Source organism: Eschrichtius robustus, chromosome 18, assembly GCF_028021215.1.
Source record: "Eschrichtius robustus isolate mEscRob2 chromosome 18, mEscRob2.pri, whole genome shotgun sequence".
NCBI lineage: Eukaryota > Metazoa > Chordata > Mammalia > Artiodactyla > Eschrichtiidae > Eschrichtius > Eschrichtius robustus.
Genome location: NC_090841.1, coordinates 68,775,586 through 69,022,933, shown reverse-complemented (window position 1 = coordinate 69,022,933; position 247,348 = coordinate 68,775,586). Strand labels below are relative to the sequence as shown.

Sequence of the window (247,348 nt, the reverse complement as noted above, 5' to 3'; positions counted from 1 at the left end):
GCCCGAGCCGCAGCGCTGCTGGGGGCGGGGCCCGGCGGCCCGGGGCGGAGCCCGGCGGCGCAGCCCCGCCCCTGCTCCCCCCGTCGCCTAGGCGACCGGCCGCGCGCGCGCTGCCAGGAAGCTCGGCGCGGCGCGGAAGCCTCGGCCCTCCTTTAGATAAACAGCCACCTGGGTTACCCAACAACACTCCACCCCGTCTGCCCCGTTGAACCCCGGGGCCTGCGTACTGAGCATGCGCAGTTCTTCCTCCTGCGACGGGAGCCGCTTCTACCTGAGAACGCCACGTTCAGAATTTGGCGGAGACAAGCTGTTGGAGGGGCCAGAGCAATCTCCGGGCTTTAACCTGAGGCGGGGAGAAGACACTGGCAAGGTCCAAAAGGAGGCCTTGGCATGAGGGCCTTGCTGGGCACCACCCAGTCTGTCAGCATTCCTGAGAGTTTTGGTTTTATCTTGCATAAACATGAGAAGAAGCTTTGTTTAAGGGAGGAGCATAAATACAACGAAATGCAGCTTTGTTTTAAGCGTCAGGACACTGAGAGAGAAGTGACAGACCCCCATCCAGCCCACTGCCCGAGGCGGCGAAGGCCAGAGACCGCGGAAGCCGGGCCCACGTTCTGTGACGTCGCCGGGGGTCCCGCCCACCTTCCCCAGCCCCGCCCTTCTTCAGTGCCTCATAAAAGTCGAGCTCTTCCCACGCCCTGTCAGCTACGGGCGCTTGGAAAACCGGGAGAGCGGATCCGCCAGCAGCAGCCAGAAGGCCCGGGGACACCTCATAGCAACAGCCAGCCGAGGCACCTAGTAGGAAGCTGGGATTCATTCCAGCCAACCAGCCCGCGTTTTTGGACCCCGTGGTATCATTCTCGACCAATAGAGAGCCGCTTCATGCCACGTGACACTGACCCATCAGCCAATGGGGGAAAAACTCTAGTCGCAGGCTCAGCCATCCCATCTGCCACTGTGGGCCAGGCTGGGCGTTTGCCCTGCGCATGCTCTGCCAACCAATCATAGGTGAGCTGGAGAAAGACGCAGACTTGCGCTGAGCCAACCAGAATTCGCGGTTTCCTTGCCACCAAGGGCCGGTAGTACGGAGGCAGGGGCAGAGCTGGTGAGGTCTGGGAGGGGTCAGTGATTGAGGGGTGGGTCGCGGCACCCTATTCGGGCAAAGGAACAAGATGTGTTGCGGGCGAGAGTGATGGATTTCACTTTTAACGTTGTCTCCGTGGCATTTTGCCTAAATGATAGACACGGAAATAGTGCTGAGGGATGTGGGCTGAAAAGTGGGGTGAACTGACAAAGCAGGGACTCTTTAGGATGAGAAAATTTCGGGTCCTTAGACATACAGCAGCAGTTGCATGGGTCCTCCATGCGTGCCTCCTAAAACGTTTTTAACAACTCAGTTTTGAAACTTACTCTTCTCTCTGTGGCATTAGATCTTAATTACACACTCTCTCCCACCCATAACATCAAATTTAGGAGAAGTTATGTCCCTAAATATTGCTGGATTATATTTTGCAGTAACTGGTAATTGGATTTACCTTCCTTAAACTATGTCCTTCTCCAACTAGTCTACACCCATCTATTACTATCTCACATTTCTTGGGAATAACAGGTTTCTATAGTTCTAAGGTTTGATCATGGCATACCTCTTCAGCCTTCCTCTTCCACACAAGGTCATCATGTAGAGAGGATTTTGGTCTGAGTTCATCAATGAAACAGATGTTCTTTTATCATCTTTTTCTTGGTCAATTATCAAACTACTACAAAGATGTACTCAGATTTAGCAGTGTCCTACAGCCCTATCGCTCCATTATCTTAAAATGAATAACTTACCCTTGCATTACCTTGCTATAGTATAACACACCAAGTTTTTGCTTAAAATAATTTTTGCGGGCAAGTGTCCTGTCAAAATATGTGGTAAAATATAACTCAATCATTATTTCTTGATTACTTATCAAAATATGAGGGTTATATTTGAGCCACCAGAATCAACAGTGAAGGCAGATTGCAAAAGAACTAAGAATCAAGAGGAAGGTTTTAAGAGAATTGAAACCAAAGAGCATCTGATACCTCATTTTAAACTAGTAATGTGAATAAGGGAATTAAGAGCTCACATGGATTTGAAGTGAAGCTTCACATCTGAGCTTCTTTGGCAGGCATGTTTCAAGAGGATTTTGTTGGTGAATACAGTGTTGAACTAGCTTTTCAGAAGTCTCATATACTGTGTAAAACTTACATGCTTTTTGTGGTTTCTTTAGTAACAGCTACACTTTCACGGAAAAGACATACTGTCTCTTTTAAGATCCAACTTTTGTATTGTAGTCATAAGAAATCCCTAGGTTTGTTAGGGGTTGAATAGAGCCAAGAAGCATCAAACTTTCTCTCTTTGTATGGATCATTACAACCTGTGTAGTACCTTGTATTACAGTGGAACTGAAAAACCATTCACTTTGCAAGGAGTAAAGGTCCAGTGACTTTTTTTTTGTTTGTTTTTAAGAAATTTGCATTGGGATTGTGGGTCCAGAATGTATCTCTAAGCAACTGCTTTCATTTCTTAGGTCCCCAAAAGTTGAGAAGCTCTGGATTGGAGTGCGTCTGATAGAAGTTGTCACAAACAAATAGTGAGTCGGTGCCCAGTTACTCCACTTAGCATGATAGAGAGAGGAGAGGTTTTTTAAGACATTTCTCAGTTTATTTTCCCTGACCTTTCATCAGTGCCAACTTTCTTGATAAGGAGAAGTGTAGAGACTGCAGCTCTTGGAGTAGTGTAGCTCATTTATATTTCTCATAATGACAGGCCTCAATTTTCATTCTGAGTGCTGCCATAAAGGTAGATTTTTAATCAATAAGACTCAAAAAAAAAAACATGTTAAGTAGGAGCATATTTTCCTACCTATTCTGTCTTGGTACTGACCTGATTTGAGGCTCTATGTGAAAGAGAAGAATTAGCTGCTAAAAGAAAGGATGTTGGGATGTGCAGAGAATTTTGAAGATTTGGGTGGGAATTGGGTGTGTATCTCCTGATCTCTTAATTGTGCTCATTGCTATGCTAGCATGAACTATCTATTCTGAGAGTGATTTTAGAAATAAAATGTCTCCATTCATTTGTTTGTGGGAAAGACAAAATAAAAATGAGATAAAATAAAATTGAATTTTCCCCAAGAGCTGTAAATCTGTATGATAGTGAAAGCTTAACAGTGTACACTGACACTTCAGGGTCTCTTTAGCTTCAGAAGTACATTGCTGGGAGGAAAAAAGAAAAAAGAAAAGAGAAAAACTTCATTTTTCCTCTCCCCTCTGAATCTGAGAATTATCTCACCTATGCCCATATATCCTCAACTGTCACACTTGTGTTACCATGGAAACCCAGCTCCTTTCTTTGCTTCAGTGAAAGATGTTGGAAAAGGTGGGATGAAGTGGGAAATACACTGTATTCTGGGTCTTTCTGACAATAGCAAGAAGCAAGTGTGCCAGGAATTTAATGTAAACAAGTTAGTAGAGGGCATTCATAATATGACCAGTGCTTTTCTTGGCTATAAGACCCTGATTCCTTTTGCTTCCTATAAAAGCCTGCATATCTCTAATTAACCATAAAGGGGAAGGACAAGTCAAATACATTAAGCACCTATGAAATGCTACTGGTAATTATAAAAAGAGCAGAAAACATTTTCCTGGCCTCTCAGGCTCCTAATACAGTTGAGAAACAGAAGTATATATGAAGAGTGGAAAGGAAGGGGCAAAATAAATGTCTCTTTTGAAAATGTGATATGTCTCAGCACTTTGGAAAAGAAAAAGAATGAGAATGCAGAAATTGAGTATGTAAACAAATCAATGAAAAAAACCTTTTGATAGAGAAAAGAAATTTTTCTTTTTTAAAAAAATTTATTTATTTTTGGCTGCGTTGGGTCTTCGTTGCTGCATGCGGGCTTTCTCTAGTTGGGGCGAGCGGGGGCTACACTTCATTCTGGTGCGCGGGCTTCTCATGGTGGTGGCTTCTCTTGTTGCTGAGCATGGGCTCTAGGAGCATGGACTTAAGTAGTTGCAGCACGTGGGCTCAGTAGTTGTGGCTCACGGGCTCTAGAGTGCAGGCTCAGTAGTTGTGGCGCACGGGCTTAATTGCTCTGCGGCGTGTGGGCTCTCCCCAGACCAGGGCTTGAACCCGTGTCCCCTGCATTGGCAGGTGGATTCTTAACCACTGTGCCACTAGGGAGGTCCCAAGAACAGAAATTTTTCAATAGGCAATTTTCATCAGAAAAAAAAAAATCCATGAAGGAAAGGCTTAATGATTAAAATATGGAGGCGGAGGGAAAGAAAAACCCTGAAGAATCTTAAGAGCTTGAAGGTCCTGAGGAAACTAGCTCTAGTGTAATTTATTGAATATAGAAGACCAGGTACAATGTTGCTTGCATACCCTGCAGTTTCCCTTTACTTTTGGAAAAAAAAAAAAAAAAAAAAAAGGGATGAATCAGGATTGATTCATTGATGGTAGCGCTTTCCGTTCTGTACATAGTTCAGAAGTAGGCACATGACTCAGTTCTTGCCATTGGTCTGGGAAGAAGGCTGCTAGGCAGGGGAATTTCTGGGATTCTGACAAGAATGAGTTAATATCCCCATTTTTGACATCATTTGCTTCCTGCTTTGCACATTGAAGTATGACTATGTGGCCACCATCTTTGGGCTGTGATACCTTATGGCTGAGTTGAAAACCAACAAGCTTTGGATGGTTAAGAAGGAAGGGAAGAACCTAGTCCTGGATGACAACATTGGAATGTCAAACCTATACTGGAAATGCCCACCTTTGGACCATGGTTAAGTAAACAGTTAGTGTCCTTTGTTTTATGTTTGTTAGTTTAAATCTGCTAGGTTTTCTGCATCTTGCAGGCAAATACATCTCAACTGTTACACAAAGTGTTAGGGATTTGAGACAAAATGGTGTTTAAAAAGATCAGGAAGCATTTATGAGCACTATCATTCTACTAATGAACTGCATGGTATTTCCAAGACATTATAATATTTATTGAGCCCTTACTATGTATATTATTCTAGGCCCTGAGGATACAACAATAGACAATTAGCCAAAAGAGCTTGAGTTCTAGGAGGAGGTACAGACGTTATAAACAGAAGAGGCAGGCATTAAGCAACTGATTACACATTTCCATTATGTAATAACAGCTATAACTAATGCTAATAAGGAGGAAAAAATCAGGGATTACAAGGGTGTGTAATAAAATAAAATATAAAAAATAGAATATTACAAAATATATAACTAAATAACTGAATAAAATTACAGAAACAAACACTTTTCCAAGTACACGGTAATATTATGTATCATTTATGCATGAATTCCTAGAGGTCAAGAGAAACATAATAACCTGGAGTGGGTTTGGTCAGGGAAAGCTGTCTGAGAAAATTAATATGGAGCCATGTTTTGAAGGAAGTGGCCGAAGAATAGACTAGGTGGGGCAGAAGATGAAAGAGCAAAAGAAGAAAGCAGGAATGAGGTAGAGTGAAATAAGGGGAATACAGAATCACTTGATTCCTTAATTCCCTATAGCAACGCCATTCTAGGGACAACTATCAGGGAAAAAAATCAGAAGCCAGAAGTCTCAAAGCAAGATTATAAGAAGTATGAAAATAATATAGGAAAAAACAATACAGAAGAAAAAGTAGAAGAGTACAAAGGTACATTTGAAATTAAGGCATTATTCAAAATAATGAATAATTTATAATGTGGGTGTCATGAAAAAATTGTCATAAGGGGTAATTATGGACTTGAGGACATCATGAAGGAGGGATTCACACTTTCACAAATAGAAGCAGGAAGAAAAATGAGTAGCAAAAAATGAAGATAAACAGGAAAACAATTTTTGCTTATAGTTATTTTTTTCATGGTAGCTGTTATTGACATGCATTATGTAGAAATGAATAGAATTTGATTGAAAAGAAAAATTTCAACAGACCAGTAATATATAAAGATAGTCTTTTGGTAAATAATGTAACTTAAAATGTTGTTTGTAGAATGCCTTTTTGTACCTTGCCATAGAAAAATCTTTTCAATAAAGAAGCTGCAAGGAATAATAAATTATAGCGTAGTGATGCATTTTGGAAATAAAAAAACACATAGATGTACCAAATGTAATAGTATAGCAACAATAAATAACCTGTAATAAAACTCAGAAGTTTGTCAGACATTACGTAGTTTTTGGTTAAATATAATTGTAGTAATTTTTCTAATGCTATTTTCTGTACAAATATAAGAATATTTTAAAATTAAGCTACAGTAGGCATATGAATATCTTGATATTCATAATAATATAACGAATTTTTTACATTAGTTACATTATTATGAATAATAAAAATGTTTTGCCATTTCCAAATCACTTTCCCACATATCCAAGAAGCTTTTTGTGTTTAATAAAAAATTTAAAAATAATTAGGAGCAACTATACTAATATGTGATACGAAGATGCTGAACTAGCCTTACTGCTCCTTCCTCCTAGATTGCTGGAGTAATATGGAGGGTGAAACACCCTGCAATGAAGAAGACTATGGGAAAACCCAGGAATGAGGGTTTTTTGTCGTTTTTAAATTGTCTGGGCCTAGAGGAGGGTAGTGGGGTTGTGGGCCTGGGGCAATAAGCAGCCAGCCATGCTGTGGGAGAATAAAGTAGGGAAAGAACTCTTGTAAATCTGCTCGTGCTTCTCCTTCACCACTGCCTTGGGAAAATCAGTGCCTGCCCCTGCATGCATTGTGACTCTGAGCTCTGGGCCATGTAGACTCAATAAGAAAATCAGGGCTGCACAGAAGCCCTGTGCTTGTGAGGAGCCAAGAAACTCCTTGGCTCCTAACCAACTTAGGGCAGTTGCCCACCAACACCTCCTTCTCTAACTTCCCTGGCAGCTGATGAATTACAACCTGAGGACTGCTCCTCCTGAGGTTGCTTCTCTCTGGGGAAACAGAAGGTGAATTCTTGATCTAAGAAGTGATTGGCTGTGATTTTCTTGGGTTTAGGGTTCTTCACTGCAGAGCTCATTTACTCTCACCCCTGAGCAACTTGGCCTGTCTCAGACTGGGGTCTAGTAAAATGATGAACCACCCTTGTTTACCTAGGACTGCCCTGGTTTTAGTCTAGCATCCCAGAAAACCCCTAAGTGCCAGTGGGTCATCCTCGGCCTATCCTCAACACATTTCCAGAGGAAAATGAATGCATGTGCAAATTAGATTATTTTGAGAAGTACAGTTATTTCAAAAGACAACAACAACAAAAAATAGTAGATTATGGTTTCCATCAGAAGCATAAACATTAGAATGGACCAAAATTTGTAAATTAGCCTGATAAACATACTAAAAAAAGATAAGGGATAATGTGAGCTGTATGAAAACAAAGAAACAAACAAAAAGGAACCAAATGGCCATATTACAAATGAAATATATAGTAGTTGAAATAAAGAACAAGAGAGATAGGATAAGATCGCAGAAGAGACACTTACAGTAAGGAGCACGTGAGTACATTGGAAGACCAGAGTTCATCTCCCAAAAGGAAGAAGGGAAGTGCAGAGAAGTAGAAAAGGGATAATGGAGCGCAGACGTAGAAGTGGCAGTATACAGATAATCCCGAAAAGAAAGAGAAGGAAAAATAAATGGATGACTTTTTAGAGAAAGGAAAGTGTTAAATTTCCAATAAATGAATGAATGGATGAATGAACAAATAAAAGACTTCAGATGGAAGGGCCCATGCAGTATCAAAGGAGAATGATATGGAAAACCCACAACAACAGGTTATAGGGAAATTTGGGATATCCAGGACAGAAAATTCTAAAAGTTTACAGTATGAAAAATTAATATCAAATTAACATTGAACGTTTCAATAATAGCATAAGAAGCAAGAAGAACAATAACATAAGATTTTCAAAATATTGACGGGAAAGGACTTAGAAACTGAAGTTTTATATTCAGCCAAAGGGCCATTCAGGTATGAGAATAGGAGACAGATAATCTCAGGTGTAGAAAACCTCACAACTGTTGCAGCACAGAGATCCACACTGAAAACAGTGCATGAGTTCTTGAGGAAAAAGTGGTAAAAATCTAGATGATATTGCACGAGAAAAGATGATCAAATATTTTAGTAAAATCAGTTGTCTTTAAAAATATCTAAGATGAAAGAAATGTCTAAGAGAAAATACATCCATAAATTTTCAGAATTAAAAGTCTAGATAATATCAGCCTGATGGGGGTACACCAAGAAGTTTGAGAATATGCCAAAGCTGTTCCTGTCTTATTAAGGGGGATGTTTTATATATACATATATATATATAAATGTAATTATACATATATAATGTGTAATATGTATATGTGTGTGTGTATTCACAAGAAGAAAAAAGGAAGAATAATATGAAAAAGTATTAAAAATAATAGAATTTTCAAATATTGAAAAAATAAGACATTCAAAATAGATCCTGAGATATCAATAATTATTAAAGAGCCAAACTCACCAGTTAAAAGAAAAAAAAAAGGTCCATTTACATGTGGTTTACAGAAGGTACACCTAAAGGATAAGGACATACAAAAATTGAAGGAAAAGTATGTTAGAAGTCCTATCAGGCAAATTATTAAAACAGGCAAAGGAAAGCCAGTATAGTGATATTAGTATCAGATTTAAACTCATTTTAAGTCAAAAGTATTCTTAGGCATGGGAAGAATTACTACATGATGATAATAGATTCAATACACCAAGAATTTTTACCATTATTTTACTAATAAAATAACATCAAATTATATAAAGCAAAAACTAGTATAACCATAGGGAAAAATGGAAAAATCCACTGTCATATCCCCTATAACCTAGCAATTCTAACTCGAGTTATATATCCAAATTAACTCTTGCATGTGTTTAACCATAGCCATGTACAAGAATTTTCAGCAGCTTTGTTCATAATAACAAAAACAAAAAACAAAATAAAATCCTGGAAACAACTTAGATGCCAATCAATTGGAGAGTAAATTGATGTATCATGGTATGTTCACAGTAGAGAATTTTATATGATGGTCAAAACATGAATGATAGTAATATGCAACAATATAGATGACATTGTACTATTTACTAAAAATAAAGTAAGCCCCAAAGGTTGCCCATAGCATGATGCCCTTTTAACAATGTTAAACAACTAAGATTTTTAAAAATATACTTTTTAGAAATGCAGTTAGACTATGTAAAAACAAGAAAAAGGGAAATGATGAACACATGCAAAATGGTGAATGTATTGAGTAGAGAGAGGCAAGGGGTTGAGATAATGGGGAAAATCTGGTAGTTTTTAGAACACTTAGGGCTTTTATTTTGGGGGGTAAGTTCACAGGTACTTAATTCATTATTTAAAATGACTAAAGAGATAATAAAAGTAGATCATGCATGAGTCAATAATAAGAATGTGTCATGGATCAAAGATTATTAATCCATATTATATGCCAGAGTTAAAAACAAACTGTATATAATGACTCAAATTCTAGAGATTCTAATACTTTAATGTTGGAGCATTGGGAGCAGAACAATAAAAGACGTAGAACAATATCCTTGCCTTTAAAGAACTTACATGCAAGTTGTGGAAATCAAACATGTAGTCCCAAAGAAGACTTATAGCATATAATATAAAGGAGGGTCACGCCCTGCACAGTGGTTAAGGAGCAAGAGAGGTTTGTGAGGTACACTTTTTTCTCTCTCACTGTGATTATTAAACCTGCCGCTCCCCAAACTTGGCATTCTCAACGCGTCTGTTCCAGTGTGAATGAAACTGGAGGGAGTGGGCAAAGGAAGAGGGGCCGGGAGGAGATGATATATAATTTATCCAAATATCTCTAGTAAGTTTTTTTTTTTTTAAAAAATATGAATTCTTAACCGGTATTATTGTTACTGCCTTTTTATTAATTAATTTATTTTTATTTTTGGCTATGTTGGGTCTTGGTTTCTGTGCGAGGGCTTTCTCTAGTTGCGGCAAGCGGGGGCCACTCTTCATCGTGGTGCGCGGGCCTCTCACTATCGCGGCCTCTCTTGTTGCGGAGCACAGGCTCCAGACGCGCAGGCTCAGTAGTTGTGGCTCACGGGCCTAGTTGCTCCGCGGCATGTGGGATCTTCCCGGACCAGGGCTCGAACCCGTGTCCCCTGCATTGGCAGGCAGATTCTCAACCACTGCGCCACCAGGGAAGCCCTCTAGTAAGTTTTCTAGAATCAAAGTATTATATGTACTGCTCTCTCCAGTGAATTCCTTTCTTATCTTCTCGGAGCTTCTGACTCTGACTCTTGACCTATCTCATGCCATCTTACCTTCTAGCACATACACATTCATTTCATTTCATACCCTTATACTTTGGAATGCAACTTAGAGGAATGCAAAAAAAACCCTGGCCTTTGACTTCATACAGACCCGCTTTCACATGCTGAGCTCCTCCACTTTACAGGGTGAGTTACTCAACCTCTGTGAGACTCAGCTTATCTGTAAACTATAAGAATTGTATTTATTAGCTTGTGTGGCATGTGATGCAGTAATCCCTAGGCATAAAAAAAGTGAAGTTTTTGTCAAATCTATACATGCCTAAATGAGGAACCATATGATTTCCATTCCAAAGTGTCATAATTAGTGATTTCTAGGCAATAGTGTCAGGAGACTTTCCATAATATCACATGTAAAGAGGAACATTAAACAGGGCCCTAAAAATGAGCTTTAGAACTGACATCTTCAGCACCACACTCAAGTGCCAAGGTGAAGAAGTTCCATAAGGCAGTATTCATTCAACCGATCTCTATCAAGTGCAAACTATAAAATAGGCACTGTTCTAAATGCTGGAGATACAGCAGTGAATCAAGTTGACTCAATGTCTTTCTCCCATGGAGTGCAACAGTCCAATGGGGGAAGACAATGAAGAAGTAGATAAGTCAAAATAACCAGGTAAATTTAATGTTTACAAGGTATTTTACTTAGCCCAATCTATTTAAAATATTATAATTTAAGTATATAATTAAGATAAAAATGATTAATAAGGTGTTTTACTTTTTTTTCATACAAAGCCTTTGAAATCCAGTGTGTATTTTACACTTAGAGCGTTCAGACTAGACACATTTCAAATGATCAATAGCCATATGTGGCTAGCGGCTACCATATTGGACAGAACAGTTCCAGGTGATAGACGATGGTGGACTGTTCAGGGGAGCAATGGAGAGATTTGAGACATTGTTTTGTGGGTGATGCAGACAAGCCTAGATGACGGTTTGGATGATGGGGTGACAGAGAGAAGAAGAAATCCAGGAGAACTTTCAGATTCTTGGCCTGAACATACTGGTCTGTGTGGTTGGGTCAGATTTTCAGAATGACTTTGCTTGGGATCCTGCAGATTTTTACTTGGCTGATTCCTTCTCATTTCCCAGGTTTCTTCTCATATGTCACTTTTTAGAAAGACCTTTCTTAACCACACAACCTAGAGTTACCTCCAACCCTAGAACATGCTTTTAGATTCCTGTTTTCATTTTTGTACGCTCATCATTACTACCTGAAACTGCCATTTTGATTATTTGTTTATTGTCTGTTTCCTCCACCAGACTCTAAGCTCTTCTCTCTTGTTCATTGTAATCCTCGGTACCTAGATCAGTGCCTAGTACAAAGCTTAATATATATCTCTTGAATAACTGAAAGGAATTTAGATAAACAAATTTTACTTTTTTACCACAAACTTATAAAGATCAAAATAGAATTTAAAAAATTCCAAAAGTCAAAAGAGAGTTAAGAAGATATCTGTGTTATAGAAAAAGCAAATTCTTACGACTTGACTTGCATTATGCTGTCTGGTTTCTAAGATTAGCATTCAAGACCACCTACTGTGTGCAAGGTGCTGTGCTGGGAATTAAAGGTGACTTCTTCCTTGTCATATGTATATATAAACTAGCCATAATGTTAAAGATTAGGCTTTGCTTTGAAAAGGGACTTATAAAAGTGTAGGTACAGGATTATTTAGGATACATTTCCATGTATGGTCTATTCTCTGACATCTTTTTTTTTTTTTTTCTGATTTATGTTTAGTTTGTGAGTTTCACAATTCTTGTCACACTTGTGACAGATGTGTAGTTAACCTGATGGCTCTGAGTTGGGACATAATTTTCCAAAATAACTTTCTCCATTTGAAGTAAGGGCAACTGCTAGTTTCTTGCTGGGGGTTACGATATTCTATCTTTTTACACAGTAGGTGAAATATTCTTTTGTCAGAGATTAGTCAGTTCATATAGACATGGATACTGGAGATAGAATTTCCCACTCACCGCTTGTGACCCTGAGTGTAACCCTGAGCAGACTTCTGTCTTAACATCAATAGCACATTATTGCAGTGTCTCCTGTGCTGACTGAGTCAGGGACAGTGTTTTGTTCATTTGAATGTTAGTAGCATTCAGCACATTGCATAAAACATCTCGGGAACTCATACAACGTTTGCAGATACCTGTAACTGCACGATTGAACTCTAACTTTGCTTCTGAAAATCCTGTATTTAACATACAGAAAAGGTGAAAACAGGGGGAAAAAATGGAGATTTTCTCAATATCAAGGAGAGGGAGATATAAATATTTCTCTAAAGCTCACCTTATCCCCCAAAGAAACTTCCAGCTCAAAAAGGGAAAGTCCACAACAGGCAAGGTAGGCATCGATCTGTGGGTTTGAAAGTAGAAGTGCCAGGAAGATAGGGTTTTGGTCTTTTGATGTAAAAGCTTTTTTTTTTTTTTCCAATTATAATGTAAGTGGCAGATACGCAGTTCAATCGCACCATTATCCTATAAACTTTAGGACATTCAGCTATGCTTGCCTGGCAGGAAGAGAAAACAGGGAGAATAAAATAGAAGAAAATAAGTTAAGTCATTGCGTAAGTCATGGCGTGAATGTGTGCCCAGAGTGAGCATAAGCAGGCCATGGGAATCCATTGTATTGATATTTTGCATCATATGCTATTTTTTTTTAATGAGAAGATTAATCTCTTCACATGGTATGACATGAACAGTGCCAGCCTTAACAATTACTAGATTCTTAAATTTCATTCAAATGCTCTCTTCTTTTCAAGTGGATGTGAGAATTTTCCAGACTTTGGAGCTGCATCTTTCATCTGAGTCCATCGATTTCTCTTCTGCTTCTCACTCTATTGTGTTCAACAATGGTTTGGGGCACCTTGGGGAAGACAGATCAGAGTCACAGTGGAAGGTCCATCCAATCGTTCCTCTCAGCAGCCAGCCAGTTATCTTGTCAAGGAGAGTTATTCATCCTGCTTTCCAGGGTTATCGCCTCAAAACTCAGCTTCCTGCTTTTGCAGAACAGTATATCCTCTTTTTATTATTACCCTAATTAATGCTTCTCACACAGCTTCACAAAATATTAGCACTCAGTGAAAATTAACCACATCAATTGGCTGCACTAGTTGAAAAAGAAATCTTGCTACCTCTGTGCAATGGCACTGATGGCAAAATTGATTCCAGTCTACATTTGAGTGAGAGAATCTCAGGAAGACATTTCAGGGGTATTAAACCTTTTCATTTTCCTTGGCATACTGGGTAGTTGAACAAAGTTAAGCCATCCTGTAATGCAGGTTGCTTTGATTCCATTCTGTTGGGGGCCAGTCTCTGGCATTTATAGGGTTTTTTGTTTTCTTTTTTTAAATAAAGATTTTGACTATTTCTCATACAAACTAATGTTTCCAGTGAAAATATTTATATATGTAAGTTATCTAAGAAACATTAATCTGTTGACATACTTAGATTATATGAACAACAATTAGCTCTAGGAATGAAATTAAGTCAGTTCTGCACTACACACTGACAAACTGAGAGGAGCTACAATGGGCAATTTATGGTGTTGTCAGGTTATGATTATGGTGCTCAAAAGAAAGAAATCCACGTGAAATAATTGCGAAAGGAGACCAATCAATAGCATGTGTTACTAAGATTTTTATGCTAAAGGCGCAAAGTTTCAAAGGGCTCAATGCTGTCTGGATATCAGGACTGTAGACTGTTTTAAGCCTGGGGATTTTCTATCTGGATCTGTGACTGATGGGCTAGGGGTGGGGCTGAAGCTCAGTAAGACATTTAACCCTGGCTTGGTGAGTCACGTGTGTATGGGAGCTGGTCTTTATATAGTAATATGCCTCAAACCCTGGCTCTCCAAAAGTAGAAATAGAGAACACTAAGTCATTCAGGTCATCTACCTATTTCGTTTTTCCACTTCACTTGGTTTCGGAAAGCACTGAAGTACATTTCATAAATTCATATAAGATAACCTTAAACAAAAATTAACTGTAGTGATACATCTTCTAATTCCAAGAGTCAAATGAGATCTTTCCGAGAAACCTTAACCTTATTTGTCCAAAAAAGTATTTATAGAAACTGTATTTCACATTGGAATACATCTATGTAATAACTTTCATCATGGCAGTCATACTTTGTCTTCCTTCCTGTGTGAGTGTCTGTGGGGGAGGTGTGCCCGGGTCCCACCCAGGTCTCCCCAGCTGAGAATCTGGGGGACAGAGGGGCGGGCGGGCATGTGCTTACTGGGAATACTATATACGTTGAACAAAATTCTCTAGATGATTCTGTCATGCCCTCACGGTGAAAATCAATGTAACAATATTAGTTCTACATTTTCTAAAGTAAAAATCACACTTTAAGAGGTGATCCTGCAAATTGCTACTGAGGATATTGAATAAGTCGGTTACCTACCCCAAATCCAGAGCCTAGTTTAAATTCCACATCCCCATGTGTCCCTCAAACTAGAATTAATCTCTTTCTATATTCCCCAAACACTCCATACTTTTCTTTTGATACATACTGTAATTTTTCTTGTATTATATTTATTTTATCTCCATCTGTCCTCTCAGCTAGTATGTGGACTCATGCATGTTTGCGGCAGGGGAGATAAAGGTGGAGAAGCTATAATTATTTTCCTTATCTTTCTAATCTTTATATTGCTTTGGCTGGTCAATAGTATATATTCAATAAATGTTGATTGGATTGGATTAAATATGAAATATTAAGTGGTATTAAAATTATGATCAAGTTCAAAATTATTGAATTATTATATTATCCTCTCTATTAAAAGACGTCATAGCACTTAAAATCAATGGTGTTTTAAAATTTTGAACTTAAACTCTGAACCAGCTAAAATCATAACAGGAAGGATTCTTAAACAATATAATTCTTCAAAAAGCAGTAACATAGGCTTAATTCACAAGACTCATAACTGAGTCACATCCTTTAGGTAATCACTTGCTGATTTTCTAACCAAATCCTAGTACTGAAGCACAAACAAACTCTGGATCTGACAGAGTGGTGGAAAATACAGAAAAGCTCCCATTTTCTATCTCATTGCATGTAAAGTCATTCTTAAAAGGAATCACATCAAATTCTTTTTTAATAAAAAATAACCAATAAGAAAATTCTAATTAGGTAAAAAAATAAACAAGCAATTATAAAACAAATCAGCAAGGCAAATGAGTTTTAAAGATGTGAGTCATCAAAGTTAAAATAATATTAGGACAATTTATAAAAACTTGAACAGCCTTTGATATAGTTTTGTCTGTGTCCCTTAAAATTTCAGGATCTTTTATTGTTGCTTAGAGATCAAGGACGTCTGAATAGTAGGACTTGGACAAGCTGCCTAAGGAAATATTTATTATGATTTTAATCCCTTTATTAAAGACCCCCTCTTTCTTTCCAGCCTGAGGTCTGGCGTAGACAGGATACGAAAGCTTAGAGGTGGTGGTGGGCACAGAAACGCCACAGGGGCTCAGACTAGAATAGCCAGATGGGGAGTTCCCTGGCAGTCCAGTGGTTAGGACTCTGTGCTTTCACCGCCGAGGGCGAGGGTTCAGTCCCTGGTCGGGGAACTAAGATCCCCCAAAAATAGAGTAGCCAGATGACAGCAGACAGGGTAGAGAAAAATGAATGCCAGTTTCCTCATTGTGAGTGCACAGTGGGTGCCTTGGTTGGGGCCCTTGGCCCCATAACTCTCATGAATTACACAATCTAATCTTCTGCACAGAAGTTTTCAGAGGCACAGTTGAGTGTGCTAAAATGGCATCCCAGGATGTTTCTGTGTGCCCACAAGCCCAGCTTATTTCCAAATGTATTTGGGAAAAATCAAAAACAGGCTTCCTTGGTACTAGAGAGATATAGTAAAAATGCAAATGACCATTTTGTATCCACTTATATATTTCTTTGGGAATATTCACTCAAGTCAGGCTCCTGAGGACCCATGTTTACAGCATATGAGTTCTCTACTCGTAGCTTGTTGGCACACCATGTCTAGCTCAGAGGCAGTCAGATTTGTTTCCTCCGGGGACTTTAGAATTGGAATCTGCAGCTGGGCACTTGAACTAAGAAGTGATGGAAAGCTACACTGAGGAGGCCTTTTCTTGGGCTCTATATACAAATAAATCAGCGGAGAATGCCAATCTACAGAGAAAAGCCAAAGAATGAAGCAGATTCATAAAAAGAGGTAGAGAAAAAGCAGTGATGACCTGCTTAGTTCCAGAGGTGACAGCTCACTCAGCTTCTGAGAGGTTTCCTGCTTATGAGGAAATCCAGTCGCATTTCCTGCCATTGCCATGTGAAATGCCTCTCCCACTCCAACGTTATACTAAATTTTCCTTTTCCTTAAGTTAATATCAGTGGGTTTCTATTGCTTATAAACCGAAGACTCCTGACAAAGACAAAATTATTCCATTTGGATATGTTCCCTTAAGCCTCAATTAGGTTTACATTGGAAATGAACAGCATTCTGCTGTCAATTTGTCAGCATTAATTGTATGTTATGGCCCAAGCGCTGTTCAGAGCCTAACTGCATATAGCTTGTGACAGCGACTCTTGGAGCTGCTGCCTGTTGGTTAGTTAGAAGTTGCAGCTATTTTCCCTGGAGAATATAGCATGTCCTTTCTGTAATGGAAATATTGTCTCTCATGCATGCTATTTTTTGCATTAATAACAAAATGCAACACAAAAGCTCCAGGCAATAGTAGCCAGGTCACGCAACTTGAGGCCTGGGATGCAGCTTATCTCACAGGCCCAGGCATAGAGGCGGGGTGCCAGCTCTCCAAACGTGGATAGGCCAGGCAGATTTGAGTATTTCCTGCAGCTATTCATATAGAGGAGGTGTTTTGCTTCAACTTACCATTTGTTCATGTAGGTAATGTACTTGTCTTCTGGAGAAACTAAAAAGTAATATGAAATTATCTAGTTCCGCTGTAAGACAGCATCTGGCTTACCCAGAGAACAGTTGTAGTTTCTCTTGTGAATACAGGGAATTCCTTATTGTCCAGCCTGAGGTGAAGGGCATGTAGGGCATGTAGGGTTATAGCCTAAGTCATATTTGTAAACTTACCATCATCTCTAAAATAGCTTCATATTTAACTTTTAAATCAATTTGGAGGTGAAACTCTCAGACTATACCATTCATCATCTAAATTTGAATACTTTTGAGAGTAAAATGGGGTGCTGTTAATAATAAAGCTAGGACACCAAGCATAAATTGGGGCTGCCACAGGCAAGCTGTATGATACAGTCACCCTACACTTGGCCTTTGTATTCAAGTTTCTGAGTGACTTAATTTTAACATAGTCATGTTGGTAGCAATGATAAAAGTCATCTAGCTAACATTATTACATTAGACATAGTGCTGTTTGTTTTATTTATTTTTATTTTCACAACTGGTATGTTTGTTTTTGTTTTGTTTTGTTTTTTGGCATGGTTTTTGAACACATCAAATTTTAGCTGCCATTTTGGAGACTTGCCCATACTCCCACCACTGGTCACTATCTGTATAAATGGAGGCATCTCTGGGGCATCAGTCGCTTCACCTTTAAGATTAAGTGGATTATAGTCCATAAACCTAAAGTTCCTTTCAGCTCTTAACAGTCTATAATACACTTTTTTTTTTTTTTTAAATTTTGGGCCACAGCATGCGGCTTGTGGAATCTTAGTTCCCCGACCAGGGATCGAACCTGAGCCCTTGGCAGTGAAATCGCGGAGCCCTAACCACTGGACTGCCAGGGAATGCACACTTAACAGTCTATAATCAGTGATATATACATCTAAGAATTCTACTTATTTTGGAGACATTTTGATTATTTTGATTCAGGTCAATCCTTAATACAAAATAGAAACTATGTATGTCCATGGATAATATTGTAAATATGTTTTATACACATATAGTTAGTATGAAAGTAATTTTTTTTTTTTGGCTGCATCGGGTCCTAGTTGTGGGATCTTTGTTGAGGCATGTGGGATCTTTCGTTGCAGTGTGTGGGCTCTTCGTTGCGGCGTGCGGGCTCCAGGGTGTGTGGGCTCTGTAGCTGGGGCCCGCGGGCTTAGTTGCCCTGAGGCATGTGGGATCTTAGTTCCCCGACCAGGGATCAAACCCGCGTCCCCTGCATTGGAAGGCGGATTCTTTACCACTGGACCACCGGGGAAGCCCCTGAAAGTAATCTTTTTTTTTTTTTTTTTAAGATTTATTTATTGATTGATTGATTGCTATGTTGGGTCTTCATTTCTGTGCTAGGGCCCTCTCCAGTTGCGGCAAGCGGGGGCCACTCCTCATCGCGGTGCGCGGGCCTCTCACCGTCGCGGCCTCTCCCATTGCGGAGCACAGGCTCCAGACGCGCAGGCTCAGCAGCCCTGGCTCACGGGCCCAGCCGCTCCGCGGCACGCGGGATCCTCCCAGACCAGGGCTCGAACCCGTGTCCCCTGCACCAGCAGGCAGACCCCCAACCACTGCGCCACCAGGGAAGCCCCTTAAAGTAATCTTAATGATGCATTTATGAAGTTGCACTGACAGCATGTGTAGCATCAAGCCCCTGGACTAGAATCTAACCACTTACTTCCTCTGTGAATTTGTGAAAGGTACTTAGCCATCTGGATCCTGAATACCTTCAACTGTAAAATGGGAAGAAGAAGAGCTACTTTTTAGTGATACTATGAGGATCAAATGATGTGTAGTACATTAAAGTATCCTCCATATACCAGATAAATAGATGTATACAATCCGTAAAGGCAGTCCTTGTTCCTATTAGAATGTTAGTGTTATTATTGAATATCTGTATCATTAATGTGGACTGCTAATGGACCTTTCTATTCTCAATATTGGCTTTTACTGTTAGAGGCATATTTACATTAGATAAAAGCACATCCATAATTATATACATTATTAGAGTCAAACATTCCTGGGCCAAAATACCTTCTCTCACCTTCTCAATATATGACCTTGGAAAGGTTACTTAGGCTCACAGAGTCTCTATATTCTATCTGCAAATGATGAATGAGTAATGTATACAAATCACATGGCACAAGCCCTAGTTTATAGTAAATAATGTGAACTATCATTACTATTATTATAGTTAAGATAATATCGGAGAATAGAAGGCAAGATGTCCATTTAAGGTGGGGAACAGAGATGTTTCCATAAGAGGAACTTTATATAGTGCGTGTAGACTACGGAAGTGTTTAAAAGTGAAGAATGGCAGTTGAGACAACAAACCCACAGACACTTCGTCAGCACTGTTGTTCCCACTAGGCAGATCTCATTCATGGTCATCGTTGAGCCATCTATCATGGACTGGCCACAATGCTATGACTCCTAAGAATTCAGATTTACAGTAGGGTTGCAGATATGTTTTCCTATACAGGGCTTCTGCCAGTGAAATCAAAGGCTTGGATTGATGAACTCTGCAAACAGTGTTAAGTTGCTCTTAATCATTTTATTGATGAGGCAGAACAGTCTGATGAGTAATAAACCAATTTTGCCTGAGCCCTACCTGCTCCTCTTGTAAACACTATTTTGGAGGAACCCACTCCTATAATTTGTTGATAAGAAATCAAGTATGGAGTGTTGATGATCGCATTTAGAGAATTATATCTGTGATATTAATGAGGACGGGCAACGTGGATGATGATGATGATTTACCTAACGTGCATCAGAAACAGACTTGACAACTTGATTTTACCCGCATTGTCTCAATTAATTCTAATTAAATAAATGCATGACTTAGACAAGGGTCAAAAGTTATCATTGCTTAGTAAAGATTCTGAATTTTCTGGTGCCAAGAAACATTTTCCTCAGGTCATCTTCAACTGAGTCTAAAGCTTGCTGTACAATTCTTTTTGAGGAGAAGGATCTAGATTTAGTAGATTTTTGGCCAACTTCTGGTTCTCGGTTTATGGATTTGGCAGTTCCTTAAGGTCCTTGGGTTTATCCCAGCTCTCCTCCTGCCTGAGGTGGAAACTATGGGAACCACGTGGATGTTAAAACCCCAACCTGCCTTCATTCCCCAGGACCTGGACCTCTGTCAGGATCTGATTGCCCTGTGGACAGCCCAAACCTCAATTCCTACTTTCCACTCTGGGTTTCAATTTCTTCTCTGTTTCTGTATCCAGTGATTTCCAATTCCATCTTCCAATTTTAGCTTTGGTGTAATTATATTTGATATATTTTATCCAACATTTATAAGTGTTTGGAATAAGACCAAGGACCCATCTGCTTAGTTTCCAGATTTTGGTATAAAGAGGATTTGACTTCTCCTGATTTTCAGATCTCCCAGAATGCCATGTCTAATGTTTGTCATGAACAGAATTGGCATGAGGAAACTAGAGCCAGGATCTAAAATCTCAGAGTCCATCACAGTGTGGCAGGTTATTTGAGAAAACAAAAGAAAATAAAGAGTCTCCTATCCTAAAATATCTAATATCTGGAATAAAAGGCACAAACCTTAAACTCTGATGACAGTGAGACTGCAAATTTTAAACTTTGAGGAGTAACTGGGATTATTTGTTTGACCAGGAATAAGCACAATAGGTCAGGTAGTATTTGAGGAAAGTTCAAGGTGAAACTTGTGGAGTGTTGACTTTTGAGTAGGACTGTGGTCACCCCAAGAAGTCATACCGAAGCAGCGCAACCTTCCTGGACCCTGGAGCACAGTCAGGATGGAGATGTATGTTCCCCCTTGCCATGTCAGGTTTCCTTTCAGTAAGTCACACTCTTCTTAACTTCTTAGCTTCTGCAGACTTTAAGCAAGCTTTTTATTTGATTACCTTAATTATAGTGCTTGGTACCTTAATTGTGTCTTCCAACAAAACCTAAATTGGTGTAAAAGCATTTTGTTTCCTTAAACACAAACATTCACATTCGTACAGGGTTTTTCCATTCCCGTTTTCCTGCAGGTTCCGGTTGGCTGGTTCTCTGAGGCTTGGTGACAGTGCTGGGGCAGTCTGAGTAGGGCTGTGCTCTGACAGGGACTGATGGGGCCCTGGAGCAGCAAGATGCGCACGGAGTAGCAATATTCTTGTCTTTTCTTTTTGGCGTTCAAAAAGCGTCAGATTGCGTTGTGAATAAACACATATTGGAAGGTTATTAAAGGAGGTGAGCACCGCTTTGCCCCAGCCACGTAAGTTCACAGGCTCCCTACAGGAAAGCTGGCTGAAGATGGTTTCCGGATGCTGGGACTTGCGGCTTAAGAGTCAGGCCTTTCTCTGTCCTGCTGCCTCTAACAGCACTGAGAGCAGGGACTAGGGTAGACCAAGGTGAGATTTTCATACACTTCCACTGTCCCCTACCCCCTAGTTCTCAGCACTACCTTGTCAAAAAGGCAAGTTAGGAGACAACCCAAGTGTTCATTGACGGATGAATGGTTAATCAGAATACGGTAAATCCATGCAACAGAATATTACTCAGCCATGATAAAGAATAAATTGTGACACATGCTAAAAAATGGATGAACCTTAAAACATTATGTTACGTGAAATAAGCCAGACACAAAAGGACAAATATTGTACAGTTCCACTAACATGAAATACCTGGAGTAGGCAAATACATAGACATGGAAAGTAGACTAGAGGTTACCAGGGTTTAGGGGAAGGAGAGAAAAGGAGTTGTTGTTCAGTGGGTACAGAGATTCTGTTTGGAGTATGAAAATTTTTTGGAGATGGCTAGTGGTGATGGTTGCACAATATCGTGCAAGTAATTAGTGTCCCTGATCTGTACACATAAAAATGGTTAACACAACAAATGTTATATATATTTTAACACATATACAGACAGAGGTAAGTAAAGGGGACCATCACTTCGGGAAAGATGTAGAAGGCATATTTTTCTCTATTTCTCTAAGTACAGCTGTATGTAGTCATATAAGCTATAAGGACAAGCTATATAAACCATAAGCCTCTGAATGGTAGAGAGAAAAAGGTAACCTGCTAGGGGTCTTGAGATACAAGGAATGACACAGTTGTGAGTTCCGTGGGTTTTCTTTTTGCCTCATGTATCCCAGACTGGGTGCGGGAGAACTCAGCAGCTTGGGAACACCAACAGTTGCTGGCAAAAAAAAAAAAAAAAAAAAAAAAATATCCCAAAGAAAAGTCAGCTTGTCATTGAAGATGCTAGTGCCAAATTTAACGTAGGGGTAGGATGGGGTTGGAGCTGACAAAAGGGTGACTCTGTGCCTGGGCCTAAAGAATACTGTACGCTAACACATATAGATGGAATCTTAAAAAAAGGTCATGAAGAACCTAGGGGCAAGATGGGAATAAAGATGCAGACCTACTAGAGAATGGACTTGGGGACACGGGGAGAGGGAAGGGTAAGCTGGGACAAAGTGAGAGAGTGGCATGGACATATATACACTACCAAATGTAAAATAGATAGCTAGTGGGAGGCAGCCGCATAGCACAGGGAGATCAGCTCAGTGCTTTGTGACCACCTAGAGGGGTGGGATAAGGAGGGTGGGAGAGAGATGCAAGAGGGAGGAGATATGGGGATGTATGTATATGTATAGCTGATTCACTTTGCTATAAAGCAGAAACTAACATACCATTGTAAAGCAATTATACTCCAATAAAGATGTTAAAAATAATAATAATAATAAAAAAAGAATAGTGCCTGGGATTGCTATGGCTACAAAACCTGCTGGAAGTTTGTCAAAGACAACATCAACTCCCCTAAACTCCTCCCTCACTGAGACAGTACAAAGCCTCTGCTTTAATCTGAATGTATTCAAAATGTTACCTCTTCACTCACTTCTAATTTTCCCAAAAAATTTTCAAAGACTGGTTTGTTACCATATGCAGTGAGGGACTCCTTGGTTATCGTAGCTCAATACAATGCCTGTAGAGACCTAGCAACCTATGTAATTATATCCAAAGTAAAAATGGTTACTGCGGAGAATTTATACCCAGAACTATCAGTAGGCCAGTACTTTTAAACAAAGCCTCAGGAATTCCTAAAATTCAAACTATCATCCTTGATGAAGTTTTGCCAGCTTTGGATCCTGTGAGAACAAAGTTCAACACAAAAGGGGACTCCAGATCCCACCTCTTTGCTTCTCCGTGAACAGTAGGGTACAGAGTGAGCTCAAGTTGAACCTCATTTGTCTCCCTCATTATCTTTGTTGCACTGGACAGATCACTGAACTCTGTGCTTTTGTTTTCTCATCTGTAAAATGGGAATGATAATAATAATAAAGATTCTTCTAAAGAGTAAAAGTCAAGTTAGTTGCTTATAGCTCCCATTATAAAAAAAAAAAACCTTGTAAACTCTTAGAAAGCAGGAACTGTCTTCATCTTTAGAATATTCCAGAAAAACCTGTTCTGCTGCCTTGTAGGCACTCAAGGAAGACTTCACTGACCAAAGCAGTGTTCAGTATGGACACTTAGCACCAGCACTAAGTACTCTCTGAGCTATTGAGTACCTGGAAGTCCTCATCTTCTCATCCCTGGGGGCTGGAGATCCACACTGCCTAGTCACAGATACTATTTTTGACAGCAGTCTAGCCATTCTCTCATCCCAGACTGGAATATCCCAGTGGCAGGGCCAGTGGGCACCGTTCTTCATTAAAGGCTCTGAAAAACAATCACATCATTCCTTATTTTTATATCTCCCTGGGAGGATATGAGGATTATCTTGGCTTCCTCAAATCGAATTAAACCATGAAACCACCTTATAGAATGGACTGTTTATCCTTATCTTGCAAATTATGAAACCTTAGGGGTTAAGTGATTATGTTAAGCTTACTAATTTAAGCATGGGGAAGTATAAACAGAATTCAACACTTATGCCACATTTTATCCACTGGGTTCTACTCTTCTGGTGCTGAAGAGGAAGAATCTAGCACTCATATCCTTTATGCTTGTTTTTTTCTTCCCGTAGTTATCTGAGGGACTTTAATTCCCTAAATCACAAGGTGGTAGGTAGAATTTAGAGTAGTGTAAGAAACCTGTAAGCTAGGAGATCACTTTTTGAGGGGGGTCTAGATATTTAATTAAGAAAGTCTCTAGATAAGGACAGATAACAGAATTTCCTTAATCTATACACCAGTTTCAATTAGGCAGTGGTTAGTTAAAATGCATTTACAGGACAACCTAGGTCAAGAGTTAATGAAATTTGTCATTTATTTTGCCTGCTATAAAAGGAGGACCATACAACTTCATTCTTGGGTATCTTCTCTTGGTTATTTACATGAATTATTTATCTTATGTCTGGAAATTTAATACATGTCATAGTGCTGCAAATTACATAATCCATCTCAGGTTCTGTAGTTTGCTGTCTAAATGGGTAATCAATCTCAGCTATTAGTTTTGTTTATTAAACCCGGCTCAGGAAGTAGAAGTTTGACCCCATTTTACACTGTGCTGAAAACATAGATATGGTTAGTCCAAGATGTTGGATGTGGTGAAGGTAAAAAGAAAACCAGTTGAAGTGAAATGTGAATTGATAAATGCTGTGCTGATTCTGCATGGCAGGACTGTGGGAAGAGATTAATCTACTACCTCTGCTAAGGCAGAGACCAGAACACACTGGCTAGTAGGTAAAGCACTGAATTAAAATACGGCTTCAATCGTCATTCTGAATCAGTGAAACAAACGTTGGCAATTTTAAGAAACGAACTCTCAGAGGTACAAAACCGATCCGTGTCCTCTTATTTGATAATTAAAAAAAATAATGTTGGTTTCTATCCCAGGATCCTTAAACAAAGTGTATTGGAATGTTATACTAGCTTAGTTACTAAGTCCAGTGATAGACTGCCACAAAAACCAGATATTGAAATCCTTTCTGAGTTGGTTTTTGTATGACTGCCTTTCATTTGAAGGGAAAAATGCAGAATAAAGGAAGGGAAGGTTTAGACCCCGTGACTATGCGTCGGAGCTCAGGGAGGAAGAGGAAGGAGAATGGGTCACACACACAAAAAAACAATTCAAAAACTTCAGGACACACTCAGGTATTCACATCTCCCCGCAGCCCCTCACCCCTCCTGCTGCCTCATTTGAGGACATGCTTTTCACTCAACTTTTTAAAACGGTCTGCAATTTTAAGCTTTCCAAACTGCTAAATAATTAACTTTTATTAAACAGAACATTATGTAGAATCCCATGAACTTGACCACTAGGTAGTATTGCAAACAGAGAGAGGATGGACCACGTTAGCTTTAAGGCTGTTTTTGTCTCAGTGTTCATAAATGTCTTTTGTCAGGCAACAAGGCCTTTGTGTGCACTGCTTCACTCTGCCTAGAACATTCTCTTTCCTCATCCTCCCTGCTCTCTTCCTATTTAACTCATACTCCACCTTCAAATTTCAGTGTACAATCCTTTTCTAGGGAAACTCTGTAATTCTCCAGACTATCTCAGATTCCTTTGTCTCATACACTTTTCACAAGACCTTCTTTCACAGCAGTAAAATTTATATTTATCATGAAATTATTTTATTGATATCTGTCTCCTCTAAGGGAAAGTAAGTTCTATGAGGTCAGGGGTCATGCTTGCTATTTCTCATCATTTTGCCTCTAGTTTTTAGCACAGTGCTTAGAGCATAGCAAGAACTTGATTAATGCTTTGAATAAATGACCGAAAAGCAAGAGCAATTTTGCTTTTGGATTAGGTAAGAAAAGGAACTCAAAACACAACTTCTCTGCCTTTCAAAACCATTATGGGTTTTGAAGTTCTTGTGACCAGTATGAAGGCGCAAGTTCTCCATAGAACGCTGGCTCAAGGATGACTGTGAACTTCACAATAAAAGTAGCTAATTTGGAAATAACTATGAAAGATGTTTGGATGGTTGATTCATTGTTGTGTGACAAATAAATAATTGGCTTTAAAATTAACAATGATTTTTTTATCATTTGGTTGGAAGAAGGATAGAAGAGAAAATTGAGATGGACCTACTGGGCATCTTGGCTAATTATAGTCACATCATTCCTGCTTTTTTCCACCACTGTAACATCTGCTGACCTTCCGTGACATATTTTATTGCTCTAGTGCAACAGGAGAAATCAGCAAGTCTACCTTCTTAGGGAGATTAGAAAACAGGACTTCCTTTTGTTCCATGACCCCAACCCCGCCTTGTGGCCTTTAGTTCCTCTTTCCTTTGTCAGGGAAGGTATTACCTTTGGGTTTCCTCTTCAAAACTGTGAAGGAAATTCAAGATTTAGTTCGTTTTCAGCTTGCTGCTTGGCTTAGTGACAAAACTCAGCTATTGTTTTATTTATTTTTTTATTATTTTTTTTCAGCTATTGTTTTAAAGATCAATATAAAGTTGAGAGTAAAAATTGAGATCTGAGTGAGAAGCTCTTTGTGTTTCCTTTTCATCTCATCTTCAGTTAATTCAATACATGTTTGCTGCAAAGCTGTGATACAGAAGGCACTATGATTTGTGTTAGCTGATTAAAAAAAAAGATTCACTGTCCAATGGGAGAAGCAGAGTTGTAGGTAGCAATATAAGACAGATAGTGATAAGTATTAGAATAAGAGTACAAAGAAAGTTCTATGGGAATATAAGGGAGGACAGATTAATTTCAATTTAGGGATTTTTGGAAGACTTTGTGAAGAATTTGGACCTTGAAGATGGATCTTTAATGATGGGGAAGATTTCAGTGAGCTTAAAGAGAAAAAAGAGGGTCTTTTAGGCAGAAGGACACAAGGGGAACCTAGACAAGAAGGTAGGAGAGCATAGGGAATGCTTTAGAAATATATGATAATACTGTGGAGCTAGAGTTCCCAATGTTTGGCGATATAATGAGTAGTAAGATTATAAATGCAGATTGAATCTATAGAGTAGGCTTTGAATGTTATGCAAGACAGTTGCAACTTTACTCTATAGACAGTGTCTGTTCCGGAAAGGTTACCTTTATCAGAGTTTTAGTAAGTTTTAGTTTAGAATGGTTTAAGATAGCTGGAGGGCTTCCCTGGTGGCGCAGTGGTTGAGAATCTGCCTGCCAATGCAGGGGACACGGGTTCGAGCCCTGGTCTGGGAAGATCCCACATGCCGCGGAGCAACTAGGCCCGTGAGCCACAATTACTGAGCCTGCGCGTCTGGAGCCTGTGCTCCGCAACAGGAGAGGCCGCGATAATGAGAGGCCCGCGCACCGCGATGAAGAGTGACCCCCACTTGCCGCAACTAGAGAAAGCCCTCGCACAGAAACGAAGACGCAACACAGCCATAAATAAAAAATAAATAAATAAAAATTAAAAAAAAAAAAAAAAAAAGATAGCTGGAATTCTATTCTGATGAGGTAGTGAGAAATAAGCAGGCAGGTCAGCCCAATTTCTTATGTCTTTTGTTAGTCTCTAGGGGTTTTTGGCTCTAATTTATCTGAGATGAGTACGTGGGCTTTGTTGGTGGGAAGCGGGCATGGGTAAATGATACTCAGGTTGCATCAAAATGTATTATCTGCAAAAGAGGCTGGCTGCCCTGTGTCCTGGTTGGTAATGACTCTGGATCCTACAGCCTCAAGGAGGGCGATGGAGGAGGAACAATGCCTCTTTCCACTGTCTTGCTGGCCTGCATGGCTTCTTTTTCAAGACTCAAAGCATGACTCAGCGTCGTCCATTGATTTTGAAGTTCATTTCAGCTTTGTAGATTTTGTTATTGGCATTTCCTCCCATAGTCTGGCAATAGGATGTGGGACAGTCTTTGTTTTCATTTCTTTTTTTTCCCCCCAGTGTCCTATATATATTAGTGTAAAGTTGAGAAAGGCTAAGTCTTAGGCTGCTATCCAGAAGTCATGTCAGACCGGAAATGAGCGCATGATATTTTGAAGTTCCTTTTGGTGATTTCATGGTTCAACAATAAGAGAAATAATAAGAAAATCTTGATATATTTCTTGTCTGTGATTATTTTCAAAAATCTGACAAGACCAAAGTGGAGTTGGAAGATCATCTGGGCCACTATTGTAGTATCCAGAGGGGAGGGATCAGGGAGCGAACTCAGGTCATCATAGTAGAAATGGAGAAGAGAGGATGGACATGAGATTTGTCAAAGGGGTAGAATATGTAGAGGTTATTGTTGATTGGATGTAAGAACTGAGAAAAAGGGCAAATTTGCAATATTACCCAGGTTTCTGGCTTCAGTGACTGAGCAGATAGGTGAAAGTGCCACTCAAAAGAATGGGGAATGTGAGAGAAAATAAAGACTTTTATGAGACCAGTCATGAGCTCGTTGTGGATATGCTGAGGTTGACATGCTTGTGAAGTTTTTCAGTGCGTATACAAGCAGTGGGAGGAAAACACATGGGATTGGAGCTCAGAAGATATATCTAGCCTAGATTTGATGGTCATTAGTCTATTACAGTATACCAAGGAACTGAATGAATTTCCCAAGGGTTATGAAAATAAGAAAGCCAAGGGCAGAAGCTTTAAGACCATAGAAGGAAAGACCAGGACAGCTCCCATTTAGGAAAATTTAAAATGTTCAAAAGGCTAAAAGAAGGAACAGGGTTCCTACCTCAAGAACTGGACATTTCTGGGGAGAAGGAGCATCCAGATTTGAAAAAAGAAACATGCAGACATTTTAGGTAATGAAAGACATTGTCACTAAAATAAAAATCAACAGGTAGATTAAAGAATAGACTAGATGCAGATGAAGAGAAAATTCGTGAATTGTCAAATATGCCTGATGAAACCACACAGAATGCAGAACTGAGAAATAAAGAGATGGGAAATATAGAAAAAGAAATGAAGAGACATAGAAAATGAAATGAGAAGCTTCAAGAAAATGAAATGAGAAGCTTCAATTAAGAGCTAATAGAAGTTCCAGAAGGAGGAGTTTAAGAGCATTGTGGAGAAGCAATATTAAGAAGAATTATTAAAGATGTTTTAAAGTTAAACAAAAAAGAAGCCTGAGTTTGAAAAGGCACACAAGCTCAGTTAAGATAAATGCAACAAATCTGCATCTAGAAACATTAGATTAAAATTACAGGACATCAAAGGTAAAGAGGAAAAAATATAAAGCTACAAGAGGCAAAACAGATTATGTGTAAAGGAACAAATCAAATTGACAGTTGTAGGATCACTGTGATCATAGATAACAGAAGACAATGAGATATTTTCAAAATGCTTGGGGCAATTACATTGTATAACCACTTAAATGTCATTCAAGAAAAGGCACATATTTTTATTCATTTCTAAGGAAGATTACCACCTACCAGCTCTTCTAGCAGGAACTTCTAAGGGATGATACACTTTAACTGAAAAGAGCTGAACCCAGAAGGAAGGAGTAGGAAACTCACATGTAGAAAATTGACCTATGTCTGAGTTGGCATTGCAAACCAATGGGTAAAAGATACTTGACTCAATAAATGGGGCTGAGGCATTCCATTCTCCTCAAGGGAAAAACAAAATAAAATTGGGTCCCTGCTTCACTCTGTATACAAAAATCAATTCTCAGTGGAGTAACTTGAAAGGCAAAATTATTATAGAAGAAAATATAGGAAAATATCTTTATGGCCTCAGGGTAAGGAAAAATTATTAAACCACAGAGAAAAGGCCTTAATAAATTTGACTATGTTAAAAATTAAAAACAAATCTGCTCCCACCCCAGTAAGATTGGTATGTAGAACAATTTTCAGAAAATTCAAATGGCTAGAAACTTATAAGAAAGAGCCTGAACTGTACTAGTAATTGGAGAAATGCAGATTAAATCCCGGTGGGATTAGCAGACTGTCAAAAAAGTGTAAATTGACAATATTAAAAGTTGTAGAAGATTTGGCATATAGAAATGTAGACAGCTAATGTCCATTTGCAGTAATAAATGAATACTGACAGTATTCACTAAATCAGGACATAAATTGTGGTGTATTTATACAGTGGAACATCATATAGGAGTGAAAATGAGTGAACATAAACTGTGTATGTGCACAGATAATTCTCACACATAATGCTGAATGAATAAAGCAAGTTGCAGAAGAATACATACTCTATGACACCGTTTACACAAAGTTAAAAAACAAAACAATATTGCATGTGGTTAAGGATAACCTTAACCATAACATACATGATAAAATTATGGAGATGCATGGGAATGGTATAGTTCAAATTCAGGAGGGAGAGTTATGTGATCTAGAAGGGTTCACAGGGGTTTCACCTGTGTTGTAAATACGTTATTTATCAGGTTGTGAGGTAGGTACCTGGTCATTTGTTGTTTTGTTCTTTTTGGCTTTTTATGCCTTAAATTTTGCATAATCCTTTTCTAAAATGAAAAGAGTAAATCAGAGGTGAGGAATTGGAGATGGCAAGTGAAGACCATTCTTTCTACTTTTTTTTTTTTTACTGGGAAGGAAAGAAGAAAAGAGATTGTGTTCTATTTCTTGACACCAAGTGGTTGGGAGGAATTCAAAAGTTTATGCTATTTTGTAGATAAACTGACATGTGAAACTGCAGAATTCTGAGCTCAAACTCAATATATTCAACTTTGTGGGGTAATTATTATTATTTGGACCACACCATGGTCTAATCATGCACAACTTGGAATTATGTTGAATTAAATCATTAGAAAGCAAAAAGCTCAAAATGATTTTTTCTTTGTATTATTTCTTATTCTCTAACTAATATAACTTTTTGAGAAGAACCAATAGTATACATATAGAAAAATGATCAAAATTGAAAATACTGAATCATTGAAAATATGTACAAAGATCATTCTTTCAAAGGAGCTGAAATTTGATGATATGAAGGTCTCTTAAAACCTGTTCTCTAAGTGTAGATAGTTTGTGGTCAAATTTCTTTGTTTATGTTTTCAATTCCAGACACTAAACTAGGTATCTTTACATAGTTTGTTTCATTTATTCATTGTAAACCTTTCAAAAATGAAAGAACTCACCAACAACATCCATATCTCTTTAATGAGATGGGATAGGTATTTTTAAATGTGTGTTAAAAATTATGTGCTTTAGTTGTCTCTTCTTTAGAACTAAATCAGACATTTTCTGAGTAGGGTACAGCATGTTCAGTACTAAAGGAAAACCCCTGCTTGGAACAAAGGTGTTACTGAATAGCTCTGCCAGAGACCTTTATTTCAAAGGCAGAATTTTATTTCACAGGAAATGTGAATATGAAAGTATTTTACTAGTAATTAGCTTTTAAAATAGCAGGAACTTCATTTTCTTCATTTATGCTTGGAAGCTAGACATGGAATTTGTGGGGTTTTTTTGTGGCTTGTGTGAAATTGTTAGAAACATGCCATATTGTAGCTAAGAAACATACCAAACTTGGTCTTCACCTGAGACAGCCCCTGCAGAACAGTCTTGAGGAGGCAGTAAACCTGGAAGATGAGCAACCACTCTTCTCAGCAGGTACTGTCCCAGTCTGGGCCCCCAGCCCCGCCCCCTTACACGTTCATTCTCATCTCCAGTGGAAAATTTAAAAGAATTAGTAATCGTAATAGCATTCGCTAACTGTTCAATCTTGCTGTCCCCATTTAGAGATGGTAAAACTGAGGCACAGAGAGGTTAAGGGTCTTAACAAAGGCTACAATGAATAAGTGGCCAGAGTCAAGCTTTAAACTGAGGCAATCTGATTTCAAAGCTACTCACTTAACTGCCACGCTACATGTCTTACCGTATTTGAAGACATTAAACTTGGCCATTAATGTGAGTTACTATCTCACACTAGGAAGATTCTATCATAGTTTCTGTTACCGCCCCTGGTAGCTGTTATCACTGGTAAGTTGGGGCTTAGATCTTTACCCTCAAGCGCCGTACTGATGCACATATTCTGCTAGGTAATACCAAATAGTTTTCTAAAATGATGATACCAATTTAAGTTCGCAACACTGTATGAGAGTACTTCTTGTTCTACATTTAAATTTTTTGCTGACCTGTTAGGTGTGAAATGGTATCTTGTGTTTTTAAATTGCATTTCCCCAAATTATTGATACAGTGGAGAATTTTTCACATGTCTTTGGGCCATTTGTATTTCCTCTTCTATGAAATGTCTGTTCATGTCTTTTGCTCATTTTCATTTTGTCTTTTTTTTCTCATATTGATTTATAGGAGTCCTTCACCTATTCCAGATACTAATCTTTTATCTCTTGTATGTGTAACAAATGTCTTAGTTTGTGTCTTCTCACTGATCCCCTTGATAAATAGAAGTTCTTAATTTTAAAGGAGTTAAATTGATCAATCTTTTTCCTTTATCATTTTTTTTTTATCATTTTTGAGCTTTTAAAGAACATTTAATGTATCTTGCCCTACCCCCAAGATGGTAAAGGTATTCTTATGCATTTTCTTCTTAAAAACTTATAGATTTGACCTTTACATTTAAGTCTTCAATTGGAATTGATAACTTTCATGATGGTGGGAGGTAGGGATCCAATTAAAAAATTTTTTTTATCCATTGGATAACCAAATGTCCAAGTACCATTTATTGGACAGTTTCCCTACTCACATTGATTTTCCAAGTCCCTCTGTCTCTCTGTCTTGAGTCAAGCTTTCTCATAAGTGTGGACTGTTTCTGGCCTTTCTGTTTTGTTCCATGGGTCTACCTTGTATGATACTTTATCAGTTCCACCTTGTCTTAGTTGCTACAGTTTTATAACTAGTTCTGATGTGGATTGGGAAAGTCCTTTACCTTATTGTCCTTTGGGAGTGGTTTGGTATTTTTAGTCCTTTGCTTATCCATATACATTTTAGAATCAGTTTGTCAGTTCCCATAAACAATGTTAGTATTTTGATTGGATTGCATTGAAGCTATAGATTAATATGGGAAGAAGTGACATCTTAATAAAATTGTTTCCCATTTGTGTACATGGGCTATCCCTGTTTATTAAAGTCTTTCAAAAAAGTTGAAAATTTTTCTCAGAAAGTCTTTGTACATCTTTTGTTAGATTAATTCCTAGGTACTTTATGCTTTTGTTGCTACTGACACTGGTATCTTGCTTAAAAACTTATTTTTAAACTGCTGTTAGGTACAGCTATACAATTTTTGTTTATTGTGTGGCAGAGACAACCTTGCTTATCATTAAAGGTTTTTCCCCTTCTTTCTGGACACACATCTTTCTTCTTGGCCTTCCTTCCAATTAGGTGCGGCCATGTGACTGACTTCTGACAAATGGAACAGGGGGCAGCTATATGATATACCCCACATTGATGTCTGGCCCATAAAAACTTCCTCTCTGGCCCCCCATCCCTTCCCTCTAAGCTGCTGGATGTTGGTGCCAGAAAGACTTGGGAAGCCACATGTTGAAGAGGGTGGCATCTCTATCCGTTGGGTCCCCAAGTGACTGGGTAGCATAGAGGCTCATCTCTCATCTGCTCCAATTAAATTAGCTTTACATGATGAGAAACAATTTTTATTTCGTTAAGCCACTGAGATGTATCCATTGCAACAAATATGATTATCTTAATTAATGCATATTAATTCTAATCCCAGCAAGTCAATAGGCACATTTATTAATCTAAATATTTACCTGTTGATTCCTTAGTATTTTCCACATAAATATTACATCATTTGTAAACAACGAACTTTGCTTGTTTTCTTTCCTATTTTTTACAGATTTTATTCTCTTTCTTGTATTACAGTACTAGCTAAGACCTCCTGTACAATGATGAATCAAAGCAACAATGGTTTGCAAGTTGCCTTGCTCCTTATATTCAAGGGAGTTCTTTTAACATTTTGCCATTAATTGTATGCCTGGTAAAATTTTGTGTGTATCCTTTATCAGGATATGGAAATTCCTTCTTATTACTAACATATCAAGAGATTTTTTTGGTCATAAATGGATGTTACTTCACTGAATGATATATTTGCATCTTTGGGAAGATCATATGTTTTTCTTCATTAAACTGATAATGTGCTGTTATATCTCTTTTCATGAGTGACATTCACCATAATTTTAGCTAAGGCTCAAAATTAATAAATCAACATCCATTTTAAGAAGAAGATTCTCTACATTATCTATTGGTTTCCATTTTAGGAAAAATTTCTGTTACATTTATTATTCTCTTCTTTATACTTTTTTGGGACTTAGGCTGCTTTTTTTAAAAAAATTAAATTAAATTTATTGTTTTATACAGCAGGTTCTTATTAGTCATCAATTTTATACAGATCAGTGTATACATGTCAATCCCAGTCACCCAGTTCATCCCACCCACCCCCACCACCCCGCTGCTTTCCCCCTTGGTGTCCATACGTTTTTTTCTCTACTTCTGTGCCTCAATTTCTGCTCTGCAAGCCGGTTCATCTGTACCATTTTCTAGGTTCCACATATATGCATTAATATACGATATTTGTTTTTCTCTTTCTGACTTACTTCACTCTGTATGACAGTCTCTAGATGCATCCACGTCTCTACAAATGACCCAATTTCGTTCCTTTTTATGGCTGAGTAATATTCCATTGTATATATGTACCACATCTTCTTTATCCATTCGTCTGCTGATGGGCATTTAGGTTGCTTCCATGACTTCGCTATTGTAAATAGTGCTGCAATGAACATTGTGGTACATGACTCTTTTTGAATTACGGTTTTCTCTGGGTATATGCCCAGTAGTGGGATTGCTGGGTCATATGGTAATTCTATTTTTTAGTTTTTTAAGGAACCTCCATACTGTTCTCCATAGTGGCTGTATCAATTGACATTCCCACCAACAGTGCAAAAGGGTTCCCTTTTCTCCACACCCTCTCCAGCATTTGTTGTTTGTAGATTTTCTGATGATACCCATTCTAAGTGGTGTGAGGTGATACCTCATTGTAGTTTTGATTTGCATTTCTCTAACAATTAGTGATGTTGAGCAGCTTTTCATGTGCCTCTCGGCCATCTGTATGTCTTCTTTGGAGAAATGTCTATTAAGGTCCTCTGCCCATTTTTGGATTGGGTTGTTTGTTTTTTTAATATTGAGCTGCATGAGCTGTTTATATATTTTGGAGATTAATCCTTTGTCCGTTGATTTGTTTGCAAATATTTTCTCCCGTTCTGAGGGTTGTCTTTTCGTCTTGCTTATGGTTTCCTTTGCTGTGCAAAAGCTTTTAAGTTTCATTAGGTACCGTTTGTTTTTATTTCCATTACTCTAGGAGATGGATCCAAAAATATCTTGCTGTGATTTATGTCAAAGAGTGTTCTTCCTATGTTTTCCTCTAAGAGTTTTATAGTGTGTGGTCTTACATTTAGGTCTCTAATCCATTTTGAGTTTATTTTTGTGTATGGTGTTAGGGAGTGTTCTAGTTTCATTCTTTTCCATGTAGCTGTCCAGTTTTCCCAGCACCACTTATTGAAGAGGCTGTCTTTTCTCCATTGTATATCCTTGCCTCACTTGTCATAGATTAGTTGACCATAGGTGCGTGGGTTTATCTCTGGGCTTTCTATCCTGTTCCATTGATCTATATTTCTGTTTTTGTGCCAGTACCATATTGTCTTGATTACTGTAGCTTTGTAGTATAGTCTGAAGTCAGGGAGTCTGATTCCTCCAGCTCCGTTGTTTTCCCTCAAGACTGCTTTGGCTATTTGGGGTCTTTTGTGTCTCCATACAAATTTTAAGATTTTTTTGTTCCAGTTCTATAAAAAATGCCATTGGTAATTTGATAGGGATTGCATTGAATCTGTAGATTGCTTTGGGTAGTATAGTCATTTTCACAATATTGATTCCTCCAATCCAAGAACATGGTATATCTCTCCTTCTGTTGGTATCATCTTTAATTTCTTTCATCAGTGTCTTGTAGTTTTCTGCATACAGGTCTTTTGTCTCCCTAGGTAGGTTTATTCCTAGGTATTTTATTCTTTTATTGCAATGGTAAATGGGAGTGTTTCCTTAATTTCTCTTTCAGATTTTTCATCATTAGTGTATAGGAATGCAAGAGATTTCTGTGCATTAATTTTGTATCCTGCTACTTTACCAAATTCATTGATTAGCTCTAGTAGTTTTCTGGTGGTATCTTTAGGATTCTCTATGTGTAGTATCATGTCATCTGCAAACAGTGACAGTTTTACTTCTTCTTTTCCAATTTGTATTCCTTTTATTTCTTTTTCTTCTCTGATTGCCATGGCTAGGACTTCCAAAACTCTGCTGAATAATAGTGGTGACAGTGGACATCCTTGTCTTGTTCCTGATCTTAGAGGAAATGCTTTCAGTTTTTGACCATTGAGAATGATGTTTGCTGTGGGTTTGTCGTATATGGCCTTTATTAGGTTGAGGTAGGTTCCCTCTATGCCCACTTTCTGGAGAGTTTTTATTATAAATGGGTGTTGAATTTTGTCAAAAGCTTTTTTTTTTAAACTAACTTCTTAATGTGGATGTTGACTTATTAATTTTGAGGCTTTCTTTACTAATATAAACATTTAAGGCTATACATTTTCCTTTATCATTTTATTTACATCTTTAAAGTTTATATATATTTCATTATTGTTCAGTTCAATATTTTCTGATTTCCATTATTCTGTCATTCAGAGGACTGTTTTAAAATTACTTAACAAGTGGAGTTTCTAGTTACTTTATCATTAATTTCTAACAATTGCATTTTTTATCAGAAAAGTGTGATTGGATATGCATTATTTGCAATTTATTATTGAGGCTTGCATTAATGGCCTGGCACAGAGTGAATTTTTTAAAATGTTTCTTATGTGCAAGAAAATAATGAATATTACTTAATTTTTTGAGTTCTCTGTTTATTATGATATGATCTTTAAATATTTCAAATATTTCCTTATGTCAGTCAATTACTAAGCAGATGTATAAATTTTCTTTGACCAGGATTTCTCATAGTTCTATCAATTTTGCTTATATTCAATTTTTGCTTATGTATTTTGCATTTATGTTATTATGTGCATACCAGTACAGAATTGATTTTCTGATGAACTGATCATTTGACAAGGCCTTTTAAAATCTCTAGTATTGCTCTTGGCTTTAAAATTTATTTTGTCTGGTATTAATGTGGTGATACCAGCTTTCTTTTGGTTAGTTTTTCCTAGTTTCTCCTCTTTCATGCTCTGACTTTCCAACTTTCTGTGTATTTATGTTTTAGAAATGCTTATAGTAAACATCACATACCTAGGCTTTTAAAAAAAATCCAGGCTGGCAATAATATAACAGAGAGTTCAGTCTATTTATATTTATTGTCATTAATGATATTTGCATTTATTTCTACTCTCCCATTTTGTGATTTTTATGTATTCAATATTTTGGGTTTTTTTCAGTTTCTTTCTTTGTATTTCCCTTTTTCCACCTTCTTCTGGATGGGTTGAGTTTTTTTGTTTGTTTGTTAATTTTTTTTTCCATTTGGTAGTTGTACTCGCCATGGTTACCTTTAGTAGTTAACCTAAAACAGTGTCTTTGAAACTGTGAGTTGTGAAAATAATTCTGTGGTTATTGACCAGGACTTTTAAAAAGTACATAGAAGAGAATGGTAAATGGAATAGTAAATGTCTAATTAGGGAAAATGTTGTTTTCATGACAATGTTGTTTCATATATATGTGTACTTCGTATGTATGTATATTGCATATATATGTATATTGCCCTTAGAACAGGGCTTGTTATTACTGCCTCTGTTAGCCGCACTGGTCCACTGGTTTTATTTTCAATCATTCTCACATAGCCAGACAGCAGCGCCCTGTAGAACCATATTGGAGTCTGAAGCAAAAGAAGAAAATGTGTGCACTTTTCAGGATTTGTTCTCATATACAAAATATATATACTTTTCAAAATATCCTCTCGTATTGTGGACCAAGTGACAAAACTTAATGAAAGGTCAATAGTTTAAAAACAAGACTATATAGAAAGCCCCACGTGGCCCAATCTGATGTCAGGCCACTGTCTCCCTTCTAAACCCACCCGGCAAGGACGTGCGGGCCGATTGGAAAGGCCAGTTCCTGCTGCAGAGTGACGTGGGGTGACATGTCAAACAAACAGCGACAGACAGTCTTGTTCACAATTTTGATATTTTGTTCATTATGGACTTTTCCCCATTAGTTTTGATTTTTAAAATATTACACTAACAATATTCTTTATCTGGATTACTGGGTCTTTTACTGGCCGCCTGAGGTGGGCGAGTAAACACGAATCCAGCCGTGCTGGCGGTGTAGGCCCTGGGGCTCCAGCTGCAGGCCCACTCTGCCTGGGAAAGGTCCAATCTAGCTTTTGGTCTCCTGTGCCATGTGGAGACTCCAGTTTTCTGGAGTTGGGCACATGCCACCAGGCAAAGGGTAGATTTGGTGCTAGCTCACATTAAAATATTCCCATTTAAAAAAAAAAATCTCTGAGCATTTCTTACTTTCTTGATAGCTCCACAGTGCATTTAAAAGGATTTTCCTTAATATTTTATCCAGTTGTCTTGTTATTTTCCTCCAGAGGCTCATTCATTGTATTTATTCTATTGTACCCCCTCCCCCCCAGAAATGGAAGTCTAGAAGGTTCATTACCACAAGATATAAAAAGATGAGCTATCTGCTGAGTTCAACCAGTGTCTGCTGACTAGCCACTGGTTTACCTAATTCCACTGTGAGGCAACCAGACTATCCCAGTTAACCTTGCCAGGAGCATGGCTGACAGGCTGTCCTCCTAGAAAAATGATACATATAGAGGAATTCCTTTGAAATGGCCAACTTTTCAAAGTCTGATTTTTTTTTTCTTTTTTTTTTTTCTTCATAATTTCTTCTTTTTTTTTTTTTCACACACACACACTGTATTTTATTTTTACAAGAGATAAATAGACTCACACCAAGCATTGTACATGGATGACCACAACAAAAGCAACAATGATTGCAATTACCAAACATGAAACACACTCATACTGTGTCATAATATTGACATTCAGTCCAGTAATCCTCCACTGTAACAGCTCCTTTACTTTGCAGTGAAAATTGATTTGTATATTCTTTGCCTCTGAGTCCTTGTGGGATTTTTTTTTTTTTTTAAATTCAGACAGAAAGTCACAAAAATTATACTCATCCTCATCAGTTCACTCAGTCCCATGTAATTAATTTTTTTTCATCTTGATCTTTTGTTAGCACTTTTATGAGTTCATCAGTTTTTCATTAGAGTTCTGAAAATGCTTATTCATTCAGTTCAGCAGTACAGTCAGTTACCAGAAACCTGTACTTGTCAGAGTCTTTTCCATGAATTTCTTGAAGATGAAACCCTTTTATAGGAACATATTTGCAAAATCATCAGAGTACACCCAGAACTGTCTGTAAATGACAAAAGACTTAAAAATGACCACGGTTAAAGATTTGATGAAAGTTCATAATAATGCAGTTGACAAGAAAATTAGTTATTTCTGAGATATACATTTTAAAGTAATAACTAGGATTATTACTTATAACATTATACCAGAACATATAAGATTTTTAGAAATTTCATGTAATGTCTGAAACATTTATAGTAACATATTTCCATACATATTTCCATACAAATACAAATATAAGATTTTTAGAAATTTCATGTAATGTCTGAAACATTTATATTAACATATTTCCATACATATTTCCATACAAATACAAATATAAGATTTTTAGAAATTTCATGTAATGTCTGAAACATTTATATTAACATATTTCCATACAAATAACCCAATGAAAGTTTAGTATTAGTTGTTTTGTTTGTTTGTTTTTTTATACTGCAGGTTCTTATTAGGCATCAATTTTATACACATCAGTGTATACATGTCAATCCCAATCGCCCAATTCAGCACACCACCATCCCCACCTCACCGCAGTTTTCCCCTCTTGGTGTCCATATGTCCATTCTCTACATCTGTGTCTCAACTTCTGCCCTGCAAACTGGCTCATCTGTACCATTTTTCTGGGTTCCACATACATGCATTAATATACGATATTTGTTTTTCTCTTTCTGACTTACTTCACTCTGTATGACAGTCTCTAGATCCATCCACTTCTCCACAAATGACTCAATTTCGTTCCTTTTTATGGCTGAGTAATATTCCATTGTATATATGTACCACAACTTCTTTATCCATTCGTCTGCTGATGGGCATTTAGGTTGCTTCCATGACCTGGCTATTGTAAATAGTGCTGCAATGAACATTCGGGTGCATGTGTCTTTTTGAATTACGGTTTTCTCTGGGTATATGCCCAGTAGTGGGATTGCTGGGTCATATGGTAATTCTATTTTTAGTTTTTTAAGGAACCTCCATATTGTTCTCCATAGTGGCTGTATCAATTTACATTCCCACCAACAGTGCAAGAGGGTTCCCTTTTCTCCACACCCTCTCCAGCATTTGTTGTTTGTAGATTTTCTGATGATGCCCATTCTAACCGGAGTGAGGTGATACCTCATTGTAGTTTTGATTTGCATTTCTCTAATAATTAGTGATGTTGAGCATCTTTTCATGTGCTTCGTGGCCGTCTGTATGTCTTCTTTGGAGAAATGTCTATTTAGGTCTTCTGCCCATTTTTGGATTGGGGTGTTTGTTTCTTTGATATTGAGCTGAATGAGCTGTTTATATATTTTGGAGATTAATCCTTTGTGCGTTGATTCATTTGCAAATATTTTCTCCCATTCTGAGGGTTGTCTTTTCGTCTTGTTTATGGTTTCCTTTGCTGTGCAAAAGCTTTGAAGTTTCATTAGGTCCCACTTGTTTATTTTTGTTTTTATTTCCATTACTCTAGGAGGTGGATCAAAAAAGATCTTGCTGTGATTTATGTCAAAGAGTGTTCTTCCTATGTTTTCCTCTAAGAGTTTTATAGTGTCCAGTCTTATATTTAGGTCTGTAATCCATTTTGAGTTTATTTTTGTGTATGGTGTTAGGGAGTATTCTAATTTCATTCTTTTACATGTAGCTGTCCAGTTTTCCCAGCACCACTTATTGAAGAGACTGTCTTTTCTCCATTGTATATCTTTGCCTCCTTTGTCATAGATTAGTTGACCATAGGTGCGTGGGTTAATCTCTGGGCTTTCTATCTTGTTCCATTGATCTATGTTTCTGTTTTTGTGCCAGTACCATATTGTCTTGATTACTGTAGCTTTGTAGTATAGTCTGAAGTCAGGGAGTCTGATTCCTCCAGCTCCATTTTTTTGCCTCAAGACTGCTTTGGCTATTCGGGGTCTTTTGTGTCTCCATACAAATTTTAAGATGATTTGTTCTAGCTCCGTAAAAAATGCCATTGGTAATTTGATAGGGATTGCATTGAATCTGTAGATTGCTTTGGGTAGTATAGTCATTTTCACAATGTTGATTCTTCCAATCCAAGAACATGGTATATCTCTCCATCTGTTGGTATCATCTTTAATTTCTTTCATCAGTGTCTTGTAGTTTTCTGCATACAGGTCTTTTGTCTCCCTAGGTAGGTTTATTCCTAGGTATTTTATTCTTTTTGTTGCAATGGTAAATGGGAGTGTTTCCATAATTTCTCTTTCAGATTTTTCATCATTAGTGTATAGGAATGCAAGAGATTTCTGTGCATTAATTTTGTATCCTGCAACTTTACCATATTCATTAATTAGCTCTAGCAGTTTTCTGGTGGCAGTTTTAGGATTCTCTATGTATAGTATCATGTCATCCGCAAACAGTGACAGTTTTACTTCTTCTTTTCCAATTTGTGTTCCTTTTATTTCTTTTTCTTCTCTGATTGCCGTGGCTAGGACTTCCAGAACTATGTTGAATAATAGTGGTGAGAGTGGACATCCTTGTCTCGTTCCTGATCTTAGAGGAAATGCTTTCAGTTTTTCACCATTGAGAATGATGTTTGCTGTGGGTTTGTCATATATGGCCTTTATTATGTTGAGGTAGTTTCCCTCTATGCCCACTTTCTGGAGAGTTTTTATCAGAAATGGGTGTTGAATTTTGTCAAAAGCTTTTTCTGCATCTATTGAGATGATCATATGGTTTTTCTTCTTCAGTTTGTTAATATGGTGTATCACATTGATTGATTTGCGTATATTGAAGAATCCTTGCATCCCTGGGATAAATCCCACTTGATCGTGGTGTATGATCCTTTTAATGTGTTGTTGGATTCTGTTTGCTAGTATTTTGTTGAGGATTTTTGCATCTATATTCATCAGTGATATTGGTCTGTAATTTTCTTTTTTTGTAGTGTCTTTGTCTGGTTTTGGTATCAGGGTGATGGTGGCCTCATAGAATGAGTTTGGGAGTGTTCCTTTCTCTGCAATTTTTTGGAAGAGTTTGAGAAGGATGGGTGTTAGCTCTTCTCTAAATGTTTGATAGAATTCACCTGTGAAGCCATCTGGTCCTGGACTTTTGTTTGTTGGAAGATTTTTAATCACAGTTTCAATTTCATTACTTGTGATTGGTCTGTTCATATTTTCTGTTTCTTCCTGGTTCAGTCTTGGAAGGTTATACCTTTCTAAGAATTTGTCCATTTCTTCCAGGTTGTCCATTTTATTGGCATAAAGTTGCTTGTCTCTTAGGATGCTTTGTATTTCTGCGGTGTCTGTTGTAACTTCTCCTTTTTCATTTCTGATTTTATTGATTTGTGTCCTCTCCCTCTTTTTCTTGATGAGTCTGGCTAATGGCTTATCAATTTTGTTTATCTTCTCAAAGAACCAACTTTTAGTTTTATTGATCTTTGCTATTGTTTTCTTTGTTTCTATTTCATTTATTTCTGCTCTGATCTTTATGATTTCTTTCCTTCTGCTGACTTTGGGTTTTGTTTGTTCTTCTTTCTCTAGTTTCTTTAGGTGTAAGGTTAGATTGTTTACTTGAGAATTTTCTTGTTTCTTTAGGTAGGCTTGTATAGCTATAAACTTCCCTCTTAGAACCGCTTTTGCTGCATCCCATAGGTTTTGGGTCGTCGTGTTTTCATTGTCATTTGTCTCTAGGTATTTTTTTATTTCCTCTTTGATTTCTTCAGTGATCTCTTGGTTATTTAGTAACGTGTTGTTTAGCCTCCATGTGTTTGTCTTTTTTACGTTTTTTTCCCCTGTAATTCATTTCTAATCTCATAGCGTTGTGGTCAGAAAAGATGCTTGATATGATTTCAATTTTCTTAAATTTACTGAGGCTTGATTTGTGACCCAAGATGTGATCTATCCTGGAGAACGTTCCGTGCGCACTTGAGAAGAACGTGTAATCTGCTGGTTTTGGATGGAATGTCCTATATATATCAATTAAATCTATCTGGTCTATTGTGTCATTTAAAGCTTCTGTTTCCTTATTTATTTTCATTTTGGGTGATCTGTCCATTGGTGGGAGTGAGGTGTTAAAGTCCCCCACTATTATTGTGCTACTGTCGGTTTTCTCTTTTATAGCTGTTAGCAGTTGCCTTATGTATTGAGGTGCTCCTATGTTGGGTGCATATATTTATAATTGTTATATCTTCTTCTTGGGTTGATCCCTGGATCATTATGTAGTGTCCTTCCTTGTCTCTTGTAACATTCTTTATTTTAAAGTCTATTTTATCTGATATGAGTATAGCTACTCCAGCTTTCTTTTGATTTCCATTTGCATGGAATATCTTTTTCCATCCCCTCACTTTCAGTCTGTATGTGTCCCTAGGTCTAAAGTGGGTCTCTTGTAGACAGCATATATATGGGTCTTGTTTTTGTATCCATTCAGCCAGTCTATGTCTTTTGGTTGGGGCATTTAATCCATTCACGTTTAAGGTAATTATCGATATGTATGTTCCTATGACCATTTTCTTAATTGTTTTGGGTTTGTTTTTGTAGGTCCTTTTCTTCTCTTGTGTTTCCCACTTAGAGAAGTTCCTTTAGCATTTGTTGTAGAGCTGGTTTGGTGGTGCTGAATTCTCGTAGCTTTTGCTTGTCTGTAAAGCTTTTGATTTCTCCATCAAATCTAAATGAGATCCTTGCCGGGTAGAGTAATCTTGGTTGTAGGTTCTTCCCTTTCATCACTTTAAGTATATCATGCCACTCCCTTCTGGCTTGCAGAGTTTCTGCTGAGAAATCAGCTGTTAACCTTATGGGAGTTCCCTTGTATGTTATTTGTCGTTTTTCCCTTGCTGCTTTCAATAATTTTTCTTTGCCTTTAATTTTTGCCACTTTGATTACTATGTGTCTCGGCGTGTTTCTCCTTGGGTTTATTCTGTATGGGACTCTCTGCGCTTCCTGGACTTGGGTGGCTATTTCCTTTCCCATGTCAGGGAAGTTTTCGACTATAATCTCTTCAAATATTTTCTCTGGTCCTTTCTCTCTCTCTTCTCCTTCTGGGACCCCTATAATGCGAATGTTGTTGCGTTTAATGTTGTCCCAGAGGTCTCTTAGGCTGTCTTCATTTCTTTTCATTCTTTTTTCTTTAGTCTGTTCCGCAGCAGTGAATTCCACCATTCTGTCTTCCAGGTCACTTATCCGTTCTTCTGCCTCAGGTATTCTGCTATTGATTCCTTCTAGTGTAGTTTTCATTTCAGTTATTGTATTGGTCATCTCTGTTTGTTTGTTCTTTAATTCTTCTAGGTCTTTGTTAATCATTTCTTGCATCTTCTCAATCTTTGCCTCCATTCTTATTCCGAGGTCCTGGATCATCTTCACTATCATTATTCTGAATTCTTTTTCTGGAAGGTTGCCTATCTCCACTTCATTTAGTTGTTTTTCTGGGGTTTTTTCTTGTTCCTTCATCTGGTACATAGCCCTCTGCCTTTTCATCTTCTCTATCTTTCTGTAACTGTGGTTTTTGGTCCACAGGCTGCAGGATTGTAGTTTTTCTTGCTTCTGTTGTCTGCCCTCTGGTGGTTGAGGCTGTCTAAGAGGCTTGATGGGAGCCTCTGGTGGTGGGTAGAGCTGACTGTTGCTGTGGCGGTCAGAGCTCAATCTGATTTTTTTTTTCAAAGATGGTTAATGCTTTTATGTTCCAGGCACAGTTCTAAGAGTTCGGTGTATGTTAACTCACTTAATTCTCACAACTACCTTACGTGGTAGATACTATTACTGATCAGCTCCTTTTTACAGAGAAGGAAAACAGGACCAGAGGTTCACTCACTTGCCTGTGGTCACACAGAAAGTGGAAAGTCAGGATTTGAACACAGCCAGCTTGGCTACCAGTGCCATGTTCTTAACCTCTATGCTGTAGGGCCTTCACTTGCCACAGGACGTGGTGCGGTTAGCCCAGACCAAGGATCAGCAAAGGGCTCCCCGACTGCCCCAAGTTCCTGTCTCCTACAGTGGCTCATGTGGGTAGAATATATGAAAGTGATAGTCCCTGTGTCCTCAGGTAGTCATCAACTCATGCACTAAATATGCTAATTGATTTCTGTAAAGATTTTTGCCAGAGCAGAATCACCAAACATGTGGCTTTTATTCAGAACATATTGATGACTCTTGGAGGAGTTGAGATAATCTCAGTATTGATTATGTGTATGTGTTTCTTAATTACTCTTTGCTGTCTTAATGGGTGCTTTGGTCAATAGTGCCTGTGAACTGCACTAGTTTCCAAGTGCGACCCACTTCAACTTGTAAACGCCGTGACTGATAGAGAGGAATCACTTCAATTATTTTGAAATGGCTCTGACGGGTGGAGCGGAGTTTTATACTCCTGTGCTTTATTTATAGCCAAAACTGGCTCCAGGATCGTATTTACCAAATGCACACTGAATACTCTTTGTTTTAACCTTATATGAAGATACTTGGCTTCCGTAAGAACCAATTTGATCATTTTTCTGGTTTCTTTTCAAAGAAATGCTGACAAAGAGCTCAGTAATATAAAAGACTAAGAGTGAAACTTTGGACCAAGTGAAACATGACTTTTCATGCCTTTTAAAGGCATGCTTTAAAATAAAAAATAAAAGCTATGTTTCCTCTGAAAGTATGTGAAAATTTGCCATTTTTGGAATCCACAATAAAAAAAATACTTCAGTTTTGATTTCTTTCTTCCTCTTCTTTTTCTTCTATGATTAACTGAGTACTCTCTCAGGCGAGACACTTTTACAGGCAATTAATTTTCTTTATCAAAAAGAATCAAATTGCGATGTTGAATATATTTCTTGCATCAGTTTGAAAGGAACTCAAAGCTTGGGCAGTGGAATTAATAAATGGTAGAGTTGCCTTTCTGTCTCAGTTTGGATTTTCTGGGAGGCAGACTCTGAGGTGGAGATTCCAATCCATGGAGAAGGGGAGGAAGCACGATTGGGCCAAGGGAGAGGTTGGGCCGTGATGTAGTCTCAACAAAAGCCTCAGCCCACGCCGTGGGGAGCTGGGGAGCCCGGTGCAGTATTTGCCCTGAGTTGGGCAAAGCTGGGGGCCTTTATACTCCTGTGTCAATCAACTGGACAAGGGCTGTGCTGGGGGAGGGAGCGAGACTTTGGACAAGGCAGTTCTCTTTAGTCAGTGCAGTTCCAGAAGGAGGCTGACAGCTGCACCTGACTGCTGTCACTCCTGGACACTGGGGAGTGAATGCCGCATCCCACACGGGGAGCTGACTGCAGGCTGCAGCAGCCACTTATCGTTCTTTGAGTTGTGGCTGGCTCGTAGGAGCCAATGCCCTCTTCCGTTTTGTGTGCCTCTCATTCCTCCAAGTGTAGAATCCCTTTAAGTGTAGAATCTGCCTTCATTCTAATCACAGGCCACTGTGTTTCCATTCCTGTTGCTTCTCATGCTTCTTGCTTTGCCAAATACTATATTTACAACTCCTCAGCTTCCATCTCAAGAAACTCCTCCTTCAGGGAGCCTTCTGTGACATCTCCAGCTCTCAGTAATCTCCCATGGCAGTCACTGGCTAGTTAATAATTTGGAATTTATCATGCAATACCTCAATACATGTATTTTGTTTTCAGCCATATGTATCTCTAGCTAGATGGTAACTAGATTATGATGATTTCAGATTATTTATAATCTAATAAGAATATAGATATCTTTTTTTTTTAATGTTTTCTAGCATTTTGTAATACAAAAATATTTGTTAAATGAGTGGATCTGCAGTTTGTTTAGTTCCTTAGCCAAGAATGTGGATCGGGTATAGGCAAAGTTTATGAGAAACTATTTGAATTTCATAATTTTATACTTTCACTTATGTCTGTCTCTTCTGACACCATGGTTTTACTAGTCATTCATTCCAACAAATACATACTGAGTTATGTTCTTAGACACTGTTCTAAGCAGAGGGGATATGGTGGTGAATAAGACAAGGGCCAGACATCACAGAGCTTAAATTCCAATGAGATAACCGATAATACAACTGAAACAGATGAGCAAAATAATTATACAGTGTGACGGGTGTTATGACGGCAGTAAACATAGCGGTGAGATGGAATCAGCCACTTTAGATCAGGGCTGAGGTGATATTGTCTTCAGAAGGAAATGATTCTGCCATGGCCAGAGAGAGAAGACAAGCTCCTAAGGCATAAGGAATAGGAATTCAGGAGGCAGAAAGGACTCCACGTATTTAAGAAACAAAAAAGAGGTCTGAGGGATTGGACGGTAGTTGGCATAGCAGAATACACTGGATGAGGCTGGAGATGTTGGCTAGGGTAAAAGGTTTCAGATTTTGTCATAAGAGCAGTGGAAAACTAGTGAATACTGGTGTTTGTCTTGTTTTGTGTGTGTGTGTTTAACTAGGAGATGGAGGTGTTTGTAGGGCACACATCTGTAAGAGTATATAATAAGCAGTATGTGTATGTATATGTGTGTGTGTGTGAATTGCATGTCAATTATCAATACAAAAACAGATGCTAAAAAAAATTTTGCTAACCATGCTAGAGGTGAGATTGAATTACCTTTCTGTTCTCTATATAGGAAATGACATCACAAAAGTGTTATCATAAGACGATGGGGATACAGTCAAAAAAGTAAACAAAACATATCATAAGGCATGTCAAATGGTTAATTCATAAAATGGCATGTTTTTCATATTCTTTTTCTATGTATTTATTCTCATATTTAATTCTATATTCATTTTTTGGATTCTTTTTCTTTAAGACCCCTCTTCCCCAAGTTTTATAACCTTCGGACCCCACAAAACCTGGAGTGGGTCCACCTTTGATTGGGACGATGCTGTGATCTGATTTTTATTTTATGAACGTACTGGCTGCCGTATGGAGAATGGATCAAGAAAGGACAGGAATAAAATCAGAGAGACTCCAGTTTGTATCCAAACAACCACAATTCTTTGGAGTTTGGATATTGAAGACGGCCATCAAAATGGTCAAGTGTTGCCAGTGGTTTTCCTTCATTGTTTTCTAGAGTCAACAGAGCCTTTAAGGGGGTGGCACTGGTTAGCACCGTGTCACTTCTCACACTCTAATGTGTGTATGAATCACCTGAGCGTCTGGTTAGAATGCAGGGTCTCCTTCAGTTGGTCTGGGGTGGGGCCTGGGATTCTGCATTTCCAACAAATCCCCAGGTGCTCCTGTGGAAGTTCAAGGACCGCATCTGGCGTAGTGAGGCAGTAAAGCACTGTGGATCCAGAGTCAGGCGGCCTGGGTTTCAACGCCCATTTTTCTACAAACTTTGTGACTTTGGTTAAGTTAGCTAATCTTTCCAGTCCTCAGTGTTCTTATCTATTAATGGGTGTGCTAATAATAGAATCAACCAGAGAGGGTTATTGTAAAGATTAAATGACATGATCCAGACTAAGAGGCTATCACAGTATAAGGGCACAGAAATATTTGATATGATTATTCTTGATGTAGTTAGAACACTTGGTCTTCTTAGCCAAGCTTGGCTAAGACTTCCTATGAATGATTACCGAATTTTCTCGTGCATATAGAAAGAAAGGAAAAGCCTTTCTCTGCAGTATGGATTAAGTAAAATTAATCCCATCAATAAAAACTTATAAACAATGAAATATATTTGCAAATCAAAATTACCAAGTAATGGACTTCCCTGGTGGCGCAGTGGTTAAGAATCCGCCTGCCAACGCAGGGGACATGGGTTCAAGCCCAGGTCCGGGAAGATCCCATGTGCCGTGGAGCAACTAAGCCCGCGCGCCACAACTACTGAGCCTGCGCTCTAGAGCCCGCGAGCCACAACTACTGAGCCTGCGTGCCACAACTACTGAAGCCTGTGTGCCTAGAGCCCGTGCTCCACAACAAGAGAAGCCACCGCAATGAGAAGCCCACACACCGCAACAAAGAGTAGCCCCCGCTCGCCGCAACTAGAGAAAGCCCGCACGCAGCAACGAAGACCCAACGCAGCCAAAAAAAAAAAAAAAAAAAAAAAATTACCAAGTTAAATAAATATTGAGACCAGTGAAGAGCGGGCTAAGCTGCTGATTAAATCACAGAATGTTGCATCTAGAATAGAAGTTAAAGATCTTATAGTCCAACTGGTTCATTCTACAGACAAAACCAAAACAAAGCAAATGGAAGAGGCCTAAGGGGTCATGACTCTCGTCATCATATATCATGTAGGTGGGATCTTCTTATTGAAAAGACAACAGAAACCCTTTCATTGATATTTTGATAGCTATAGAAACCTGTCTTTATTTAGGTTGTCATTGTTGTGACAGGTCAAACTGTGTCCCTCAAAAGGACATGTTGACATCCCAACCCCTGGTCCCTGTGAACGTGACCTTATTTGGAAATAGGGTCTTTGCAGATGTCATCAAGTTAAGATGAGGTCATTAGGGTGGGTCCTAATCCAAGATGACTGGTGGCCTTATAAGAAGATAATGTGAAGACAGACACATGGGGCGAGGCCCTGTGACGATGGAGACAGAGAGTGGAGGGACGCAGCTGTGAGCTAAGGAACGCCAAGGATGGACGGCCCGCACCGGAAGCTAGGAAGAGGCAGGGGAGGATTCTCTCCATAGCCGCAAAGGGATCTCGGCCCTGCCAACTCCATGATTTCAGATGTTAGTCTACAGAACTGGAGAGAATTCATTTCTGTTGCTGTAAGCTACCCTCTGTGCGGGGCTTGGTTCCAGCAGCCTTGGGAAACTATAGTACTCTTTATCCTTTCTCCATTTTTTCACAGGTTTATTTTTCCTCTTCTGCCCCACAGAAAGCTTCTTGAGGGTAGGAACTGGACTTTGCCCATGTTCGTGTTCCTTGAACAGCTTAGCAGTGCTTAGTCGGGGCTCAGTGAGCATTTGTTGAATTGAAGTAATTGTCGGCTTCCCCAGAGATAATGCAGCTCATTATTTGTTATTATAAACCCCCTATAATTTGCCTGTCAGCTTTTGACACTGTCATCGAGGACATAGAAGAGGTGCCTCTTAGTTGCCAAGAGATTTCTGGATAGAATGAGGAAATAAATACTGATAGGGAAACCCAGGAGCGTACTTTAATATTATTTTAAGAAGAGTTACTGGGCTTCCCTGGTGGCGCAGTGGTTGAGAGTCTGCCTGCCAATGCAGGGGACACGGGTTCGAGCCCTGGTCTGGGAGGATCCCACATGCCGTGGAGCAACTAGGCCCGTGAGCCACAACTACTGAGCCTGCGCGTCTGGAGCCTGTGCTCTGCAACAAGAGAGGCCGCGACAGAGGCCTGTGCACCGCGATGAAGAGTAGCCCCCGCTTGCCGCAACTGGAGAAGGCCCTCGTACAGAAACGAAGACCCAACACAGCCATAAATAAATAAATAAAAATTTTTAAAAAACCAAACAAACAAACAAAAAAAAAACTTCTCACTACCCTCTGGAAGGGTGGGGGGTAGAGTTTAAAAAAAAAAAAAAAAGAAGAGTTACTAATATTCACTGAGAGTTTGCTATGTGTCAGACTCTGTTCTCCGTGGTCAGTGCACATTCTTTCATTGAATCATCATAATGTCTAGGTGAGAGAGATCCTGTTAGACCCAGCTGACCGATGAAAAACACTGAAGCTCAGAAGCTGTAAAAAGCAGAGTTGAGAGTCAAACTTGGGCCATAAGACTGTAAAATTTGCTCTTAACCACTAGACTATTGGGAAATGCAGACGCTGATCATTCCTTTCTGCAGAACTGAGAGATCCTCAGCTTTGTGTTTATGGACGATAATGTGTTTAGATTGCTCTCCATATAAACGTGTGTGGGACAGTGTTGCATATATATTTATTCTGTGGTGTGTTTGTTACCTCCATATATACAGGACATCAGGTTCCTCAGACGTATTTAGAACTTATGAGCCAGGTTTCCTAAGCTGCCACGCTACCTTTTTTTTTTAAGATTTTTTTGATGTGGACCATTTTTAAAGTCTTTATTGAATTTGTTACAATATTGCTTCTGTTTTATGTTTTGGTTTTTTGGCCTTGAGGCCTGTGGGATCTTAGCTCACCGACCAGGGATCAAACCTACACCCCCTGCATTGGAAGGCGAAGTCTTAACCACTGGACCGCCAGGGAAGTCCCTGCCATGCTACTTTGAGTATACTCTTCTCCCTCTGTAAAGCCACAGGTTTTATACTTAAGTGAGTGGGTTTCCACCTTTGTGTGCATTGCAGCACTTAGTAGAGGAATGGAGAGCCCCAGCAAGGAGAGCACTTTGCTCTTGTTTTGCTTTTGTACTTTTGTGGGGTGACCCTTTCGTTTGAAAGAAAGTTTCTCTAGCGAAAGAAAAGTTAGATTCCCCTAATTTAGATCATTTTCGTTTACACAGGAGGATTGATAAATAAACTTCTCACTTTGTTTATATAAGCCCAAGTCCTGAAAAGACCCAAGAGCAAAGTTATCAGAGAAAGGAAGAACTGTGGTTAATAATAAACAGAGTATATTTCTGAGTCTGAAACATTATTTTTAGTTTGGGCTGCCCCAAATTAAAATAACACCTTCCTATTGGCAGATAATTATGGAATAATTGATATTTTATATTTAGATATTTTCTGTGCTGAAGAGATAAATTAGTTTTATCCTCTAAGGTTTAAATTTCTCTTTTGATTTTGATGTAGTAAGTACCATAAAAAGTCAGTCTACTGATGAAAATTACACTTCATAAACCAAGTGTGAAAATTTTTGAGTACAGTTTGTCTTAGATTTTTCACTTAAAATAACAGCTTGTTCTCGAAACTTGACACCTTGAACTCACTTAACAGAGAATGTTTTCTTGTCAGGAGTGACTGATGGAATAGCAACTTTTCTTCTGCTTTTACAATAAAAGAAATTGCTCGCCCAAAAATATAGCCAATTTTTCAAACATCCACAAAGGTGTGAAAGTATTTTTACCCTTGGAATTCCTGATGGCAGTGTTTAAAAATACAAGTGCCTTTATTTGTATATGCCTGGTCTGTTGAATGTTTGTGTTGTCTACCCTTATAAGGGGTCTCATAACCACTCAGAAGGCCTGAAGCTTTAAACCTGCCATGGAGAAAATCTTCTCCTCTCCCTGTTCCTGCCTTGGCCCATAGAGGAGGTGACTTCCGCCAACCTCTGCATGACAAGGACTGTTCCCACCTTCCCCGAGAAATATCATGGACCCCAAAGGACAGAGGAAGGAGAAGACTGAGAAGGTGCCCCGCACCTCTCAGGAGGCCTCACTTTGTTGAGCACCTGCCCTCAGGTGTGATGCTCAGCTCTCGTGCTCTCCTCGGTCCACCCAGCCAGGATGTCCACGTAGAACAGGTTTCATCATTCTGCCTCTATCTGCAGCCTAAGGTCTAAGACACGTTGCTCAATCAGGCTCTTACCTGAAAGCCTGTCTTATGGATTAATGGGCATTATCTTGTCTGTTAATTAACGGACGTTTTGTTCCCCATTTGGTTACTGATCTCTTCACATCTCTTCATATTCAGGCAGAATTCTGAAGATGAGGGCTGAGTGGTGGGATTTATTTTTATTTCTAATTTCAAAGAATAATAGAAGTAGTTCCAAAATGATCCTTGTAAATTGTTTTTCTTACTGTTGAAAAGCCCAAAAATCCAAAGCCTGCTCTTCTTTGAAGCTACGAAATGTTATCTGTATGAATGTAAAAACCATTTGGTTTGGCTAATTACCAATCTGTCTCAACAACAAAAAAAGGAGGATGACCAGAAATCCTTTTAAATGCTTCTTTTATTTCATTGGTTGTACATGGGGTGAGTGAACTGAATATTACAACCAAAACATAGAATTGATACAAATTAGACTCCTGTTTACACTGTAAGGTAATGAATGAGGGAATTCTTTAAGTGTTACAGAAAGATTTAGTAGAAATGTTACCAGTGGTATGGCTCAAAGAATATTTAGGTGAAGTGCTGTTATATCCGGAAAACCAAGAGTGAAATGTAGTTCCCATACAAGTGGCGAGTTCATCTCTTAACTACAGTATTTGTTGAATTGCTATCATCATGTCTTGGATATTGGTGATTTTGTTCTGTAATTAAACAAAGCATTTAAGATTTATTCATCATAGTCAGACTTCTGAATATAAACAAACTTTTGGCAAATAATATTTATACAGAAAAATAGTTTTAGATCCTCTCAAATCCCAGAATTATTCTATAAAATTACATTATAAATAAATAAAAAGCAAAATCTGTTGTACATATATTTGTACATCTATGCATTTGCCTTGCCTCCTCCTTATTGTAAATGGCATATTTATGACTCCTTGCATATTACAATCACAATTCTGGAAAATGGATATCATAGTAAAAATACAGTCTTCTATATTCGCTTGGGGGGTACAGGTGATGTTTCTGACGCTCCATTATTAAAGGGCTGAAAATAGTTGTGTGCTAAAAACTGTAAAAATCAAAATCATGAAACAAAAGAAAAGAAAAGACAATGTTACAATAATTAGTCTACAAAAATATTTCAGTGATTCCCATAATTTACCTTTTAGTAATGTATACTATGTGTTCAATGAGTTTAAGTGAATTAACAAAGACAAAAAGAAAAAAGAAAATAAGTTTGAATGTTTTAGGCAAGTTGTAGCATAACTACATTGTTATAGCTGAGAAAATTACAAATATCGATAATACATGAAGATGAAACTACCAAAGAAATACAAGTTAGATACAATACTTTCCCACAAATTAAAACAAATGCAACAATACAAGCACTATGTAAGATTACACTTAGAATGTGATTTTTTTTTTGATACGGTTATCAAATCTATGATATAAGATAAATAGTCGTTAGACTTTGACCAACATTAATTAAAATGGCAGATTTCTTTTTTCTCAAACAAAAATGATATGGTTGGTGCGTCTAGTTTTCAGAACAGGCGGTGATGCCAAAATTTAAAATATTTTACATTCAATCTCAAAAGTCAAAAATACTTCAATCACTAATACGTTCACAAAGAAAATGGATGTTTTAAACAATTACACATAATAGTAATTCATAACAGCTGTTTCGTTTTTTAAACAATAATTTAAAAACTATGTAGGTACTGTATAGGCTATGTGCAACATATAAAATGTGAAATATGAAATATTTGGTACGATAGTGCTTAAAATAAACTTTAAAACAAACTTTCTGAACAAAATTTAATTGTATCGCTATTACCTTGAAGATCAACCAAGTATTTAAAAAAGTAAACAACATTAAAATATGTTTCATCCATATATAGTATATATATATGTATGTGTATATATAATATGTATGTACTTGTATTAAAGTTTTTTATACTTTTGAGACATAAAATATGCTTTAAGGTGAAAGAATTAAAAGAACTATTTTTTTCCATGCTGTAGTCAGTTACAACCTTTTAATCCAACTTTTGAAATGCAAAACAGTAATGGATTTTTTAAAAAGTGAAACTATCTACTTTTTGTTTACATAGTAATTTAGATTAAAGTCACAGTCAAATTTTCAGTGACTAAACTCAAACTTACTTAAATTAGAATATTATACAGATCTCCTCACCTACAGCTTCCTTGTTTGTCTAGGTTTTTAGTTCAGAAGAGTTATTCTGTAACAGGCAACCGGATGGTGAGTTTGAAAGACTAATCCTTTTGATTAGACTGTTGGCATGGGCCTCTCATTCTTGTCAAGCTGGATGAAGTCTGGCAAAATCTAGGCACTTCTACAAAGTCTCTCTTATAAAACAATTTTAAAAATATACTTGTAAAATAATACCTTCAAGACTTTGTTTGGTGGGGTATGAAGCTCATACCGTGCAAAGTTTCTTTTTCAATCTAGTTAATGTTATTCTAGAATCACATGATTCAATGCGGCATCTCCAGGCAAACCAAATACCACACTTTGATGTGTCCCCAGTACTTGTGCTTGAATTTCCATTCAAATTTTAGACCTGCAGGACAGGTAACGGTTTTACTTCACTTCTCATCTTTGCTGCAGCATTCGTGTTGTCAAGAAGTGAAACATAGCTTTGATCCAGTAGGTAAATGAAATGACAGTAATTGAAGTTAGAATCGAACCTGCCCTTGGAATAGGTTTTTTTTTTTTTTTTTAAACTAATGCTAATTGTTTATTGCTAACTTTGAAATATTCTGAGTCAAAATGAGTAAATTGGTTGGACTTTCTGCATCAGCTATAGTTATGGAGATAAGACAATATTCCTAGGACAGAAACTATGTTTAGAAACCCTTTAAAAGTAAACTTTATCCTTTATGTCTTTAAACATCACAGCTGGTCTCAGGTAGTTAACTATCTTAGGTTGGAATATACTAAGCATACCATATTTAATACTCATATATGATATAGCAGCACTAGCTTCTTAGAGTTGTGGTCTGTCCAGAAGAACTAAATCTTTATTTAGCATGCAGTTTGTGGCAATTCTATTGAGGAGGAAACAGGATAGTATGTACAGTAACAATGTTTAGTTATTCTCAATGCAGATTCTTGGCATTCCATTCCATTTCTGCTGATTATTTCAGAATTATCTGTTAAAGAAAAAGACAAGTGTGATTTAGACATCCTTCTTGAGGGAAGATAGCTAGTTTAAGTTTTACTCTTTGAAGACAGACATTTAAAAATAGGAATTTTCTGCAATTTCTCCTAGTTTTGATGCAATTATAATTTTGCACAATCCCCACCCTTCATGCTGAAAATGTTTACACTTAAGCACTTCTGCTATGTGGCCACTGTAAAGAATGATGATTCAAATGCGCAGTATTTTCTGTAAAACTGTGACTGCATATATATGGGCATGCAGTGTGTTCAGACCTTAATCTCTTTTTTTAGTTTTGGCTTCATATCTCTTTATTATATGTTCAATTCTCATTCAATTAATATTTGCTAATGTGATAAGGAAGTCTAATCAAAGAATTAGTTTGCACGTGAAAGGTTCTTTGTAAAGATTAAATATAGATATTTAAAAATGTGTAACAAATTAAGTAATACTTATCTATTAACTTGCATTTATAATTCAAAGATATGTTCCCATCAAAAGTAATTTTGTTCCCAAGATACAATAACAATTAGTTTCAAATTCAGGAACCATTTAAATGTCCCATATTAAAGAAAAAAGAAATAACGTTCTAATAAAGCTGTTAAAACAGCCTTAATAATTCCAAAAGCACAGATAAAACTAAACTATCAAATACAAGTTTGATATAAGTTCATTTCCAACTCCATAACTTTGCAAAGGACAGGGAGTTTGCCCTGTGTGACCCAGTCAACTAAATGTCCAGCTTACAAGCCAAGCTTTTGACACATTCTAACAAAAATATTTATTCTTTGTGCAATGCTTTGACCAAACTTTGTGCAGTTAATAAACAAAATGTTTATTTATTAAATAGCCAAGAGTCTTTGTTTACAAAATAACCAGTAAATATTCTTTATGGTCAAGGTCAGCCAATATTCCTACACACTGGGATCCAATTCCCAATAAAAGCCTCATTTCTGCAAGTATGACTTCCTATCCCATTATGTTAGAATTTATACATGTGGATATTTTTTACATTAAGTGGGTATTTCTGCAGTTAATATAAAACAGTTTTAGTACATATACTTAATTTCTCCCGTGAAATAAATATGAGTATCCTTTATTTTATTGGAATATACAGATATGTACGGAATTGATAAAAATAGAGGAAGAATTCATGTATGTTAAATATTTGTACTAAATGGAAACTCAAAACTTTGGATAAGATCAGATCACTTTTTTGTTTTTCAAAAAGTTCTAGGAATTTAAAATTAATTGGGAAAAAATATCTCATGTACTGATATACAAATAAAAATAATGAGATATAATGGTTTATATGTAAATATTATCATACTATCTTTGAACAGTCATTGCAAATAGCTAACATTAAATTCTTCAGATGGCTATATTATAGCTTCATTTTTAGATATTTGATTATTAAATAGGAATTATTCTATTTCATCCCTTAGCTTCAATCTTGTCTGTAAGTTTTCCAAATAAGAATGTGCCCTAGGACATCAGATCATGTATTTCTTTTTTCTTTCTTTTCACTTCAGCAGAAGTCTCTCTAAAATATTTATGGAAAACAAACTTGCAATTTCTTAAATTGATATATAATAATATATGTTTTAGAACATATTCACATTCTTGCTTATTAACTGAAATGAAAATGCCATATAGGATGAAAATTCCCAGCCACCTGGAAAGAAAAAGTATCCTACAGAGAGCCCAGCAATGGGCAAATCTGTGTTATAGAAATTAGTTACAATGCTTTGGACTTGAATTTGACAAACAGACGTGTCCGACCACCCAGATGTAATTGAACTGTAAATCAGCCTTGAAGTTAACTAAAAGCATTAACTGGGCTCACCCAGACTGCTTTTCCCCTCTGTCTCAGCCTACACCCCATCCCTTGTATGGATAAAGACGTAAATAAAAGTGACCTCTGGTACTACTGAACTCTCAGCCACACTGCTTCCTGGCATCTAGGCCAGAAAACTCTGGCCATACCCTGGTCTGTGTGTTGGGCTATCTTGAGGACTGTATGTGTGATATTAAAAAATGAATTACACCCCCGCCAGCTGTGAGCTTCAAGAGGTTTAAGAGATTTGATCTTAGACGGTAGGAAAGCTATGGGTGTTTTCTGGTGGTAGCATTTTTCTCAGAAATACAGTTTGATTATTAAATTTTTTCCTGAGAAATATAGCTTGTTGGTACAGTCTGAATTAAGTGTACTCTGGGGTGAAATACATTTTGGAAATATAGACAGATCAGGAATCCAGATGAGGACCAGTTACCAACTGAGAGCCTCTTATTGAATTCCTGCCCCTTTGATCGCTGCTTCTGATGTTAGAAGGCACATGATATTACAGGTCTTAGGGCCCACAGGGAGGGGAGGACAGTTTCCAGCAGGAAGGAACCTCTGGAGGGAAGAGGAGGGCCAAGTGGGCGTGTGTCAAGCAGGAAGGGTGTGGAGAAGCTGTTTTGAGGGAAAGAGGGCTCTTCTGTCTAGCTTTTAATATGGCTTTTCTTTAGTCAGATTATAGTTTTAATTCACATCAAAAAACCATAATTTAAAATAAGATGAATAGGTAATTTTATGTTTGCCTGTTGCCTCTCTTTGGAGAGTCTCTTCCACACCAATTCAATATGAACATATAAAATATGTTCTATATACGAAAACTTCTTCAGCCTCCATTGTAATTTCAATGGCCAGGAGGATCAAAAGCTTCTGGAGGTACCTGAATATTTCAATATAGATACAAAACATATATTCCTAAAAGAACAGGCTTATATGTGGTCCCAGAACATGGGCTCCAAGTCTGATATTGACAAGTCCTAATCCTGAGCTGGTCTATTTTTAAAAAATGGTTAATTAAACCACAGTTCACCAAAGTGACCTCTATAGACTGGCTGTCAGTGGCATCCTTCCTGCCCTGCACTCATCAAAACTGAGGCTGATATCCAAAATTCCTTCCTCAACCTCCAGGCACCGCAGCCCATGCTTTTTGAGAAAGGTCAATCGAAAACTCCCCTGGGGACTGCCAGCATGTGTAGAGGTCAGAGAAATAGCTACGACACTAGGTCCCCTAAAAGTCCCCTCCCTGAAGCATCGTTATTGTCTCTGTTCTAATTTTAATAGATACTCCCCTGATTTTCCAGGAGGTACTGAGAAATTTTTATCAGAGCCTTAAGAGCCATGTCAGTACTGCCGGTCATATTTCACAGACATGGAAAAGGCAGCATGAACAGTGTCAGCTGGCTTGCACAATATACCAAGTACTTGTGCAAACCAGCATGAGCTTAGAGATGTTAGCTCAGTCTGCTCCCTGGCGTGGGAATCCCCTCCAGGGTGTAGTGACCGTCTGCAATGGGACCAGGAGACAGTGATTCCAAACAGCAGGTCTGTGCCTCTCGTGGTGCCAGTGGAGGCCAGTGCTCAGAACCCCCCTGGGAGCTTGGGAATCAGGGAAAGGCGAGGCCATGGGGTAGGGCCCAGAGCAAACAGAGCCTGGAGCCCTGGATGAGAGGCAGCAATGACTGTGTGCAAGAACCAGACGCATAGCAATTGCTGATGGACCTGCGGGCTGCTAGGCTCCCCGCTAGGTCATCCCTGCCTGGGTGGTCAACCACATCCTACCCTAGGCCTCCTCCAGGCGGATGCGGCAAGCATGTCTGCTTATGACAGCAGAAGCCCCTACCCAGTCAGAGTTCCACCGCTTCAGCTTCTAAGGAGCCCTGGCAAGCTGTATCATAGGAAAGAAATCGAATATATTGAACACGTTGTATTTCTGTTCATCTCTCTGATAGACTGGTCCCTCAAATAAGTATCATTTTCTATAACAGAATCATGGTGAAGATGGGGACTAACTTATTAAAATAAGATTCTAGCTAACCTTTTATGGTAAATCAAAATCTTGAACTGAAAGCATTATTTTCAATTTCTTTTTCCACTAAAAGGAGAACACACAAAAATGAGAATAGCTGATGCCCACCAAATCGGCGATTCTGTTTTTAAGACAAAGACACACTTGATCTGAAAAAATGACTGCGTTCATAAGTCTTCAGTGGACCCTCTAGTTTTAACAAGGGTGTCTGCAGGCAAAAATATCAGTTGGCTGCAACAGAGTCTACCAAGCAATGAGCATCTCCTTCAGGTGGTTGGATTTAAGAGTGTAAAGATTCTGCTCAATCCACATCCGTAAATTATTCCCAGATGAGCCCAGGACACAATGAGTCTCATTTTTATTTACTGAAGACAAAATGTGAATGGCCCCAAGGAACATCAAATGGGTTGTTTCCCCACCAAATGTGTTATGAGCAGCCGTTTAATAACCCCTGCCTCCCCAGTGACATGCCTACCGTTGACTCGCAGTGCAATGGCAGTCAAGCTCATCGCAAAGAGGACTGGGTTAGGCACTGCCTGAATACTAAGCCTACTGGGGCCAGGCAGGAAATGTGCGTAAGTGTGTGGATCAGCCTGCAAGTGTGGCAGATGGAAGGGCCCGTGCCTAGAAGGAATGGAGCTCTAGCCACCTGTCACCTGCAGAAGCCTGGGCTCTGTAGTGCCTGACCCTTCCATCTGCCAAAAGAAGCTGTAAATGCAGCTGCTGATTAACATTATGGAAAACAACTCTGTGTGGGTCAGATGTATCTTTGGGCTGAATTCAGCTATGAGCTGCCAATTTCTGTTCTCCTTGAGCCTTACTTTCTTGAAGGAGAGATCCACTAAGCCTGGACTGCTAGCTTCCTGAGCCGGGCAGTAGCCAAGGCTGAAGGCATCATCCAGGGAGGCAGTGCTGGTGACGGTGGGCGGGATCAAGAGAGCAGGTCTAATGGGGAGCTCATCCTGCAACTTTCAGACATTTGGCTTTCACCCAAAGGAACAGGGTACTTGACCCACCGGTACCTTCTACCTAAGAAGAAATTACTGACCCTCCCTTGACTGATTCACCAGATATGAAATATACATGTTGCCTTGTCTTTTCCAAGATGATGATGGATTCAGAATGAGCCATCCATGTGCCCTTACGTTTGGTGTGCACTTGAAAACGAGCTGACCAGAGTGAGAAGTGCACTCGGTTGAAAGCAAAATAGTCTGTGCAGAGGCTGAAACACTGAACTTGAAAGCATGAATACCACGAACTCAACAGCGGAACTAACTAGCACTCACGCAAGAGGGTTCAAAGAAGACAAATCAACATATAGTTTCCTCAGTGCTTCACAGGTATCAAGTATTAATACTTTCTGAGTTTTCTACCTTGTGGCTGATCTCCAGGAAATGTACATATAAATAATTTTGGAAATTGTGAGCTTCTAGATGACTTCTCGACACGTTCGCACTTCTTATGTAAATGTGTTCATTGCAGACATTCAGAGATGTCAGATGAGTTATCCTTTAAAATGTTAGTTCAGTAGTAAATTCAGTAAGAACTCTTATTGCTTGGCTTAAATGATAGAAAAAAACATTTCAGTGAAAAGACCAACTGTTTCTAGGGATCCAAACCATGAGAAACAGTTAGAAAAGAGGGCTAATGAATGTTTTAAACATTCAATACTAACTGTTTTTGTAATGTTGAGTTTGGAGAGGTAGATAGAATATACCTTATCAAATATCTGTGTGGCCTTGCTGAAATCTGAAGGAATCTCAGTGGATCTGCATACCACTAGCGTAAGAGCTCAAGCAGACATTTCCAAGCAGGGCTGTTGCATTAACTGGGTCCACAGCACAACCGAATTTCGTAAGGAGAGGGGCACTGCCTCATTCCTCCTTAGATCCCTAGTAAAAAGGATGGGGCTGGCTATATAGGAGGCACTTCTTAATTACCGGTTGCGTGGATGGCTGAATAAGTAAGAACTTACCGAGGCATAATGCCGCAATGTTGGCATCTACAGAAGACCAACAGACCTCTCACAAGCAAGAGGGTGCAATGGAGGCAGGCAAAGAACCCCTTGGAGAGTTTACATCTGTTACCCTTTCAGAGCAGCTAAGGCTTCAGGAATATCCAAGAAAAAGAAACATTCATCCCCATCCCCTCACCCCATGTTCTATATAGATAAAAGGAAAAATATTCCAGGCTGGGGGCAGAATCACTCGGAGGATGGTAACATGGCAGATAAACAAAAATGCCACCTGAAGAAAACTTCTAGACTTAGAATATTTCTTAGAAATCTCTTCCCATGGTTAGAGGGCCCTGTTTCCTCAGAAGGTAATTAAAGAAAGGGATGTTTCACTGTCTCCTTAAACAAAACTTATTATTAATCTAAGAATAGACAACTGGATGGAATTTCCTAAAAATATGGCCAAGCTAAGGAGGCCTGCCTGTTGCTCACCATCCCAGTATCTTTGTCTTTATTCACGGCATTCTTCTTGTTCTGTCACTCATGTTGCTCTTTGCTACTTTCCACTGGCGTTCCTCCGTCCTCCAGGCCCTGCGTTATTTAATATTCTCTGCATCTTCTCCCTAGCACTCCACACGTCTTCTCCATGGAAGCCTCTACTGTCTGAAACTCCCTGGTTTTGTCTGAGAGGTGAAACTTGTATTTTGGTTGAAGCAAACTCTACAAAAGCAGACAGCCATTTGTACATCTTTGGCTGCCAGAGAATTCTGTACTTAATTCTAGGGTGGATTACTATAGATTAGCATACTATGAATTGTTAACATCGAAAGCAAATGCCTTTGGTTTCTTGGTGGACATAGGTTATCAGAGTAATTCTCATGATATGTGTTGATCAATGAACACTTTCAAGAACTTTGACTTATTTCATGACTATTTGTAAATTTTGTTTTTGAAAAATTTTTTTTGATGTGGACCTTTTTAAAAGTCTTTATTGAATTTGTTACAGTATTGCTTCTGTTTTATGTTTTTGGTTTTTTGGCCATGAGGCCTGTGGGATCTTAGCTCCCCGACCAGGGATTGAACCCGCACCCCCTGCATTGCAAGGCGAAGTCTTAGCCAAGGGGGACCGCCAAGGAAGTCCCAGTATTTGTAAATTTTAATTGTATAAAAAGTTCAAAGATAATTAGAGGTGCATGAAGAGACACTTTGAAAACCAGTCACATTCATTATTTGAGTGATATGTTGTTCCAGGGCAGGGCAGGGTCTTCTGCCGTATTTGACTTGTTTTCCAAGTGGAGTTTTATTTATACAGAAAAGGCATATAGTGGGTTGTGGGAGAAAATTCTCAAGTGTGACAACCAGTTTCACTCTTGGGAAGAGTAACCTGAGGTTGCTGGGAAGGCCCTCGATATTTAGCAGAACTTAAAGAGTACTTCAGTCCAGATTATTGTCTTGCCTTCTGTCATTAATATTAAAGTTTACACTTAAAACTCTAATTCTTCTATTTTCAATGACATATCACTTTGCTGATGACTCATGACTGTCTAATATTTTCCACTCTACGATATTTGAACAAAACGATTTTTCAGATATACTTTCTAAGAATTATCACTTAAAATACTACTAACTGACTTTTTGTATAAAAGGCAATAACACTGGCCTCATTGAAAATCACTGACGAGGGTCCACACTGGCAATTTATATTATCTGGATAAAATACATATACGGAACTTCTTGATTTGAGTAAGATTCCACTCCTTGCATGAGTCCAAGTCACCTGGAAAAATCCAGGCTCTTGTGAGTATTGCAGTGATGCTTTGATCATGATTCCCAGCTCCACCCCAGACCCAGCTGCAATCAATCCCCATTCCCCCGAGGGAATTCTGAGGCTTACTTCTGTTGCTTTCATGGTGAGATGGGAATCTACACCTCAGACCATCTAAAAATCCATACATCATTCATGGGTGACTTTTTCTCCAAAATGATATTTATGAGGAAGAAAGGAAAGGCATTTGAGAGGAGGTTTTTTATTCCTCATGCTTCCCCCTGTTGCTATAGCAGTGTTGAAAAGAAAATCGCCTTCGGGAGTGTTGTGTGCTCATTCAGGAAGAGAGGGGCTTTGAGACCATGTTTGCTCTGCAGGCGCCAGAGCAGGTCGAAGTAAAACAAAATGCTAGATTGGAAGGGCCACACGACAGCCAGGAAAAAAGAAATTGGCAAATCAATTATAGCATCCAAGGCAAATGAGAAAGAGGGTGGTGTGAATGCATCTGGTGGCCACCCAGGACCAGGTTCCAGCTTTTATCTTCCTATTCATCCTCTGGCATTCTTGGCTCCGCGCCGTACATCCCATTCCTACTCCACACACCTTCCCCAACAAACATTCCAATCATGCAATGAACCACAGACTGTGGTTCCTCTACCCTCAGCTGGTGGAGAAGGTGAAGGACTTTCCTATCACACGCTGTCTGGGGCTTTGGGTTAAGCATATGCTTTTGGCATCTTTCTTGAATCCTAAAGATGTAGAAACATCCATGAACATGGTATTTAGCCTCTTTCATGCTGTGAGCACAATATTATCCTTGAGCAATGTCACCAGTTAAATAAACTATTATAGGCCGGCCTGGAGACCTAACCATTAAATCCACCACTGTCTCCATAGGAAAATTACTTGAGTTCCAAACCAAGTGGCAAAGGGAATTTTGAACAAACATTTTTAAAATTAGAGACTGTATGTATATTAAGGAAGGCTAAATTCCTATACTATATCAAGAAATAATATATAATAATTGGGCCACACTATTTAAAAATACTGTAAAATATTATAGAAAAGGTAATAAGATATTTTTCTAAAAATACTATGTTTAGAATATGTGCACTGAGATACGGAGCAAGCAAGGCTGTCTGGGATTAGACAGGCTGCCCACATCTGAGGCTACTTCAGGGAAGGTGACCTCTGGACATGAAGGGAGAATCTAAGAAAACATTTTTTATATCTTAAAAAACCAGTTTAGGCAGCGACTGAAAAGAAATTTCAAAAGCATTCCTTTAAACCTGTTCTTTTCAATATGGGGTTTTGCTCCCAGTAATAAATTGAAGAATCAGGCCAAGAAAAATCACAGAAGCAAGATCCTGCTGGATTTAACATTAAGTCCCCAGTCCTGCCCAGTGCCCTGCTTTTGTATCCACCACCATTATGTTAGACTTAGAATCCTGGGCACATTTTGGCCGTAGTATTCATTTTAACAGTGGAGCAGAATGTATAATTCAGTCCGCTAAGAACTGGCTTTTAAGACACCAAAGGCAGAAAAGTAACCAAATGCTGGGATTCAGTAAAAAGAAGGGTAAGTTAATGTCATGCGCAGGACATGAAGTGTGTCTTTGTGTATTGTAGTCATCTTACACATTTCTCAAATTGATAGGATGACACTGCCATTTAAAAAATTTCCAGCAAAAGTAGTTTTGTTTTCTTCCTTTCTAGTTCTTTGCCTGGGTGTTTGTGTATGTGTGTCAGAGAGCGAGAGAAAGATGAACAAAACCACTCAATGTGTGTAAAATAATGGTGCAAAGGAAAAATCAAAGAGAGTCCTGGAGTGGAATTTCGGGAGGCTTGTTTGTGCCACCAACCAGCTTTGTGACCCTTCTGGGCCTTGGTTTCTCCCTCTGCTCGTACCACATTGGCACTTCTGCAGTGTGGTGGGTAGTTAACCAGGTTGCCATCTGTCCTCCCTGATAACTCCTCAGAAAATGCCCTAAATATCCTGGTATAATAGATGGCAAAATAGAAACCAAAGGAAGAAAGCAAGCTCCTACATTCTCTCTTATTTCTCTATTACTAACTGTCCTCCCTCAAAGCTCAGTGGTTAGGCCCATTCTTTCAGCTTCTCTACTTTTTGAGATGATCCTTATTATATAATAATTACTTTGACTGTAATTACTTACATGTTGGTTTATTGCCTGTCCCCTTGACAGTGTAAGAGCCACAAGAACAGGGACTGTTTTGTTCATTGCTGTATTCCCAGAATTTGGAATTTCACATGACACATAGTGGGCTCTTTGTAAACATTTGTTGAGAAAAAGTATGAAGATGCATTGCACTGGGTTAACAGTGGGCTTTTGTTATGGCCTCAGAATAGACCCAGCTTCTAGCCTGCATGGTTCACTGAGGAAGAATTTGCATTTGCACTCAGTTACCTGTTTCATGAAAACAGAACTCTTAAAGGAAAACACAGCAACAATAAAGAATTTTTAATGTGAAAAGAATAATTTTATACTATGGATTAAAAAAAAACAAAAACCTACGTATAATTAGGCCTCTTTCTTTCCAATCCTAATACTTTCTTCTTTGGAGAAATATCTATTCAGATCCTTCACCCAATTAAAATATTGTGGTAAAATAGGCAGAGCATAAAATTGGCCATTTTAACCATTTTTAAGTGTATCGTTCAGTGGCATTAAGTACGCTCACACTATTATGCAACTGTCACCACCATCCATCTCCAGAACTTTTCATCATTCCAAACTGAAATTCTGTGCCCATGAAACAATAACTCCCTGTTCTCCTTTCTTGCCAATACTTAACCCCTCCTTCCTTCTTTCCCTCCCGTCCTTCTTTTTATCCTCCCCATTTTGGGCTTCAAAATGGAATTTTTCTGTTTGCGTACCTGAATCATCGTCGATTCCTTGGGATACTTTGGAATTGAGCTCTATGGTTTTACCTACAACTGAATTAACCTCTAGTCACTCCTTTCACAGTTGCCTCCTCCAGGCTGCCCAAAACATTCCTTCTCAAGTAGAACGAATCAAGTAGTGATGTTCGTTTAACCTGAGATTTATGTGAAGGTAAGGTTCTGTGAAAACAGTGGAGAAAAACAGTATCTCTCTTTTAAAATTATTGTTTAGAAAAAAAAAAAAAAAAAAAAAGTCCTGGATGAAAGGACTCCTCCTGGTAGACTCTTTTTTTACAGAAGTTTCTTGCCAGTTTACCACCCTTGGAAGGGTGAAATGGTGCCCTCATTCATCTACTTTCTAGCTCTTGTTTACTGGACTGAAATTTGAATTTCCTTGTTGGTCTCATCAACTAACCATATTTTCAGATATTTCTGATATCGAACTTGGATTTTAAAAAGGTTTGCTTCTACTGGAACTTTCTTCTTAAATGGTTAAAACTTTGTAAACCAATAGTTAAACTCAGTAGTTAGCAGTTTTTAAGGGAACCATATAAAGAACTTCACCCCAGTCCTACATTGACCATAAGCTCCAGTCTAATTCAAATATGGTGGAGACACAAGAGAACAGGATTTGGAGATCAGTGAACCTGAGTTCTAAAACTGTCCAGCCACTTCCAACCTGCTTGAATCTGAAGCACATTATTCTTTAAAATTTGCTCTCCTCTGGAAAATGGATGAGACACTTCACAGAGTTCTACTGAATATTAAATTAAATAATGTATATAAAATGTCTGATATGTAGCAGTGTTTTTTGATAAATGTTGGTTCCCTTCCCTTGGTCTATTTATTTTAAAATTCATAATCCTAAATAAAATTTGGTTCAGCTTCTACTTAAATAGGCATTCAAATAATAATTTTGTGCATTTAAATATTATGTGATCTGTATGACACTCCATATGTGTTGATAATAAATTTGATTTTGATGAGATTAGGATTTTCTAAAATGTCAAATGCACTTCCCTTTCTGTGTATGTATATCTTGACCTGTCACTGAAAACTAAATAAATATAGGCTGAACTTCTTTATTGTTCATGAAAGTCTTGACTGTCATTCATATCAATCATTTTTCAAACTAAAATCTTTTATTATAAAAGCATCAACATCCAGTACCATACAGTGATCAAAGTCCACTGCAATAGAAAGTTACATCCCTGGTGGTCCAGTGGTTAAGATTCCATACTTCCACTGCAGGGGGCATGAGTTCAATCCCTGGTCTGGGAAGTTCCACATGCCACGGGGTGTGGCCAAATAGATAAATTAATTAATTAAATAAAATAATAAATAAAAAATCAAGTTAAAAAAAAAGTTACATCCCATGGGAGGCAGCATCTCCCACTCTTTAAATTTAGATCCAGTTCGAACCCAGCTCCTAGACCTAATAACTGTGTTACCATGGGTAAGTGATTCAACATCTTCTATTCTTAGTATTCCTTTTCTCTGTAATGGGAATCAAACGTTGTCCCTAATGCATAAGTTGTTGTGAGCCTTAGATAATGTAATTAACAAGTGCTTGGTGGTAGTAAGCAGATGCTACTGTAATCCTATGGTAATAGTTCACCTATTTTAATTTCCTAGGCTATGCCACAAAACATGAATATGAATATTTTGACAAGGTATAGCACTTACTAATAATTCTTAGATCACTGGGCTTAGAGCAAACCACTATTTATGGATGCTTCTGCACACCCAGTCTTGTCTAATAAACATCCATACTTCAATTTTCAAACCTTCATCTCTTCTCAGATAGGTTCACATAACCAGCAGGAAAAATGAGGGGACTTAGGTTATGAGTTTATGTTAAAAAAAAAAAAAAAAAAGAAAGCAATTCTTAAACACAGTTTTCCAAGGCAAAGGAATACAGTGGGGTTTTCTGCTCATTCTTCACACACACCTTAGATTTCCCTCTTTTAACTTCTTTCCTTGTTCAAGGCCATCCTTAATGTTACAGGGGTCAGAGAAGACCAAAGAAAAGAAGATGAACAATAGGAATTGATTCAAGCAATTCCTTTTCTCCTGGATCTTCATAACTAAAGTGGTTCTCTGGCCCTTTCAAATATCTCGGGATAACAATGACAAGAATTGAAAGAATGACTAATGGAAGAGTTATGAACAATATTTTGAGAAAAAGAAGGAATTGAGTTTAACATCCCTGGGTATCTTTTTGATTCCTCCAAAACCTTTCTAAATTTTAAGGAGGAAGAAAATCTATTGACTGTTCTAAACAATGTATAGCTAGCGTATTCATGCTGGATTGTGGTTTGAGGGAGGGAAAGAGGACTAAGCATGGTGTTAGGAGATCAGTTTCTAATCCCTTATGTAACCTTGAATGAGTCACTTAACCATTGTAGGTCCTTTTCCTCATTATAAAATGGAAGGTTAGGAGGTTGGGGGAGGTTGTATATCTGGTTTTGCCACTTAATAGATGACCTTGCACAAGTTTTTCAGCTTCTCAAGACTGCAGTTTCCTTATCTGTATATTAGGGAGAAGAATATTTCCTTACAGGGCCATTTTGGGTTTTAATGAGATAATTCATATAAAAGCTTAGCATGATGTCTGGCTCTTGGTAAGAGCTTACTAACGGAGAGATGCTTGCGTTATCTTTGTGCTTTCTGTATATGCTCTATAGTACTTTGGGGTCCCTTTAATGATCATTTAAAGCACTTTCTCAGGAAGGCAGTGTGGTGAAAGGGAAAAAACACTACCCTAGGCAGGACACAGACAATTGGGTTCTATTCCTGGTTCTCTTATTATTTATGTGACTTGGGTAAGCCACCTTACTGATCTGGGGTCTTGTTCCAATTTATAATGTAACTTGCATCATCATTTCCCTTTTCTGTTATTGTAGAAGTATGGCATGGTTGTGGTCAGTTTGCTCTTATGACTTACTGCCTTTCATAACTTTGATGTAGTTAATGCAGGTCTTGGGTCAGACCTGCGGTGCCTGAGGCAACAGTGACTATGGGAAAATGGGTGACATTTTACAACATTCAGCTTAATGATGCTGCTTCCAGAAATGCATTGTGGTAAATACTGAAAAAAGTGTCTGTATTTGATTATAGGAAGCTCATCGACATAAACTCTGAGATCTTTGGAAACTCCAGAGCAAGGAGAGTGATGATAATACTATAATTTGATCACCGAGAGTTAAAACAGACAGACCAAAAGTTTCAGCATATTATACGTGATGCCGAGGCATGACGGAGTCTAAGTGCTAGACTAGCTGTAGTTTTTCATAAACCAGTGTCAGAAAGTACCAGTCAACAAATTTCTCCTTTACAGTACAAATAAAAGTGAAGAAGTGTCCACAGGAGCCACTCTTTTTATATAAGTCATCGGGAGAAATGTCTTGTAGACGGTTGATGTGTCAAGGAGCAGAGAGCTGGTGAATCCACAGATACTACAGAAACTGGCAAGAGCCACTGGGAGAGTAAAGGATCAAAATGCCTCCCTGAATTTTCTTGATTTTCTTAGTTACAGTCTGTCCCCCTTCATATCTTCAGGTTCTGAATTCATGGATTCAACCAACCATGGATAGAAAATATTTGGAAAAAAAAATTCCAGAAAGTTCCAAAAAATACAACTTGAATTTGTCATGCGCTGGCAACTATTTACATAGCACTTACATTGTCTTAGGTAATGTAGAGATGATTTAAAGTATAAGAGACTTGAACATCCATGGATTTTGGTATCACTCGGGGTCCTGGAACCAATGCCCCACAGATACTGAGGGACGAATGTATTCATCCTCCCCTCCCCACATTTTCCCTTTTCTCTCTATCCCAATTTTATCACTTCATCAACAAAGTAGCTTCCTCACCAATTAACCTGCGCTCAGCCTATCCCAGCTCACACCTACCCACTCACTTCCGGTAGGTGGGTGTTTGCAAGTCTCTCGTTTCGCATTTTGCTGCCCTGCCCTCAGCCTGCCTTTTGACCTCCTCAGTAACCTGACCTCTCCTCACCTGCTCAAGGAGATTTTCTAGTCCTGCCCACGTGTGTCTTCCCTTCACTCCCTCCCTCACTGCGGTGTGGCCTTTAGTGCGTGTGAGCTACACTGTCCCCCCCTTTAGATCTGACATAGTAATAGCTGCTCCGTCTGCATCTATTGTGGGATAAAGTCTGAAGCTGATTCTGAAACTCCTATCTGAGCCGCGAAGGCTACTGGGGAAGAAGGTGGGATAAGGGGGAAGCATTGACCTCAGGGTCAGAGTCTTGAGGTCAAATGCAGGCCCTTCTACTGATGAGAGCCACGGCCACATCTGAGCCGTGATGTCTTCACATGTTAAAGAGCGAGAATAGGGCCCATCTGATAGGGTTAAATGTGAGAACACATGTAAAGCATGATGCTGGTACATTTATAATGCCAGTCTCCTTGCCCCTTACCCCACCCACCAGCTCCACCTGTTACATTTCACTCTGGTCAGGAACAACCTCACCTGTTCCTTATCTAATTCCTACACATCCTTCAAGACCTGCCTCCGCACTTTTACACACAGTAGTGTGTATATGTTAATCCCAAACTCCTAATTTACTCCCCCCTCCCACTTAGGGGTAAGGCTCTGCCGTGGAGCTTACTTCCCATGCAATAATGTTTGAATCCTTGACTATTTCACTTTGTGATACTGTCTGATTGCTTCGCATCTCTTTGACTAGGCAGTAAACTCCTGGGTACCCTTAGCACCTCCCCACACTGGTGGCCTCTAGAATGTTCAGCAGACTCAGACAGGTCTGACCTTGGAAGCCATTGACTCCTGCAATGTGGCCCAGAGAGAATGCTGGAAGAGGCTGAGAGGCCAGACCTCATGCCAGTTTGTCTTTGACTCATCATGGCGTCATATCCAGTAAGTGAAGTGACAGTCAGGCCAGCTTTGTGTCAGGAGGCGGCAAGGATCTCTCCTCTCCATCCACCCACACAGCAAGGCTGGCAACTTCCCCAAACATGCAGGTAGAAGTGTGGGAAGGCAGGCAGCAGTGGCAAAACTTGGGGAGATAGATGCCTATAAATCAAAAATTTTCTCTATTCATAGCAACTTTTATTAAAAACGACACCCCATTCATCTCTCAACCCTTGGCAATGGATCCAAATTCCTGCACTGTGCCTAGTCTCTCTTTCCTTACAAATCTAGAGCTGGAAATAAACACACATATAGGATGAACTGTATATTTATTCCTCTCAGAAGAGAAAACCTACAAATAGAAAAATGAGCATGATTTTATTACGGTCAACAAAAGCCAAAGTACTACTGGGAATATAACTTTGCAATCTAAAAAGATTCCCCCAAATTCCATCAAAATTCAAAAGAGGGTGGGATTTGAAGGAAAATAAGTAGGACGATCCACCAGGCAGTCAAGTTCCACAGAAGGACCCTTGACATTTTCTCTTTAGCTGCATAAAATTGGAACTGATATTATGTGTTTAGGTGCTGTATACAAAAGAATTCTACCCAAGTTTCTCACCACAAGGTGTAAATTATTCACGAAAAATGAAAATGTACTAGATTACAACACTTACATAACTTAGCCTTTCCTTGGAGAATCTGCAAATACATATATTAATTAAACCTCATGGTAGTTCTGCAAAGCAGCTGCTTCTGAGGCAGGAAAATAAGAGGTCTTTTTTCTTCTTATTTTCTGCTTTCTTGAAGAGAGAAAATCATCTGCCTCTATATGGTTCTCGCAGATCCAGCTCCACCTAAGACATAAGGAGCAGCCCTCCCACCTCTCCTCTCCACCTTAAACATCTTTTTTTTTTTTTCAATCAGACTAGCAAGACTGGATTCCAGTGCCCCGGCCACGTGGCACCATGGAATTTAGACTCAAATTGCCAAGCAGCTTTAACCAATGGTGTTAACTGAACGCAAATGCCGCCATTTTTATTGTTTTGATTTTTTTATTTGAAGAGATATACAGCAGGCTCCAGTGAATCTCCCTCTCTCTCCTCCTCTGTCCCTCCACCCCTCTTTCTGTACACACACACACACACACACACACGCATACACACGCACACACACTCCCTCTCCCCACAAAATATTTGATATGGCGATTCTGCCTCATTTGAGGCAACCAGATCCATTACTGAAACGGAACCTTCCTCTATAGTTAGAATATCAGCCCGAAGTTAGAGAACTTTGGCCGAGCAACTTTAGCAGCATTACAACGCTGAGATGGATGTCTCAGCCCGAGCGCTATTTACAGGCCCTGGATTTGGACAGTTGCTCTCCAGGCCCTTTCAGAGCACGACATACTTGGGGCCCAGCTGCTTTCTGTCGACTGTTCTCAGGACCCAGCAAACTGCGAGAAAGGAGCGGTTCACAGTTTGATCATCCATACAGGGAGGCCAGTCGCTCTACTGTGTATTTCAGGGGAGGGAGCTAACGGGGGTCTCCTCCTCCCACGCTGGGGCTTTGCAGAACCCAGATTTTTCTTGTGAAAAAACACAGGCTCCAAATGGGTCAAGTGGTGAATAGTGGGGAATGTTTAATGCCTCCTACATTTGTCTGAATATAGTCCTAACAGATGGCTTTGGATAATAGATGTTTTAGAAGACTCTTTGAGATGAGAGATTAAGTAGAACATGACCTTACCTTTCTAGACTTCTTGGTTAGGATGGGGTGATTTACTGTAACTTTGTATATAGAAGTCCAAGAATCTATATACAAATAGCTTTGAAGTTGTGTTCATGTTTATATGTGAGAAATGAGTAAAATCTGATGCTCTTAAACTTTTCTCATCTCCCTTTAGTAATTTGTAGCAGGCCTGATAAAGCATAATATAGGTATCTGGTTGCATGTAATTATTTTGTCTGGTAAGATACTGTTGAAATTGTTATTATATATATACTAATCAGGCATGTCTGGAAAAGGGGGATTTTCTGACTTAGCAAATATCCCAATAAATGGAGGGCTAGGAATGTATAATATGTTATTAACTAATTTTCAATAAACTCTTCCTAAGGCCAGCTTTCTGTTGAATGGATTTAATCTTTGCAAGAGGATTCAGAAGATGTGATAAAACCTTGAGGTCATAATTAAACACCAATCAGCACTTTTTGGAGATGTAATTAGTGTTGTTAACATATTGCCAGAAATATAATTGATTTCACCAGCTTTAAAGGCACTGCGTGGGATGCGCCATTAAAATATTCCTAATATCCAGTATGTAAGAATTTGCCTTCCTAGCATGGACTCATGACCCAGAATGAATGAGATGAATAACTGCCCTCCATGTCCACATAGCTCCGGCTGTGGACACGTGGACAACACGTATTCACTCCAAATCTGAAGGGACTCTTTCTTCCAGGCAGAGGCCTGGGAGGTGTTTGAGCTTTTGTGGCTCTGACGTCTCATTCGGGTAGGGAGTGGGGAGCTGCATATTAGGTGCAGGCACCCTGGAGGCATTTGCCCAGGGAGTCCGCCCGAAGGCCATCCTTGAATTCAGGTCCTACAGAGGCAACTTCCTGTGGTTAACCTTTCATGTCAGCCCAAATCTCTTCTTCTGCTACATGACATTTATTTGGACAGGTTTTGCCATAGCATGAGACCATTTTTATGTTTCTCTTTGGCTAAACGTGACTGTCCCTATGTAACAGGCAAAGGCAGGGCAAAGTCGGCCACTCGCCGGCCGCCACTGTCCCACTTGAGGCTCTTGTGAAAGCCTCTCCACGGTCTCCGCAGACTCTCCTGCCTTGAATCCATCTGCTTGCTATTCTCAGAGCTGTGTTCCATCACTTTCCTGCTTGGAAACCTTCAGTGGCCAAATAAAGGCCAGCGAACCCTTTACCCTGGCATTTTAGGTCCTACACACTCGGAATCAAACCTATGTTGCAGCCGCTCGCGAAAACTGGTGCTCTGGCCAACGGGATTGTTAGTTTTTCTCTGCTAAGCTTTACACTTCCCCATCTTTGTTGTATATCAGCACTGTCATTCCATCTATCTAATGATGATGCTTTAAGGAACATGCAGAAGAGTCCTTGTGGAATTCAGAGGATAGAAAAAAGAAATTCTAGCTGCAGGGGTTCAGGGAAAGACTCAGAATATAAATTGTATTTCAATTGGGCCTTCAAGGATGTTATCAGGTAAGTTGAATAATCTCTGTATATAAATGAAGAAACTAAGATTTAAAATATATTTACTAGGAAATTATTTTCTCCCCTTTTGAAATAGAATGTATTTTTGAAGTAAAAAAAATAATAAAGCAATGACAGGATAGAGTACCATAATAATTCAAGTTAGAGGGATTTCAATCTGCACTCTCATTTTATTAAATAAAATTTCTTATAATGGGAAAAAAACTAGATAATCCATATGCTAAGCTGCTGACTGTACACTCTAAGATTAAATCGGCTTCAATATAGGCATCTATAGATGTATACATCCTGACCTTCTGTTAGCGGACTGAAATTGACTGACTTATATAGTACCTGGGTTTTCATTTCTGATTTCCCTCGTTACGATGCTACTTGTGAGATGAGTGGCAGAGGCTGGGAGTAAAGTCCAGGGCCATGATTCACACAAAAGAAGCCCATGAATCTGCTTCACCAGGACTAAAGACTAATTCCTTTTCATTTCTCGTCTTAGTTCTCATCTTACTTGTACAGAAATTATTCATAATTTTCAGTCTACTCACTGGGTATAATATAACATAGACTCTTAATAAATAGTTCTATATCATAATTAATATATATCAACTATGTATATGGTTTCTAAATGTGACCTGGCTATTACATAACTAGCTTGAAGCTCTGCTCAGATTCAGTTCGTCTCCCCAGCTTAGAATTCACCTCAGTCTGAGCTGCATTAGCAGAACTCCTTCATTTTTCCCTAAAGCAACAGAGCTTGCTGCTATTGAGTTTCACTTTAAAGACAGTTTTACCTGTGGAAGAAGTGACTTCCGTTCATTTATAATTATAGAGAGAGGCAGTGTAGCATGGTGGTTAAGAGCAAGGCCTCTGGGATCAAACTGCCTGGGTTTAAATTCCAGCAAGACCATTTATTAGATGTTTAACTTTGGCTAAGATAGTTAACCTTGGTTTCAGTTTTACCGTCTATAAAATGGGGATGACAGTAATATTTATAACACTGTAGAAAGGATTGAGTGTATCCTATACATATGTATTCTTTCTCATATGATATATATGATATGATATATAAAAATATGTAATGTATTATATAAGAGAGAAACCATTTAGAGTAGTATCTTGTATCTATAAGTAATTTGTTAATAATAATATCATTATTATTAGGTATAACTTGTATATTGAGGCCCAAAGACCTTAATTGAAACAGGAGATAGCTGTTGGTAAATTTGTTCATTGTATTTTTGTTTATATATCTACTCCCAGAGTTAAATAACCAAAAACTAATTTTCTGTTTCCCAAAAGTGTTTGGATCTTGTCGTCATTTAATTTCAAACTGCAAGTCTAAGTTCAGTTAAAACTTTCATTGCTGGCACCTTGATTAAGCCCTGAGGGTAGAATTTATAGACTTATTGCTGGTTCAACTTGCCTCACCCTGGGGTAACATGTGAAGGAAACCTGGGCCGGAGGAGCTGTCATGGGATGTTTCGATCTATGTTCTTTCTTCTCTGAATGACTTGTATCTTATTACAAATACTTATGAGATTTGAACTATTTGAACTGACAGGCTAAATTGATCAAATGAACTAAAAAACTGTCAAAACCCTACCGCATTTTGTGTTAAAGACAGATGGCTCAATATATATATTTGATGTGTGTTTAAACATACATCCATGTTAGTAAAGTAATAAATATATATGTATATATTTATCTATAAAAAAAAAAAAGACAGACGGCTCAATGAAGGGAAAGAAGAGAGGATGCGTACCATGCACTGAACTGTGAAATCATTAGCACCACTTCCTACTCTGTTTGTGTTTACCTTTATAATCTCATGCTTTGGGCTTAGCACAGCAGCTAAGGAACCATAGATTTGTTGAATCTTAGAGCTGGAAGGGACCTCGGAGGCCATCTAGTTCTAATCTTCCTTTTACAAGTGAGGAAACAGATTCAGTTTGTTTAAACGACATGTAGTTCACATGGACATGATTCAGTGTGAGTTTAAAGGGCGAAATCTTAATAAGATGAAAACTTGTCATTTCACAGTCATCAGAAATCTCTCTGAATTCTGAACTCTTGGGCACTAAAAGAATTTCCAAGTTCTTTTGTAGCTGCTTTGCTCTTTGAAACTTGTTGAAAATACATTAAGAATATCATATCTGAAAATTTATGTTTACTACTGTTTCTTTTTCTGTTGTGTTCATGTGCAAGCAGACCTTCATCAAGAGTCATCACCGAAGTGCAGTCCAGCAACGGTTACACCTGATAAACTGCAAAATGCAGAACCTAGGATTCTTGAAGCTACTGTCAGGTACTCCTGTAATTATACTTCTTTGGATTTAATTGAAGTTAACTTGTTAGTTCCTTTACCAATCACACTCCGCTGGAAAGTGATATACTTTAGCTTCTGAATAGTTACGCTTCCCCTACACACATACATAAACCTACGCATACGTATGCAATCTCAGTTTTTTCTACTAAATGGAGCCAAAGAATCATTAGGCTGGAAAAATATTTATGATACATGATCAAGAATTTATCATAATAAAGGGACTTATCCTAAAACTCCAAAATAGTTCTTTATCTTGACTTCCTTTCCATTCCCAGGAAAGAGCTGTCTGTATTAGAAGTGCTTAACTTGCCGTAAAGTATGTTACATTCCATTGTAACGAACACTCTATTACACTTGAAACTTATTTTCTGATGAAGGGACTTTATATAAAACTTCTGCCAAAGATCGCAAAAACATGGTTCAGGAAGACAGGACTTAGACATAAAAGAAACCTTTCCAGTTTCCCTACTAAGAATGACCATGTGAAAAGAGGTGCTTTGAACCTAATGATGGAAGGACGCACACTGTCTCTCCCTTCTGCCATCCCATCATTTAAAAAAATCTTCTCAGCTAAGAAAGTGATTTGCTGTTCTTTGTTCTATCTGTTTGGAAGCTGAGTTGGCTCTCCTTAGAGGGAAGCTGGCATGTTGAGGTGGCGAGTGAAGCTAAAGCATTGTCAGTAGTTGGTATTGCCTCTGAGGGTCCGCTTGGCCTCTCCTCCCTCCCTCCTCGCTCTTTTCTGCTTTATCACAATTCAGAGGCCACAGGAGGAGCTCACAGGATTTTACTTTTATTCCTTCATACAAGTGCACTCACACCTATCTTTTCAGCAATGAAACCTATAGCTCTGGAATCACTTATTCACTAGAACTGGGAAAGAAGTGTGACTCAGTCCTTCCCGCCTGCAGAATGTAGTTTGGAATCTGCTGTTTATGCCCAGACATGATTTTTTTCCAATTTATCCCTTTAGCTGGGACCTTCCCTCCACCTCCTCCTATATGTCTTGTCATCTTTTATCAGTACAGTTGATATAATTAAAACAAAAATCAAAACAAAACAAAACGAAAAAAACCCCACTACACTCACAGCAAAACCAGAATGGCTCTTCTGTGAAGGGAGAGCATGCGCAATCAAGTGTTTTTCCGGGCACGTGAGAGTTTGTGCTTTTACTCCTCTCCTGGGACCAGAAGCACATGTTTGCAAGTTGGTTGGCTGGAGTTAGGGTTACAGTCAGCCTGTGACCCCAGGAAACAGCCAACTGGCCCTCCCTGAGAAAGAGTCCATCCGAGGTCTCATTGGCACATGCGTTAAACCAAAAGAATTACACGCCCCTAATCAGTTATATCCAGCCTTTGTGAACTCAGTGGCCTGGTACTCTTCTTCCAGGACCGTTTGTCTCTCACTTGGGAACCAAGCGAGTTTGGGAGCACATAGGACCCAGATGAAATGTTAACAAGAATCATTCAGACCTCAAATTTGACACTAAGGGAAAAGGGGAGACTTTTCTAAGAGGAGAGTTTTCTTTTCCTCCACAACAGATAATAGGGTCTCTGAATGAACTGAATCCAAATACAGCCAGTTCTGAAGCACTCCCAGGTGAGCTTTTCTGATTTTTCTGTGGCAACTCACAAAGCCCTGGATGCGTAATGCTGCCCTGAAAGGAATGTAAGCCTGTCAGGTTAATCACACGATATTAGGTACGGAAACGAACAGCGCAACACGAAACACAGCTACATCATTATTTGCAGTAAATGTTAACTCTAAATAAGTGCAACCTGTCCACAAATGCTGGCCATAAACTAATCAAAAAATAAAATAAAATAAAATCTGATGGATAAACATGAAAAAAAAAAAATTCTCCCTGAGAATTTTTTTTTTTTTTTTTTTTTAAACTATCAGCACTCATTTAGAGTTTGGGATTTGTGAAAGAAAAGCTTTAAAAGGAGCAAACCTGATTGGCTGTGGCTGCTGCTGCGAAGGGGGCACTTGTTGCAGGAGCTGTTGCCGCAGAGACAGTGGCTGACGTAGCGCTGTGCATCATGGGTACTTTCAGGAGGGGGACCATGGGAGCAATGAACAGGAGGGTGTAGCGTTACGGTAACAGAAGTGGCATTTTGGCATATGGTGAATATCAGAGCAGCAAGCCATCATGGGTTAAACCAGCAGATGGCATGCAATCACAATGCAAAGCAAGGAAGCATATGGGAGAGAAATAAAAAAAAAGGGAAAATAGCTTATTACAAGTACAATTAAAGGAAGTTTTAAAACATCATCAGTGATTCCCAGAAAGGCCAAAGCAGATTACTTTGGTTGATGTATTTATAAACCCTTTTACCTCCAGCACTAGATCGTTCCCAAGTCAGAGTCTACAGTGCCTGTAATAAACGGTGCTCCCAAAAACGTGAAACTGTAATGTCCAAATGAAGTAAGACTACGCAATATTCACTTTTAATCATCATTCTAAAACATCAAAGCCTCGATAATGTAGGCCTAATTTGGGTTAGAATTTTCTTGGAATTAACTGCAGTTAAATTGAATTTTTTGGGTCGATTTGGGCCTGCCTATTTGAACTGGAATTACTGGGGATTGTGGTTTATTTGGGTCAATAAACAGTAGAGCAGAAATCATGGCCTTGATGTAAATTCTAACACAGTCACTGTGAAACAGCCAGACAAATTTTGCCAATGTTTATTTTTCTTTACTCTAAGTGGAACTAATCCATATGTCCTTAAGACAGACTTTTGTACCAAGGCATTGGAATGTGTGGGGATAGCTTATGTATGTACTATTAAAACTTAACATCTAAGGGAATGGTAAGGTACAAATACTCATCACAAATAAATCAACACAAAATTAAAAAGGATAATAAAGCAAGGCAGTTGAGACATTTGTTTTCAAAATACATCCATTTATAATTTTTTAAAATAAATACTTCTGGGAAACTCTGATAACTCTAACACACAGCAAAGAGGAGATAAAGGCACACCACATGAAACTTTAAAACATTGATGAAATTAGCCTGCCTCTCTGATAAAGTAAGCTTTTTTTTTTTCTTATGCTAAACCATATAAACTATAAAGAGAAACAAAATACAGATCATTAAAAAGCAGACTCGTACTTGTGGTTTTATGTCTTGCAGTGGTTGTTCTAGTCACATTAAGATGGTCATTGTCTTCAGTATACAAGTACATTTTGAAACCTATACATTAACTCTAAAGCCAAATAAGCCTTCAGATCTACCAGTTCCTACAGCATTTCTACGATCTTTGAGATAAATCTCAATCAAGTGAAGGTATTGTACATAATATAAAAGACAAATAAAAAAAGGTTGGAACCTACCAATACTGGTAGCGGGTGTCATGCACAAAACTGACCCTGCATGTCATGCAATGGTAGGTGGGAAAAAGTGAATAAAGGGAAAGAAACAGGTTAGCGGTTTAGAGTTAACATTCAAAGTGAGATTGAAGCACAACCAGAAATAAGTAGGGTTAGTTAACACAGTCTTTTAGAGTCATTCACATGTTCAGTGTGGACACAAATATATCTGACTTATTTTAAGCCAATATTATTCATTACTTTTCACACTTTTGATTCATCTCCATTGACGTGATTCTAGTAAGAATGACATGTGATGATGCAGCAGTCACCTTCCTCTAAGACCTCACAGTATCTTACAGACATTCTCAAGTTCATCCTCCAAGGTAGGAAGTGGGTATTTTACAGATGAAAAATCTGAGGCATAGTAACTACTCCAAGGTCATGCATCGTGGGAGTCAAGGCTAAGGCTAGAAATAGAATTCTGTTCCTAAATCCAGGTCAGGTTTTGTATTCACTAAATCACACTGACCTTATTGAATTAAAAGTTTGCTTGTTTGATTGTAAAATGTTTTGTGTCAATAGCAATATGAAAATAAAAACAATAATTAAGATTCCGTATCCTCTAAATCAAAGGGTTGCAGGTCAGGTGAATTTTAGATTACTGCTTGAAAGCCCTCAACGTAGGAAGACTGAGGTTCCCGTGACGGGATGACCGGATGTGTGTGTGACCTATTTTCTGTTATGAGATTCATTATGACAAAGGAGCGGTGGCTAGCAATAAAATCTAAACACTGCAGAGGCAAAACAGCACAGAACTGGGGCTGGGATAGGACCAGGGCTAGGGGTTTTTGGTGTCTAGGTGGGTAAGTGAGAGGGTGGGAAGGAGAGGGGGAGGGAGGGGGGATTTCAGCCCTTCCTTGGGAATAGCTGCCTTACCTGTGGGTGGTCTTATTAATGTACTTGAATCAGAAAACTGACCATGAATATAACATATGTTGTGGAATCCTGAAATAAGAATGGTATTGAAAGGAGTTATCTACTTCTGGTTCAGCTCCTTAGAGTGAAAATCAAGGTAATGTAAGGATTTAGATAACTGAAGATTGGGTGTCATATGGGTGCCAGAGAAGTAGTCTTTAATGAAGGTAGGTGTACCCACTTAGGGTTTTAGAACTGCCTTCTGAGATACTGGGTGAAGAATCTGAGATGTGTAGGTCCTTATTCTCTCTGCTGAACTGTTCACACCTGAGGGAGACTTTTTGCTTGATCTGCGTTTTGATCAGGCCAACATTAACTAGTCAGGAAAAGAGGCTATTTAACTGGGCCACTCCTGGATTCTTCCGCAAACATGTGCTAATATATCCAACTGAAAACACACACACAAACACCTCATGACATCCCATCTTTCTCCAGCCCTATGCTTCTAAACTTCTTCACAATCAAACTTCTGGAAAGTTACCTACACATAAATTTGCACTTCCTTGACCCCATTTATTCTTCAGTCCTCTCCAATTCGGCTTTCATTTTCACCTCTCCACTCAAACTGCATGTCATCAAAGAACTCTGTATTTCTGCAATCAGTAAGAATCCTTCCATCCTGAGTCATGGTAACATTTAGCACTTGTCTACTCTCTCTGTAATAAACCACTCTTTTCTCTTGGATTTTCTGATAACACAGACACAGACACATATGCAAACACAGACACACACATACACACACACACACACACACACACACACACACACACACACACACTCTACCTCTATAGACTAGAGTTTCTCAGGGCTCAGTCTGGTTCCTTTTCATCTACTCTATACTTTTCTTCTGGTATATCATTCACTCCATGGTATCATTCAGTTTAGGATTTAAATACTATCTACAAGCTCAAGGCTTCCAAATTTATGTATCCTGCCCAGATAGCTCCTCTGAGCTCCAGGTTTTTCCATCTAACTGCTTATCTGGCCTTCCTACTTGGATTTCTCACAAGCATCTCAAATTGAACATGTCCAAGCGTTGACCTTTTCCATGGCATCTGTTTCTCCACCTCAGGAAATGCTAGACGGACATCACCATTGATGTCGTAGCTCTAGCCTAAACTGAAAGTTCTCCCTGACACCACTTTCCCTTGTGAAATTCCCTGGTCCAACTCACCAATAAGACAAAGCAGTTCTGCTTCTAAAATGCATCTTGTGTTTGTCTGTTGGTCCATCTTCACTGCCACTTCTCATGGCCTGATCACCATTTTATGATCTGGGATCGGCTATGCAGTAACATCCTAACTGGTCTTCCTGCCTCCATTCTCGTCCCCCGCTTTAGTCCATTCTCCATTCTGCTGGCAGAGTAAACCTTCCCCAATACAGGTCTGTTCACTTCTCTGCTGGAAATGATTCATTGCCTTCTCATTGCTTTTAGGATAAAGGTTCCCATGGTCTAGTCTCTTGCCTATCTCCCCAGCTCATCCTATACCCCTCCCCCGGCCCCCATGCACCAAGCTCCAGACAGATTAGCCTTTCATTTCTTTGAAATGAACTCATCACACTTTTGTCCTACTTTTGGGCTTCCTCACAAGCTCTCCCCGCTGCCTAAAATCATCATTACCCCACTCTTCATTTTCCAGGTCCCGAGGTATATGTTGCTTCTTTAAAAAACTGTTCAATTGTTCTTTCACCTACCTTCACATTGCCAGTTAAATCAGTTTCCTATTTTAAACCGTACTGAACTCTTTACTTTTTCATTCATTATACTCATAAAAATTTTTAATTATATATTTCTATGGCTATTTATTGAAATCCACCTCTCCTCTTCCACTGTAAGCTCTGGAGGGCAGCGTTCATGTCTGTCTACGTCTATGGGGCACGTGGTAAACAGTCAATTGGGTGAATGTTCTCAGCCACCAGTGAGAGTGTGTTGGGAGCAATTTCTTCCTAAAAGTTATTAAAGTCCTTGTGAATGATTTCAAAGTCAACCATGGCTGGATTCAAAATTATCCCTATAAAAATTCCATGTTATTCTCTCGCATTCCAATGTGGATGGGCTTTCTTGGAGCACTTTCCTTTCCTGGACACACCTGAATGTCACTGGGTTGCAAATCATCAACAGCAGCTGCTACAGCTACACTGGGCTAGGACTGGAACCGTCCTTTGGCTTCAGTTCAGGATGTGCCTGAAATGCTCAACCAGAGTAATTTGATGAGCATCTCTCTCTATGTGGCCTAAAAGTGATATGAATATCAGAAACACGTAATTTTTGCAATGTGTGGCTGTCTTACTCAGTGGCAGATTCTGGTCCTGATCTTCTTTCTAAGCCCCATCTCTGCCTTTTCACCCCACTCTCTCCCACCACCCACCCCCACCCCTGCCCCAAACACAGCCCCTTCAGTACTTTACACTGAGCTACAACGGACAACTTGTTATTCCTCAAGTACACTCTTCCCAATCTGTGCTGTTCCCCCTGCCTGGGATGCTCTTCCCGCACTGGTAAAATTTTCCTTTCAAAGTCCTAAGCAAATTTCTCCTCCTTTGGAAAGTCTTTCTTTCTCCATATCCTTCGTCGCCACCACCTACTGCACATCCGATGGCCAAATAACATTGTCTCTTGCTTCCTCATTCTCAAATCGCTTTGCCCATTCCCTAAGGTAGCCCTTCACGCTTTGCATTATATTTGGTTTTTGCCTTGTTCTGAACTCCGTTGTATGCCCCTCCTGGCTTTGGAACCCAGAACAGACTATGTGTTCAACAGTGGCTTGCTGAATTCAACAGGATAAATACATTTTGCTATGGTTATACAGATAGGGTTTCCACTAAACACTGACAAATCTTTCACCAAGGTGTGTGATAAACTTATGTAATAGTCTGGTTTCTGATCGTTAGGCAGTATTTGTGCTAGCACCTCCCTGTTCTACTTACTCTGTATTTCCAATATAATGAAATAAATCAAGGAGAGAGTCAGTAGGTCGTCTTTGCTCTGACCGGCAGAAGCATTTCACTAAGGCACTAATTCTATTAACAAAGACTTCTCAATTGTTTTCTGCTTTTGTTGCACAAACATTTCAACTCTAGAATCTGTGAGTAGAATTATCTGGACAATTCCATGAATCATATATTCCACTTTACAGCAAAGGCATAGCCTCAGTTTTCCCATCTGCAAAATGCAAATAATTACGCCTGCCACTTGGCGGAACTATCTTGAAGGATAATGAGATAAGAACACTTAGAGGAACTCAGAATAAACCTGTCAGAGAAATGCCAAGAATTATTATGCTGCTATTTCTGTGTGTGTGGTTTTTGTCACTTTCCTAACATAGCAAAGAAAAAGTATAACCACTAGGTTAAAATAATGCCTATCAAAAAAGGAAAAATCCCACCCACTGCAAATGTGCTAGGGCATCAACCAGGGTGATAATTACATTAGCATGGGTTTGGAGAAGAATCCCATATTTTGCGTAATATTTTAAATTAATATCTCCACAGCCTGGAGGCAGAATCCCTGAAATTCAAAGGCACATTGTATCAATGGGAGAATTTTAGCAGCATATCAGAAACTTCACTGTGAATGACCTTTCAATAAAGGGTAACTTCCAGGAGAACATAAAATGGTTTTTTGTTTCACATTTATGATAATTGTTAATGTAAAGCATTTATAGAAAAATCAAAATCTGTCAGTTTAAAAGCAATGAGCCCCTCATTTACTAAGTTAAAAAAAATTATTTTTGAACACCATCACTTAATTTTCAGAGTTTAAAACAATGATTAACAAAGAATGATTATTATCATTATCATTTTAAATTAGGTTGAAAATGTGGCTTATGAGAAAGAGTGCCTGAAATAAAAACTAGAGCCAAAATAAACACTGAATTTTCTGTTATGGATTTAATGGGGGGAAGGACTATGCTAATTTCCTTTCAATAAGATTATCCTTTCATCATTTAAGAGAAACGTGAAAACTTCATAGAAGTTGAAATACCATTTCAGAGCATGAGATCCACATGTTTGCTCACTGTGATATTTATGTCATGTTACAGATGGAAATACTTCTAATCCACAGAATTAAGTGGGCTAGGACCCACTTTTCTTCTCCCAAAGCCCGCTCTATTGAGAGTTGCTGGACACACTTGAACAGTTCTTAAAGAGTCCAGCAGGGGGAGGAAGTGCACAACCACAGCACCCAGAAGAGCCTTTGGGTCCTCAATACAAGCATTTCATCAACAATAATCAGGCCCTTGCAAAAGGGACGCTATTCGTTCTTGCTTTGGAAGTCTTTAAATGGTTTCCAGGTGAAATATTTTTAAATGAGAATTCTTCCAGTGATTTAACAAGTCAGTCATTAGTGAAGTGTTAAATATGAGTTAGAGGCCTTCAGCCTTTTGCATGGCTTAGCTCCAGGGTTTCAGAGGCATTCCCAGGAAATGGTAGTGGCATTACTACCCAGTCTTCAGAAACAGACTTGTCCTTTTCTGTTTTTCCCCTCAGTATATCCTTCCACAATTTTTTTCTCTTAAAATATCTAGTGACAAGGTCTATCAAATAAGACACTTGTAGAAATCACACAGGACCTTCAGATAAGTTTACCTTCTAGTAATTATTTTATAAACATGCTATATCAAGTGGATTACAAGTACAATCACTGCTGTGCTATAACTGTACTGAAATGTCACTAATTAAGGTTGTCATAGGACAAGACTGAAGCCCCAATAATTACTGATTTGGAGACTCATTCTACAGGTCTATGAGTCTATTTATTTTAAGAGAAGAGCAGAACTAAAATAAGAAAACTATATACTAAGAACCACTTTACTAATGTAATTTATATTTTTACTACAATATAAATATTGTTAGGTTAATAATTCATTTCAAAGTGTAGATTTTATATAAAGAATAGGATAGAAATATTTATTCAGCTCCCTCCTATGTTAATTCCTGATATGCTACAGGATTTAAGAACATGGATAATAAACGTGAAAGGTCCATCCACGTGGATTGGGATCAATATGGTATTTTTTTTTGATAAGATTGTTATTCACCTAGATTGACCTTCAAGCCACTGTCATGGGCTGAAAATTTTGACTTCAAACTAAGAACTCAATGGACAGCCTTCTCACTAAAGCCTAAGTCACTCCCTGGTTCTTTTTTTATTTTTATTTTTGACACTCCAGCAAACTTTATTTTGCAAATGTTATCCCTTCTTTTAGCTCAGACTAAAAGGTCGAAACCCCAGTCATTTATGGTGACTCTTTGTGTCTGTATATGGTGGATGTAGGTCTGTGGTCAGGGAGGTGGGTAAAACAACAGAGGAGGGTTGGCGTGCATTGTACTTTTGTTTCTTCACTTTTATCCGATGTTTTATGCCAAGGTCTAAAGGAGGACTCTGGCCTCCGCCTATGGAGGCTGGCTGGTGTCATGTCATGTACATCGAACTGGTCACAGGGAAACTGGGTTCTAGGTCTTTTTCTCTTTAGTAGTGCCACCTTGGGAAGTCACTGCACATTTAGGGGGCCTCAGCTTTCTCATCTGTAAAACAATCAATTGGATGAGGAGATCACTAAGAATCCTTTAAACTTCAAGATTCTGTGATTAACAGAATTCATTTCTTAGTAGGATGACAGAGTTAAAGCACCTTAGCACCTAATATTATCAGGCATTGGCTTAGAAACTGAGGATAAGAGTTCTCTATATTTGTGAACTTGGTGGAAGTTGAGAAGGATGGCAAAAGAGATAGAACGGATGTAAAAATATGAGTAGAGGATTGCTTTAATTTGAATAGCCTCTTTTTTTGTTTTTTTGTTTTGTTTTGTTTTGTTTTGTTTAGTGCTCTGAATAGGAATAGGAAAAAAAAAAGGTTAGTATTTACTGGAATTGCTATTTTTAGGTCATTCAGGGTTAATGACAAATTTCAATTGTCGCACATAAGAGGTCTTACTTACATAAACAATTTTTACACAGCTTGTGTAAATACAAGAAACCAAAAGCCCTAACAGCTGTTTGCTTCTCATGGGTTCAAACTGTCACTTAACTCTATAAAATATTTGGCTTTAGAATCCTAACAGTCTTTAGCTATTGTCCCAAGCAAGGTAAATTATCTAGATAGCTAGGACAATGATGAGTTTCAGGCTGTATTTATCGTCCCTTTAAAAGCAAACTAGATGCCACCAAACAGCTTAAAGGAATGAGAAGAAAGCACATGACCGGAGGGCACACGGACACAGGACTTGGAACTGTCAGGGCACGTACCTGTCGGAATGAATGCCGTGTGCTGCTGCAGCTGTGCACTGGTGAGAGCTTGCTGGTAGTGCAAGACGCTGGGATTAAAGACGGTGCTGGCACCGTTGCTTTTTTCAAGTGCTTGTCTCTTTGGTAAAGGATGAAGAGCACCAGGAGGAAAGGCCTATAAGTGAAGAATTGGATAAGATGTGTATAACTCACAGTGAACACACCTTCAGCGTCCACAGAGATCATCAATTGCAACATACTTTAAAAAAATGACAGCTAAGGAGATGCGTCTGCCATGCACCTTAATTTAAACAGCGGCAAAGTCGAATGAGTGAGAGTTTGTTACCGAGAGCAAAGCATGATTTCTGTAATCCAAAACGGTAGCATCTTAACTAAGGAAAAGAAAAGCTATCAAGCAACAACAACGAAAAATGACTTCAGCTTTTAAAATGAGTTAAACTAGTCTAAGGGGGGAAAGAAGCATTTGTGTTATTATTAATACCTATTCTTTTCCTTAACGAAATGGCAATTTCTTGAATTTAAAGGTTAATTAGAATTACAATGAGCATTTTTCCAAGCCAAGTAATTTAAATTTGCTTCACTCTTTTGGAAAAGGTATTAAAATTTGTTAGGATTAATTTATTCCACATATTACATATGAAAATGAGATGGCTAAACACCTTATTGAATTTTTTTCATTAATTAATAATAATGATTGTTTGCAACCAATATTTTACAAGTAATACAAATCTCAGATGGTTCTCTGAAAAGCTACATGCAAAGCGAAAGGTGAAAGGTCAAAGTACCAGGTCTACAGATGCTTCGAGAGGTCGCTTCATTGCTTTGGCAGTCGACTGAGTCTTTTAATAACAGGCAGCGAGCACATGATGGCAGTGGGCCAATGGGATTCAAGCGAATTAACATACAGGTAAACAGCAAGCAGAGGTGCATCATGGGAACGGCATTGCATTGTGGATAGGTGAGAAGGAAAAAAATATTCTGAATGCAATATACAACGTACAAAACACTAGGCATGCACAACAACAAAAATGTTCTCTAAAGAAATGAATATTACACCTTAAATTAGTATTGAAGCAAAAATGCATCTACTATACCTTAGTTAAAAGCATATAAGAGAGTAAAATATAGATGTTTGAAATTCAGGAAAGTTAATTAAAACAGCAGCTTGCATACATACCATAAGCATTTTTTACATTGCTTCAGAAAAAAATGCAAAACTTTTAAGGGCCACAGGATTGAAGAACTTCTGATAAGTTAGTTTTCAGATATAAAATAATGAATGCACTACGTATAACATCCAAGTTATAAGATCCAAGTTGAAAAAAAAGATAATATCTTTAACTTTTATAAAAGTAATTTTTAATGAAGATCTAGCCTAACAAAATGAAGCGGCAAACTGAGACAAACAATTCAGGCAAAAAAATATTCAAACACAAGATTATTTAGGCAAAACTGTTTGGGTTTGGATCTTAGTTTTTTGTCTGAATTATGTGGATAATTGTCTCAATTTTTCTCTTCACTTTGCTAGTGTGGATCTGGTAACGTGGAATAAGGTTCCAAACTTAACAAGTTTTGAATTCGCATAGTAGGTTTCTCAAATTTCCTGCTTTTATTCCATCATATGGTTTCTAATGACTAACTTATCATCCATTCTGTTTTCCACCACATTTGAAATTTTAATTCAATTTATCGCAAACAACTTACCAGATTACACTAAGAAAATACCCTTTAAAGGGTATTTAGTGTCCTCAGGTATCAAAATAATTTATATTTAATAATTCTAGTCGTACTTTTAAGTATAATCAGTGACCAACCCAGTTAATGAGATGTGGGAAACTCTTGGCTAGAACAAGTACAACAGCTAAAAATAGCAAACAGCTAAAAGATAGCAAAGAACTGCTTGGACTATTAGAAGTAAAATAATATCTTTAACTTATAACCATACTTGTGGGCAGATAGTTTCATTTAAACAGCTGAAATAATAATAAATAGTGATTGATTTAGACCATGATGAAAAAATTTTCCTGTTCCTTGATGACTGTTGTAAAAAAAATCTAAAAATTTTATGATGGAATTCTATGAAAATAAAGAAATTCAAAGGAATAGCTCCAATGCAAACAAAAGAAATGAAATACCCATTTTCTATGTTTAGCACAATAGGTAAATCCCTAAGGTTTGCACAATAAATACAAAATGTTTTATTCTAAAGTTCCGAGTTACAGCTACGGCATTTGAAAGAAAATGGGATAGTATTTAACCCTCAAACTGGGAAACAATGAATGATATCTTCCTTGGCCAATAAAGAGCTGTTCATCATCATTTGAAGACTCAGGATTAAAAGTACGGAAGTGATAGGAGGTAAAGGAAAGAGCTAAGGGTGAAGCGGGGTGGAGGCTAGCAATAAAGCGTAAAGGACTACAGGTAGAGGAGAGGCTTAGAATGGCCAGTGGAGAAGCTGCTTTGGAAGGCAGTCTGGATAGAGGCCATCACATAACATACAATCATTGTCCTTCAGGCAGAATTGTGAACATTTTCAAAACCCAACAAGCTTCACAGTGAGAAAGCTTCTTTGAATATTCTTTCCTCAAATGTCAGTTTGCCATGATGTAACTTTCATGACACCAGTTTTGTTTAAAATCTTTCATTCCTGTATAGTTTTACACTGCTAGATAATGCAATTTTTAAAAATTAAAAAAATTTTTTTGCTTATATTAGTCTGTACTGACTACATAAAACTGCATAGCCTGTTCTCACAGAGTACACTAACAACGTTAACCGGATGGTTAAACTCAAAATCATTTTGGCCTCAACTTTCTGGTTTCAATTCTTCCCTTCACTTTTCCAGTCTTTGAGAGGTATAGAACAAATCTGCTCTTGGGTTGATCTTTTCTGATATGCTAACTAGAAGAGTGATTATGTCTCCACAGGCTGGTATTTATGAACACAATTTTGATTTAACAGAGTATCATTTAATGAAGTCTCCAAGTAGAAAAAAGAAATATTAAATATTTCTCCTTAGGATGGACACCTGAAAGGTTAACGTTCTCTTTTTTCCCAGCCTTAGTCTGATGAAATGCAATTTCGACAGAAATTATAATAAACTAGGAATTTAAAGAAGCTGAGAGCCCTAAACTGAGCTGGACAGTGACAGCATTTCCCTTTCCGCCACTCCGTATTTGGGGTTTTCTTTACTAAATGCAAACATCTTGTCTTTTCAAGGAAACACTAAGGTCTTGGAGGGTCGAGTGTACCTATTAATATCTTGCACACCTCACACTTTGAGGCACATGTGTAGAATGTTTTTGAAAAACTGTATGGATGAATAATCATGTTCTAATGTGGCTTTGTAGTAGACAGATGTTCCGTTTTAGAGGGTATTATGTGGCTGCAGGCATATGTTTACCTATATTGAAAGATCTTCAGGCTTAAAATAGGCCTGAGAGATCCCCAAGCCCGGTGCACCCTGGGAGCTTCCTTAGGCACCTATGCAGAGAGCGAGGTTCTCCTTAATTGAGCCCCTACCGTGCGCCAGGCACTGGGCACCCATTCTTGCTGGCTTCACCAACATTTCTGATCCTTTGCCCCCTCTGGGCTTTCTCCAGCCTTATATACATACAGCCAGGCTTTTCATTTTCTGGAGCAAGGAGCAAGCCAACTTCAAGTCAAGGCAAGCCAACTAAGGGCCCGGCGTTAGAGGCAAAGACCAAACCTGAGGAGTCAGGAAATGCTGACGACAGTCATCAGAGCTGCCACGCGAATGTGGAAGAAAAGGATGTGGATGAGTAGGATGCGACTCAAAGTTCCTGTGCGTGTTTTCTTGAACAACTGACACTTATCTAGCTGATGGCAGCTGGTCCTGTTTCCTTTTACAAAATAAGTATCTCCTGGGGTAGCCCCATTTTGGTGTGTGCGTGAAGAAAGACTGCTGACTTGAAGATCAGATACACTCTGTGTTAAAATTACCAAAGAGAAGCTCTGGCTGGCTTATTTTTACATTTGAAAAATTCTGACGAGGGTGATGCTCATGTTTTAAGAGGCAGTGCAAAAGATTAAGGCTCTAAAGGAAAGAGATGTCTCTTTTTCTGGAATCAAAGCTTTCAGTTCCTTTTCAGGGTCCAGTTAATCCAAAGAAGGGGAAATCCCGGACAGTAATAAAAATCGCACTACAGAAATTCTTGGTGTTCAGATATGGAACCCAGGTGAATGGAATACTAATATATTCTGACTGCCATCATCACTCCCATTTGTTCTTTAAAATAAGGAAATAATAGTTTTTCTTCAGTGTACTGAGTAATCTCGCTATGAGAATAAGAATACTTTGACTTCATCCAGCTGCAACTAGACTGGTTTCAAATGAGCCTCTCACTTCAACTAAAAAGACATGACAGATTTCAGTAATTTTCGTGTCATTGTCAGAAAGAAGCTGACGCTTTTGTTCTGAAACTACATTCCTTTGGGTTGTCTTTGACGGTGCTGCAAGATCACCTGAAGTATCAGAACTCCAAATCTGGGCACAGGGTAACAATCTAGGAAACTATGGTAACTAAATACACTGACATCCACTGCAACAACATCTGTGCATCTTGATGAAGATGATGTGAAAATGCACAGAAAGGCACATAGAGGAGTCGAATCTTGATTTAAAGATACCGGGCTGTTTGTGTAAATGGCCAGTTCTTCTCTTATCTCCATCAACCCAGGTCATCTACCATTGACATATTCTAGGTGCATTGTTCCTTCAGTGACTGAAGAACATATTGACTGCAGATGTTAGAACTGGTACTTCTAGGTAACAGCCGGATAAATCAAGGCTCTGATAAATTCAGGGCTCAGCTGTAAAGGTCACTATTAGCACCAGTGTTTTTTTGTATTTAACAGGTATTTGAGGTATAGGGACTAAGTTTTTCATAGTCCCAGAACCTCGTCTCATATCCCAGTGGCCAGAGATGGCCATCGTGATCCAGGCTGAGCCAATCATGGCATGCTATTACTCTCACCACAGGACAACCACCAAAATGACCCTGGTGGCTCTTTTTTTTTTTTTTTTTTTTTTTCCTAATTAGAGATGGTATCGAAGATACTATTTTTGTCTCTTGTCAGGAGATGTAAGAATGTGTCCCTACAGGTGTCCAAAGCCATGGTCAGTGTTGTCTGGAGAAGCTGATCTTAGAGAGTGGAGCTGATATACCAAGAGAAGCAGAAAAAAAGAAAAGAGAGCGACCTACTGGTTTTCAAGTTTCTGGATCCATCTACCCCTGAGCCCTATTTTACCTCTGCTCTCTTGGAGGGCACTAAATGATCTAGTAAAGTTTTTGTCTCTTGCAACCAGAGTTCTGATTAGCCTTGGGGGTATCCTTGATACCTAGTTATGATTTATAACATTCGCTTAAGGTAAAATCGTGTTCTTTGTGCCCAACGATCAACACACCAGTTAGAATAAATTTGGGCTGGCCTGAAAGAATGATTACAATGAAGAACATTTTACTTCTCGGTAGGATGAGATCTTCACTAAGTGGATGGGAAGATGGATTCCACACTGCAGAAGTGTACAGAAGACCTCATTTGCTCTCTTAAAAGAATTCCTTTTTCATCAGCATTCAGTGACCAATTTATTCTCATCTCCCCTACAGGTCCCTCACTCCCTGCTCCTAATTATAATCAGTTTTGAAAACCACTCTTTTATGAGAACAAAAAGGGGAGAATTCATCTATATTGTCCTGACTTTCTTATGTGGATGCATACATTCCCACACATATAGAAACTCACACACAGAGAAATCACTGTTATGTCCAGTGATGAAAAAACACTAAAGGGACGAGGACTCTGAGAAGAAACAGTGAGAGAGATAAAGGACTCAGTGCTCAAGATACTTGGAAATAAGCTGAGATTGGAAAGGTCTGAATAAGCACACAGGCCACACTAAGCGGTGATGATGTAAGGGCAGGCTCTGTGCCTTCCTCTCTGCATCCCTGTTGCTTATCACTGGGCCAGGCCTTATAAACATGTGTGGAGGGAATTCCCTGGCGGTCCGGTGTTTGGGACTCTGCTTTCATGCCGAGGGCCCAGGTTCAATCCCTGGTCAGGGAGCTAAGGTCCTGCAAGCTGCGTGGTGTGGCCAAAAATAAAATAAAAAATAAAACGAATCATTCTCTAAAAAAAAAAAATAAAATGGAATCCTTCTCTAAAAACAAAAATTTGTGGAAAGAATGTTGAGTAATATGAACTTGGTGTATAATAGCTACCCTTGCATTCTGATCAGGCATCAGTGTATGAAGTGGTGGTCGCTAGTTAGAACAATGTGTTTTAAACTATACCTTTCATCCCTGAAGCCATATCTGTCTTTCGCAAGGGATGACTGGCCACTGAGTCTTTCCTGCCCCCCCCCCCCCCCCCCCCCCCCGCTCCACCCCGGACCCCATTATGCATTTCCATTGTGTCATGAAGGAGCATTATTGCCATCACTAAACTCCAAGCTCCCCGAGGGCAAGGAAAGCTGCCTGATTTATTTTTTCCAGCCGGCAAGTGCCTGATGCACGGCAGGTCTCATTATATAATATGTTTTGAATGAATGGACGCCCAGTGCCTATCATATATTAAAACAGACTTCTGTCAAGCCAGAGATCTCACATGAAAACAAATTAATTCTACAGGCCAGTGCGGTGGTTCTCAAACTTTGCTGCACGCTGGGATCAACTGGGAGCTTCTAAAGAAAGAAAGAAAGAAAGAAGAAAGAAAGAAAGCCCCTGCCCAGGCCACATCCAAACTAATTAAATAAGGAACTTGGGGGAAGGGACTGATGTTAGAACCTTTCAAGATCCCTCAGGTAATCCCAGAATACAGCTAAATTTAAGTGTTCTAGGTAGGGGCTTCTCAAATGTTACTGTGTATACAAAACACCTGGGGATATTTTAGAATTCGAATTCAGAGCCCCAAGGTCTGGGGTGGGGCCTGAGCCAGGACAGCGGCTCAGGGACCTGAGGCTGGGTTCCAGGCCTTTTTTTTTTTTTTTCCAAGCACCAGCCCTACAGCTCCATCTTCAGCTGTTTCATGACTTGATGTTCTGCATAAAATTTCATTTAGGGAGAGAGCGTTGGCAGCATGGCCTTTGTGATAAGTGACAGAAGAGGGGCAAAAGATGGGGGTAGGGAAGAGCCGGGCAGCGGGGGCCGCCGGCCGCGGGCTCCTGGCTCCGGGCTGCTCTCTCGGGAGCGCTGCGGGTGATGCGCAGCCGCCGCCGCAGGCCTCCCGCCCTGTTTCCCTCTCTCTCTGTCTGTCTCTCTCGGGCTCTGGGCCGCCTCCCTGGTCCTCCCCGGTCTGCGAGGAGCCCGGGCCGGTCCCGCCCGTGTCAGGTCTCCGAGCAGAGCTGGGCGTGGGGAGGGGCGCTCGCACCCGCTCCGCGTTCCCTGCGCCCGCCTGAGGGATTTACTTATTGTGCTGCAGAAGGGAAGGAGGGAGGGACAGAACAGAACAGAACAAAACAAAACGGGGGCAACCGAGACAGGACGTAGGCAGCGGAGCAGCGGGAACAGCAGCCGTCCCCGCTCCCAGCGGTCTGGGGAGCTTGCGCGTCCCCGCGCGGAAGGCGCGGCTCCGGGCTCGCGGGCCGGGGAAGGTGCGCGGCGCGCGCGCCCCACTTACCATGACTGTGGCCGCGGCCGCGGCTGCCTGGGCGGCCACCGCGGCCTGGTTGGCTTGGTGCTGCGCAGCTTTGATTTTGGCCTGCAAGTGTGCAGGAGGGTGAAAATATTTGCATTTCTCCCTCATGCAACGCCCCTTTATGTAATCCATACAAACGGTTACAGTGTTGTCGTTTGTGTCGATCATGGTGCTGTCGGCGGGGTGTGCAAAGCGGCAGTCAGTCTCTCCCCGGGCACAGTTTCCTCGCTGGAACTCCCTGCAGACCTAGGACACGGGGAGAAGAGCACACGATGCAGAAGGAAGCCCCAGGGCCGCCGGGAACTACCTCTGCGAGCGCAGCCACGATGTAAAAAAAAAGAAAAGAAAAGGAATAAATGCCTTTCCTTTCTTTTAATGGTGGCTTTTGTGCCATTTACAATAAACATTCGATTATCCAGGACTCAAGTAACTGGAATCCCGGGCAAAATAATTTGAGTTTTACTTCGCCCTCTTTTCTGGGGTGAGGATCTATATTAAGAGAGTCAAAATCTGCAGTTAAATCAACAAGGCCCCCATTGTTCTTGCGATTTATTTATTTATTTAGAGAAGGAAAGGAGGGAGGGAAGGAAGGAAGAAAGGAAAGAAAGAATAGTTTATTATATATATATATATATAGTAATTTGGAGAGTTTATATATATGTGTGTGTATATATATATATACACACACATGTATATAAAATTTGGACGTCTATATATAGCCACATCTTCTTCTACCATGACAACTCTGAGATTTTACAGGTTTTTTACATGGAGGGATTATTTCACCAAAGATCAAGCCACAAGGTCATTGCTGCACAACTGCTAAAAGAATAAGGCGACGTGACAAACTTGTTTCTCCTCTCTGAGGATGGGAACTGGGGCTGGAGTGAATGTGAATACTCCCGTTTTCCCATAGGGTCTCTCCTGCTCCACAAAGATAACGTATGCTTATACTCATAAATTAGAAGAACTACGATATCTAAGACACCAAAACTTTCATTTAAGTCACAATATTATTATTTCTGACAGCACAGAAAGAAGGTAAAAATACAAAATAAAACAGAGAGAAATATGGGAAGAGATAAAGGGAAAGAAGTAAAAGGAGGGAAGTAGGATAGAGTTTGAAGTGTTGATGTATTGTTTCTTTTTTTTAATTCCTTAACCTTTAATTATCCTGAAATCTCAAGTAACTGCAATGCTCCATCCTCTGAGAATTCTTGTGGGTCAGGAGTTTACTGTTTAAAGAAAATTTTCTTTGGAATTTAAAGAGTATTCTTAACCTTGCCCTAAATACCGATAGCGTCAAGTAACACAAATAACATATATACATAATACTTATATTTATAAATATCATTATCATGGAAGAATTACTAGTAAAATTGTAAGTTATTTTCTTCTCAGGCTCCACATCCAAAGTTGATGTGCTCAAGTGGTGGTTCACATCTTTATCATTAGTGATATTACAGGAAGGGTCACTGACATGACATTCAAGCCTTGTGAGAGTCAAAAGTACTTGGGAAATACAGTTTCACTGACCAGTGACCAAGCGAGTTTAAAGGGTAAACAGATAAATCACAAAATTATTAATTGTTTCCTTCTACTTTGGATATTATCCAACATTCCATCTTTAGCTCATAAAATGTACAAAATAAAAATTACTAAACTGTTCCCACAGATTCTGAGTATGCCTCCCTCTGTAAGTGGAATGACTCCAGGCTAAGACTGCATTGGGGTGTAGAGTAGCCATCAGGCATTTACCAAGGGGCTCTGTGTGCAGCTGACTTCATTCCTGGTTTGAAATGAATTGCAAGCTGCTTTGCTAAAGTCCTCGTGAATCAGTTTTACATATGTCTTTGTCTACCAATCCTGTAGGGAAGGACAACTTGTTCCCAACTCAGCTGATTTAATTTGTTTTCTAAACCACACGGTCACGTACTGAACACGAAACTTTCATGGGTCCACCAGGTGGAGCCCCAAACGCTTTTCCAGTCCCATGAAAGGTCTGTTCAATATTCACAGGGTTAGTCTTGATCAAAACAGTAGCGATGGGAGTTTATTGTCTTTTCATTTGGGGATCTATATACTCCAGATGGAAGCTGATATTAGGCAACATTTTATCATTTTCAATATTTATTGGGTAAATATTTAAACAAATGCACATTGAAAGAACATTCTCAGATGATCCAAGATAAAGCACAGTGTACATTCTAACCATACATATATATCACCTAACAACTAACTGGTGGTTGAATTAAAGGAACTCTTTGAAAAATCTATCAGACCCTTTACACACCCATATACAATGCTCTATTAAATGTCATAGGATACAGTAGTTAAGATAAATGGATGAATGCCCTAACTGATTAAAGAGAAAAGTTACCTAGTAAAGTACAGCTGAGTTGGTTTGACTCATGACTTAAGAATTATGTTTTATAAATATATGAATTTTTAAACTTTTTATTTTATATTGGAGTATAGTTGATTAACAATGTTGTGATAGTTTCAGGTGTACAGCAAAGTGATTCAGTTATACATATACATGTATCTATTCTTTTTCAAATTCTTTCCCCATTTAGGTTGTTATATAATATTGAGCAGAGTTCCCTGTGCTATACAGTAGGTCCTTGTTGGTTATCCATTCTAAATATAGCAGTGCGTACCTGTCAATCCCAAACTCCCTAACTATCCCTTCCCCCCTACCCTTCCCCCCCCTGGTAACCACAAGTTTGTTCTCTAGGTCTGTGTTTTCTTGACTTTTGTAGATCACTTGAATTTAGGTTAAAGAGAATATCTCAAATCAATAATTAGATTTTCCCAGGCTCCAGTTCCCCCTGTTTACCTCTACGTAACTGGGGCTGATATCCTGGAACACGCTAGAGCAGCCGTACTAGTTCTTCAAATACTGAAATATGATCATACCACTTGGTCAGTAGTCATAGTGCTACGTCCTCCCACCCGTGCCCCTGACTGTCCCCCTTGTCCTGGCTGCTGGCCTCCTAACCTGCCCGTTACCAGACCTTTCCAGGATCCAGCAAAGGTTCATGCCTGGCGCAGCTGGAGCCCTTGGGAGCCATCTTCGTGGCCTGCATAGTGATTGATTCAATGTTCCATTGGTTGTTACATATTTTGGCCCTGAACACACATTCCACACAACAGATTTTTGTTTCTATTAAACTTATTCTTTTCCCACAGACTAATTTCCTTTCTACTCGACCTTAAATTCAAACAATAGAATTATGAATGCATGGCTTTTAGGTGAATGTGTGCGCATGGCTGTTTTGCAAGACTGAGTTAATATCTTACAAGCATTCACTTACATAGAGGCACGGTTCTACCACAGATGCATCTCAAACCACAAATATAATTGAAGTACCTCCAGTTTGTCAGTCCTGAGAAGTTTCTGAGTTGCAGTTGAGCCCGGGACGGTGACAGGTGGACTTCCGGGAACAATAACAGGTGTGGTGGGTAGAATTTCCGTTGGGACTAAGCCAACTCCAGGGGTTACCGGCGCTAAGTAAGGAGCAAAGCTAATCGCCGTATTTGTCCCTATTGCGGGACCTACAGGAAAAGTGGGCTGTTAAAGGAAGATAACACAAGACAAAGATTCCTTTAGAAGAAAACTTTTCAAAATCACCAGCAAGTGTCATTTGAGCAAAATTCATTCATTGCATACAAGACTCTTTGTGTTAGTTGCATAGGTCAATGCTGAACTGTGAAAATTCATTAAGCTTCTCTGTTTTTTGCTTAATAAAAATGAAGTCCATACAGATCCTCTCTTCCCCAAACCGTACAGACACATGGGAGAACATCATAGAAACCTAACTACAGGGACCAGGTTAAACTTTTATTCCCATGAAAGTGTTCTCAAGAAAAGAAAAGAATAACTTCACTCTAATTGCTCATCATTCCAAACTATTGACTGTTACAACAAGAAGGCAGTCAAACTTAGGGAATGCTGACTCATAATCTTTGATTTCTCCTACGTGTCTCTCAAAGGGAGAGGAAGAAAGAAAAACCCTTGACTATAGACTGATTTTCAGACTGACCAAGTTTATACACTCTCAAAAAGTGGGGATTATTTGGTATTTTATTTTGCTAAGATTTACCAGTATGTTTCCATATTCTATCACTAGCATATATAACCCCAAAATTCATAGGCAGCCTTCATCTAGACCTGCTGTTTCTTGCTCTAGCTCAGCTATGTCTAGATCCAATCTTCCTTTCCTGAAAGGTGGGACGGAAGGGCTTGAACTTTTCCATTGGCCATTAAAAGTTGCTTTGGTTTCCCAGGTCACAAAATCAACGCAGCAGTGATGAAGGCATAGAGTTCCTTACTAAACTTCTCTATCACTATACTCTTTGTCCAGGGATAAGAAGAAATATATTAGAGGGTTGACGGGATGATTGTTTTCAAAAGCTTCACCTGAAAATATGCCTTTCAGAAAGGAAATAATGCACATTTAAGAGAACAACAAACTTGGCTTCACTTTTAAAGAGCCAATGTTAAAAATGTACATTTAAGAGAACAACAAACTTTTGCTTCACTTTCAAAGAGCTGATGTTAAAAATTTAAGATGCTAAAGATTTTTCTCAGAATAAACTTTGCAGTGAATTGGACCTGAATAGTTTTTGTTGGTTTTGTTTGTTTTTAGTTATTGGATGACTTTTACCCTATTTATTTTTAGGATATTTTAGGTATTTGCAATCACATGTTAATGCAATTTTCTCATATTGAACTATGTGGTTGGCCATGTCATGCTACTTCTCTATTTGTACATTGTGGGTAACATTCTTGTTGTCTATTTATAGCTCTGAGTTGTTGAACATATGGGAAAAATAATAATCTGTGTGTATTAAGTTTTTTGTTGACAGCAATAATGGAAAAATATCTTTTACAAACGATGATGTTAGAAAGCAGTGAATTATTAATAGTTTGTGCGGGGAGTTCTTGGAGAGGCTGAAAGGCTTCACTGAAGTGGCTGGTCGGGGGAGGGATGGAAGAGGTGATTCTCATGGTCTTAGAGGGCTGCTGCTGCACTCTCACGAGGGGCTCTTAGATCTTTATGGCTCTGACATAAACTTCACTTTGGGGGAAAGTTGCTTCATGAGGTCTTAACATGGGAAATTGATGGCAGTTAGGATTTTTTTTCTTCCTTGACTTTCTACAGAGTTTTATACATGAATGTTTTCCATTTTCAACCCATTTGAGTCATAATTATAGAACGCTGTGGTTTTCAGTAACTGTAGCTTTTATAATTTAGTACCGTTGAAAAGAAGCCAAGTGATTTAAATGGTATAAGGGCTCTATAATGTTAGGATTTAAGAAAATCAATTCTGAAAGGTCATAAATCACAGCAGATCAGTGATTCAAAGAACCAGCTATATCAGAAATGCCTGAGGGGAATTTCATAAATAGAGATATCACAAATTCTGACTCAATATGTCTGGGCAGGGTCCTTGAGATTTGCATTAAAAAAAATTTACTACATGATCTGATGTGCAGCCCAGTTTGGGGACAACTGTCATAGATGAGGAGTGAAAATAAATATTAGGAAAAACCAGTACTAGTAGTGTAATTTAATCTAGAGACTAATGATCGAAGTAAACATTTAGAAACTAGAGCCCTCCCCACATCTCCATTTTTGACTTTCTGTTGAAGCAAATTCCCAACCTCCCTCCCTTTTAGATAATTTGAAGCCTGGGTCAGTGTAGGGACACACATTCAGGTTGTACCTTGACTGTCAATGGGCTGTCAGAACCTCAAAACCCATTTCCCAAAACCTTTTTGGATATCAACAAATCTCTCGCCATTAGCCAAATTTTGTTCCTTGTTCATCTAATTTAATGGTCGAAAATGAATGTTGCAGTTTGTTTTATTGATGATAGCTGTAATATAGGTCACAGAGAGTATTATTTAAAAGTAAAAACACAAATATTAGACAAAGGGAGACAGGAATTCAAAATTCTGAGCTCGGCCAGTTATTAATCTTTACCCTGGGCAGGAAATCAACCTCTCTGAACTTTAGTTTTCTCATCTGCAGAAGGGAAGTAAAGCTACTTAGCTTAAAGACTTGGGCTGAGCAAGGTGTTAGTTCTCTCTTATAATACTTCGCACGGTTGGAATGCAAGAAATAGCAGCTATCATTAGTAGTGTAAAAATCAGTATTAATAAAGGTTTTTTCCCCCCAATTGTCCATTGATTCTATAACAGGAATGTAGTCAGGATAGCAATATAATAATAGAGGTATAAAATCTTACTAAATGATAGCAAATACCTTCTTTATTTTGAAATATAGGTTGGGAAAGTCTGTATTTTCTTTCATGTGAAAGTTAAAAGTTCATAGGCTTTATGAAGATAGATTCAATTAGATATTTTCCCTTTTTTTTTTTATCTAGAGTGTTTTTTGTTGAAGTTGAATAGTAAAAAAAAAAATACAGTTATGGTAATTTTCAGAGATGGGCACTATATTATTATTATTATTATTATCATCATTGGCAGTAATACCTTACATCTATGAAAGGTTCGGCTGTTTTCAAAGCATTCTCACACACGGTGTCTTCTTTAATCTTCTCAATACCCGCGAGAAGCAAGCGTGGCAGCGAGAACTGCACAGTCTTCCAGGTGAAAGCAATTTAGAGTAGAGACTACATGGATTGCCCAAGGTCAGCGCTGCCGAGGCAGAGAGTCAAGGCAAAGCACCCAGGACCCCTGGCTCCCAGCCTGGGACTGTTTTCACTCCTCTGCACTTACTAGATTTCGTTGGTAATTTCTTAAAACAGAAGAGGGAACAAAAACACGAGTTGCCCTTACAGACGTGAGCGTACAGAGTGAGCGTTGGCGGGGAGCCGTGTCCCACAGTCAGCCAGGGCCTCCCGCAGGCAGGAGGTGAGGGCTGCTCTGAACAGCTGCCTGGAAAAGTGGGTCTCAGATCCTGGATTCAAGTTAAAGTCTCCAGGTGGAGTTGAGGCTGGTGTCTGAACTTGAGTCTGAGTTGGTAGCTAAGAGAAGGGCAGCACCTCCAGGTGACTCTGCCGCTGGAAGGCCACGAGCTAGGGCTTGGGAGAACCGGCCCCGCGGTTCCTGCAGGAGGGCTGTTGCCAGGTGGTCTGAGGCGAGATCCGTTTGGTCCTCCTCATCTCTCAGCACTAACTGCAGTGAGAGAGGCCAGAGGACAAGAGCTGCAGAGAGTCTTCGGGAAGAAAATCGTGTCCGAGATGCCGGTCTTGCCATCTTCGCTCTGGACTTCACCCCACGTGCCTGTGTTTCTCACTCTCCACTCTTCCTTCTCAGTACCTTACAGCAGTAGGTCCGGGTTCAAAGATCCCACACTCACATGTGCACACACGCTCTTTGATATTTTGTAGTGGCGAGGAAGGATCAGGGCCGGGGGGGGAATGACTAAGTGGCCTGAGGTATCTTATGGCTCTAAAACGTAGTCAATTGACTTTTTAAAACAAGAGCGTGAGAGCTCATACATTTAGAAAGCTCTGACTTCAAACGGTAGGTATTTGGCACTCAGACTGAAAGGCCTAAAACATGGCATCTCTTAAGCCTTCTCCCTTTACTCCCAGAAGCATCTCTGGAGCACAGAATACTCAACACTAGACCTTGCCCCCAAGGACTGGATTGCATAGGCTCTTGAATCCCTGTCCTACTAAAGGCTACCCACCTGCTGCTTTATCTTGAGTGTACGTGGGAAGGTTGTGTGGGAGGTGAGGGGTTGGGGGCAGTATGCTGGGAAGGGAAGGGAAGGAAAGGAAGAATTGCTGTTACACTCTGTTAGGAATTGGAGAAAGAAAAACTGCTAGGGGGAATAAGGTGAATGAGACTTTTCAAATGTAATGAATTTGAGACAGAAGAGGAAAGAATCGTTTGCATTTTCATTCATTCAATAAATATTCATTGGTGGTACAGACATGGTGCCAGAACACTGTGTCTACATTTATTGAACTTAAACCCTTATGGGGAAGAACAAAGAAATAAAATGACAATTCATTTTTATGGATAAGCAGAAATGAGGAGGCCTCACTGGTAATGACAGAGATTGGTGGTGGGTCGCAGGGGATAGAGTTGGAGTCCTTATGAATAAGATGAAGTTACAACGTGAAGAGTAGTAGGAAACTTCCAGCAAAAGCAAAGGCCTTGAGGCAAACAAGAGCTCTGTGTGTTCACAGAACTGAAAGTTTGGTTTGGTCTCAGTGGATAAAGGAAGAGTGGCCCAGAATGAGTTGGTGAGCTGGGAAGGGACCTGATCACAGATGACACTATAGATAAAGTCAAGGTTACATGTTTAGGCTTTGTCTCCAGTGAAATGGGAAAGCATTGAAGGGTTGTAAGAAAGGCCTTTACAAGGCCTTTGTATGATGCCTTTATGTGTTTAAAAGAGTCCTCCAGTTGCTGTGTGCAAGATACATTGGAATAAAGCAAGAGTGGAACTTGAGAGATTAGGAGGGAACAGCTTATAAAGTATTTTGAAATACTTGATGGCGGCTCAGACGAGGGTGCTGGGAGAAGAAGTAGATGGGCTTCAAGGCACATATGACAGGATTTGCTGATGAACTGGATGTGAGAGAATCGGCTTGGTTTTGGTTTGAAACTGCTGGTTGCACGTACTGAGATGGAAGTGTAGTAGAATAAAAAAATGGGTCTTGAACATGTCAAGTTCCTGTGAGAAATTTGAAGGTGAGTCCAGTAAGGAGCTGGATACCTGAACCTGGGACTCAGAGGAGAGGTTTGGACTGGGAACGTGCATTTGGGAGTTCTCAGCCTGTAGATGATTCAGAGCCATGGAAATGGATGAGACCATGAAGGAGAGGGTACATGAGAGAGGGGTCCAGCACTGGGAACATCCATGTATAGCAGCCTCAACATATAATAGAGGAAAAGAATGGGCAATGGAGACAGAGGAGGAAGAGCGAGGGGTGCTCCGCAAAGGAGAGATTGATTGCATGTTACTGAGAGGTCGAAAGAATACAATAAAAGCAGAAATGCCCATTGGTTTAGCAACATGGAGGTCACTGGTGAGAGATTTCAGTGTATGGGTTCAGGGGAGATGGGAGACAAAGGGAGTGGAAAAAATATGCATAGCTCTTTAGAGAAGTTTACCTAAGAAGGAAGCCAAAAAATGGAGGGGTGCTGGCTACTTTATGTTTATCAATTTCTTTGTCTTAAGCAATTTCTGCATGTATTAGTTCCCCGTGGCTGGTTTAACAAATTCCCACAAAGCTGGTGGCTTAAACAACATGCATTTATTCTTTCATAGTTCTGGAGGCCGAAAGTCTGAAATCAGTTTCATTGGGCCAAAGTCAAGATCATACTCCGTCTGGAAGCTCTAGGGATGAATCCATTCTTTGTCTCTTCCATTTTCTGGTGGCTGCTGGCATCCCTTGGTTAGCGGCCACATCACTTCCGTCTCTGCCTCTACGGGCACATTGCCTTTCTCCTCTTCTGTATGTGTGTCAGCTCCCTCTGCCTCTCTTATAAGGATGCTTGTGATTGCATTTATTCCAGGAGAATTTCCCCATCTCAAGATGCCTAGCTTAATCACATCTGCAAAGACCCTATTTCCTTGTAAGGTGACCTTTACATTTCCAGGTACCTTTGAGGGCCATTATTTGGCCTACTACCTTGTATTAGGTCACTAATTCATTGCTGAGACTCTGAAGTTATTTGTTGGTAGAGTTAATGATTTTTAAGTTTATTACATTTTTTGTTCTAATTTTTCTTGAGATTTAAAAACCTCTATTAAAATACTTAAATGTAATATCCCTTCTTCACAGAGTAATCGTGATTATTGTCTTTAATTAATATATGAGACAATACATAAACATAACTTTCAAAGAAAATTCAACTAATAGTTTATAACAGGAATGGAATTTTCTTATTAACATTGCCATTATTGGGTACCAGGGTCAATCCTTACAAATTCTAAGTAAATAAGAAGTGAATGATTAAAACGATGTAATACACTGTTGCTATGTTGACCTAGGTGGTTCTAAATTTATTCCCGTAGACGTCATTTAATATGTATAATTAAATTATTTTAGCATTTAGGTAACGTAATAGAATAATTTATATGTGTATATCAATAAAGAGAACCATAAATTATACATGTGAATGGTTTTAAGTAGATCCACTTAAATGCCTGTATTTGGTGTTAAATGTGTTCAGCACTCTACCTGTGTTGTCCTTACATCTGGGATAACTCCTACTCATCCTTTAGGATGTACTTATTTGGGACTTCCTCCAAGCAGCCTTTCCTGCCTCATCCAAAATCATAATTCCCTGGGCCTGAATCTTACGTTGCCTTTTCCTTGAGTCAGTCTACACCCACAAGACTGTAGCTGATTTATCTTGGAGTCCCCTGCACCTGCACTTTTTTATTTTTACTCTGGGCAGAGCTGGTTCCTGGCTACTTTGTGCCACTATTCTTGGGCAGAAACCTGGAGACAAGCAGAATTGCCAAAAATCTGCCCAGATTCTCTCCTCTTCCTGGACCAACCCCACCTTCCCCATCGCATCTCATGGACGCACAACAAGAAAATGTAACTCCCTGGTATCTATCCCTTTTCATTTAGCAGCTTTCAATAACATAGAATTTTCATACAATAAGGACTGATTTTTAAACAGTCATCTCTTGTGTATGCACCTTTTTTTAAAAAAGAGCAAATTTCACTCACTTCACTGGCTTTGTTTTTTAAAAAATTAGCTTGTTTTTGACAAAAAATTTACAAGTGTAAACGAAATTCACTAAAGCCAAAAAATGCACTCCTTTCCCTCAGGGCCTCATTCCTAGAGCAATTTCCAGACCTTTAAGGAAGTACTTTCAAACACTGTGAAATCAGGGAGAAAATATGACACAGTACGTATTTGTAGACTGAATTCCCTGGGCGTTTAATCCTGCGGGCCTTGCCTCAGCTCTTGCACCCTTTGCAGGCCTCTGAGACGGGAGGCGTGGGTGGCTTAGGCAGCCCTCCTTCAGGCCTCTGCCAGGCTCCAGGGGGAGCAGACTGCAGAAAGCGCCCTGGTCAAGATGTCTGAGGTCCAGGCTCAGCTCCACAACTGATTAGCTGCAGGACATTGGGTAAATCCATTAACTTCTGTGGTTTCATTTTCCCCTTCCTTAAAATGATACCATTGAACTAAATAATCTATCTGTTGCATTGCTAATAATGTTTTAGGCATCAGAATCTCTTCTTTGCATAGATCATCAATTCATACTCTAAATGAGAACGTAGAACTATTGCCCTTCTAAGATGGTTCAAATATGGAGGTTACTGGTGAGAAAGAGTTGGAGTGACACAGATTTCCCAGATATTGTTTAGAAATTGTCTTTGCCTACGGTTTCTACATGCGTTTTTCCATTTAAATAATCTAAAAACGCCTATTTTCAGCATCTAGTTAGCTTCAAAGCTATTTGCTTTAATGGTAGCCAGAGAGACAAAGTAGGGGGACACCATTTTAGGTCAACATGGCCTTGCCTGTACCAACACTTTAATCATCAAGCCCATCATGAGGTGCAGTGTACTCACCACTGGATGAAGTGGGGTTCCTGGAAACATAAATTGCATCTGCTGGGCAAGCATTGCTGCTGCAGTTTTTTGCTGGATCAAATTGTTCCTCCCGTTAATTTCGAGTTGAGTTTTTAAATGTGTTGGAGGGTGAAGATACTTGCAGTTCTCTCTTGAACAACGGCCCTGGAAGAAAGAGTTTTTGTTTTAGGACTGTCATAAGTAGCTTTCAACTCTGTTGTCAACCATTTAAACAATCATTCCTTATATACGAAGGTGTGTATCTGTGTGTGTGCACACGCGTGCACACGTATGTTGGAACATACAAGGGGTGAAGGCATTACAAGGCATTAGATGATTATCAGCCTTGCTCAGACCTGTTGAACAGAGAAGCTTCCTGAAATGTTGTTGTTTTTAGTGGATTCTAACTCTGACAAAAGACCCTAAGGAAACGTGAGTGCTGAGAGTAAAGTCGGACCCTTCTAGGCAGTGTGGAAGGCCAGCAGAGGAGCATATTTATTGTGACTTATCAAAAGGAAGCTTTGAACTTGCTAAACGTTGGTTTGTGCTGGAGCGATGACAAAATGTGAATAATTATGCGCCACATTTGTGCAGCAGGGAAAGTAATCAGAAGGTCTTGAAATGTGTGCTCCAGGGTGGCTGAAGACACCCCTAAATCAAATGATTGAAGAAGAGGCGGTGGTAGAATAGGAGCGGACATTTCTTAGTAACTGATGCACAGGTGAAATTTCCAGGCATGAACTCAGATAATCACCTGCAACGGAGCAGTTTGCTATAATACATGAAAGCTGCAGCCCATGTCCCTGCCCCACTCCCGTGACAGTTGTATAAAATTAAATGTCACCATATGAGGTAGTGAAGAGTGTTTACAGCTAAAGTAACATCGGGATGTTAAAGCTGGCAAAGTGAAAAACAAAATTAACTAGGTGACAGGTGTGCCTAAAACTAGTCTTGAAGAGTAATCACAAATAGTAGTGTTCATACTGAATTCCCAAGTTTTCAAAACTACCAACTGAGAGAATCATGTTGATGTGTGAATTATGCAATTTCTGGAGAAAGAATAACGAACTGTGTTAACCAGTATGGGGGTTGTCATTCCCTAAAGAATTAGTCTTATTTGCAACCAAGAAAAGAGAATATGGGTTTGTTTACCAAATATAAAAGTAATTTTAAAAAGCAAGCTGGGTGGATCTGGGCAAACAAATTTGTTTATAGTCATCCTAATTCTAAACATCTGGAGTTCGCACGCTGCCCCCTGCTCATTTCAGCTGCACTTGTGGTGGCGCAGGCTCCCTCCCGAATGTCAGCCTCCTACACTGCCGCGGAGAAGGGCAGACAGGGGTCCTGGGCTCAGCTTGGTGCTCTGCACTCATCAACCCGCGTTAGCAGCATGAGAGGCTGTGCCGCCCTCTGTAGGGAGGACGCAGAGGCGGGCACCAGGGACCCCAGAAGGAATGGGTCACGTTTCTGCTAAAGTTATTCTGTAACAATGGGCAAGGTCAGCATGTCTCCTTAGGCTCAAGTTCATATTGTCGATGTTTCATTCAGCATCCTAAGGGAGGAAACAGACATCTTGGGTCAAGTACTAGAAGGTCCACTGTTAAAATACTGGCAAACTGGGCCCACAATTTAAAATAATCCACTTTGTTGTACACCTGAAACTAACACAACATTGTTAATCAACTGTACTCCAATACGAAATAAAAAGTTAAAAAAAAAAATAATCCAAGTCAAAGCAGTCTAGGAATCTCTTTCTCTCTCCATCTACTTCTGTCTGCAGATTTTTAAGGTAAAGTTTTAATCCTAGCTTTACTTTGCTCATTGTTTTGTGATGTCCTAGGTTCCCTCCAGCCCTACCAACCTGCTTCAGGCATGTCTTATTTTACTTCTCTTTGTGTCCTCCCTTGACAGTTGCCCAAGTCTCTGGATTTTCTAAAATAAAATCTCCGAGAAAGCATTCGGATTGGGCTAGATCCTAGAGCACAGGAATGTGACCAGTCTCTGGGTTGGCTGCCTTATGTCAGGTGTCCAAATACATTCTTATCGTCTATTGTGGGAGGTGGTCACGGCACGTAGTTACTGCCCATCATCAGGGGTGGAGGAGAATTGAACAGAGTGACATTTCTTGTATAGAGGATAAGTCTCCCCAGGCTTCTCTCTGACAAGCTCAGTTCAAACTCTCTTCAAACACAGTTAGTTCACTTGGAAGATGACACCCAGAGAGGCTCACGTATACAGGGTACACGTATGGGCCTATGTGCACAAATGTACAAAGGGCCTCATGTGGGGATTTGGGAAAGTAGAGTTCCATAGAATGGAGTTGGAGTTTGTGAAACATCCACACTTCTACCAGTTTGGCTATTATATTTTGCTCGTTCATATAATTGTCAATTTGATCATTAGTCTTCTAATGTAATGCTTTGTAGCTTCAGGTAAAAATTTCGATTAACCTGGAAACATATGGTTTTTTTGTTAATGCTGTCATCTCTTTTTTTTTTTTTAAAGCAAGTTTCTTTTTTTTAAAAAATTATTTATTTATTTATTTATTTATTTATTTATTTATTTATTTATGGCTGTGTTGGGTCTTCGTTTCTGTGCGAGGGCTTTCTCTAGTTGCGGCGAGCGGGGGCCACTCTTCATCGCGGTGCGCGGGCCCCTCACTGTCGCGGCCTCTCTTGTTGTGGAGCACAGGCTCCAGATGCGCAGGCTCAGTAGCTGTGGCTCACGGGCCTAGTCGCTCCGCAGCATGTGGGATCTTCCCAGACCAGGGCTCGAACCCGTGTCCCCTGCATTGGCAGGCAGACTCTCAACCACTGCGCCACCAGGGAAGCCTAATGCTGTCATCTCTTGATACAACTGGGACTCTTCGGGAACTACATAAACTATTTTCAGCCAATGGAACATGATTTACAACATCGAATTAGTAATTTATTGATGGAACCTTCTTTTCCATGAGAATTAATACAATTTCCGACTGTTCTTACTTACACACTTGGAGTGAGGTATATTATTGATTACCCATGTACCAGACAATTTAATCATGGTTATCTCATCTTCTCCTTATAACAGCTGTAATGATCCCTATTTTACAAAACAGCAAATGTACTCAGAAAGCTCAAGAAACTTTCCAAAGGTTATATAATTGGTAAGTGGTAGGGCTGGATTTTAAATCTAGGTTTATCTGACTCAATTACATCACTGTACTAACCTATTTATTAGCAACAGTTAAAATCCAGGGAGGATAAAAATCTAGCATTCTCCTTCATAGAATAATAGGCTACTTAACACAATTTAAAACATAATAGAATATATATGAGGATTTGGGAGTGGAAAAAGATCATTTGCCTGGGTCTGTCTATCGGAAGGGGGTCAGAGGAGTGGTTAGGCTTACGGGCTCTGGAGGCAGATGCCTGGGCACATAAGTTGGCTCTGCTTTTTCCTACCTTTGTAACTTCGAGCAAATTCCTTGAATTTCTTGTATATTGGCGTTTTCATCTATACAATGAAAATAATTATCGTGTTTTCCTCTAAAGGCTGTTGTAGCATTAGATGAGCTAATACAGGCACAAGGTGTAGAGAATGCCTGGCACGTAGTAAGCACTGGGGAAGTGTTGTCAGCATTACTAAAGAAAGAAAAGATATTTGTATGTCATTTTCTTTACAGTAAGTGCAGGATTACAGATTTAGTTATATTTTGATTGGCTTTTTGTTTCTTCTCTAGAGTAGCTTTTCATTTCAAAACATGATAAAAGCGATCAGCACTTAATTATACTTATTCAAATATCTTATATTTAAAATTATTTTCAAGTCTACAGGATATTTCTGCAAGTATCCATATTTGAGGAGAGAGCCCTGGAACATAGTTCGGTCTAGCATCAATATTTTGAGGGGTGTTGCAGCACAGATGTATGAGGCATACAAATTCAAAGCCTGGGAAACTCTAGGCAGCAGAATTTTAGTAAGGGATACTATAGGACTCTAAAATCCTAAAGGAAACGTTGCTGTCAAAATATAACTATTTGACACGGTAAACAATTGGTAAGGAAGTTTTTGTTAAGGCGTAAGATTTGTCAGGATACGTATCATCGTACAAATACTGTTGATTATCAAAGCAAGTTGTCATAACCCGATGGGAGAGGGCAGTGAGCAGAAATGTAAAGCATCTTTGTATATCATTGTGAAACAAAACAGAAGTGTCAAAAATAGTGTCTCCCAATTTTAGTCCAAGAAATGAAGATGAAAACGTCTTGGGAAAGTCTTCCTGTGGCTGCTAGGATTGTTTTTTTTTGTTTTATTTTAACTCTTCCTCCCTTGGTTAAACACTGTTTCCGAGAGATAAGAGAGGTAGGGTCCAGCCCCTGGAGAAGGGGACTGGCACAGCTTCTGTGGGATGGAGTGGGAGGGCACCATTCCAGAGTCTTTGTGAAGAATCTTCTAGAACTGGAAAATGGGAGCCCTGGAGGAGTCTAGGCAGATGGTCCCACACCAGGGTCTAATGTGGCGATTGCAGCCCTCAGGGGCTCCGCCCACCCTGGGTGGGATGCAGCAGGTTTAGAAACGACAGGTGGTCTGAATCACACTCACCATTGTTCTTGGTCTATTTCCAGGCTGGGGTCTCATTCCTTCCTTCATTCAACAAATATTTATTGAGACCTTGCCGTGTGCCAGGCCTTGTGCTAAGTGCTAGTTAACTAAAGGTGAGTAAACACAAGATCTGCTGCCTCCCTGCCTGAAGCCTGCAGTCAGGTGGCGAAGACGGATATTAGCCAAACAGTGACACAGATAAATGTATAATTATAAACTGTGGTCCCTATTCTGGAGGAGAAGGCGGAGAGAGAATGGTGGGAGAGGGTCAGAACTGAGACTGGTGGCAAAGGAGGGCTCTGAAGGAGTGCCATATTTAAACTGAGACCTGAAGGATGAGAAGGAACTTGGCAAGGGAGTGAGTGAGGGCTAAAGTGTGTGTGTGTGTGTGTGTGTGTATTTGTGTGTTGAGGGGGAGAATACAAAATGAGGACAAAAGGAAGAGGACGTGCTAGGAGAATGTACCATCTGGGGGCCTTCTTGAAGTTTCTCAAGGCTGGAATACAGAAGGGGGTGTGGGTTGCAGTGGGGGGATGATAAGAGATTAAACGGGAAGAAGTAGACTAGAACCAGATAACAAAGAACTTTGGGAGTCAAGTTAAGGGCTATGAACTTCATTGCCACTGAAAGTTTTGAAGCAGGAGAAGAGCAAGATCAGATTTATGTTTTACGCTGCATATAAAATCTTACCCTGATTATTAGATTTTGTATCTCTAATGTTGTTATGGTTTGCATTGTTTGGAATCCGCTTACTTAAAAACAGTAACAGAATTCTGACGTAGTTTCCATAGGATTTGTGCACTTCATTCTGCTTCCCAAAATAATCTCTACTCCAGGAAAATTTAGTTTAGGGAGGATGGTTAGAAGCAAGTAAGAATTTCAAGCTGAATTAAGTGTATTAATATAAGCGACCATGAAAGATTCTAATGCAGAATACCCATGTTGATTCTTAACGGGATGAGGAAAGATGCTGAATAACTGTAATATGTACTTGTCAGAACAACAGATCGGAGCTATGGGAATTACATGGTCATTACATTGCACGACGTGGGAGAGAATAAATGCAGCTTTGGCTAAGAAAAGATTTCAGAATCAGGTTGGTGTGAGAAAGGAAAAGCATAATTGGAAAATGAGGTTTTCCAATTGCTTATTTTAAAACCAGGAATTTTTAGAATCTTTTCCTAGTATGCTCCTAATTGAAAAAGTCAATTAAAATATGGAAGCAAAAAAGAAAACAGATTAATTAGGAGATTATTAAAGGGATTAACAATAGGAATTTGGCCCATAGGAATAGCTAACAGACAACTATATCCCATTAATTTTCCATGGGAAAAGCAATGGACTTTATATGATCTGCAATTCAAACTGACAATAGACCCCCGCTGTACGACTTGGGGATAATTTAAATTGTTTCTTAGTGTGGGCCACGCCATTGATCAGCAGACTCTACAAAGGCCCTTTTGGGAGATAATTCCAGTTGAGGCCCAGGGTCACAGCCTGATCCACTGAATTCCTCCTCTTCCCGTTGGGTCTTGGCTGCTCACTGCTTTCAGCATGTGATGGTGTTTTCAGGGGAGCAGGCCTGGCTGTGGAACGGAGAATCTGACTCTAAGATTGGGGGCAAATGGTATGCGTTCCCAAAGCGGTCTGCTGCGATGCTCTGAGTCCAGGAGCCTGCTTGGGAGGTCCATGGAAGCCACTGAAGAACCTCTCAGATTCCCTCGCGTTCCACATGCGTGAAACCAACTTAGCGAAATCCTGATGTCCTGGAGTCATTCCTGAAGCCCGTTCTGTCTTGGAACCTTCCCTGGAGAAGCAGTTGAAACCAGTGGTAAAGGGAACAGTCTCTGGAACTGGACTACTTGGGCTCAAAATCCAGCTCTGCTGTTCTTGCCGTGGGACCTTGTGGCCTCCAGTTGCCACATCTGTAAAATGGGGATAACAATAGTTCCCCCCTCATAGACTTTGGTAAGGATTAAGACTTAATGCATATACAGTGTTTGAACAGTTCCTGGCACATAGTAAGCCCTCTATAAGTTTTTATTATTATCCCCCTCCTCCTCCTCCTCCTCATTATTACTATTACCAACACCCTCTCCACAGAGTAGATAAAAATACATGGTATTAAAAACAACCTTCCTGGGACTTCCCTGGTGGCGCAGTGGTTAAGAATCCACCTGGCAATGCAGGGGACACGGGTTCGATCCCTGTTCCGGGAAGATCCCATGTGCCGCAGAGGAGCTAAGCCCATGCGCCACAACTACTGAGCCTGCACTCTAGAGCCTGTGCGCTGCAACTACTGAGCCCACGTGCTGCAACTACTGAAGCCCGTGCGCCTAGAGCCCACGCTCCACAAGATAAGCCACCGCAACGAGAAGCCCGCGCACTGCAACAAAGAGTAGCCCCCGCTCACCACAGCTAGAGGAAGCCCGCGCACAGCAACGAAAACCCAATGCAGCCAGAAACCAAGCAAATAAATAAATAAATAAAATAAAAATAAAAACAACCTTCCTGATAACTAGTTCAGTTTCTGTATCACAGTGCTTCTCTCTGGCCTGTCTACCAAGCTCTTTAACACTATTCTTGTTCTCACAATCAGCACCAGCCTTGGCCATTTCTCTCTTCAGAAGAACCTCACATCAGTTTTTCTTTGATATCTGTTCTGCTGAAACTTGCCAGGCCTGATTAACATGGCATGACTAATCTAGAGTTTAAAGAAGCTATGCATTATAGTGGGAAAATCCTGGAATTCTGGCTGTGGCTTCATCCCTAAATGGTTAGATTAACTTCTGCAGATAATGTATAATATTCTGTGCCTCAATTTTCTTATCTGTCAAATGGGGGTGATCATGTTGCCATCTCTCAACTCCTTCCGATGTTTGTGAGAGCTCGAGAGACAGCCACAGTTGCTCTGAAAAAAATCATAATTTGCTATACATTGTCAATTCTACATCTATTTATTTCCCCCTTGAATGTTCCTAATCTAGTAAAAGGAGAAAGCCACATAAACCAACAGTTACAGTGAAGGGTGACACCTGGGAGGTATGTTGGCAACAGTCCCAATATGTTATGAGAATTGTGGGCAGTCTATGTGACAGACGGGGCATGAAGTGCATCAGCAGACGTGGCAAATTAAGTCAAAATCGATTAAGTCTAGGAGGATTTATTAAGTACCTACAGTGGAAAATTCAGTCAAATAGACCACTGCTTTGGTCCCTGTGACATGTAAAGTGTTTAGCAGACGTTTTCTAAGTGACTAAACTGGCTGGGGGGATCAGATGCTCGCAGCCTCAGTTTCCCTAGTTTCAAAATCTCTCAAGGTTTTTGAAAGTGGGGAAAAAAACCCAGAGGCCTTGGTTTGAGCAGGTGAGGTCCAGCCCTCTTCCCCAAGGCTGGCACTTTTCCCTTCCTTACAGGGAGCTGCGAATGCTTCTGAGTCTGCCCTCTCTAGGTTTGCATTTAGGGCAGCCTGTTATCCCCGGAGAGGCCGAAAGACCTTGGGGCCATCACCAGTGCTCTAGGAGCAGATTTGTGACCATTATAGTCATGCCAATGTAACTGCCCTATTCCTTCAAGCACCATTGTGCGGTTAAGACCTAATTTGTGACCGTTTAAACAGATGAAACATAAAAATTAATAAATGGGGAGGAGAGGCAAAGAGGGTGAATTGCTTGTAGTTTGCCATTTCAAAGCATGTTTCAATTTTTTTAAATGGATTTGGCTGCCTGAGAAGTTTAATTAATCAATCAATTAATTTATTAACATGAAGACTCAAGTTTATATTTTTATATATGCTTCAAAATGTACTGAGCATGTCTCCTTCCCTTGATTCTCCAATTATGTGAAGAAGAATTCTTCACTGTTTTCCTCTTCAACTTCTTTTCTCTGTCCTTGAGCCTGGGCAGTTTTAAGTGTCTCAGACTACTGTGTCTTATGATTGGAAAGAGCTGTTTGTCAGTTTGATTGAGGAGCCAAGCCCTATCTTTACTGGTAAGGATTATCCATCTTGTTAACTTTATATGTTAACTGAAAATGTGCCAGTTAAGAGAAATCAGTGAGACCAAAAATAGTCCCTCCATTTTCCAGAGGTTTAAGGAAACTGAGTTCCAAGCATCAGATGCTTCATTTGAAAATTATTTTATTTAGCTAAAAGATTAATATCTTCTGAGTCACAGAGGAACACTGGGTAGTGTGGGTGGTGGTAATGTACCGACATAACACAAAACCGGTCTAGCTGCTGCCTGACTTCATAGTGTCTAGTTTCCTGACATCACATTCATCCGTGTATGCATGGCTGTGGCCATGGGTGAAACAGAAGCTCTGTGCAGTATTAATCTCACAGCATTAGGATGTTTCCTGTGTGGGGAGGGCAGGCCTTTCTGGTCTATGTCTTATACTTCTCAGTACAGGGACCCTCACACGGTGGGCACTCAGTGCACGTTATCAAATGACTGTCCTCCTTTCTCTCCTCCAGCAAATCACGTGCCGAGCCCTGTGATATTAAATGGGCAGTCAAAACACAGAGCGAGCAATGCCACAATACGGGGGAAATCAAGGCGCTTTGTGAACACATTGTAGGGAACTCTGACTAGCTTAGGGGCCAGGGATGACTCTAGTGGAAGGCACATATCACGTTCGGACTAAGGTCTTTATCGGATTATCTAGATGGGTGTATGCGGAGGGAGGTGGGTAGGGAGTAAGGGTTGGCGATTTGGAAAATTAAAACGAGCCAGACTAATTCACGACCACTCTGGGGGGGCGGTCAAGTTCCCGAAGCCTTATAAAGGCCTTCACACGGCACCTGAAACAAAGCAAATGCTTAGGAAATATTGGCTACTGTTTTTTTTATCATCAGCTGATCAGTATGATTAGAAACTGGTCATTTTCCAAATAAGTGAAATCTAGCCAAAGACACAAACTTTATTTTACACTTTCTGTTATTGTACGGTCTCTTTCAGTCTGATTTGAAAACCACGTGGTCAATCACCTACCCCCCCCCCCCCACACAGGGAACTTCCTGGAATTCGGACACTGGCAGACAGTCAGCCTTAAAGGCTGACATTTAGTGGGTATAAATACCTCGGTTCCACTTAGAAAATAGCCACAGTCCCAAGCCTGTGGAATGTCAGGTGTTTTCCCCACTTCTCTGGTCACTCTAGCCCCTTCCCCCAGATCCTACCACCTCTCCCTCCTGGATCCCAGGGATCAAAGAGTTAAATCTGACACAGCAAGAGGGGGCCTCCCTGACCCAGCTCTGGGGCATTCTGATTGGTCACTGCCCTGGGAGGTATTTATATTAAAATATTTTGCATATCGTACCTCATTATAAATATACTTGTGACAAGGCCACAGTGCCCTGGTTGTTGGTGTCAAGCTGGGTAAGGCTTCCAGGAGGAGGTGGGAGGAGGGGTGGGTGAGGTATGGATGGGGCATTGGGAAGGGATGGGCAGGAAGGGGAGGAAGATGGGGAAAAAGACCAGGAAAACAGGGCCAATCAGGTGAAGAAGCGCTGGAAGGAGATGGAAGGGTAGAGTGTCCTTTTCAGGGTGCATTCAGTTTTAGTAACACTGGAAAGCACATTCCTCTTGGGCTGGTGTGTATTACTCGCTGCCTTGAGACTGACCTGCAAACTGAGCAGCTGCCGGAGGAAGCTGCACTTGATTCAGGAAACACAGCCTGGGGAGGCACGGGCGGGCGTGGCCCCTGCGTCACTGCAGGGCCAGTTCTGCACCGCTTACGGGAGGGTCAGCTGAGCCGCATTACGGAGCAGAGGTGAGGGCTTTAGTGTCTGTCTCCTGAGGGCAGGAGCTGTGGGCCTCCATTCCTTTATTCACTGAGCAAACATTGTGGAACATCTGCTCGAGGCCAGAAACTGGGGTGGAATTGCACACAGGGTACTGAGATGTGATCTTACCCTCAATAAAAATAGCAAAGACTTATATAATAGTGCACATATCATGTACCAGGAGTTTCTAAGTGCTTTTGGTACATCACACTCTAATCTTCAATGCAAGTGCTTAACAGAGGAACTGTTAATATTCTCATTTTATGGGATAAAAGGGAGGCACAGAGAGGGGAAGTGACTTCCCAGAGTCACACAAGTAGTCAGGGGCAGAGCTGGGCATCCGACCCAGGCCGGATGGCAGCCTGTGCTGTTGGCCCTCTGAAGAGCCATTTTTAAGAAACTGGAAATCCAATGCAACGTTCCTATTGCACCTTAAAAAGCATTCTTCACACATAATATCTTATTACAGCTTCACAACATTCTTGTAATATATTACTCCAATTTAAAGGTAAGGAAAATGAAGCTCCGAGAGATCTGAAGATACTTTCCAAGGCCAAGTTGCCAAAGTCAACCAGGCTGAATTCTGGGCCTCCATTACTAAAAAAATGTGCCCTCCCTTGCCCCTTGCTGTCAGTGGGGGGAAGCTGCAGGGTAACATACAAAAGATCTGTTCAGAGCAGAGTGGACCCCTTGCATACTAATGAATATTAGGGAGGTGACATGGGATGATCGTGTTGTGGGTTGAATTGTGTCTTCCTGGAGAGACGTGTTGATGTCTTAAGCCCCAGTTCCTTGGAATGTGACCTTATTTGGAGATAGGGTCTTTTACAGAGGTAATTAGGTTAAGATAAGGTCATCTAGGTGGGCTTTAATCCAACATGACTGGTGTCCTTATAAAAAGGGAAAATTTAGACACAGGGACGGACAATGTGAAGAGACACAGGAAAAAGATGGCTATCTCTAAGCCAAGGAACGTCTGCGGCTGCCAGAAGCTGGGAGAGAGGCCTGGAACAGTTCCTTCCCTAGACCTTTAGAGGAAGTATGGCCCTGCTGACACCTTGGTTTCAGACTTTGAGCTTCCAAAACTGTGAGAGAATAAACTTCTGTTGTTCTAAGCCACCTGGTTTGTGGTACTCGTTACAGCAGCCTTGGAAACAAGTACAATCACTTATAAGAAATGCTAGATGATGTATTTTTTTTCATGAGATTGGAGGCTACAACCAGCAAAACGCTACGCTATCTTCTGACACAAAGATTTGGTTCTGCAAATGGGTATTCTAATTTTTTTCGCGAACTCAAGTAACAAGATCCCCTTGTCTTATCAAAAACAAACTACAACAACTCCCAAATCCTTAACAAGTACAACGATTTTCTGCAAATGAAATTTTGTCAGCTTAAACACTATTAGATTTTTCACATGGTAGATTTAATAGGAGAGATTTATTTTGGTAAAAGACAAAATGTTTCACTAAAGAACTTATTAGTAATGCATAAAGGCCTACTGAGTCTCTGAAGATCCCATTTTCAAAGAGAAATGTTGGGATAATTTTTATGTCCTGATTACAGAGAAAGACTCGATGAAGATTGTCCTTGATAGTAAATTTGTATGGAGGAGGCAGATGGGGGAAGGGGGAGGAATCACTCAGTCAAGCAGGAGGGAAGTCAAAGAAAGTATGTAAATTTGGCCAGCATTTTGAAGTTGCTTTTAAAAAAGGTTGATACGCGTTTCTGGGAAGTGAGGCCACCTTCACAGGTACTTGGACACACCAAGCGACGATGTTAGAGGACGGGGTGCAAGGACGAAGCCTGCCGAGTCCAGCCCAGGTCTGCCCTACTCCCACCCTTCTGACCGCCTCACCCATTCATTCTCTCCCAGGCTCCCAGGACAAATCCTAAACTGAGGCTGGCTGTTTGCCCCTGGCTGATACCAAGTCAGGCCCCCTGTTTTGATGGCTAGACGACTGCTCTGTGCTACGCCCCAACTTTCTGCTTTCCTCTTCACCTTGTCTGCCTAGTGGGTGTCCCAGTGGGTACCACAGGGTTTCTCTCTTCACTTCCAAGTTCAAGGGCTGAGAAACTGCCTCACTCCAGGCTCCCTCCTCGGGTCAGAGCTCTGCTTGGCCTCTGCATCCAGAAAACCCTGCCCACAGGCTGGGCCCTGTGACCCACTGGGGGACAGCTGCTACCCACCTGCAGACCCACCAAGGACCATCTACCTGGATTTGTCCTCACTGTCACCCACCCTCAGCTGACACTCTGCTTATTTTTCTCAGACTTCCTGCTGCTGAATATTTCTCCGGGATGCACCTAGGAGGGTGGACACACAGTCAGCGGCTCAGTCAGCATCTCTTTGGTCCAGGGGGCAGAACTAGCTCCAGACTCTGGAGCCCCTCTGGTCAGATTCAGCCAAACACTGAGATATGACATTATTCCCTTTCGCTCTTAGGACTGTGTGTGGAAGAAGTGTTGTCCCTCAGCAAACCCCCACGTTCCCCGTTAGTGGCTGCATGTTGGATACTTAAGCTCCTCGTAGTCTAGCAACTGCTGGTCACATTTATTTGTAAACGGAATCAATCCCTTATTAGAGAGTCCAGTGGTTTTTTTTGTTGTTGTTGTTTTTTAAGAGAATTACATATATGGTAATAATACTTGGTAACATTGATTGAGTACAAATAAATACTGATATTGTTATTATTATTGACTACTTATTATTAAATACATACTAGGCACTGTGCTAAGTGTTTCACCTGCATTGTCTCAGGCAAACCTATCAGAAGGGGAGGTGCTATTAATATCTCCATCTGATACATGAGAGAACCGAGACCTGGCTAGAGTACCCACCTTGTCCCAGGTCATACAAGGAGCAAAAGGCAGAACCAGAATTTCCACAGGGTTACTCCTGAGCCGCTGCTCTTGGTCCCCGTGCTTCTTTCAGATGTTCATATACTTATACAAGTGACATTTACTGAATGCTTATGATGTGCCAAGTATGGTGCTAAGAGCTTTACAGGAATGACCTTGTTAGTGTTCATTATAAGCCTCTAGGGTAACTCTTATTTTAATCCCTATTTTGCAGAAGTGGAAACCAAGGCTCAGAGAGGTTAAGTAACCTTCCCAAGGCCACACAGCAAGTAAGGGGAAGATCCAAGATTTGAACTGATCCAACCTGGCTCAGCCAAAACTGCCATGCTCTGAGAATATAAATTATTAATTCCAACGATATGCCTGGTACTGTGCTAGGCCCAAGTGGATACAAAGATGAAAGATAAATTGTCCCTAACTTTAAGAAACTCTAGATACATAGATCTACAATGCATATACACATGAATGGAAGACAGGGAAGAAACCATAGTAACGAGTAATATTTGAGTTTAATATTAGCTGAAAGGATCCATGTAGTGTTTCATAAATCAGGCATTCTTACAAATCCAATTAAAGTGAGTGAGTACATTTAATAAATATGGTTGAATTTTAACACATCGAACTAATAATTGAGGGGAACGACCAAAGTAGACCCCTGCCAGCACATCTGCAGGTCTTAGGGCAGAAGGAGACGCCACTAACAGCCCTAGCGACTACCCTGTTTGGGGAGAGCACAAGCTTTCAGAATCTGCAAGTGAGGCACCTGAATGTCAGGGAGATAAATGGATCATGCGTATATCAAACCACAGTTCAAGACTAATGCGTGTACGTTTTAGGCATACGTCTGTGCTTTGCTTGTTGAAAAGGCCTAAAGCCCCGGATGAGGGCAGTTCCCCAGGAATAGTCGGTGGACGTTGGGGCACTCTGCACCTCCCTGGATGACCCCAGCGTGGAACGTCTGCCTGGCCTGGCATGGCAGAGTTGAGCAGGGCAGGGCTGACACTTTGTGGGATCCACGGGGAGTGCATGCAGTTTTGAGTTGTTTTTCTAGGACTGGTATTTTGTTCATTTCTATCTACTCAGTTTCACCTGGTCACTTCTGTGATCCTAAGGACAGGGGAGCAGGGCGAAGCACGCAGCCCAGGGACTCTCACAGGGCCAGCCGGCACTGAACCTGTGGCTGGTGCCTCATCTCTTCACAAAGCCCCGCGTCTCCCATGTGGAGTCACCTGGGCCTGGATACACATCCACTCCATCTCCTGCATTGTCCCTCCCTTTCCATCCCCCTGCCTCCGTCAGGCCAGTGAAGGGTCGGATGTGTGTCCCGACGCTGACGCGAGACCACTCACCCACCTCCCTTCCTGCAGCGCCCTGCCCTTCGCTCACTTGGCAAACGCTGGCCTACTGTGTGCCAGGAGATGCTCTAGGAACAGAGGCTGTATCAGTAACACAACTCACAGATACCCTGTCCTCATGGAGCTCAGCTTCTACTTCGGGCAGACAAGCAATGAGCAGTACCTAGCATAAAAATGAGGAAGTCGCAGGGTTGAATGTGTCAAGTTCTATGGGGGAAGAAAGGGCGAGATAAGTAGGATGAGGAGGACTGGGGGGCTGGATTGCCCTGTTAAATCCAGTAGGCAGGGTCAGCCTTCCTGAGAAGGTGGTTTTGGAGCAAAGACTCGGAGGAGGTGGACAGTTGAGCCTGGCCTGACCGAAGCAGCTCATTTCAGGTGCAGAGAACAACCAGTGCAAACGCCCCAAGAAGGAAGTGTGCCTGGAGCGTCTGCAGCTAATGCTCCCGGAGGGGTACCAGGAGGCCAGAGGCCCTGGGCACCCAGAGGCAGGGCAGAGTTGAAGAGGAGGTCAGAGATGCAACAGGGTCATGCTGGGCCCTGTAGGCCACTTTAAGACCTTTGTTTACTTTGAAGGAAATGGTGGTTTTGAGCAGAGGAGTGACATGATCTGACTGCTATTTTAGAAGGGTTGCCCCGGCTGCCGTGTTGAGGATAGACAGTGGGGGCCAGAGGCACGGTGAGGCCAGTTACGCTGCACAGTCGTCCGGGGGAAGAACTGTGATGGTTTAGACCAGGCTGGTGGCAAAGGAGGTGGGGAGAAGTGGTGGCTTCTGGTGATGTTTTGAAAGTAGATCCAACAGGATTTCCTGCCATGCTGGATATAGAGTGTGAAAGAGATCAGGGTAGGGTTTTGGGATGACCTACCGGAAAGGTGGAATTGATGTCATCTGAGATGCAGAAAGGCATGGATCAAGTCAGTATTGGGGAAATCGCAGGAGCTGTGTTTTTGGACGTACTGAGTTTGAGATGCTTATAGCATATCGAAGTAGGCATGTCAAGGAGGCAACTGGATATAGGAATCTCAAGTTCAAGAGAGAGGTGTGGGGTGGAGATGTACATTTGGAAGTCCTGGGCATCTGAAAGGTATTGGCAGCCATGAACACACCTCCTCAGTTATGGCCCCAGGTGCATCAGTCTCCCTCTGAGAACCTCAGGGAACACCATTCCTTCCTGACTCACGTCCAGATGTCCTTATCTGTGAGCAAGGCCTCCCATGTTGTCGGAGAACGAGCTTCCTTTCCAGTCTCCCCCCTGCTGCTCTGCTTTCTTGCAGCCTAGAGCCACATCCAGTTGGAGCTGGGGCACCCGAATCCCCATGCCTCCCTTGGCTCCTCTGTGACTTTGCTGAAGCCGTGTCCACTCCTCTCTTTTCTTTCCTTTTTCAAATTGTTCAAATTCCACTTCCCCTCCAAGGCCCAGTTTAACTGACCTTCCTCCATGTGAATCATTCTCCAGCCTGTTTACTTTTGTGCGGTTTTGCCTGCCCTGGGCTGTTTTAGCAGCCTGCACCGCTCGGCGGTACATCACACCTGATGCCTGTCCCTATCATCAGGATTCTCGGGACCCAATCTCAGGTCTTACTGTAAGTTTCTCCTGAGCAGAAGTGCTCTCATTTGCCTCAGAATAGCCAAAATGTAGAGCACAGTGCCCGGCAGAGGCAGAGCTTGTACACCATCAACATTTGCTTAACAAATGAACCTTGGGGAGACATGGATTTTGCAAGACAAGACCCTTGTATACCTTGCGGGATGAGATCTAGGGGACAAGCAAGTATAACTTGAAGATGATTTTCACTGATTCAGAGGCTACTTTGTCCCACTTAAGGATTCTTAAATAGTACAAATACATACTGGAATCTAATAAAAGCGTATAGAGTAGACTTTTTTTTTTTTCCACAAAGACAAAAATACTATTGCAAGTTAGTTTTAAAATGACTGAATGTGTTTCCTAAAATGAAAATACCAACAAGTATGTGAATTCTTACTTTTACCAATAACATAAACAACTACAAATTAATAGAAATGATTTACATATATAAAAATTTCACAAAGGTTTGCTATATGTCAGACATTTTACATACATTGACCCTGATTCTCACCACAACCCTGGAATTTTGTATCCTTATCTTCCTGTTACATATTGAGTGAATTGAGAGAAGTAACTCACCTACGTTACATAGCTTGTCGGTGGTCACAGAGCTAGTAGGTGGTAGAGTCAGGATTCTAACTTAACTGTCTTGAAAGCCAAGGGCAAAATTCCTTGCGTCCTGTCATCTGACCTCCTCCCCTCCACCTAGAAGCCCTCAGACCTACAGTTTCTGACCTCAGTGTCCAAGCTGCTGATTGTCTTAGTAGAGGAAAAATATCATGGCATGATGCTTCCAATAATCACGTTCTTAGACAGAATTCACTACCACTTCCAGACATTCATTCACTCAATGCATATTTCATGAGCACCTCCCTCCTCTGTGTCAGCCACTGTTCTCAGCAAGGGAGAGAGAATAATGAGAAAAACAGGCAGAAGTTCCTACCCTCAATGGAGCTTACATTTAATGAGGGAAGACAGACACTAAACAAGATCAATAAGTAAAATCTATAGTGAGTGTGATGGGGGTAAGGGCTACGCAGAAAAAGGAACCTAAGTGAGATAGGAAGTGTGTGGCTGGGGGACTTGGCGGTTTCTGTTAGCGTGACTGCGGGAGGTCTCAGTGAGAAGCTGCCAGTTGAGACCTGGCAGAGGCAGGGGAACAAGCCTGGTAAATTCTGGTAAGAGGAGACAGGAAGTTCAATGGTCCGGAGGCAGGAGTGTGCCTAGAGTATTCTAGAATAGCAAGCAGAGCAATGTGGCTGGAGCAGAGTTTGTAAGAGCAGTAACTGAGATGGGAGAGGTGAGGAGGGTGAAGTGACCGGAGCCTGGTGACCAGGCTCCTCAGAAGGACTTTGGCTTTTACTCTGATTGAGGTGCAAAATCAATGGTGGGTTAATGCACTGGGCGATATTACCAGAGGTTTCCACGTTCTTCACATATTTTTAGAATGTATTAGCAGCTTTAATAAATTATGAGAAAGTGCATTATGTCAGCCTTCCCATCACTAAATATTGCTGATCTCATGCAGAGCTCCATATAGCACTGCCCTTGTGACCGGGAGCAAGGCACGGAAAGCACAGAAGGCTTCAATACAAGAGGCCCAGATATGGGGCGGGTGGAGAGGGGGGACCTATCTCCAGCCCCCAGACCTTTCCCACTCTCTTCCTTGAAAGGAAATGGGTGGCGATCCCCACAGCCTCCATCTCAGTCTTAACAGCCAAACTGCTGGGAACGGATCAGGCCGTCTTCACTCCCAGCTCTTGGAGCTGAGCTGCGGGGATAAAGCCATCCATCAGCAGCCTGCAGATGCACCTCTAAGAAGAACAGTAAGGGGAGGAAGGTCTTTATGACGGAGCCGGGAACACTCCTGGGCAAACTGCTGCCAGCCCATTTTACACCTGACAATATAAAGTAATCCTCAAATCTTATTTCCCCAGTTTCACCCTACAGTTCAATACGACTTTTTATTTTTACTTTGAGGAGTATCTCACAAAGAGAATATTGGCTGATGAGAACATGCGTTTCTCCTGCTCTGCCCTCTGTGAAGGCGCTGGGCCTAACAACGCATGGTGAGAGGGCAGGAGGGCGGCTAGATGAGTGAAAAAGAAGGAAAGCAGAGAAAACCACTGAATATTTGCCTCAGAATAATCAAATTGACAGCTCAGTTTCTAGTTTCAGGATTTAAAGTGAACACATTGGACCTTCCTTTAGCCTGGAAAATGTTAGGATGCTAAGAGCCATTGGACCTTTAAAACTTAGAACGCACCGCTGGGAGCCTCCATTTTCAAGTACATGGTCCTGAGGTATTGGGGAATTTATTTCTTTTTGGCATATATACATGCAATTCCTTCTAAGAATTTTCTGGAACTACCTTTACTCTGAAATTATCAGCGCTTCCCTGTATAGAGCATTGCTGCGCCAGTGGAGGGGAGTTTTTGCCAGGGGAACACGGATGCGTGTGCCATCAAACACTGCTTGTAGACCGTGTAAATGTACGTATTACAGTCTCCAAGGTTATAAAATGCTGTTGTCACCAATAAAATACAGATTGAAACACACAACAGTTAATTGAATTCACAGTAACTTTAAAAATTTTTTTAATTAATTAATTTATTTTTAAACTTTTTTTGTTTTTTGTTTTTTTTTACTTTTGGACCACACCCTGCGGAATGTGGGATCTTAGTTCCCAGACCAGGGATCGAACCACTTCCCCATGCATTGGAAGCATGGCATCTTAACCACTGGACTGCTAGGCAGGTCCCCTAAACTTTTTATTTTATACTGGAGTATAGTTGATTAACAGTGTTGTATTCGTTTCAGCTTTACAGCAAAGTGATTCAATTATACATATATATGTATCTATTCTTTTTCAAATTCTTTTCTGATTTAGGTTGTTACATAATATTGAGCAGAGTTCCCTGTGCTATCCCTGTGTTATCCATTTTAAATATACTGAAGTCCGCGCACCTAGAGCCCGTGCTCCGCAACAAGAGAAGCCACCACAATGAGAAGCCCGCGCAACGCAACGGAGAGTAGCCCCTGCTCGCTGCAACTAAAGAAAGCCCGTGCACAGCAATGAAGACCCAAAGCAGCCAAAAAAAAAAAAAAAGCAAACCCATGAAATTAGGAAAAGAACCTAGAAAAGAGAGCTAAAGTGGGAGAAGTGCTGCAAGTACCAGAGAAACTTACCTCTTTTTTCCCACATGAGGGTGTTGGACTTCATCAGATGCTTTTTTTTGTGTCAGTTGAAGTGATGCATTTTTTTCCCCCTTCATTCTATTAATGTGGTTTCGTACATTGATTGTTTTTTCTGTATGGAAGGGCTTTGCCAAAGGCTGGACCATTCTGTGACACGGGCACCTATGCTTCTCTTCTATGAATCAATTTTTCAAGTTATTGCCTAGGATGGCCCATTTCTAGATTGTCCTCACGTGCCATAGGGATTTGAAAGTTAAAAACTTTTCAATGTTTCAACTCAACACTAAGAGCTAGTTCTTGGTCATAATTAGTTGGTTCCATTCGAATTAGTACTGGGTAGAAGCTCTTATCCTCTCTTCAGAGAAGTAACAAGATCAAGATCGGCACAGAGAAGAATGATCTGTAACGACCGATGGGGCAGGTTATGCAGAAGGAGGACTGTCGGTGCCTGGCAGCTCACGGGAACGGGCTTCACCAACATGTGCGGGCCTAGGAAGGCACGAGGGGCGGAGGACGGATGGATCCCAGCCCGTCACTACCCGCCTAATAGCATCTCAGCACCGGCTTAATTCCGCCAGCTTTGCAGGAACCTCAGAAGCAAACAAGGAGAGCTTCTGAGTGACCACCAACATGCACACGGTTAAAAAAGAGTCATTTCTAAGACACAAAAGCCATCTCAAGAAATTGATCAACAGCTTTTTCCAAGTAATGCAATCTCAGTTTGCTATTTTTGCATTTCTGAAAACTTTTCCTTTCCTTTGAACTAAAAAATAAAATCCCCTAAAGAATAGCTAGAAAGCAAAGCTTCAGTATGTGAGCTGGCTTGTTCTCTTAAATTTAATTGTAAAACGTTATTAAAAATTTGGGGGCTTCCCTGGTGGCGCAGTGGTTGAGAATCTGCCTGGCAATGCAGGGGACACGGGTTCGAGCCCTGGTCTGGGAGGATCCCACATGCCGCGGAGCAATTAGGCCCGTGAGCCACAACTACTGAGCCTGCGCTTCTGGAGCCTGTGCTCCGCAACTAGAGAGGCCGCGATAGTGAGAGGCCCGCGCACCGCGATGAAGAGTGGCCCCCACTCGCCACAACTAGAGAAAGCCCTCGCACAGAGACGAAGACCCAACACAGCCAAAAATAAATAAATAAATAAATAAATTTTAAAAAAAAAATTTGGGAAGTATGGGGGAGGGGAATCACTCTTAAGAGCCCCATGCTCTCATAATTATTACTGTTTGAGGACTCCCTTTTGATGTTTTCCCTATTTTTATATAGTTAAAATCTTGCTGACCAGATCATTTCATCTCTCGATTATGTTCACTGAGCCTATCATTAGCGTGTTTGTTCCTCTCTGCTGATGGGGAGTTTCATTTACGATGCCTGCTTTATATTACCCTGAAAGGAGGTAGCACGATTAACTTAACTATTTCTCTCCTTTCGATCACAGTTTTGCGCTTCCATAAATACTTTTGTGACCAGCATTTTCACACGCACAGTCATCCTTCCTGCCCTGTTTTTCTTTCTTCAGATTAAGTGGAATTACTGGATTAAACAGGATGGATTTTTGCATGGCTTAATATATCTTGAATCAGCGTATTTTTAGGTGAAATCTTATCTGAGCGCTCAGCATATCTAGATGTTTTTCTCAAGAACTCATCATATTACACTGATTTTTATCAGACAATGAGCATATGTTTTTCTTTTTGCCTCAACTGCCAGGAAACTCAGAGCTAAAGTTCAAATCCAATAATGAGTTCATCTCAGGTGACCTGTAATGGTTTCTTTTGGATTGATATTCTACTTTGTTGTCCCTTTTAAAAACAGTGATGCTGAATTCTTAAAGTTCCCTCAGGTTCCTTTTAGAAACAGGGTGGTTATAAAGCTCACTCACGTACGCACGCAAACACACACACAAACGTGTCTTTATTGTACCTTAACACAAAACTTCTTTATGTAATTAGCATCATAAAATCCAAATTCTTGGAACTGGAATCTGTGAGATGACCTAGTGCAATCCCCTCCTTTTACAGTAGAGACACCGGGCTAGAGAGAGAACATGATTGGTCTGGGATCACAGAACTCCCTGGAGCTAGAGCCAGGGTTAATGAGAACCCAGGCCTTTTCATGCCCAGTCTGAGCCCTGAGCAAAGCGCGAGGAACTGCCTATTGATTGGCTGTACCTTACACCTTGACACTCTTGCCAGGGGCTCAGTCATAAGCGCCTCTCTCCATGACACTTTCCATCTCTCTCTCTTCCTTCTGCCACCATTTCTCATTGCCACCATCCTCTGTGAGGCACGTGCTATTTCATTCCTAGAGCCCCGATTCTGCCCACTCTGGCCCATCTCACACACTGTCACCATATTAGTTTGCTAGGGCTGCCTTAACAAAGTGCAGATAGGGAGGCTCACACCACAGAGATTCATTGTCTCACAGTTCCGGAGGCTAGAAGTCCAAAGCCAAGGTGTTGGCAGGGCCACACTCCCTCTGGGGGCTCCAGGGGAGGATCTGTTCCAGGCCTCTCTCCTTGGTTCATAGATGCCTGTCTTCTCCCTGTGTCTCTGTGCACTGTCTTTCCTGTATGCATATCTCTGTGTCCAAATTTCCCCTTTTAATAAGAACACTAGTCACATTGAATTAGGGCCCACCCTAATGACCTTGCTTTCTCTTGATCACCACTGTAAGGGCCTTCTCTCCAAACAAGGCCACGTTCTGAGACACGGAGGGCTTGGACTTCAACATAGGACTTGGGCAGGGGTAGGGGTGGGGTGGAGTGAGCGAGTGGAGGCAGGATGCAATCCAACCTGGAACAGTCGCAAAGGTCTTTTTTTCCCAAGTTTTCATCTCCCTGCTCAAAATCCTTCATGGTCCTGACTTGCCAAATTAATTCTAAATTCTTCACTTTGGCGTTCCAGTTCTCCCTTGACCCAGTTTTGACATATCATTGTTATTTCATCTCCCGATACGCCCCATATTCCTCTACACTGCGGTCCAACTGCATTACTCTCAGATTGCAAACACCCCGCACTCTCCTGCCCCCAAGCTCACTCTCACGCAGCTCTTTCTGCCTCAAATGCCCTCTTCCCCCACCTCCCAGGCCCATCTCAGGCGCCCTCCTGTCCGCTGAGCCTTCCTAGTCCCCCTCAGACATGTCTCTTCCTCCTACAGGGCTTTGCTTCATCTATCTTGTTGGCAGTTAAGGATTATGACTATTGTATTACAGTCACTTGTGTGTTCCCTCCTGCTAACCTGTATCCCTCTTAAGCATAGGAACTTAGCCATCCTTGCATTCTTCCCAGTGTCTTTTCTTTTCCAACTTCCCCCAAAGTGGTTGCTGGTACCTCTGATGAACACATAGATGGCAAAAGATATATGTACTCTTCTACAGAGAGCGATAGTAACATGTCAGGTCCTCTAAGACAGTTCCTCTGTAACAGTGTGCAGACTCAGCATGATGTATATGATAGACAGTGGAATAAATAAAATCAGGGTTGGATGTAAAATCTAAGATTGCTGGTATGTGGGCATGGCTGGTGTAGAATGGGAGATTATTTTTACTAGGAAATTCCCTTTGTCCTCATCATTTTCCCCTCCCAACAGAAAATTCCATGAAGTTCATTTCTGAAGAAAAGTAAATATCCAGATGGCCAGAGCAATGACCTTTCTCTAACGGAGGGGATGGATTTGTTATCCGGCCAAATGTTTGAAATTCTTCCACCAGCATGCCTAATTGAGAGAGATGTGTTAATTACCCTTAAGTGACAGCTGGTGGGACTTCCTAGACAACTCTGAGAGGAGTATTGATCTGGAGTCATTGTCAGTGACTGTGCTGTGGGGGTATAAAGGTAAGGCCCTAACAACAGCTTCTGAATGGGCAGGTCAATGTGCAGGTTCTCTATGAAGTGGAGCCTGCAGGCATTAGGGCAGCTGGCCAGTGCTTGTCAGGAAACAAAAGCACCAGTGTAGCTCTTCAAATGACATCTGAATGAGTGGCACAGGCAAACTCCCAAAGATGTAATCCCTATTATTATAATAGCTCTATGGCTCAAAATGGGCTGTTATCAAAGAGAAAGACAAATCCAGAAAGTGAAGATGAGATTTTCTTTTTACCCCCTGCAGCTGTGAATCAGCAGTATCCACATCATTGACTGGTATTTAAGGGAACTGAGTGCACAGCTCTTGACTCAGCACTGTGAACATTTTGAAGAGGAAGCAGAAAATATGATCCTTGCCCTAGAGGAGTCACTGTCTTGGCATTGTGTGGAAAATAATTTAATTCTCCAAAGTCTTTTACAGATCCAAGGTTTTGTGAGTCTATGATCAAGAAAGAGAACTATTTTATCTTTAAAAAGCAAAAATGTCATGAATATTCTTTTGTCTAAAAGGCAATTCATAGTCCCTGATATAATTTGCTGTATTGCTTCTACATCAGATTGTTCAGTTTTTGTACCACAGATCTGCACAAGAGAGCTTTTGGATTTATTTTCCCCTTTCCTATTGCCAACTAAGTATTTTTTTCTTTTACCTGGAGTCATGTGAAATATGGGATTACTTGACTTCTCTGAAATCAGATATAATGGCATGTCTGCTTCCAGAGTAACCACTTTGTTGTTCATTCATACATTCCTGGAAAAACTATCTGATTTTGGTTTAGTCTAGGGAAAATACATTCAAGTTTTTTTTTTTTCCTTAAAATGTGTAGAACAAAAATATGCATCTCTTTTGAGCAACTGGAATCAGTTTAAGGTTTTGGCACACACCATGGAAAAATCAATGGAAGTTAAAAGTTGACAGGCAAAGTTCGCCTCTGCAAGTGTCAATAAACTTGTGTCCACTAAGAAAAATAAAAAAAAGGACCTTTGACAACCAACTAGGATGGTAGGTCGAGTAATCAACCAATATAGTTTTATAGAAGATAATTACACACTGGATGCTGGGAGGTGGGACCCATAAAATTTAGGCTTCCTTTCTATCCCTCAAAAGAGTTTTCAATTTAACTAGGGAGATAACAAGAACATGCAGAGAACAATAAATAAATAAGATGTTATGTTGATAACAAGAATCAAACATCTAAAGGACTAGGAATGCTGGAGGAACTCATGAACATTGAGGATCTAACCGAGGTTGAGTCTCCCTACAAAGTCCTGACATCCTGTTGAGAACCCATCCAAATCTGCTTCCCACCTACACAAGAACACATAGTCCTTGAGCCTTGTTCTTGTTGCTTGACAACTGACATCAGGCTCTACTGAGCCCCAGGAGACCAATGTCCAAGACTCTCTACTTCCCATGCATGTTTTTTTTTTCACATGGAAGGTGAGCTAATAAGTAGGACACCTATTTTTCCCCTTTCCTTTCTGGTGCCGGGAATTCCAGGTTTTTCTAGAAGCGTTTGCTGCTTTGTTCCTTGCTCAGAGGGAGCAAGTTAAATGAGGATCACCAAAGGCTGAGCTTCCCATTTATGTCCCAGGCATTCACACTGGTGGCTCAGGGCCAGCCTCTCAATAGTATCAACAAATCATGGCAATGTAATGTAATATGTGTCATGTAAGTTACAGTGGTGGCAAGAGGCCATCATCAGTTTGGTCTCAGATGGTAATTGAAGGCTCCATAAACATGGGTCTTGGGGAAAGGAAAGAAAGGAGTGGTATTGGGGGAGAGAGTGAGAGTGCCCGGCAGTGTCAAGTACTGCGGAGAGGTCAGGTAAAATCCAGAGTTGCAAAAGTGATCTTTGAATATGGCAATTACATAGTTATTGGTGATCTCATCAAGGGCAGTTTTGGTGGGGCTTTGAGAACAAAAATCAGATTGCAATGCAGTGAACAAGGCCTGGAAAATGGTGAGAAGTAAGGTTGGACAATTCTTTCACTGAAATATCCTAGTAGATTAGGTCTGGTCAGAGATGTTGGAGGAAGAGGAGACACGATGACGTTTAATGTTATGGAAAATGTCTCTATTTTTCCACCCTCCTCTGTGTGAGTAGACAGAAGGGACCACGTGCAGACTAGCAGTGGAAGGTGCCCAGCCAGGGCACTAACAATGCCCTCCATGCTTGGGGCAGAGAAAGCCCCACTGGAATCCTGTTTTGGTTTTGGTTTGTGTTGTTTTCCCTTAATCTGTGTGTGTGTGTGTGTGTGTGTGTGTGTGTGTGTGTGTGTGTGAATGCATTTGTTCTATTCCTTTTCTGTCCCTTCTTCTCCCCCCACTCTTGCTCAGTTCCTCTCAGAAACGTTAACTACTTTTGGGTAACTTTCTATCAAATGTCTTGAACTTTTCATGAGAAATCCACCATAAGAATCTGACAAAAATATATAGAAAGCCTGCAAATACATGATTTGGGATTTCTGAGGTAATGATTTAGGCTTTTAAGCAGTTAACCTAAAATTATATCCACTTAATATTACCTGAGCGCTGGAGACCGGTCAGTTTTCTGATTTGCTCACTTTGCCTGGTACATGGGTAGGTCTCAGAGTTCACTCTTATTTCCAAGTAGTAGATTGTAATTAGCTAAGAAGGAGTTTTCCTATTATAGTAATTTCCTAATTATGCATAGGGACAGTAGAAAGAAAAGTTGGGAATAATAGTAATTCATCTAAAAACCTATTTTAACCATTAGCTTTAAACTCAACTAAGAATTTAACCAAAACTCCTGATAAGAAGTAAGGGAAGGAAACCAACGGGAATTTTACCTTTTAAAAATGTCTGTGAAGGTGATAATGATCAGTTACTTGCTTAAGGGTGGGCTTGCAATTTAAGAAGCAAGAGTATGGGCGGAAAGCCCAAAAGACCACAGAACAGTGATTTTCAACCCCCCTTTTTTAAGCAGCAGATTTCCAGTGAAGCCTTATGTAGAAAACCAATATATAAATCAGATATGAGGCAGAAAAATCAAATAGAGTTTCTCTAAATTAGCAGAGCTGGACTCTCTCCCACTTTTCCTCTTCTTGGGGACTGTCCTGGAGGTGACTACATAGGGCTCTTTATTTTAATTCTATATGGTAATGCATCGCATTTGTAAGCATTTAATAGTTTGCAAAGCACTGCCATTTTCATCACATCACTTCATTTTTATGAAAAGTCCATGAGCTAGGCAGACTAGACACTGGCATTATTATTGCCGTTTTGCAAATAACTTGCTTAAGGTCATCTAGCTTCTCAATGGTAGATCTTCGATCCGAAACCAGGTCTTCAGAGCTCTTCTACTTTGGTACACTGTGAAATCCTTCACTTGCCATCTCATGACACTCCTGTTCCAGGTCAGGGTATATGTGAGAATTTGGATAACATACTAAAGGACAATAGCAAATATTATTAAATTAAAAATTAATAAGTAAATACATCTGTTTTCATACGTTGGACCTACGTAAAACGGTACATACATTTTTTAATATAAATTTTAAAATCATAGTTGGTATAGGCAATGAGCAAATAAACTCCTCCCTACTTAGCCCCACTAGGTCAATCCCTACAGAGGTTAAGTGAATAAAATATGTGACAAAGCTTTTCTCCCTGGGTAACAGAACAGCATTTTCTAAATACGACTTTCCAACAGAGCTAATCAGAGAACTTTTGGATTTTTATTTATTTATTTATTTTTAATTTTTTTTTTTTTTTGGCCGTGCAGCATGGCATGTGGGATCTTAGTTCCCCGACCAGGGCTCGAACCCGTGCCCCCTCTGGTGGAAGTGCGGAGTCTCAACCACTGGACCGCCAGGGGAGTCCCAGAGAACTTTTTTAAAATGCAAATTCCTGCCCCCTTGATTGAAAATATAAGTCAGTAGGTCCGGATTAGAGCCATTCTTCAGATGTGGGGTTAGGTTTGTAAACCAGAGATAAGATCATACAGTGGATTCAGCTTCCCCAGTTACTCCCAGAGAGTGGGCTAGAAGTTTTGGGAGAGGGCTTTTCAGGTCACAACAGTATCATTTATTCAATTATAGCATTAAATTCTATTCCAGTGACCTGAAAGAATCAGTGCATATCCAATTATGTCTAATTTATACCCTGGGACGTGCTGGCTCTGGCTCAATGTAAAATCCTGGCAGAATCGCAATTTAACAAGCTTGACAGGACATCAAAATTGCTATGTCGTTTCCAAACCCCATTAAGTGGGAGCCTACATGTTCCTATAATGTTCTGAGGCAGTACACACTATCATTATTTTTCTCTGTGTTTATGCAAGGCAAATGCTCAGCAAATACTTTACCGGAAAACAAGAACCGGTTAGAGGGAGCTACCGTGCAAACAGGGCGCTTTGCCACCCAAAGCAGTGGCGCTGAGACAGTAGATACCGCGTCGTCCTTTGTGGTTCCAGCATTTAATGGAATTGAATATATTCTTAACAAATTTGACATGATTGAAAATATCACAGCAGCGGCCTGGGCAGGTTAGAGTGGACCAATGGCAGGCTGGCTGCGGTGCGCTTGGGCTGGAACTTTCTCTGCATGTCTCCACACTGAGTCTCCGATCATGGCACCCTCTGGGGCCAGCTGTCCCTTTTCCACCTCTTTTGGTGGCACCTAGGGCCTCTCCTGGCCCCTGTTGGTGGGGACGCCCCTCTTCTCACAGCAGAGCAGAGCTGCCGGCCTGGCATCCCGCAGGGTCCAGTTTGAATCCCCACTCTGCCACTCAGGGGCCGTCCTTTCAAACCCCGGCACCCGTCTCTTCAACCACAAAATGGACAAAATCAGATCTCCTTCATAAAGTGATCGTGGAGCTGGCTGAAACAACCACGCGCATTTGCGGGGCACGCTGGGTGTTCCCTCGGCATCCTCTCCCTCTGGCCTTTGTTCCCCTTTTTACTCTCAGCCTGCCGGCCTTTCCTGCGGACGCCCTCTCCCTTCCTTTCCAGTCTATTCCTGAAGCCAACAGAGTCCCGACCCTGAGAAATTCAGGACTCACGCCAGCTTCCTGGGAATGCCCCTGTCTTCACTCTGGTGACATTTTTGCACCTGTTGTATTTGGACTGAAGTTCTCAGCCTCAGACTCGGCTCTGCCACAGACCAGCCGTGGGACAAACGAAGCTCTCGAAGCTTCAGTTGCCACATCCACAAAATGGGCACAAGCTCATAGGGTTGGTTGTGAGGACTAAGTGAAATAATGCTTTTAAAGAGCTCAGCATGGTGCCGGGCATATAGCAATTCTCTGTCCTCACAGTGAGCCACAGTCTCTTTTTCACTTGAAATTAGTCTTATGCGCTATTACCAGATCACACGTCATAAACTTCAACTTTATCCTATCCAATTGTCTCCTGCTCAAGGAACTCCAAGTCTTTCCTCACCTGATCCCAGCCCACAACCAAAATATCTTTAGGAAAAAGTATGAACCAGTCCGTTTGACATTCAGACCCTCCATAGTACAGGACACCCCGCCATATCCAAGCGATTGAGATTCTTTTCCTCTCATTTGCCTGATCAGAATAATGAGGTGCTGCTGGAGGAAAGCTCTTCATACAGCATTTGGGAATTGTCTATGGCTTGGGTCAGAGAATGAAAGAAGGGGGAATGGCCTAAAAGGAGGACTTTTGCTTAGACTTTCCAGTTGAGAAGGGCTTCCTGAGGAAGAAGCCAGTGGAGATGGCTGCGGTGCCAGGGAGAGACAAGCTGAGGATGGGCTGGGGAACTGCTGCAGGAATCTGGTGGCGTCTCTAAGGCACCACCTCGGAGAATACACTGCATTACAGTCACCTCATGAAGAGCTGGGAAAGGTCCAACAGAAGAAATCTGAGAGGAGCAGGTGCAGCTTAGCGGTCTCCAGCCTCTGAAGAGATAGGAAGACCCTGCCTGCCCTCGTTTCTAGGGGACCACAAGTAACCTGGAGCAGCACAGGGCTCATCACCATTTGCTGTTGATGAACTAGTACAGGCTGGGGGTGTTTTCTGCGAACTAAGCCCCTTTTCTAAACTGGTTACGTTGTTAAATTGGCCAGTGGAGCTGGGCTGACTCGTAGAGCTTCCTTCCCCCAGGCCTGGGGGAGAACTCAGTGCCAAGTGAAGCATGATACAGCGCTTCCTATAAGTAACCCAATCCTCTCGCACCGGACACAGTGCTCAGACACCAGGGTGACCTCAACGCCAAGGCATCTGAACTGACATCCTGCCACTCAGGCAGCACCCCTCTCATACCTCAAGAGACCACACTCAGCCCCATTCCATTCCATCGCTTCTGCTTTTCCTCCTGAAATGCCTGAAATGCTCACACAGTGAGGTAATTGGAAACCAGAGAGACCTAAATCTATCCAGAAAATAGAGGGATCTAGACCCAAATCCCACCTCTTCCACTTACTAGTTCCGGGATCCTGAATCGTTTATAGAAGCTCTCTTTGCCTCACTTACCTTATCTGTAAAATTAGGGTGTCTATCTTAACGATACGTTATAAGGATAAGTGCAATAATGAATGCAAAATGCCTGCACCATACACAGCATGTTGCAGGTGTCAAGAAAGTTTCACTCTCTCCACCCAACATACATGTGAATGTTTTTATGTCTAGACAAATATCACATGTGCCCGTGGGCCCGATTCCAGCCTCATCTCATTGAGGAATCGTCACTTAAACTTCCTTTCCCAGTCATCATCCTGAAGTCCTTCTTACTTTACTGGCGTCACCACTAACTTGGGCATATCAGCTGCCTCTGTTACTCATCTGCTCAGACACTGATGTCTTGTTTGGCCAGTTAGACAGACTTTCCTGAAGGGGAAGGCTAGTGTCAATGAAAAATTCTGTCTCATCACTCCAACTTTCTACTGTGTCTAGCATTGTTATAAATGCTCAGTATATTTGTGTGAGTTACAGAGTGAAGGAGAAAATCCCAGGGCAAGGATAAAGGCCAGTGGCGACCTGTCTTTTTAATAAATTACAATCCAGTAGGTGCTGGGCATCCACGTTTTGGAAGCATTTCAATGGTGGTTAGTGTGGAGGGATAGTGGGGTAAAGATATCGGAGGTGAAGAATAAGACGGAGAGAAAGGCAATTTTGCCAGAGTTATAAGAGGTCAGTTGGGAGGTCAAGTGAGCTGCATGGAGCCCTCCCCCACTCAGGATTAGACAGCAGATTAGCCAACTGACCTCGTTACTGGCTCCCAGGCAGTCATAATCTCTCCTACTCACATTAAACGATTCAAAGAATGCTGACGCAAAGATTTCCTTTGAGATGCTGCCCTGTCCTCACTTTAGATCAAAACTTCACATTCCCCTTTGTTTTCTATTTGTGTTCATGTTCTCTGTGTGATGGAGGAGACAACTATCTGTCCACCAAAATCTATTCCCTTCTTCTTCCACTGTAATAATCTGTGGTTGGGTGTGTGGTCATCTAGCCAGGGCTGTACATCCAACCTCCTTTGCTGTAAGGGGTGGATGTTTGGCCAAGTTTTCACCAATAGATCGTGCGTAGAAGCGACGCGTGCTATCTCCAAGTTGGGACCCTTGAGATAGTAAGTGGGCTTCTTCCATATTTTCTCTTTTCCCTTAAGGCTGGTTGGAACTTGGATGTAGCAGTGACCCAGCCTTGCTCATGCAGATGCTAAGACTCTAAGGCCTAAAAATTGCAGAGCCACGATATGGAAGGAACCACAGCCCTGAATGACTGTGGAACACCCATCACATCCTGTATGAGAGGGAAATGTTTCTTGTTCACTGGTCTATGCCATGTGTTTAAAAGCTATATAATTGTTGGGTCTCTTATTACAGCTTAGCTGCAGCAACCCAATTGCAGCATATGTATATTATACATTATAATATATATTGTATATAATCTGTAGATACTATATAACATGACATATTAATATAACATGTGATGTAATATATAATATTATGTATAATAGGTACATTATATATGTACTTATAGAAATATAGCTCTTGGAATGTATTTTAAATACAAATAGATAATAGTGTATAAAATATTGCAACTAGCCCTTTTTCCTACTAAATAATCTGTTTTGGAGATTTTTCCAATTCAGACGTGTATGTGTTTGATATAGATGATAGACAGACACACTTCTGAAGTGTCAGATGTATTTCATAGTATCAGTGGTCCATAGTTTATTTAACCAATTTCTTTCCTGGATTACCCTATGGGCTAGTTTTGTGATTGCTTTTACTTTTCACTATTATTACTACTGACATGAACACCCTTGAACATGCTTCTCTGTTCACATACATAAATATTTCTCTAGTGTAAATATCTAGAAATGGGATTATTGAGTTGAATACGATGAACATTTAAGAATATAATTTATTATTGTCCTCTTAAAAGTCTAAGCTAATTTATACTTCCATAGCATGTGAGAGTGCATAATTCTCTATAACACTGTCAATGTTAGCAATCTTTAATTTTGCTCAGCTAATGGGGAAAAATAGGGAAAAAAGATTATTACAGAAAGAATAAAAAGATATCTAGAACCAGAAAGATGAAAGTAGCTGGAATCTAGTATGATAAGCTACCAAAAAACCCTATCAGTGATCACACTCTGTGAAATTCTGAGCCACTTGTACTGTTCCAACGATCACAGCAATTGTCAGTCCTAATCCTGTAACTCCTAACATTCCACTGCTTTCCTGCTGCCTTTCTCCCAAACCAGCCAGGTTCACGACAAGTTACACACTTCACTCTGCTCTTATACTACACGCTAGGTTATCATGACTGTAGGTAATTATGAGGCTGAGCTGCAATGCATCAGTGTGTTTGTCTTTACATTTTAATAATATAAATAAATGCTGATGAGGACACTAAACTGCATCATTGCAATAGCTGAAGCCCCACTGCAGCTGTCGGGAACAGGCAAGCCGTTCTGTCTGTGTATTCCTCTAGTGCTTTTTCAGCCCAAGCAGGAGGAATAAAACTTTCCCATTTCTCTTCCCCAATCCCCAACTTTTTTTAGAAAAGTTGATTATTGCCACTATAATAGGTATTTGCTAAATATTTACCAATATATGCTATTGTGCTAAGTCCTTTAAACAAGACCTTATTGGTGAATTATAGACAGAAAACTATCCCTGGAATATAAGCAGGCCTGAGATAATTAGAGAATAATTGTGCAGAAGGAAAGGCCAGATTGGTGTGACGTGGAGGGAAGAAAAGCATGGGTTGACCTGCGAGCAAGTCCCAAATCGTCCCAGTTTATGTGATGATTTTATCTTATGTGATTTTGCGTAAGATACTGAATCGTGCTAAATCTCAGTTTCCTCGTGTTTTATTTTCTGTTTTTAAAAATTTATTTATTTATTTTTGGCTGTGTTGGGTCTTCATTGCTGCTCACGGGTTTTCTTTAGTTGCGGCAAGTGGGGGCTGCTCTTCGTTGCGGTGCGCGGGCTGCTCGTGGCGGTGGCTTCTCTTGTTACGGAGCACGGGCTCTAGGCACGCGGGCTTCAGTAGTTGTGGCACGTGGGCTCGGTAGTTGTGGCTCACGGGTTCTAGAGCGCAGGCTCAGTAGTTGTGGTGCACGGGCTTAGTTGCTCCACGGCATGTGGGATCTTCCCAGACCAGGGCTCGAACCCACGTCCCCTGCATTGGCAGGCAGATCCTTAACCACTGTGCCACCAGGGAAGTGCCTCCTCGTGTTTTAGAAGAGGCACATTTATTGAGTGCCTACCATGTGCCAGCCTCCATTCTAGGTGCTTGGGATAAAGAAGAAGGCAAAACGAGGTTCCTGCCCTCAAAGAATTTACATTCTGGGGATGGGGGAGGGGAGAGAGATAGACGTCAAGCAAAGAGAAATACTGATCTGTTCATTTATTTAAGAAATAGTTACTAAGCTCATACTTTGGCAAAAGACTGTTCCAGGACTTGCTTTAAGAATCTGCCTTCCAGGGACTTCCCTGGTGGCGCAGTGGTTAAGAATCCGCCTACCAATGCAGGGGACCCGGATTCGATCCCCGGTCCGGGAAGATCCCACATGCCACAGAGCAGCTAAGCCCGTGAGCCACAACTACTGAGCCTGCGAGCCACAACTACTGAGCCCACGTGCCACAACTACTGAAGCCTGCATGCCTAGAGCCTGTGCTCTGCAGCAAGACAAGCCACCGCAATGAGAAGCCCGCCCACTGCAACGAAGAGTAGTAGCCCCTGCTCGCCGCAATTAGAGAAAGCCTGCGGGCAGCAATGAAGACCCAACACAGCCAAAAATAAATAAAATAAAATAAATTTTTAAAAAAAGAATCTGCCTTCCAGATTTACATATAGTAAATTTAAGAATTACATATAATAGATTGAAAATGGCTGGTACAGTCGACGATGTATATTGTATACGCTCAGTAAATGACAGCTATGATTGTTACTATTTTCTTTCATTTGTCTGCTTTTTTCCTTTCAAGAAACATTTGGTTTATTTTTTCTATACATTCATTTATTTCCGAGTGCATGTATGTATTTATTGCTGCTCTCTCTACAGTTTAGTATTTTGTCTTTGCATCTTGTTTTTGGCAGTTATCTCTTCTTTGGAATGGCAAGCAGAGCCAGTTTTAACTTCACCTGCACCAGATCTTTTGGAATTGGGAGGCAGGGCACTGTAGGAGAATTCTCAACTTGCAGCCTTCTCCAACCTGCAGCAGGGCCTTTAGGCAGTGTCTTATTCTTTATTGTTGCATAATGGTTTGATGGATGGTTCTCATAGGGTCTACTCTTTAGGCAGAGAATGATCCAATAGGGAGACATGGAAGACGGAAACATATGAAATGAGGCAAAAGGACAGGGAGTGGGGGTGAGTGAGAAAACAGGTGGCTTCATGGAGTTAGACAAGGAAGATTCAGAGATGGTGTGTTCTGCCCTCTCATCCACCACCACCACCTCCATTCTCCTGGTCAAGTCTGATGAGAAGTTTCCCTGACCTTCCCCAGTCTGAGTTGGCTACCCTAAAGTGCGCTTCCAGAGCACATGCCCTAGAGCTTACCATGCTCTAGAGCACACAGATACCCTTCCTGGTACTGTGCATCCTGTATGGAAGTTGCCTGATACTCATCTCTGACTCCTCCCCACCCCCACTAAACTCTCAGCAACTTGAAGGCAGGATAGCATCTTCACTGCTGGATCCTCTATGCCAAAGACAGAGCCTGGGACATACCAGGCTTTAATAAATACATTTGATGAATGAATGAAGGCAGAGACAGAAAGAGAAGGTAAAAAAGTTAACAGGGCAAAGGTCTAGAGGTAAGGCACAGGTACAAAATGAATCTCTAGAAGGCGTGAAAAGCAACTTTGACCTTCAAACAGTAACACTCATTCAACAGTTCTAGATAGAAAGGCCAAACAGAAGCTCAAAGAAAGCAGGTCTACAGAGAAGATCCCCAGAGTGAGATGCCCTTTCCTACCAGAGAAAATGAAATTGAACTCTTGGCCTCTGAGATCCAGTTGTCTCTTCATCTAGTTTATGTTTAACTGTTTCAATGGACCTACTGTCTAAATGGCAGTGAGTCAGGTTCACACCATGCCTTATCCAAAAGCCTATTTTGGCTCCATGAAGTCAGACTTGATGTTTGGGGCAAAAGACCTGGAAATCTTCTGTAGGTCTAGCCTTCCTCATTTTCTAGTATATATACTGAAATGTTCAAATAGGCCATCTCAACTAATAATAGTCTTTTTTCCTCTTTTCAGCACCTTTTGCAACTACCTCCAAATTTAAATGACAGAGAAAAACTGATGGCATCATCTCTACTATCTTATTAAACCAGGCTTCTATTAATGATGATTCACTGAAGTGTCAAGAATAGATACACTGAAAACTTCTCTAGCATATTAATGTGTTAAGCGTCATACCACACTTAGCTGCTGATATAATTTTGATTTTCCTCTGGAGGAAAAAACAGTTCTTTTGGATTCTTTTCATAAACAGCACCTTGAGAAAAGCTTTCAGATACTCAGAGACATGAATCTTCCTCCATTCCCTTGTGTATATCTGATTTAAAGGTTAATAAGTAATTAGGGAGCACAATCATCCAAAAATTACCAATTAATATGCCATAATTTTCATTAAAAATGCTATTAATTATATTTTTGTACAAATGTCCTGGACTGGTGAATAAAAAGTTACCTAAAGCGATTCTGAACCTTTCAGGGAGAAAGAGAAATTAATCCATATCAATCACTTTTTAAAGTTATGTTTTGGGCTTGAGAGATCAAACAAAGGAGTGTCTTAGTTATTTAGTGTGGATAGAATCTGACAGGGTTCCATTGTTTATTTTGTACCGAGTCATTATTGCTCAGAAAACCTAATAAGATATCTTGGCAGATGTTTAATGTGGAAGTTTGACAAATAACAGTTCTTGGGTTCTTATAACTTAAAGCAACCCTTTATAAAATGAGATCAAACTTTTAAACTATCCAGATATATTTTGTCGGTTTCCTAGGAGACTGTGAATGGAAAGTTATGATTAAATGATTAAAGCATGTTATATATTTAAAATTTGTTCTATACCTTAAATGATGGTATCAGTCACTTATGAAAAATCCACGGAATTCCAAAGTTGAAGAGTTCATGATTAAACGTCTACCATCACTCTAAGGACACTACTAGATTTAACTTTAACAGTTTTACAGATCCCCAAATTCTTCTGTTCTCACCATCTTACCGTGTCACCTCCTGTCTGAAAGCAACATCTATTTCCATCGTGTGCATTATGGCTGGCTAGTGTTTGATAAACATTAGGACCGGGCAGGTTGCAGCTCTACACCATTTTGGTACATAACAAATTGTAACGGGAAAACTTATCATCAGTGAAATGAACCAAGTGTGGTGTTAGGAACTATACAATCAACTCAGACACAAACTATTGATTTTCCATTGCATCATAGACATTTACTGGTTGTTAGGCAACCAAATATTCCAACACTGACACCGGGGAAAACTTCTCTTGCTGGGCTTGGCCATTTTAGTAATTAGTTCAGCATGGGATTGTCTCATAGTATCTCTGGCATATAAAAGAACTTTTTAAAGGACATTTAATACAAATCCCAGGCTTGCATTATTTGAGCAGTTCTGAGATGGGAACTTTTATCCTACCAGGCATGTTTATTAATTTTTTCCTCATACTAAAAATATACCTGTCTCTCTACAGACCTTGTACATTGGCTCCACTCTTTACCTAGAGCAAGTTTACTTCCTCTTCAATATGCCAGCTCTAATATTTGGAGAAGGCTATCATGTCTTCTCTGAATCTCTCTTTCTGCAGAGTAAATATATGCGATTCATTCCCTTATTCAGAATTCCCCATTATCTCACATGCTGGCTGTTCTCCCCTCTCAATGGCACCATAATATTTTAAACTGGGACTAACTAGGATTGGTTGTTGTTTTATAGTTTACAGCTATGACTAATGATTTATAGGCTGTTGTATGGTTGAACATCGCAGTTAAAATTGGCACAGGAATAAGACGTCAAGGGTATAGAACAGGTGCCTGTTTTTATTTTTTAATTTTTTAATTTTTTTTTAAAATCCTGACTTGGAAAATGCTACCAGTGAGAAATCACAGCATTTGTGCCTTATTGGAACCTTGGAAGACAAATGGAAACTTTAAGTAAGACCTTCAGGGATGCCTAATAGATTTATGCAGCATAAGAACAGTTTCAGAGTGTGGGATGAGATCATTTAAAGTAATATTTTCTAAATTTGGCCGTGCATATGAATCATTGGAGAGCTTCTAAAAATACGGATTCTTGGGATCTGTACCCAGACCTACCGAACAGGTGCCTCCGAAAGTTCCCAAGGGAAAAGCATTTGGAAGCCATGGATGTAGGGTACGCAACATGAAGATCAGTCCTTCCTTTGAGCTAATTCTACCCTACCCTATAAAGCTGTCTTCTGTGACACGTTTTCGCTGCCTATTACAGCCAATTACTCTCTCTCTTTTCTAAAAGAAACTCTTCTTCTAATAGTTGGTACCAAATAGTTCGGTGTTTAATTGTTAATTTTACATGGCTTTTTGTCTCAGTTATTTTATAAAATCCCGCAGGGCAAGAACTCCCAAGGAACATGGCACAATATTGAACAGAGTCATTGATTGATTGGTGAGGGGTTTTGGAGGTAGCAGAAGAAGTTAGAGACAAAAGGGAGACAGATACTGCAGGAGTCTAGCTGGAAAAGTTTAAGATTAGGGAGATTAAAGTCTTTCTCTTTTGAAAGAAGTATCTTCTGCACTGTGCTGTGGCCTGCTCCCAGGTGTAAGTGATAGAGTACACAGACGTTGCTTGATGTCTCCACCTCCATCAGACCTGACCTTTGGAGATGTCAGACAGTAACCCACGAGACTACATTATATAAATACGGCCAGAAGGCCTATAATTTCCAGCGCTTCTACTCCATCTGGAACACCAGACATAAATGAGTTCTATCTCTTTGGGTGCAATTCTATCATCTGACAACGTCAATAGTGAGGGTACTGTAGGTCCTGATAAAAGTTTCAAAATAAAGATGAAGGGGTTCCTTAGATAGTTACATAGGCTTTTTTTTTCTTTTTTAAATATCAAAGACATGTAAGACTTCAAAATTCATTCAAATTAAAAATCAAATTCAAAGAAATGATGCTTACATGAGATAAATAACATAATACAATTAAAAATAAAAGAATGACAAGCTATATTTGGAAAGCATGAAGAAAAAAGGCAGGGGTGGTACATTTGTATTAGAGAGTAAATTTGACAGAAGGTCAACTGCATATTGATACAAGTAAAACCATAAAAAAAGCCACGAGTCATAAAACACTAGGCACAGAATAACATAGTGTCAGGCCATGAAAAGCAAAAGTTGCTAGAAATATAAGGAATCACATGAGTTGTATTAAAGTTTCAAAATTACATGACTCTCTGGTAGGTCAAGGAGACAAAAATAAGCAACTAAGGACATAAAGCACATGAATTATTTAATGTTTGTATAAATATCTATACACTGATATAACTTTGCACCTAAGAACAGAAAATGAATCTTACAAACCCTGATCATGATCTGGACCATAAGATATTTCAGTGCATTTTTAAAGTAAAAATTGCACAACTCCATTATCTTAATAATAAAATATTACTAGAAATTAATATCAGAACTTTAAAGGAAAAAAAAAACTCAAATTACTTGGACATTTTAGAAATAGTCACATAAATAATAAACGAGTTAATAAGCAAACTAGAAAATAACAAATGTGAGAACATTATTGAACAAAAACCTATGAGAAGATGCAAGAGGGAAGAGAAATGGGAACATATTGTATAACTGATTCACTTTGTTATAAAGCAGAAGTTAACACACCATTGTAAGGCAATTATACTTCAATAAAGATGTTTAAAAAAAAAAAAAAACCTATGAGATGGAGGCAAAGCTATTTTATGTAGTGATTCACAGCTCTAAATGCTTTTTGAAGAAAAGAATTACGAGAAGACACCTAAACAGTCTACGTGGGAATTTAGAAAAAAAAGAAAAGATAAAAGAAATTAAGGAAAGCTAGTGAGAAAGAAAATAATAAAGTAGAAATAAAAAAAATAAATGAAACATAATAATGAGAAAAAAATAAGCCTATCTTTTGTAGGATTGATAGCTAAAACCAAGAACATGTTCTTCAAATAAAACAGACACATCTCTGGCAAATTGGGCAAATTTAATCAAAGAAAAAACTAGAAAGAAAAAATATAATAACATTTATAAATAAATTTATTTAAACTATTTATTAATAGAAGATTAAGGCTTATAACAGAGTAAAATAAATTAGTGATTAAATTGAAAACTTGAGTAAAATAAATAATAGAGAAAAATGTAAATTAAGATGAACTTAAGGAGAAGAAAATCTATAAACAAAGAAGAAATTGAACCACTTATCAAAAAGTTACTTTTACTTCAATTAGAGATTTTAGAAATTTGGGGGACATAGGGCTCTCTGAGAAAGGAACACTTTCTGCAATGTAGTTAAAGAACTGGGTTTAAACGCCATGTAAAAATAACCTAAGTTTTTAAATTTAGGATTGAAATCGGTAATAAAAAATAATTCTGAAAAACAAATGATCCAATAGAACTTTCTGTGTAAAACGTCTAAGAAAAAGCTCATGAGATTCAAGCCAATCTCAAGACTTGACCAAAAGAAAACCAAAAGTAATAGGAACTTCAATCATACAAGGCACATTTAGAAAGGTTTTCTAGATAAGCAGCCTGATTTTGCATAGCAGCACCACTACTCAGATAATAAAACCAGCTTCTCCCGGGAGCTCTGGTTCCCACCCAGCTCCTGAGTGACCACATAGAGCACATCCTTAGAGAACATTAAGAATAAAATAGCCAGCAGGGCAAACAGGACCGGGAGAAATGAACTCTCCAGAGGGAATGGTAACTTCCCTCTCCAAACCATCAGTTCCACGTGCCATAAAGGAAGGAACAAACGAGGCTACGACGCACATTCATTGGCCCTTTTAATACGCCGTCAGGGTGCATCTTTCCTAATAATATCTACCTCCAAAATTTATTTTAAGTTTACTCTTCTCTATCACCCACCCGGGTGGCATTGGCAGTGATCGGGACAACGCAAAGCTTCGCGCACTGAGCTCCCGGCCCAGCCTCCTCCTGCAATTCCTTGTCCAGGCAGAGGACCTTCTCACAAGGCAAAACATCCTCTCGCTCAAATCTTAGTACGGAGCATAAAATCCAAACGCCTACACAGTCTCTCTCTTATTCCTTGTCTCAGGTGCGTCTCCCCCTGACCCACTGGTCATGATCTAGTCACCCTCACCTCTTGTTTCCAGAAGTTGGCTAAGTGCTTTTCTCTCCAGGCTTTAGGGCTCTCTTTTCCCTGTGCCAGAGGAAGCTCTTCTCTCCTCACATGGCTGCTTCCTTCTCACCCTTCAGGTCTCTGCTCAGAAAGCGCCTCCTTGGGGAAAGCATCCCAGGCCATCCTTTCTGTTTAAATTCTTCCTCAGTCGCATTGTTTTCTATCCACATACCTTGTATTTCCTTTTTAGCACTTCTCACAACTTAAAAATAATTACTTTTTGCTGGGGCAGTGTTTCTACCCATTTGTTTTCTGTCACTCCCATTAGACTGAAAACCCCATGGGGTCAAGGACGCTGTGGGCTTTTACATGGTGCTGTATTGCAAGTGCCTGGCCGAATGCCTGCACTCTGTGGGCACTCAGCATTTCGTGAAGGAATAACAGTCTTGATAAATTGTGATGATTTGATTAGTTTGTTTACTTTTCTCTTGTTGTTTCCTGCACTTGACTGTGAGTTCCACGGGAACAAGGTTCCTGTGTCTTTTTTAGGCACCAAACGTCGTGCTTGGCACTTAGGGGTAGCTCAGTGGCTATTTGTAGAATAAGTAAATGAATAAAGATACTGAAGTTCTCTAGGATATGAAATTTCTTTCGCCTCAGCTTTATACAACGCTCAGAACGTCTGGATCTACTAGAATCCTTCATTAAGAATTCTGCTATCCCAATATTTTCCAGTATCACTGTTTCTGTTAACAACTCAGGCACCCAACGGGAATGGAAGAGAAGCAATGTGAATTGAATCACTCAAATGAGGCTGCTGCTGGTTAATTTTAGATCCTGAGCATCTGGGTCAGTGCTTAGTTTCATAGCAGGTGCGGAAATGATATCTTCAGTGTCATTATTAATGATTTTACTAAGGGCCGGGAGCACTTGAAATATTCTTCCGAATGAGATTTGAGAAGTGAGCCAGATGGGCATTTTTAAGAAGGCTATATTAACTGTATTCTACTTTTCAGCAAACAAGTTTTCATATTAAGATTGATTACAAATGTACCTTAGTGTACATATCATATTCAATCAAAAATCATAAGCAATGATTTTTAAAAGAATGTGAAATACTCCAGTAAGATGATAGTAATCTAAATGAAATATGTAAACATGCCTGAAGTTGACTCTAGTCATTTTGTTTTGCCTTAACCAGGTTAAAGCCTCTGAGTCACTTTCTTTTCCTCTTTCTCCTGGCAGTATCTCATCTTCTACAGGGCTTAATATTCACTATGGGTATATGACCTCAGTCATAAGAAAACGGTCTTATCAGTCATATCCCCAAAATGCTGGTTGGTCAGGCAGGATGGCTAGGTAAGGTTGATCACAAGTAAACATGTCAGCGTCCACTTACTCCCTGAATCCCAAGGGTGGGTGCTCAGGGGAGTATTTGTCCTCTATCAGTTTTATCCTTCTTGGTCAAAGCAGAACTGAGAAAGAGTAATACATACTAGACTATAATCTTTGAGCCAGAGGAAATTGAACCAAACCAAGTGGAAAGAATATTCTATTTAGCATTAGCAGGTCAGTTCATGGGGAAATTGTAAAACCAGTGAAGTTCATTATTGGTGAAGCTCCCCTAGAACAACCCTGGTCTCCCCAGCCCCAGGGGTGAGACCCCACTATGGTTTAGACCTTGACACTGAATGCCAGCTGTCTTTGGCTTCCTAGAGACTTGCTCTTGTGCAATGAAACAAGTATGTTCTAGGTCTCCTAGTCTCTGGTCAGGCTCTTTTCCCCACCAAAAATGAAAATTAGCTTATTTGATAGATCAAGCTGTCTGTCCTCATTTGCTAACAGAAGAAAGTTCGAGAGTCCTCTCAGGTAATGTGGACTCAACAGTGACTTTCTAGTGATGAAGACTTTCCTGTGTGACTCAAAGAAGTGAGTGAGTCTGGTGGTGGGAATTTCAGACCAAATGATATAGTTTTTATGAATTTTACGGAGCAGTAATATTTCATAGGAAGAGAGGGGAACTGACATAGAGTTGCCCACTTTTTATTTTGCTGAGTAGGGACATTAAGGAAAAAAGGACAACACGACACATCCATTGACAATCATTTTAGAAAAGAAAGGAATATTATGATAATCAGAAAAAAACAAGAAGCAAACAGTCTCAGAATAAAGAAGCAACCTTGAAAGAATTTACCTTCATGAAAAAATGTGCTTCACACAGTTTCAGTTATGCTAGGTGCTGTACAACGTCATGCCTGTCGACAGCAATACTGGATTGTGCACTTAAAAATGTGTTGAGAGGGTAGATCTCCTGTTGTGTTCTCATCACAATAAAAACAAAACCGAACCAAAAGAAGATACACAAATGTATTTCAATGTCCTAATTTTATAGAAGACTAGTGAACATGGTGTCCAATACCAGCATCAGTCTATGGCCAGGCTTTGGGGAGGCTGAGTTGGGTGCCCACAGTGGCCCAGCAAGCCAGTCCAGGAATTTACATAGCTGACACTTGTGGGCAAGTCTCCATATGACCTGCCTATCAGTGCAGTCAAAACCATGAACATGATCCAGAAACACCTTCTGGGTTGTAAATCAAAGAACTTGTTTGTACAAAGCCTTTAACTTTGAGGGGTTTTCTGTCTGTAGATTAACAGAAAAGAATGAATAATAGGTAGCCAAAAAAGTGATCTGAATTTTGTTGGAACAGTGATACTTTAAAGTGTAGGATTTAAGGATATACTTATTCACTGGTAAATATGATTGCACACCCAGCAGCTGCCAGGTACAAGGAAAGAGCAATGAGACCCCTGCCTTACAGCCTTACCTTCTAGCAGTGGACACGGGCAAGCAGGAGATACGTAGGCAGATAACATCCCTTAAGGACAAGTTCTGAGGTTGCTTTTGCGGATGGATGTGTGATATTTAAGCGAAGTCCAGGCTAAAGTGAAGAACTGAGGCTTATAGTAACCTGGGGAAAGAGCATTCCAGGTAGAGGGAACATCCAATGCAAAGGCCCTGAGGAGCAGAGAGGCCAATTTGATGGGAGCACAGTGGGACCAGGAATGCAGCAGGGGGCAGACCACATGGGGCCTTAGGGACTTTAGGTTTCATAAATGAAATGGACAGCTATTGGAAGGTTTTGAGCAAGAGAGTGACATGACTTATGGGTCAGTAGAGTAGGGAGTGGCAAAAGTGAAAGCTACAGTAGACTATTATAACAATCCATTTGAAACACGATGGTAGTTTGGGCCAAGGCAGTCATCATAGAAGTGCTGAAAAATGCTCAGATTTAGGATATCTTTTGAAGGCAGAGAGAATAGGACTTACTGATAGAATAGACCGAGAGATTGGATATGGTGATAATGGTAAGAGAAGATTCAGGCTGGGTTTCAAGATGTTTTATTTGATCAACTGAATAAATGGTACCATCTACTGAGAATAGGTACCATGGGAACAGCAAGTTGAAGGGGGAATCAAGAACTTATTAGTGGATATATTAAATTTGAGATGTCACTTGAATATCCAGGTAGAGATGTCAGGTTGGCAATTGGATACATGAGTCTAGAGTTCAGGGGAGAAATCAAGCCTAGAGCTAGAAATTTTTAAAAAATTCAGTATATAGAAAATGTTTACAGCCTTTGGGTTGGATAAGGTCATCTAGGGAAGTCCAGTTTTCTGGGCAGAAAGTACAAAGCTCCTGAGGCAAGAACATGCTTCGTGAGTTGCCAGAAGAGTCAGGTGTCCACTGTGGATGTGAGCAAATGCAGAGAAGATGCTCAAGGATCAAGCCTGGAGAAATGCCAGCATTTAGAGGTCAGGAGGAGGAAGAAGATTCAGGAAGGGAGACAGAGACGGAGTGGCCAATGAGGTAAGGGGAAAACCAGAGAGTGAATCACCAAAGCAGTGTGAATCAAGTCTTTCAAGAATGATTAAGAGCAGTTTATAAATTCACCCTGCCCTCAATTAGCTCTATTGATGGAAGAAGCTGTATATGCTCTTCTAGTCCCAGTGTTTAGTGGCACCTGTCACAGGATCAATATTTGTTTGTTTATTTCAGATGTTAAATGTGGCGGTCTTCAGGCTGAATGCATCCTGTAGGTGTGTTTTATATGAACTTTGGGGTTTAAAGATATTTTAATTGGTTGCCAAGATTTAGAAATTGGGAAACTTCACATCAAAACTTGTATCTTTGGTTCTTTTTAAAAAAATCTCCAGGATTCTCACAAGGCAGGCAACAGCCATTTGTGGCTAGGTGGCAGCTGCCATCTTTAGAGGGGTTATGTGCCCTTCAGCTAAATTCCTGCCGTCTCCAGCGAGCCCTGGGTCTCCCCAACCGTGAGTGCTGAGTCACTCATTCATATTACTTGCTGGTTCCTGCAGATTTTGAGTTTGTACCTCTTGTTTAGTTAAAGAGGGAATGAATGAATAAACAAACGAATGAATGAATGTTTACTGACAAGTCACCTGGAGCTGGGAGAGGTGAAATGATGTAAGCTTACATGCAGAAATGCCAGGGCTCAGCTATAGATTCTCAGGCCAGGGCTTTTACCTAAAATCTTTGCTTCCAATGTCATTGTATTAAAAACATCCTAAAATAAAAACAAGAGTTTGACTGAAAGAAGTGTACTGACAAAATGCTATTTCCATGTTTGGAAAAAACAGAATATTAAACAAATCGTTTTATTATGATAAATGTAAAGAAATGGTTTCCTAAGAACTGCTACGCAGACTAGCAGAAGTTAACATCACTGCCCAAGGCAAAGTGAATAACAAACAAATGTAATTATTAAACAATATAATTAAGGTTAAAATTAGTATTTTACTCCATTAGTTTTTTTTTTTTTTGGAGAAGTAAGTTATGCCATTTTTCTCTGTGAATTATTTTTATCTATTCTTACGTGTTTTAAACACAGACTATTATAATCATAGAATGACAGTTTATCATCATCCCTTCTTTTACTCACTATCAAAAACTGGAGTTTTTTTGTTTTTTTTTTAAAGGAAGGGGTGGGCTTTAGAGAGTCTAGCCCTGCACTGACTCTTTTTTTTTTTTTTTTTTTAATTAATTTATTTATTTATTTATGGCTGTGTTGGGTCTTCGTTACTGTGCGAGGGCTTTCTCTAGTTGCGGCAAGCGGGGGCCACTCTTCATCGCGGTGCGCGGGCCCCTCACCGTCGCGGCCCCTCTTGTTGCGGAGCACAGGCTCCAGACGCGCAGGCTCAGTAGTTGTGGCTCACGGGCCCAGTCGCTCCGCGGCATGCGGGATCTTCCCAGACCAGGGCTCGAACCCGTGTCCCCTGCATTGGCAGGCAGATTCTCAACCACTGTGCCACCAGGGAAGCCCAAAACTGGAGTTTTTTAAGCCTCCTCTCTTTTGCCAGCTCCGGTGATGGCTAGTGGCTATTCAGGGCAGTGTGTGGAGATGGACTCTGAAACCCAATTTGGGCTCATTGAATGAGACCACAGTGCTTGATTTCTGATGTTCGGACATTATTGTTATGCACTGAATTGTGTTGTCCCCCTCCACGCCTCCACCCCTGCCAAAAGATATATTGAAATCTTAAATAGAATTATCCCTGTCCCTCAGAATGTGACTTGATTTGAAAATAGGGTCATTGCAGATATAATTAGCTAAGATGAGGTCATATTGGAGAAGCGGGGGGCCCTAACCTAATATAACTGGTGTCCTTGTAAGAAGGGGAAATTTGGACACAGACCCAGAGGGAAGATGAGGCAAAAAGAGACACACAGAAAGACAGACACCTACAGCTGGAGGCAGAGATCAGAGTAATGCTGCCATAAGCCAAGGAACGCATGCGCGACAAGAAACCGGAAGAGGCAAGGAAGGATCCTCCTGTAGGAGCTGCAGAGGGAGCGAGATCCTGAGGCCACGTTGATCAAACTTGCAGCCCCATCACTGGGAGATAATAAATTGCTGTTGTTTTAAGCCACCCAGTCTGTGGTGATTTGTTACGACGGCCCTAGGAAACTAACATAGAGATTATCTTATCTGACTCTTCATTTTATTTATTTTTTAATGTTTTAAAATATTTTTTTTTAATTTATTTATTTTATCTATTTATGTTTGGCTGCATTGGGTCTTCGTTGCTGCACGCAGGCTTTCTCTAGTTGCGGCGAGCGGGGGCTACTCTTCACTGCGGTGCACGGGCTTCTCATTGCAGCGGCTTCTCTTGTTGAGGAGCACGGGGTCTAGGCGCGCAGGCTTCAGTAGTTGTGGCACGTGGGCTCAGTAGTTGTGGCTCGCGGGCTCTAGATCGAAGGCTCAGTAGTTGTGGTGCACTGGCTTAGTTTTCCCGTAGCATGTGGGATCTTCCTGGCCCAGGACTTGAACCCGTGTCCCCTGCATTGGCAGGCGGATTCTTAACCACTGCACCACCAGGGAAGTCCCTGACTCTTCATTTTAAACTGTGTTAGAACGTAGGTATCTCACTGGCGGAAGCTGTGTCCCTAGGAAAGTGGCATCAGCCATAAATGCCACAGATGTGCTATCCCTAAGTAAGACATTTAGGCAGATTCTGCATTGCTTGAGAATCCTCATTCCTTTGCTTACTGAAGGCACTGAAGCTGATTCCACCTGCCCTTAGACAGGGAGTAATGGCCCTCCTTTTGTCCTGGAAGCTAAAGGTATATCATTCCTTAGCAGAGAATATCTTGAGCATTAGGAGGAATTTGGCACTAATCTTGGCTCTAGGAAAACTTGGAAAATAATCAAAAAGTATCTTTAATGACCCTCCGGTCTTCTTGTGCCCACCTTAATGTGTCAGACTTCTCCGTGAATGAGAGTTCCTTCACTCACAGTCCAGAGAGAGCTCTTAGAGGCCAGCATGAAACCTTTGAGATCTTGAGATTGTTTGCAGTAGTCTGAGGGTATGACCACTTTTCTGGGTAAAGATTCCATAGTTTTTATTAATTCTTAAAGATGTATACTTCCCTACAACCAGAACATCAAGAAAAAAAAAACAAAACTAAGGGTGCTTGGCATGATGGTCAGGATCAACCTAAGATTTTGTGCCTGGGGAACAAGGCATTGGGATGGAGTGGGGTGATGGCTCAGGGTGGAGACAAGATGAAGAATGTGGATTTAGATATGTTGAACTGCAGGGGACAATGGACCATTTACATGGGGTGTTCAGTAGGCATTCGGAGCCACAAAGTTGGCAAGGAAAGGGCACACACGCAGAATTGAGATTGAGCAGCACAGAGGTGGGAACTGAATATCTGAGTGCAGGTCTGCTTTCAGAACTGATCACTGAACCTGACTTAGGAAGGACCAACACTGAGTCTCGGAGAGCATCTACATTAGGGAGCAAGGGGAGGAGAAGGTGGCGTTAGAGGTAAAATAGGCAGGCAGTTTAGAGTGGTAAAAGAACGAGGAGCATACCATGGGGGAAAAGAGCAGGAGAGACTTCAAAGGAGAGGCTGGCCAGGCTTGTGAAATGAAATATTTAAAGAAAATGGGGAACACTCATGCAGAGAAGTTCTGGGTCTGAAGTTCACCAATGATCACCAATAATCCCTTTTGAAAAACTGTGGGGATTCTTTCTTAGTTTATGCATACTTTGAATGGTTATGATTGCACCTCTGCTATGTGCCAGGTACCATGTTAGGTGCTGGGGCGCAAAGATGAATAAGACACAATCCTGCCTTTGGGAAGCTTACCTGCTTGTACAAGGGCACATACTTAGAGGAATAAACTGTATATGGAGGTCTGAATAGTGTCAAGGGAGGCCACAAAGGGGAAGCAGTTGATTTACAAGGGAGAGTAGAAGTCATGATAGGGAAATGGATCTCTCATGCAGGAAGTATAATTGGTGGGTCCAAGAATTCTTAAAGTGTGAGGCTGTCCTGCACATTATCACATCATAATATCTGAAATCGTGCATTTCAGAATCACGTGGGCACACACTCCAACACCTTGAACCAAAACCATTTTTTTAAAAATTAATTTTATTATTTATTTATTTTTGGCTGTGTTGGTCTTTGTTGCTGTGCGCGGGCTTTCTCTAGTTGCGGTGAGCGGGGGCTACTCTTCGTTGCGGTGCACGGGCTTCTCATTGCGGTGGCTTCTCCTGTTGCAGAGCACCGGCTCTAGGCGCACGGGCTTCAGTAGTTGTGGCTCGCGGGCTTCAGTAGTTGTGGCGCACGGGCTTAGTTGCTCCGTGGCATGTGGGATCTTCCTGGACCAGGGCTCGAACCTGTGTCCCCTGCATTGGCAGGTGGATTCTTAACCACTGTGCCACCAGGGAAGGCCCCCAAACCTTTTTTGTTACTGAGACCTCGTAAGGGATGATAAAATATTTGTAGGCAGATACAAACATAAATACAACGTGTGCCTTGCATTCCCTTGCAGTTTCTCTCTTTTAAAAATTATTTAATATTCAAGCACCTAAATAGGTTCATTCCTGGGCCTTCTATTTTGGAACGTTTTTTTACACTTCAATATGCTAAACCTGTTAAACAAATATGACTAAGCTACTAGGAGTTTTAGGATTAATTACATCGATGATTATTCTGGAAGGGGAGTTAGGAGGAGGGAAAGGATGATGCCAACTTTGGAGTCACACTTACCTGGGATCAGGTCCCTTCTATGCCATTTATGAGTTACATGAGAGTTACTTGTATTTTTGAATCTGTATCCACATCTATAATGGTTGATTGAATAATATTTACCTTACAGAGTTGTTGGAAGGAATAGATAATTGCATGAAAAATGCCTGGCAGGTAGTAGGCTCTATATAACCACAGTGATTTCTATTGATAATGAAATAATTGCCTGAGATTATATTTCCAAATCAGGCCAAAATTAGGCATATAACTTAGAAGACTCTCAAGAGGTTTCTACAAAAATTAGCCTCTATTTAAGAGCCCAGTGGCAATTCAAAAATGTGAAGGTAAGGTCAAGGCCAGTGACATATTCTGATATCTTTTTTGGTATGTGTTTTAAAACTGTCCAAAATGGTCACATATCTACCACTTCTAATTTTTTTTTTTTAATAATTTATTTATTTATTTATTTATTTATTTATTTATTTATTTATTTATGGCTGTGTTGGGTCTTTGTTTCTGTGCGAGGGCTTTCTCTAGTTGCGGCGAGTGGGGGCCACTCTTCATCGCGGTGCGCGGGCCTCTCACTGTCATGGCCTCTCTTGTTGCGGAGCACAGGCTCCAGACGCGCAGGCTCAGTAATTGTGGCTCACGGGCCCAGTCGCTCCGCGGCATGTGGGATCTTCCCAGGCCAGGGCCCGAACCCCTGTCCCCTGCATCGGCAGGCAGATTCTCAACCACTGCGCCACCAGGGAAGCCCCACTTCTAATTTTTAATTCATAAATCCGGAGACTAAAATTCTGTCATCAGCCAACTTACAGCCAACATCCCATAGGTAAATGAGCAGATCTACTTTTTTACTTTTTTACATTTTTGAAATTTAGAAAGAATGGGAGAGTAATAATAAAAATTAGTTTCTGCATCATATGCAGCTTCAGAGAAAGTGAAATAATTTACTTGTCAATTTTCCAGTGTTGTATTGTACTTCCAGAGTCAACCTGTGTCTCCAGTTCTTGAACAGAGCGCCCTGATTTTGAAATCTAATGGGATATTGAGAACAGGACCATAGCACATGGTTGCACAGGTTGTGCACTGCACAGCTCCAGGGGGTGCCCATCATATAGACTAGACGAGAAATGTACCCGTGTTGTGTGGTGCACCCCTGTGCAAACATATACAGCAGCCCTATCTGAGAGGCTTGAGTACTTTGCTGATGAACACGCTCTACCATTCAGCGAATTCTTAGTGAGTATTTACTGTGTGTGAAACACTGTTCTAGGCTCTGGGGATATAGCAGTGATCAAAAAAGACATGATCTCCAACTACATGGAGCTTACATTCTAGTAGAGTGGAGGAGGGAAACAAGTAACGAACAAAACCAAGTGAATATAAAGTTTATCAGATGGTGATAAGCACTAGAAAGAACAGTAAGGCAAGGTGATGGGGAAATGGGATCCAAGCAATGAGGGAACTACTTGAAATGAGATTGGCAAAAAGGCTTAACTGTTGGCATTTTTTATCATAAGCCTGAAGGGAATGAAGGAACAAGCTATTCATATAACTGAGGCAAGACTATTCCAGGCAGAGCAAAAAGCGAGTGCAAACACCCTGCGGTGGAAGGCTGATGGGCACATTCAGGGGACAACAAACAGGCAGGGTGGTTAGACTGGAACCTGAAAAGAAAAATCTCAAACATCTCAACTGTGAGGGAAACTGTTTCACGGATTATAAAGGTGTAGAGGTGGGGTTAACTTGGTCAAGGCCTTTTCTACAGGGAAGTTAGTTGCTCATGAAGCAATCTGCACTTTGTCAAGTTAACCTAACTTGTGCCGAGAAAACCATAATTTGAAAAGACACATGCACCCCAATGTTCATTGCAGTACTATTTACAACAGCCAAGACATGGAAGCAACCTAAATGTCCATCGACAGAGGAATGGATAAAGAAGAAGTGGTACATATATACAATGGAACATCATTCAGCCATAAAAAAGAATGAAATAATGCCATTTGCAGCAACATGGATGGACCAAGAGATGATCATACTAAGTGAAGAAATTCAGATAAAGACAAATATCATGTGATATTTGTCTTGTATGTGGAATCTAAAAAAAAAAAAAAATGATACAGATAAACTTACTTACAAAACAGAAACAGACTCACAGACTTTGAAAACAAACTTATGGTTACCAAAGGGGAAACATGGTGGGGAGGGATAAATTAGGAGTTTGGAATTAACATATACACACTACTGTACATAAAATATCAATAGATAATCAACAAGGACCTACTGTATAGAACAGGGAACTACTCAGTACTCTGTGATAACCTATATGGGAAAAGAATCTGAAAAAGAATGGATATATGTATATGTATAACTGAATCGCTATGCTGTACACCTGAAACTAACACAACATTGTATATCAACTATACTCCAATATAAAATAAAAATTAAATTTAAAAAATAACAAAATAACAAAACCTAACTTGTGGAACACAGTGTTCTTGAATGTTCTGGCCTTCTGGAAAAGATTTAAGCAATTCCATTGTTCATAATAATGCTGTAACTTAAAAAAAAATCATAAATGCTTGAATGTCCAGTGGTTTCACATAAAATGCAGTGAGGTAACAGTTGTGAATAAAGTACAAATGTCATTGTGAGAACTCTGCTATATCTTCTAAAATATCTGTTATAAAAACATTTATATATGTACAACTCTTTACAAAGACCTCAGCAAATCTCTTTTCCAAACACCCACGAATTTGATTAGTATGTATTTATGGAAGTTTGGTCACATATACAAATAACTCATAACAAAAACAAAACAGGAGTATCTCAGGCTCACAAACTAACTTGTCCCTCTATCGGCCAACACAGATTCCTTTTACCTATTTTTATGAATAAAAGTACCCTACACTGTTTGCAGTAAATATCTTGTAATAAATAACCACAAAAATGATGTCTGCCCCAAACTTGATTTCTTTTAATGTCATGACTAATTTGCATCACTGAGGCATTATTACAGTAGATTTTTAAGAGTTTGGACACATTAAAAATTGGACTCTTTAAGAGTTGGCCACATCTTGCTTGTAAAGCTAGTCATCAAAATCAATGTCCATACTATATGATACTTTATTATGAAGGGAAAAAATCTAACATCACCAGTCCCTAACACATCCGGCCTGTGCTGGGCATCTGGCATATCTTAGGCCAGTTAGTCTTTGCAGTAACCTTATGAAACAGGAATTATTGTATCAATTTTAAATAGGATGAAACTGAAGTCAAGCAGGTAAAACACTTGTCTCAAATGATATAGCTAGCCTGTGTCCCCGCCAGGGTTTCTTCAAGCCCCAGCCTGTCCTACTTCAAAGCCCTTGCCCTTCTTTCCATCCCAGGCTGGTTCCACTGAGCGGCAGTATCTTTTTTAATGCATGAAATAAAATTAAATTAGCTTCATTATTATCACCCTCATAATTTGTCATTTTAGCTGCTATTTTTGAGTGTCTCTTTTGTTTACCAGTTCTTGTGGTAAGGATTCGTACTCTTTACCACCACCTTGCAAGGCGAACAGGCCAGCGTGCTGCTGGACGCCGCGCATTCTTTAGCCAGTGTCCCTGGTGAATATCCTCATTTTACTGATAAGACAACAAAGCTAAGAAGTGATAAATGACCCACCCAAGGCTGGGAAGTGGTTGAGCAGGTATTTGGGCTCAGATCTGTCTTACTCCCGTGCCTATGGGCTCTTTCCACATTCTTCACAGTTTGACAACGTCACAAGTATATAACATCGCACTCAGATTAAATAACCAGAAAATTTACAATTCTAAAAGGGAACTAATAACCTGAGGCAATATACAACTCTGCTTCCACACTTGAAAATGGTTTTACTAGACACTTCTGAAAATGATCTTTAAAGTTCCTTTTTGCATAGTGTTCAACATTCTCACGACTTGGTTTATGCTTTTATACTAAACATTAACTGTTCTAGATTCTTCCTCCGTGAGTTGGAATCCTCAAAAAATCATGGTCTTGGTGAATCCACAGTGAGGTAATGAATTATAAGAATCTGGGAGTTGTTGTGCTGTTGATATTCAACAAATACTGAGCCTTAATGGGTCAGGCATATTTCCCTAACTAGTTAAAAGAATTAAAAGTTGTTTTTTAAAAAATTTTTCCTCATAACTGATAAGCTGTCAGGGAGATACATCACAGCCATGCAGATATCCTATTCCATAGATTAATTTTTTAAATTAATTAATTTATTTATTTATGGCTGCATTGGGTCTTTGTTGCTGCACGCGGGCTTTTCTCTAGTTGTGGCGAGCGGGGGCTTCTCTTCGTTGCGGTGCGTGGGCTTCTCATTGCGGTGGGCTTCTCTTGTTGCTGAGCATGGGCTCTAGGCATGCGGGCTTCAGTAGTTGTGGCACAAGGCTTCAGTAATTGGGGCGCACGGGCTCAGTAGCTGCGGCTCGCGGGCTCTAGAGCGAAGGCTCAGTAGTTGTGGCGCACGGGCTTAGTTGCTCTGAGGCATGTGGGATCTTCCTGGACCCCCAGGGCTCGAACCCACGTCCCCTGCGTTGGCAGGCGGATTCTTAACCACTGCGCCACCAGGGAAGTCCAAGAATTAAAAGTTTTAAGAAACTTGCTAAAATCTCAGTTTAATAGTAAATATCTAACCAGAGAAGGGTTGGATTAATAAAATGAAGAGATTGGGGATGACCTGGAAAATGAATTTCTCATCTCTGACCTGATTCCATATCTTAAAGTTCTTATGTTCTAGTTTTCAATCTACACTGCTTTTCGTAGTGAATGCTTCCATTGGTGATAATCATAGAAGCAAATACACACTTTGTTTACTTTTTTGACTACAAGCAAAATAAATACTAATATAAAAATGTGCTTATGCTCTTATAGTTTATATGAATTGTGATTTATCCATCTATTCATTTCTGTGTAGACAAAATGATTTATAATTTTAAAGTCTAATCTAATAAACTTAGATTAGACAAAAAAGATAAAAAAGAAAGAAAGAAAATGGGGTAGTTATTGAGGTAAATCACATATCTATAATTTTTCAAATTTTAATCCTTAAAATAATTCTGTTGAGCTATAAATGCATTCTTCTGCTTTTAGTATATAGACACATTTTCCCTTTAATATATGATTTGAAGCCTTGTATTTCAATTTTCACTTAAAAGTCTTTTTACTTTAAGATGAATTTTTTCCAAAAAACATACCCAGTCCCTTCATACCCAAGAAAAGACTGAGGTCACTATTTTGTAAACTCACAGCACTGTGATTTCCCAAATCTTTTTTTTTTTTTTTTTTAAGCTATGTATCTTACCTATATCCATTGATGTTAGGACTGTCCTAGACAGTCAGGGATCGATAGAATCCATAATCTTAGGGCAAAATCAACCTCAAAGCATTATGGGTTAAGTCATCCCCACTTCCTTCAATTAGATCTTTCATTGTAATTCTCCCATTTCTTCAAGCCCAGGCTCCACCAAACTCAGTATACAACGCAGGTGCCACAGCCTCCAAAAACATTTCTTGAAACAATCAGCTGGAAGCCAGCTCTCCCATCTATGGATCCCCATAGAAGTCTGCCCTCTGTCCTTCTCTTAGGGCACGTGTCCCTTTCTGTCTTGCATTGTAGCCATTTGCTGTATTTTCCCTACCAGACAGTGAGATCACCAAGGATACCATCTTGAATCACATTCATTTCTTCTGTGATGTGCTATGTGTTAACTTACACATAGTAGGTTCTCAAGGAGTACTGCGTGTGTACTTAATAATTTCTGTTAGCCATGACAAATTGTCAAAGAGAGTGAAAAACCTATTAAGTAAAGTATTTTAGGAGGCCCTTGGTCAAGAAAGAAAGCCACTAGAGTAGAAAATGCTTCCAGAGGTGACTCAGAGTAACTGGCACATAAAAGTGACACATTCAATTTCTTCACCTTTGTATAACCTCCAGAAGATCAAACGTTAATGAAATATTTATCTTCAGTTGTCACAAGCCAGACTTTGATTTAAAACTCTTGGGTACATGAATGTCATGCCAGACCAAAAGTACAGCACCGTGTATTTTTAATTTAAACATGGATCCGTAAAAAATTTATATATTCCTGATATGAAAAAATCTGAGTGCAAATCTCCCAATAGTCACCACAAATAAGAAAACAGGATCTAAAATCGATTGTTAGACGTCTGTAAAAGTACAATGAAAAATATTCCATTTGAAAGTCCAATGTGGCATTGATGTGACACGTAAAATGCATTCTCTTACCTTTAGGGAATCAAAGCAGGCAATTACTCTTCCATTTTCAACCTGGCAACTTTTGGGGGGGTGAGCAAATTTGCATTCCTCATCAGAGCGGGAGCACGTTCCTCTCTGGAACTGTCTGCAGACTTCCAAGGTCAGCCATTTTGTGTCTCTGACCGGGGCAACATTCAAAGCCATGATGAGAAAAGAATTTGGATCCTGTTCGTTTCTGTTAAATGATGAAATCAAATCAAGTTCCAATGATTCCAAAACTAGTGCTGTGAAAAATCCCACATGTAAGTCTGAAGGTAAGTGACAAATTGCTCAAAGAAGCCCAAGCCAGGAAACAGAGTGAGGAGAGAATTTATCGGCAGGCGGTCACTCATCAATCAATATGCCCCACTCGAAGACTGCGGGCCGCAATGAAAGCATGCTCAGTGTCATCTCTGGCTGCAAACGTCCGAGTCACCTGATCGTTTTGTAGACACAGTTGTTTCTAATAAAGTGACTTCAATATCATGGCACTCCTTGGGAGAATATTTAGTTCTGATGCAGCTCTTGACGATGCTGGAAAATAAGCCACTTAGATGTTCAGATCTTCGCAGGATTTCTCTTTCCTTTCACTTTTTAAAATTCCGAAATCAAGCAATTGGCAAAGCCAGACAATTGAGGTATCCTCATCCACTCGTAAGGTCAGGGTAATGTGTATTTGATAGCAAAACACGATAACACGAAAGCTCCCGGGCTGTGGTTTCCAGCAAAAGTGACTTCACACAGGCACTTTTAAATCTTGAACCTGCAAAACACAAATAAAATATCAACTTACACCCAAACTCAATGGAATCAACACTTTAACAAACTATTTAGCTCTTATCTAGAATTTGCGAAAGTGCAGGTTAGAGTTTTGAGCTTTGAATATAGTGAGGAAAGTTATGCATTAAAAAAGAGAGAAAAGAATGCGAAACTGCAACCGTACTGCAGAAATGATCTAGGCAGCAGTCCAAAAGTTAGGAATGACTCAGATGAGATGAGTGTGGCAGACACAATAATTAGGCATTCTGAAACAATTCAATCTAATGTGCCTAATCGCCAAAACAGTGTATTAGAACTGTGACTTCCAATTAATTTCACATTTAGGCCATTGATTTTATTGTTGGAAATGCTATAACCAATCATTTGGGATGCGACTCTCCTAAATAATAAGGATATTGTCATTCTGGATGAAGTGTGGGCTCCTTACCCTTTACATCCTTTCTAGTTTACAGAGATTTGAACTTAGAGAGGGAAAGGTAAGAAGCCTCCTGATATTTATTCTCAGATCTCTTACACTTTCTCTCCACCTTTAATACTGGCTTGACGTTAGAGTTCCTTTCTAGGCTGTAAGCACTCAGAGGGTAAGGGCAGTTTGTATATTCCATTTCTGTTTCCCTAGGGCCTTAGTTCATGGCTATTTGGTCCTCAAAAAATATTTCTCGACTGATTTAACTGATGACTGACTCACTGACTAAGTGACTAATGAATGCAAGTTCATTTTAGCTGAGTCCAGTTTAGATTTTAACAGAGTCACAATCTGAGAATGTTCTGTTCTGTGGAATGCTGGAGCTGAATCACATATCTAACACAACAAAAATATAACAAGTCAATTCAGATTTCTAAGATCAGCACAATTAGTTTCTTTTAGTATCTCCAAGGATTATTAAAACATTAAAAACTTAACATTACTGACTCAAGCATGAATGAAGGACTAAATATCAGAAGTTTGTCATTTTTATATATTGGATATGCCACGGGCTACCTTAGATACTTGCTTAGCCTTGATGGCCTTCTAAAAAATTTATAACTAAAAACTTAATGGAGGCTGGAAGTAGGTTATTTAAAATCGTCATGTTCCATAGAAGTTCAGAGAGCAATAATTCTTGAGCGATTCTCAAGTGTTCCCTGAAAAAGTAAGTCTCACAATCAATTACGTTTAGTTAACTCCAGGCAAACCGAGCTGAACAGGCTTCCTTGCAATAGGGCTTTTTTCGGCCTTGAATGAGTCTCTGATAGGGGAAGAGAAGCAGTGGCGTCTCTCAAGCTTATCTGATTGTGGATCATTTATTTAGCGGGACATCTCCCGGGACTAGTGGGAAATGCTTCTTCATCCCAATACTTCTCTTACTTGTTAGTAGAAGTGTTTGAATGAGTTATAATTGTATGTGCATTTAAGGAAATTGGCAACCTGGAAAGCTATGGCACATTCCTAGCTTCGCATTGTGAAATATTTGAGGGGCCAGACAGGTTCCTGCTTGTCTTTTTGGCAGGACTGCATTCCCAGCAGCTAACATCAACTATCTTAACTTCAAGAGTTTAAGAAGATGACTTTAATAACCAAATTGACTCTGGGTCAGGTTTCACCGACCAGCCTGGACCTGCACCCTCATTACCTCTACCCTTACCTCTAAACCCCGTGAGAACAAAGCAAGGGAAGCAAGGGACAAGGAAACATTTCTGCTTGTGTGTTCAGTGGAGCTGTCGCGCCAATAATGTGGAGACAAAATGAGGGGCTGGACACACGTAGTTCATATTTGTCAAATATTTTGCAGCGTCCCTGAGTCCCAAGGACCTGGGTCCAGTGGGGTCACAGAACAACAAAGATGCAGGAGATGCTCTTCCTCAAAGCAGCACAGTCTTGGCCGATGCTTCACGTGTAGGAAAAGAAACAGGCAAACACATATTCATGCACAGATGGCAAATGAATAATTACTCAAGTCTTCCTAAAAACCACACAGGAACAATGCTCTTAACTCAATCCAGTGAATGGGGTACACTTTTGCTTATACTTTTAGAAAAGAAGACATTTTTTTCCCCCCTGGGAGAAACGGAGTGCCATTTCTACTACTATGAAAATCCAACCAGAATTTAGTTGGTCAGACTCTATCAAGATGAACTTGCTTTTGAAAACAGAGGAGCCAGGTTTCTGACGGCCAGAGTCCTGTGTAAGTCAGAGATGTTCCACAAGGCTCGTCAGGTTGCCCCTAAATATATCGCTGTCCTAACCGTTCATGAATCCACTCTTTCTCCCAGCTTCTTCTCTGTTTCTATCCTAAAAGTTACCGAGCTACTGTTACAAAGATATCACCTCTCTTGGGCCATGACAACCTCCATCTTCTGCAGTGGGTACAGCAAGCAGCTGTGGGAATGAGGAAGTGAGACTAGATTTAATTTAGGTCAGGGGAGGCCACCGAAGGAGATGGGCAATGATGGGCAAGGATGAAGAAGACCAACCTTTAACATGGTTATCAAGGGACAAGACTAAGTTAACTAACACACAGAGCAAATTACATATTGGGTCTACCAGACTGGAGGTTCCTGGGAGGCCCACTAGCCACACGTGGCTATTGAGCACTTGAAATATGGCTAGCGTCACTGAGGGACTAAATTTAAAATTTTTATTTACTCTTAATTAACATAAATTTAACTTAAAAACTGATCCTCGGTTTACTTATCGGAAAACTTTTAAGTACGCTTGGACCAACCTGAGTGTATGAATCTACTTTTCAGTTGTAAATTTTATGAAGTCTAAATTCAAATCAAGTATTTCTAATAAAAATCCAGCATCCTAATTGAGACGTGTTCTAAGTATAAAATACACACTGATTTCAAAGACTTAGTATGAAAAAAAAAACCCATGAAAACACCTCATTAATATTGCTTCATATTTACCACATGGTGAATTGATAGTATTTTTAACAAACTGGATTAAATATTATTATTAAAATTAAACTCACTTGCTTCTTTTTAGCTCCCCTCCAAAAAATTCAGAATTATATATGTAGCTTACATTATATTTCTGCTGATGGCGCTGTTGTAGGGGCTTCTGCATTTCTTCTATTAGCCACAGAACTTTCTGGAATGGTGGAAAGTACCCTGTCCTAAGAGCCAGGTTCCAGCCCTTGTTTTGCCAAGCCTCCTTCATATGACCTTAGTAAGTCAATTTCTCTGAGATCCAGTGTCTTCATCTGTAAAATGTTAATGATAGTTCCTACCTACTTTGCATGGTTACTGCCACAAAGGACTGATTACAGAAGAAACATAAAAACACTCTGTGAACAGTCAAGAGCTGTCCCAAAGCAAGGTGATGCACGGATGAGCCTCTGTATAAATATTTATTGAATAAATCCACTTCCAGGCTTCCTCTCTGCAGTCGTTCCCTCTCAATGACTGGGGTCGTGCCTGGGGTAGCTCTGCTCCAGCCACAGATTCTGAGAGCAGGACGGTACCTTGCAGATCACAGAGCTGATCTGTGATCGCAAGGAGCGCCCCTCATTTCTCAGACCGTCTTATTCTGCAGCCGAAGGGAACCCACAGAGAAGTTTCCCCGAGTACACCTCCCACGGTGTCACTACAAAGGCCTGAGCCTGCTGTCTTCCTCCAACTGCCACCAACCCAGAAGTAGATGAAACACTTTTAGGGCCCGGCGGTCACCCTGGGTGTGATGCCGAGTCCCAGGCCGGTCGCAGCGACGGGGAGTCCATTTGGCTCGAGGCCTTGGTTGGGAGCGCAGCTGCTGAGTAAGCTCGCAGCGTCCTGGGTGAGGGGGCAGCAGGGGGTGGCACTTTCTAGTTCACCTGCCCAGAGGGGTCCCTGTTAAAATGTGTCTGTGTGGAGAGGGCACGTCTTTCTAATTCTCAAAAAGCTGCCACGGGTGTCAGTTTTGGACCCATTAGATGCCAGGCACCATTTACCTTTCCTGGAAAGTTTCTGCGCTGCTCTGGGAAGCAAGGTCTCCTGCTCCCATTATTTTCCAGTGTTTTCTGTTTAAGTTTCTCCCAGGGCTTTGCTTTTGCTTCTATTTGCTTCGCTCCTTTTCAGTTCTGCTTCAGCTTTATTTCCAGCTTCACAGTCAATCCCATCCCATTAGCTCCTTCCCAGGCAGAACCTGGGCAGAATTCTGAAGCACTTGTTCCCAGTTATTTCTCTGGCCTTTGTTGGTATTCCCTTCCCCTGTCCTCTCCAGGCATTCAGCCACCCCACGTTCTCTCCCCCTCCTGCCTTTCTAAGCCCCCTCACAGAGGAGGGCATGATCTTGCCCTTGAGGCTCTGCTGAGTCACCAGGCTGGCAGCCCTCACCGGCCCTGCACCCTGCAGCGGGGCTCCGGCCTGACCTCCTTCATTCCCCTTTTTAAAATTAATCTTATTTATTTATTTTTTAAATTTTTTGGCCACACCACGTGGCATGTGGGATCCTACTTCCCCCGACCAGGGATGGAACCCGTGCCCCCTGCATTGGAAACGCAGAGTCTTAACCACTGGACTGCCGGGGAAGTCCCCTTCATCCCCCTTTTGATGGCCTCTCTGTAGTCCGTCTCTTAACACTGCCTGGTAATTATTTTCAAGTAGACATCATTATTCCTTAATTCATGAGAGCTGTGAATATTGATTTATCCAACTGTCTCCCCCCAGTATAAGCTCCTGTGTATCTAATAGACTGTTATTATTTTCCAATCCTCAGAATTCAGTTCAGTGCTTGGTATCTAGAATATGCTCAACGAATATTTGTCCAGTAAACTCCTGATCCTCCTACAAAGAGCATTTGCATTTTAATATGGACCAAAGTCTAACCTAAAGGAATAAGGCTCTGAATAGAGAGTTTCAGTATTATCCTGTAGGAAAATTCCAGCAAGTGCCACCGGCTTACCCTGTTGTTGCCAAGTAAGTTGGGGGTGAGGGTGAGGAGCTGCCCCAGAGATAAATTATTTGAGCTTCAAAACCCTGAATCTTTAGGCCAGAGGTTTTCAAAGTGTAGTGTACGTGGGCCAGCGGGCCCAGCAGCCCCTGGGAGCTTATTAAAAATGCAGGTTCTCAGGCCCCAGCCCAGAGGTCCTGGGTCCGAAGTCTTGGGGGTAGGGCCCAGCAATCTGTGTTTTGACAAGCCCTCCAGGGGTGACTCTGAAGCACTCTCAAGTTTGAGAAGCACTGCGGTAAGCATTTCTTGCCGCCCTCCTGCGTGCCAGGCATCCTCTGGGTTGCTGAGGGAACCAAGATGTCTGCCCTGAGTCGATCACAGGGTCTTGGGTCACCGATTCCCACACAAACAGTTGCAGGAGGGCTGGCTGAGGGTTTCTCTCAGTGGCTGTGTTTCCGATCAGTCAAAACAAAATAAAACTAGATGACACAGGAAACACCTGAGAGATTTGTCCCTGCTAAGACTTGATTCTATGAGAATCTGAAAAATAGATTGTCTCATAGCTTGCAGATTTTGTTCAGGATGAAGCAGGCCTTTGATGGGGCTAAATAGGGCTTTGTTTCTAGGGCCCTTGTCTGAGAGAGGACCGTCTTAGGGGGCTGGCGGTCCTTGGTGGCCAGCAGCTTGGGCCTCGGCCGCATGACGCCAGAACTCTCCACAGAGGGGCTGCTGTGTAAAGCCCCAGCGCCAGATATGACCAATATGGAGGTTCACTGCTGGACTCATCTTCAAAGGAAAGGCAAGATTGAAGTTCAAGGATAAGGAAAGGAGGTTCTGTAGTATTTCCTGAAATGCCAAAGGACTTGCTGTTCAACAGTACAAAATAATCCCAAGCTTCTTTTAGGGTCTTCACTTACGTGACACTTCATCTTTCAAAACATATTGAAAACTCTTCTAGGTGTTAGATTTTCAGAAAGCTGCGACTTTTGACTGCAGGGAAGAATTCGCTGTGCACGTTCGTTCCTTACAGTCACTCTGTGATGTCGCAGGGTGAGTTTGGAGAGCACGGTCCTTCACTCTACCACCCTGGCGACGCTGGCCCAGGCCACGCCCCTCAGACAAGCCCGGGCTGTGGACCCCAGGTGTCCTCGCCTTGCCAATGCTTTGTAGCCAGTTTGTACATTTCTGAAGGGAAACACATCAATCATGTCCAATCTTGAGACTGAGACTGATTAAAACGTTAAGACCGCCTTAAGGAAAATAGTTCTGCAGCACACAGCTCCTCTAGCCAACTCTTGGTCATCTAAGGTATTTTAGCTGTCTGCCAGACAAGGCCTCCTAGAGAGCTGATTAAAGGATCCTTGCAAAACAAACCGATTTCTGAGTCAGACAGTCAAGGACTCATTAAGTAATTTATGGGATGCCTTTAATTTTATTTTGCATAAATCTAATTACATAAAGAAACTATGTCTCCTTGAGTTTCCTAACTTCTAATTTGGAAATCTTGGATTTCCTATTTTTAATCCTTTATTTATTTATTTGATTTTGGTAATTCATTTTCATGAATTTTTCCCTTTTTACATATATACATATATATTTAAACATCTTTATTGGAGTATAATTGCTTTACAATGGTAGGTTAGTTTCTGCTTTATAACAAAGTGAATCAGCTATACCTATACATATATCCTCATAGCTCCTCCCTCTTGCGTCTCCCTCCCACCTTCCCTATCCCACCCCTCTAAGTGGTCACAAAGCACCGAGCTGATCTCCCTGTGCTATGCGGCTGCTTCCCACTAGCTATCTATTTTACATTTGGTAGTGTATATATGTCCATGCCACGCTCTCACTTCGTCCCAGCTTACCCATGTTAATTGATACAGCCACTATGGAGAACAGTATGGAGGTTCCTTAAAAAACTCAAAATAGAACTACCACAGGACCCAGCAATCCCACTACTGGGCATATACCCTGAGAAAACCATAAGTCAAAAAGAGTCATGTACCACAGTGTTCATTGCAGCTCTATTTACAATAGTCAGGACATGGAAGCAACCTAAGTGTCCATCAACAGACGAATGGATAAAGAAGCCGTGGCACATATATACAATGGAATATTACTCAGCCATAGAAAGAAACGAAATTGAGTTATTTGTAGTGAGGTGGATGGACCTAGAGTCTGTCATACAGAGTGAAGTAAGTCAGAAAGAGAAAAACAAGTACTGTATGTTTTTTTTTTTTGGCTGTGTTGGGTCTTCGTTTCTGTGCGAGGGCTTTCTCTAGTTGCGGCAAGCGGGGGCCACTCTTCATCGCGGTGCGCGGGCCTCTCACTATCGCGGCCTCTCTTGCTGCGGAGCGCAGGCTCAGTAATTGTGGCTCACAGGCCTAGTTGCTCCGCGGCACGTGGGATCTTCCCAGACCAGGGCTCGAACCCGTGTCCCCTGCATTGGCAGGCAGATTCTCAACCACTGCACCACCAGGGAAACCCAACAAGTACTGTATTTTTAATCTTTCAATTCTTAAAACACATTGTTGAAAAATGATCCTTCCTTCCTGTGAGTGGCTTGACGTCTCCAGCTCTATTTCTGGAGCTTAATTTAAAATATCTCTCCACATGCTCTCTCCCTTGGTCCTTGACTCCCCGTATCCTGCGTGTCAGATGCGAACGCCCTGGCTGGAGAGGGACCCAGAGCAGCACTGGCTGGAGGCCTGGGCTAAAAGCCACTTGACCTCCAGGAGTGGGTGTAACCCTGCTCTGTAGTCACAGCCACGGAGAAGAGGGACCCGACTGGGGCCTTCCCATGGGAACCCCCGAGGACCAATTAAAAATACAGAAATGAAAGCAGTGCCAACTGCCAAAGCAATACAGAACCTCACTGACTTTTCCAAGAAAAAGAGTGAAGGGAGCAGCAAAAGTGATTGTCCTTAAAAAGATTTTTCTTTCTAGACACCTTAAGATTTTTTTTTTAATTTATTGGAAATATAAATGAAATCGTGCTTTGAAACTTTGGCATGGGTTCGGGGTAAGAACAAAGTTTTCTACCCTGGATTCCAGTCAGTCATTCCTCTGCCCCGAATAGCTGTGAAATGTCACCTAAGCTCTCTGAGTCTCAGTTTCCTTGTTTGGAATCATGGAGATGATTGAAAATACCTAAACCATAAATGGATGTATTGCAACCAAAATATAATTAGTAGTATATTATAAGGACTCTCTGTTTGGCGTCTAACCCTTATCAGCGTTAGATAAGGCATCAACTTTCCTTAAATTTGTGTTCATGTACACACACACACACACACACACACACACACACGTACACACACAGGTGGAAATGACTCCTACTCACTAAGAGTTATACATTTCTGTAAAGCAAATGAAGTGTAACTTAAAGAAAGTAGAAAGTCTCTTTCTTTGATGGTGGTACAAAGTATGAAGTCCTTCAGAGAATGTTAGACAAACCTTTGATAGATGCTCTTCAAAAACTAATTCCAAACACTCATTCATTCTAAGCAGGGAAAGAACCATGGCTACCAACCATGTCTTCATTTCACATGCTACTTGTTCTTTTGAACATACTTTCGAATACATTTCTATAGAGGAAATTAAACACCGGAGCACCCAAGTCACACAGTAAGTCAGATAAGCCAATGTTTCATAATAACAGAAATAAAAGGAGAAATTCCCCCACTAAAAATTTTCCTCTTGGACCTTGTCTCTTAAAGTACAAGTGAAAAATTCATAAAATCCAGAAATCATTTTAATGCACGAAAATTCCCAGCCCATTTTCATTGTAGTTTCCAGGAACGGGCAGAAAAAGAAATCCCTTCTTCAATTAGAAGAGGAGAGATTTCTAAACATACTCCTGAAACTATAGCCAAATATAATATATTCAACACATATTTGTATTCAAATTATGTTTTTTCACTGCGCCTGTGTTTTCTATCTAAACATTTATCATTCAGTTAGGAGCTGCTCTTATTAGAATAAAAGCAATTGTATTAGATACCATTTAAGACTGACAGCACTTACCGGTTTCCTGGATGTCCAGGACCCAGTGGCTGCAGTGAGAACAATTATCGAGCTGCAGGCTGCAACCTAGGCCTGAATGCCAGAGAATTCTTCCTCAGAACTTCCATTTCCTTCCCAGCCACAGCTGCTGGTAGCCAGGACCACTTTTCAGCTGACCTTTTCCCTTTTCTCTCTGTCTCTCTATCACCAGCCAAATGCCTAGTTCATCTGCCTGTACACGTACAAAGACCAATGCCCCCTTCTTTGACAAAATTTTTGTAACATAACTTTTATTACCACCAGATGAAAATCGTAAATAATCTAGCCAACATGTACACATTGAAGAAAACTCAATATATTGTCATAACTGAAATATAACTAAGATATCAAAGGAAGTCGTTATTTATAAAACAAATAATGTGTGTTTTAAAATGTCCATGCTTAGGCACAAATATGTTAGAAGACAGAATGAAGTGGTCGGATGTTCACACCTTATTTTGTATGACGGGCACAATGCAGACTGACATGGGTGAGACAGGTGACGTGGCTTTTCAAGATGCCAATCAATTCCTGTTAAAGTTCCTAACAAGTTAAAGAACAATCTTGACTCAATTTACACAGCTGTTGTTGTATTCTTGAAAAATTCAGTTATATTGACTGTCCAAAAAATAAAAAATAAATTAAAAAAAACACTCCATGCAAATACATGAAACAGTTAAGATCTTGACCCAGATCACCCAGAACAGGATTTTTATCCCTGTGAATGTCCAGCAGGACACTCAGAACTCATGGGATACAGACTAGTTCTTTACTCCCAGGGAGTCATATTCATTGGAAGATGTCAAAATCCTTTACTTCAGCCCATTACATTCCAGAGATGTTGCCTGATCATTAGGACAAGGGGGGGGGGGGAATGCTCCTTTAAATTTCCAAAGTTCTCTATAGGGAGTGGTGTTGTCCCCATTGAGAATAGTGCTGTAGGGTCTTAGGCTGAGTTAGTCTGAGTAAGTAGGCTCAGTTATAAAATATCAGGATCTTTACTCTGGTAGATATTGGGGAGCACTTGAGCTCTAGACAAGACCCCAACTGGAGGATCACTTAGGATGCACTAGAATTAGAAGAGCTTGCAGGTGGTGAAACTGGTTGGCGATTCCAGCAATGGTCCAGGAGCAAAAGAGTAATCCAGGCCCAAAGTTATACTGCAGGGGTAGGAAGGAAAAGGAGGAGGGTGATTCCATATCATGGCTGGGGTAAAATCATCAGAAAAAGATAAATTGGGGGGATTGGGAGTGAGGAGCACAGGAAAGAGATTTGTCAAAGAGGACTTCAAAATGTAGGTCCTGTGTGGGCAGAAGAACACTGATGCTTTGCCCAGGAGGAAGGATGTTGGGGAGTGGAGGCAAATTGGAAACGGGACATAGAGGTCGTGGTCATGGATACATAGTTGGAATTAATGTTCACAGAAATGATAGCTAAAACCACAGAATGGCTGAAATGGGAGAGAGAGAGAAACACATATCAACATTTACATCTGTGTGTATATCTAGGAGAGAAAAAATGAAAGAGTTGGACAGGGTCATGGACACTTTGTTCAGTTATTTAGAGGTGACAGAAAGAAGAGGAGCAGGTGACACCACAGGAAAAGAATAATGAGAGACAAAAGAGCCTCTGAATAGCGCTGCATCCAGGGTGCTGGGAGAGAGATTCAGAGTTTCAAGGAGGACCGAGCAGACAAAAATGTTCAGTGCCATAAGATCGAGGGCATGTGGACAACTGGTGGTGACTAGACGCCATAACAAGGAGGTCACTGCTGACTTTCCAGGTGCCAGTTTCTGTGGCACTTGCACAGGGGGAGGAGGGAGCTCCCTGGAGTATCTGGGGTCGCAAGGACACCATGGAGCAGCCAGGAGAGTTTTGAAGCCCCTGTGCTCTGCAGGCAGATGGCCCCTGATCACCTGTGCGCTCCTGGGGAAGTGACCTTTGTGAACCCGTGGTTTGCGCACAGAACTGTAAGAGACCCAGGAGAGTGGCGAGAACCTGCTTCTCCATCACTCTCCCTCCTTTCCTTTCTCTTCGGAGTGGAAGGAGAGAAACACAACAGGAACGTGGGAAAGTGCCAGGATGGGGGTGTGGGCCAGAGGAGGCACCAAAGGTAGGGGAGGGATGAGGGCATTAGCTCCAGGGGAGGCTCTGAGACCCGGGCCGACAGAAGGAGGGGAGCGAGGGCGACAGCCCGGTTTCCCGTTGGAGGGCAGGCAGGAAGAATGGGGCAGCTCTTGTGGCCCCTACGTCTCAGCCGGGGAGGAGACGCTCTACCTGGTGAGACAGGCTGAGGCGGGACCTGGGACGCTCCCCACGGGAAGGGAGAGAAAGCCGAGGAGTGTCAAGCGGCCCGGGAGGCTCCACCTCAGTGGGACAGCGTGAACCTCTTCTGAAATGAATGATTTCTCCATCTATCCTTGGCAACCTGAGAGCAGGGGCAGAGAAAGGATGCTACCGAATTCAAAGGTCCAGGCCTCGGAGGTGGGACAATTTAAAGCAGCACAAAGGGTGGAATTCTAACAAGAGGACATGCAGAGGTGGCTGAAGCCGAGGAGGTGGGTGAAAGGGCCATACTTCTCTCCTTGCGGAAATTCTATCTGTTATCCTGTGACTGTGTCTGAGCGCATCATGAAGTATCTGGGGGTGTGTGTGTGTGTGTGTGTGTGCGCGTGTGCGCGCGCACGCGGGCGTGAGTGATGTCAGAAGTGCGCACGGCTGGAATCCCCAACCAAGAGGTTCTGGATCAGTCGTGGGCTCAGCACATAATAATCACATGTGATCTGTGAGTGAGTGAAGAGCCAGTGGCTTCCCTTGGGTGCGAGTAAATAGCTGCAGGAGGTGCCATAGGAAGTGCACACGTGTCAAGAAGAAAGAGGCAGGTGTTGGAAGATGCCGGTGGGCAGAGGCAGCTGATAGCTTCCCTGGTTGACAGCACTAACCTGGGGGTGAACAGCGAGATAAGACCCAGGGACTGACTTAAAACAAATATTTATGGAGAAGCATTTGAGATAATGGTTTTCAGGTGAAAGGTAATAACGATGAGAGCATTCAAAGACTTTATGCCTCGTGGCCAGTGTTACTTGGAGGAGGAGGAGGAGGCTGGCATATCTGTGGATGGTGAATGGTGGCGGTGAGGAAAGGGCTAGAACACAGGCAGTTTGGCTGCAAAATCTACCAGGCCTCTGCTTCACCATTCTCGTCTCCAGTTTAGAGCTTTAAGCCCACTGGATAGTGATGACGCCCAAATGTGTATCCCTTCTCTCTCTCTCCCCTCCTCCTTCCCTCCCTCCCTCCCTCCCTCTCTCTGATAGCCCACCTCCCATCCATTAGGAAGTTCCACTGGCCCTATCTTTCTAATAGATCCAGAACCCAGGCCCTTCTCTCCACCTCCCCTGCGGGTACCTTCAACTACACCATTATCTCTCCTGTAAGTTAATGCAGTAACCTCCTAACCCTTGCCTCCTGCAGGCCCATCTCATATTATTCTGACAAATCCCTTGCAGACGTAATCAGATCACATCACTTCTCTGCTCAGACGCCTCCAGTGGCTCCCCACCTCCTGCGTGTGAAAGCCAAGAGCCTTGCGATAGCCCGTACTGACCTCCCGGATCTGCCCACACCTTCGCTGACCTCCTCTCCCCTTGTCCACTCCCCCTCAGCCACCCTTGCCTTTGGCTGGGCTTTGAGCGGCCAAACATGGGCCTGCCTGGGGCTTTGACCTGCTCTTCCCCTGCTGAGAATGTGCCTCTCCCAGATGTTCAGATATTAGCCTGGGGTAGGCCATTCCTGATGTGATATTGTTTCAGTCCTACCTCCTCACTCCAGCTCACCCTGCTTTACTTCCCTCCGAAGTCCTGATCATTATTTTACACTCACATATTTACCTACTTATCTGTTCGTGTTCTCCCCCAACCACAGTGTGATGTCCGTGAGGGCAGGGTCTGTCTGTATCCCTGACATCTAGTCCAACACCAAAACTTTAGGACATGGTAAGCACGCAATAAATAGTTGCTGAATGAGTGAGTGGCTGAATGCACAAATAAGTGAAAGAATATACTACACAGCTCATAGTTTGTACTGCCTTTATGGTTTGCTTTGTTCCATCTTCATGATGTGATTTGTAATATTCCTCAACCATTGTTCTTGCGGTTAGCTCTCTGGGACTCCGATTTCTTAGCTTTAAAGATGGAGAGGGTGCAACAATTTCTAAGGCCAATTCTGTCCTTCAAGTTCTGTGATTGTGCAGTGATTGGCAAGGCTGGTTTAAGGAGAAGTGTATTTTTAGGAACTCTTCTGGAAATCTTATCAGCTCGGCTGGGTTTGGCCTAGATTTGTTAGCCGGCTGCTCGAGCCGGGGGATCTAACAGGAACATCAGTGCGGGGGTTTGGGGGGAGCCTTTGGGGAGCTCGTTGTGTTCCTGCTCCAGAGTTCAGATCCAAGGGGGCGTCCAGGCGGGGTGGAGAGGTGGCGGGCTCTGTACTCAGCACCTGGCAAGGAGCAGCTGTTGAATACTTCAGCCCCAGGCTGCAAAAAGGACACAGATCTAGGTCTTGGGGCCCCAGAGGTTTAATTGTTCTTCTTTACATTTTCTCTTCTGAGAAGAGAACAGCACACAGAACGCTACTGTGCACCAAGAGCTCAGCCACCCCCCAGCCCTGCTTCACGGTGTGGCGGTGGGAGCTGCTCTGCTCTCAGACCTCCAGGAGGCTCTCGAATTTTCTGAATGGAAGCAATACTGGCTCCTGAAGGCTGTCAGCCAAAACAGGTTGCTAAAAGCGGACGTGAATTTGTTTCTTGATAAGACTGGGCTCCAAGAGGCCCTGCCCGAGCCGTGCTATTCTCCAGCAAGTTAAGGCACAATTTGTGAGCCACACGGACCCTCAACACAGGGTACCCTGGGGGGTTAACGTACCTCTGAAGGCAAACCAGAGAGAGTGGCTTTTCCTCCGCCCTGGTCCCCTGAGCCAACGGCCATTGCTAGGTCCCATTCTTCTCGAGATTTGTGAGCTGGTGTTGAATACATCGCAGAGAGGTTCTGCTGGGAAGAACCTTCCAGCTTTCCATTTTCTTTTCACATCCAACCCCACCCCACTAACTATGGGGAACACAATCATTCTGTCACAGAACCAGATATGGGGTATGTGGATTGGATGCTCCCAGGGTTCAGATGACCCCAGAAGGATGCAGAGTGCTACTTGTTTGTTTGAACACTGTGGGAAAGATACCAGCAGGGTCAGGCATGCAGGTGATGGTATTTCATTAATATTTAACCAAATAAAAATTTCCCGACAGAGCACCATTTGACTTCAGCAGAGAAACAGAGCCCAGGACTTCAGGATCAGGGAGAGGTCAATCTATTAAAAGAGGATTTTAGTTTTGTTGTCATTTCACTGACCCTAGAAGTTAAAAAAAAAAATAAATCCACTTCCTGCCACACTTTTAAAAATCGCCATTGACAAGGCACGACTCAAGTCGCAAGTACAAAGCAGGCTACAAAGATGGTGTGTCAACAGTTCCTCTTATCTTTCAGGAGATGGAGCTAGAATCGAGATCAACAACAAATATTTACTGCACTTAAACCGGGAGCTCTGAGTAATAAAGAAGGACAAACCTGGCAACCAAAGGGATATTCTGTAAAAATGTACGGCACTCTGACACGGGGCGTTATCAGGTCCAGTGATTCCTAATTGCTGGAGGCAGGTAGCACCCGCTCACGATTTGTTAAATCAAGCTCGCCCTCCCGTTCCTTCCTTCTTTTGTTGCCTCTCCGCCCAGACAGGGCGCTCCTCCGAGGCTAATCACCACTCTGGCTCTGCTTCCCCGCTGTTGCCAGTTGTCATTATTTCTAAGCGACGTCACCCTGTGCTGTGTCACCATGGCAACAGCGGGCCACCACTTTGAGGCGTGCAACGGGGAAATGAGAAAAGGAAAAATAGTCACGGGCTGAACCGCTCCTGGTCACGAGCAACTTCTGAGGTGGCAAACGTGTTTCTTCCCATTTTATGGAAGGGGAGACTGAGGAAGGGCTCAGGCTCTCCCGCATTCCTGTGCATGGAGGAGCAAAATGTAAAACCTGATGACCACACCCATGGAGGTCACTCAGCCATTTCAAGAAACAAACGAAAAACAACAGAGAGGGTGGGTGCTTTGGTATTTTGTAGATGAACCAAAAGATCCATAGACGTCTATTTTAATGTACAAAACACTGCTCTCTTAACTACATATTTTGCACATTTTTATCAGACACACAATTCTTATTTAAATGTAAGTAGTGTTGCTTTCCCGGGTCTACCGACCTGTGGACTCACTCAGCTCCTTAGTTCTCCTCTGCCAACTGCATTTCTTTCAAAAACATCCATTTTCCTTTAAGAGTTTTTTGAGAGGCGTACTGCTGAGTCAGAAAACTAATAACCTGGTATAACCTGTCATACCACCCTCACGACAAGCTCTCAAGTTACCTGTTCATTATTTTTCAAAATGATTTTATCACCTGCGTTCCCATGTGCATACTTCAATTGCTCTTCTAATGCTGCTTATTCCTGAAACTGGTCTGTCCTCCTTCTCTAAGAGAACCAACAGCTTTGAATCAAACCAAATCTGACAAGATAAAATGAGAGAGAGGAAAAAAGGTAGAGTCTGAAAAACACCTTCTCTGGTATGCAGATCATCCCATGGTTACCCACACATGCTCTTCGCCTATTCCAGTACCTGAAATCTTTTTTTTTTTTTTTTTTTTTGGTCATTAACACTATGTATGAAAAAGCAACTTGTCCATGAAGTAATGCTTTTACATTTAAAGTATGATTTTCCTAATGCAGTCTCTTTTTAACAGGGATGAACTTGGAAATAATTTTTATGATGCCAATAAAACTTTATGTGTAGATGTAAATGATGTTTTGCTTATTGGAATGGGTCTTCTTGGCAGCAATCAGAATGACTTTCTTAGAATTTAACAGAAGTGTGCATCTAAATGAGACATGGATGGTTGACTTAAATCCAGGCTTCTTTTTTTTTTTTATGATTTTGCACATCCAGGCTTCTGAGAGTCAAGAGATGCAGCTTACAAAACCATGTGCCCTTGAGCCAGCCTTTAAACTTGAGAGTTCCTTTGCCCCATCAATAGAAGGTTGTTTCTAAGACTCTACTGATCAACTGTCTATGAAAGCATTGGAAGACTTAACACAGAACACTAGTGTGAAGATTTCATCCCTGGGGTCCTTCCGGAGCCATGGCAGGAAGATGGCAACTGACGGTGGAAACCTTGGTGAAGGCCAGTGATAACCCTGCAGCCCTTGGCAGAGATGAATCTTGTTTGCATCGCTTTTCCCAGGAAGAATGACTCAGCAGCCAACATTTATTAGGCCTGGCTCCACGCGCTTCACCGGGCCCGACACTATAACCAACTCCCCGTCACCTCTGCTAACAGGTATTCCCAGGTCTCATCTAGCTTCACAAGTGATAGTTCTGATATGTTCAAAGAAAACTGATAATAAAGATCCCTGTCCCCGGGGGCTTCCCTGGTGGCGCAGTGGTTGAGAATCTGCCTGCCAATGCAGGGGACACGGGTTCAAGCCCTGGTCTGGGAGGATCCCACATGCCGCGGAGCAACTGGGCCCGTGAGCCACAACTACTGAGACTGCACTCTAGAGCCCGCGTGCCACAACTACTGAGCCTGCGCGTCTGGAGCCTGTGCCCCGCAACAAGAGAGGCCGCGATAGTGAGAGGCCCACGCACCGCGATGAAGAGTGACCCCCCCCCGCTCGCCGCAACTAGAGAAAGCCCGCGTGCAGAAACGAAGACCCAACACAGCCAAAAATAAATAAATAAATAAATAAATTTATTAAAAAAAAAAAAAAAAAGATCCCTGTCCCCAAGGCAGCAGTTTTAAGGGTTCACTCATATCTGTCTTAAGTTGACGCTTTAGGCTGCTCAAGGTTGTGGCCTTCAGAAACAGCAGCGCTCTGGTCGCCAAGAGCAGAAAGAAGATGGAGTGTTTGAATGCACAAGGCCGTGGGTAGATTATGGACACGTTGTGGGTAACTGGCTCAGCTCTCCTCATTCCCCACCAAAAGCACAGTTAACTCAGCAGGTTCCAGGCAGTTTCCAGAAGGAAAGGGCAACCAGTATTTCTTTTTCCAAAGTGGAAAAGTATAAAAGGTAAAGACCCTCTGAAATGTACTTGACCGCCCTTGGGGGCAGCCTAATTGCCTGATTGTCAGAAAATGCGGAGGGCTGGGAGTCAGAAGAGCTGTTAGTTTTTGCACAGTGACACGCTTGCCAGGAGATTTGGGGTGAGTCACAATCCCTCTGCAGGCCTGAGTTTATTCAGTCATTAAAAAAAAAGGACCAAGCAGTGGTTTTCCAACTAGGGTGTGAGCAGCTACAGGGCCAAAGTTAAAACATATAGCGTAGTTTATGGAAGCATCAGTTTTACAAAGTTTTAGGGTAAAAGGGATATGTAATTTAAAATTTTTTATACTAGAGCAGACATCTATAGCAGATAGAAGGCAAGATTTAGAAGACTTCAGATAAGTTAAGGGGACCTGGTCCGTCAGTCCTTCTAAGCTTCAGGAGACCAACTCCTCTCTCCTCTGCTATCAGGATGCCTCAGTGGGAAAACTTGAGAAATACTGAATGACAGGGTCTCCAGGGCCGCTTCTACCTTTTACATCTAGGGATTGTGTTTCTCACCTAGTAGTGAGAGGGATCTTTAGGGAGATACCTGTGATCTAGTGGGGTTTGGTTTGTTACCTGCAGCAGAAACACAAAGTTCATTATAGCTAAAGATTTCATCTGAATCACTAACCCTCCTCAAAGAAAATAATGCTTCTTCCGGCCATTCGCTTGCCTAAAATGAGCATGGGGGTGTACTCTGGACTTAGTGCTACCTTTGGGGCTGGGAAATCTAATATACCAATTAATTTACTACAGCCTCAGGGTCAGCCAAAAGCACCTGGGCTGTTCATGTCGCTGAAAAGTGGTGTCCATTGCATTTCAGTTGTATTTGCTCACATTGCACAAGAGTCAATCTTGTTTTAAGAAGTCCGTCCAATTAATTATTTTCTTAATGATTTGCACTATGACCAAGGATGATTTGGTAATTAAAAAGCAGATCTGGAATTGCAGATCATTTTATATGCCTACATGTATAAGAATCAAATATTAGAGGAAGGAAGACTAGGTTTAAAGTCAAAAGAAGTCAGGGCTTCCCTGGTGGCGCAGTGGTTGGGCGTCCGCCTGCCAATGCAGGGGACACGGGTTCATGCCCCGGTCCAGGAAGATCCCACATGCTGCGAAGCGGCTAGGCCCATGAGCCACAACTACTGAGCCTGCGCGTCTGGAGCCTGTGCCCCGCAACGGGAGAGGCCGCGACAGTGAGAGGCCCGCGCACCGCAATGAAGAGTGGCCCCCGCTTGCCGCAACTAGAGAAAGCCCTCGCACAGAAATAAAGACCCAACACAGCCAAAAATAAACAAATAAATAAATTTTTTTAAAAAGAAAGGGAAAAGGAAAACAATTTCCTCCTTGGGGAAAAAAAAAAAGTCAAAAGAAGTCAAAAGGCAATTCAAATCAAGTGTTTAGACTGAAAAAAATATTTTCAAAATAGAGGCCAATGTTTTTCAGAGGCTATGGTGGAAATAAGTTAGAGTAGGAGTGTTAGTTGTTAATAATATTAGTTTTTCTTTTCATTTAAACTTTTACAACCAAAATTTTCACGAGCTACTTACTCCTTGGTAATTGCTAAGTGTCTTCCTTCTCAATCATAATGTAGCAAACTCCCCCATCATGCTTCACAAATGGAATTAATTTCTTGTAGATTTCTAAGTGTGAATTGTGGTTTGTTTTTCAAAGGGAAATCATAAATATTAACAAATTTGGAAATGATTCCGTGTGCTAATATTTTAATCTAAATATCTAAATGCTTCTTACTCAGCAACATTTATCAGCCAAAATTCTATACGCTTGAAAACACTGTATTGGAAAACTCCTAAGAAACTAGGTAGCACATTTTCTAGAATGTAAACTTCCAAAGAACACTATATGATAATGTCTGTAATAAGTATAATAAGTATGATGTTACTATAAAAAGAAAATTTTTGTGTATCATTATTTCTTAAAGGGAGGATTTTTTTTTTAATGAGTGTGAAAATCAGTAGACTTGGAACACATTTAATTTCCTTGCATTTACTCATATAGCGCCAGTCTTTTCCCGACTGACAGACCTTTATGAGGATACAAGAAAATGGAGAGGGGGAAAGAGGCCTCTGGTAACGAATGAACAAGATCCACAAGTGATGTTTGCTTTTACTCACGTGTCACAGGTGTTTCTATCTCAAAAGGAGGAAGTTTTAACTCATAAGCATATCATTAGAATGTAATAAGAACTTAATAACTATATACATTTCCACCTGACATCATTTAATCAAGTCATGTACTTTTGGGGGTACACTTACATGAACAGAACTATACATTCCTAATAATTCTAGGCTGAGACTCTCTAGGGTTGGGATGAGACTTTCATGTCTTTGCTTTAAGCACAGGGTTCAGTGAACATTTGTTGAGTAGATAAATGGATGGATGGGTGGAGGGATGAATGAATGGGACAAAACAAAACAAAAATTTTTGGTTCTCCTTATTTTAAATGTATATATCAGTTATATTTTCTATAAAGCAGGAAACTTTTGTGCAGTCAGTCTAAATGTAGTAGCCTGAATTTTTTTTTTAATATCATAAAACTAGTATTTATGAGATGCGTAAGGGTCTTGGATTTCAGTCAGCGAGATGCCATTTCTACTGCTGGTTGTATTATCAGTTGAAAATTCTCTCGGGAAGCTTGCATTCATAGCAGGATATAAAATAAAGAGAAACCTCTGTCACGAACTATTTGTTTTTGAGAATTTTCAGAAGATGAGCTATCCATAATTTTCAGAAAGTCAAGAAACGGTGCAGCCGATACATTAATATGTAACAGGAATACATGGCATAACTATTGGAAAAGAGGAGAAAATGTTATCATCTTCAGATGATATGACTACGTACCCAGAAAATTCAAGAGAATTAAATTCACTTCTCACAAGGAAAAAGTGAGTTCTGTTAAACTGCCAGAAATGAGACAACTAAATAGAGTTAAATGGAACCAATAGTTTTCTTGTTCTCTAGCATAGCGATAATCAGGTAGAATATATAATAGAAAAATATATCATTTATAATAGCTACATAAAACATAAAACACCTGGAAATAATGCTAACTGAAAATGTTTTAGACAGACATAAAAATTAACAAACTTTACCTGGAGATGTAAAGTAATATTTGAATAAAATTGAGAGATATTTCTAGATTAGTATTCTTATCATTTAAAAATATTAGTTCTTACAAAATTACAAATTCAACACAATTTTAATAAAGTATTAAAAGGATTTTTTGTTGCTGGAAGAGGTCGTTATGAGTATGAGAAAGAACTTGAAAATGATTTTGAAATTTGAAGAAGAAATAGATGAGGGCAGAACAGAAATTTCTGAATAAGAATCATAATATATAGAATTGGCCTTAGTAGATGGATACATACACTATTAATCTAAAACAATCAAAAGAGTTTGTTACTGATGAAGAAATAGATAGATAAATCAATGAAATTGACTATAAGTATCTTGAAAGAGATCCCAGTATACCTAAGAACTTAGGATCCAAGATAATAAGTATACACATGGGAAAAGATGCCTTATTCATATTGAATAAGACTCGTTTAGAAAAATTGAAAAAACAAGAAGAAAACTAATTTGTAAACTCAACTTGTACTGTCCATCAAAATAAATTCCATGTTGATTTGATTAAAAAAGATAAAAGACAAAAAGGCAAAAGAAAATATAGCTGAATCTTTAATCAAGAACAGGCATGCATGTCTTTCTAAGAATAAAAAAAAAAAAAACAACATTGTATACAAAGAAAACAAAGAAGAACAACAAAAAGGTCGATCTTTTACGGCTTTAATAGGCCATCACTCGAAGCTTGTGACTTCTTAGTTCAGTGTCAGCTTGAGCGCAAGTAGCTATCTAACTTCCCCCGCAAAATCCCCAGTGAAATGACTAAAGTTTGATTTAAAAAATATGGAAGCAGAGTTAGAAATAAGGAAAGTGTATCAGCCACATGTTTTGAAGCCTGTGCTACTACTAGTTATACTGAAAAAACCCCAAATTATGCCCAGGAGCTATATTAAACCAAAAAACAACAGTTCACTGATTTGTCTCCTTTGCGCAGTAGAAATAGCAACAGCAGTGGGGCTTGGCTGAGTTGGATACTTGTCATACAGGCTGAGCAACGGAAAAGTTGGGTAGAGAGAAGTAACCCCTATGACAAGAAACTGAGCAGAGGTGGCATATCCCTGGCGGGCACCCCCTGGCCACAACTCTCTCTACCCTATACTGAAGCTGTGCCACCACTGAACTCTACCAAATTGACATCAAGGAATTTTCTACTTAATATTTGACGAGAGAGTCTATCTACAGTCAGGTGGCAAGCGAGGAACTATACAAAGACTCCTCTGCCCTGTTCGAATAAAAAGAACCAAGCCTGGACAGACTTCTTTTCATTCAAGATGAATAAACGAATTAAAAAAAAAAAAAAAAAAAGCAAAAATCTAGATATGCAACACAGATCCAATATGAGACCAAAGGAAAGATTCTGCAAACTAAAAAGAGGATCAAGATGGAGCACTCGAGATTTACCATAAAAAAGTGGGAAATATTAAAACAGCATCTTGCTCTGTGTTTTCAGTAAAGTTCAGTAAAGCTCATCCTCTCTTCATGGACTTACGAAATAGGAAAGGAAAGATGAGAAGAAAAGACAACAGACTGAATTGGAAAGGGACTGAGAGATATCCAGAAATAAAAATGGTAGTTGGTTGACATAAGAAAGGAATCTGAGTAAACCAACATTTCAATAGCAGAGTACAAATCTTAATTTTATGCAGTACAGAGCACTGTCGGTGTACAAAATGTAATCAACAAGGTGGAGAATACACGAGACACATTTACACAACGTAGAGAAAAAGGAAAAAGATTAAAATGATCAGAGAGCTAGTGACAGATATGGAGGTCAGAAAACAAAGATCCAGCTTAAGAATTATTAATGCCCCTGGTTGGGGCAGGGTGGGGGGTGGGAGAGAGAGAGGGAGGGAGGGAAACAAAATAGAAGCAATAATTAAAAGATATAGGTAAGAAAGTCTTGGGAGGTTCAAAAAGGAACTGAGAAAGAAGATCCAAAGAGAATTCAGTGTCCTAGGCAAAGCAGTGAAAAGTCTGTGAACATCCTGGCAATTGTGAAGATAAAGGAAGATGTCTAAAATTATTACCCTTCCTGCTCAGAAAAGAGTTACCTACAAATGAACTGATTGGCTTCTGACTTCTCCTTTGCAGTACAAAACACTAGAAGTCAGTAGAAACATCTCTGTTGAATTTTGAGGGAGAAATTTATTATTCCAAATAATATACTCAATCATATTATATTTCCTGCATGAAAGTGAAAAATATTCTCAAATATGCAAGGGATCAAAAACTACAGCAGTTCCCAGGAATACCACTTTAAGGGATATACCCTAAAGGAACAAAATCAGGCACTGGGATTAAATATTTATGTATCAGGATGTTAATCACAGCATGATTTATGAAAACAAACAATTAGAACCAATGTAAATGTTAAGTGACGGAAAATGCTAAATAAATTATGGTACCTTCATATTATTGGACATTAAGCAGCTCTTAAAAAAAAACATGTTTTCTAACAATGTAGAGTGTCAGGTCCAAACACTTAATCGTGTGACATAAATATTTTATATTTTCTTCTTTAGGAAGCAAATATTTTATTATCAGAAAACAAAACAAAAAACATTCTGAGACAAAAATTCTAAAAATGCCCCCTGGGCTTTTATGCTTGCAAACATGTCACTTCCTCATTTAAAACTGAACAATAGGTCAAATGTTACCAACATCTAGGGACAATCATTTAGAAAGTGTGGATACACTTTCCAGCCTGAATAGCCTCAAATGCAAGATAGTAGCAAGATAGGGAAATCGCATTATTTTGCTAAGTCTAGACATATTTTCATGATTGTGAACCTTGCCCAGTTAGATGAGATAATAAGCATATCATATGTCATAGCCTGTCGTCCAAGTTGCTCAGCAGAAATTATAATAAGCGTTACTGAAAAATAAGTCACAAAGTAAAATACGGTTTAATATTTAAACAACTTGAGGTTAATTTGAATAATTCAAACTCACAGTGAGTGGGTCATGGTGGAGGAGGCTGGCCAACTTTTAAGAAAAGAGATTAAATGAAAGAATGAACAGAGTGACAATGGCTTGCAAATTGTAGCTTTCTAATAATAGTAAAATTTGCATAACACTTTTCACAGAACTTGGAATAAAAATGTTAACTTATAACTGCTTGTTATCACTTCTAATAATAAGACATAACTAATGCAAAATTAACCACTAAGGCACCAAATGAGACAGTTTTAACATTACATTTAGGCTATGGCTCCACCTTCTCATCACCTCCTTTGATTTTATAAGATTTCAGAAAAAAAGAGAGGGGATTCTAAGAAAAAAAGAAAGGTAGCTGAATTTGATTATTCTTAACGGCAATAATGAACATAGGGTTTCCTTTTGTGTTTTAAATGGTTAAAGATATTAGGCTATGGTTTGCTCTCTTTGGGAACTCATAGCACATATTTTTAGAAGGGTTGGCTAAGGTTTGGAATGAAGTATGAGTCTGTGCTACGGGGGACCCATAATCACTGTCTCATGCTTTAATCAACTAAGCTATTCAACCATGTACAAGAGCCTCAAACATGACTATGAAATATTATGAAGAGTAAATTGTTCTGCAAAGAATAAATAATTACACGTTAAATCCAGCAGTAATAAATATGGGAAGGAACATTTGCCGAGAAACATCGTTTCTAGTGCCACATAAAAACATTAAACTAGAATGAGACTGTCTGATGATAAAATATTTTAAGTTGAGAAAGTGTGATGCAGGATTTGCTATATATGCTTTGATTCAAACTAAATGTGTTCTAGATATGGGTACACCTAGATTTTAGGGTAAAAGTTACAAGTAGGGTGGTTGGTCAGCAGATCCAAATATTAACTGCTTATAAACTATTTAAAATAAAAATAATGCAACTGAATCAAAATGTGATTAAAATATAGGGTAAGTGACATTGGCTTTTTTAAAAGCTATCTGACTAATGAATGAACTAAAGAAATCATCTAGAGTTCTAAACAGTTTTCATATAAGCAACACCACTGCCTCAAAAACCACGACATTTTACATTTGAATCCACAGATGAGTATCCCAGAGTGATTAACTTCAACCGATCAACAAGAGGAACAGATATGAGAGAGATGATGCCTTCCCCGAGAGCTCTGAGAAGAACCATAGTCACGTTTTTCTAGAATGAAAAGCTAGTGGTTTTCTGTCCTAGACCTTAGAACGTATCTCTTCTCTTGTCCCTCTTTCAAAAGACAACTCAATCAAAAGACAATTTCGAATTTTAAAAATCAAGGCAGCATACCATTTTAAAGAAAAAAAAATCTCAGCCTGTCTTCTGAGGGCTTCTGTATTATTAACATGTAGCCAGGATTCAGGTGCCTGTTCCTCCTAATATTGTTGAACATAAAGAAACGAGTAAAGCAGACTGCAGTCTTTAATGAATCCTCTTTTTGAAGAAACATAGTGGGCAGTCTTAGAGCTCTCTTCATGTCTTCGTTAAAAGCTTCAATATAATTATTCTCATTAATATCATCAGCTGTCATTTACACAGAATTTTATACAGTGAATAAAGTGCTTCCAGCATGCACTATCTCATTAAATTTCAGATGTGGACAGTAGGTAACTCAAAGTGTTGGTCTGGAGATTGTCAGCCTGCACAATAAGGAAGATTTCCAATTACTAGCTTCATTATTTAGGCTACTCAACACTTTCTTCCCCAGATTACCGGTAGCAATCTTGTGGCCCCATAAGTGATTCAGATTCATGATTGCTCCTGTGCTATTTACAGAACAGCAATAAGTATATTAAGAAAATCTACTGGCTTTGCGATAAAGCTGACGGTAACCAGCTCATAAAGTTGATATCTGTGTCCTTCAGCAGGAAGGAAAAATCCCGTCTGGGGGAGCCTGTCCTGTGGTGTGGTTCGGTACAATAGCTCTCTTTTTCTTTACAGGGTCAAAAATTCAGCAAAAGAAATTAATAAAAAGCCTTCTCAGAGAAAAAAAAAAAAAAAAACCCTCTCTCCCTACCACCAAAGCCGCTGCCCACTCCCACCAAAAGACAGAGGCAGTGAATTTTAGAAACAGGAGTTTATTCACAGTGCTTAACTAACAGCAGACTTCTTCTGGATTAGGACTGCAATTTACATACTGTATAAAATGTCAGGATGATATTCTAGTTCCTTACACACGCTGCTGATTTTATTGTATTCTTTACATTCTTTATCCTCCTATAAAAATTTCCCCTTTCTAGGTTTAGATAATTTTCTAACACAAAGAGGCATTCACGTTTTCTTTTTGAAATAAAAAGGCAAAGTGGTTTGCGATAAACATTTGAAGTTCAATAGGGCATTAGCCCACAAATATAGATGTATATATATGAATATGTGTATGTATATGGAGAGAGAAATAATAGTAACCAACATTTACTGAGGGCTCTCAAAATGCTAAAGTTATAAAACTCTTATTAGTCAACACATTAAAACATCACTGCTAAAGTCCTGTTTAAAAGTTAGGATGGGTGGGTATGTTTAGATTCTGAACGCCAAACAGAAATTTCGGCCAGCTTTAGAGGCTGGCTCCAATTTAAGCTGCACTTTGAACTAACAGTCTAAATGTTCTAAACCTCACTTTTCTTATCTATAAAATGAGGCAGTATTATGAAGCTCTCAGGGCAGTGAGGAACATTAAATTAGAAAAACAATGTAACATTTTGAGAGTAATTGTCAAAGTGCCTAGAACATAGCAGGAGCTTTAAAAGAGTTAGTTCCTTGCCTCTGTTCCATTCATTATGTTACTTAACCTAGAAATGAAAGAAAATTGTGCTGTGCTGTGGACCCGGCCCTGAGTTTCCGATTTTAGTGGAGGGAAATAAGCACTTGTTCACTTTCTTTCAACTGCAAGAGTAATGACTACAAATTAAACTATAACAAAATATCAGAATATCATTTCAAAGGGCTCATTCCTGTGTTAACTGCTCCCCACCCTACCCCTAATATCACATTCAGGAGAAAGGAGCGAAAGAAGAGTTGCAGAATAATTCTGTATCCTCAAACTTCGTAAAAATAAAAATGCATTTTACAGAGCTACATTTAGTAAATGCAACTTAATTTTCGTAGAGTTTCAGTGAGTTAGGATAGTTCAGTGGCTACCACCCTTGCAGAAAGAACCTTCGATGGCTGGATTTTGGAGACACACAGAAACTGTGTCACCTGCAGCATGGAAGCTACTACCGTTTTGCGGTCTATTCCGGAGCTGACTGTTGTGAGAATTCCAACTTTCTAGCACTTTGGAAGGGCCTACGCCAGGCTAGCAAATGGATGTCACTCAGGTTCCTTTCGGCCACCTTTCCCATCCCCAGCAGGCATGACCAATGGATCCCCGTGCTCTTCCCCTGTGGATCTACACTCGGCACTCAAAAATTTCTCAAAACAAGTTTCTAGGCACGCAGCCACCACCAACTGATTAGAGTGCCCTTGTGAGTTGACACCACCCCAAGACTAGGCTAAAGGTTACCTTTGAACTACTTATGAAAAATGGGGGCAGAGGGTGCGTGCTTGCTGAATAAATTAACTGTCTTAACGTAATTCTAATGGGAATATTTACCCTACTTAGGAGACCAAACTTCTCAGGCATTTCATTACCATTCATTTAGATATAAATACCTGTAATACTACTTATAAATCATTCTTATCTCTTCATTAATAAGAGCTTCTTAAGAGCCATTATGAGATAAAATAGTCTTGGCCAGTTCACATTGCTGTATGTCGCTGTAATGAATAAAAGGGTACATCTTTATGAATAGTCTATAATTCAGGCTCTTCCATAATTAGACTGAAACGAAGTTTTATTATATTCCAATTTCATTTTCTATAGTAGTGGATAAATGTAAGCCTACCCCAGCGCAGACCTGGGGTGTCTTTCACCCAGATAAGCCTCTGTTTTTATGAGCAGTGTAAAGATGTACCGAGAGCTGATTTCTTCAAAACAAGCACTGTGAAACAAATGTCTGATTCTTTGGCCAGTGTGCATTAGTGGCAAAACAAACAGGCCATTATATCTGTGGCAAAGAATGAGATTGCAAAGTCAATGAGGAACAAGGCACATTATCAGCTGGTCTACATTGTAAAACAAAAGGCACAAAAGCGCTGTTAATACATGAAAAAGCCAAAGTTTCACGGTTCTCAGTGAACTTCAATGGTTGGTGGGATCATCCTGAATTTAAGTTGACTTGTCTCTATTTAGTTTCCATATTTTCCTCACCAGAGGACACGTTTCCCTTTCTGATCATGATCTACTCAGCAGTATTATTGGGTACTGGCCTCTTTTTCTCTCTGTATCTCTCAATTTGTTGCTCTTAAAATTATAGCCTGTGTTTATTCAGGACAGCTAAAAAAAAGTCAACATGTTTGAAACGCAAGCAAACAAATTCACTGCAAATATTTTCATGAGTGCGGGTTTTTCTTTGGGCATGTGGTAATATTTGAAATAAATTAAACACAACTAAAGAATCACATTGGAATTTTGCAAGCATTTCCATGACCTAACCCTGTAATGCTAATGCCTTTAAACTATGAGGAATTTTGAAACCGCCATTATCCAATGTCATGTGAGACGAATTTTTTTTTTTTTTATTTCGTCATTTTTAGCCAGCGGGGAGGGCAGGAGACGGTCCACGCTGTGGCCAAAAAGAAGGGTGCGGTTCCTTTTCTTGCCTTTTTGATGGTGTGGGAGACGGTGGTGTAGGGAGAACAAGCAGGAATCTGCAGAGAAGTTTTACTTTGGCCCTTTTCCCCTGATGTTTCTGATGAATGATAACAAGACAAGATCTAGGCTGGAGGACAAAAATCTCCCTAAATATCTAGCCCTATCCATGCTGAATAAAATAGTCTTGTTTCCGTGCATCTACATTATGCTATCTGCTGCCATATTAACTCTTAATTCATGTGTTTTTCCCTTGAAGGGTAGGAGGAAAGAGGCAAAAAAAAAAAAAAAAAAAAATCTAACTGCCCAGTAGTTTTAGTTTATAGATGAGACTTGATAAGCCTCAGAAGCCACTAATTAGAAAGAGCATGCTAATTAGGAGATTGGGACAGCCTTCTCCCCTTTCTTTGCTGGCTGTCATTTGGTGCATCCTACAAGGTCCCCGATCAAATGTCCCTTCTTGGAAAGTCATTCCCAACCCTGTCCCCCATCCGCACTGCCCCAGAGAGCCACTCTCACTCTCCCTGACCACTGTGACCCCCTCTCATGTCCTTGAAGTTGACCTTGTTGTTGTTGAGTCTGGCTTGAACATGAGCCAACTGAGCCCAGGTGCCAGGCTAACCCATCTTTCTAGCTCAGCACCCAGAACAGCGTCTGGGTACTCACCTAGGCTCTGTTGACAGATTGACTGACCAAATAAATAAATGATCCAAGAGCAGTTCCTAAGAAAATTTAAGGGCCTTAATTTTCCATCCTCCAGAGTGAACTGAAAATCGATTTACCTAAGCTGCAGTGAAACTTGATGTGTCCAAGGAGCACTGTCTTGTGATCAACTTTCTCTCCTACATCCACTGTCCACGCCTGCTACTGGCCACTGCTGCAGACAGTCACGTGGGGGAGGATGGAGGAGGGGAGGATCGGGGTGGTGACACTCTGAGCTTGTGCCTAAGCTCTGGGGGTCGAGGCGGAAGCGGATGGAGACTCCACCACAGGAGCGCATCCACTCAGGCAGGGGGAGGGGGACAGGCCGTGTGTTGGGTGTGGAGCCCTTAGTCTTAGACTAAGAAGACTTAGTCTTCTCTCATTTCTCCTTCCACCAGCACCCCTTCAGAGGATGACGTCAGTGGAAAATGACTCCATAATACATGCCACTTACAGTAGCATCCCCACAGACCCAAGCTTAACTGTACTCAAGCTGTCAATCAAATAACACAAAGGTGAAAAAAAAATAACAAGTTCTGCTCATTCCATGCTTTTTTAACAACTCTTAGGTGCCCCACCCCAGGGGCTCCAGGGGCCAGGGAAATTCCTGTTTCTTATTATGTTTACTGGAATGAATGATCCTCTTCTAGACCTTCAAGTCCTTGGGAACTGGGAATGTCCTATACGTTTCTACGTTCCCTGCGGGGCCCGGGACAAGCACCAGGCAGGCACCAGGCTGTATCCTGCAAAATCAAAAGCTCATGGTCAGGATTGTATTTTGGGTAGAAGACGGCAGGAAGCAAGCCTGTTGATGCTACTATTGTCTAACTGAGGGGCGTGGATGTAAAATCCCTCTGAGCTGATCAAGGGGCCTCATCCTGGTTGGCCTGACCCACCGCAGGGAGCCAACAAGGGCCCTGTAGAGAGGTGGCCCCGCAGGGCACGGGCTATGCCTCAGATGGCTGATGGAGCCTGAAGAATGAAGGAACTCTACCCATGTGCCTGCTCCCTGCTTTTTCCAATCTCCAAACACCCCAAAGCACAAGGAGGGGCATAAGAAAATGCCTTTTAGGTTTCCAAGGACACTTTTTGTAATCGAAGTCTCTGGAGGTCCAGCAAAGTGGGTGGTTTTGCTAAAGTCCTACCCATTTCACTGCAGCCAACCCTGGGTTGAGAAAGACACCTTCTCCAGGTTGTGGGAACGCAGGCCTTTCCTTGTAGCTTCAGCAGGCATCGGAAGCGTCCTGAATCAGGCAATTTCCTTTCTGTGGAGCCCCATGTGTGTGCACAATAAGAGCTCATTTCCTCCTATTGGCTTTTGTTTAAATGGTTGCCTTTGATATGGGATGTGTTCCGCTCTCCTTCGAAATTATCTAAATCCAGGCATCCTTCTCAACTCAGGAGCCACTCCAGTTGGAGTCAGGCCCAATTGGTTTAACTCTAATGGCCTTTCCCTCCCTCCTGCCTTAGATTAAGCAGTTAAGTGCCTGGGGCCCTTAATCCAAACAGAGTTACAGTTAGGGTTCTCCATTGTGTTCGTGTGTGTGTGTGTGTGTGTGTGTGTGTGTGTGTGTGTATTTTCAAGATATGCATGCACGTGTATGTCTTAACACCTCAGTGCAATTGCTAGCTACCAATCCTCTTCTTTTTGCTTGCTTTCTATAGCATCTGCGGACAGGCACACAGTTGGGTTTTAATCAGTACATTCTGAATGGAGGGAATGAGTCTTTTGAAAATGATTCACAATGAATTTGAAGATTTGCAGATAGACCGAGCTGAAACTAAGACTTTTCTATCCCAGAGTATCATAAATTTCTCTTTGCACTCCAATCCCTGTTTTTGAATTTCTTTTTCACTTTTCTGTTATTTCTCCCTGTGTGTTGATCAAATGGACTCTGTACCACACTTCTTTCCTTCTGTTTATGTGTGACCCAGATCTCATGACCTGGAGCACCAGCAAGCCTCTAACTTGTGAAGATACTTCTGCTGTTGATGGCTTCGCAGTGGGAAAAAAAAAAAAAAAGGACATGTGACATTGAGCCTTCCAACACAGGCAACTGGGTTACTACATCCAGGAAGGAAGGAGCGCGTGGTTGCAGGAAACACCTTGGAGCAGTCCTTGCTTATTTATTCTCTAAGCAACAAAGAGTCAACCTTTCCTCAGGGACCAGAGGGCCAGAATGGACCGGCAGATGTCAGGAGTGTATCTGGGCCTCAGAGGAAATTCATTCATTCATTCATTCATTCATTTCCAAAAGTTTAAGTTCAGGAATTTAGTCTCCACATGAGCCAGTTACCATCTGCTTCAACGACCTAAAAGCAGCCTGAGTGGGGACAGAATCAACCTTATCTTTGCCAAAACAGCTCAAGGCACGGGCAGTCACAGAGCTGGGCTAAGGGCTCCACTTTCACACACACGCTGTATGAAACTTCTTGCAAGTGGCTCAGTCCTCCTGTTTTCAAAAGCAACAGCATTCCCTCAATCTAGGGTAACATGCTCCAGTGTCTTACCATCCTTACCAAATACAAGCCTTCCCCAAAGTCTGGTATAGCATTATTTTGTAAACTATAAAGGCTTCTTGCATTTTGCTGAGAAAACAGTGCAGTCTGTGAGTAATAACAAGACTTTAAGAAACTGCAGAAATAGTCATGGTGAAGCCCCTACCCTTTCTGGAATTGTTTGGAGGGTATGTAGCATTCATTGGGGATTAGTCCTCAGTAGTTTCATGTTCACCCAGAGAAAGATACCCAAATATTCTGTATTGAGTGTTTATTCTGTGCCGTAGAGAAAGTTCTTTATATGGGTAATCTCATGCAATCCGAACCATCACCCCGAGAAGTGAGTATTACTATCCTCATTTTAAAGATGAGAAAACTGAGATTCAAATACATTTTGTAATTTGCCTGAAGTTGTGCATCTAGTCTGCGGCCCAGCCAGAATTTGAATGCAGGGTTTGAATTTGACCTGAATGCAGGTCTCTTAACCTCTGCGCCAGGAGGTCTGTTAGTCATTTGTGTTCAAATCACTCTGTGGTTTTACAATAAATGTAGATTCCTGGGCCCTACCCCAGACGTCCCAAGTCAGAATCTCAGAGGCTGAGGCCTAGGAATCTGTCATCTGTTTTATTTTTTTAACAAGCTTCCCAAGAGTTTGTGCAGCCAATGAAACCAGGGTCTGGAGTCACTGGTAAGGGCTTTTGAAATGGGTTCAGAAAGAAAACACAACTTCTTTCTTCTCCTGAGGTTAGAGTTGGGTGGGGCAGCGAATGTAGTACGGACATACGACCTTGTCCCAGTGGCTACAAGAGCTCACTGTGGCCTGGACTGTGGGCATGTTTATTTTTTACTTAGTTTTCAAGTGGCCCCCAAGCACGAATAAATAGGCCAATCCGTTTTGTGAGATGTGCTGTACATTTTGTGCAGCTAAGCATAATCAGAAGTATCTGTCCTACTGCAACTAAGCAACTAAAACTTATTTTCAAAGTTAGGGCACTCCGGATAACTCCCCAGTTGATGCATTTCACCCTTCGTCTCTCTCTGCCCGTTGCCTTCATCAGCAAAACTTCTTCTGTGAAGTTTCAGTGAAAAAAGAGCCCTAGCTGAAGGGGTCAAGGTTTAGCTGGCCCCTCTCCAGTACTAAACGACAGCTTCATACAAATGTGCACAATCTCTGGGGGGAAATGCATTCTCTCTGTGTCTGTGATAGAAACTTCTGGGTGTATTTGGGTGGATGATGGACTATGTATTTCTGTAAATATGACTCGTGGCTAATAATCATCTCTAGAAAGGTCTGCCTCAATTATAAAATACTTTAATCATTCAATCGTGTCCCACAAACATTTATTGAACACCTACTTCTTACTGGACATTGGTTCAAGTTTAAATTGCACGAGGATTACTAAAATAAGGAGCTTTAAAAATATTCCACATGCGATATCTCTATTGACAGATTGTTATTTCAGAAAAGAGTGCTAGGCCCACGGATTCTCTTTTTGCTGAACCCAGTGAGATGAAGGAAAAAGCTAAGGAGAATGAGTAAATAACAAAGCAACAACCAAATAACATTGGTATAGCACTTTAGAAAGAAGTGGCAGTCATTGCATTTTAGTTAAGCCTGCAGTGATGCAAAGCTCATCTTTAATTAATAATTGGGGATCGATGCAGTATATTGGCCTCACCCCACGATGGTTATTTTGAATAGAGCAGGATTCATTTCAAGGCAAAGGCCTCTCGGAGTCTCCCTGGAGAAGCATTTAGACCTCAACTTACACCTTCCTTCAAATATGTCTGACGTTTTCCCCCTTTCCTGTTACAGCAGAATCAGACCTGTTCCCTGCAGATTTTCACAAACGATTTCTCCCTGGTGGGCTCAGCCCATCTATCCCCTGCAGCCTCCTCGGGCTTCAAGCAGCGCCAGGTGCCAACAGCCAACCCAGCCCACCTTCCGACAAACCTACACAGTCTTATCTTAACCCCACTTCTCCTCCACTTACTTCATCTCTCCTTTGATTGCTCTAAATACCCCACACCGCCTCCCTGAAGATTTTGGCTTTCCACTCTCCTGGGACCTGGCTGCCCAGTCACCACTCTCTGGCATTATTTTCCATTATCACCTGGTTTTAGGAAACCGTAATACACATTCATACTGTACCACTGATCGGTGTTATTTCTAGGACATAGTAAGTCCCCTACACACGAACCTTCAAGTTGCGAACTTTCAAAGATGCAAACGTGCGTGCCATCAACGTCAGGCGTGAGTGAAATTGCAGCTTGCCCTCCGTCTGCTATTGCTGACCATCCTTCAGCTCTACCATCTCCTACCTCCTCTCCCTCCTCCAGTCAGTAACTCTTCTTGCCTGTTCACTCGATGCCAGCCCCTGGATGCCAGCTGTTGTACTGTACTACTGTACTTTTCAAGGTACTGTACTGTAAGATTAAAGTGTTTTCTTTATTTTTTGTGTTTGTTTGTTTTTTATGTATTATTCGTGTGAAAAGTATTATAAACCTATTACAGTACAGTACTACATAGCCAATTGTGTTAGTTGGGTACCCAGGCTAACTTTGTTGGACTTAACGAATGTGCTCTCGGAACGGAGCTCGTTCGTGTGTAGGGGACTTACTGTAGTGAATAGACCGATCTCTTCTTACAGACCCAAAGGCAAGGGGAGACGCCCTGAGGACCACACACCTGTTCCAAGGAGCACCTGCCCTCTGAAATGCTCTTGACGTTGGATTTCTTTGCCAGCGGGAGCGTGCCTAGGAAATCCCGATAAATGTAAACCTTCCCCAAGCCTGTGCCACCAACCATTTTCTAGATCACACTTGCTTCCTTAGGGATCTCAGCTCCTTTTGTGAGTGCAGATACCGCTCCTCTGTGGATGCATCCCAAATGTGCATTTAGCTCTGAACTCCACGGAAGCCACGACCTACACTTCCACGAGGACATTCCAACTTCACTTCAAGCTTCTGATGACCAGAACCAATCTGATTCCCTCCCCCACGCCTTCTGGGGAGCTTCTGTCATTGGCATCATGAATGTTCCTGCAACCTCACTTCATGGACTCCCCCCTTGTCCCTCGGCTTCCACAAGTCCTGCCCACGATCTTAGGACGCTGCCCCTGTACCAGTGCATCGCCTCCCGCGAAGTTGCATTGCCACTATTCCAGCTCATGCCTCCGTGACGCCTGGGTGCCTGTGGTTCTCGGCTCTAAACGGCGCTCACAGAATTATCTCCCTCGGGTAGTGTCTGACGCCATCACTCATCTGCTCACAAACATTTGGTGGCTCTCTGCTGCACTCTGAATAAAGTTCAAAATCTATAGCTTGGCATTCAGGGCCCTCCAAGCATTTTAGCTCCGCCCCTGCAAGTACTCCCTAGACTCTGCCCCCTGCTCCACGGACACCTGCACGGGTGCTCCCCAAGTGCATGCACCGCGGTCCTGCCCTTCCTTCACAGGCTGGGTCAGAGGCTGCCTCTTCCAGGAAGCCTTCCTTGCCTCACCCGGACAGCAGTTAACCTTCTGCAAAGGCACCTTACACCTCCCTTGTGGCACAGATTACCTTCACCGGGCGATTTATTTGTACATTTTATCTGTTATTCTAGAGCATAAATTCCATGAGAAAAAAGGAAATGAGGAAAACTGAAGACCTTGACCTTTCACACAGCATTCTTTTTCTCCGCAAACTTTTCTGTCGCCAAGAAAACTTCACTAAGTAGAACACATTTGCTCTGGCCAAGCAGGTGAAGATAAAATTAACAATGATTCTGTCTCTCCCATGGACACTGGGGCTTTCACAGTGTGCAGGGCACTTCCGGTACCTTGTTTCACCAAATCGTCACAAAAATCCTGAGATGTGTCACGATGATCTTGATTTGTGCCAACCAGGAGATCAAAGTTCCAAGTGTCTTGGTAACTTTTGTTCATCCTAAGTAGGGGAGCCCAGGATTCAAATCCATGTCAACAATCCGCAAGCTGTGGCTTCTGGCCATCCTCAGCCACCCTATTTATCTTTTGAGACCTGCAGTCCCCCGAAAGGGCAAAGAGCACTGTCACCTGTGGTCTCCAGGGTGTCCCTTCCTCCCACTAGTCTTGACTGCCAAATAGGATTAAAAAAAACCCCAAAATCTTTTAAGCAAAACTTTCATGTGTATGTAAAACATAAAGACAGGGAGAGAAAAGTAGATGTTTTGTATACCGTGACCAAGTGGCCTTATTATTACTATCATGATTACCATCATCATTATCATCATTATTATTTAACACTGATGATTTCCTTTCAAGTTTGCATTTGAAGCATTAACTTCCACTGGCCCGGGGGTAGGACGTTATAGGGCTTCATGGTTCCTGTTATTAGTGGGAGTGGAGCCCCACTTCGGAAGCCCGGAAGTTTAGGAGAGAAACAGATAAGGTGGGGAGACGTGAGTGGAAATAAAAGAAGGAAACAGGGGGTACCTTCCGACTAGTTCTCTGTTTATCTGATAACAGGCAGTACCCGGCGGCCAGCTACATTAAAAATTTTTTCCTTACAGGCAGGAAAGACTAAAAGACGTAGCCCGTTATCCTAAGTGCTCAGCTCGCTGGATTCCACCAAGTGAACACAGTGGGTAACCCGCACCCAGACTGAGAGGTCACGTCTTAGCAGGACCCTGGCTGGCCCTCCGGCGTCTCTCTGGGTCATAACCTCCCTTTCCTCAAAGGGTGAGCCCTCTCCTTAGCCAGCCACTACGTCTAACTAGCTGGCTCCAGTTGAAGTTAACCCTTTGACTGTTCTGGCCAGAACAGCGTGTGTTTTTTGAGAAGATGACTTTTCTGGCAGCAATTGCCATTTCAAAGCGGAAAAAAAAAAAAAAAAAAGTGTGTGTGAGGGAGTAGTTTTGTGTGTAGGAGAAAAGTGTTTCTAATTTTCAATCCTGAAGATGTGAGGGGAAGAAGGGAGATGTGAAGGAGGGAAATAAGTCAGTAGACACAGCCTCGCTCCGCTTTCCCCATTAGAAGCTGGAAGCATTCCAGCGACATGCCATTTCGAGAAAGGAAGCAAACGGAATCGCCCTTCCCTACCTGCCTCAGCTTGGCTGGAGCAGGTCGGCTCCTCTTTCCCAAGCCTTCGGATACGGGCCTAGGTCTCTGATTATTATTTCATAGCACAGTGTTCACTGGAAGCCTGATACCGTACTGAACATACGGTTTTGATTTCTTTTTTTTTTTTTTTTCAGTTTTGAACCAGAGAGCAAGATGGAGAGTGTCACAACCCTAACTCCAGGATTTGCTGGTCCTGCCAAACTGTAAGGCAAAACTAACTCCAGATCGATGCCCGTCCTGCTGTAGCAGCTGCGGTGGGTCGGGGCGGGGGGGACACACTGAGGACCGGGGGCTAAAACACGGCAGCACTGACCCCAGACTGCTGACCTGACAAAGCACGCAGGCCGTGTCCGAGCTTCTCCGTTACTTTCTGCACTCATTCTCAAGCTGGAAGGAAGGGATCAGAACATCAAATAAAAATCCACAGCCGCAGAACAATTAACTCAGGACGCAGCGTGTATCTGGCTAAGGGGACGATTATTAACTCGGGGATCCACAGTGTTTGAACCGCAACTTTCTCCAACTTCACCTCTCGGGTTGTCGGCCCGGCAGTGTTTCCCAAAATCATCACTCCTCTCAATTATTTTTTCTGATCAATTATTTAGTGTGGTCTGGGTTATATGACATCAGTTTTACCCTGAGGGGGAAAAAGTTTCTTGCTCCCTAGTGGTCAGCTGGAAAATTTGTGGGTTTAATTAAAAAGGCAAATTTTCAACAAGGCAAAGAGTGCTGGCTGGGTTTAGAGGACATTCGTGAAACTAGCAGTAAAGAAAAAAAAAAAAAAAAACGGCAGTGTTGTGATAGAGTAGGGGGGCCTGGGGACCTTCAGGTTAATTATCAACCTGGGAATTTTCCTAAGAAAAAGTGGAGGGCTTATCTCAACTCAAGTTTTAAAGCCTTAGAACAGGCTTTCTCTAGATGAAACCTGGCCAGCTAGTCGGGAAATGGTTTACCAGCCTTCCCTCCCTCCCTTTGTTTGCTCAGGGAGGCCCTGAGTAGGCCCGGGCAGAACTGAGGGAGAAAATCCTTCCTGGTTTCTCCCACTCAGAGGAAGGAGGGCAGGTTAGTGCAGCCTGCTGTTGACTGGAGTTGGGATTAATTAGTTCCTTCGGTGACCTTGGCATCTACTGATGGCAGAGTGTCTCTAAGCTGCTGAGGACTGTGCTGAGAGCCGCAGAGAAGCTCTGGAAGACTCGGAGCTACTGCTAAAATGATTGCCCTTTTGTCGTGCATAAGACAAACGCAACAAAACAAAAGAAAACCCAAAGCACGTACTTTACCTCTGAAAACTGCCTTAATGTGGTATTCAAATTGTGTGAACATTATCATTTATCTATCTTTCTATCATCTATCTATCAATCAATCTACATCTGTGTATATATACTAATCTATATAGCTATCTATTTGTGTATACACATTTATCTCTATCTACCTATCTCTATCTGTATATATAAATATTAATCTGTATCTATAACCATCTATCTATACAGTAATCTAAATCTATATCTATCTATAGGTGTATCTTTATTAATCTCTATGTGAGTGTATTATATAGATACATATATATTAATCTATATCTATTTATCTCTTATCTATCTCCCATCTATCCATCTATCTATCCATCTATCTATCCATCTACCTATCTATCTATCCATCTATCTATCTATCGGTGGTTTTGCAAGTCAATGCCCAGGAACTTGCCAGGCATTTCCAGAGGTGCCTAGAGCCTATTGTTGGAACGGAAGACAATTTTCAACCCTTCTGTGCAGTTGGGGAAGCTGTCTGTCCCTCCCCCCCTTCACCTCCATCCATCACCTTTTCCCCACTGTGTTCAGGCCTGAACAGAGCTGAGGGGAAATGGAGAGCCCACCCCCTTCTCTACCACAGCCGGTTCAAGGTTCAAGTATAATACCAATATGGGTCAGCAATGTGACAAAGCTGCCAGAAAAACTGAGTATCTTCGGTTGCATAGATAAAGTGTTCTTTGCTGACAGTAATAGGCAGTGCCAGCTGCTCCTATCAGAGGAAGCTTGTTTGCTCTCTTTAAGTATGTGAAGGGGCTCGTCTGCTGAAGGGGCATTTGACTTGCTTAGGGTCAATCCGAAGGCCTGAACAAGGGCTGAGCAGTGAGGGTCATGGGGAGTCACCTCTCGTTTCAGCACAGGGAAGAATTTTATAACAAAGTGTTACGGTTTGCGTGCATCATGGGGTCGTGATTGTCCGGCATATAGAGATGGATGAGCAGCAGATAGAGTCTGCTTGGCAGGACCGTGGCACAGGGTAGACGCGAATTGTGCCAGATAATCCCGCCAATTCCTTCCATCTTGGGATTCCCTTCTGCTTTCCATCGTACCTTTGTGGGTTTTGTCAGTTGGGTGGCTCTCGGAGGGGCGATCAGAATCTGGTGGAGTGTGCAAAGCTCCTCTGCAGACCCCGATGTCTCCCCACAGCTCACCTTTCTGATACCTGAGCACCCAGAGGAACAGAGACGCGGTGGGGGCAGCAGGTCACAGGAAGCAAAGAGTTAAAAAGGCCAAAGCTCTGCGTGGGTCCCAGCAGCCCCAGAGGCAGCTAGTCCCTTTGAGCCTGCCTCTTAATTGCAGCTTAGCTGCAGCAGGGAACTTTGAAGAAGAGAAACAGGGAAAATCTAGAGATAGGGTTTGTTTTGTTTCCTGAGGGCATGGTCTTTGTGGTGGCCGCCAGGAAGCTGATACTTTCGGGTTCAAATGATGGGCTTCCTAAGGGGGCAAATAAAGAGTCCTTTCTACCAGCTAAGAGTCGGGTGTGACTAGAACCCCAGAGACATGGGGCATCTGTGTGCCATGTAGTAGGGGTGCCAGGTACAGCCTTGGCAGAGAGAAGAGAACCCGGGGAAAGAGGTCATGGGTCAGCTCAGGAGCCGGCAGAGCAAGGGAGAAGGAGAGCCTGCAGCGCGAGGGTGGTCAGGAGATGCAGCCAGAGGGGAGGACCACGCGCCCCTGCCGGAGAACGGGTGACACGCGTGAGCGTAAACAGCCCTCCACGAGAACAGGGAAGTCGACAGCAAGGGAAAGGGATTTCTAAGTCCTCCTAGAGGGTAGCAAACCACAGCAGCACAAAGCGTCTCGCTTTCGCACAGGCCTCATAGCTGATAATGAGCGTGTTATCAATTGAAAGTATCTAGAAGACACCTCGGACGAGGTCTTTCTTTAAGCATCTTCCTGCACACCTAGACACACACACACACAGACACACGCACACAGACACAAAGGAGATTCAGGAGTAAGGAAAAGGCCCACTAATCACAACAAATAATGAAGATGACGCTCTAGCTGTCCCTGGAGATTTCCCAGGTCCCTCTGTGAGGAGGAACTCTCGGCTAAAACTGAACTCATGCCTGCCCAGCCTGCCAGGAATTGCTTGTTTTGTGTTCTATTTAACCGTTGAGTGAATTCTGCTAACAGTACGTGCAAATGAGAGAGAAGTTTTCCCGAAGCAAACCCCTTTTGTTGCTACCCCCAAGTAAGCACCGTTGCAAAAGGTCTGGGTGTTCGGAGACCTGCCAACTGGAGTTTCACCCCCTGCTCTGTGTCACTTGTTCATGTGTGACCTTGGCAAGGAACTCAGCCTCCCGAGACTTTATTTTCTTCGTAGAAAGGTTTAACTGAGTTGATGTACAGAAAGCTCTCGGCAGAGGGCTTGGCATGTAGTAGACACTCAATAAATACTTGTTTCCTTTCAGTCCTAAAAGGTTATTGGTAAATTAAAAATGCATAAAAATACCGGTCGTCTGTGTGTGGGCTAAATGGGCATCTGGGCAGGGAAGACTTTCTCTAAATCTGGTTAGTGGGACTCCCGGTTCTAGGAAAGAGGGGGCCACATGCTGGACGTACAGAAAAATGAAGCTCTGGAGGGCAGGGAAGGCAGACGGACATGAAACAAGATCTAAGACTGTCCACAGTTTCACTGAAGCCACCACCTGAGCCAGCTGTCGTTTCTCTTAACGTCTTCACTCATAGCACGAGACTTTAAAACTGGCATGTTTAAACAAATGTGATTTTAATTGCACATAACACTTCCTCTACACTCTTCCTATTCTTTGGAGGGAATGAGGGGAGAATGGCAGTATCCTAAGGGAAACGCTGGGTTTGTCAGAGTTCCCCGAAGTAACCCGCTGAGGCTGTCAGACTCGCAGGCTCCAGCTCCGACCACTGTCTAGAGGGAAAAGTCTATGGCTGATTTTGAACACATATATTTGGTAGGAAAAAATATCTCTGGAGCAGACGTGGAAACAGACACACTAGCCTTCCCTGGAGGCAGTGAGCAAATCTTTTTGGGAATTGGTGAGAGTCTGCGTCCACAGAGAAGACGGCCATCGCGGGCACGGGGCGCCATCCACAGACCCGCTGCTGTGGCCACGGAGCTGCTGGAAACCGCTGGAAGGCCCACCTTCGTGGCCTCGACCACAGCAGCTTCGGTGCAAGGCTTGCAGGATAAGTCGGCTCGACCTCTGCTCCACTCTTGAGCCCGGGAAGCCTGGAAAGGCCTCCTGGATGGAGGAAGCAGGTCCTGGCCCTCAGCCCTACAGAGCCTCCTTTAAAATCATCTCAGACCCGGAGACCCACCGCCGTCTACGTCTACGTTTACGCCAGCAAAGCCTCCAGGGCAAGCAGCAAGCATCATCTTCGTCCGGGAGGAATGCAGAATCTCGGACCCCGCTCCAGATCTACCGAATCAAGACTCTACCGTTTTAATTCGATCCCCAATGGTCTGCTGTACACACGAACGTTTGAGGAGTGCTGTTCTGGCTTGCTCACTATAGGCGTGAGAGTACTTTCTCATTTCCTTCAAAGCAGTCCTTACAGCTGGGTTCAGCTGAGACCTGCTAGAGCCAGCAACGAGTGAACCCTAGGTCTTTGACAACGGGTGGCCTAGTGTCCAGCAATATCTCCAATCACTCTGGAATGACTGTCCTAACCACTTGTACCCTCAAAATGCATATTTTGAGATACAGATGGATACATCTTGATAATTGTTGGTTTTAAATGCTTTCTTTTGGTTATTAGTGAAGATTTACTTTTTAAATAGTCAAGTATCTATATCTGTATCTACATGAAAGATCCAGGCAGGAGGTTCTCCTTATCCGCTGATACTCTGTGGCTGTCACCATGGCAGGGAGCTGGTATTTGCCCCCACGAGGACCACGGACTGAGCGCTCACGTCAGAGAGGGTAAGCCCCGGCGGAACGACGCGGCACGGGAGCCACGGAGGCTGTGGTATGCTGCCCAACAGTCTTGGTTACTTAGTTTTTGATTGACAGTTTTGCTCCTTTGTGGGTATTTGTTTTCCTGATTCTTTGCTAGCTCTTAGTCTCTTCTGGGCCCAGGCAGTCTTCCCCAAGGCTCATCCTTGGTCATCTCCCTGTCTCCATTTATGTTCCCTTCTTCTTGGAGGCAATGAGAACTCCTGGCCTCAACAATGGCTTCAACACAGGTGTGTCTCAGTTTACATTTGCAGCCTGGTGCCTAAGCTGTTCTCCATTTCATGTTGTCACATGTCTATGGATGACCCACTTGGATGTCCCATCGTTAGCTAGAACACCTTTACCAGAACTCAAAACTCATCCTCCTCCCTCCCTCCCCTGACCCCATTCCCACGATGGGCCCCTTTTTCCATCTACCCCCATTTTCTGTTAGGGTCCCACAGATATTTCTCCTGCTAGAAACTCCGATGTCATTTTGGCTCTTCTGAGCTCTCTCTAGCCTCTATTATTTTTCCTTCAAGACACCTTTTAGATTTGCCCTTTCTCCTCCATCCTCACACGGCCATTCTAAGGCAACTCCTACCCACACGATGCCTGAAATATTGCAAAAGTTTTCCGGCCAGTGGCATCACTTGTTACAAATTTTCTAACCTCTAACCTGATCTCACAAGTTCAATTCAATCCTTATAAAGCATTAGACAGGATGCTGTAGGTAACAAATTAAACTCTTCCACATGGCTCTTTAGTTCTTCCATATTCTCACTCCCCGACTCTGTCTAAACTTATTTCCACACTGAAAAAAATGCTTATTTTTCAGCATTTAATCCCTAGTCTTCAAAGTTCCACACTGGCCCCTACATTACATCATGCTGTTCCTCCCTTCTAGAGATAATCTTCCTTCCTCTATTTTTGACTATTGTCCTCTCCAAACTTTTTAGATCATATAACCCCATCAGAAAAATACTTTTGTGCAGGAACAACCATTATAAGGTTAGTTACTTATCTATAAATGTTATACTTGCATAACAATACTAATATGCTATATACGTTATCAAACATGTGAAAAGTGACATTTTAAAAGGACGGGTTAAATAACATATAAGATGTAAGTTCAACTATTTCCTTTCCTCACGGAGATGATGACCTTGCCCTAGGCTTGGGGTGTAAACATCCCGTTGTAGAAACACTGATCTAGACAAAGTATATCCATAGAGAGCTAGAGGAAGTATCTCTTCCTCTTCGAAGCCTTATCTAGTACTCCAACCCAAAAGGAGTTCCACTTTCCTGAACTCCCAGAGCATTGAAAACTACAAGCAGTAAATCACTGACATAATATATACTTCACCAATACTTTTTAGTTGATTAGGTGAAGCTTGCATCTAGGATGCCTGAAATTGATAGATTTTTAAAAAATAATTCAATATCTTAATTAAAAACATACTGTCTTCCCAAAATTGCTTGGGTTGGGCTCTAATCCACTATGCAACATCCATTGCAAGAAAACTCCAAGTCAGGCTGCAGTGTCATTTCATTTAAAGACTATTTGATCTCATTGAATACCATATGCACAGATTCCCACAGTTTTGAGGACCAGCTTTTCCGCTTTTTGGCTAGTGAGATTTTTAACACATTGCTTAACCTCACTCAAATTTGGTTTTTATTTAATTTATCAGATGGGGACAAATAGGGAACTTTGTGTCCATTAAAAGAGACAATAAGCATAAAAACAGAAATGATATATGAAGTAAGATACTAGTGTTATTACACCCAGTATTTATGTATCATAATGTAAACTATATAAAGTACATCTGAGATTTCTAAAACAATCGGCCTCTTACCTTCACCTTGAGCTTTCTTTCTGCAAATAAATTATTTTTATTTTCTCTATTTTATTTGCTCAGCTGAAAACATGGTGCTGCCTCCCTATAGGATTTGGAGGTATGATCGGGCCTGAGTTTAAATCCTGGCTCTGCCAAATACCAGCTGTGGGATCACGGGTGTGTTCCGGAAACTTTCAGAACTTCTATTGGCCAGCATTAACTTGGCGGGGTTAACAGTAACTTCATGAAGTTCTTTTAAGGTTCGAAATACACAAGATATGTGTGTAAAGCACCTAGTTTATAACACATGCCACTAAAATATTAATTTCTGCCCCGACCCCTTTAACAGGCTTAAGAGAACTCAGTGAGGTGCTCTAACGGGCAAATGGACTACTTTGAATTTTGGGTTCATTGTTGACTATGCGTTTTCCCTGACCTGTGAGCCATGTACAACCATTTACAAATTTTATGTTCTAGAAGCACCTCCTTGCCAGTCATGGCCAGACTCACGTTGCTACTGTGTGCCTGGGTTGGGGCATGAAGCCAGTGTAGGTTTTGTCCCCTAATGACTTCTGAGCAGTCAGAGCTGGGAAAGCGAAGCCCGCCAACCTCTCCTGCTCTGCTGCCGCATCCGGGACGCCTACTGTACCAGTTTTTAAGTGTACTTGTCCAAGAAAGCATCTGGGGACAGGAGAAGGTGACACGCATACATGTACCAGGAGCACCTGTGTCTCCTGGTTTTCTAAATTCAAATCCAACGCTGAAAAAAATCAATGAATAAAAGTTTTAAAAATCCGGTTCGTAACTCATCTCTGCCACAAGCCTTACCTAGTACATCCTCACAGGCGTGCTCTAATTTTAGGCTCCCAGTTTTTAACCCTCTGTTTGAACTGTTAATTGAGACAAAGTCTGTGAAAGCCCTCTGTAGAGGGTAGGGAACTATACATATGCTAATTATCCTTCTGAAGGCATTTGTGTGCCGCGCTGCTCTTACCTTGTTCCTAAGTGTCTCGTCCCCCAGCTAGTGTGGATTGCAAACTGCTCAGGCCCAGGGACCTGCAGCGTCTTCCATGCCTCCTGCCTCCTGCTGCTGTCTTCTGAGGTGGCTCACTCCCCCAAAGCTCTTCTCTGGCAACCAGCTCGCCTCGATGCTCCTAGACCTCAGAGCCTGCCCATCTGCCTGCCAGGACCCATCGCTGAAAAGAATTCTTGAGGCTCCCTTACACCCTCAGTCCCCTCTCCCAGCTCTTCCCAAACTGGGCTCCTTCCCTTGTGGCTTGTCTGTGCCCAGAGAACACACATTAATTTTGATGTTAGGGTGAAAAACAAAGCAAAACAAAAACTTTGTGTTTAAAAAGGGAAACAGATTTTTTTTTAAAGTAACTGTACTTTTTTAAAAAAAAAAAAGGTGTGTGTGTGTGTGGGGTGGAGTTTAACCCTCCAGGGTCAGGAATCAGGTTTCCTTGCTGGGGTGGGGACGGTGAGATCTCAGCCACCCCGAGGCTCAGAAGTGTGGGAGAGGGTCTGGGATTTCCTTTTGTTGATTGATGGCTAAGATCTTTTTGGACGATGCACCCATATTCCCCAGTCATTTTGGGGCTCTCGCTCAGCTTGCTGAGACGGGGGGAATGCTCTCAATAGCTTCATATGTTGGATTTGCGGAGGCAGAATTCTCACACGTCTGTTGCTGATCTTACATCATTATATGTTATCTAGACAGTATTATGCTGAGAAATATAGTAGAGGTGAAGAAATTACAGAGTTAAAACTCAAAAGTCCTTCTCTTATTCCTCCCCCCAAACACCAAAACTGTCTCAAACCTACAATTAATGTATGCTGGGTAACAATGTTAAATTAATGTTAGCCAATAAAGTTATTATTAAAGTCTTTGAAACTTACAATTCTGCATTGTTTCCTTCTGTCCTACATTTTGCACGTACTCAAAGTTAGCTATTAGGTAACTGACTTGTTCTAACCAAATGGCAAAAGCCAGGGGAACCAAGAGGTGTTTAATAAACACTTGTTGACTGACTGATGGAATACACCGACCTAGGATCTCGGAGACAATGCAGTCTTTGTCAGAGCACTAAGGTAAATCGGCGGGTCCACTTTTATTACCAAGCGTTTCTGCCATATTGAGGGGAGCAGGCCAGCCGAAAACTTATCCATCAGCACTGTGGCTCCAGCTCACAGAAGAAACCCTATGGCCTCGCCTTTCACACCTGTGTTCACTCTCAGCAACAGAGCGGGGACCAGCTTCAGCTCAACAAGGCTGAGCAATTGGAGGCATGGCCTGATGCAGACCAGCCATGACGCCACCTTGAGCTCCTTACTATGAATATTATCACAGCTGCAACTAACGGTTCGCGCACATTAAACAAAACAAAACAAAACAACAAAAACCAACTGAGCTGAGTAAAAATCTGGAGGAAAAAAACAGTATTGCAACAAATTTACAAAGCCCAGCTAAGTCTTCCTGCATCATTCTTCTGCAATAAAGCAAAGCATGAAGTACCAGGTTCCTTGGTCCACCCGGCAGCGGACATCTGTGCCCATCTGGTTCCTTCCAGAAAGTACGCCTGGGCACATGACATCTTCACTTCTCCTCACAGCCACTTCCTCTCTTTCTTTGCTGGGCCTTCAGGTTGGGCCTCAGGCAGGTTTTATGAGAGGAGCTAAGTGTCCTGGCCCCTGTGCTGCTCTACCCCCGGGGCTTCCGTGCTCACCTGGCCTGCCTTTGGACCTACAGCTTTCTCGTGACTTTGCTACGGGCTCACATTGATGCCTCACACCTCCCTATCTTTCCATAACGCCCCTCGCCCCCCTGCGCACCTGCTCCCCAGAGATGCCAGCTTTCTCTGCCTGACACGGCAGTCACAACTGTTTCTGACCCACCAGCTCTCCTGTGCAGCTGTACCTGGAGCTACTCAAGACCCCAAACTATGTTTTCACAACCAACATGTCCTGCAGGTGTCCCACCTCTTCGTTAATCAGAATCCTTTGCCACTTGCCACGTGGCCAGCCTCCTTCTATGTGGATAATATGTTTTGTCATCTTGGAAAACGTAAACAAATCAGTAGGCCTTCCCATTTTTTTTTTTTTCTTATTGACGTCTCGTTGACATACAATACCCAGCTTTTCTCGTTACCGGTAGGGAAGTGCAGGAAGAAAGGAAGAGAAAACGCATGCAAGCCTGAGCCTTATCAGTCTCCCATAAGGAAATCCCGCAAACTCAATATCTAAATCCTCTTCTCCCAATTCTTGCTTGGAAGCGTGAGTACCTGATCTTGAATCTCTGTGGCACTCCCCGAGCGGGATTGGCTGGTAGCCATGTGATATTGATTTGTTTTTTACCATAGCAACAGCAAATTAAAACAACTAGCAGGGAGAAGGCAGGCTGTTAACCAGTAACGCTACACGACCAGTAGATTTCACAAGCGTATTTTTCTCCTTTCCTCTCATTTTCTCTCTCATTCACTCCACTTGCACACATTTAATACCAAAGTCAAAGCAAAAATAGCACTAAATGCTTTGGGCACTGCAAGGCCTGTGTCTGAAGGGTCTGGTTTGCACAGTTTCTAGTATATTGCACAAGATCAACGGAGAAAACGCACACAGCAATGCTCTGATTTCCTTGGAAATTGTATGCGTTGGTCTAAGGATAAATATCCCTAGAAAATGTACATGAACATGAAGTAGATTGAAGGGTTCTGTATATATGACTATATATCTTAACACCCTAAGGCATTTACCAGTTTCATTAATCGGGAGGTTTTATCCCTTTGTACTTTAACTAGCTCACTGTGTCAAGAGACAAACCACTTTTTTTTTTTTTTTTTTGGATGCAAGGTCAAGATCTCTCAAATGCTAGAAGTATGAAGGAAAGTGTGGCAAGTGTTATTCAGTTCTATTAAGAGAGAGAAAAATGGAACTGGGTGCTTGCTCAAGGCTACACAACACAAGCAGTCCTGGAGAGGGTGCCAACTAGAACTGGGAACTCCCGAGAACTCCAAGCTGTTCGAACGGAAATTCTTTCTGAAAAGGCTCCTTACTAAAAACTAACCATCCCCTGATCGCGACGACCAAGGTTGCCACTTGTGACACGGGCTGAACAGCCTGCAGTACTGACTGGACTGCCCTTCCTGGGGTCCATCTGCACGAGGACACGGTGCTTTCTCTATCAGAGCGGCTGTTCCCACCATCGCGACCAGCCACGAACTTGGTGGCATAACCTGGGCCCTAAAAAGTGGCTCTGGGGGAGCTGGGAACGGGGCCACGGGGACCGTCCGCCCAGGGGGCAGTGCTGGGCTGCACTGAGGGGAAGTGGGACCAGAAGCAGAGCCGTGCCCCACTCCCTGCCGCTTCCAGGAGCGCAGCCAGGGTCCTGCACAAAAACCGTCCTGACCTGCCCGACATGAGGAAGCAGGTAGGAGAAGATGCCCTATTTCTGCTGGAGGTCGGCTTTGGGTTTAGAAAGGACGGGAATATGAAGACCTAACTCAAGACCTGCCAAGTGAGAGTTAGAACGTTCCTAGCCAGGACATAAAAAAATATTCCTCTCCACGAGCTTGAATAAAAGAACACACAGCAGAAATAGTTGGGAGATGACGTCAGAAGTTCTGGGCTAGTGTCCTGCACTTCTCCTTGAAAGTAAAAACAGCGGGTCTGGAAGAATCTACGTGGCATTGCCCTTATTTAAATGAGTACTTCTACGGCTTCTTACAAAACAGGCAAGCTAGCTGAAGAAACTTCATCTTATGTACAGGTTATAAGAACCTCTTTATCTTTTTACTTTATTATCCTCAAAATGCACATATGACTCAATTAACAAATATCTTTCCACTTAACCTTTGTCTTTTCAAAGGCCAGTGATGTTTCTTGAATAACATTCACGGTGGTGATGGTTAGGCAAGTCAGATTTTTTTTTTCTTTGCTTCAGTGCTTGCTAACTATTCTAAAAATGTTACACATTTATTGTAAACATATGCTTCTGAGGCCTAACAAAAAAGCACAGTTTCCTCATGCCTGGCAGAAATTTAAAACGGAAAAGGGCAGAAAGAATTCTTTAACAAATATATCCTTTCCTTCTCTTGGGCCAAGTGTGTTAAAAATAAATCTTCTCCATCATTTCTCACTGCTGCTTCTCGGCAAGAAAGTTGATATGGTTCGGCACAGTGAAAACACAGCTTTAAAAGCTAGCCTGCCCTCATTAAATTATTCTGCTGGCTGTGTGTTCTCATTAAAAATGCATAAAGATCAGATAATTGCAGTAAGCATTATTAACCCAGCTTTACTTTTGAATATAATGGTTCCACTTTTAAGCTGGAAACAAAGGCTCAGACATGCCAGAAAAAGAAATGTAAACATTGAACTACAGTATCGAAAACTTGTCAGAAAGCTACCTCTTGCTGGCTTGTTAAAAATGTGCTTTTGAAACTCAGTTAAAGCCGTGGCATTGTAGAGCTAGGTAGGTCGCTAATTTCCAATAAGTAGACGTATTTTTTTGGCTAAACGTCCAATCGATAATTATTTACCATGAAGTTTTTTTTCTTTTTCTTAATTACGAGTCTGTTTTCAAATAATAGGATCAACGTAAACTTTATTTATTCGGGAGCTAACTACGACAGTATGAAAATTTTCTAGAACAAGAAAATAAGAATGCTCCCAAGAATTCAAATGGTTTTTGTTGAGTAATCAATGGATCTATTCTTTGAATAAAAACTCGTTTTATGCCTCACCCCAAACAGGCAGCATAGATTCACGCTTTGCCATTTCTCTTTCTCGAATCAAAATGTTACGTAAAACTCCAGGGTCCCCCCCTGCAAGTATTACATTTGAACTAGTGGAATCCGGTTTCCCTGGCTTCCCTAAGCAACATACACGGAATGCAGCATACTGCAGCAAACTCTTTAAACATTCAGGAAAAAAAAAAAAAAGAAGGGGGGGGGGGATGATTTCCCTACCTTGTTTAGCTCTGCCTCTCCTTTCCTTTTACAGTAACCCCAGGAACATCTGGCAAAATCAAGCGGCCGAGGCTTCTCCGCTGCATCATGAGGAAGAAATTTCCATGTAAATAGTTCTCATTCCCTGTTTATTGTACTCTGAGAGCCGTCTGCCGTATCTGGAAAATTTTGCCTTCAGATGATGAAGCAAAGACAGTCTAAACTCTGTTGCTGTAAGCTGCAGCCCTTCCTTCCGACAAATCCCTCCCAGCTGTGAGCAGCCAATCCCCAGCCAGTTCGTCAGCCCTACTCGTCTGAAACTGGCCCTAATAGGATGACTGACACAGCAACACAGCACTTGCAGTGTGTGAAAACAGTGCATCCATACTGATGAAAGAGGAATTTCCCTCTCAGAAGAAAGCAATCAGAGCACCAAGACAAAGTGGCACATAATTGGCAGAGCAGAGAGAGGGGTAGCTCCAGAAAACACCCTTTAAGACAGCCAGCCCAAAGCTTGTGGCTGCATTGTCAATACTTTGGAAAATAGAAAACTCTGCAGATTTAGGAAGAATCCAGGTTGTACATGAAACTGAAGTCGTTACCCCATTGGACAAAGCATATATTTTTTTAAAAGGAAAACAATTCAATGTCTGCCATGGAAATTAATATACCTTACAAAACGTTTGCATATGATTTCCATTAGTGAGGAAGGACATGTTAGCCCAAGTGCATAGTCAAAGTCAAAACACGCTTATATCCCTCGCACAGTTTTCCTGTAGAACATCTGGTACTGCAGTGGTTAATTACTGTAGCCCATATATCTTTCCTCTTAAGTTTTCAGACTCCCCGGGACTTCAATTAAGGAATTCTGAACAATAAAATTGATATCTGTACTTCACCCTTCGTGCTCTTGGCAAGCTCCCCTGAGAGGATTAGGTGTGTCTTAACCTAACCCTTAGGTTCCTTGGGTACCACTCGATAAATACCATGCATTGGTCCGTATTGTCATTAATGAAGCAACCATCACAGGAGGATGTTTACTGCTGAACACACATGGCACGTGACCCAAGGGGCGCCATCAGGTGCAACTCCACAAAGGATGGTCTGGAGGTGCTGAAGTTCCCTGAGGTAAAGCAGAAGAGGAATGGAAAGCTTAGTAAGGGTTATTTACTTCTTTCCCAGTCAACGGTACTCCGTTTTGAAAAAGTATCAGTGGCATTTAGAAAACACAAAAAAGCATACATTTTCCTTCCACTAAACAAAACATTTTGAATTTTAAAAAAACTGCGTTATGATTACATGGCTAGACCAAGGTGGGAACAAAGGCCCATTCATCTGGAAGGTTGAACCCAACGCACTGTTGTTTATAAGCGACAGTTTGATGCATCTGTAATGAAATAACAGTTGGGGTGGAATGTAATGGTTTCTTTTGATTTTGGCAATTGCGTTTAAAAATCACAATGTTTCATATGATTTGTAGGCTCTTTCTTCAATAGAATACCATACTTTATTCCCCTTGAATCTTATACTTACAATTTTTTTTCATCCCAGTGTAAATCCAAGATATACCTAACTTAGAGTCTTTCATCTACTATAATTTTTCTGGAAATTTAAATGATCTCTGTGGTCAAACAGGTAAACAATTATTTTTAAATATTCTTAATATTATACTGCATGTAAATGGGATATCACAGGTTTATGAATATCCTCTTCCTGATCCCCCTCTGCTTAAGACTTTAAAACTACCTTTCCCTTGATTTAAATCCTGAAATTTTAGTCCTCTTTGACTCATTCTTCTGTTTTCTTTTTTTTAAAGGCTTTTTTTAAAAAAATTTGTTTATTTTATTTATTTCTGGCTGCATTGGGTCTTTATTGCTGCATGGGCTTTCTCTAGTTGTGGCGAGCAGGGGCTACTCTTCGTTGCGGTGCACGGTCTTCTCATTGCGGTGGCTTCTCTTGTTGCGGAGCACAGGCTCTAGGCGCGCAAGCTTCAGTAGTGGCAGTGCACAGGCTCAGCAGTTGTGGTGCATGGGCTTAGTTGCTCTGCGGCATGTGGGATCTTCGCGGACCAGGGCTCGAACCTGCGTCCCCTGCGTTGGCAGGCGGATTCTTAACCACTGCGCCACCAGGGAAGCCCATTCTTCTATTTTCATTCAATGAAACTAAATCTGGTTGATTTTTTTCCTTCTAGCTAGTTCACAAATCTGACCTATTACCTGGCTAATGCAAATGCTAATAAGCTGGCTTCTGGGACTCAAGCCTCCCCATGTTCAAGCTCCCCTGTTGCCAGACAGGTTTTCCAAAGTCATGTAGTGTCATGTTCCTTTCATATTCAATTCTTCTCTCTTAAAATCCAAACTACTGACTTTCAAGGCCCTTCATAATCTGGGCCCTCCCTTTCCACTCAACTTTTTCTACTCTGTTTTTCTAAGTGAACTTTGTGAGGGAGCCATGCCTGAGTCTCCAGGACCTGGCTCCCACAGCCCATCTTCAGACCTGACTCCCAAGAGATTCACTGAATAAAGTCTTATCCAACCTTTAAACCTCAGCTTGCATCCTCTTTCTTCTGTGATGGCTTCCCTGTTCACAGTGTCTTCTCTGATCTTCTCCTTCAAAAGCATTCTGCACTGTTCATTTTAGCAGACCATTAAACCCTTAGCAATGAGTTGATCTTCCCATCTCAGAAGGCTAGGCTTGCATAGTATATTAAAGAAGGCAATGTATGTAAAGTGTCTACACAGTGGCTGGCACGTGATAAATGCTCACTAAATGATGGCTATTCTTATCTTAATTTCTATATTGTTCATTGCATTTAGCAAGATGCCACGCACAAACCTGCTGAGTTCATGACTCCTATCTCAAGAATTGATATCGTATCCATCCAGTTGCGCCAGCCAAGAATCTGGCAGTCATCCTTGACCCTCCTCTCCCCAACCACCATATGAAATCTATTATCAAAGCCTGTCAAGTTTAGCACCTAAATATTTTGAAACGTTTCACTCTGCTCCATCTCCACCAGCGCAACTTTGTCCAAGCTCTCAGTGTCATTCACCATGACTATTGAAATAGCCTCCTGGTTGGTGTCCTGCATATATTCTTGGTCCTTCCAATCCCTTTTCTGCACATCAGCCAGAATAATAATTCAAAAACAGAATTTTGAATACTCCACATACTTTTGCTATGGACCGAGTTGTGTCCCACCAAATTCATATGTTGAAGCCCTAAGCCCCCATGTGACGGCAGTTGCCGATGAGGCCTTTGGGAGGTAATTAGTTCACGAGGGTGGGGCCCACATGATGGGATTAGTGTCCTTATAAGAAAAGACACCAGGGAGAGAGATCTTTTTGCTCCCTCTCAGCCAAGTGAGGACACAGCAAGAAGGCAGCCAGGAAGAGGGCGCTCACCAGAACCCAACCATGCTGGCACGGTGATTTCAGACTTCCAGCCTCTAGAACCATAAGAAAATAAACTTCTGTTGTTTAAGCCACCCAGTCTACATGGTATTTTGTTATGGCTGCTTGAGCTGATGAACCTAACCTTTAAACATCTTTGAGTTGCTATTAGGAAGAGATGACAGTTTTCAAAATAGCCTCCAAGGTCTTGTGCTACCCAGCCCCTGCCTACCTCTCTAGCCAACCAGAGGCCATTTCTTCAGGGAACCCTTCCCTAACCCCCAAGAGGAGTATCCGGTCCACCTGTTGTTTTCTCTCACAGCCCCGTACTCTCTAGAGCAGTGCTTCTCAAATTTAATATGCATGTAAATCCCGCCCCCCAGGGATCTTGTTAAAAATGCACGTTCTATCTCAGTCGTTCTTAGGTAGATGCTGAGCTTCACTAACAAGCTCTCAGGTGATGCTGCTGGTCCATGGACTATTCTTTGAGTAGCAAGATTTTATAGATGTTGTTCATTTTATAGCACTTTTTAACAGGACATAGTGATACATTTCTTTGGTTAATTACTTAAGATCTATCTTCTCAACCAGCTTGTCAGTGTCAGAGTCACCACTGCCTCTTCAGCATCTAATCTAGGATGTGCCTGGCACATAAAAAGAGATTCTCAATAATAAATGTGTGTTGAATTAATGAATTGATCAATACAGTATACTGCAGATCCAAGCTGGACTTTTTTCTTTTTCTCCTCCTCCTCCTCCCCTTTTGCTTTGTCGCTAATTCAAACATCCATCATCTTTTGTCTATTCTTCACCTCTCTGCCTCCAATCTTGCCCCTCACTTCTCACTCTATTCACAACACCACAGCCAAACTCATCTTTTAAAAACACAAATCTTATGGTGCCATTACCCGCACAAAGTCACTCAGTGACTCCCTATTACCTTCAGAATAAATCTCTTGCCTAAGACTTGAGTATATTCTCTCACCACTCCTCCTGAACTCACTTCCCTCCTACTTCACATCTAATATTACTAAACTAATTTTAATTTTATTTCCTAGAATGCATTGTGCCCTTTCTAATTTAGAGCCTGGATTCCTTCTGCATGAAACATCTTTTATTTCTTTTACATCCATCTAACATATTTCCATCCAGCAACATTTAATGTACACATCACCGCTCCCAGGAAGCCTTCCCTGACCACCAAAGCTCCCCTGGCAATTTGACATTTTATTCTTTATAGCAATTATCCCATATCAATTAGCAATTAAATATGTCTTACTTGTTTATGTACCTCGCTAGTCTCTATAAGAGAAGTGACTATGTCTTTCTTGCCCATCAGTTTATTCCAGTACCTAGAACATGCAGTGATATAATAGACATTTATTAAACAGTTGTTGAATGGTTAGTGGATAACTTGAAAAAAGCACTAGTAATAAAGTGGCAAAGACAAATTCAGGGTTCAAGAAAAAAAACTGATAATGAAGTCAAAGAGACAATGGATTTGGTCTATATATTAAAAAATGTTTCTCTAGAGAAGGGAAAGGAGAAATACTACAAAAGCCATAAAGTACATGCAGGTATGATCGTCTCCTTTGTTGGATATACCAAAGTTAGCAAGCTTACAGGCAAGAGGAAAATTAATCTTTGATGATGTTTAAAATGGAGGTGATTTCCATAGAAACAAAGCCTTCCTTCAAGTGGAAATGGATAGGTGTCCTAGAACAGATGGAAGTGTTGACTTTCCAGAAGAGATGGCTAGAAAGGAGAAGTTTGTTTACAGCGAAAGAGAAATGAGACAGGAAGGCAAGGTGCAGATGGGTCAGGTCTGTGACAATTCAATCTCAGGGTGCATTCCTCTCTCAATATAATATCTCTACCTTACACTTCCCCACCTAGTTCTTTAGTAAATACTGTTTTTTTATTTTCCTCTAGTTATTTTATGTATAAATCCTATTGGAAGTCCTTTGAGGACACAGATCATGCATTTAAGTCCTTCTGTATCCTCTACACTGCCTAGCATGGAGCAATGCTGAATTAATTTTGGTTGGTGGATTTTTATTTATGAACCTGCAGAAAATTTGCATACTTAGAGGAGACTGGTAGTTTTTTTTTTAATACGTGGATTGTCGAAAATGCAGTAGGAAATAGAAAATTTGTTTTATAATCATTAGAAAAAAAGTTATAGTGTTTTCAATCAAATTTATTACAAAAAGTTCAACTGGTTCCTAAATTTTCTCTGTAGGTCCAGGGGCAGTAGACTTGGGGAAAAATTAAGACTAACATTTCTGGGTTAAAAAAAATAAATTGCATAAAGCATATAAATAAAATACCGTCTGAGAAATCCTTTGCATAGACATGGCACATAATAAATGCTCAATATATGTTAACTACGACTGTTATTACTGCTGCTGTTATCATCATCGGCATCATCATTTTTAGTTTCTAGAATTCTAGCAAGATTTCACTGAGGAGTCTATGTGGTAATGGACTAAAGTAGAGATTTCCAAACTTTCTTGGTTTGTAGCAGTATTTTTTTCACCATGCTCCTAGACCAAAAGAAACACCTAATTGTCCTATTTATTAACTAGATCCTAACAACTTAGTAAGAGTTTATGTTTTCACAAGTTTGTAGCTGATTGAAAAGTTAATACAAAAAGTTTAAAAGAAAAAACAGTATTTTTATTTCATTCTTAAATAACCTTAATTAGTTATTAATGAATTGTGTGAGTGCCTATTGGGCACTGCCTACAATTCTCAAAGCTTGAAATAAGAGTGAAACACTGCTCTCGTTTCCTACTCCACATTGATTTTTGTGTTGCACTTGCTTTTCTTCTTAGCAATTGCTGAAAGTCCAACTTTGCAAAGGTATATGATACCATTGAAAGGAATGTAGTGTGTTTCTAATACTGGAATTGCATTACTTTGAATTAGTAGTTTGCACAGTTTCTGACAAATGTTAAATATTTCTGTGTTTCCCCTGGAAACATAAAATATTCCATGGAACCCCTGTGTGTTCACCGCAGTCTCCCAGGGTGACTCATGGTTCAATTTGGGAACCATAGCACTAAGGCAAGGGTCGCGACAGGTTGGCCAACATCACCTGTCCCAGTGTTTTTTTCTGGTGTGATAGCTGCATCAGGCTTTCTGTCCTGAGGCCCAAGGGGATTTGGAGTTGCAAAGACAAGGTCAGGACATGTCCAGCCCTGAAACTGAGGTCATTTGAAAACAAGCTTCTGGGTAGTGGGTGAACCTTATGGTCCTCAGAATTTCAGATGCTTGTGGGCCAAATAGAGAAGAACGTGATGGGACAAAGAGGACTCTGATGCTGCCAGCTGTTCACAGGGAGAACTTGCCAGTGACCACTTGCCTTTCAAAATGGTGAATTCTGAAAATAAGTGCAAAGAGGAAGAGACAATGAGTCTTTTTCCTATAATTCCTCTTCATTAAGACCACACACATCTTTTGCAGCTCATCTCCATTGTTCTTCTAGGCTAGCTGGTGGATCACCACGCTTCCCTCATATTTCCTGTTGTGGCCACCATAACTTGACCCTTCACCTATAAGAAAGGGTGACTATTCTTAGACCCTGTCTCCACCTCCTTATAGTAAAGTGGTGTGTCTGACAGAGAATCCTCCAAACCTGAAATGCTAGAGGGGGCTGGCATGCTCCCCTTGTTGGATTACCTGAAAGACTTTCCCGTCCATTGCCTCCTGACCATCTTCTGACCGAGGGGTCAAGCTGGACTGGGGTCTAATAGCAACTGGATGGAAGGAGATCTACTCACTTTGTTCTATTTTCCTTTCTCTTCCATAGCACCTGTCACCTTTCATCATACTATATAATCTACTTGATATTTATTCTTTGTTGTCCATTTCCTCCACTAGGATGTAGGCACCCATGGGCAGGGGGCTTTTCCTGTTTTGTTCATTGGCATAGTCCAAGTGCCTACCACATACTTGACATATGGGACTGATGATAAATATTCATTAAGTAAATGAATAAAATATGAGAGGACTGAAATGTGGCACAGGGTGAGTAGGAAATTGTGCTTGAGACACAGGAAACCATCAAAGCGGGAGTGGCTCTCCCTAAGGGCCTTCCAAGGGTCATTAGAGCCACGTGTGTGCAAACCAGGGACAAGTCAAGACCGGCTATTGAGGGTGCAACTTTGTGCCACCTGATAGCGTGAGCTCTGGCAGAGTTGGGATGTCATGTTTCTTATGTTCAGTGAGCAGCCCAGATCCCTAGAAAGCGTCTTGAATGGAATGGGAATAACCTTCTTTCCAAACGGCTGAGAAGTGGGTGGTGAGTTTGAGAAAAAGATCTTGGTGAGTTCTTGGGTGAGCCTCTGTGACAGCAGGAGAATGTGAGCTTGTTGACTAGAGAAGACAACTGTTGTCCTGGAGCGCCAGTATGAACTAGTTGTGGGAAATGAAGGGTGGCATGTGTGTAAGTGCAGCTTTGATTGCAAGCTTGATTTTAAAAATAAATACAACTGGTTTTGATGTAGTACAATATGATGTTCCTTGATGGAATGCTTTTCAAGGCTCTCATTCCCATCTCCATCTCTTTCAGTTTCTCCCAGGATAGCCACTCTACCTAGATTCGCTTTTTCACTCATCTGATTAGGATTTATGAAATACTTGCTATACGTTGGTTCCAACTGAGATATGGAAGATATAAAGATGAGTAGGACCTGACCCTGAGGAGCTTGAAGAATTACACAGAGGTTCCCCAAAGCACGATCTACGGATCTCAAAATGTTCCTGAAGGAAAGGGTCACAGCCAAGTAAGTTCAGGAAATGTTGGAATAACCAGTTAAGCATGTGCTTTCATCAAAGGACTTCTCAGAGGTTTAATTCTAGGAATATGCTTTGTGAATCTCCAAGGAAGGATATGTAGTTTGCCATGTTTGAAAATTTATTTTACCACAGACCCTTTTAATTAAAAAACATCTAGCTAGTGTGGTGTAACATCTAACTATATGGGTGATGCATTTTGGGGAACATTGGCCCAGATAAATATTTTTTTATTTTTCTTGTCCTGTTCTTTGGGCCATGCCCATATCTGCTTACCTCATTCACCTCAACGTCTTTTATCTGATGCCAGATCTTCCTACTCTATCAAGGTCCTCAACTTTGCCGACAACTTGTGAGGCATCTACCACGTCTCCAGTGCTACTTTCTACTAATTTCTTGGGACCAGAGTTACCTGGAAGTCCCTGTGGCTCCAGGACGTCTTGGCTGGACCAGACCTTCACAACCGTCCTTCTTGGTCAAATCTTGGAGACCATTTGCCCAGGTTTTTCTGGCCAGCAGAGGGCCCCTGGTGGCTGTCCAGTGACCTACGGGCAGAACTACCCTTCCAAATTGTAACCCCACCTAAATTCTATGTTTCAACAAAAACACCAGTTTCTGGAAAATGTGTTATTCATCTCTCTCCTCCATCAAATGTCACTCATGACAAGTGCTTCTCAGGATTTCCCATAGTCTCGGGGGCTTGGAGGGGGTAGATACAATTTATTTACATAGTAAATATTAAATATTAATATAATATTTAATATTGTTAATTAACAATATTAATATTGTAATATTGTTAAATATTTACATAGCAATTACTATGTTGAGCACAACACTATGAAATACATGCTACTATTATCCCAGCCTTACCTTACAGAGGAGAAAAGTCACCTGTGCAGTTAAGGAACCTTTCCGGGGCCACACAGCAAGTCAGCAGTGGAGCCCATTTGCCCCAAGCAGGCTGGCTTCAGAGTGCATTTTCTTTGCCACTACAGCATGCTGCTCTAAAAGCAACAGAAAAAAAAAAAATCATACAGTAAATTAGAAGGTGTCAAGTGTTGTTAAAAAAAGAAAAAAAAAAGAAAAAGGAAAAGGAAAAGAAGGACATGGTACAGGGGACCAGACCATCTTACAATAAGTGGGCAGGACAGGCCTCCTTGAGAAAGTGTCCCTTGAGCCAAGATTTGCAGGGTTGGGGGAGTCTGTCATGGATCCCTGGAGAAACCTGCTCCAGCGGAAGATGCAAACTCCAGGGGGAATTCTGGAAGACCTTCATGTGGGAGGGACTTCTGTGTTCAACTGCTCTGGCCTCCAACTTGTCGCTGAATCCCACCCCTTGTTTCTTCATAGGTTTTCTCGGCTCTGCCCTGTTCTCTCCGTACTAATGGCATAATCCATTATTCAGTTTGGCTCAGTCCACAGCCTTAAAACAGTGTCTTCTGTCTCTCTGTCTTCCAACCCAGGACTCCCCTCGCTGCCTTCCCTCTGTCAACAATCTGAAGGTGACAGATCTTTCTTTTCCCTTCTAGATGTTTCCCTATTTCTTTTCACTAAATTTAGGTTGATTCATCAAATCATCATCTCATTCAGATAATCCATTTAGATCTCAGTATATATTCTTGATCATCAAAATTTCAAACTTATATAAAGTGTTCCGAATTTTCTTTGAAGAACAGGTGGTATGTTTTGTAATACAGATTTTGTCTTTAAGAAATAATTTGTGCAAAGAGAAAGCATCTGGCTTTGTTTCATCTGCTACAGAAAAGGGATCATGCCATGGATAGATTCTTTACCAGAAATGGGCAATTATTTAGCCTTCCATCTGGATCAGAGAGAAAAATAGGTTCACCTTAGCAACAGCATTCTGATGCTGATGTCATCACCTTACATCATTCCGGTCTCATGTCACTGTGTTCTTTCTCTAAAATCTCAGACCTTTAAATCTCAACGCTTTATAGATCTCTGCACCTAAAAGGCTTAATGAGAAAGGAAGAAATAGCCACATTTAAATATTCACTGAGTCATAATCCTGAACTCTGTTAGCAGGTCTCTCGTCTACAGCCAAACAAAATGAGAACTGTTCCTTTTCGACTCACTCCAATTTTTGCTACAGCTTTGCCTAAGATACCCATGTATCTCCCGAGTTGTGCTGATGCCCACAGCCCCCTCTCTGTGCCCCCCAGCCCGTTGGATTGCCAGCCTCCCCAACAAGCCTGATCGCTTACAAATGGAATTATTTTATTTTGCAAAGGAGCCCAGTCCTGAAGCGATTATGGTGAGATTACAATCATGGATCCTTAGGGCTGGAAGATATCTTACTGTTCATCTAGATTCTAGCCCCTTATTTGAAGGCAAGGAAACACAATGCTTGGCTTTTATTAAAGCAGAAGAGATTTGAACCCTCTGGAAGTTTGTACTTCCTCAAAATTTCAGTGAGGATGATTCCAGGGTGTCATATTATGCACTGGGTGCATACTTGGCCCCCATTCCCTGCATCTCTGCCCCAGGTGCCTCCCCACGGTCTCCTTCATACACAAAAATTCCATACACCCAACTGGCTGAATTATAGCAGCCAGAAATCCTTCCTGTACCAGAAACTGGTCTGAGACTCCTCCATTTAGAGTTTAAATACTCACTGTGGTCTCAAAATAAATAACATTTAAAAATTCGCGTCGTGTAGGATCATTTAAGCTATGTTTATTTACAGTAATAAATATTTGTATATACCTACAGGAAAAATTTGCTGTCAATGAGTAGAAAACTATCCACATACATGCAACACCTTGGCAAAAGCAGGTGCTCAGCTTTCAAAACCACAAGCTCTGCTACAAACAAAGACTTCCTTCATGAGTTCTCATCATGTATTAACCGTCACGTTCCAGAAGTAATTTCAAAAGTTCTCAGTTTGCTGGATCCCTGACTAAGAAGCACAGATGATATTTTTAATCTATTTTAGTCTTGAAGCGTAAACATTTTTAACATAATTAAGCATTTATAACTTTGCTTTATATATACTTTGAGTTACGTAACGTTGCTGAGCTAATAATTTGGACCATACTTTTAAAAACTCTCTATTCTCGAGATTTCACATTTAAATATAATGAGGAAACTGCCTTTGGTTAGAAATCAACATTTTCCTTGTAAAGGACTTTTTAACATTGAAAAAAGAGAAACAAAAGATTCCCAAACTTCAAGAAAAATGTAAATTTCACCAAATGGGCAATTAGAGCATATTTTTCACACCGAATCAACTAATAAGTACTTATTGCCCGAATTATTCTGACACCCAAATACGGATTCTATCGTTCTCAAAGGAGAAAAAAGGGCTGCCTAATTTATCTTTATGTCTTCAATATTGGAAAGATTATTATTAAGCACTCATTATACACTCTCTTTTGAAAAGCACTTTACAATCATTTTTCACTTCATACTTGTACTCAATCTGGGAGGTCACTTTCTTTACCTTCATTTTACAAGTAGAGAAACTGAGATGCCGAAGGTTGAAGGCTTCATCCTGGGTCTCTAAAGAACCTAGTGGCTGAGGTGGGTGGTGAACCCAGATTCTGTGTAAAATTTAGGCCCTTCAGTGGCACAAACACTCAGACATGGTCTAATCCTGAAACTTGAGCAAAGATTCATACTCAATTGCCATGTTTTAGCAGGGAGTTTGCAAGTGAAATTTTGGTGGGTTCTCTTGCTCGTGAAGAGGAAAATAATAAGGAAAGGGATTGTCTTGAAAACATGAAAATATAGAGCACTTCCTGAAATGTTCTAAAGGAAATACCGAGGTTTAATTTTTAAATTCATAATTAAATTACTCAAATCATATCTTTATGGTATTTTGAATTCATTTCTTGTGTGTTTCTAGCTGCTTGGGTAGCTGTTTGATTTTACTGCCCCCAACTTTAAGAACTCTGCTTAATGGACAAACCAGCTACAGCTTGACAAACCAAATAAATATTTTGTAAGAACACATTTTCAGTTAGTTTACTTAGTCCCTGAGGTTAATGTCCAGGGCCACTGTGTATGACCAAGGAGGTTATGCGTGGCAGATCTCCAGGGCATTATTCAGGTTGTAGTCAACATTCTGCAGTCACCATTCATAAAATACGTGCTCCCCTGGAGTTATGCAGTACACAACCTGCTCAACCGTACGTGTCTGCCCAGTTAACATCTTCAGATTAAGACTGGGGTGGTAGACACTAATAGGGGCTGGTCACAGATTTACCACTTTTAGATAATCTTTGTGTTTCTCCCCTGACTCTTTTCTAGTCTTCTGTAAATCTTGTCATTATTTTTTCAAATCTTTCTTAAGCCCCTGACCCATATACATCTACAACTGAGACTTCTCTACACTGCTCCTAATAGCCTAAGGACTAATAACTAGGGTTTCTAAATCCCAGGAGATTGATAAAATAAATCCATGAATCAGCTTTTACTTCTACAGTCCTAGGAACAATCTACTTCTGTTGTACAATCTGGGCCAGGCTGCAGCTTCCTCAAAAGGCTTGAGTTCCAGCTCTACAAAGGAATCAGCGGTATAGGGTTAGTCTCATTGCTCCACTCCCTAAGTCACAGAAACAATCCTCAGCATTGAGTTCTACATCTATTCGTTGGTGCCACCAAAGCCCAAAACTTTCCCCAGTTTTTTCCTGCTCAATACTGGTCTTGCAAGATGATCTGGGGAAATAAAAACGGATTCCTTTTTAGAGTTGTTTGGGAAACACTGCACACTACATTGTCCACTTGGAGATTCACATAGTGTGTTAGCATATTAAAGGCTCTGAGAAGTCCTGCAAGAAATAAATCTGTTTAATTTTGTTTATCCCCAAGTTTACTTATTTATTTTTGGTAACTCCTATTAATAACAATAATGCACTTTGGGAAATATTAGTCTACAGAAGACCAAGTTCTACAAACATTGCTTCTCAACATGATTTAAGACTCTTCCCTGATCTCACCCTCATTGGCTAGCTAGGTTTTAGCATCCATAATAATGTGCACAGCACAACCTTGACCATTTACAGGTTCTCCCAAGCACCTCACAGGATTTCACTGTATAATGAGTTGAGCTTCGCAACAGCCTGCATACAAGAAAGAGAAGGAGGGATCTGGGGGCCTAGGGAAACAGCAAAGTAGAGGGAAAGGAACCACAGACAGGTGACCAAGGGAATTCAGAGAAGATCAGCCTGTTACCTGGCCCTGTTTTATTAAATCCATCTTGCATATGGGGAAACTGAGGCTTAGAGAAGTTATACAGCTTGCATTAGCTCACGCTATTTATTCGGTGAACAGCTTTAACCTGAACCCACATGGATGCCTCCAAACCCCTTGCTCTTCCACTTCATTACCTTTGGTATCATCTTACGCTTGCTAATAGCGCTACTGTGGAAAAGGCACCATGGTACAGTGGTGAGTGCAGGCTCCAACCAGTCCTCAAGTCCAAGTCCCATCCCTCCCACTGACTGGCATGTGACTTTGCCTGGGGGTCCCCTGTGCCTACGATTCGATTCCTCATCTCTGCAATAGGGAACAGTAATCCACATAGGATTGTTGGAGAGGATTAAAGGAATTGGTGTTCAGAAAATACTTTGAATACTTCCCGTCACTATTTGAGTAAATAATAGATGTTGCCAGTTGTTTTTATTATTATTATTCACAGCTTAATTCTCAAATTTTACAAGTTTCATAGCCAAGGCTATGTCAGGAACTGCCAGGAACTGCTGGGATCAAATGTAAAACAGAGTCCCTCTCTCCTTCCTCTCCCCTGAAGCTGAAGGGGGACTAAGAGATCTTAATATGTGAAAAATCGCATACTTTGTCAGGTGGACTATATGATACCCTCAGTCACTGTGCGGTGAAGAGTGAGAGCATTGAGCGTTCAACTAGAAAATAGAAAATATCCAAGTGGCTTGTGCTCCGAGGCTCAGAATTGTTATGGATCACGATTCAGACACAGGGGTGAGTTTTGCTGGGTCAAATGCTTTCTTGCTGACTCATGACTGTGGATACAGCTGAGCGAGACAAGGGGATGCTTACTGAGAGCTACAGCTCTTCTCTAGCGACTCACTGGCTTTTATATTGATTGATCTAATAGCTTTGATCTATAATCTCGAAAATAACTCAGTTTTTTTTTTTTTCCATACCAGTGGAAATGCTATTAATACTTTCCTGACAAGGTAGACTGAGCAATTTATATGGGTTAAAAACAAAGGAAAATACATGTGAACTATTTTTCCAATATTTCTCCCTTTGTGTTGTCCATCATCATAAAGGTTGATTACATTTAGAATTAAAACTTAACATTGGCAGTGCACTTAATACATTAATATATTTTGATGACACTTTACTGCAGCAGAGAGATGAATGTCATATTCTATTCGGGTCAGCTATGTAAATCAGCCACATTAATGAGCTTTATTAAATCATCTTAGTAAAAGCTCCACTGTCTTAACTGTTTACCTAAATCCACATCCAACAAAAAACAGCTGTCACCTTCTGGCAAATCTTATTCTGAGTGAGAGTTTTCTTCTTACAAGAGGGAAATTGATATAAGTTGTAATCCAGCCTAAATGTCAGATGTAGAGTCTTTTAAGAGGATACTCTGTTATCAAAGGCAAGACCCATAGATGCCAACTCATTGTTACAGAAGAACATTGACAAAGGGGAGAGTTCAAGGGGAACGCTGTGCTTCTGTCATTTACTTTATACGCAGAACATTACGGAAACCACTGAATTGCTGTACAGGCAACTGCGTGGACTTGGGGTGTCGATATGTAGTACATGTGTGAGCAGGCTGACGTTGGTTGAGCTGCAATCCCCTTCCTCCTCCTTCAGAAGAAGAGATTTCCTAAATAAGTTGATACATCATTCAACTGCTACATAATTTTAAAAGTTTTTTCAACATTCTTAAGAAAGTATAGTTTTTTTCTTCCTTAAACAGTATATTTAAACAGTTTATGCAAATAAATGCTTCCATAATAAATGTACTTTACGTGTTCAAAGAAACAAAGCTAGGAGTGCCTCATGTTGGTAATACTTTGTTAACAGTTTGAGTTGCTTCTATGTACTTAGGATAACAAACTTGTATTCTTTCGATTTTTTTTTTTTTGGCTGCGTTGCATGACTTGTGGGATCTTAGTCCCCCGACCATGGATTGAACCCATGCCTTTGGCAGTGAAAGCGAGGAGTTCTAACCACTGGACAACCAGGGAATTCCCAAAATTGCCTTCTTTTGAATGTATTTTGAAAAATATTTTAAATGGATGTTTTTTTATTTCAGATAAGCCTTTTCCTAAGATATTTAATAACTGGTCAAGGCATTAAATCCAAGCATAGATCTTAAAACTCTCTCTGCTTAAGCTCTGAGACCCTGTAACTCACTGCAGCCTCTACTGCACATGTGGAAAAGTAGGGCTTACTGAAGTGAGATGATTTCATGTTGTGGGCTGTAGGAGGTGGTGACATGGTACTTCTCTTAGAAAGGGGACATCCGTCACTGCTGTGACTGTCTGGGGTAAATGATGATCCTCAGGCAGGTAGCTGAGACTCAGAAGACAGACCTAGGTCGGCAGAAGAGGGAACTGGTCTTTGCCAGTTAAAAATGAATGAGCAACACGTTGTAATGACAAGTTTTACAGTTTTTTCAGCATTTCTTTCCCTTATTTGTTCATTCAATTAAACAATGACTATGTGCCAGGCAGTGTTCTAGGCACTGGCAATCCATAAAAGAAGAAAGCAGACACAAATAAATACACGCCTTCATAGGGTAGGGGGAGATCCATCATTTTCTAAATAAGTAAATAAATTACATAATGTGTTAAAAGATGATAAATGCTACGTAGAACAGTAAAGCACAGAAAAGGGATAATGAATGCAGATTCAGGTGGTGGTTTACTGTATTGGGTTGTCAGGGGAGGCCACCCCAAGCAGGCTGTATTTGATTAGACACTAAGGAAGCAAGCCATAGCGACCCCTAAGAGGTCAGTTTTCAAGGTGGAGGAAAAACAAGCACAAACAGCTTGAAGTCGGGGTGTGCTTACCTGGAGCACATTGGGCTGGCAGTGGAAGCCATCGAGAAGAGATGAGGCTGGTTACTATGTGGGGCTGGGGGGTGATGGCCAGTGGCGCTCCAAACAGTGTAGAGACTCCTGTGATATTCTAAAGACTTTGGCTTCTGTCATAGAATTATTGACCTGTTTTGCATTTAACAATGTATATGTGAATTAACAAGGACCTCTACCCTTAACAATGAAAAAATACCAGGTTTTTGTTTCCACATCCATACACTTAGCAGTGTTTAAAATGGGCACTGGCTAAATACTGATAACCACCTCCGCAACCCCGATCCCCCGCCAAAGTCGTCTGCAAAGCAATAGGTCTTGACCTTTTTATGGAAAGTGGTCTATATTATGAATAAAGTACGGCTTCCTTGATTCTGGTTAAAGGCATCCTTTCCTAGAGCTTTCCCATCTCCAGAACAGCCCTGGCAGACAAATCCTTCTGGTCTACCCATCACTCTAAGCATGTCACTTCTCCATTAAAAAAAAGACAAGAAAATCAGTGGTGGAAGAAGTGAGGAAGAAAGACAAGCACAGAAGGAGAAGAGGAGCCAAAGGGAGTCTACAGCGAGCAATTCCTTTGGCAATGAATGGAATCTGCCGGCCGCGAAAGACCACACGTCCAGCCCCAGGCCAAAGCCACCTGTGGTGCCCACTTCTCAGCTGAGTGTAAGGTATAAGATTGCTCTGATTTTGGTAAAGATTCATCTTTATAATCAAGAACATTTCTTTTCTTTTCCTTTCTGCAGTCAGCAATTGAACCTTTCGACTTCTCTGCCACTCGTCATCTAAAAACTTCAGTGAGTAACTCTTTCTATCTCAGAACCTAGGATAATAGTATTCACATCTTTTATTCATGTCACATTTCTTTTTTAACCGTTGCAGTAGGTGTGGAAGAACAGAAAGCCATGGAGATAAGGCAGCTTTTCAAATAACAACAATCACAGCAATAATATACTAGGTAAAATTTGAGGGATTACAAATGTGCTGGGGTTGTTTTAAGGGTTTTATATGTATTATCTCATTTAATTTTTATAACCCTATGAGGAAGCTACTTGACGTGCATTCTGTAAATGGAGAGGTAGTAAGTGGCAGATCTGGAATTGAAATCTCCCTCATTTGACTCCCCTCCAGAGCCTATGCTCATCACCTCAATGCTCCAGTGACAGTGCTTTTTCTTTTCCTAAGCTAACTTTTTGTTGTGAAAACATTCAAACATGAACAGAGGTAGAAGGGATAGTATAATGAGCTCCTAGGTATGCATCACCCAGTTTCGATAATTACCAAATAAGGCTAGTCTTGTTTCATCTATTTTTCCCCCAACACTATTTTACTTTGAAGCAAGTCCAAGACATCCAGATCATTTCATCAATAAACATCTCATTATGTATTTCTAAAAGAGAACTTTTAAAAACCATAACCACAATACCATGATCACACCTAAAAGTATGAACAATAATTCATTAAAAACAACAAATACCCAGTCTCAAGCTGTAGTTTAACTACAAGGCCATAATCTTATAGGTGTGACAAGATTTGGTACAGATGAAGGAATAAATCTACCAAACCCCTAATGGCATCATTTGTATTCCAGCATTGACACTTAAATGTGTTTGATCAAATGAGGCTACTTTACATGCAAGTCGCTGAGGCCATGTATTTCTCCAAGTGGCATAGCAGAAAGCAACAGGATTTAGAAAATCTAGTTCTCAAGTTTTGGCTCCATGTTTAAGTTTACTACTTATACTCTTAGGGCCTCAGTTTCTTATATATGAAATGAGGAATTTGAACTATCAGTGACTTATAATTTGGAATTCTCAAATTCTAGAACTTTCTGAAGGTTATTTTACATATATATATATATATTCCAAAAGGATTTTATTTCGTAAATATGATTTCCTTAGTGGACGGTCTTTCTAACCTTGAAAAGTGGAGTCACTGGTGTTAAAAAGGAATAATAGGACTTCAAATAGCCTCTTCCTCTCTGACACTCAGTATATTTATCTATCTACCCATCCATTTATGCATCCATCAATCAATGTGCCTACCTATATATCTAGCAAGACATACGTCTAAAAGTAGTCTTTTAATAATATGTAAAATGAAACTATTATTTTTCACAGAACCCAAAACATAGGCAAGCAGGTGAATTATAACATTATAAGTATGATTGCTTTGTTATGTAATATGGGAAAAAAAGAAATAATTGCAAACTCAGATGAGACTCAGACAGGAGGGCTTATGTGTTTCTAAAGATAAGATGGTCTTTGAAGTTTCACTTTTCTTCTAATGGGCAGATGACTCTGACCGCCCCCAGCCTTGCTTTACCAAGAAGAAAGTGATAGATCATTAAAAGCTCATCACTCAAGGGCTTCAAGGAAGAAGAGGCTTTCAAAGAACTTTTTTTTTTTTTTTTCTCTTTCTAGTCGATTAGCTTAATGAGCAAGAGAGAGGAAATAATTTCAGAGTGAGAAGAGAGTCTGAGGTCAAAAGTAGGGAGAAAGGGCTAGGGTGGGTGAAGAATAATGAACTTCCATAAACAAAGGTAGAGTTTAAATGAAACAAGTAAGGGCATATAGTACTGCAGGACCTTGGGTGGAAGGCTGGGCAGCCTGGGTTCCGGAAGGAACCCACCTCCCTAACGCATCTGGAACTTGTCTCTAGGAACAGAGGGCAGAGAAAAGTGCTTCTTTAGCATACAGTGATTCAATATGCCTACTTAGTTTAAAACCCTCCACAACTGCTTCTTTCATCTTTAAGTGCTGTCTGCAGGTGCTAGAATATTAAACAAGATACTCAAATACAAGTCATGTTTAAGGGATAAGTAACTTGCAAATTTTAAGGAGATCTGGCCAAAATTTATTTAAAACTCTTTACAGTCAAAATCATAAAAAAAATGCAATCCAAGAGGATTTTTTTGTTGTCGTCCAATGCCTATTAATATTTTATACAGAGAAATAACATACAAAACGCAAATGTTTTGAGTAGAAATTCTTACAACTGTGGTGGGTCAGCTTGGCTCATCCGGAACTGTGTTTTCCCAGATTCCTTGGCTTGTACGGTTCTGGTTTAGCGCTGGTCACCGGACACATTTGATGTGAGAAGGGGAAGTGCAGCCGCAGCCGTATTCCCTACACTCTGAAGGTCAGGGCCAGGCTCCAGGCCCCGCGGTAGACCTTGCACATCACTGCTGACCCGCAAGCCGGAGGCGGGGCTGGTGTAGCACCGCATCCAGATTCACCGCACCTCCAGCTCCCGCGAGATCTGCTCCTTCTACTTTTCCGAGGCATGCAGCATGTGCACGTGCACCTCTGCGCTGAGACACCCACTTCTCCCCGCCACGGCATCGGGGTCGCAGGTGCTGAGACACAGGTGCAGGCCCCAACTGGTCTCAAAGGTTACGGTTGACTTCATAGGGCTCCAGTTCATCAGTTCAGCTCCCTGCTCTCAACCACATCCAGCTTTCTTCCCCACTTGCCAATCTGGCTGATCCAAAGGCTCCATGTTTTTGACTTAACATGGGGTGCAGAGCCAACAGCAGTAAGGGACTGCACCACCAGCTCCCACACTTGCAGACAGGTCTAACCCCTATAACAAATCCCTTATGTCTTACCATGCGTAGCAATTCTGCTTCTTGATCAAACCTTGACTGATGCACTAACCGTATGAGGTAGAAAAACAATTCAGAAACTAAAATTCATTCAGTGCTTGAAGGAAAAAATATCCTCCAGAATTCACGTAAAGTCCCCCAAATTGGCAAGCCATATGAATATTGCATATAAAATTGTAACTTATATTTCTTCATTCACCAAGATATTTATTAATCAATATTCTGTTCATTAAGACTAAAAGATCAAAACCTAAATAATTTTAAATAATGAATAATTCTAATAATTATTATGTAATAATAATTGGTTAATTTAATAAAATAATAACAATAGTTAATTTAATAACTAAATGAATTGTAAATAATAATTCTAGATTACATTATATACTTAATTATATACTCAAACATAAATAATCCTAATAAAAAATTGAATTCAATAAAAAATTGAATTCATTAAATAATTGTTGAATTAAATAATTATTTGACCATTACGGAACTTACAGGAAGATAAATTTGTCATTTAATGAAATCCAACAATGTAGATTTTTGAGCTTCACTGTATATTTTCACTTTTTCAACTATAAATAAGTTCTCACAATTAAAGAAACAAAATCACGGAGAAGTGTCCAGAAACCACCCATTAAGAGTTTAGCAATTTCATGAACTTGCATTGCTTTAGCAATCTCCACTTTGGGATGACATTCCCCATAATGCCATTCTGAATTCCAAATCCACATCCAATGTCTGCTAGATGTAGTCCGACAAATAATCCAGTGGAATCTCAACCGCAAACTCAGTTTTTCAGCATCTCCTTTCCCCGAGCAAATACACTCTTTCTCCTGACTTCCTAATTTCTGTTAACAGCAGAAGTTGACATTTGTCATGATTTGTGGCCTCCAAGTATCTTTTAAAAACATTTCCTATGTCTGGGGAATTTCACACGTGGTTAGTCTCATCCTAGGAAACTCTCTTTCCCCACCTTCCTTGCAGGTCCGGTAAGGTGTCTGACATAATCTATACCCATCAGTTGTAGCCAGGCAAGATTTACACTTGAAGGAGACTAATGGGACAGAGTAGGTACCATTTGGAATTCGCTTTCTAGCAAGAGTGGCGGTTGGATGCTTTTGGCTTTCCAGGACAGCAAGGGTAGAGGTTCTGGTTTCTGTTGCCCAGTTCTGAGGTGGGAATTGTGGTGTCTGCTCCCCATGGCAACGGTAGGGACTTTGTGGTATGCTTTGTGCACTGTTCCTGTTAAATAGTCTCCTAGCCTGTTTCTTTGTATATTCTGAAGATTTTACAAGCTAGGTAGGCAGGATTAAACACTTAATCCAATTAGAGGAGAGTCTCTTACTTGCAATTAAGAACAACTGGCTGATGCAGACACATAAGAGCAAAACATCAGAATCCTCTCCATTTCTAAGCAGTTGCAAGATCTGAGTCCTTCTGCATCTATCCGCAAAATGTCTTTAGAATTTGCCCTCTTCTTTCTCTCCCAAAGTCACTACCCAGTAAGGCTCCGTAAATAGCTAGCAGGGTGGTTCCCGTATATCAGAAGAGTCTTAAGCTTTTTATGTGCATCAACTCATTGAAGCTTCGTATCAGCTGTGCGATATATGCACCATTTACTGCCTGCATGAAGCAGGCAAAGAGACTGAGGTCTCAGAGAGATTAACTTGCTAGAATGTTGCAGAGTGAGGGCTGGGAGCCAGGTTATCTCATTCTAAATTCCATGTTACAGAGGCAACTTGCACACGGACATCTCAATCCTTCCTTCACACTGATTAGCATGGGTTTATTCGGATCATCTCATTCCAGCTGCGCCCTTATGCAATGTCTTCGATGATTCCTTGGTACCTTCAGATAAAGTTCACAGGTATGGCTGCCACATAAGCTCCTCAACGGTCTGCTACAACCATCTCCTCTTCATCTTTATCTCACGTTCCCCGTGCATGGCCCTCATGTTCAGAAAGATCAGACCATCCTGCTTTTCGCCAGCCACATCCTGTGCTTCCCCGCCTCTTATGACTCCTTTACAGGTCTCTATACCTGGAATGCTTTCTCCAGTTTTTGCTTCTCTAAGAGTGACCGCGTGTTGAGATGTGCTTTTCGTGCCTGTGAAACATGACCTATATTCACCCCTTCAAGTCTTCACATTAACTCTAGGAAACAAGCCTTACTACTCATTTCCAGTGAAGAAAATGGAGGGTGAGAAAGGTAAAGAGATTTGCCAAAGGTCACCAAAGCTGTAAGCGGCAAGGTCGGAGTTTGAATCCAGGTATGTCTGATAGGAAGCCTGAGCTTTTAACCGAGGTGCCATCAGCCTTCCATCCTATCCGAATGTGGATCAGAGGTTCCTCAGAAATGAGCCTTCTTTGGTCTTTCCCATCAGAAGTCATCTCTCATCTCCACATGCACAGCTCTTGTCTCGTGAGTCTCGGATAGCAGTTACACGTTCTGCATTCAGCAGTGGTCATCCACGCCCGTGCTTATTTATTCAGCCAACTCCTATTTCTTAAGTGTCTGTATGGGGGCAGGCACTGATCTTCATGCTAGGATGCAGCATAATACGCAAACACCTTGCCCCCATGGAGTTTATATTCTAGTGGGGAGACATCAGATTAAAGAGTGTATATAATATATGTGAGGAGGCAATAGTTGCTACAGAGAAAAATAAGATTAATTAGAATTGTCAAGCAGAGAGGGTTGCTCTTTTCAGTAGGAAGGGAAGGAAAGGGTTTTCTGACAAGGTGCTACTTGAGTAGACACGTGGAAGAGGTAAGGAAGCCAGCTGTCAGAGCTCTGGAGGACAAGTATTCTAGGAAGGGAGACCAGTGCGTACAAAGGCCTGAATCAGGAGGAGGCCTGGCATGTTGTTCCGGGAATAGCAGGGAGACCAGTAGGACCAGTACGCATGAGCAAAGGGGAAAGGGGAGGTCGACAAACCCGAGAGGTAGCAGGGGCAAATCATGTTGGATCTTACGCAAGCAATTTGTAAGGTCTTTTGCTTTTACTCTGAGTCAAAAGGGAAGCCACTGGAAGGTTCTTGAGCAGAGGAGTGATGTGATCTGAGTCCTGCATTGAGGGCAGATGATGGGGGCAGTGGTGGGAGCAGTGAGGTTGATTAGGAAGCTATTGCTGATTGCAGTAGGTGAGAGACAGTGATGGCTTGGATCAGGGTGTCTGCATATGTTTTGAAGATAAAACCAATGGGTCTTTCTGAAGGACTGTTGTGGAATGTGGTAGAAAAAGAGAAGCCTGGGATGGCTCCAGGGATTTGGGCCCGAGCACCTGGAAGGATGCAGTTGCCATTTACTGAGGAAGGGAAGACTGTGGGAGAAGCAGGTGAGCCAAGGGAAGTGAAGGGTTTGGTTAGAGACACGCTCAATGTGAGATACCCATTAGACATTCGAGAGAAGGCAGCTGAACATGAGTCTGAAGTTCAGTGGACAGGGCTGGGCAGGAGATCCAATCTTGGGAGTCTTGTTTGTACTAAGTCTTCCTGACAGCAGGATCTGTGTTTGTTTATCATTTGTATCCAGTATAGAAGTAGAGGCTCAATACATAACCACAGTGGAAAAAAAAGCGAAAGAAGAAGAATTAAGGATAAAAAAATCAGGCAAACGTTTAAGGAGTTAAAAAAAAAAACTTAACTAGTTTAATTGGATCTCAATATAATCCAAAGACCCATTAATATTATTCTCTAGGGAAACATTACATTACTGAAATCAAAATTAGGGGAATTATAAATACTTCAAATAAAGTAGTAGTGCATTTGTAGATCAAAGAACGCAAACATATCGTTCATGTGATTTTTATCAAGAGAGTTGAGTACGAGAAAGCAGAGAGAATGAGCACACAGGCTGGAGAAAAAAATGGCAAAACAAAACAAAACAAAAAAAATTGCCTGAACAAATGAAAAACTATCTCTAGGGCAAATGAAAAGAAACCACTGTAGCAGCAAACTTTCAAGAGATTATCAATACTATTTTGGGAAAATGAATAAACATAAAGCTGAGCTTGACACACTAATGGAATAAACGTAGAAACTCAAGGACTAGGAATACCAGAATTCATTGTTCTAACCAGGGAAGGGTAATGGATAATTTCACTTATAAAAACATGAATCTATTGCAGAGGTTACGAATTCATTCTTCAGTTTGTTCTGATTTAGTAAAAGTGTAGGGTATAAGGCAGAATGATTGTGCATGCAAAGAACAGTCATTTTTTTAAATAAAAGTAGAAGCATGATATCAAGACAATTTATCTGCATGAGAAATAAAGTATATTTGTTACTCAAACTAGAGAAAAACCTCTCGCCAAGCTTACAGATGGGAGAGTTAATAAGGGAGGTATCTGACCTCCCCAGTCAAGTAGCAGGCTGGATAATCAATGCCTTTTGAGGTTCTGTGACTCTGCTTTTTAATTTGCAGTATCACTGAAAGCAATTTCCTGGCATTCCACAATCTAGCTCTAGGGGCAAAGTAATTGGTGACCCTTGGTCTATGTAAACAACCTGAATAACAAAGATCACAAGAGGCACACTAGAGAGACATTCAATTTAAATCGCAAGTTTCTAGGCTGCTGGTTCTCAAAGAAGGAGCTTCAGAACCGTATGGTGGCAAAGAATATCTTGGAAATGGGTAAGGTTCAGAAGAAAGTATGTGGGGAGGGATCATGGTAATTAGAATTGTAGAATTTAGCTAGTTATTCTGCTTTTGTCTCCCCCCCATCCTCACCTTTCTGTGCCCTGGAATTAATCCTCTATGGACACTCAGGAGGAGGTATCTTCCCGCCTCGTTTTGAGTTGCATTTCTGGAAGTGACTGTGACCCGCCATGGCACCAGCTGCTGTCGTGGGCCCCTCCTCCATGGCCCCAGCAACACTGTCCCTCGCTTCTCCCCTTCAGACCTGAAGGTGATAATGGCTTCCCACTGTTGATAATCCCTGGGTGCCTCGACATCTCTTATAGGTTGCTTTTACCCTGCCTTTCTTTACCTTTGTGGACAGTCCCTTCTTTAATAAGTCTTCTGACCATTTAAATTGGATTCTGCTCCCCTGAATAACACAAGAGTGCTAGGTAAAAAAAAAAAAAAAAAGAAAGAGAAAAAAAAAAGAGTGCTAGGTAATTTCTAAGTGGCAACAAAAAATTGAAGGGTAGGGACTGTATAGTCTTATAATTCCCAAAACACCTTCTATGGCACTTCAAATGCAATGCAATCTTAATATTTCTGTTCAGAAGTTGTTGACGAATTATAGGCTCTGCGCAGGGCTGGTCGCATCCTATGTCAACTGGATCCACGTCCCCCTTAGGACAGTCATTTCTCAGTCTTTGAGGTTTGCCGTCATGTCCACAGAGGATACACAGAGGAGGAACAGAGTTTCAACCTTGCAAAGCACAAAAAGGTGGTTTATACTTGTTATTGTTTTATGGGACTGAAACAGGACACAGCGAGGGAAAGATTAAGGTCAAAATTATTTGAAAACTAATGTTCTCTAGGCTGAAACTAATGAAGCCACTTGTACACGTTTGTCTTGCTGGGACTATGGAATTCCTTGGAGGTTATCCTCCGCTTACCTTTGACTGATGCTGCCCAGTGTAATGAATCTATAAAATAACACTTGCTGTACCATTAGTGGGAAAAACAACGTGCCGCAGATATGAGGCTCTCACAACTAAAATGGATTGTCACCAAGCTACATGTCAATCGGCAATATCAAAAATGTCCAGGATTGCCAAGAATCAACCATTAGTGAAAATGTACCTAAAACCTTTTAGTCACCTATCACATCTCATTATCTGATACCAGCTATAATTATGCTATAACATATCATTTTAGTACCATGACCTACATCATGCTAATTCACCCTATACGCCATATGGAATTTCTAGTCTAAAATTATCAACTTCAGTAAGACTAATAAATGAGTAGTCTAATACAGTTGTTCTAAGAACCTTCCAAGAGGGATATTCATTTATTCATTCATTTAGTTATTCGACAGGTTTTTTCTGAGCGCCAATTATGTGCTATGTAAGGTGCTAGATTCTGGCAATACAGTGACAAATAATATGTCCCTGAGGCACACACAGTCCAAAGGAGAGCAGCGTTGGGAAGAGACAAATAATTCCAAATAGGGAGCCATGCATAGTGGAAGGTGCGAGCTGGCATCTTTGGGGTGGGCTGGGAGGTAGCTGAAATCATAGAGGAGATAATGCCTGAGTTCTATAGGAGGACAAGGACAAGGGAAAATCTTCCAGGTAGAAGTACCATCCTGAGATAGGATGTTGCATTTAGAGGCTGCCTAGAGATTGCTCTGGCGGTTCCTCCAGTAATGGAGAGAGATGTCAGGAGAAGGGCGTGGATGGGCGGGCAGGGGCCTCACGTGCCGAGGGCTTTAATCTGTGCTGTGTAATCTCTGGAGATCACTGAAGTTTGTAATCAGTTTAATTCGTCTGGTCATGTAACAAGTATTTAAGGAACCTACCTGTATACGGGGTATGATGCTAGGCATTGACGATATAGGCACGAGCCAAATGGAAAGGGTCCCTAATCCTCACGGAACTTAGATTCTAAAGGAGGTATGGTAGGGCGCACATTGAAAGGAAAACAATTTTAATGGATAAAACAGGTACAAATTGTTATTAACGCTACAGAGGAAATAGGGTGCATGTTGAGACTTGTGGGCCAGGGGAATGGACTTTGGGCGGGGCGTTCAGAGAAGACCTCTCTAAGGACTTGTTATGGAAGGAAAGGCCTGAAAGCTGAGAAAGAGGCAGTCACACACAGAGCCGGGTGAATGTTCCAGGCAGAAGGATATGCCAGGATATTCAGGTAATGTTATGCCCTGGGGTAGGCGAGGAACTGGCACTACTCCAGAAATTAAAAGACCAGTAAGGCTGGAGCATAGCGAGAGAGGACAGTGGCCCGAGATGATGTTGGAGGGGTTACCAGGAGTCAGACCACGGAAGGCCCGAAGTCCAGGGCTAAAGGGCTGGAGGTTCATGGAAGGTGCCCTAGGAAGGCATTTAAAGGCCGTGAGCAGTGAGGTGACGTGACAGAGCTCTGGCTACTAGGTAGAGAGTGGGCTGCATGCAGACAAGAAGGGAAGCAAGAAAACCAAGCATACGGCAGTTGTTCAGGAAGGAAGTCATGGTGGCTGGGACTTGGGATGGTGGCAGCGGAGACAAGAACTGGGTATACTTTGGAGGTAGCACTGCTCTGTCTTCTGACAACACTGCCGCGCAACATGGTGGCCAGCATTTCATCACAGACGTCTCCTAGCTTTATGGCCTGGACAGCCATGTCACCGATGAAGCCATTTACTGAAATGTACATGGTTTCGGGCCTTCCGTGGTCTGACTCCCGGTAACCCCTCCAGCATCATCTCGGACCACTGTCCTCTCTCGCTAGGCTCCAGCCTTACTGGTCTTTTAATTTCTGGAGACTCTGGGTGGAGTGGAACAGGAAACATGGGACATTTACTCTGTAGAAATAATATCTTACTTGTGGTCTGGTGGTGGATGTACTAAGCTTTGTGGGGTGTGTGGGACTTGGGGGAAGGTAGGGAGACTTCTGGTCACTGGAAGATTTGACGTTCTGAGGTTAAGAGGGTTGCAATAAAACACTGGGGAAATGACTGCAATAGGGACAAAGGCTGCTGAGAAGTGAGGACAGCCAGGGCAAGCCGTGGAAGTGTGGTGCAGTGGAGGGAGAGCTCCGGGACATTGAGAAGGCATGACGATAGCTCATGAAATGGAGAAACGGTGGAGCCGGGGAGAATGGCCAGCAAGGAGGGAGGGAGGCCCAAGGAGGAAGGAGTGGGTGAGCGCCAGGGGTGGCCAGGAGCCCTAGACACAACCTTCTGAGAGGTACCTGCAGATTTGGCCATCATCTCATCAGGGACGCTGGCAAGAGCAGCTGAAGGGGGATGGGTGGAGGCAAAAGTGAACGGTTGGTGAGGAAATGACAGAGTACAGTTGAATCCTTCAAGCAGCCTTATTTTAAAGCCAGCTTGAGTTGGAGTGTTAAAACGTGGAGCAAACTTCTGCGTTTGTATATGCTAAGAGGAATGAGCCGGTGGTCAGGGAGCACATGAAGAGAAGGAGGGTTGATTGACAGAGAAAGGCCAAGAGGACAAAGAGCTTCTTAATATAGCAACATCCCTCATGGGTAGCATCTACCCTGTCATTTCTAGTCACTTTAGCTTGTTATCACATTTAACCCTCACAAGACCCCAAGAGGTAGAAACTGTAATTATCTACATTTTACTGATAAAATAGTTGAAATTCAAATATTTTGCCCACGGTTTCTGAAGCCAAAAAGCACTAACACCAAGATGCAAACTCCATTCAGCTGCCAGAGCTGCCTCTTGAAACCCTGCATTGTGCCTCCTTCCCACTCTGTCAGCTTTAATCCCAGCAGAAACCAACGAGTCCATGAGTTCCTGCCGGCTCAATGTCCATCAAACATACCTTTCAGGGTCCTGCCTTCCCGCTGTTCCACATCTTGCCCTCAACCATCCCAGGGGCCCTCAGGGTGTGAACCAAACCTGGTAGAACCAAATCCAGCTGATTGGGTAGATCTTTCTCCAGGGATAGCTTGTCTAAGGAAGACAGTACTTAGGAGAACTTGCCCATCCCTTGGACAATGGTGCTGCTGTTGCTTTTTAACCCGCTGGGTTTCCCTTCCCTTGCTACCTCTTCCTGACCATCTATGTTCTGTCCAGCCCTCCACACCAGGTGCCTCCCTGCAGCCTTCTCTCAAAGGAGGTCCTGTCCTCTATGTAACCATCCACCTGAAAACCTGTCAGGGCTCTTCAGACTTGGATGGGAAATGGGCGGCAGAGTGATCACATCCAAATATCCACCAAGTCCCTCTTGATTAAGCTGTCTTGGGACCAAAGCCCAGAATGGTTCTAGTGTTTATTCTTCATCTGCTGGCTTCATCCATGGCTTGTGTCAAGCTTCATGTGAACCTGCTGATTGATACTGGGCATCCGTACACACTTTGACTTCACCTCCTCTTTATCTTAATTTACTCACTTACCAGTGTCACAGATGACCTACTTGTTTTGGGGTGAAATCTAATAGTATTCCCTAGTACAGTGTTTTCCAAAGTGTGACCCACAGGTTCCTGGGCCTGCCATAAATCAACTGAATCAGAATCTCTGCAGGTGGAGTAATTCTAACCTCTGGGTAATTCCAACCTCTGGTGTAGAATGACTTCCTGGCCCCTTCTCAGGATCCTGGGTTTCCTGCTTGCCAAGCCATGGACAGTAAATAGGGCAGCTCAACTGCCCAGGTACCCATGAGCCTGCTCAGATTCAGCTATTCTTGGGCGCCCTTGTCTATGCTGACGGGCTCAATTCCATCTGTTTTCCAACTGGCCTAACCTTGGGAGTATTAATTATTTTCTTAAGCTCTAGTACAAACCAAGCCTTCAATTCCAAGTTATTTAGTCTCACTTCTGCCTCCGATTGTTTGCACTTGACATCTGCCATGTGGGCCAGGTCTGATCTTATTTTCTCTAGCGGCAGTTCAGGTCCAGCCCAGGGTCATATCCATACCAGTAGCAAAAATTATGCTGGAAAAATACGGATGGGGTCAGATCAAAGCTAAATTAAGCAGTTGGTACATTGTGAAAGCGTGAACAATGAAGATTTTTTTCCTGAATAAATATCCTTTAATATCAGGTCTGCCTCAGTTACTGAAGATGTTGATTTCTCATATTGTTTTCTTTCATTTGCGGATGTGAACGTTAAGCTTGAAAAGGCCAACCAAGCTGTCGTAGTAACGAGGTTAACCACGGGCCAGGTGATCTCTGGTTTTTAGACCTTATAGTTAAGGACTGCCCGTCGTGCATGTCTATAGCAGGGGACAAAACTTAGGAAACGCATCATAGCCACTCCCCGACCTATAAACACCTAAATTATGAATGTTCTATGTATAGGAACATCCTGCGCTGAGTCCCGAAGCGTGGGTAGAACATTTTCTTCTTCTCCTTTGAGACGCCGTGGCAGATGCATCAAGGAAGGTCCCTTCTCATCCTGTGCCAGGTGCCCAGCACAGCTGCAGAGGGAGTCCCCTTCCCCAGGGGACTCTTCTCATTGGCAGGGGGGTGTCTTTTGCAACTGTTCTGAAAATGAGAATGTGTACTCACAGCATATAGAGTTCCCATTCATGAGTAAATTTTCCCACAAGAACGGTGAATAGATTAAAACCGTGCCACTCCACAAAATTCCTTTTAATCCAAAACATAGCAGAATTATTCCTCTTACGTTTTGCCCACACTGTGATTCAATAGGCGTTGGTGGGCTGACTGACACAGATAACATGTTTTTCTGTGGGACCTGAATTATAAATTTCAATAAGTATAAACATATACATGAACTTCTAGAACACAATCTTCATGTAAACTGAAAAATGCTCCTACAGAGGGTTCAGGTGACAACTCTTTTATCAGAGCTAGTCATTCCATTGTTCTATCTACAATAGCATGACTTGATTTTAGGCATTTTGATTCCCAAGTAAACAAACAAATTTTCAATTTCATTCGACTTATTTTTAATGAAAGTACACATCTCTCATTAAAACTTTGTGTTACTATCCATAATCAAAGCAACAGAAGATATTTTAACCAAGAGATGATAAGTTACAATAAAAGATGAAACCAGTCTGTGATTTATGAATACGTAACCTGTTTGCAAAGGGATGTTAGGAGCAGATGTATTCTAGTGATACCAGAAATTCAGATTCGGGCTTCAGACTCTGTCAGATGGGCCTCTGAAGACCAACAATCAGTGCAAATGAAAAGCACTCACCACATTGGTGGTCACGCCCCTATAGGAGTTACTCCTTCATAACTCATAACGTCCTTTCATGCACACCATCTCCTTGGACATGCAAAAGGCAGATGTTTCCTTTCTAGTGATGAGAATATCAGTCCCAGAGAAAGCAAATGACTCGCCCAAATCCAGTAGATGTATGTGGACAAACTCAAAGCTCTTCTACCTCTAAGCCCATTGTTCTTCTACTATTTTGAACTTTTGTTTTAGGATAAATAAATATGTGATACAAAATAAACATGACTTTTCTAGGCTTATCATGAGCAATTACAGGAAATTAACTTTACTTCTCTATTTTCATTATCTTCATTTTTTAAAAAAGTCACATTCTGTCTTCTTTCCTCTATTATTCTAGAGAACAAACACAGTGATAGATATGAAACAATGAACAAACTGTGAAGTGCCATCCAAAGGAAAGGGAGGATAATTATGCTGGTCTTCATAAAATGTTTTTATTTCACTGCTGGTGATTGTTTCTTTTTTTTAATTTATTTACACAGGACAAGGGGACTGGAAAATTTATTCAGAACATTATCAGCATCAGCGAGGCCACAGGTCAGTTTCAGGAAGGGCTGAGCTTCAGCTCCTGTCACCTACTGTGGCCAGTTGGATTTGCTTTCTGTCATGCTAACAGAGCACATGGAAACCAAGCAAGGGATCTGCTGCGGCAGGTGGCCAGAGCCCCAGGCCGTCGTATATACTGCTGACATGCGTGGTTTGAACTCCTTTGCCCAAACACAGACTAAATGATAAAATACATAGCAGCCTGGGCTATCTGGTAATTTTCTCCGTCATCTTTGTAAGCAAGCATGATTGAAGAAGCACGAGGTAGCAGGTGGCCCACACAGCGTCACCAGCTGCACATGCTGTGCATGTGGTTTCAAAGGTAAACATCGATAACCATTTGCTGAAAATTGGCTAAAAGTCCTTATCTGTCCCCTTAAGTTGTGATCGTCTTAATTTCATTTTGCATACTGTGGGTTGCGTAGATATGCTGCTAGCTGATCCAGGAAGACTAGAATAAGTATGTACGTATGCTTGCATGCCTCCATGCCTGTGTATATGCACGCATGCAGACAGACACACTTGCAGACACACAGACACACATATACACACACGTATATGCATACAAATATATGTACATGCATATGTATACACATTTCTGCTGACACGTGTATACGTATATGTATGTGAGTATACACACCCATATATAGACGTGTGTCCTTCCCCACAGAAACAAAGAACTATTTTGTTTCTTCTCCTACCAAAATATTCAGTTTCATCTTAACAAAGCCAAAATGCTCTGATTCCACCTTGAACTAACTTCCTCCCTCCCTCCCTCCTTCTTTCCTTCCTTCCTTCCTTGCCTCCTTCCTTCCTTTTTCTCTGCAATAGGTATTTACTGAGTTCTATCATGTACCAAGTACCTGTAAAACAAGATAGAAAGCACAATCCCTTCCTGCCACAGTGAGGGACCCAGGCAACTAAACTGACCCCTGGAATTCAGTGGATGGGGTTTTGATGGGGTGAGTACAAGGGGCGTGGAGCACATTGCCTACTTTGGAGTGTTACGATACGGCTTCCTAGGTCAAGGAGTGCAACAGTTGTTTAAAGGACAAGATTTATTAGCAGACGGCGATAGGAGAGTCCCAGAGGGAGAGAAGAGCCTGTGTGGGCAATGGTGTGGAGGCCTGAGACAGCACGGCTCTTTCAGCAATTTCAGGTAATGTTGGCTGAGAGTGAAGAAGTCAGTGAGGCCTGGGTTGGGGGAAGTGGGATGGGGTGGGACACTGAGAGACAGCCAGAGAGACTGACGGGAATTGAGCAATGGAGAACATTGGGTGTCACAATGAGGAGCTTAGAATGAGTGCTCAAGGAAGCCCTGGTCCACGGCCCAAAGGAAATCAGGGTGGGTTTAGTGAAAAATAAGGCGTCAAAGATATGTATTATTTTTGCCTCCCTTTTCTTTTTCTTTTGGCTTAGTTTTCACATGTACTCGTGTTCTGGGGAAATTATATGTCTATCAGCTGCATACAGATGCTTGGTTCCCTCAATCAATTGATTCAGAAAGCTATAAGAAACAGTGGATCCAGTTAAGGAGAAAACATTGTACATTTCAATGTGTGTGTAGCAGATGTGGATTCTGTGATCTAAACAGAAATACAGGAGGAGAGAAAAGTGTGTGTGTCCCCCAGTAAATTTCACCACTCAGAGTTGATGGGTATGATTATGGCCCCAGGAGTGATGATAATTCCCGATATTTGTGCATGACTCTAGTCATCTTGGAGTGCCCTTATGTCCACCGTCAGGACGTTATTTGGGGAAGCATCCTGTGAGGAGTCTTGAACATGGATTTCCAGCCCCACCAGGCAGGGAAGAGAGCCAGGATCTGGCGAGGTGATGGAATTACTCTGTCTCTTTGACGATGGCTGCAGGGGAACCATTTGTCAGTCCAAGTGCCTCCTAAGGATCCTCTCACCTTTTGTAGTTTCATTTTAAGGACAATTACTCTGTGGGTGAATTTAGGGAAAATATTCCCTCTGCAACCTAAAGCAGCCTTGCTCTAAGCATGAATCTGTCAGAGGTGGCGAAGAAAAACAAAATTGTTCCCCAGAAGATCTAGTAAATCAAGGGCTACATCAGTTCTCCACGGACTAGGGACAAATATCTTCGTCCTGTGTGCATTTAAGGAAAGATATTGTGTCAGTTTCCTTTTTTTTTTTTTTTTTTTTTTTTAAGCTGCATACTGCATGGTGTGAGGGTTCCTAAAGCCAGAAGGAAACAGATAGGTTTGGCTTTCTAATTACATTAGGGAGTCTTATGCGTGGCTCTGGGCTCTGATTCCTTATGTTTGCTGTCACAGCACAAATAAGAGATTGCTTCTCCTATTTTTGAACCTTTTAGCTTCTCTGTTTCATTTCTTCCCCTCTGGCACAGACAAAAGCCTTTGAGTTACTTGCTACTTAGACAAAATCCTGAAAGAATATGAACCAAATGTAAACAGTAACTAAATCGCAGTGATGGATTTAAGACGGCACTTATTTTATATATCTTAGTTTATACTTACCTTCACTTTTTGGCAATGAGAACGTATATTTTTATAAACAGAAAAACAATAAGGCTGGAGCCCATTTGGAAGCATAAAAATTACAAACCCTCTAGTCTACACTCCAAAAAGCACATGGCTTGTACATCTCCGTGTCACTTGCACTTTCTAAGCAGTCATCTGTTAGTAAATATTTGATAGGATCGTTAAGACTGTCATCCCCAGTAGGACAAAATGCACAGGACAGGGAACCCTTAAAGGAGATTGACTTCTTACTCTTCCAACTGAGCGTGAGAATAAGGCAGTGGAGGTCAATGGGTCCCTACAAGATGAAGTCGCTGAGAGATCATTTGGGGAGCCCCTGGGATCCAATTTCAATACATCTGTATCTTAACCCAGAAGCACTTTCTGAGCACCAGCAATGACAAGTGTGGGATGCTACCCCTTCCCGCATATGATCAAAATATCAACGCCTATATCATGATGTACAATGATCACTTTAAATGCTATTATCAGGGTAAACTGAAAACAGGAATAACCTCTTTCTATAATACAAGCCTAATTTGCTGTGACCTCCAGAAGAATTTAGAAGTACCCGTAGTTGGAGAAGAAAGAGCCTGCTGTTATACTGGTAAAGGCCCTGTGCAGTTTTCTAATTAGTAAGGGGAACATGCATTGCATATGGGGAGATATTCACTCTGGCCTGTTTCATTAATTGACAAACCAATTTGAATACTATATTTGTTTATATATTAATATTATATGCATTTTTTATTAATGGCTAAAGATAGCTAAATTATACTAAAATAATAAAGTCTACTATAATTATGGTCCTTGATGAATGGTAAGCTATAAGTATTCCAAAGTAAACAACTGACCAAGCTCTCCACATTGGAGCATAGGGTGGCATACACTTCATAGGGAGAAGGAGGGATCCACAATAACGTTGAGGTTTGAGGATGAGATGATTGGGTGTTGCCAATAACCAGGACTAAGAATGCAAGAGAAGGGTTAGGACTTGGGGAAATTGTGAGTTCACTTTTTGACATATTAAGTATCTATGGGTACATCCTGGGAGACATGCCCAATAAGTTATTGAACATATGAGTCCGGAGCTCAGGAAAGTTCTGGGATAATGATAAATTGTCCATGTCTTATGGATCTGAAAACCCTTGTCTAATCTCCCCTTTTAGACAAGTGTTGACCTCAGAGTGCTATTCTCAGCCTAGGATTTTAGATACTGAGGCCAGACACTGAAGAGATGAAAGTTGACTTATCAAGAGAGAGCATCCAGGTAAAAAGTCAACCCAGTTCACTAATCCAAATCCAAAGGGGCAGGGTAGAGAGGAAGAACCCAAGGCCTGGGCAAAAGTAGCAAAATGAGGAGAAGCCGTGAACTTGCAGGTGGGTGATAGAGTTTAGAAGGAGACCCTGAGTCACTAGAACAAAGCCATGGTGTTTTGTATGGAGCTCCTGGAGTTCTGGCCTTGAGTATGGAAGGGGATTGTATTAGTTTCCTATGGCTGCTGTAACAAACTACCACAAACTTAGTGGCTTAAAACAACACAAATTTATTATCTTACAATTCTGGAGGTTGGAAGTCCAAAATGGGTTTTGCACACTAAAATCAAGGTGTTGGCAGATCTGCATTCCTTCTGGAGGTTCCAGGGGAAAAGTCTCTCTCCTTGCCTTTTCCGGTTTCTAAAAGCTGCCCACATTCTTGGTTCATGGCCCATTCCATCTTCAAAGTACATTACCCCAATCTCTGCTTTCATGATTAAAAGCATGAAAGATAGGCAGGAAGGAACACAGAAAATAATTGAGATAACACATATGAAATGTGAAAATAGACCAAAAGGAAATATATCAAATGGGTAATTGTTTCGTTAGAAACATGGGAATACAGATCGTACTTTTGTCCTTTACTCTAATTCTCAAGCATTCTATAATAAAAAAATAACTTAAAACTGCTTTTAAAAAGTGACATACCAAAGAATTCTTAACAGTCTGACTCAGGGAAGAGATGAAGGAATAAGTCATTAATGCCAAATACAGAAACGAGGTGAAGTGCGGGCAATGGAGGAATTACAGAATCGGGGAGTCAGATGGTCACTGGTGATGGCTGGGGGAGAGCAGTTCCCAGGTGAGGTGGGAATGCAGACAAGACAGTGAGGGATTATATTGGAGACCATCAGGACAGCAGCTGGAGATCACTGGTTAGGG

At 41.1% G+C, this 247,348-nt stretch overlaps 1 protein-coding gene across 5 annotated transcripts; it reads right to left on the bottom strand.

Annotated features, from left to right (window-relative positions):
- Positions 1–53,045: 53,045 nt before the first annotated feature.
- On the bottom strand, positions 53,046–211,624 carry MBNL2 (muscleblind like splicing regulator 2). 5 transcript variants are annotated; one of them, XM_068526876.1, is made up of 9 exons: positions 211,400–211,624; positions 161,426–162,197; positions 106,536–106,700; positions 98,377–98,577; positions 94,986–95,249; positions 88,133–88,186; positions 87,348–87,501; positions 78,757–78,851; positions 53,046–55,843 (listed from the first exon to the last, which is right to left on the bottom strand). In XM_068526876.1, exons 2-9 carry the CDS (start codon positions 161,597–161,599, stop codon positions 55,829–55,831), a joined length of 1,122 nt encoding a protein of 373 aa, XP_068382977.1. In that variant the 5' UTR covers positions 161,600–162,197; positions 211,400–211,624; the 3' UTR covers positions 53,046–55,828. The 5 variants fall into 5 exon arrangements, with proteins under 5 accessions (XP_068382977.1, XP_068382976.1, XP_068382979.1 ...); XM_068526875.1 differs by lacking the exon at positions 78,757–78,851 and having other exon boundaries at positions 211,400–211,621; XM_068526878.1 differs by lacking the exon at positions 88,133–88,186 and having other exon boundaries at positions 211,400–211,621.
- Between the last annotated feature and the right edge of the window lie 35,724 nt (positions 211,625–247,348).

Excerpts from the sequence above, each read along its gene's own strand:
- MBNL2 (XM_068526875.1), bottom strand. The coding sequence starts at position 161,599 with ATGGCTTTGAATGTTGCCCCGGTCAGAGACACAAAATGGCTGACCTTG. Across the intron at positions 88,187-94,985 it reads CGGCCGCGGCCACAGTCATG|ACTCAGTCGACTGCCAAAGC; the intron begins GTAAGTGGGGCG and ends TGTTATTAAAAG. Across the intron at positions 87,502-88,132 it reads TCGAAGCATCTGTAGACCTG|GCCTTTCCTCCTGGTGCTCT; the intron begins GTACTTTGACCT and ends CTTCACTTATAG.